General features: G+C 40.2%; 3 protein-coding genes and 1 non-coding gene across 4 annotated transcripts; 1 reads left to right on the top strand and 3 right to left on the bottom strand.

Moving 5' to 3' along the window:
- Positions 1-83,248: 83,248 nt before the first annotated feature.
- Positions 83,249-117,181, bottom strand: SUDS3 (SDS3 homolog, SIN3A corepressor complex component). Its single transcript, XM_069496842.1, has 12 exons — positions 116,858-117,181; positions 114,066-114,135; positions 110,703-110,758; positions 109,225-109,296; positions 106,444-106,463; positions 105,030-105,186; positions 96,446-96,541; positions 95,362-95,423; positions 95,182-95,203; positions 93,975-94,080; positions 87,974-88,058; positions 83,249-85,171 (listed from the first exon to the last, which is right to left on the bottom strand). The coding sequence occupies exons 1-12, from the start codon at positions 116,997-116,999 to the stop codon at positions 85,073-85,075; spliced, it is 987 nt and encodes a 328-aa protein (XP_069352943.1). The 5' UTR covers positions 117,000-117,181; the 3' UTR covers positions 83,249-85,072.
- Positions 117,182-120,964: 3,783 nt separating this feature from the next.
- On the top strand, positions 120,965-275,712 carry TAOK3 (TAO kinase 3). The gene is made up of 21 exons (XM_069497520.1): positions 120,965-121,212; positions 200,519-200,622; positions 203,795-204,003; positions 208,779-208,850; positions 209,630-209,731; positions 212,609-212,654; positions 213,564-213,660; positions 216,078-216,191; positions 218,109-218,200; positions 220,343-220,436; positions 221,485-221,566; positions 231,254-231,421; positions 233,940-234,146; positions 244,306-244,440; positions 252,856-253,092; positions 254,827-254,955; positions 258,488-258,691; positions 266,218-266,457; positions 267,871-268,083; positions 273,742-273,924; positions 274,969-275,712. Exons 3-21 carry the CDS (start codon positions 203,884-203,886, stop codon positions 275,128-275,130), a joined length of 2,697 nt encoding a protein of 898 aa, XP_069353621.1. The 5' UTR covers positions 120,965-121,212; positions 200,519-200,622; positions 203,795-203,883; the 3' UTR covers positions 275,131-275,712.
- LOC138401986 (U6 spliceosomal RNA) lies at positions 148,695-148,801 on the bottom strand. Its single transcript, XR_011236580.1, has one exon. It is a non-coding gene; the product is annotated as a U6 spliceosomal RNA (small nuclear RNA).
- Positions 275,713-280,755: 5,043 nt separating the features above from the next.
- PEBP1 (phosphatidylethanolamine binding protein 1) lies at positions 280,756-287,979 on the bottom strand. Its single transcript, XM_069496851.1, has 4 exons — positions 287,705-287,979; positions 286,470-286,579; positions 285,694-285,794; positions 280,756-281,754 (listed from the first exon to the last, which is right to left on the bottom strand). The coding sequence occupies exons 1-4, from the start codon at positions 287,837-287,839 to the stop codon at positions 281,537-281,539; spliced, it is 564 nt and encodes a 187-aa protein (XP_069352952.1). The 5' UTR covers positions 287,840-287,979; the 3' UTR covers positions 280,756-281,536.
- Between the last annotated feature and the right edge of the window lie 379 nt (positions 287,980-288,358).

Here is a 288,358-nt window from a genome sequence, read left to right as displayed (position 1 = left end):
CTATCACTGTCCTGGTATAACTATGCATGTTATTTATTTGCTTAGTTTATGTCTTCATGAGGGGAGGGATTTGTCCATTTTATTCACAGCAGTATTCTCCAGTGGCTAGACCTGCATCTGGCATAAGATAGACACTCAATATATATTGGTTGAGTGAATGTATGAATCACACTTTATGCAGATATTAAGTTCCAGCTGGAACTAGAACCTAAGCAAATTCATTGGCCATCCAAAGCCCGGGCGCTTAACCACTTGACCATATTGTCTCTTGGCTTAGCAGATCGACTACTAAAACTGGCATATTCATCTCAATCCGTGATTCTCAATTTGGGTGCAAGGGGTGTGAAGGAGCATCTGTATCAATAAACGGGACAAAAGTCCCCATCAATGACAGAAGCCCACATTCCTTATCATCAACGACAAGACCCTATGTGACTTGGGGCCAGGCAAGACCTCCTGCTTCATCTGTCACTGCTCTTTACCTGGGTCTCCTCCCTCTGCCTACAGCACTTTCCCCCCATCTTCACTGAAAGTGACAGAAAACCCAGCTCAAACGGACTTCCACAAGGAAGGCAATTTATTAGCTCACAGAACAGAAAACACCATCATAGAACTAGCTCCTGGTATGGTTGGATCTAGGAACTGAATTTATTTTATCAGGACTCTGTCCCTCTTCACATCTCAGGTCTATGATCCTTAGCATGGGGGTTGGGGGAGGCCTCCCTTCTTGGACAGGCTTTCTTGGTGTGGTGACAAGATGGCCCCAGTGACCCAGGGTTTACATTCTACCAGCTTAGATCCCTCCAGACCAAAAGGAGCTTCTCTTTCCCAATGGCTTCAGACAAGTTGACCTGGCTTGGATCACATGCTCACTTCTGGACCAATCACTGAGAGCCAGAGGGAGGGAGACATGCTCTGATTGGTCAGACCTGAGTCACGGTCCATCTGCTCTATGTGGTTGGGATGCGGAGGGAGGATCAGCCCATTCAGGATGCCAAGGACTGAGAATGGTGGGTGACAGGTGGTTCATCCAAAGAAAATAGAGGTTCTGCAACCAGAAAAAAAGGGGTATGGATGTTTGGCAGGAAAAGCATCAGATGTACTTTACATCTTGTATGACTTGTAATTTTTTTAAATATATACTAAAAAGAAGCACCCTGACATCAAAACCAAGTAAAATACAGTCAATCATAGAGCAAGCTCACTCCCTTTTCTGGGAGTGAGTGGAGGGGGTGGGTGCAGGGGGCTTAGAGCTCATTCATCCAAGTTCCCTCTGTTGTCTGGGTAGTATAGCTTAGTAATTAAGAGCTTAGAGATACAACTTTGGATGCTGATGTAACATTTGCTGAGCCTCAGTTGTATCATCTGTAGGATGAGGCTGATGGTTGTGCATAGTTCGTAGAGTTGACACAGGTAAAGAGCCTAGCACAGTGTCTCGCTCTAGTAAACACTCAATAAATGTTAGTCATGATAATGTTGTTTTTTGTTTTTGTTTTTGAGACGTGGTCTCACTCTGTTGCCCAGGCTACCGTGCAGTGGCATCATCATACCTCACTGCAACCTCCTGGGCTCAAGTGATCCTCCCAAGTAGCTGAGACTACAGGTATGCACCACCACACCTGGCTAATTTTTCTATTTTTAGTAAAGATGGAGTCTCGCTGTTGCTCAGGATGGTCTCAAACTCATAGCCTCAAGCGGTCCTCCAGCCTCAGCCTCCCAAAATGCTAGGATTACAGGCGTGAGCCACTGCACCCGGCCCACGTTGATTATTTCATAGATGCAGAACATCTGAAAATCAGATGCAGAGGACTGAGGCCCAGAGAGACGAAAACACTTGCCTGAGTTTACACACTGAGGAAGTGGCCGACTAGAACACGTGATCCCTGACTCCCAAATCAGTGTTTTTCCTGCGGTCCCCATACAGCCACGCTGGCACAGACAACACCAAGTCCTGGACCTGGGCTAGCCGGAATCAAGAAAGCACTGATGTGAGAACATGCAACTTTCCAGGACAACTTTGCAAAACAGCCCAGATCCTGAGTACGGGATGCGCCCAGCCAGAGACATTGGCCCCACAGGGGCTCCCAGCAACTCCATCCCCCAAAGCTGCCCAAGCCAGCAAGGTCCACTGGAAGCCCAGCAATGAGATCATCTTCCTGCCTAGTCTTTAACTGATGACTTTGATTCTCTCCTCTCTCATTCCTGATGTTTTTAGTATATTTTCCCAAAATACACATTGTGATTTTTGTCAGGTATACTGTGAAGGTTGGAACACACCCCTAGTGGCTTGGTTTTTAAAAAGTAGCAAGAAGCACTAAGCATGAGGTCATCGAGAGAATCACTCACCATTGAATTGGGAGGATGATAGGAAGATTCAGCTTAATGAAAATTTACCTGGTACTGACTATATCCAGGCATCAGATGAATCAACCAGGACCTAGCACAATGTCTAGCACACAGTAGGTAGCCAAAGTCTTTACTGAAATATGACTGAAGTCTGTCCATGCCCTCAAGAGAAAACAGACTCATAAATATATCATTGCAATAGCACAGAGGAAGGAGTCCCTAACTCAACCTGGAGGAAGGCCGGGCATGGTGGCTCACGCTTGTAATCCTAGCACTCTGGGAGGCCGAGGCAGGAGGATCGCTCGAGGTCAGGAGTTCAAGACCAGCCTGAGCAAGAGTGAAACCCCGTCTCTACTAAAAATAGAAAGAAATGATCTGGACAGCTAACAATACATAGAAAAAATTAGCCGGGCATGGTGGTGCATGCCTGTAGTCCCAGCTACTCGGGAGGCTGAGGCAGGAGGATCACTTGAGCCCAGGAGTTTGAGGTTGCTGTGAGCTAAGCTGACGCCACCACACTCTAGCCTGGGCAACAAAGCAAGATTCTGTCTCAAAAAAAAAAAAAAAAAAAAAAAAAACCTGGAGGAAAAGTCAGGCCAAACAAAAGCAACACGAGATGCAGAGGCATTCTCACATTCAGTGAGCTCCCCTGTGAGACAGACAGAAGGGATGCCACTCTGCCCTGTGCACAGATGAGGACACTGAGCTTCAGAGTTACGTTTCCAACCCGAGGTCATTTATCTAACAACTGGCAGCCTGGAAGTAGAACCCACGCCTCCAGCTCCTGATCGAAGGCCCATTTTCCATAAAGGATCACTCCTTATTGAAACAGGAAAGGCCACAGCACTCCAGAGACTCCACGTGGACCCACATTGTCTTTCTTCAAAGCGTCACCCCGGGGTGGTTGCCAAGTGCTCAGAGCCTGGAATTAGACTGAACTGGTTTCCCGTCACCACCCCATCACTTATTAGATGTGTGGTCTTGAGAAAATTATTTTATCTCTCTCAGCCCCTGTTTTTTTAACCTATATATGGAAAATAGTAACAACACAAACTCCTAGTGGAACTCTTATCTTTCATCCCTCCTTCCCAGGACTCAGTCGCCCTCTTCTGACAAGAATGTGTAGACTTCTTCCCCTTTAGGGACTCCCCCCACCCCCAACTCCTCCATTCTCAGTCCATGTGTCCCAGATGACACTAACTCCACTCACAGCTCCTCATGTGGGCACACAACTGAGGCTTGACCATCAGAGTGCTCCATGCCAGGCCACAGTTCAGAGATTAACAAGGATCCAAGTTGGAGACACAGTGATTGCATGGACCACTGGGAAAGAGAACTTTTCTTCCCAGTGGGTTTGCTGAGCTGGGCACTGGCACCCCTGTCACTGCTAGAGGCCAACTGGCCGTCGCCGAAGGAAGGGGACAGAGAAGCTGCTTGAGAATGAAGCCAAGACAGAAGAAAGCAGAACAGAAAGATGAAACAGATTGGTGATGTTATTTAAACTCCTGGATCCAGCTGTGCCTAGTTCCCCTGGACTGGCCATTTCGTGAGCCAAAAAGTTGAATTTTTTTTTTTTTTAAATTTTTTCCCCTGGAGCTATTTGGCTTGGGTTTCTGTTACTGTAACCGAAAGAGTTCTAGTGTGCCAGTTCCTGTGGCTGTTGGATGGGACGGCATGAGGTGATGCTTGCGGAGCACTTAGCACAGAGCAAGGGCTCAAAAAAGCGGCTCTTATTATTTTATCATCCCTCGCCTGAACCACCTCATTACCCTCCAAATGATTAGCAGAGCAAGCGGCCACAACGCCGAGGACAGAGCTGCTGACTTGGCCTGACGCAGTCGTTTGCTTCCCTCTCACTGCTTCTCAGCTCCCTCTGCAGAAAGCTCCAGTGCCAGATGGCTTGGGGAAGACGGGGACAGCTGCAAGCTGGTGCGGGAAGGTGGGAGCAGCTCCCGGTAGATGGAGAGGCAAGGGAGGGGCGAGAGGTGGGTAGGGAGCAGTAGAGGCTAAAGGCACCCAAGGGACTTACAAGCCTCCAGGCCTCCAGCTGCTGGAGGGTCAGCCTTGGCGTGGGCAGGTACCCGGGGCTCCCAGGGCCAGGCAACCTCATGCCAACCTCATCCACCTAGCGGGAGAGGCTGAACAGCACCTCTTTCTTCCCCATTGCCTGGGCCCTTTGCTGAATCACTGCCTTGCCTGTTTTCGCACAGTGAGGCCTCAGCACGTTGCCTCTCCTCACCACGGGACAGCGAGATGATGGGTGCTGTCCGTGGTGGTGTGGTGGGGGGACAGGGGAGGTAGGGGACTGTGCCATGCTTCTTGGTTTCTCCTCAATCTGATGGGAATGAGAGGCCCCATATCCTCACTGCTTCCTTCACTCCTCCTCCGTCTCCTCTGTTCTAGAGGCCTGTGATTTTGCCCCCTACAGGGGACAGTCCTAGTGCCCCATCATCCAGATCCCCTTGGATCCCTTTGTCCCCTTCCATGCACCTCCAAGCTTCTGTGTGCTTTGCTGCTAAAACTTGGCACCTGTGACCTACTTCAGAGCACTGTCCTTGAGCTACTGGGCTGCGTCCCCCAGTGGGACACCCAAAAGTCCCCGGGAATGTGTATACCCAGGGAAGACCATGGCCAATGACTAGTTCTCAGTACAAACACCAAGTTCCCTTGTCTGGAGGTGGGACACACTCTGAGGTGTGACTTATACTCCAGAGCGGGGCTGTTCATCCCGTTTGTGCCCACGCTACCCAGCACAGAAGAGGGAGCAGAAAATGCTTCCCAGATGAATAAATGAACGAATGACGGGGATAGAGGGAAAAGCTAATGAGTAGTTTTCTACTTTCAATATTTTGAAAGAGGGTAGAAGATGGTCATAACTGATGAGAAACAATCCTTCCAGTCTGTGATTTCCTTATATAAAGGTGTAAGGAAGGGAACAGGGCTGGCTTGGCTTGGGAGCCAAGAGAATGAAGATCTGACTGTGCCTCTATTTCTAGAACAGTCCATTTAAAGACACAATGGAAGAACCAAAGGACTCGGATGCAAACCCAGGGTCAAATCCACAGTCCATCTCTTAGGAGCTGTTGACCTTGAACAACTCAGTGACTCTGAGCCTTTTTTTCCTCATCCAGAAAAAAGGACAATTCACAGATGCATCTCCCAGGGTGGGTAGGGTAAGATGCGCATACTGGGTGTATTAAACACCGGCTCCCTTTAGCACTTTTCTCCACTCTCCCATGCCTCTGTTTTTCTCATATTTAAGGCAGAGGTGACTATAACCCTTTCTGCTGGAGGAGAACTGAATAGTTCCAGAAGCCCTTTCGCACAATAGCCACCAGCTGGCTCTCTGGGGAAGGGGAAGCTTAAATGGGACATTGCATAGGAAACGCTTTGAGGGCCTTGGAAGAAAAGAGACGAGAGGATCCGGAGGGTTATTATTAGACATGGAAACGAGAGAGCTTGAGCCCACACACGCCGCTCGTATAATCAAACTGACATGCAAGTTTACAGTGCATTGAACACTGCGTTCCAGTCCAGGGAGCTAAAAATGGAAACCTGTGAAAACAGCGGCTGGGTTAAATCAGGAGCAGGCCCGGCGTGTGCCGAGCGGGCTCCCGCAGGCTCCCGCACGCTCCCGCGGGCTCCCGCAGGACCGGAGAGCAGACAGGACGCCCGGCCCTCACCACCCAGGCCGAAGCAGCAGCGGGCTTTGGGCAGGCTGGGACGCGTGCTCCACCTGCCGCAGACCCCCACGTGGGCCTCGGACCCCGCGGCCTTGCAGGACTACGAGAAATACCCAAGTCAGGGCTCCAGCCTGTCCTTGGGCAAGTTACTTCACTGCTCTGGGCCTCAGTTTCCCCATCTGTAAAGGGGAGATATTACAAGCGTTGTTATGAGACTTTAATCAGTTGATACGTGAAAGTGCTTAGTGGCGCGCCTGGTAGTAGGTGCTATAGTGAGCTTGCCACAGACCTTAGCTTATATCGTGTGGGCCTTGTTTATCCTACGTCTTAGCCTTTGCTCAGCCTGTATTTCCCACCTGGATCAGCTCCCCGCCATACCCCCCTAATCTCACTTATTTTTTCCTAAATCCTATCCATCCTACAAACCTCAGTTCCAATTCCATTTCCTGGTAAAACCACACATGCGCTGGGAGATGCATTCATTTATCTATTGGGCACCTACTAGGTGCCAGGCGCTGTCCTAGGTGTGAGTGAACAGGATAGACAAAAGCCCCAGCCCTCCCAGAACTTCCGTTTTAGTGCATGGTTATAATGTCGTTTTTTTTCCCCCCTAATTATATTCATAAAACTACATAAGAATCAACAATTTTAAAGTATGTCCTTGTACATCCTAAAGTCAGCACACGTACAAAGGGAATGAAACTGGTGTTTCAAATATGCAAATCTGCCCACACTGAGCTGCTCCAGGGCAGGGAGGGCCCCTCCCCTCTCTTTGGAGCACCCAGCTGGTCACTTGTGCAGCTTAAAAAAAAAAAAAATCTGGCTGCCTTGAGTTGGGAAGCCAAGCTGCCTATATTTCACGTTTCTCTCCCCACACCTATCCCAAGAACACCGGATTATGCTAAAGAACTCTCTGTACAAGCCCGCCTACATGTCCCCATTACTCCACACCTGGGATGACATTTCCCCAGCCTGATCATCCCTGCCCAGATCTCTCCCCAGAGGGCAAGAGGCTGTCTTTGGAGTCTGGCAGTGCCTTGGTGCATGTCCTCGGATGGAGCTGGCCTTGGGGACCCGAGGGCAGATGTTCTGAATGGACAGCACCTGACTGCTGGTAATCACTGTGGCCTTTTCTAACACACAGCCCCCATGGCCCCGGGAGAAAAGGGTCACAGCAAGACTCTCAGCTCCCAAAGGAAGGAGGACGAGGGGCCCAAGTTCTGCTGACGGATGCAAAACATGTCAAAGCTGATGAACCTTAAGCCTGTGCACGGGGACGTTTTTTGTCCTCCCACACGGCCTAGCAGATGCCACGCAGTGAACTGGGAGTCAGAAGATCACATTTCCCATCTAGTGCAGTGGCCACTGACCGTGGGAAAGTCATTAACCTCCCTGAACCTCACTCTCCCTGTCTGTAAAAAGGGGGCCCCCCAAAAAATCCCCCCTAATCTTACAGATTGCCCTGATAGGAAACAAAATCACAGGTACAGAAGTACTTTGTAACTATTGTTTACTAACTGTGCGACCAATACTCTCTCTATGCCTCAGTTTAATTCATCTGCAACATGGGTTTAACAGTGTATCTTTCCTCAGAGATTTGTTTTGAAATAAGCAAATAAAGTCAATAAGAAACATAGGTTTCGGGAAGGATTCAACAGGGTGACTGACCATCCCATTTTGTTCTCATCTGACCTCAGGTCTTGGGGTGGAAAATCCCTAGCAAGCCAGGACGAGCTGATCGCTCCAGGACTCGATGAGTTAGTGCAAGGTCTAGCACCTAGTAATTAATTAGCTCAATGAATAAGGCTGATGCTCTCTAGGTCAAGGTTCTCCACCCTGCCTACAGCTTGGAATCACCCAGGGTGAATTCATTTATTGAGACAGGGTCTTGCTCTGTCACCAGGGCTAGAGTGCAGTGGCATCATCATAGCTCACTTGAAACCTCAAACGCCTGGGCTCAAGCGATGCTCCTGCCTCAGCCTCCCAAGTAGCTGGACCTACAGGTGCACACTACCACACCTGGCTAATTTTTCTAATGTTTTTGTCTTGCTCTTGCTCAGGCTGGTCTCGAACTCCTGGCCTCAAGCAATCCCCCCACCACCACCTTGGCTTCCCAAAGTGCTAGGATTACAGGTGTGAGCCACCATGTCCAGCCCCAGGGTGCTTTTAAAAACTCCCCCCACAGGGCCTCCACCCCGGAGTACTGGAATCAGAAACCGTGGTGTGGGAGCGGGCATTGCTGTTTTGAACAAATTCCCTGAATGAACCTAACATATAGACAAGGGTAAGGACCAGCTCCCTATCCTTGCATAGCTACTGAGTGGCTTTGGGGTCAGCGGGGACAGTCATTGAATCGGGGTTGTTGTAAGAATTAAAGAAGAGAAGCAGCACCAAATAGTTAATTGAGAAGCTGGATAAATGGTAGGCTTATTATGATTCACGTAATTAGCCTACAAGGTGGTTAAGACCTCAGACTCTGGAGCCCGCTTGGATCCCAATCCCAGCCCTACCACTTTCTGAGCATGTGGATCTGAGAAAGTGGCTCACCCCGCTGTGCCTCAGTGACCTCATCTGTAGAATGGGGCCATTATGAGGATGAAAGGAGAGAAGGTGTGGACCGCCAAATAAGAGCTGAATAATTTTGAGGCAGGGCATACTATTTCTCATCACTTCTTATTGAAGCCATTTTGCAGATGAGAAAATGAGGCTTAAACACTTGTCCAGGGTCACCCAGATACTAAGGGCAGGGGCCAGCAGGCGTCAAGTCAGAAATCACTTGTTTCTGTCACCCTCTGTCAGCATTCCACACCCTGGCTGCCCCCTCAGTCTGTTCCCATGTCTGTCCCCTGTGTTCTTCCCACCATTCTCACAATTTCAGTTTCTAGCCCTGCAGCCACAGACAGACACGCAACACTCATTATTGAAATGGGTTCTGAGTCTAAGACACGAACACACACAGGGTCTCTGCATCCAGGTGAGTTTTCCAGGTGAGAGTCTCAGAACCTGGCAATCTTCCCACCTTCCCCTTCTCGGAGGAGAATCCAGACCCCGTGGATAAGTGCTGGCTGATTTAATCCCCACAGCAACACCATGAGGTAGGTACTGTTATTATCCCCATTTCACAGATGAGGAAACTGAGGCTCAGAGAGGATTACCATATTTACTCAAGGAACCCAGGGTGTCTGGCTGCACAGCCATGCTCTTAACCATATCCTGCCTCCAAAGATCAGTTGGGGGGAGGGAGGCACATCAAAACAGACAAAGGGATGTCTGTTTGGATTTTTATTTTACTTTTTTTTGTTTGTTCACCTTATGTTTTTTGTTTTGTTTTTCACTAGCTCCATAAAGAAAGCCTGGAGCCAAGAGTAAAGGACAAGAAGCAGTTTCCAACACAACGAAAAGAAGAGCTTTCCAGCCATCAGAACTGCCTTTAAAAGGAAAGACCGCCTAAGCCATTAAAAAGCATGTTGGAATTATTAAGAGTGGTTAAGCCCCAGGGAGGTGGTGATGGAGGGGGATGGAATAGCCCCAAAGAGCTGGCTTAAAACCTCTAGATGCCTTGAACTTTGAAAAAATTATATAATTCAATTTTTTTAAAAAAAAATCAATCCAGAAAATAAGCATAAAGAATGCCAACAAACGCTTTCTTTGAAATATCAAATTCTTCCCCCAACAAGAAAAATGGGAGAGAGGAGAGAGAGGGAGGAGTTCCCTGCTTCTCCTTGTTTGACTTTTGTACAATGAACATATACTCCTTTTGTAGACGAAATTATTGTTAAAAATAAAAATTATTTTAGATGATTTTTGGAAGCGTATTTATGATGGGGGAATATTCATGATGTCATGTTCAGTGAAAAATGATATAAAAAAACAAGTCACGATGTAACTTCTTAATTTTTTACATTTATTTTTAAATACCAAAACATTAATAGTAGCTGGTAGGGGATGGTATTACTGGCAGTTTTTATGCTTTTCTATATTTAAAAAAATTTTTTTTTCTACAACTCACATGAATCAGCTGTGCAATAAGAAAAAATGAAGGTGTTCTTGAAAAGGAAAGGACCTTTGCCAAGGACTGAGCTTCATGGCTAGGAAGTTTTGAGCAGAGGCAGGGAGTGGGGCTGAGGAGTTTTCCAGCTTTGGGGAAGGGGTCAGAGATAGGAACTCGGAGAATCCTTGATGCTGGGATTCTGAGGTTTATAAAACCTGAATAGCCAAGCCAGTGAAGGGTGTGCTGAGCACAAACAGGAACAACTAAAAAGGAATCTGGAAAAATGAGAAAGATGGTGAGTTTGATATGATCTCAGACACATCCATACAAGAGAAGGTTGTACACCTGAGAACCCCGGCAAAGGGCAGAGTTGGAAAGTTAAATTTGGGGATTTCCTGCTTAAGAGTGATCAGTGAAGCTTGCCAGAGAGAGAAGATGTTCCGGGAGAAAATCTTGCCCAGTATTTCCCAACCCTGGCTGCACCTTAAAATCCACTGGAGAGCTTTCAAAAAACACTAATGCCCTGGTCCACTCTGGGTTGGCTAAATCAGAAAGTCTGGGCATAGGGTTTGGGCATTACCATTTTATAATTAATAGATTTTATTGGTGGTTTTTTTGTTAAGAGATGGGGTCTTGCTATGTTGCCCACACTGGTCACAAACTGTTGGTCTCAAGGGACCCTCCCACCTCAGCCTCCCGAGTAGCTAAGACTACAGGCACATGCCACAGCACCTGGCTCTTTAGACTTCATTTTTAAGAGCAGTTTTAGGTTCATAGCTAATTGGGCAGAAAGTACAAAGAGTTCCCATATATCCCCTGCCTCCCCAACACGCGGCCTCCCCGACCCGACCATCAACATCCCCCACCAGAGCGGTACCTTTGTTACAGCCGATGAACCAACATTGATTGACACATTATTACTCAAAGTTCACTCTTTGTGTTCTACATTCTGTGGTTTTCACAAATGTGTAATAACATGTATCTGCCATTATCGTGTCCTTACGAGCCGTCTCCCTGTCCTAAGAATCCTCTGTGAGCATGAGAATTTTTGAGTACCCCAGGTGATTCTAAGGTAGAGCCAGACTTGAGACCTACCACGCTACTCCGCAAGAAGAGAATTATAAGCAGTAAACCTTGCAGAGCACTTGCTCTTGGAAGAGAGACTGAGAAGTGAGTTTTGAAAGACAAAGAAAGTTCCGTGAGGGCTGTGTTGGACGCAGTGATACACCACCCAGGTCCTCCTTCAGGACTGAGCTGATTTTCCCACTGCTGGGCAGGCTGCCCTCGGCTCCATGTAAAGAGCTGTTTTGCCCAAGGTTACTTCCCAGGGCTAGCCACATCCAATGACCAGTTGGCACGATCCTCTCACACCCAACCTGGGACAGTCCTGAAGGATCACACGGTTTCAGAACTCCCCGGAGGGTTGGCTGAGGGCTCGATTTAGACTGCCTCACCGTTCAGTGTCCCCTTCTGCCCTGCTCACTTCAGTCCCTTCCATCCACAGGTGTTGATCCAAGAGCTCTACCTAATAAACCTGCTGCATGTTCGTCTCTGGCTCAGAGTCTGCTTCCCAGGGGAAGCAACATAGACCACTGCATTCTCAGTGCGGAGACAGTGTCTGGCTCATCAACATTCAATATATGCTTATTGAATTGATTGAGTGATTGATGGATGGATGGATTAAGGGGTGGGAGAGCTCTCTATGGAAACTCTACCAGTCTCATCTGTGATATCAAGCCCAGGGAAGTCCTGCTTCCATCCATGATCATCATCTCTCTGCTATTTTGAAGTCCAGGCACTTTGCTGATAAACAGGAGCTTCTAGTAGAACTGGGTATGGGTAAAGCATTTCACAGTTCACCTCTCCTGGGCTTTTCACCTTTCTCGCAGCCACAAAGCCAAGGCTACAAAAGCAAAAGCCAACCTAGTCCATGACCATCTCAAGCCAGGAGCAATCCAATGTGTTGCACTTGACCTCCTGCTCATGATTCAGATGGTGTTTAGAACAGAGTCCAGGTGTGAGGACAGAATATGAAAAGCAATTGCAAAAGGTACCTGGGGCTGAAAGAAGTAGTGAGCTGTAAATAAACCATTTTACCTGGACTTGGCTCTCTCTGTATATGATTAATTGTTCAAGGTTGGGAACTGACTGTGTTCTGGTTCCTGCCTACTGAGAAGGAATTGGCTCTGCCTGCCCCTCAGCCCAGCAGCAGGGACCTGGCAGGCTAATGATGGGATTCACCAGGCTGACCTTTGTAGCAACATCTGCTTGGGAGAAGGCCACAGCATGTCAGCGTGGTGGGAACGGCGGCCAATAGCTATGACCAAACCCTGAAGAAGTTTCTGGCTCTGGGCGATGAAGTCATGATGCGTAGTGTCTTCTTTTAGAAAGCATGCCTGTGGGCAAACATCAGACCTTCTAGATGGGCAGACCCTTTGACCAGCAATCCCTCTTCTAAGAACGTATCTCCATGATGAATTAGCTGCAAGGATGTTCATCAAAGCACTTTTTAAAATAATGGAAAAAGACTGGAAGCAACCTAAATGTCCACTTGAAGGGAATTCGTCACATAAATCTTGGTCTAATGTGCCAGGAAATCACAGTCATTAAAAATGATGAAATGATATACAAATTATATTTGTTGGAATACAATGGCATGCCCCTAATGTATTGCTAAATAAAAAAGGCACTGTGCACAATACGCTTCCATTGGAAGGAAGAAAGGGATGAGGAAGAGGAAGATAAGAAGGGGAGAGAGAAAGATGACAAGGAAAGAAGTGATGCAGTTCAGACCTAGAGTCTCAAATTGCCCTGATGGAAAACTCCTGGGGCCCCAGAAGGCAGCAGCTGATCTCAGGGTAATTTCTTCAAGGGCCCATTTTTTTTAAAGGCATCAAGAAGAGCAGCAGGAACAAAGGAAGAGAGAGTGATGTGGTAAATTAAGAGCCAGGGGCTCCTGTGTTCTACTCTGAGATCTGCCGCCAAACAGCTTCCAAACCTGGGCTTATTACCCCAACAGGGAAGGAGTTGGCCTGAGTGATTCCTAAGGTTCCTTCCAAGGCTGACAATCCCAACTGAAGAATGATGCTAAGACTCTCTCTGGTGGATCCTAGATTCCCACTATGCCTTGTGTCAGTCCTGCATTGCAGCTACTGGTGTTCCCTAACTACGCTTAACTCTCTCAATGGTAGGGAGTTGCAGACATGTTTTAGGTGTCCTCTCTTACCCCTCAAGCCCACATCCCTCATCTGAGAATGAATCACAATTTGTTAGGGCAGGGCTAGGCAGCCATATTTATTCAGGTGACCCAACCTTCCACAGTCACAGCTGATTGGACCAGAGCTGAACACATGACCCAAAGAAAGCCAATCCCTTTTTCTGATCAATGACTGGTTAGATTCTCACACATATTCTCTCTCTCTCTCTCTCTCTCTCTCACTTTCTCTCTCTCTCTGTCATTTGTCTGTGATGGACAATGGAGTAATTGGGTCATATAGAGCTGGGGCTGGCAGCCATGCTGAGTCATGGATAGACAGAGAAAGCCACTCAAGAAAAAGAGGATGTAGAAAAACAGACGGGGCGGCGCCATTCCCAGTGGTCTCCATGTTCCAGTTTTCATGAAGCCTGGCTATATTTTATTTCCTGAGTCCCTGAGATTCTGAAGTACACCCCTTTCCTGAGCTAGTCAGAGTAGTTTGTTTCTTACAATGCATGACTGCTAAGTAAAAAAGTCAAGGATTGTGTGTACATTACACTTCCTTCTATACCTCTTGTGCCTAGCTAAGGGTCTGGTATGTATTTTAAATACTGTCAATATATTAATAATCAATAACAATAGCTAACATTTACTGAGCTCTTAGTGTATGCCTAATACTCTGCCAAGTGCATTAAGGGGATTGTCGTTTAAGCCTCACACTAAACCTACGGTAGTTACAAGTTACCTCCACTTAACAAATGGGGAAACTGAAGCTCGGAGAAGTTAAGTCAGGGTTGGCTTCAGAGTTTTGACATTTGGGAGCAGATAATTCTTTGTTGTGGGGGTTGTAGGCTCCGACCTGTGCATTGCAGGATATTTGGCAGTATCTCTGGCCCCCACACACTAGATGCCAATAGCAGTCTCCCCCCACCCCACCCAGCTGTGACAACTCAAATTATCTTCACCTATTACCAAATGTTCCTGGGAGACAAACTTGTGGTGTGGAGTCGATTCTTGTCTCAGAGGCATGTGTGAATTGAGAACCACTGGGTTAGGGGATCACAGCTGGCAGGCAGGGCTGGGATTCCAACCCCATCTCCGTATGTTGGAGACAAAACTCTTTACCACTACACTGTCTGCCTCTGATTTTAAAAGATTTTTTAATGATATCGGGAAACATCCATGACATAACATTAAGCAAAAAAAATATAGACCCCAAATTGAATGATCTCATCAAGAGTCATAGGAAAAAGAAATACTCTAAAATTTGATCTGGTTGGTGGGATTGAAGGTAACTGTCCTTTTTGATCCTTTTCTGTATTTTCCAACATTTCTAAAATGAGCGTCTATGATTTTGCAATCAGAAACGATCAATAAATATTAAAAATTATGTTAAATCCCACTTACTAAAAGATATTAGCAAAGCACGTTTCAAAAGGGCACAGTGACTTTTGTTGTTAGTATGTTTTAATTATATCTGTTTGCTCATTCACTGATTTTCCCAACCCCATGAATATTCACGCAGCAGGACCCCACGCTCAGAAGAGCCACATCAGTTTGCTCCATTTCCTAATAAGCCTGGGTCTGTGCTCCAGCTAGGAGCAATCACTCTGACTCTCCCGGCCTCCTCCTTTCAGAGGGAGAATTCTGCACATTGAACAGTAATTGCCCCGAAAGAAATTTAAGGAGCAGTGGGGAGGTTTGTTCCTCTCCATTTTCAAGGGAAGAAAATTGAGCTTCCCAAGGAACAGGCTGCCCAGATGAAATTAAACACGGTGCAAAACCCCACTCTCCTTCCACACACAACAACATACCCGTAAAGGCGCTGATGTCCTACACCGGCGAGGGTAGGTTTGGAGTCTGACTTTGCAAGAGGTGCTGTTTGCAAGCTTGGAGTCTGGATGCCTTCCCAGCACCCTCTGGAAATAGTGTCTTCCAAAGGCAGAAGACAAAAGTGATGGTTGTAGAGCCACAGACACTTGGATTTGCTTCAAAGCCCTCCCCCTCACACACACTTGCTACCTGTGTGACCTTGAGCCTGTGATACAGCCTCTCAGAGTCCCAGTTCCCTCGTTTTTACTAAATGGACATGACAGTCTCTACTCACGGGGCTGTTTGGAGTGTCACATGAGATCAGAGAAATGACATGCCAGGCATAGTGGCTGACACACGGTGGCCCTTGGTGAGGGGAAGCCACAAGTGATGGTCTGACCATCAGTGGAGACACAAGCCACTTGTGGTATGGGGTAGATTCTTGTCTGGGGTGGGGGGGGGGGGGGGCGCGTAGGAGTTTCCCATTGCTGTTGTAACAAACTACCACAACTTGGTGGCTTTAAAAATCTCAAACTTATTATCTTACAGTTTCAAGAGATCAGACATTTAAAGTGTGTCTTACAGGGCAAAATCAAGATGTCAGAGCAGGACATTCCTTCTGGAGGTGCAATGGAAGAACCTGTTTTCTTGCCTTTTCCGGCTTCTGGAAGCTGCCCACATTCCTTGTCTGGGGGTTCCTTTCTCCACCTTCAAATCCAGCAGCGTAGCATCTTCCAATCTCTCTTTCTGACGTCTGCTTCCATCCTCACACCTCCTTCTCTGAGTCTCCTGTCCCTCTTCCAAGGGCCCCTGAGGTTACAGTGGGTCCACCCGGATAATCCGGTATAATCCTCGCATCTCAAGATCTCTAACTTTATCTCATCTGCAAAGGCCTTTTCGCCATGGAAAGCAACATATTCACAGGTCTCGGGGATTAAGATGTGGACATCTTTGGGGTGGGTGGGAAGGCGTTATTCTACCTACCACGAGGGGTAAGAAAGCAGTCCAACCTTATCATCAGATAGCTACAGCCAGTTGTGATACTGGCAACACTTGGCATCCTTGAGGGCTGGAAGTAACCTTAGTTGGTCCAGTAGTTTGCTAAGCATTTATCATATGCCAGGCTCCGCAAGGGCCCCGGGTACTGCTAAAGGGGATGGTGAGGTTTGGCGATCCTCCCCAGGCTACTAATAATCCTATCTGCTTTATATATTAGATCACATTTTTTAAAAAATATTCCACAATGCCTAAGGTGATGGATATCCCAATTACTCTGATTTGATTAATTCATTGTATGCCTGTATCAAAACATCACATGTACCCTATAAAGATACACAACTGTTATGTACCCATAATAATTAAAAATAAAACATATTTTTAAAAATATTCCTCTACATTAAAACATTTTTTAAAAGCTCTGATCGCCCAAATGCTCTCATTTTAACGACGAACTGAGGTCTAGAAAGATTCAGAGACTCACCAGCAAGGCAGAGGAAGATCAGCCTAAGAGTGAGTGATCGTTCTCTTATACCCTGGTGGTCACTGAGCCCGTGAGCTGAGCCGGTCAGTCACTGAGCAATCATTCCAGAGGGAGGAGCACAGAGCGGTAAAGAGCATGAACCTCAGGTGTGCACTCAAGTTCAAGTGCTGCCCAGACACTTGCTGGGCAGCGTGTTTCTAAACCTGTCGTGAGGTCAGATTGAAGGAGAAAATGCACAGAAAGCACTAGACCGCAGCACATGCTCAACTTTGTGGGCTGTCATTGTTGACTAACTGGTATTATTATTATTTCTACACATTTCTTGTCTCTCGAGATACAGCTGTAAGTTCTTTGAAAGTTGAACCTGATGTGATCCATCTTTGTGAGACAGCTGGGTGCCTCGTTCTCTCTCTTTACCTGACCAGTTCCTATGAATCCCCTCAGGTCTCTTCTGAAATAATCCTTCCCTAGGGAAGCCATCCCAGCCCACCTAGAAGGCATGGGTCTCCTGCTTTACACTCTCACAAGACCCTGAATTCTCTTCTGTGGCCTTCACCCTAGTTATTATTAAATAACTATTTATGCAATAATTTGTTTGATTCCTGTCTTCTACAAGGCAGGCTCTCCAAGAACAGCAGTTAATTGGGGCCATGTGACTGATTCTGGCTCATGAGCTGATACTCGTCACTTCGAGGCTGAAGCATAGAAAAGCTGACACAGTATCAATTATTAATTGCCCTATTGCAGCCACAGACAATGTTGCATCAGCCTGGAATCCTGAGTGACCATGTGGAAGAGCGCCCTCTGTTGGTCCACACTGGATGTTGTAGCACAAATGAGAAAAAGAGCAAAACAAAACAAAACAACTTTGCTGTGTTAAATGTCTGGGATTTTTAAAGTTAACCTGTTACTGTAGCACGATCCTAGCCTATCCTGACCGGTTCATCGCTATGTCCCAGTATCCAGCACAGGGCTGGGCATGCAGAAGGTGCTCCATAATTCCTCAAAGAAATAAATGTAGAAACATACCATTCCATCCAGCAATCCACTACTGAGTATCCACCCAAAGGAAAAGAAAGTCATTTCATCAAAAAGACACCTGCACTCTGATGTTTATTGCAGCACAATTCACAATTGCAAAGATGGGGCATCAACCTAAGTGCCTATCAATTCATGAGTGGATAAAGAAAATGTGATATATATATTTACCATGGGGTACTACTCAGCCATAAAAAGGAATGAAATAATGTCTTTTGCAGCAACTTGGACGGAACTGGTAACCATTATCCTAAGTGGAGTATCTCAGGAATGGAAAAACAAATACCACATGTTCTCAGTAATAAGTGCGAGCTAAATCATGGGCACACATGAGCACAAAGAGATGTAAAAGGACATTGGAAACCAAGAAGCAGGGAGGGGAGAGGGGTAAAAACTTACCTGTCAGGTACAATGAACACTATTCTGGTGACAGGCACACTCAAAGGCCTGCCTTAGGCATTATACAAGGTATACATGTAACAAAAACATTTGTACCCCCTTCATATTTTGAAATTTTTATAAAAAGCACTCCATAAATATTTGCTGAATGAATGAATGAATTGGCTTCTGAAACCACAGTCAGAATACATGCTATTTCCTAAATCAGTCAGTGATAGCCTTCCAAAAAAAAGACTTAGTTCCAAAAGTGAAATGCCAGGATCCCTGTCACCCACTAGACAAGCCAGAAATGCAGCCTCTTTGACCTTGAAGCTGCCGGGCTCTGAGTCACCATCATGTTGTTGGAGGTCACAGAAACACTCAGTGAGGCTGAGGACAATTAGGTACTCAACAAAGTGATAAAACCCACCACAACCAGAGCCATTAGTCACAGGGCATTATTTAGAAATTGTTGCAATTTATAATATTTATGAATCGATCTGTAGGAACCCATAAACATTGCTCATCAATATAACTAATTGGCTTTATGAGTTTGTTTAGTTGGCTAAAACATTCAGGCTGGTGTCATCATGGTCTTAAAGAAAAAAGGAACTCCAGCATGCTGGGGCCTTTGGCTGGGATGTTGGCATTCTGATAATTCCACTTCGTTGGACAAGGAATTGAGTGAAAATGGTTTACTTGAAAAGTGGAGGAAACAACAGTATATAAGTGGAGAAGACATAGCAAATAAAGGGTGTACTATTAAGTGAGCTACCATGGAGGGCAATAAGAGCTTAATCCCTTGAGGAAACCCTAGGGAAAAGTACAAGACACAACTTTTCCAGCCTACTGATCCTGCAGGTCTCAGCTGAAATAACCCACCCAAGGAGCAAAGGAGTGAGGGAGTGAGGGTATTGATACACCAGCTCCCAAGAGCCACTGGTCGAAGGCTGCTTCTGCAGTGAGGGGTGTTAATTCCTTGACACTCTGGCCTGCCACTCTGGAGCAGAGAGGATTTGCTAATGGGCCGGATGTGTGTTGTGAGTCGAGGAGAGAAGTCAAGAACAGGCATGGGCCATTGTGTGAGAAGTGGTACCATGCACTGAGATAAGGAACACTAGAGAAAGAGCAGGTATAGCATGGATTGAGAATTTGGTTTGCTAGCCAGGTGTGGTGGTACATGCCTGTAGTTGTAGCTACTCAGGAGGCTGAGGCAGGAGGATCACTGAGCCCAGGAGTTGGAGGCTGCAGTGAGCTATGATGATGCCACTGCACTCTAGCCTGGGCAACAGAGTGAGACCCTGTCTCCAAAAAAAATCACATGTACTCATAAATATATGCAGCTATTATGTATTTAAAAAATTTTAACAGAAAATAGCTAGACCTTAGGAACAATCAATGTCTTTCCTCCTCCTCCTCCTCCTCCTCCTCCTCCTCCTCCTCCTCCTCCTTCTCTTTTTCTCTCTGTCTCTGGCTCTCTCCCTCTCTCTTTCTCTCTCTTTCAAGACAAGTTTCTTTCCTTATTCTTCAACTGCCACCCACCATTTTCCATATGTTGCTATTTCAGGCTCTAGAAACTTCATAACTTTTCTTTCTCAGTTCTAAGTCCAGACTCCCAGGGAAGCATTCTAATTGGTCCTGCTTGGATCTGGAGTCTATTCTGGTCCAATCATCTAAGAGGTAACAACGGCTCTCTTGGTGTCCTTGTAATTAGAGTGCTAGATTGGGGTGGGGGTGGGCTTTACTCAGAAGAAAACAGGATTTTCCAGATAAACATATTTGTTGAATAATCTCTTCCAATTATGACAATCTTAAGATCTGAACTTCAGATAAAATGTTTATGGTTGAAAATGGCTAATTGCATGATTTTTTAGCAACAGTGATATGTTTAGCCAGGGTTAACACCATTCTTGAGATGCAAAGCCCAGCACGGCAGCATTCTGTGCCCAGCAGAGCTCAGCAAAGGAGCTGGATTTGGGGACAAAGTAGACCTCTACAGCCCTCACCACCAGCCCCTCATCTCCAGACTTGGCCTCCCAGCCCTAGAGTCAAAGTAGACAGTGACCCCATGGGACACACTGAGCCTGCAGGTGATGACCCAGTGCCAGCTCAGCTGAAATGCATTTCTCTGCTTCACACAGAGATGGTTCTGGCTCTCATCGGCACGGCTCTTGCTTGAGACACAGATGGCAAATGAAGCGTTCACACCCGCCCCTTGCTCCCTGGCCTGGCTGCTCCCACATTCCTTGACAATAATGCTGGTTCAGAAGCTGGCACTTGGAGCCAACCCTTGCTAGGCACAGCAGGGTGGGCAAGGCAGAAGGAAAGCTGGCAAGGAGGGAAGCAGGGGCTGTTTATTTTATGCTGGCCCCAGCAGCCTGGAAGGTACCACGAAGAGTGGGCAGAGAGACTGCAGCAGATGACAGAGCTTTATCAGGTAAGGGGTGGCCGTGGGAGGCATAGGAAAATGACAGCCCCGCTTGCCAAGTCTCAGGGACACCTGCGTCTAATTTAGCATAAGGAAGATATTATGGAAAAGGGCCGCCACCTTCCGCAGATGCAGACTCTGACTAAATCTAGTCTGCTCTGTCTCCTAAACCTCTCTCCAACTTACTTCCCTCCATCCCCACCCCACCTGCTCTGAGCCACCGTCATCGCTTGCCTAGAGAGCTGCAGTTGCCTCCCAGATGCTCTGTGTTCACTCAAACTAGCTCACTCTCCACCCAGTAGCCAGAGGAATCTCTCTAAGTTTCTAGGTGATTATGCCTCACTTCTGCTGTGGCTCCCCCAAGGACAGAGTTGAAAATCTTTCCCAACAGCTTGTACGCTGGGAATGCCCACCCCAACAGCTTCAAGCATCAGAGAGGGTTGGGCTGTGTAGCAGATGCGTTGGTGCCCGGCCCCATCCCCTGTCCTTTCCCACACTGGCCCAACCTCCAACAGTCAGCACCTGCTTTCGTTTGCCTGATGGCCTTCACTGGCAACTGGAGCCCACTCTGTTATGCCTAGCAGGATGGAAGTGCCAAGGAATGAATCCCCCCTGGGATGCCCCTAGGCCTCAAACAATGACTGATGGAGGGTGGAGTATAAACACCCCAGCTCCGTCCCCCTTTGGGTGGGACAACAGGTGGATGCTGACACTGGTCCCCAGGGGTTCCTCAGTTGCCCAGAGTGGTTCATAACTCACCCTTTCCTGGCCCCTTCTCTGCCCTGTCTCTCTCCCTCATTCCTCTACTGTTACTCAGAATGGCCTCTTAGATAAAACTCTTGCATTCAAATCCTTATCTCACGGTCTTCTTTGGGGAGATCCCTGAAAAACCAGTTACTTTCCAAAACTGGGTTTTCCAGCTGTGTACGTATTTGTACGTATTCGTTATAAATGTGCCGTGTTCTCTGCAGCCTCTGTTCCCTCTGCTTAGCTCACCTCCCACCTCCCACCGTCCCTTCCATCTCCTGGACGGATCTGACTCTACCTTTGGCTTCACCTGCAGCTTAGATCTGCATTCTTGGCTAGACCTTTTCTGAACTCACCCATGCCTCCCAGCCTCTCTCTCTCTCTCTCTCTCTCACACACACACACATATGCACACACGCGCATACACACACACACACACACACACACACACGTTTTATTTCTTTGGAAATTGCTTCCCTCACACTCTAGTTCTCTTTCATTGCACTTATCCCGCCTGTAATTATGTGTTTGGAGCCTGTATTCCTCACTGAAACGTAATCCACATGAGAACAGGGATTGTGTCTGTGGGTTCATTTCTGTATCCCCAGAGCGGAGCACAATATAGAGGCTCAACACAGAGTGGAAGAAATGGTGTTTTGACTTCAAAACAGTGGAGAAGGAGGTGTAAAATCACCCAGAAATGGAAATGTTCCACACATGCTAATTGGATAATCACAGCCACCGTCACTCAGCACCCCTGTGGGCCAGGCATCTGGTCAAGGGTTTCACAAACATCACCTCAATTAGCCCTCATAGGGTGACACCGATGCTATCCCTGTTAGACAAAGGAGGAAGCGGAATCAGAGAGGTTAAGTAACTTGCTAAAGAGCACACAGTAGCAAGGGCAGAGCTAGGATTTGAACCCAGAGAGCCTGGCATCAGAGTGCACGTATTTACCTGCAAAGCTCTCTGCCTCTTACCTTGCTGGAGTGCTGCTCGGTTGTAGAGTGCTTCCTGCACCTGTATACAGACCTCCTGCCCCCAGAAGGCATGACATGAAGAAAGCCTTGCAGAATCTCTGCAGAGTCAGCTGCCCTGATGGCATTCATTCATTCTTCTGCTTATTTATAAAGCACCTACTATGTGCCAGGCACAAGGATAGAGTGGTAAACAGACACCGTCCCTGCCCTTTCCAAGCTTTCACTCCAGCGAGAAAGACAGACGTTGAATAAATGAACACACAAATAGGTATACAATTACCAGCTGGTGTAAATACTATAAAGACAACAGGGCTGAGAGGCAACTCATTTAAGGAGATCAGAGACAGCATTTAAATGAGGACCTGAGAAATGAGAAGAATTCAGTCACCCTGGAGGGACTGAGGGAGAACATTTCCCACCAGATGGTCGGAAATGTTAGATGTTATTCTGGGTCCCGCGGGAAGCCACGGGGGGAGCGTTTAAGGAGCTGGAGAGGTGGTCTGATTTGCATTTTCAACCTGCGCTCCAGCAGTTACGAGGAGAGAGCATGGCAAGGAGACAGGAGTCCGAGCAGAGAGACCCCCTGGGAAGCTGCCACCAGGGTTTAGGTGAGAAACGGTGATGGCTCCAGCTAGGCTGGGGGCGGGAAGATGGAGGAACAGGCTCCATTCAGTATATATTTAGGGAGAAACACCAGCAGAATTTAGTAATGGGCTGAACGTAAAGATTGCAGGAGATGGAGGAATCCTAGCTGAGTGTGAGGAGTGGGTGACGGGATGTCCCTTATCTGGTCCAAGTGAACCAGCTTTCGCCAGGTTTTATCCAGGCAGTCAGACCGTCCTCAAGGCAATGCCTTTGCCAGGCCTTCCCTTCGCCATGATAACCACATTTCATAATAAACTGTTGAGGCATTTTCAGCAAAGATGGAAGGAGTCAGCCTCCAAAAATCAATGCTGGCACTGGCTGCATGTTCATTATGTGGTAGGCAAGTATCTGATGCAATTCTCTTAAATATCCTGAGCTATAAGACCTGCCATTAGCACCATTTTACCAGTAAAGCCTACAAAAGTTCACTAACTTGCCAAGGGTCACACAGCTAACAAATGGCACAGAGAGGTTCAAATTTGGGTCTTGCAGAATGTAAAGCCATATCCCACTACTTTGTCCCCACTTGGAGGAGTTTGTTCTCCAAGGACCAGCTGAGGACCTTTTCTTTTTCTTGTGGCCCCTTAGTATCCTGGGACTGCCAGCAGGTGCCCATGAGACTTGGGAAACTGCTGAGAGATGGCCCTGACCACCACCTGGCTCTGAGACCACAGCCTAGAGCCGTATGTCCTCACCAATATCCAGCAAACACCACAGTTCTATACATCCAGTTCATCTCAGCCCACAAGGAAACCCCAACCACAATCGAAAAACTTCAAGGGTATAAAAGGAATTAGGATGTCGCCAGGCACCACCAAAAGGGACAGGGAGAAGAATGCAGGCCTGAAAGATCCACTGATAACACCCTTGTTCTGTTCAAGCGGCTCTCCTCTGATCCTCTGCCTCATTGAACTCTTTCACATTCATTATCTCATTCGATCTTCACCTGCATGCAAGTGGGTGAATATTATTCTACCCATTCCCACAGGTGAGTAAACTGAGGCTTGGCCAAGTGAAGTGACCTGCAAGCTCAGAGCTAGGTTCTGAAGCCAAGGCGCTCTTAGCCCAAGTCCAACAGCACTTCCAACACTACTCAATGACTTGCTGTGAAAACCTTCTTAGAAGTTTGCTTTTTATTGATTTTGTTCCACGTGCTCTTGTATCATCTCAGTATCAGAAATCAAGGGAGAGGAAAGTGAAGGTGTTTAAGCAAAGAAGTTACCCAGCACAGAGAATCATGGGACAGATGAATAGAGGCACAGAAACACACATCTCCAGAGGGACAGAAATGTGGCCACTTGCAATGACGCAGTCCCACGATGCCCTGTGGTTCCGTAATGTCTGTTCAATATGTCCTCTCCCCTGAACGACTCCCGATGGGTTTCTGTTCCTTAGAACCGAGGGATTTTTTGCAGAACACAAGACCCACTGAGTCAGCGGACACACTCTCTCAGGGGCAGGGCAAATATTTGCCCAAGAGGCTGACCTGCTACCGTCCCTCTCCTTTGATCCTAGTCACCCAAGGATTTCCATCCCACCTGGCAGAAAGTTTCACAGATCCAAAGACCCGATGTAACATTTAAGATTTCAAAATGAAGAACCTTCAGCAGAAAAATGGTACCTGACTTTTTATAGTTATTTTAAAAGTTCCTTTTAAAAAGCAAATAGAAATGGTTACTAAACTTGTCAAACATAAGTCCATGTCAACTCTTAAAAATGAAAAAAAAATTTTAAGTGGAAAAAAATTTGTGGCCGTTTCTTTTCCACCTGTGATAATGTTACTTTGATCTTCCTGCTCACTCGGCCTGGTTTAAGTTATCAGAAGTCACCACGAAGTGCCCTGTTCCAATTACTGCCCTATTGGATATTGTCATTGAATGAGAACCAGCATATCCTGGCCAATACTCCCCATCTGCCGCTTCTCCTTTATTTATTTATTTTTTTTCTGGAGCACCTGGGGCCACATTCCTCCCTGGAACAAAATCTACTCTCCCTGACTTCCTCTGGAATAGATTCTCTTTTCTGAAGCCAGAACCATTCGCCTCCCAGAGGCAAATCTGTCCTGGAGGTGTCCCTCTGGAGGCCACCATCTGGGTTCCCAAGCTGCCCTTGCAGGATAGAGGACAGCAGTTCTGAGCTTCTGCCTCTGCTGTTTCCAACCCACCCTCCTCGTCCTGCTGTCTTTGGAAAAGGGGCCACCTCTATTGGAACCACAGCGAAGGCAGGATCGATCAAATGATGATTCTGAGCTAAACAAATTGCTTTCTCTCCAGACCTATTTTGCAAAGAGAAAGCTGCTAGAGAAGCAGGATCCCAGTGAAGCGGGAGCACTTCATACGACCATGCTCTGACTATGTGCTGAGGTCTACAGATAGACATGCGGAAGCTACAGTCCATACCCTTAGGGAAGCCACAGTCTTTTTTTTTTTTTTTTTTTTTGTAGAGTCTTGCCCTGTTGCCCGGGCTAGAGTGCCGTGGCATCAGCCTAGCTCACAGCAACCTCAAACTCCTGGGCTCCAGCAATCCTCCTGCCTCAGCCTCCTGAGTAGCTGGGACTACAGGCGCCCACCACCACGCCCACCTAACTTTTTCTATTTTCAGTTGCCTGGCTATTTTTTTTTTTTTCAATTTCTTAGTAGAGACAGGTCTCAAACTCCTGACCTCAAACAATCCTCTCACCGCGGCCTCCCAGAGTGCTAGGATTACAGGCTGTGAGCCACTGAGCCGGCCAAAGCCACAATCTCGAACAAGGCTGTCCAACAGACAAATAACACAAGCCACATTTGCAATTTGGAAGTTTCTAGGTGCCACATTAAAATATGTAAAAATACATAGGTCAAAATAATTTTAATAGTGTGTTATTTAACCCAAAATATCATCATTTCCACATGTAACCAATATCAGAAAAATTATTAATGGGGTATTTTACATTATTTTTCCTATTAAGCCTTTGAAATCCAGTGTGTACTTTCCACTTTACACTCCATTTAGACTGGTCACATTTTAAGTGCCAATGTCATGTGTGGCTAGTGGCTACTGTACAGGCAGCACTGCTTTACAGGTGGAGCAGACACACACCCCGACAATTACAAAACAACATGAAGCGGAAAGACAGCAATAAATGAAAAGACATCCCACATTCATGGATTGGAAGACTTAATATTGTTAAGAATAATAAAATGATCTATAGATTCAGTGCAATCCTTATCAAAATACCACGGGAATTTTTTGCAGAAATAGAAATAATCATCCTGAAAAATCATATGGCATTTGAAGAAACCCCAAATAGCTAAAACAATCTTGTAAAAGAACAAGGTTGGAGGTCTCACACTGCCTGATTTCAAAACTTACTACAAAGCTACAGTCATCAAGACAGCATGGTACTATCATAAAGAAAGACAATAAAATAGCAGGAAGAACTCATAAATAAACCCTTGTGTACACGGTCAAGTGCTTTTGATAAGGGTTCCATGACAATCTGATGGGAAAAAGACAGGCTGTACCCTTACTTTATATTGGACCCTTTCCTTATACCATTTATAAAAATTAACTCAAAGTGGATCAAAAACCTAAATGGAAGAGTTAAAGCTACAAGACTCTTAGAAGATAATAGGGGGAAGTTTCACGACATTGGGTTTGGCAGTGTTCTCTTGAATATGGCAACAAAAGAAAAATAGATAAATTTGACTATATCAAAATTTAAAACTGGGCATCAAAGGACACAACCAACAGGATGAAAAGGAAACCCACAGAAAGGTAGAAACTATTTGAAAATCATACAGCTGAGAAAGGGTTAATATCCAGACTATATAAAGAACTCCTACACCCCAACAATAACAAAACCAATTAAAAATAAGCAAAAGACTTGAATAGACATCTCTCCAAAGATGCTCAACATCACTAATTGTTACAGAAATGTAAATCAAAACCATAATGAGATATCACCTCATTACACAGTGAGATACCACAATATACACTCACACATACACATAATAACCATTATGGAAAAAAAAAAAAACACCCAAAACAGATAATAAGTGTTGGCAAGGATCTAGAGAAACTGGAACCCTCGTACACTGTTGATGGGAATGTAAAATCGTGCAGTAGATACTTTGGAAAACAATATGGCGGTTTCTCAAAAAATTAAAAATATAATTATTATATTATCCAGTGATTCCACTTTTCGGCATATATCTAAAAGAACTAAAAGCATGGACTCGAACAGATATTTGTACACCCTCATTCATAGCATTATGCACAACAGCTAAAAGGAGAAAGCAACTCAAGTATCTATCAACAGATGAATGGATAAACAAAATGTGATATATTCATACAGTGGAATATTATTATTCAGCCATAAAAAGGAAGAAAATTCTGACACATGCTACAATATGGATGAACCTTGGGGACATTAAGCTAAGTGAAATAAGCCAGTCACAAAAAGATAAATGCAGTGTGATGCCACGTGAGGTATCTAGAGCAGTACAAATCCAAGAGATACAATGGAGAATGGTGGTTGCCAGGGGCTGGAGCAGGGAAAGGAGAGTTAGGGTTTAATGGATACAGAGTTTCAGTTTTGCAAGATGAAGAGAGTTCTGGAGATGCACAGTGGTGATGCTTACACAACAATGTGAATGTACTTAATATCACTGACCTATGCACTTAAAATGGCAATATATGTATATATTACAATAAGAAAAATAATTATAAAGCAATTGAAAAAACAACAACACGACAGTGCTATAACCCAGAGAGAAAGAAGAATGGACACTGAGCTTCTGTGGGAGATTTAGTGTCATAACTAAATGTTTACGTTTCAGAGACAAAGAAGCTTCCATCCTATGTAGCCACTTGGACAAATTGTTTTCTCTCTCCAAGCTTTGGTTTCCTCATCTATAAAACACAAGTAATTAAAGGGCCACCCTCCTATATTCTTGGTAAAGAACAAGTGAGCTAAACTATGTGAGGACTCCAGAACTGTGTAAAAATAAACTTCTGCTGTTTAAGCTGCTCAGTCTGTGGTATTTTCTTACAGCAGCCCTACCTAATACAAGTACAAGCTGAAGCTCCAGCCCCCTGCCCACCCTCCTTCCTGCACGAGAGGACTTGCATTTGTGTATGGACCCCCAGCCCATACATCCAAGCTCTGCCCATACACTACAACAACCATTTCTCGGCCCCCAGAAGGCCTAAGGGGTACACACAAGTGGCGTCATTCACCCTTGGGAAGACAGGCCCAGGGAGGAGGTCTGGGCTGGCCTTGGAAATGGGCTCAGAGCTGTTTGAGCAAGGAATGTCGGGGGCCAGGTTACCTTCAGTGTGATCTAGAAGGGGAACACCTGTTCTAAGTGGGCAGCCCCATTGGACCCATGGATTCCTCACTCTGTGAAGAGGAGTAAGGCCAGAGGAGGCCAGGGTGGGACCATCTGAGGCTCAGGGCTCAAGCAGGGACCCTGGTTGTCTGGGTCAAGGGCATTTCTGGAGATAGAGCAGAGGGAGAGAAGGGTTGTTCCCAGCAGAAGGATCAGTGCATGCCAAGAGTAAAGGAAGGCGGCATGGGAAATGGTCACTCTGGCTGGGAGCTGAAGTGGGGAGAAGTAAGAGATGAGGTCAGGAAGTCAAGCAGAGGCTAGACCGGGCCGGGCTTGTATGTCTCACCAAGGGTGCACTTCCTCTTCTTCATGGGTGCAGTGGGAGCCACCTACTCCACTGCCTGCAGTTTGGGGAGAGGAGTTTGTCTACTAAGGTCTAAATTCATTTTAGACCTCTCCTAGGAGACCTGGCTGGGCTTAGAGACAGACACTCACTGACCAGAAGAATGAATCTCCTTTTGACCAGAAGTGCTCCCCAGGCAATTAGCTAATCACTTTTCACCAACCTTAAACTCCATAATAAACTTGTTTTTGGAAAGAGAGCAAGAGGACTCAGCTTGTCTTACTGCTCTACTCTTCTTGCCCTGTACTCCATATGAGCTAGCCAGAAATATGACTAAACATGTTTCCCTCTTCACCTGGGCCACCAGGATGCTCCCTCTTTATACAAATGAATATGGTCTTAAAAGGTGAATATAAAGCAAAACTTTCTGTAACAGCTAAAATCATTTTTCATGCATAAATAATATCTATGACTTGTTTGGTGTTTACTGTGTGCCAGAAACTGTCAGGCCCTTTGCATACACTATTTTCTAATTTAATCCTCACAATAAGCACATGAATCATGGTGGGTGAATGGATGGGTGGGTGGTCAGGGTCAGATAGATGGGTGGATGGTTGGATGGGTGGGTGGATAGGTATGTGTGTGGATGAATAGGTGAGCGGATGGGTAGATGAGCAGATATGTGGATGGATGGATGGGTAGATGGATACATGGATGGGTGGATTATGGATGGGTGGATGAATAGATTTTCTGAGGCACCTAGTGCCCTAGCATGCTGCATTTTATGCATAGAATAAAAATTTTTATTAACAGTAACCAGAATGGATATAAAAATATGGCCTGGGTGATAAGGACAGAGACTGTAACATCATGAGATTCAGGGAATATAACAATCCTCTCCAAGATGCCTTCATACCAATTTTTTCCAAGACCCATGTGCTTGATTATTCTTTCTTTGACTCCTTCAAGTCAAATAAAACATAAATCAGCCTTTAACCTGTCATTCCTTCAGCTGTTTTCCAAATCCAGACTGCTGAGGCTTTAAATTATTCTGTACCTAACTTGGTTAGGCAGTACCTGGGTCCGGCTAGGATGATCTTATTGTCAGGGAAACAGAGTTGGCCTGACCTGCAAAAGCTCCTACTGATGCTGTTGCTATTCTGGGGAGAGTGTTAAAGGCAACTCAGAACGGCTTTGAAAGATGATTCCTGCCCAGCAGAGTTCAAACAGACACCTAGTCATAAAAAATCCCTGTTGGGTTATTCATCCTTATTAAAGACGCCGCATAGACAGGTCTGATTTGTTCTTTCTTCTTCTTCGGCCTCTCCTCCCTACCTTTTCCCTGTGTCTTGAAAACATACATACATACGAACACTGCCATGTTCGGGACTAAAGTAGGTGAAATATATTAATATAATTTAAGGGAAAGTCTCACCCTAAAACAGTATCTTCCCAATCTTTCCTTAAAATCCTCCCATTTTCAATACATTCCTTTGTGTCAAGCATTGCCCTTTTGTAGTCTGATGAGCTCTTTTTAAATAATATTCAAGAAGTCCAGCGGGTGCAGTGGCTCATGCCTGTAATCCCACCACTTTGGGAGGCCAAGGCAGCAAGATCACGAGCCCAGGAGTTTAAGAGTAGCCTAGGCAACAAAGCGAGACCTCGTCTCTACAAAAAAAAATTAGCCAGATGTAGTGGCATATACCTGTAGTCCCAGCTATTTGGGAGGCTGAGGCAGGAGGATCTCTTGAGCCCAGGAGTTTGAGGTTGCAGTGAGCTATAATGACACACTGCACTCTAGCCTGGGTAACAGAGTAAGACCCCAACTCTTTAAAAAAGAAAAAAAAGAATTCCACTGGCTAGACTAGCAGGAGCCCATATGTCAACATGTATATGTCCCTATGGGAACTTCCACGAGCCTTTAAATTATTCAAATTACCCAGAGACATTAAGCAGCACAGGGAAGCACCTTATCCAACATCCACATTTCAATTGGGGGGGAGGGTATTGCTCAATGGGGTGGATGCAGTTGATTCTACTGCTCAGCATCCCAGAGAAAACAGAGTGTCACAGTGTGCCTGGCAATGCTGGGTCACTCTGCAATGGCCCCTTTTTGGGCCAGCCCCAGACTAGGCCAGTAACCGTCTTCTAAGAAAGATAGTATCTTTCCCACGTGCCAGTCTGGCGGAGTGTGCCACCTTTGGGCTCCCCCTTCAGTTACTCACCTAATCTCAGACCAGTGTTTCCTCTGTACCACTGGGGTTCGGCCAAGATCCCCACGAGTCCCTCCCACCAGGTCTAATGATGAATTTGGGAAATTAGAGGTTGGTGTCTTGATTCCTGCTCTCCAAAGAAGCTCCAGAAGCTTTATGGTAACTGATCCTTCTTTTCCCCTCTAGTGGGCTCTGCATGCCAAGAAACTGGCAAGGCCAACCTTGACGAGTCCTTATAATTTTCCTAACACGCTAATCCCACTCTACATTTGCCCAGCAAAGAAGATTAGCTTCTCTCGGTTAAAAACAAAACTATAATCCTGTACAAATTACTCACCAAACAAATATTTATTGAGTGGCTAAAGAACAGGACATTAAAATAATTTTCTTTCTTGAAGTTGGGCCAACACCCCACATCCTAAATTAAGGACACAGCACCTGAACAGGACGTGCCAAGGGAGGGTTAAACTGGATTGGCAGTTTAACTAATGCAAGTCAATGTCACATCTCTGGGCTACAAAAATGAGATTGGGTTTGTGGGGAGGGGGGCGGGGTGAGGATTTTGTGATGAGTATCGGTTGTGGGGCTGTACTTCCCTATACATCACCACTAGGGGAAGGGGAGTATGTCCCCTCACCTCCAGTCAAGCAGAGGAGGCCTCCGAGAACTTAATATGTGCCTCCTGGAGTCTGGTGAACTCAAGGTGGTGTTAGAAGCTCAACAGGAGAAGTTCCAAGAGGACAAGAGGCTGTGTGTACGTCTGGAGTTTTCCAAAGTGAAGAGAGGACATCTCTGGGAACAAGATGCCCCTCCAGTGATGGGGTATGGGGGCGTGGTCAAACGTTCCCACAGAAGGGAGCTGGCTGGCATCATCTTAAAAGGTATCTGGCCCAAGAGTGTCACCTGGAGATGTGAAGGGACCGAGGTGCAGCTAGCGGCTGGAATCAGAAAGAGCTCTGTGGTCAGAGACTCGAGTGGAGGCTCTCCTGGGAACCCACAAAAGTGCCCCGTGGTTGAGAGTCAGTTGTGACTTCTGCCCTGCCCAGAAGACAGCAATCTCAGACAGCAGCTGCACCTGCTGCATAACAGAAGGCAGTAGGTTGTGGAACTAGTGAAAAATCCACCCAGGCTCTCCCCTCCAGCCCTCCTCCTTCCAACGGAGGAAAAGATGACTTCAGTGAGATAACCTATCTGGCTTGGTGTTACTAAAAGGAGCCTCTCTTTGTAAATGAATGGTTCCCAAAAACTATGGAACCTGTCAGAGATGTCCTCCAAGAACAGGAGACAAAAAGTCCATAGACAGTAGACTTTTCTCTTCATTGTACCCCACCAAGAAAAGTCTACCTGATCAACTGGTTACAGCCACCATGTGAAGTTTACAAGTCACTGAGGACTCAAAACGAAAAAGACATAAATTCTTGCCTGAAGGACATCGTGATGTAATTCTTAATTTATTACAGTTTGTGGGTCCCTAATCTGAAAATCCAAAATCTGAAATGCTCCAATGAACAGTTCCCTTGAGTGTCATGTCAGCACTCAGAAAGTTTCAGATTTTAGAGCATTTTGGATTTGGGGTTTTCAGATTAGAGATGCTGAACTCATCAGTATAATGTAAATATTCCAAAATTTGAAAAAATCCAAAATCTGAATACTTATGGTCCTAAGCATTTTGAATAAGGGATATTCAACCTATATTGTAGGATTCTGTTTCTCTCAGACATAGACTCTGTGGAAAAGAAGAGATTGGGTACGTCAAGGAGGAAGAAAGCCCACCCATAAAGGATAGCTTAGATTCTGGAAAGGTGACGAAGGCAATGATGTGGTTCTAGAATTGCGCCAACGCTCCCCATGGAAACAGAGAGAATGACTAGGAGACCAGAGTGGATGGTATCAATGGGCTGATGCACCCATCTTCCACGCTCAGGGCTCACAGCTGCTCCGTCTCTGCAGAATCGCTCTCAGTTAAATGGGAGCCCCTTGTCCAGGACGGTACACCTCTCAGGGAGCAGCCCAGAGCCAGTGAGTGACAGGCATGGAGGAAAAAGGCCCCTCCTCTTCCCTAAGGTCTGCGGTGCAGCTCACACACCAAGGCTCTTCTCAGGCTCAAGCAGATGCTGTTTTCCAGCTGAGATCACATCTCTGCTTAGCTCCTTCCTCTGCTCTCTCTTGCTTCCCTCCCTCCTCTTCTTCTGAGAGCACCCCCACCCAGTTAATCCCGTGCACAAGAGTCCCCATCTCAGGCTCTGCTTCTAGGGAACCTGACCTAAAACAGAGAGCAAAGCCAGAATCTCACAGACACCATCTGCAGCAAAATACTGAGTGTGTGGGGAGGAATCATCTGCAGCTACAGGACCCGCGTGGTGCCTGCCTGCATCTTTGCAAGATGAAACAGAGAGAAGAAAAAGGGGTTTCCCTGACACCCCCAAACCACTAGTTGATGCTCACAGGCAACCAAGGCAGGTCAACCTGAGAGCAGTATCGGCTGAAACTTGGAGGGGGTCTGCAGACTGCAGCTCAAAGCGGAGTGCGAGGGGACCGCCATGACATTAGGTCTGAGCGCTGAAGAGGTCTCGGCCCCTTGATCCTCCACTCCAGCAAATCAAAGCTCTCTTCCAGGGCCAAGCCATGCACCGAGGAGAAATGGCTGAGGGTAGAATCCAAACAGGACAGGGACAACGGGGGCAGAGGAAAGAGAAGGTCTGGGTGCAAAGCAGAAGTCGGGGAGTAGAGAAAGGACACATCTGAAAGTATTAGTCTGTCTTTTTGATCACTTAGTGAAAACAACTGAAGATGGAGTTCTAGAGACAGAAAGCTTGAAAAGCTAGCCTAGTCTGATTTCTCCACGTAAAAGTATAGGAACATTCATTTCAAAACAAGTCGGAAAGCATCACTGTCAAATCCCCTTCAAAATCCTAAGAAAAAAGAGAATTTACAGACAAAGAAAGCACGCCAGAAATACCTGCCCATGAAAAAAGGAAGAAAAGAAAAAGACAGCTATAAGCTAACATTTCAACAGGCTAAAAGAAATTAAGAAAATGATAGCTCCAGAATATTTATAGGATACAAGTCCCTGAAGATGAAATCCAAACCAATGAAACAGAACAAACACTAAGGACTATAATTCAAGAAAATCAACCCACAATGGCTAACACTGAAACATATTCTTTAAAAAAACTATTGGATTTTAAATAATAACACTTTCAGCACCAGGCCAAAAAAAACCCCAAGTCACTTATAAGGTAAATAAAATCAGATTGTCGTTAGATTTTCTAACAGCAACACTTTATGCTAGAAGGCAATGAAGTATCATATTTAGGATTCTCAAAAAACACTATTTGGGCGATGGGCACACTGAAAGCCCTGCTTAAGCATTATAAAAGGTATCCATGTAACAAAAACATTGCAATTTAGCTGGGTGTGGTGGCTCACACCTATAGTCCCAGCACTTTGGTAGGCTGAGGCAGGAGAGTCACTTGAGCCCAAGAGTTCGAGGTTACAGTGAGCTATGATCATGCCACTGCACTCCAGTCTGGCTGAGAGAGTAAGACCTTGTCTCCAAAAAAACTTTTTTAAATAAAAAATTTAAAAAAACATTTTAAAATAAAAGCCCTCATGCAAATTGGCAATGTGTATTATAAACTTTAAATTATGCTTGAGACAAATGAATACAGTTTTGTTTGTGCATATGCATGTTTTATGGGAAATTTTCAAAATCCAATACATCTAATAGTAGTGTATTGGTTAAGTTAATTATGCTACATACATATATTGGAACACTATGAAGTCATTAAAACTCATATTTTCCCAAACTATTTGATGAATAGGAAAATAACTATGATACATTAAGTGGAAAAAAATAAAACAAATTTAAAGAGGACTGTTTATAAGATCCAAACTTTTGCTTTAAAAATGCATGTGTGGGCCGGGTGCAGTGGCTCACGCCTGTAATCCTAGCACTCTGAGAGGCTGAGGTGGGAGGATCGCTCGAGGTCAGGAGTTCGAGACCAGCCTGAGTAAGAGTGAGACCCCGTCTCTACTAAAAATAGAAAGAAATTAGCCAGACAACTAAAAATATATATAGAAAAAAGTAGCCAGGCATGGTGGTGCATGCCTGTAGTCCCAGCTACTCGGGAGGCTGAGGCAGATGGATTGCTTGAGTCCAGGAGTTTGAGGTTGCTGTGAACTAGGCTGACACCACGGCACTCTAGCCTGGGCAACAGAGTGAGACTCTGTCTCAAAAAAGAAAAAAAAAAAAAAGCATGTGTGCATGTGCATTATATATAATCAATATAGTCACATAAATAGAAGAAATCAGGATGGATATAAACCAAAATATTAAAGGTGTTACCTCTGAGTTATAAAGTTATGGGTAATTTTAGGTTCATTCCTCCAGTAACCACATAATCATTGTATACCTACTGAGTATTTTCTGTATTTCCCTTTTTATGAACATGTTTTATTCTTGTAATTAGAAAAGAGCAATAAAGGTTCATTTTAAAGGAATAAAAAAGGATCTCTGAGAATGAAACGGAGTACCAGCTTCCCTCCACTTCCCCTAAAATCTGAACTGTCGTTTGCACTTGACCCGAGGACATGGATATAAGATCTGACTACAACAGGAGGCTTAAATGAAACAAGAAGCAAGTGGGGAGCCAAGCACTGCTTCTGCCCAGGGCCAGAGCCACCAACACCCCATGTGGCCATCCTCTAACTATACAAAGCATACTCGCTTCCCTCCTCTCCTACCTAGTTCTCTTTCCTGCACAAGTCTAAATTTTCTACACTAATGATCAGGCTCATGTTCCCAGGTAGGAACAAAGTGCTGGACATCTGTAGTGTTTACCAACCTGCATCCATTCTCTCTTCTCTGGCAAAGTATGCTGAATTAGATGGTGTTCTGAGGAATACCATCCATCCACTCTCAGCCAATGTGCTATAGGTGGGGCTCCATCCCCAGCTCAGGATAAAAACCTGTGACCCAGGCTCAAGCCAATCAGCACATTCAATTCCTCTGGTCAAAACAATTGGTTCAGGAATAATCATGTGACCCAATCAGAGTCCATGAGGTGCAATGAGACTTTCACGGGGAATGCTACGGCAAAGACTGTCTGACTTTCCTGTTGGATGTAGACCTAAAAGGATGTATTCCTGGGAACTACTGGAATTCAATGTAAGACCATAAAGAGGAAACATGTCTCTGATTGGGGTCAAGTCAAAAAAGGCAGAAACAAGAGATGAAGATGAGGAAGGCAAGACAATGCATCTTGTCATTTAGGCCCCTGGATCCAGCCATGCCTGAAGCCTGTCATAATCCTGGACTTTTCAGTAACTGGAGCAAAAAAAAAAAAATCCCTTCCTTACTTAAGCCAGTTTGAGTTGTGTTTTTTCTGCTTCCAACCAAACACTACCAATTGACATTCCTGGTTTTTTCTGATTGTCTGAGAAAAGAACATCTTGTAGTCACATGCACTAGGGGATGGCTTTAGTAGATGGCTTAGGTACAATAAACAGAAACCTAGAATCAGAAAACCAGGTTTAAATTCTTTTTCTACTACTTATTTAGCTGTATGACCTTGAGTTTGTCACTTACTCTTTCTGAATTTCGATTTCATCTGTAAAATAAGGATATCAATACCTATCTCACAGCCTTGTTGTTAGAATCAAATGTCAAGAGTTTTGATTTTTATCTCAAGAAAAACAGGAAGCCCTTGACAGGCATGAATGAAGAGAGTTCTTCAATTTACGTTTTGGAAAAAAAATCACTTTGGCTGCTGCGTAGAGAATGGATTGGAGGAAGGTAAGAAGGAGAGCAGAGACACCTGGTAGGAGGCGGCTTTAGAAGTCCAGGCAGATGATGGTGGCCTGAACCACAACAATATCTACCCAATGTCAATTACCAAATGACAGTTGCAAAATGGCAATCATCAAACCAGATTTATCAAATGTCGAATTCGCATACCATCTCTGACTTTTTTGCCATGTTATTTGCACATAAATTAATTTTGTGCTTAAATAAATTCTACCTCACCCTAAGCAATAATATTCAAGTTTGATTTACATGATATATCAATATAGATATATATTTCTAACCCACATTAAAATAAGTACATAACTATTAATTTTTTAAATGTTTATGTACAAATCACTTAAACTCATCTCAAATATAACCAGTACGAGTCAATAAACCAGGACTGTGGGTGGCAGAGGGGACAGAAAGAAGTATTTCTTCTGGCCGGGCACGGTGGCTCACGCCTGTAATCCTAGCACTCTGGGAGGCCGAGGCGGGTGGATCGCTCAAGGTCAGGAGTTCGAGACCAGCCTGAGCGAGACCCCGTCTCTACTAAAAATAGAAAGACATTATATGGACAACTAAAAATCTATATAGAAAAAATTAGCCGGGCATGGTGGCGCATGCCTGTAGTCCCAGCTACTCGGGAGGCTGAGGCAGTAGGATCGCTTAAGCCGAGGAGTCTGAGGTTGCTGTGAGCTAAGCTGACGCCACGGCACTCACTCTAGCCTGGGCAACAAAGTGAGACTCTGTCTCAACAAAAAAAAAAAAAAAAAAGAAGTATTTCTTCTTACTATTCCGAGAAAAAGTGCTACTTGGCATCAAGTAAGGTGGTTTAAGAAGGCTAGTCGGGAATTTTTTAACCTGTAGATGGACTTGACTTTAAGAAAGAACTCCATTTAGGGGGGAGAGAAAAAAAACCCAACTCAGCCGAGCAGAGAAATTAGAGGGTGATTATTTGAATGACATTCTTCCGTTTTACAAAATGGCTCACCACGGAGACCCTTTACACTGAGAGCTCCCCTACTGTCTAAGTGCCTGGTACAATCATTAACTACTTGACAGAGAGCTTGGGGGCAGCTGTGGGAGGAAAGGGGAGGTGGAGAGGAATCTTAAAGCCAAGCCCTGGCCCATTTAAGACCAATTTGAAATGAAGATTTCAGAAAGTCTGAAAGTATAATTTAAGTGAATGGGCTAAGTAGGCTTCCACGAATAACTCTTCCACTTAGACAGTGTTCCTCAGGAACACCCTACTCTGCAGCCATTAAAAAGTGTGTGTTAGGAGAATATTTAATGACATTGGAAACATCTCAAAAGCAGGTGGCAAATCAGCATGTACAGTCTGATTCTAATTTCATATTTTAAAAAGAAATTCTATACATGGGTTTTTAAAAAAAACCACCAGGAGCCTACATAAAAATGTTAACAGTGGTTATATTTAGACAGTGGGATTAGACAGGTGATATTTATTTTCATCTTCGTTCTTGCCTGTATTTACCCAAATTTCTGATTATTTTTAAGTAGAAAAGGACAATTAAAGGGTGGTTTTTTTTTAAATAAGAATATATTGATGGTCTATTGTAAATTGTACCAATTATTTATTGACTAAAACTCATAACAGAGGAAATCTCTTACCAACCGGGTCAAATTTCTTATTTCAAATATGATGATATAATGATAGTTAACATTTTGTAACCACTTATTATGTGTCAGACACTGTCTTCAGCGCCATATATATAATCATGTCATTGACTCCTCACAACTGTCTATGAGATGCGTATTTTTATTACTCCCCCCGACAATTTTCCAAATGAAGAAATTGGGGCTCGGAGCAATGACGTAACCTGTTCAAGGTCACTAGCTGGCAGGCAGCAGAGAATCCAGGTCTCCTGGTTTCTAATTTGGGGCTCTTTCTCCTCCACAGCATTGGGTTTCTACAGATGCCCTAGTTTATGGGCTGAAAATATCCCATAATTACCCCATAAATAAGCCACTGAACTTATTTATTCCTTGCATTTAGCTTATCATTTAGCATTTAAAGGACACATTACATTGAGCAAGAACCATCAATCTTTCACAAAACGCTCCAGTTAATAACTTGGTAATTATAATCCACAGTCACAAAGCTGAACGCACTTGTCGTTTCCATGGTGCCGGATCCCCCTTTAAGGAAGAGAACTCATCAATTATCTCTAACCTGCCCACTCTGTGAATTTACACCCTCCCAAACCAACCAGCATTTACCCTGGTGGTCAGAGAGTTCAATAGTAATTGCAAAGCCCCTAAACCTAAGGATTTGAAAGATATGGATCCATAATCCCCTTTAACATGGTGTCAGAATATTGTTTAGCCATTCCACAATGCTAATCAAAGAATTCCTATTTATAAAGCATTCGCTCTGTGTATGCCAAGACTTAAGCTAATTGCTTTACTTACAGGAGGAATAGTAGAATGCTTATCAAGCCTATCAGGTCCAATATGCCTTTGCATCAGTCAGTTTCTGATGCGTAACAAACATCTCAAAAGCTCAATGACTTACCAGAATAAATATTTTTTTTACTCATGGGTCTGTGGATTGGCTATGCTTCTGCTGAGCTTATCTGGGATCCTATAAGTCTGACATCAGGGTTCGGGGGGGGTGGTGGTTCAGGTCTTTTCCAAGGGTCTTCCCATTCTCCTCAGACCAGCGGCCTCCTGAGCCATGTTTTTCTCATAGCAAATGGCAAGAACACAAGAGGACTAATGGAAATACATGACACCTCTTGAGGACCAGGCTCAGGACTGGTATATTTCCACTCAGTTCACATTCTATTGGCCAAAGTAAGTCTCATGGCCAAGACCAAAACCAATGAAGCAGGGAAATATTCTCCACCCACTCTAGTGGGAGATACTACAAAGTCACATGGCAAAAGGTGCTGATGTATAATTCCTTTGAGAGAGAACAGGCCAGGTGTGGCAGCTCATGCCTGTAATCCCAACACTTTGGGAGGCCGAGGCAGGAGGATCACTTGAGGCCAAGAGTTTGACACCAGCCTGGGCAACATAGCAAGACTCTGTCTCTACAAAATAATTTTAAAAATTAGCCTGGTGTGGTGGTGCATGCCTGTAGTCCCAGCTACTCAGGAGGCAGAGGTGGGAGAATCACTTGAGCCCAGGAGTTTGAAGTTACAGTGAGCTATGACTATGCCACTGCACTCCAGCCTGGCTGACAGAGGGAGACCCCATTGCTTAAAAAAAAAAAAGAAAGAAAGAAAAAAGAATAAAGAATTAGGAGCAATGATCCATTCTATTCACCTTTTTATAACAAATATATTATTATTTGCCTTTTAATATGATGAAATTCAGAGATAATATAACCTACATATACATGTAATTTTCAAAAATCAATTTCATATATAAATGCAAAAAGACAGAGTGACACAGTCTGATGTTGGCACCTAAACAAAAACCACTGTTTGCATAACAGCTACAAATGCAAACTGATTGAAGTGTGTGGTATTGGCCTCTCAACTAGCTTGAACAGCACTAACATTGAGAGTGTGATTTTTCCGAAATGGGGTATAACTCTGGATAAAATGCTTAGCAAAATAAACTACAATCATTTTTGATGTACACTGAATATTGCATTCCTAGAAAAAGCAGAGTATGCTAAAACCATACAGAATATACTCTATGTTTACATGTAAACTAGGCTCAGATGATTATAAACACATGTTTCACCTACATGAATGTCTGGCAGGACACTGGAATATCAAGCAGGACATAGGACAATTCTTCCCCACACATGGCTATATGTCCAGCTCACTTGGTCCCCTAAAGCAAATCATGCCGATATCGCTCCCTCCCCATCATTGTAACTACCAAAATCATCCCCACAAATTTCTGGAAGGAGTCCTAGGGAGCAGCATGGCTGCTGTGAGAACCGCAGTGTTGTATTAGAGTGAAGTCTTTGATGCTTTATATTCAGACTTTAAATCCAGGCCCTGCCCCGTACTTATTAGCTGTGTTACTTTGGGCAAGTTGCTGAACTGTTCTGAGCCTGCCTTATTCATAATATTGTCTTAAGAATTAAATGAGAGCATGTCAATGGCCAAGCATTTAGCACAGTGCTTGCACACACTAAGTGCTAAATAAAAGCCCCTAATGTTACACTATTCACTTAATTTGCTCCCATTTCACAGATGAGGAAACTGAGGCTTAAATGAAATGTCTTTCCTCCTCCTCTCCCTGTTGATCTTCTAGTCTGAAGATGGGCAATAACTGGCGTTCTGCTGAGGGTCAGCTTCAGAAGAAAGGTAAGACTAGAAAGGTTGTGGGATTGACAATCAAGTCCATGAGTGCAGGGGGTCTGTATTTAAATTCTAGGTTCGGAAACGGAGTGATTTTATTATGAAGAAAGCACCCTCTTTCACATCCCCACCAGTGTCACCACCTGGCACCCTCAAAAGTGGCAGTGCAGACTCACCCAGCAGTGGCCCAAAGAACGTGGCCTTCAATGGTGATGCCAGGAGAGGTCAACAACAAACTCTAGATCCAGGTGCCAGGATTCAAATCCCAGCTCTTTCACTTACCATTCATGCATCCATGTGACCTCCCTGTGCCTCAGTTTCCTCATCTGTAAAAGGGGGTAGTAATAGTACATACCTCCCAGGGTTGTGGTGAAGACTGAATGAGTTAATATAAGTCAATCATTCAGGATGGTGTTGGCAAATGATAAGTTCTACATAATCATGTGCTATTATTATTAATGAAACTGAATGATTATTAATCAGACAGAATGATTGTCCACCCCTAGGTTCAGTGTAGTCACACAGAGCTTGGCCCATAGGGGATGATAAAAAGTAACCAAAGGAATGGATGAATGAATAAACAATGGTTACAAATAACTGTGGATTTTGGAAATATGTAACATTTAGCTTCCAATTTTGGCATCTGGAAAATTGCAGTGGAGTATTTATGCTTATCAGCATGCTTTCAACCACTACACAACATGGTCTTTCAACAACACAAAACAAAACTGAAGTGTCAAGGTGTGCCCACAGCAGGTACCACTCTAAATAAACGAAACCCTCAGCACCAGCCTGGCACAGACTCACCCTGGCAAGCAAGCATTTCACACCCTCTTGTCAACATTTTAACAGAAGAATGAAAGAGGAAGTATTGATGAGAAAAAGAATGGGACAAGAAAAGCAGATAGAAGTGGAAACAGAAGAGTGCCTTGTATAGTGCCTGATGCGTAGTAGGTCTTCAGTCAGTATCTGTGGAATGAATGGATGGGTAGATGGATGGATGGATGCCCAATCTTCTATGCTGCCCCCATTTTAAACCTCAAGTCACGACAGAAGATTTCCAGAGATGAAGTAATCATCTCACTTCATTCATTTTTTAAAATCCAATACCTTCCTTAGGAGGAAATACGAAAATACCGCATGCAAGGGTTTGAGTTTGTCCTCCGAATTTCATGTGTTGGAAGCTTAATCCTTGAATTTATATGCTGATTGGAGATGAGGCCTTTTGGAGGTAATTAGGATTAGAGAAGGTAATCGGGATGGGCCCCCCATGATGGGACTAGTGGCTTTATAAAAGAGGAAGAGAGATTGTGTTCGCAGCCGACACTGCACTGCCTCTAGCTCGCCGAGCTCCAGCCAAGAAGGAGGGTAGGTAAGGAGGTCTTTATACCAGGCTCGTCTAGAGCAGACTGGCCACAACCCCACCATGGTACATCACCCAGGAAGCAACTGACTACAAAAGCCACTCGCAAGAGTGCGCCCTCTACTGGAAGGGTGAAGAACCCTCGTCGCTACAGGCCTGGTACCCTGGCACTCCGTGAAATCAGACATTATCAGAAATCCCCTGAACTTCGGATTCGCAAACTTCCTTTTCAGCGTCTGGTGCGAGAAATTGCTCAGGACTTCAAAACAGATCTGCACTTCAGAACGCAGCTATTGGTGCTTTGCAGGAGGCAAGTGGGGCCTATCTGATTGGCCCCTTTGAAGACACCAACCTGTGTGTTATCCACGCCAAACATGGAACAATTACACCAAAAGACACCCAGCTAGCATGCCGCATATGCTTAAGAATCCACTATGACGGGAAAACATTTCATTCTCAAAAACAAACAAAAACCCTCTTCTGCCTGTTACTGGCAGTTCTGAATGTTAGATATTTTTTCCCCCATGGAGTCAAAAGGTACCTAAGTATATGATTGCAAGTGGAAAAATAGGGGACAGGAATCAGATACTGGCCAGATGCTATGGCTCATGCCTATAATCCTAGCACTCTGGGAGGCCAAGGCAGGAGGATCACTTGAGGGCAGGAGTTGGAGACCAGCCTGAGCAAGAGTGAGAACCCATCTTTATATTAAAAAAAGAAAAAAGAAAAAAATCAGGTATTGGCAGTTTTTCCATTTTCATTTGTGTGTGAATTTTTAATATAAATGCAGGGATGTGAAGCATTAATGCAAGTCAAAATGTTTCGGTGAGTAAGTTTCAGAAGTTCAACTTCATAACAATTATAAATTAACCTGTTAAATGTTTCTGGACGATGCCAGCATTCAGATTTTTTAAAACAAGTAAATTTCTTATTGACAGCAACTAAACGGTGTTTTTAGCATTTTTATCGTACAGTAGATTTCATCCATTCATTATACTTTTCTAACTGAGTTGTCTGACATGCAAGTACATGTTTTTAATGTTGTCTGTCTTCTGTGCTGTTCCTGTTAGTTTGTTATTAAGATACATTAAACTATTTTTTAAAAAAATGAAAAGAAGAAGAAGAAGAGGAAGAGAGACCTGAGCTGACACACATGCTCTTGCCCTCTCGCCGTGTGACGCGCTCCGCCACTGTCTGACACAGCGGGAAGGCTCCCACCAGACGCAGTGCCTCGACTTTGGACTTCCCAGACTCCAGATGGTTAAGAAATAAATTTCTTTTCTCTCTAAATTACCCAGTCTGTGGTATTCTGTTATAGCAATGCAAAACAGACTACGACACCATGCTTCCCGTGTTAGACGAATTATAAATCTCTTACATTCTGATGAAGGCTCTACCACTTACCACCTAGGTGACCTGGAGTGAATCCCTTTGATTCTCGGAGCCTCGTTTTTCTCCTAAGTGGTCCCTAAGAATCTGCACAGAGCAAATATCGTATAATATGATGCATAGTTTATACACGTGAGTGTAAGCTCATACTTACACATTATAGCCAGTGCCCAATTTGTTAGTTTTGTTCATTCCAACCCTCTCATCATTATTATTACGTAGCACGTCATTGTGTATTGGTGACTCATTACTTCTATACAGTACTCAAGAGTTTGTGAAACACTGTAATACCAGGGCCACGATTCATTTTACACTTACTAAAAGTGCTGTGTACTTTGTCATAGGTCCTCACAACCCGGTAAGTATTATAGATCTCGTATCAGTCATATATTCCCCCCAATAACGCTGCATAATAAGCAACCACAAAAACCTCAGGGCACAGGGCAACGAACATTTCTGTGGGGTTCCGGCTGGTCTGGGCTGGGCTCATCTGATCTACCGCCTCGCTCACATGTCTGTGGCTAACTGCAGGTATCCAGGCCCCTCTGCTGATCTTGGTTGGACTCACCTGTCTGGGGGTTGGCTAGCTGTCGGCTGACGTGGGATGGCCTCGGCTGGGGTGACGGGGACAACTTGGCTCCACGACACAGGCCTTTCAACCTCCAGCAGGCTAGCCTGAGAATTTTCCCGCGGCAATTGCAGAGGAACTAGAGCAAAAGTGGGAATATATAAGCACTTGTTCAGGCTTCTGCTTGCATCGCCTCCGCCAGTAACCCATGGGCCAAAGCAAGTCACAAGGTCAACGCGAATTCAAAGCATGGGGAAACTGACTCCACCTCTTTTAGGAGAGGAGCTGCAAAGGCTGTAGAGACAGGAGAGGTGCTATGGCTTGAACTGTGTCCCTCCCAAAATTCATATATTGAAGTCGTAACTCCCAGAACCTCAGAATGTGAAATTATTGAGAGATTAGGTTTTTACAGAGGTAACCAAGTTATAATGAGGTCATTAGAGCAGGCCCCTAACCCAATGTGACTGGTGTCCTTATAAGAAAGGGAAATTTGGACGCAGACGCTCACAGAAGGAAGGTGAGATAAAAAAAAAAAGCAGGGAGAAGACTGCCATCTATAAGCCAAGGGGAGAGGCCTGGAACAGATCCTTCCCTCAGGGTCTGTGGAAGAAAGCCACCCTCCTGACATCTTGGTCTCAGACTCCTCGTCTCCATAACTGTGGGAAAATAAAGTTCTGGTTTTTTGGGGTTTTTTTTGTTTTTTTTTGAGACAGAGTCTCACTTTGTTGCCCAGGCTAGAGTGAGTGCCATGGCATCAGCCTAGCTCACAGCAACCTCAAACTCCTGAGCTCAAGGGATCCTCCTGCCTCAGCCTCCCGAGTAGTTGGGACTACAGGCATGCACCACCGTGCCCGGCTAATTTTTTCTATATATATTTTTAGCTGTCCATATAATTTCTTTCTATTTTTAGTAGAGATGGGGTCTCGCTCTTGCTCAGGCTGGTCTCGAACTCCTGAGCTCAAACGACCCGCCCACCTCGGCCTCCCAGAGTGCTAGGATTACAGGCGTGAGCCACCGCGCCCGGCCAAGTTCTGTTTTTTAAGCCACCCAGTCTGTCATACTTTGTCATGGTGGCCCTAACAAACTAATATAAGGGACAAAGAATTAAGGCATGAACGCGATCAGTCCTCAGCATTCTATTTTACAGATGAAGAAATTGAGGCTCAGGGGTCCAAGTGGATGTATTGCCCAAGGGGACAGGAGCTGAGGAGCATTAGAATTGTGAGTGGCACACCCAGGACTCCGTATCGGATTTCCTCGGAGCTGCCACTGAGCCATTTCAATCCACAGTCCTTTGTCTTTTCCTAGGTGGCTTCCAACAGGGAGGCACTGGCACGTGCAGGACACTGTTCATGCCTAACTAGGCAATTCTGCGCATGTGGCTTCAAAGCTTCTGTTTTACAGTCCTTAATGATCTAGTAATTGTGTTTATGGCTTTCCAATGAAGTGTGCAGGGCTCTGAGAGCTGTCACTGGTTCCTCGAGGGCCTTTATCCGATCTGAGACTGAGCGGAGCTTCTGATAAGATAAAAAGGTGTGTGAGGCAAAGAGGAGAAAATTCGGGTCAAACCTTACTTTTCAAACATAGTTTTTTCAGCTAACTGCTCTACACATCTAAACCTCTACCACCAACTACATTCGCACTGAACATACTCAATTATTTGGGATGACTCTGAAGCCACTGGAATGATTTCTTGGGCAGAATAAAATGAATGGAAGAGAATTAGGTCATCAGCCCATGTATTAGAGTTCTCCCGAGAAACAGAACGAGTAGAATATATATCTATATAGATACAGATATAGACATGGACACTGATGTAGACATAAAATATAAACATAGATTCATAGAAAGAGATTTATTATAAGGTACTGGCTCACACAATCCTGTAGGCTGAGAAGTCCCATTGCCTGCCATCTGCAAACTGGAGACCCCAGAAAGCTGGTGGTGTAGTTTGAAGGCCTGAGAGCTGGAGGACCGATGGTGGAGAGTCCAGTCTGGGTCTGAAGGCCTAAGAACCAGGAGCACCAAGGTTAGGAGAAGATCCATGTCCCAACTCAAGCCATAGGCAGAGCTCATTCAACCTTCCTCTGCCTTTTTGTTCTATTCAGGCCCTCATGGACTAGACGATGCCCATCCATTTGGGGAAGGTCATCTGCTTTACTAAGTCCACCAAATTCAAATGCTAATCTCTTCCGGAAGCACCCTCAACAGACACATCTAGCAATAATGTTTAACCAGCTCTATGGCATCTTGTGGTCAAGTCAACACCTAAAATTAACCATTATAACCCATTATGCAAATACTTATTGAGCACCTACTATGTGCCAAGCACTATTACAGGCCCTGGAATACAGACCTAAGTGAGGCATAGTAAGTGAACACAAGGAGCTCACTGTCTTGTTTTCATTCAACATTCCTTCATCAAATACTAATTTTGAGCATCTGCTGAGTGTTCATTGCTGTGCGAGTCACTGAGGATGCAGAGATGAAAAGATGCGGATGGCCCCTGCTCTCCTGGAGTTTACAAGTGGGCTGATGAGACAGGTGTTAGATAACTCATAGCACAACTAAGCAATGACAGTCATGGTGAATGCTACAAAAGAGAAGCAGAAGTTGTGGGGGACTGCATAACAGGAAGACCTGGCCGTTTATTTGGGGGAGGGGGGAGTGGATCAGGAAAGACCACCCTTAGGAAAGGAGGTCGAAGCTGAGATGGGAAGGATCAGTGGGGACTAGCCAGGCAAAGATAGTGGAACTGTCCTTGTGAGAAAGAAAAGCCACTGCCCTGACATCCAGGAGCTGGCCCGGGACTGTCAGCTTGGCCTTGGTTGCTATGAGCTGATCTGCTGGCACTCATGGCTAGGGCTTGGTGTCCTGTTGAACATAAACGATTTCCTAGAACATCAACAGAAGACAAGGCCACTCTGAGACCACAATGGAGCAAGACAAAAACAAGCATATCTGAAAACAGACAACACACGAACGCTGCCCAAACCACAAAAAGGACCCAATATCGCCTCTTCTGTCTCATATGTGTGGCTGCCGCTTCTTTGCCAATTACAGATTGAAGCTCGCTATAATCTTTTCTCTCTTTAGACAAAATTTATTAAGATGCCCAATCATAGAATGACGCCCACTTCCTGCCCGTACCCAATCCCAGCAAAGTCCCAGTTCCTCAAACCCTCCCCCAACCGGAGTCCAGATCCTATAATAAATCCTTCCTAACCCCCCTTACTAAGATGCCCAGCAGTCCCCATGGTGCCTGTTCTCCCCCACCGCATGAGTAATCACCTCAACTTGTTCAAAGGCCAGTGTGTTCCTGGTGGTCTTTAGCTGAAGGGCATTAACACTTGTAACTGCTTCTAAGACATGAGATCTAAGGAATCCAAACCATCCTCCAAAAGCACTTCCAAATTTAAAGAGGCAAGAAAGATTATTATTTGAATGTGTGATTAATATTTATCATAGCGAATGTATTAGTTTTATGGTAAATTTAAGATGGAATTGTGTTTTTATGTGCTGTGTATACACTTTCACAGTGCTCTGAGTACCTCCTATAATTAATGTGTCTTGTATATCTTTATTTATATTGGAAGCATAATTTATTATCTTAAGTTACCATGAGCCTTAGAGTTCTTACACCTCTGGTTTTTGGCATCTCTCCAGTTGTCACTCCTCCTCAGAGTCACAGCCTGTGCTACTAATTGATTTGGGGACATTCGCAGTGACCGTAGGCCTTTGGCATCTTGACCTTACTTGACCCAAACTGAACTCATTGCCCTACCCTAAAAATCTGGCCATCTGACAATTTAGAACAACTTATCAAAATTTTAAATGTGCTTAATCTTTGACCCAGCAATGCTACTCTAAAATTTTTATCCTCTACATTTCACTGTCACAAAAAGCCAAAGATATACAAAGTCACCCCTTGCTTTCTTGGTAATAACAGAAAGAAAAATTAATTGGAAACAACCCAAATTTCCATCAATACTCAGCTGGCTAAATGAATCTTAATACATCCACACAGTAGAATACTATACAGCCATTAATAATGATGATGTATTATGTGCACGTATGGAAGTAACACTCATCAGGTGTTGGGCAGGTGGGAGGGAGCAGGAGGGGGTGGGTATATTCTCAACTAATGGGTGTGATGCACGCTGTCTGGGGGATGGGCACATTTGTAGCTCTGACTCAGGCAGTGCAAAGGCAATATGTGTAACCTAAATGCTTGTACTTCTGTAATATTCTTAAATTAAATAAATAAAATAGTGATGTTTTAAATGTATATGAATTGGTTTGGAAAGATACATGCAATATATTGTGGAGCAAAAAGTGTACAACAATATGATCCAAGATTAATATACATACATGCACATATATTTTTACAAAAGCATATTTTTATGCTGTAGATAAAAGTAGGTTCCTTCTGGGGATCTTAATTTCCAGATTTGGAGAATAGAAGCTGAAAGCAATTAAGAAAGAAGCAGCAACCACCGAAAGAGCTCTTTGCTCTACCCCTATTGAAACCTGCCCTTTATAAAGCTAATAAACGGCCACAAGGTGGGAACTGTGGTAGGGACCTGAACTCTGCAAAGGCCTTGGCATAGTTAAAAAACATATATAACCAGCCATTGTCCCCTAGTTTGCTTTCCTATAATTGCTACTCAGGAGTCATACAGCTGATGGTCATAAAGATTCCTAACTTTCTTAATTACTCCCATAGATAACATCACCCTTGTGAAACCTAAGGCTAGTTTTTGAGCTATCTTCCAGGCCTGAGTTCCAGTGGATCAGCTGACCCAACCAGACCAGTGGCCCATACCAAGGAACTGACTCAACTGGCCTTGCAACCTCCACCCAGCAACTGACTCAGCATACGAAGGCAATTTCTACCCTCTATGGTTCTACCCTGAACCCAGCCAATCAGCAGACCCAACTGCCTGGCCCTTTGCCCACCAAACTATCTTTAAAAACCTTTTCTCCCAAATTCTTGGGGAGACGGATTTGAGAACTTCCTCCTGTCTCCTCGCATGGTGCCTGTGATATTAAACTCTTTCTCTACTGTAACCCCTCTGCTGTCTCAGTGTATTGGCTTCCTCTTGAGCTGCAGGCAATGAACCCGGTAAGGCTGTAACACTAACTGCCTAAAAGAAAGACATAAATTTCCCTTTGTGAAGATCTTCCTTCTCCCTTCTTCCATACTAGCAAGAGGAAAAACAGCCATTATCCCTGGAGACAGAAAGACGACACAGAGGTGAGTCTATACAAACAAACCTTACTAAAATCACACTTGTCTTCCATTAGATTCTCCCATTTATCTTCCCACAATTTACCACCCCTAGAAGCCCAAACTCCTTTGCCTTGTCACTGCTCCACAAACTTATCATCCATTGTTAAAATAGTATATAAGACCCCAGGTTTAACCCCCTCTTTGGATCTTCATTTCTTTGCAATAAAGGCCTCCGTGTGTGTAAAAATAAAATAAAATAAAATAAATAGAAATATTAACATCAAATAAAATTTGTATGCTTTTTCTCCTGTTGATTTTTTTGTCAATCTAATTCATGGGCTCCAGCTGCAGAATCTAAGACCGTGGAGGAAAAGCGTTTTTCCTCTCCTACAGTAATATAAGCACACTAGAACAATGTGTGTTCTTAGTTCAAGTTGGAACAAAGGCCTTTCAGAAGATAATAACAATATTTTTAAGTCGTATACAATTTTAGGACAGTTCATGGCCTTCATCCCAAAGCCATTTATTTCATGGATCCTGCAAGATTTTACACATGTATAGAAATATAATATATATAAGTCAATTAAACATACATTGTACCCAATGCGTTGGAAATACACACACACATTTACCTTATTTGAATGTAATTACGAAAAAGAGAAAAACTCATCCTGCATTTCTTGAAACCAATCATGTTAGAATTTGACCTCAATGCCTCAGGAAAAGGAAGGGCACAATCAAAACGCAAAAAGAAACAAAATAAGTTAATTCTTGCCTTTTGACCTTATAAAGGCCCAGGACAATTTAAGGTAATTCTGGCCACACAACATTGTTGCCTTAAGCACTAACATTAGAACCTATCCCTTTAACCTGCCATTCAAGATGGAACCCCACATACTTTCCATATCAATGGTTTTCAAACTGCAGGCCTCCACCCTGAGTAGTCATGAAATCAATTTAGTGGGTCATGACCGGCATTTAAAAAAAAAAAAAACAAAACAGAATAGAAAATACCAGAGTGCATGATTCATAGTATAATTTTTTTATGAAACTTTTGCTTCTTTATAACTGTGTATGTGTGTGTGTGTGTGTGTGTGTACTGAGTTGTGATTAAACCTATGGCCAAAAACGTTAGAAAGTCATTGCTCTTTCACATCGTTCTTTCACTGTATTGGACAGGCTCTGCCCTGTCCAATACAGTAGCCACTAGCTACATGTAGATATTGAGCATTTGAAATGTGATGGATCAGAATTGACGTGTGCTGTGTAGTACAAACTACACACTGGGTTTCAAAGACTAAATACAAAAAAAGAAAAAAGAATGTACACTATCTCATTGGTAACTTTTTATATTGAGTACATCTTGAAATGATAAAATTTCATTTTGGATATATTGAGTTAACGAAAATACTATTAAAATTAATTTCACATGCTTCTTTTTACTTTTCTATAATGTGGCTACTAGAAAATGTTAAATTCCATATGTGATTGTCATTACCTGTTTATTGGACAGTGGTGCTCTATATGTTTCAGCAAAGTGTTATATGAACATGCTTGTGTATATACATGATATATTTATAATCTGGTTTGTAATACATCATCTCTATATAGCATCTATCACCATATTCTTACCAAACATTTAGAATGATTTGTTCAATGTCAAAACGGCTACCCTTGACCATCTGAAGCCCCTACTTCCAATGCAGAGAGCACCTTTTGACTCAGCCTGGGTGTACCCATCTGCCTGACCAACTTAGTCTGATGTTGCAGGGCCTTGGCAGAGATGACAACCCCCTTGGAAGGTTCTTATATTTTCTCTTTACCTTATTAGATCAGAAAGGATTACAGCCATCCTGGTAATGGTTATGCACTACAAATGACAGGTAATGCTGAGTCGTGCAGGAAATGGCTACACGTTTACTTCCTGTGTTCCCTTTAAATCTCTCTGTGCATTTGGTTTACCATTCGACTTCCCTCCAACCCAAATATATATATATATTTCACAAAGAATCTGGATTTCTGGCTTCTCTTGGAAAAAAAATAATCCAACGATCTGGAAAGGCTGCCTATTATCAGTCAGGATAGGCGAACAATGCTGCAGTAGCAACCTCAAAGTCTCAGCTGGATTTCCCACTCACGCTACGTGTCCACCGTGGGCCGGCAGTGGTTCTGCTCCCATCCCCCTGAGTCCTATCTGAAACAGCCACGGTCCTTGTGGCCGAAGGGAAATGAGACCCAAGCAAACCATGCCCTGTCTCTTAAAGCTGTCACTCAGAAGTGACACACGCCTCGTCTACCCACATTTCATTGGCTCAACCAGTCAACAGGATGGGGGTATGTAATCCCCCTGCAGGAGGGGAACTGGCATATCTGGGAAGCAGTAATACCAGTCTGTCCCAGAGAAACAACTGCCTGCAGTTGAAAAGCAGCTGTTTCCTTTAGAGGGGACATTTTACTCTCTAGTTTGACACACATTTCTCTTCATTCATTACTCTTCGTATATGACACCAATTCCCTGCAGGAATTTAAGTTTATGACCCCTTTAGCAGAGGTTGTAGAAAGAATGAATATGTGGGTAAATGAACAAACTCTTCCATATATTACGGCACGAATGAAAACTAGCTCCTTGAAATGCATTTCCTCATGCCAAGCCCTGGCTTGTCACCTATTGCCTTTCTTGGGACACCCTTGCATAGAGTAGCCCCACCCCAAGGGACCACTCCAGGGGTGGACAACACCTCCACGCAGACTCCCCATGATTACAGCACAAATGGAACATCTGCCCCCAAGCAACTGAGCAGCCCTTAGTCACAGCGGGTTGATCAATATTTATGAAACATATGAGGCTTCTCAGAAGGAGGAACCAGCGTCCGTGGTAGGCAAGGGGGACTGGTAGGTGGGAAAATGTGTTGGGATATAGCCTCATTATTATGTGTTTAATGGTCTTGGGGTCAGGGATTGATCTCAAATGCCTTGTCTCCCATACTGACAAGAAAGAGGAGGCTCTTAGCTCTGTTGACGAACTCAGGGACAGGGAGGGTAGATTGTAAAGGTATAGCTATTTTCTAAACTTTTATCTCTAAGAGGCCTTAAGATGCTCCGATGGGACACCTAGGATGTGAATTATCTGTAAAATAATTCCCTGTCCCAATCAGCATTGGTTCTTCTAATTTCTACCAGGCTACTAGATTTTAAATTATCTCTTTTTTACACACAAACACTGGTGTTCCTATGTGGACTCTTGAAATGACAGCATTCCAATTTTAGCCGTGTTCTAAATCTTCCCCACGTTCTGATTCTCGTGTGTTCACTCTCTCATGTGCCTATATGAGTATGCATAGATACACATAAATGTATATAAACGTCATTATTTCTTCCAATGAACATTTAGTACGTTAGACACTTGGGGTCAAATGATAAGCAAGATAAGAATGGATGCTGGCTCTCTGGGGACTCAGAGTCCTGACAGGAAGATAGCAGCAATAATAAGAAACTGTTGTGATAAATTCTACAATAAGAGAGGTTCAGAGAGCTACAGGAAGCCTGAACCCAGACTCGGAAGGTTCAGGGACCACTTCCCAGAAGAAACGACATTTAACCTAAGAGCTAAAGATCAACAGTAATTAGTAAGGCAACTCCAGGCAGAAGGAACAACAGTGAGAAGACCCAGGATCCAAGAAGAGCATGAAATCTTTAAGGAGCAAGTGAGTCCAGCCCAGCCAGAACACAGGTAGAAGGGGAGCCAGGGAGTGAAGCAGGAGGGGAGGTAGTAAGAGAAGCAGCTAATGAGGAAGGCAGGGCCAGAACTTGTAAGGTTTTACGTGCTCTGTGAAGCAGCTGGAACTTAATTCTGAGCGAAGCAGGGAGCCAAAGAAGGGTTTTAGGCAGGAGGGTGACATGATCTGATTTGCATGTGTTCTGTGGGGATATTCAAAATACTTAGCAGCCTGGAAGTCTTGGCACTGACCCATCAGAATAGATGGAGGCAGAGTCTTGAAGGCACCTGTTGTTCTAGGGGTTTGTTCACAGGTTTCCGGAGGTCATAGGGGAGAGGTGGGGGTGCCTGGGAGCCAGGGGGGCCAGGACAGTTCACTGCATGGTAATAATTTACCAATGTGTTAATTATATCTAAAAATATACATACGAGAAAGATGAATAAACTCTAAACAAGCAAAAGTTGCCTTTTTGGATGATAGGATTAGTGCTCTAGTTCAGAAGTATTTTAATGTTTTAACAACCAGTAGGACCATCCTCATAACAGCTAAGCCTATGTCCTAATGTCTGCACAGAACAAATAAGCCAGAATAACATTTTAAAAGATGAACAGATGTTCTTTCCTCCCACCACCAGTATATCATGTCACCCCATGATCCTTCTCTATTTGAGTGGCCAGACCACAGGTAGCTGAAAGCAGAAGAAAGGCTTTTAAGTTTCAAAAGCCTGAACTGTAAAGGGACTTGGGCCAGAGGGAAATAAACACGAGTCAGATCAGGGTTTCTTGCTTTCAAGCTTAGATAAAAGAGGAAGGGAGGAGGGGAGAGCTTGGATGTTAGTGAGTATCTGTCCCTATCCCACTAAGGCCTCTATCAACAGAAACTGCAAAAGGAAATCTGAGAAGTGAGGGTCTGGGATCTGTTCTGAGTGGTTCAGCCAAAAAGCCAGCAAGAAACCAAGTGGGGAAATAGTTATGATCCAAGCATAGGAAACAGTCTCTCCCCTCAACTAATACTCTGGCATTATTAAGCCTCCTGAGGCCGGGCGCGGTGGCTCACGCCTGTAATCCTAGCACTCTGGGAGGCCGAGTTGGGAGGATCACTCGAGGTCAGGAGTTCGAGACCAGCCTGAGCAAGAGCGAGACCTCCGTCTCTACTAAAAATAGAAAGAAATTATATGGACAACTAAAAATATATATAGAAAAAATTAGCCGGGCATGGTGGCGTATGCCTGTAGTCCCAGCTACTCAGGAGGCTGAGGCAGGAGGATTGCTTGAGCCCAGGAGTTTGAGGTTGCTGTGAGCTAGGCTGACGCCATGGCACTCACTCTAGCCCGGGCAACAAAGTGAGACTCTGTCTCAAAAAAAAAAAAGAAAGAAAGAAAAGCCTGCTGAAACTTAAGAGTTGGGCTCTAAAAACCCAGTTATAAAAGGCATTCTTGGGACAATTGGAGAATTTTGAATATGGACTAGATTTTAGATGACAGTATGAAAATTATTGTTAATTTTCTTAGCCATGATAATGGTATTGCAATTATGTAGGAGAAAGTTCTTTTACTTAGGAAAACGGATGCTGAAGTATTAAGCGGCAAAGTGTCATAATTTCTACAAATTCTTTTCAGAGAGAAAGCGAATCCAGAAAAATGTTAACAATTTATCTAAGAGGGATTTGGGGATATTTATTGTACTATTTCTGTAACTTCTATGTATTTTAACTTTTAATAAATATATAAATTTTATAATAAAATTTTAATAAAATTCATAGTTATAATTATGAATGCCAGCAGTCACAAGTAAAAATGTTGATGCAATGATAAGTTAAAATGTTTTAAGGAGCATAAAAAATGTTTTGCATTGAGTATATACTTAAATTTGTAAAAACATACACATGAAAAGATGGAAATACAAGTAATAGTTGTTGAATTACAATGGTGGGGTTATCTGTGGCATTTTCCTCTATTTTTCATCTTTCTGTGCTTTACAATATTAAACATTACTTTTTAAAGTTATCTGTTAAAAAGATGGGTGGGGAGAAGAGATCCTGAATTGACTGAGATCGAGTATCTACCACCCAATATAATGAGCGCTCAGAATAAAAATTAAATTGAATTGTGGAAAAGTAAAAAAGTGACATTATTGTTATTTCTCAGCTAATGAACCAAGAGTTTGCATGAGTCGGACTTCCCGGTTGTAAGCAACAGAAACCAACTCTGGTTCCTTTAAGCATTCTGGGGATGGTGGGGAGCTCAGAGAATGACCAGGAAGGCCAGAGAGCCAGGCCTGCCAAGTGGGTAGGCAAAAAGCAAGGCTAGCCAGTAGCCAGGACGTCTGCCAACTTCGGGCAGCAAGAGTTCAGGGAGGACAGGACTGCAGCAACTACTGAACTGAGGGTGCTACAGCTCAGACCTTCGCCCCTGCTAGTCCTGGGCACTCAGTGCTGCCACTGGCACCATTACTGCCCTCCAGAAACCCATTGCTGCTCCTGCATCCTCCAGAATAAATCCTCCACTGCCCTTATTTCTGCATAACATGCTCTCATTTCTTCTTCTTCTTTTTTTTTTTTTTTTTTTCTGGTAGAGACGGTCTCACTGTGTTGCCCAGGCTGGTCTCGAACTCCTGGCCTTAAGCTTCCCAAAGCACTGAAATTATAGGTGCAAGCCACTGTGCCCAGCCAGATGCTCACATTTCAAAGTCTCACATGTGTACATCTGATTGGCCAAGTCTAGGTGGCATGCTTGCACCTGAGCTGCAAAGGACCCTGGGAAAAGCAATTACCTCATCTTTGAAGCTCCTCCTATGGGAAGAGGGTTTCACCTCCTCCTAAGACTCATATAATGGGAATTTTCCAAAGATAAGATAGAGGTTCTAACACTGGGCAGCCCCAAAAATGACAAATGTCACCACACAGTTGTTCTTGCAGTTGGGCCAGGCACTGTGGAAGAAAAAACAAGAAGGCCAAGATTTGGCCTCTGCCCTGAAGGAGCAATTTTGAGAGTGGAAATTTTATCTTATACTTCTTTGTTAACCCACAGTGCTTGGTGGAGAGTAAACTTCCAATAAATGTTTGCTAAATAAATAAAAATAAATGAACCACCTTCCTTAGACAAATCAAATGGCCCTTTTACAAGCAGGGGACTAAACAAAATGTTAATAACTCTCCAGGAACTTCTAGCAGGAGGATTCTTGGAATGTCTGATCTTGTCTGAGAATGACGAAGACTCACAGCGATCTTCCAGAAACTATCTATGAACCAGAAGGTAGAGTAAAACTGCTCTGATGTGCTAAAGCTTAACACAACCCAAATACTACATTTTGCAAATGGATTCACTTAGAAATCCAGTTCAAATCACGTCTAAATCCAAACATCTTCTAAAACAATTGAACAAGAATGAAATTTGTTCTGAGTTCCTGCTTAAGGTTGACTTTTCTTACCTTTTAAGCAAAAAGCCTGATGCCATTAGTTTTGGTCATATACTGGCCTGTGGAGCCATGCTGGGCTGTCATGTCTTGGCACACACCAGCGATAATTTTATAAATGTGTTCTTCCCAGGTGCCCACCTCTGAGCTTGAATCGATTTCTGGTCACAGTTTGCACATTTCACGCCAAAAGGCTACAGAGAAAATACTAAGGGTTGGTGTGAAATCCCTTATTCTGCATATTTTTAAACACAGGTAAGAATCACCCCTCCTTGCAACGGTTTTGGCCTGTTTAACTAGATGCAAAGTGGGTAGATTCTGCTCAGTCTCTGGACTTTTATTTTTTTTTTTTTTTTTTTTTTTTTTTTTTTTTTTTTTTTTTTTTGAGACAGAGTCTCACTCTGTTGCCCAGGCTAGAGTGAGTGCCGTGGCGTCAGCCTAGCTCACAGCAACCTCAAACTCCTGGGCTTAAGCGATCCTCCTGTCTCAGCCTCCCGAGTAGCTGGGACTACAGGCATGCGCCACTATGCCCGGCTAATTTTTTCTATATATATTTTTAGCTGTCCATATAATTTCTTTCTATTTTTAGTAGAGATGGGGTCTCGCTCTTGCTCAGGCTGGTCTCGAACTCCTGAGCTCAAACGATCCGCCCACCTCGGCCTCCCAGAGTGCTAGGATTACAGGCGTGAGCCACCGCGCCCGGCCTGGACTTTTCATTAATTCATTCACTCAGCTAATTTACATTGACTTCCCTACGATATATGGGTCAGGAACTGTGCTAATGCTGGAGATACAGCACCGATCAGAAAAAATATGGTCTTTGAATTCATGATACATTCTAGATGGAGACCTATAAATGAATGTGCAATTACAAAATCAGCCCTCTAGTGGCTAATTTGTATGGCTCAGCCCTCTTTGCCCAGCCTCTTGAAGGGAGGTGTCTGCCCTCCGTTTCCACATCCTCTTTCACCCCATGGCAGTCTGGCATTGCCTCCTGCACTCCACTAGAACTCATTTTCCCAAAGCACTAATTACATCCATGATATGCTCTCAGATAGCAGTATACTAAAATAGCTCCCTGTTCTTTTCTCCCAATCCCTATCCCAATTTGTAATTATTTATGCATTGATGGGTTTCCTTCTAGAATGTAAGTGCTGTGATTCCAAGGCCAAATCTATGTTGCTAAATCCAATGGATACTTTTGACCTCTGATTTTTCTCACCTCTCTACAGAATGTGACAGTGGGTATACCACTCCTTTTCTGGGGTCTTGTTCAACATTTTTCATTGGAATGTTTCAAGCCTATAGAAAAGCTGTAAGAATAGTTTGATAAATATCCATGTATCCATTTGATCTACCAATTAATATTTTGTCTCATTTGCCTTATATATCTATTTATCTTTCTTTTTTCCCTGAACCATGGAAGGTGCTTAATCTGTCTGGGCTGCTACAACACAATACCATCAACTGGAGGGCTTATAAATATAAGTATTTTTATCCCAGGTCTGGAAGCTGAGAAGTTCGAGATCAATGTGCCAGCAGATTCAGCATGTGTCCAATAAAAGCCCACTTCCTTGCTGAATTTTCTCCCTGTAAACTCCCACAGCAGAAGGGCTAGGGAGCTCCACGGGGTCTCTTATTGGGCACTAATCTATTATAATGGTTCTACCGTAATGAACCAATCACCTCTGAAGGTCCCACTTCCAAATACTTACGCACTGGGGATTAGGTTTCAACATATGAATTTTGTGGGGGTACAAACATTTAAACCATAGCAGAACAGTAAGCTGCAGACATCACAACCCTTCACCCCTAAATGCTTCAACACATATTTCCTAAGAACAAAGATATTGTATTACACGATCACAAAACAATTTTCAAATTTAGGAAAAATAACATTGATATGTATAACACGATTATCTAATAGGCAGCCCACTTTAAAATTTTCTCAATTATCCCTATGTCTTTTATTGCAATTTTATTTCTGAGCCAAGATCAAATCTAGAACCACATTTAGTTCTCATGGCTGTTTAGTCTCCTTTTATCTGGAATAATTCCTTGGTCTTTCTTGGTCTTTCAAGATGTAAATTTTTTAAAAAGTATGCTCCAGTTGTTTTAGACAATGTCCTTCCCTTTGGGTTTGTCTGATGTTTTCTCATGATTGGATTCTGGACATACATTTTTGGAAGGAATATCACAGAAGAGATGTTGTGTCCACCTCAGTGCATGGCATTAGGAGGCACGTGTGATATTGGCTTATCCCATCATCAGTGATGAACCACTCCTTCCCTGGAGTTCTCTCTTCCTACCTCCCTGGCGGATGTTTTTTAGTCTCTTTCATGGGCTCCTCCTCTTCCTCTGGCCAATCCATAATTGTTGGCCAGGTAGGTTCCTAATTCCATGGACCTATTCTAGGATCTTCATACTTCAAATTCTTCTAGGCAGTTTCATGCTGTTCTGTACCGTGAATCTAATCTTCTATAACTCCACTTCTATAACCTGTACACGCTCTCAAACTCTCCCCTCTCCTCACCCTGGATCTCTCTCCTAAACTCCAGACCCAGACCTGCCTACTAGACCCAGACCTAGCAACATCAGGATGTCACTACAATGTCCAAGACTAAATACATCATCTTCTCCTACCCCAAGCCTGTTTCTCTTCCTATGACAAATGGCAGTACTCAGAGCCCAAGCCATTCATCCATTTTACAAATATTCATTGAGCATTCAAAACTTTTCAGATGTAATTATTTAGAGCCTTCCTTCCTGGATTGTGAACTTCTTGAAATAAGAACCATGTCTCTCTTGTTAGCTATTATATCCTTAGAAATGCCTGACACTTGAACATGGTAGCTACTTTTAATCAAACTCTCAGTTTCCTCATCTATTAATATAAGGTAGAAATAAGAGTGGATACCTCACAGGGTTTAGGTGAGGATCAAATGATACATACAAGCAAGTGCTTTATAAACTTAACATCTCTTCTGATTCCTGGCTACCCGGAACATTCACAGCAGCAGCAGCAGCACTTGGGAGCTGGTTAGAAATGGGAATCTCAGGCTCCACCCAAATCTGCTGAATCAGAATCTGCACTTTAGTAAGATCACCACAGCAACGTTTGAAAAGGACTGCTCCATCCTAAGGCAATCACACTCAGATTATAATATCTCTTCCACCCACTGAACATATTACATCATTTTTCAACATTTAATTCATGGTCCTTCTCGCACAGGAAGTCTTCCCTACTCAAATCAGAAACTGCAAGATTCACATGGCATGGCATGGCCTCACGGACACAATGGTCTTTCAAGTCCTGACTCTTGATGCTCGCTGTCTATTTGACCTCAGGCAAACAGCTTCATCTCTGTAAACATCTTCTGTTTCCTCATCTGTAAAATGGGTTTGAGAGCACCAACCTCCCCAAGCCGCTGTGATCACTGGTGGAGATAACACACATAACGGATCACATACAGAACATGGCATGACATGAATACTCAGCAAATTGTACTTGCTTTTTTTTTGTAATAAAGAAAACTCACATTCAGATGGTTTCCCATTTGCTGTGAACGTGTAATCTCTGAGCTTGTCTATTTTTCCAAGCTAGGTTGTAAGAGAACAGGAATCTCTTTTTTTCTATGGCTGGAACAAATTGCTATTTCTCAGAGATCTGGATGGCTGAGCTACCATTTATTGAATTCCTACTATGTGCCAGACACAAGTCCAACGAAGTGGAGGTGTCTGGTCTTTACATTCCCCGTGTTGGTCGCAGGCCTGTAGGTGGCCAGGGCCTGGCACAGCAGAGCTTCTGTGCTCTGGACTGGAAGGGAGTGGAAGGAGAAGGAGCGAGTTGAAGGAGCAGCCTGGGATGATCAGGCTTGTTTTGCCAAAGTTCATTTCAATCTGCCTGGGGGTTTTCAAGCTTCAAACTTAAGCTCAAAATAACAACAATTCCCATGCTGCTCTCTGTCCCCAGCCCCTTACCAAATAAAGGAGTTCCTAGAATATCAAGGGTCTCTTATACCAAAGATGATTGTGGTTCTTCAAAGAGAAATATGTGCCAGGTAACAGGCAGCACAAAATTACAGACTGACATTCTCTAAAACCTCTTTGGGATTCTGATGAACACTACACCATGCACCCTCCAGGAAAATGATCATACTATAGACACTTTGCTATAGACATTTTGCATATAATTTGGGGCTAGGGAGAGAGACTGCATTTCCCTAAAGGAGACTCACAAACCTTCCACTGAAAATCTCTTGATTTTAGGCCTGTTTGCTTTACTTCACACAGACCCTTGTGTACCAGTACACATGGCGTGTACACACACACACACACACACACACACACGCATGCACACAGAGCATCTTCAATCACTTCATTTACCTCTCTAGCTCCAGAAGCAGAATAAATTAACATTTTCCTGGCAGCAAAGCGGAGACATGTTTTGTCTAGAGATTACACAGATTAAATCATCAAGTGTCATAATCCACCCCCCGATAAGGCAGAAAGATAGACAAGAAAATTCAGATACAGCCGTCTAAGCCTCAGCGGGGAGCTGTAAATTCACCTCTGAGGAGCCTCCTAGACCCCAGAAAAGCCCATGTGCTTCAGCCTCCCTCCTGGGAAAAGCACTCCTCTGATTTAACTGACATTGTTCAGAGAAAAACACATCTTCTGCGGAGTGTGATTTTTTTTTTTTTAAACTGTAGAGTCAGAAAGACCAGAGTTGCTTGGGAACCATTAACAACTTCATTTCTCCCTTATTGCTGTTTAACTAAGTAAATTCTCAGAATAGGTTTCTTAAATCCAAAGTTAAGCATTTTGGTTCCATCACTCAGCAACAACAGAATCCAATGGTTAAAGGCCCAGGCCCCAAATGGAATCAGAGTACCTGGGTTTCTTTGAATACTGACTCTGCTTTTCTGTGAGCCTACTTATCCACAGATATGGTGGGGTGATATGAGCACCTACTTTGTAGGGGGCTCTTATGAGAGTTAAATGAGGTGATTGTGTAAAGGCCTTAGCATAGTACCTGGTGCCTGGCAAGTACTCAATAGAACCATAACTTAATAGAAAGAAAACAAAGTGCCCAAATCCCACCTACTCCTTCCCCTCAAATGTTCTATCACATGCCATGGCATCTTAGCAGTGCATTCTGCCAAGCACTGCAGAACCTGGCAAAGTTCACAACTTTAACTTACTAGAGGTTTTTTAAATTGTGGTAAAATATATGCAACATGAAACTTGCTATTTGAATCATTTTTAAGTGTACAGTCAGGGCATTAAGTACATTCACAATTGGTGTAGCTACAACCATCACCACTATCTAGTTCCAAAATTTTTCATCACCCCAAACAGAAATTCTATACCCAAGAAGCAATAATTCCCCGTTCTCCAAGCCCCTGACAACCTCTACTTTGTCTCTATGAATTTGTCTAGTCTAGATATTTCACATGGAATCATACAATGTCTTTATGAATTTGTCTAGTCTAGATATTTCATATGGAATCATGTTTGCCCTTTTGTGAGTGATTAATTTCATTTAGCACATTTTCAAGATTCTACAGAGCAATGGGCTTGCTGAAAAAAATTTTAAAATTTAAAAAAAGATTCATCCACACTGTAGCATGTTTCAGAACTTCATTCCTTTTTAAGACTGAATAATATTCCATTGTGTGGACAGACCACATTTTGTTTCCTATTCGTCCACTGAAGGACACTCCACCTTTGGTTATTGTGAAGAGTGCTGCTTTGAACATTCGTGTATAAATATCTGTTTGAGTATCTGCTTTCAATTCTTTTGGGTATATACCTCAGAGTAAAATTGCTGAATCATATGATAATTCTGTATTTAACTTTTACTTTTTTAAATTTCAGCATATTAGGGGGTACAAATGTTTAGGTTACATATGTTGCCTTTGCCCCACCCGAGTCAGAGCTTCAAGCATGTCCATCCCCCAGATGGTGCACACCACACCATTAGGGTATATACACACATTAGGTGTGTATATACCCATCCCCTCCTCCCCCTTCTATCTGCCCGACACCCGATGAATGTTATTACTATATGTGCACTTAAGTGTTGATCAGTTAATACCAAGTTGATGGTGAGTACATGTGGTGCTTGTTTTTCCATTCTTGGGATACTTCACTTAGTAGAATGGGCTCCAGCTCTCTTCAGGATAATACAAGAGGTGCTAGATCACCATTGTTTTTTTGTGGCTGAGTAGAACTCCATGGTATACATATACCACATTGTATTAATCCACTCATGTATTGATGGGCACTTGGGTTGTTTCCACATCTTTGCAATTGTGAATTGTGCTGCTATAAACATTCAAGTGCAGATGTCTTTTTTATAGAATGTTTTTTGTTCTTTTGGGTAGATGCCCAGTAATGGGATTCCTGGATCAAATGGTAGTTCTACTTGTAGCTCTTTGAAGTGTCTCCATATTACTTTCCACAGAGGTTGCACTAGTTTGCAGTCCCACCAGCAGTGTATGAGTGTTCCTATCTCTCCACATCCATGCCAACATTTATTGTTTGGGGACTTTCTGATACAGGCCATTCTCACTGGAGACAAATGATATCTCATTGTGGTTTTGATTTGCATTTCCCTGATGATTAGCGACGTTGAGCATTTTTTCATATGTTTCTTGGCCATTAGTCTATCTTCTTGAAGAGCGATCAAACTGTTTTCCGCAAAAGCTACACCACTTTTATATTCCCACCAACAACGCAGGGTTCCAATGTCTTCACAGCCTCTCCAACCCTTGTCATTTTCCATAACTCATTTGCTTTTAATGATACCTCAAGACTGTCCCAACAATATATATTAGAGTTCTCCAGAGAAACAAAACCAATAGGATATATATATATTAATATCTGTATGTGTATCTGAAAATATCTATATAACATACATAGATAACATTAATGTTTATTATAGGAATTGATCATGTGACTATGCAGGCCAACAAGTGCCACACATCTGCAAGCTGGAAAACCAGGAAAGCTGGTGGTATAATTCAGTTTCAGTCTGAAGGCTTGAAAACCAGAAGTGCTGATATCCAAGAACAGGAGAAGATGATGTCCCAGATCAAACAGAGTGCAAATTCAATCTTCCTCAGCCTTTTGGTTCTATTTGAACCCGCAACAGATTGGATTATGTGCGCTCATACTGGGGAAGGCAATCTTCTTTACTCATTCTACTGACTCAAACGCTAATCTCCTCGAGAAGCAACCTCGCAGGCACAATCAGAAATAATGTTTCACCAGCTATCTGGGCATCCCTTAGCCCAGAAAAGTTAACACATAAACTTAACCATCACAACATAGTAACCTTATTTTTCTAAAATAGTTGGGAAGTAAGTAATTCTAGCTTAGTGGTTCATCAATTAGAGACAATTTTCCCCTCACCCCCTACTCCAAGGGACATTTACAATGTCTGGAGACATTTTTAGTTTTCACAACTGGGGGCAGGGTACTTACTACTGGCATCTAGTGAGTAGAGGCCAGGGATGCTGCTAAATTCTTACATGCACATGACAGCCTCCCACAACAAAGAATTATCACCCAAATTATCAATAGTTCCAAGGTTAAGAAAACTTTTTATAGTTAAAAAGTTAGCCTTTCAGCTAGTCTTCAAACTAGATTTTAGAGAGTCAAAGGATTCCAAAGGAAATCTGAAAGTAACAGAATCTTAAATTTAAAGTGGCTTAAGATATAATAGCATCTCAAAATTTTAAAAGCCCAGAAATAACGAGGTTTAGCAGTTCAGTGATGTCCTCAAGTACTCCAGTTTTTTGCCTTTCTGCTTTACCACCCTGGTATGCTGGCTTTTAGCTTCAGACTGGGCTTCATGGTCTCAAGCTGATTGCTGCAGATCCAGACATCACATCCTCACACAGCCATGTACAAAAGGCAGAAAAGGGCAGTTTTCCTCTTTGTACACAAGAAGAAAACCTATCCCAGAACCCACACAGCACATTCTATCTAGGTCTCATTCACAAGAGTTGTACCCCATGTTCATGCCTAAAGCAATCATTGGTAAAGAGAATAAAATCACTACATTAGGTTTAGGCTAATCAATGTTTACCCCCTCAGGCTAAAGAGGGAAAACCTTCCCTGAGCTCAACGGAGGGTACATCCAAACAGGAGATGTTGAAGGAACTAAACTAACCTGTATGCTGTTTCACTGGTGCTTCAAAGCTAGTTTACTATCATTTGGTTTCACATACAAATGATAAAAACCTGTTTTTTTTTTAAAAAAAAACAGGTGCTTTAGGCCGGGCACGGTGGCTCACGCCTGTAATCCTAGCACTCTGGGAGGCCGAGGCGGGAGGATCACTCGAGGTCAGGAGTTCAAGACCAACCTGAGCAAGAGCAAGACCCCGTCTCTACTAAAAATAGAAAGAAATTATCTGGCCAACTAAAATATATATATAGAAAAAATTAGCTGGGCATGGTGGCGCATGCCTGTAGTCCCAGCTACTTGGGAGGCTGAGGCAGTAGGATCGTTTAAGCCCAGGAGTTTGAGGTTGCTGTGAGCTAGGCTGATGCCACGGCACTCACTCTAGCCCGGGCAACAAAGCAAGACTCTGTCTCAAAAAAAAAAAAAAAAAAGAGGGGGTTATCAGATCAAGTAACTAAACAGGGATAGACACTGGCTTCAGAAACGCCAGTGTCTGACCACCTGAATATTGGTGGTCAAATGTCATCACCAAACCTTGACCTTGCCCTCTCCAGCTCTCAGCTCTGCTTTGTTCTATACAGGCTGCATTCTCAGGCTGGCTCTCCCCTGTTGGTGACAACATGACCAAAACAAAGTCCTAGAGCTGAGTCTCATTGGCTTTGATTGGTCTCACTTGAATCACATGTCAATCGTGACATGTGACTACTCAATCACTATGACTAGGGGAATGGAATGCTCTGATTGGCTGTAATTGGTTCACATGCATCCACCCTGGCTTGGGGAAGGGGTAGACTATAAGCAGGAAGGGTAATGGATGCTGGATTTGCAAAAAGCATGCAAAGGTATGCTATATGATACATGAAAAAATTATATATATTTTTGGCCTCTAGGTAACCTTAGATATTATAAAAATGCATCAATTCATTCCACTAACATTTGTTGCCCGCTAACCATGTGCCAGACACAACGTATTACTGGAGAGATAAATAAAACATAGTCTCTTACATAAAAGATACTAGTCCTCTGCCACTAACCCACTGAACAAACTCCTTGATCTCTCAGATTCTCCCACTTATCATCCAGAACAGGAAATGGTTGGAATAATTTCTGAGTTGCTTTCCAATTCTGTATTCAATTAATCCTATGACTTCCTTAATGCAAACTGCTTTGAATATTTTTTTCCAGATGCTATCAATCACATCAATTTAATTTTACTTGCATGTCTTGTCACGTACCACAGAGGAACAAATGAAACAGGAATGAAGTCAACTCAGAGCCCCTATATGACTGCACGACTAAACTTAGGCTTTTATTGACTCTCACAGCCCAAACACCATATGGGTGACCGTGGTAAGGAAGCCCAGTGGAGATAGAAGGTCTTAATTCTACTACTGGGGAGGAAACTCTGGACCACAGACGTTGCTTTTACCCAGCTCCCAGCTCCAGCCTAGGAGAGACACCGCCAAGCCATGTCTGCAAGGGTGCTTGGCAAAAAGACTCACTGATACCCTTTGCAGACTGCGAGCTAAAATTAGCAGCGGGCGTGAAGCTGACTCCTTCAGAATGATTGCAGAGCCCTGGAGGTGCTGGCTTCTGCTGATTGCTCATGATGCTGGCTTGCAAGGAAATGGTGTCAGGTGCTTAAAATGTTTAGTGACCCTTAAAAGACAGAATATTGTAGCTAAGCCCAGGTGAATATGTCTGTTCTAACAATCCTTTGCTTTTTCCCCAAAGTGATGAGCAGAGTAATAGTCAAAAGGTAAGAGGGTGACCACCCTCAGGGGAGGAGTAGTACAGGCTGGACACTGCATAACTTTAGGGATGCCATGCATACTGCAGTCTAGGACTCCCACGTGAGCAGTGCTGCCTAGAGTTACATAGTGCTTAACCTGCACAATCACAGTATGGCAGTCCTTAATGTTACACAGTGATTAACCTGCACAATCATGTATGGAAGTCCTTAATGCTGAGACCAAAACTAAGGTGAAATGCTGCCATGGCAGAAATCTGATTTTTCAGTCAACTAACATATAATTATTTAAGGTTATAGCAGAAACTGTGGGTGCCCTGCCCGTATCCCAGAAGGTCACCAGTAGACATTTCCACTACATGGTTACAGGTTCCTGTGTCTCTCTACCTGGGGATGTTCTCTGGCCACAGGGTGGGCTAGAATTACCCAGGAGATAATGTTCCCAAGAGTGACACTCAACCAATTATAAACAGGAATTGGTCAATACAGTTGTCACCAACCACATGGGGCTATTGAACACTTGAAATGTGGCTACTCCAAATTGACAAATGTAAAATAAAGTCTCAGATCTCAGAGACTTGGTATGGAAAAAAATAATGTAAAATATCTCAAATAATGTTCACATTGATTACACACCGAAGTGATAATATTTTGCATATACTCGGCTAAATAAATCATTAAAATTAATTTCATCTCTTTCTTTTTACTTTTTTAAAGTGGCTACTAGCAAATTTAGAATTACACACATGGCTTGCGTTATGTCATTTGCTGCATAACAACATTTCGGTCACTGATGGACTACATACGCAACAATGATCCCGTAAGATTATAATGCCATGTTTTTACTGTACCTTTTCTGTATCTAGATATGTTTGATACACAAATACTGACCATTGTGTTACAGCTGCCTACAGTGATGCTGTACAGGTTTGTAGCCTAGGAGCAGTGGGCTATTTCATATAGCCTAGGTGTGTAGTGGACTATACTATCTAGGTTGGTGTGAGTACACTGGATGATGTTCACACAACAAAATCGTCTAACGGCGCACTTCTCATAATGTGTCCCCATCGTTAAGCAATGCATGACTGTGTGTCTACCGGACAGGGCTGTCTTAAAAGGTCCCCAGCAGGACTGTGTCCAATTGCCCATAGGGGACACTCACTCTCTATCATCACATCTCGTTCTGTCCTTCTTTTGCCTGTCTCACTTTCCTACTCCCTCACCGAGTTACGTGGGATCACCCACCAAATCAATTCACTGGACCCAGACTGTGTCCATGTTTTTGGGGTAACCCAATCTAAGAAACAGACTTACTAAGTACGGAAACCGTGCTAATATCTACCTTTCCTACACTCAATTTGCATATGATCCAGTAGGGAGATAAAGATACCAACAAAGGAAAGGTTAAATACCAGATTTAAATAACAAAACAAGAGATGTGCACCATTACCTGCCAAGTGAGTAGTACAGAGAGCAAGTGCTAAGAGCTCAAAGGAGAAATGATATTAATATGGGATGGTGTGCTTGGGGAAGATTTCTGCTCCGGCCCCACAAGATCTAACTGCTGTTTGCTTTGCTGCCAAAGAATGGTTGTAAAACGTGAAGCTTGGTCAAGGTCCTAGACTCAAGGAATGACTTTGGTGCATGACATGAGCCAAGCATTTTGGGGGAAGTCCACTTTGAATTGCAGTGTGTGTGTGCTGAGAGTTGGGGAGGACGCTAGACCTGAATCTCTTGTTTTACTCATTCCCCTTGTGAACCAAGCTGGCAGTGGGAAGTAGACACAGCCTATTTCAGAGAACCCAAACAAAAAAAACATTTTCCGAAAAGGGATTAAATGCTCTACTCCTTTCCCATTAGCACTATGCTTTTTGTGACTGAGATGAACAATTGTAAATATCACCCTAGGAGAGCGAGCAAGCATTCTATGAGCATTATTGACCACTCACGAGGTACCAGGCACTGTTAATACAGCAGCGCAGAAAGCAAAGAGCAAACGCCTTGTAGCTTTCAGGAAGAAGAAATAAACCTCTGCCACCATTCAGTCCTTGAAAATAGAGAGTAAACAGAGCAAAAAAGGACATAAAGGAAATAATTAAAATGTCCTGAAGAACTGACGTTTCAACAGAATTACCCATTCTTTCGTTTTCTAGTCCCCTTTAGAGGAGCGATAACCATTTTAAAAATAAGAATCCAGAGTAAGTTGGACTTTAAGGGAGTAAGCCAATGAAGTATTTCCCTTGCAGAAGACCAAACTCAGGCAAAAGAATCGGTGAGGGCAGGGACACCGTCCAAGGTACTCCTGGACTTCTCAGTGGGCACAGCTGGGATTTGTATCATACAAGACTCCTCCATAACCTTACAGAGGTAACACTTTGCCCTTAATAAGCAGGATGGCACCACAGTATACTGCTATATATGCATGTTTTAAAAAAAAAGATTTTCTTTCATTTATTCTTACTTTAAATGTCCTGTTCTGATTTAAAGATAAGTTCCTTTAAAATACAGAATCAGGGAGGTGAGGTTTTTCAATCAATTCAGTTCAAAAGGCTGCAAAGCACCTTTCGTCTTGTTGATAATGTTCTTTCTTATGCCCAGCTGAAATCTCTCCTGATTGAATGTGGAAGTTCAAATTCAAATGTCTACAAAGACCAGAGGGTAAAGTAAATGACTGAAATAGGACATTTTAAATAGCAGCTGACACAGCTTCAGTGTGGGAGAGACAATAAGCATGATGAAGACAAGTTAGCAGGAGAGTGTGCCCAAAGGAAGAAGCTTCCTCTTAGCACCAGTCCATTGTGTCCACGTAAGATGTCAAGCCCAGTCTCGCAAGGTTATCTAATTGCTCAAGAACAAGCTCCAAAATCTCTCAATTCTAACCTTTTAAAATTAATTCAATTTCTTAAAATAGTCATGGTGGAAGGCAAAAAATAAAAAAATCTCTGGGTTGGATCTTACCCACAGATTGCCACTTTGCAACCTCTGTTTTAATACAAAACCTCTTGTTTCTCTTAGAGAATTAGAAGATGTAAGAACAGGTATTCTATTTCCCACTTCCCAGATAGGAAAACTGAGATACAAAACATCTACGATTTCAAATTCATTGGGAGAGCTGAGAATGCAGCCTCAAACACGTTACCAGCTACACTGAATGAAAAAACAAACATTAGACAATTACTTTGTGAGCACTCTGAAAAGAAATTCACTATACAATAGGCCCCCTTATCCGAGGAGGAATACGTCCCAAGACCCCCCAATGTATGCTTGAAACCTTGCATCGTACTAAACCCTGTATGTATTATACTATGTTTTTCCCTATACACACACACACACACACACACACACACGCCCTATGATAAAGTTTAATTTACAAACTAAGCACAGCAAGAGGTTAACAACAATAACTAATAATAAGACAATTATAGCAACATGCCAACTACTCTAGCTACTTTGGGGGCCGTTATTAAATAAAATAAGGGTTACTTGAACACAAGCACTGCGATACCTTGACAGTCCATTTGATAACTGAGATGGCTACCAAGTGACTAATGGGTGGGTAATGTCTACAACGTGGATACACAGGACAAAGAGATGATTCACTTCCCGAGCTGGAAGGAGGAGGATGGCCTGAGATTTCATCATGCTACTCATCATGCTATTTCATCAGAATAGTGCACAATTTAAAACTTATGGTTTATTTCTGGAATTTTCCATTTAATATTTTAAGACTACGGTTGACTATGGGAAACCATGGAAAGCAAAACCAAGGAAAAGGGGGGACTACAGTAGGAAAAAAATATAGCGTGGATTGAGCACAGTACCTGGCCTAGGGTGAGCGCTCTACAAATGTATATTGTAGAAACTGTTGAATCCATGTCAGCTCAGTCACAGAACAGGGCTGTTTACCATAGCAGTGTGGTATAAAATATTTTGCATTATACCAACAGCTTACTAGTTGTATGACATTCTCTCAGCCTCAGGAACAGTATCTACAGAAGGATCTGAGATAATACACTACACCACACACATACACACCAAAGATAGATATAGATATGTATATATATTTATATCATGTTCATTATTATTTGACAGATTACTAGACTGGTAAAGTCAGGAAAATATAGTAGAAAAAGACAACAAGTTTTCATGGAAAGATCGCAAGTTTTAATCAGTCCAAATTGAGTTGGAATCCAGTTCTGCCATTTACCAGCTCAGCTTCCCTGGGTACATTACTTAAACTCTTTGTTTAATAATACCTATCTCTTCATGGAGCTTTTGTAAAAATTAAAAATAATAAGTGGGTACTTACCCTATGCCAGGCACTATGTCAAGCAATTCACTTACTTTTGTTCACTTAATTTACGCAGGGCCCTTGGCACGGCCTGGACTGTAACGAGTGTTCAACAAATAATCAGGAGTGTTATTATCAGCGTATCTGAATGGCAACAAGGCACTTAACATTGCTCAGGAGAACGTTGTGAGTATAATGGAGAAAAGTAGGCTGGAAGGAAGTATAATTAAGTGGGTTAGTAAAAGAGGTGAATGTATAATACCTGGAGAAAATACTGGATAAAGCTGAGAGCCGAAAGAGGCTTGAGTGATTATTTAGAACCACATCAGGACAATTTTTCTGGAAACGGCCAGAGAGCAAATACTTTCAGCTTTGTGGGCCAGTCTCTGTTACCACTACTCAACTCTGCCCTGGTAGTGCAAAAGCAGTCACAGACAATGTATAAATTCAGAGGTGTGGCTGTGTTCCAATAAAACTTTATTTACAGAAAGAGGTGGTGGGCCGAATTTGGCCTGTGGGCTATGATTTGCTGACCATTGGTTTGGAATAAAAAGATCATGACATGCATTAGGATAAATGTAAAGCGTGTTATTCAGTTCAAAAAACAAACTGTACAAGTACTCAAACTTTTGAAATTTAAATCAAAACTCAGAACGATGGGATGTTGGTTACCAAAACAAAAACACAGTTACTAAGGCAATTGTAAGCACAATACCCAAAATTCTACCCAAGGACCATAAATGCCTAGGTCTGGGTAAAGCAATATGAATTGGAGCATGTTCGACTGAAGGTGATGATAAAAGACCCAACTAGAAATGGCTTCTGTGTTTCATCTGCTGTGCCCCCCACTTTCCAGACAATTACCCAGTGGCTGCCAGGAACACCGTATGAAAAAGGATTCTGAGATTTCACATCTGGGCCTACCAAGAATGAGAGCCATAATTAATTAGTAATGTCGGCCATGAGTACAAAGGGAGAGAGTAGTGATGAGTGTGCCACATAATTGCCATCCCTAAAACTGTATCACATGAGGAAGGATAAATAGCCAACAAATGGAACTTGTAACCCCAAATAAGTCATATAACCCAAAACACACTTATCTTGAAGCTGGCAAGATATTTTCTAAATATTAATCTAATCGTACTAATAACAGACATGACAAATCCAAAACAGTTTTTATTACACTGGCAGCAGGGGGCTGGACTCAGTCACCTCTGAATATTCTTCCCGGTCCTACATGAGAGTGTGATTTTTTAAGATGCTTCATTGTACTGTCACAGCTGTGTTCCAGGTGGCTTAGTCTTCCCAACAGCTTTGCTTTGAAGATGTCATGAATATTTAAATATACTTTAGGCTACACATTTTTCATGCTTCTCAATTCACCCACAGTCCAAAGGTGGGTTTTGTTTGATAAGAGGCTCATTTTTGAGACGTATGTATTGTACATATGTGCATATAAATCCACAGGCATTGTGTTACATACATACATCTGGACCGTCAACGTGTGTGTATGTAAATTCCTTCTCTTACATCTTGACCACTCAGCTCTGAAGTCAAAGTCTGCAGTTAATGGCCATTGACATAACTTCAGGCACAAATCAGAAGCTTTGCAATAGGTAAGGATGTACTGATTATTTGGAAATGACCTACTAATGTTCCCACTACAGTTACTCATAGACCATGACCTCAGAACCATAGTGACTGCGAGATAGCCAATGTCCCCTCCATTGTCTTGATGTGCGAGAGGATGAATGAGTCACAGAAGGTCGCAAAGAGAGGTCGGGGAAGGTGAGGCAACCAACAGTTAAAGAGTGTTGGTTAAATACATTTAACTGTTTTCCTTTTTTCCATAATCCTACTGCAACGAACATTAAAAAAAATTTTTTTTATTAACAGTCAAAGCCATCAGAATGGAAAGATCTGGCGAGGAAAAAAACTGTAGAAGTTGAATGTAAATTTCAAAAACGCAACTGAATCCTAAGCTGACAGTGGAGAAAACAGAATCATAAATTAGCAGCACCAGGTATCGCTAGAAATGGAGGTGACGGCAGCGGGGCTTGCTGAAGCTCACATCCCTTCCTCCCTACTTCATGCAGCGAAATTGCCCAGATCCTAACCTGGCAAAATACTGGAGGTTTCTTCTTTAGAGAAGATAAAATAAAGAATCTTTGGATTTAAAACCTCCAGTACAGGACACTACTTTTTAAAAAGAAGAGAGGATAAAAATCAAATGACAAAATTAGCTCTTAAAAAAAATTTTTTTAATGCGAGAGCAAAAGTAAAATTCAGCAGAAGGGTGAGAAAATCAAGCTTAGGAAATCTTCCAGAACATAGAGAAAAAGACAAAGAAACAGAAAACAGGAGACACAAGAAAATGTGAAGACTTTTACAGGAACTCTACAATCCAAAGTAACAGAAATTCTTGAACACAAGAACAGAGAAAACATAATCATCCATTACATTAGCTGTCTATTGCTGCATAAAAAATTTGCCCAATTACTCAGCAGCTTATAACAACAAACATTTATTATCTTACACATTTTCTGAGGGTCAGGAATCTGGGAGCAGCTTAGTTGGTTAGTTCTCGCCCAGGGTCTCCTGTGAGGGTGCAGTCAAGCTGTTGGCAGTGGTTGTAGTCTCCTCCAAAGGTTCGACTAGGGCTAAAGGATCGGCTTCCAAAGTGACTCATTCATATATGGCTATTGACAAGATACCTCAAGTTACTAGCTAGATACTGGCAGGAGGCCTCAGTTCCTTGTCATGTGAGCCTCCCGTGGGCTGCTTGACACAGTAGTCAGCATCTCCCAAACCAAGTGATTCAAGAAAGAAGCTTTTATGCCTCAATCTCAGAAAGGACACACTATCACTATCACTTTTGCTATAGGCTATTGGTCACAAAGATCAACCTTGGTCTAACATGAGAGCAGACTAGATGTGACCACCAGGAGGCAAGGATCACTGGGGGCCACCTTGGAGGCTGCCTACCACATCCACGAAATATACATGCATTTGTTGTTCCCAGAATACAAAGGCATAAGCTTCCAGAATTGAAAAACCCCCTAACTGCTTAGCCACTCAATGGGCCCACATCAAGGCACATCATGATATTTCAAGACACTGAGAATCCTGCAAGCTTCCAGAGATGTTAAAAAGTCAGATCCAAGAATCAATAATCAGAATGGCTTCAGCCTTCTCAAGGGCAACACTGGAAGCTAGAAAGCAATAAACAATGCCTTCCAAATCTTGAAGGAAAATGATTTTCAAGGTAGAGTTAAACCCACCAGAATGGAGAGCACTGGAGAGAGGAAACAACCAAATTTTAGTAGCTCGAAAGCAGATTAAACACACACACACACCCAGCCTTGAATCTTAAGACTGACAGTGGAGAAAGCTGAGAATAATGAAGTAGCAGCACGAGAAACTTCTTTAAGTGGAGGTGAAGGAAGCGGTGGTGAGTGCTGGCTGAAATATAGTTTACGTGCTAAGCAATTTAGCATCTTTTTAATTCTGGATTATATGTACAGGCCTAAATTTTGGGAATTAAAAAAGGTAGTTATACCAGCCAAACTATCAATGAAGTAAAAGAACAGAACGGAGGTCTTTTTCAATATCGCTTGGGAAGTCACTAGAAGGTGGGCTTTACCAAAATGGGAGAGTAAAGCAGAGAAACAAGGACACAATCCAAATCCAAAGGATTAGGGGAGCTCCAGCATGGTGGTGAAGGGGGACCCCAGAGTGACAGCTGTGCTAGGCCAGGGGGACAAGCAGTCCAGCATAGAGGCCAGGGTCCCCAGGGAGTTTTCGGGGTGACAAATTTGATAGAATACCCAGTGCATCAGAACGAGGGGGAATTTGGACACGTGGTGAAGGACTTCAAGCTGAATTAGTAATAAGAACACAGAAAACTAAGCAAACAACAAAAAGAAAGGAGAAGACAAGACAATTATTAACTCCTGGCAGGGAGAGGAACTGACAAGGAAAGATAAAGCAATCGTAGTTCACAACGTGGCTCAGCTGCGACTAGCGTTTATATAGTCATAACAACATAAACACTGAATACCAACCTAATCAAAATTATGAAATAGCTGCATTGGGAGAGTGAGGGATGACTTCCACAGTGAGAATTTAACAGATAATGCCTGTGACTAAAACATCTAGCTATAGACTATTTAGAGATAGATGTTAAATACCAAAATAATCAGCCAAAAGAGGTAAAATGATCTCTGGGAGGGAGCGATGAAAGGGAGAGCAGGGGACGACTGTATTTTCTTGGACAGCTTTGCAGAACCCTTTGACTTTCTGGACTCCACACATATTACTTTGATTTTAGAAAGAGATTAATATGCTGCAATGAGAGAGGATGAAGCAGTAGCAACCATTCATTTATCCAGCAAGCATTTAATGGATACCTACAGTGTACTAGTCTCTAGGAGGAAGGAAAAAAAAAAAAAAAGACCTAGCCCCTGTCCTCCGGGCTCACATTCCAGTGGGTTTTGTAACACACCCAGGTGGCAGGGGGCAGCAAATTCAAATTCTTCTCTAGTGAGAAGGTTAATGAGATGTATAACAGATGCCTGGATGTCTGCTTGTCTTGAATTTGTCAAGGTTTGCGACTAGTGGCTTCTGTTGGCTTTCCCCAGGTGGGGCACCCTTGGAAGGTTGCTCTGGGCTTAGCCTCAAGGCATGATGGCACCTGAGCAGATGGGGCAAGAGTTGGGGTAGGTGACCCCTGAGATAACAACGACCACTGGGCATAGGCAGCTGGCAGTGTGGGTTACATTTTGTAAAGCACTCAAGTGACCTAACAGCTTGTTTGAAGCATGATAGTTAAAATGCTGTTTTGGTTACATGGCCTAAATGACAATAAACCTCACTATTATTATTCCCACTTTCTAGATGAGGAGACTGGAGTCCACAGAGGTTATGGGCTTTGCCTAAGGTCACACAGCTTATAAGCTGCAGAGGTTACAAACCCAAATTCAAACCCAACTCTCAAGCCTCTGCCATTGGGTCTCACAACTGGAATTTTTCTCCATTTAGATTATTGCATTGAGAGTTGCAAGACATGAGTTCTAGCTCCTGCTCTACCCTTAGTCAGTTGATGCCTTCTTGGTATCAGTTTCCAGATGTGAAAAACAGAGGGGGTTGACTCAGATGACAACTGCAGGTCCCTTATGCTTTGGCAGTCTGTATCAGGATGGGGAAGCCAATGGGAACAGATGAACGAATGTGGTGCAGCGGTGAACAGTCCTTTCCCTCCTCTGAGCCTCAACTTCATCATCTGTAAAATGGGAGTCGTTAAGACACACGTCACATGGGTGAGTTCAATAAGATAATGTATGGAAACTACTTAGCCCTCACCTGGGCACACAGTAAGAGCTTAATAAGTGCGAGCCCTTGTTCATTCCTAATATGCTTACAGAGCCCCCCTCCCCATGCTTGGATTCCTGTAAGCTTTCCCTCTGGTAAGGTCAAAGCACCATGTTTGAGAGGACAGAAGTAATCAAAGTAGAAGAAAGGGAGTCAAACAAAACTGCTGTCTAACAGGAATGTGTGCTGTTGCCCTTTATTGGTTTTACATACGAGTTAGTTTACGGATACTTTCAGGAGCATGTAAGTGTGAAATTGGAAAGCGTCACTGCAGGATGGCCACGAGCCACCGCACCGGCGCACTGGCGATAGAAAGGGAAGCAGGAGAGAGCGGAGTGGGCCAGGGAAAGGGAGAAGAAGGGAGGCGCAGAAAGGAAAAGGAAGGTGAGTCCAAGATGTGAAAGGACAAAAAGATCCTAGCTGGGATGCAAACTCATTTTAGAGTTCAAAGCTTGTGCTATATTGCTGAACACACATTTGTATTTGACTTTTTAAACATGTCCCCAAAGCTGGGCACCATGGCTTACACCTGTAATTCCAGCGCTTTGGGATGATGGTGTGGGAGGATCGATTGAGCCCAGGAGTTTGAGGCTGCAGAGAGCTACGATCGCACCACTGCCCTCCAGCCTGGGCAACAGAGTGAGACGCTGTCTCAAAATATAAAATAAAATAAAAAATAAACATGCCCCATACTTGCCCACCTTTGTCTTTTTGCTCAAACCATATCCTCTGTATGGAATTCCCATCCCTGGCTACGGACACTGCTCAAGGCCTGCCTAGATTTCTCCGAGTCCCCTAAAAGAGCCCAGAACACTACCTAACATGCAATCAAATTCAGTGTTATTTGAATCGAATGCAATGATTAATGCACTCCCCAAACTCACGATTATTTACTATTTCAAGTAGAAGAAAAAACATCCCAAATAACTGGCTGCTTTCTCTGTCTTGTTTGGGATGAGAGTGAATTTCTTGAGGGACTCATTCTGTGGTGGGGACACTTCACTCCAATTAATAATGAAAACAAGAACAAGAAACAACAAATACATATTGCCTGTAGTCCCAGCTACTCAGGAAGCTGAGGCAAGAGGATAGCTTGAGGCGAGTAGTTCAAGGCTGTGATCGTGCCTGTGACTAACCACCGCATTCCAACATGGACAACACAGCATGACTTTGTCTCAAAAAAACAAACAAACAAACTATGCATTGAGCACTTACTATGGCCCAAACACAGAGCACTTTATCCATAATAAATCATTTAATCCTTAAGTCAAGTCTATGAAATAGGGGCAATTCTCTTCCCTATCCTACAGAGCAGGAAACTGAGTAAGGTGACCAACCATCCCAATTTGCCTGGGTCTAAGTTTCCTGGAATGCAAGACTTTCAGTGCTAAAACTGGAAAACTCTGGGCACACTGGGATGACTGTACCCTCACACTGAGGCACACAGAGATTAAGCAACTGTCCCAAGGTTAATGAGTGGCCAGGCCAGGATTACGAAGTCAGGACCTCCATCGCCTCCACTGCAGGCACGAGGCCAAGATGAACCCATTAAGGCAGCGAATGCACCAGGTCATACAGTCGGGTGTTCACTGTGCTTTCCAGCAAACAGCCTGGTGCATGCAGGTCCTCAAATGATTGTCCCAACCATGTTCTAGCTACAGTACTGCCTGTAACTAGCCACATGACTTGGGCAGGTCATTTAACATCTCTGGGCCTCAGCTGATTTCATCTCCAGATGAAGGGGTCAAACCAAATCAAAAATAGCACATAAACGTGCTCCTTTGCCTATGGCAGACAAAAGTAACTGATTAGGCCCCTCTTTCCTGCTCTACCTGAACTTGGGCCCCAGAATCCTTCTCCCCTTTGCACATTGGACAATCACAACCCACTTGCGGGAGTCAATGCTTAATATGATCTCTAAAACCAGCAGCTTGACCTTCCTAGTCTGTGAAGGCTAAACTAGCTTCCTGAAATCATTCCTATCTCTTAGGATCCGGCACTCACACTAACGTCCAAAGACAGGAGTAGACAAATGGCAGCAGCAACTGCAACGGCAGACAGTCTCCAAGACTGGGCAGTAACTTGTGCCCAACCTTGTGCTGTGTACACCTCACGGCACAGCACAGTGCATAAGAGCAGGGGCTCTGGAGAGACCCCCTGGGCTCAGAATCTTCACTTGCCATTCACTAGAGGTATAACCTTGGGCAAGTAACTTAACCATTCTTTCTCAATTTCCTCAAGTATAAAATGAGGATTATAACAGTACCTACCTCAAAGGGGTGTTATGAGGATCCAATGAGTTAACGTGTAGAATACTTCGTACATAGTCAGTGCTGTATGTGTTGGTATCGTTACAAACACCTCTTAAGTAGATATTTAACAGATGAGGGCCGGGCGCGGTGGCTCACGCCTGTAATCCTAGCACTCTGGGAGGCCGAGGCGGGTGGATCGCTCAAGGTCAGGAGTTCGAGACCAGCCTGAGTGAGACCCCGTCTCTACTAAAAATAGAAAGACATTATATGGACAACTAAAAATCTATATAGAAAAAATTAGCCGGGCATGGTGGCGCATGCCTGTAGTCCCAGCTACTCGGGAGGCTGAGGCAGTAGGATCGCTTAAGCAGAGGAGTCTGAGGTTGCTGTGAGCTAAGCTGACGCCACGGCACTCACTCTAGCCTGGGCAACAAAGTGAGACTCTGTCTCAACAAAAAAAAAAAAAAAAAAAAACAGATGAGGAAGCTGAGATTCAGCAAAATGAAGTTGTCCAAGTTCACACCACACTAGTCAGGCCGCAAAGCCAGATTCAAATCCTGATTGCAAAGCATTTGTTCTAAGCCACAATGCCACACTGCGTCTCATTAAGCACTCAAATATTTATTAAAACAATCAGTGGTGAGATAAAGGTGATTCTTGATTACTTGGCAGGGGGCTTGCTAACCTGTACTGTCCTTCTGCCTTCAGTGTCTGCTTGCTCCCTACAGGCACTGATCTGTAACATCAGCACACAGAGAGGCGATACCCACAGATTCGAGCATCCAGCCTACAGTAAAACTGAACACGCTGAGTCTCCAACTTCTGCAAAACAGGAGAGAAATCTTTAAGATTCTGGTTATTGGTCTTCCCGTATCAGTGAAGTAAATGTTATTTTATAGATCTGTATCTTTCAGGGAATCGAGCAAACGCAGATTAGAGAAAATGAGTTAAGGGATTAAGCATCTAGGTATCTTATATCTATCTTTCTTCCCTAGGGATCCTTCTAAATATATCTTTTTGTCTTAATAATCGGTAAACACCAAGTTCCTAAAGCTAATGTGTTCCTCATCATAATAATATGTCCAGAGAGTGAAACGGTGTATGTTTCTAGTTCATTCCATCTGGTGCCTTCTTTTTAAAGGCAGGAGAGGTGCTTGGCCTTACCAAGCATGGGGCTTGGAGTGCCTCTAAGGAGAGTGAAAGAGACCAGAAATTGGTTTCATTCCGGCCTCCACTCAAAGACTGCAAACCCCAGGTTTGGTTGTTAAGCAGGTCACTGATTGGAACTGAGCAGACGGTTCGAAGCAGGTGACGTGGAACTGGGGTATTCTTCCGTGACAGTGCCTCCACAGGAGGACGTGACATGAAAAGGCCACTGACATCAAAGAGCACCAAGATGCAGAATGTCCAGCTCCCTATCTACATTTTTAGAAACCAGTTCAATGGCTCCTATTCCACAGATGACAAAGGCAGGGAGGACGAAAATGATCTGAAAAAATACAGACACCTGTTTTCCTCCAAAGGCCCTCAGGCTGCTTATCGGATAGTTTCCAACAAGACCAATTAACCCTCTCCTTTCTAAGTGGTCCCTCCCTTTTCAGGAGGGTTATACTCATGTAGTGTCAACAGAAAGCAACCTCGAGGCTGGTTACTGCAACTCAGCTGTATTGCCAAGGGAGAAATCCACAGTTATCCACAGGGAAAGGATCCTAGAAAATAATAGTGCTTTTACTTCTAGCATTTACTCCAGGAGTACGTGCATGCAAGACGTGAAAGGAAGTAGACGACGAGAAAAAAAGAAACCTCCCAGGGAAGCACTGAAGAAGAAAGGTGGAAATGGTGGGTGTAATTTTAACCAAGCGGGGAGGGAAGGCACTGCACAGGGTAGCGGTTATGGGACACTTGGCTTGGAATCCGAAAGATCCAGACTCCGTCACTTACTGTGACCTTGGAAAGATTACAGAAACACCTCCTGTAAGTCCAAGAGTCTGTTTCCTTCTTTAAAAACTGGTGAGAGCAACAGTGTACTCTCCTTAGAGGTATTATGAGGCTTAAAGGAGAACCCAAGTGAAGGGCACAGCGCCTGGAACATGAGCTCATACTACTAACCAGTTTGCCTTTCTCTGCACGTCATCTTACACTCTCATCATTTGCCAACTAACACTTACAGACTATTTATTATATACTAGGCCAAGTGCTAAGCTCTGGGTTTCAAAGAATTAAGTCAAGGCTTGGATTAATTATATTAATACACCAACCTTAAATTTGGGAGTATTTGCACTCTTTCCCAGATTATTGCCAGGACTAAATGAGAAGATCCCTCCCGTGCAGGGCTTAGTGCAGTGCCTGGCATACACGAAGTACTCAAGAAAAGGTGGATTCCATTACATCCAGGGCAAGTCCCATTTGTGTTGGTAACAAACGGGAGGGTGAGAGGGTTGACCTGAACCTGTTTTTCCTGCCCCCATCATCTACCCACATCCTTTGCTGCCAGCCCTTCCTGGTCAGTCCCTAGCCTATGCCAGGTACCTGGCTCTTCTAGAACAACTATGGAAGGACCCAGCAGCTCAAGAGCTTGAAGGTTAAGGTTAAAATAGAGAAAATTAGTCAGGAGTAGTAGCTGGAAGGAAACCTAAGGGGATTGTGGCCTCTAGTAATGTTATTTCTCAGTCTGGATGCTAGTTACACGGATGTGTTCACTTTGAGAAACTTTGACAATTAAAATGTGTGCTCTTTTCTTTATGAGTGTCATGTTACAATAAAACATCTTTTAGAAATAGAAACCCTCTCCCCCCATTATCTAAAGCATAAAGCAGTCCTTCCCAATGGTATATGCCACAAATGGGTCACAGGCATGTCAGGACAGCTACCTGCGGCAGCAAGCAGCCTTGTCAGCTGACCCCAGGGAACAGTACAAGTACCATCGTTTTTTGATTAAGAATGCACTGATCTCAAGCACCAAGAACAATATCCTCCTTAATCTGTACCAAATGAACAACAGCCTCAATCACGAGTTTACTTCTAGGTTTTTTCCATCTAAAATCAATTTTATTTACTCAATTTTTAAATTACTTTTATCATCTCCAACAAGAAGAGAGTGTACAACATTTAAGGGTCAACAGCCCTAGACTGGGCCAGATGGGGTGGCTCGCACCTGTAATACCAGCATTTTGGGAGGCCGTCACTTGAACCCAGGAGTTCAAGACCAGCCTGGGCAACACGGCGAGACTCCACCTCTACAAAAAATAATTAGGTGGTGTAGTGATGCACATCATACCCAGGAAGCTGAGGCTGCAGTGAGCTATGATGACGCCACTATACTCCAACCTAGGTGACAGAGCGAGACCTTGCCCCTAAAAGAAAAAAATGACAAAAAAAAAAAAAACTTCCTCTAGTCCCTGACTGATCTTTACAAAATTGTTAGCCTTTCTGACATCATTCTATATCTTATTCTCCACTGATAACAGGCACATGTCTAGAACATCCGTTTTTCTCTAACATCCTTTCCCCAAATTAATGGATTGAAACCTAAAAAAAAATTTCAATCATTTATCAAATCAATGGATACGATACAGACTACATGCTGGTTTTCTCTTTGAAAGTTTATTGTTGTTAAAAAAAAAAACCTATACTTTTTACATTTTACATTCACCTCTCAGAACATTTAATGGTACCAGTTAATTATATATAAAAAGCCCACCAGCTGTTTGAAATGGCTGCAAATTTACCACGTTCTGATATTAAAGGGGTTTGAACTCTTTGGAAAAACTGGTGTAACATTTAAGTACCAAGATTTCAAATTCCCAGATGAGAAAGAATTTTTGAATCTGGAGGAAATTATTTAGTAAAAATTCAAGGCTAAAAGGAAATGTTAAAACAAAATGAAAAATACCATAAAAAATAGGATACCCTACCCTCAAGAATTAGATAAAAAATGCAATCAACCCTGACCCACCCATCATATTTCTCTTAGAAAAGCCACTAAGCCCTGAACACAGGGTCTCGTACACAAATACATGTAGCCTGATTTGCAGATCAGCCTCTGGGATCTTACACTGGCCCCAGTTAGACGTTTAAAAAGAAAAATTAAGTTAGGTAGTCAGATATCCATAAATACTGGTATTCAAATGAGAACATCTTGGCTTTGGTATGGCTACAGAAATCCATGTGGAAATTGTTGAAGAGGGCACTGGCTTGGAGAGAAGGGGTGGGGAAGGGGGCACAAAAAAACCCCCAGAGGTAAAATAAATAGTGGGACACAACCACAGAAAATATGTTACATAATGCCTGAGGCACAAAACACACGTACAGCTTGATTTGTAGATCAGCCCCTGGAATCTGGACCAAACCTTTCTCAAAGTATCACTTTCAGGAAATAGTTTGAACTGGGAAATTCATCGGGTGCCCTGGGGTCTAGTGAGAGACAAAGACCTTTGGGAATAAGAATGGCCAGCCAGGCTAAAGGCAGCCCCCTCTGACTCTGGGAACCTCCAAGTCTGTCTTCCCCCTTTAGTTAGGCTCCTGTCCATCACAGACGAGAGGGCTCCTTCTGCCCCTGGTCACCGCAAAGACCTGTCAGAAGGGTTCAACTGCTAATTTTCCACTTCTGGAGCGACTAAATCAGTTAATTCTTCTGGGAACAGGAATGTAATTTATTACGCTGTGTCTCGAGTCTACTTCACATTTTCCCCGATTTCCACTAGGCCATGATTAAGGGTTGTGAGGACACTGAGCAGAAGGCAGTGGTGGGGTGGGGGTCAAGACCATGGCTAGGTATGGCCTTGAATACCTCAAAAGTCACAGAGAAAGCCAAAGTGTCCATACCCTGGTCTTCAAATGAATAGTTACTTCACAAAAACACAAAGGTGCCACCAGACAACGCAGTGGGGAGCGGGGTGGGGGTGGGGGGCGCAACTGGTTGCCACTTCAATGCAGAACCCCCAGCAGTTATCGATACAATCCTTTACAACAAGAACAAACTTTGGTATACTGTTAGGACGACAGAGATGATCACTTAAAAAAAAAAAAAAAGCCCACCTTTCCATAGTGAAACATACTAAATGTATGTAAATTAATTCCCATCCCAGGGCACTAGATGACAACTGACCACTCGTATACGATGTTACAGACACCACAGTGACGATTCCAGCTACAGAAGTCCTCCCTCACTGCAAAGGCCGTCAGGGACAAATAAAAGGTGAAGTCTGTTTACTGTGGGCTTGGTTCAATGCAGTAAACATTGCAATACTGGGGGATCTGAGGGCAGAAAAGAAATACAGAATGCCCAGGCAACTTTTGATAACAGCATCATTTATCCTGTTTTCTAAATAAGACTTCAACACCAGAAAAAAAAAAAAAAGAGAGAGAGAGGAAAAAAGGGATTATAAGTTAAAACAAAAATCTATCTGTAAAGTCTTTACTCTGAGTCAGTAAGGTTTGGTCTCTGTGGAGGCCAGAAATTAGGAGGTGATTTGTCATTGCAGCACCCCACCTTGCTTTGGGGTATATATGTCGAGAGACAACAGAAAGAGAATCAGTTGAGATCAAGGGAATTACTTACAGACATTCCCTAGAACGTGTAAGGTCTACTAGTTGCCCATAGAGACGCCAACAGTTGCTCTAACCGCAATTTCTTTAAGCATCTCAAAATGGCCACTGGAGTACAGAAACCCTGTCACCTATCACCCAATCACTTCTCCACAAACGGGAATGAGGGGAGGGAACAGGGAACGTAAGGAAGGCTGCTTCATCAGGGCCCATTAGGGACAGTGCAGGTTCAGTGCCAGCTACAACAGAGCTTTCCTTATCTTCCCCCTGGGCCAGATCTCCTGGGAGGCTGTGGGTGCCCGCCACCTGACAATGAGGTTCCACAGGTTTGGAAGGGCCAATGTGTGATAATGGCATCAGCAATGAGAGTGAAACCTGAATTATGCATGAGAGTCTACAGATCACTGATTATTGCACTATCAATCTCACCTCCCTACCTACAAGCGATTACCCAGATCATCAGCCTGTGGCCCACACCACTTCCATTTACTTGGGAACAGGGGAAAGAAAGCAATTACAAATGAAAACTTCTGAAATGACCACTTCCTGTTCCAGTCCGAGCTAGGACAGATGTGTTTGAATAAATCACTTGCATTAAATAACATTTAAAATATGCTAACTTTAACACATTATGAACATGAAAGGTCCCTCCCACCCATTTACTTCAGTGCACACAGTCTCCCAGGCCAATGTTTCCATCATTCAGCCAGTGGAATGGACGGCATGTGCCAGATGTTACACAAGGCATTTACTTCTCCGAGAAGGCTGAGAGCCAGGAGAATTAATCTCCTTCTGCTAGGACCTCTGCCCCAAGCTTCTGGGGAAACAGCGAATCGGGCTCGACAAGGGAAGTAGCTACATGATCCACTAATCAGATTCAAATCATGAAAATGCCCTGCAGAGTGCATCCCTTCCTGTTCTTCTCCATGGCAGAAAGACCGAAAGATAATTAACAAAAAGAGCTGCCCCTTCAAACTCAAAGCAGTCTTAAAAAAAAAAAAAAAAAGAGAGAGAGACAAAGTATAAGCAAAAAATAAAGAAATAAAAGGAAAGTAAATCAAACTCCCAATACTCCTGAAAGTAAAACAGTCCTGTGGTCACTGATGTCTGGAAGAAGTCAAGGCACAAAAGACTGACACAAAGATGAAAGTGGCCGGCCACAAAAGTGCCTTGAGAAATCCAGGACAGTGTTCTCCATTTCCAAGGCCACGTAGCCATTCCCAGTAAGTTAAAAAGTTTCTATTAAAAAGAAAACAAAACAAAACAAAAATAAAAACCACTCCAGGAAAAGGGTCATGAGAAGAACACTGTAGGAAGTCAAGCTGCTGACCGCCGGCGGATCACAAAGAGCCCACGCTGAAGCTGGCCCAAGTAGATCCTCATCTTGGTGCTGTCACTTGTCTTCCTCACCCAGATCTGCAGGGAATAAGAAAGGGAACAAGATATGAGAGGCGGAGAAATACTGAAGAGCAAATCTCCCAGAACATCAAAACATTTTCATAAGTTAGATGTGGACAGAAAACTGGCAACCTCTTGCTTAAATCAACTACCTCAACCTCCAGAGACGTCACAAAAATCTCCTTGACCTTGGCCATCCTAAAGGCATGCCATTGTGTAGGAAACAGGCATCAGCCTTGAACTCATTTCTCCTGGCCACCTTTCTCACACCTCTGATAACAAAATGCAAAGCACAGTGATCTGGGGTTCCATTTTTGCCTTGATCTTCGAGACTCTCAAATTTGGTTTGATTACAGCATTATCAACACTCAAGAGACATGTATTCATGAACATAAACTTTCAATCAAATTTGGAAATATTTTCCTTTCCCCAAGGGACTCCCATATTATGTAACCTTTCAATACTCTGATTTCCTGGCAACAAAGGGTAGTGGTGGTTGTAACAGAAAAAGAAGGAAAAAAATACCAACAAGAAAAAAGATGCCCATGAGTGAGCTAGGGACAAATTACAATCATAAGAAGGCTGAAGAGCTCACAACAGTCCTTCCCTCCCTGTATCCCTCTTCCACAGATGGGATCTGATTTCTCACATTTGGACTGCCAGGCTGACAAGTACACTAAGTGGCATCCTGCAGCTGGAGACAGGAAGGAGAGCTGCCGCCAGTCGCCTGACACCCTGAGCCAGGGTTCCTGAGCTCTTACTGTGCGCCAGACATTGTGCTCATCAGACTGAGTCTTTTCACCCTCAGAACAGCCCTATGAAGTGAGTACTGCCACTGGCCCCATTCTATAGAAGAGAAAACCAAAGCTCAGCAAGGCTGAATCACTCGTCCCGAAGTCAATTCTGGCGCCTGACATCAAAGCCTCTCGCTCTTCTCTATTTAACCAGCCTCTGACTCTTCTCTTTCTGTAACATGCAATTAAATGAAGCCAAAAGCATGGCTTTTTTTTGAAAGTCCTGCATCTCACCCTATATACAAGTTTACAGACATATATCTCCTCCTTCCCCAACTCCATTTTCAGGTTTTAAAAAGGCTTATGCTCAGTTTCATCTCAATTTCTTTCATGTGAGAGACTTTAAAGTCAAATACACTGGTTTAAAAATAAAATAAAGATCTCACATAAAGCTAAGCCTCTAAAGGACCTTGCAGAACCATTTTGAACTGAAAACTAACCCCAAGGAGAGCTAAATCGGGGAGTCACCAACATGCTCAGACCCACCTACCAAACTTTCTCAGAGCAGAGTTACGCTAAAGCCAAGGAGCTCCAGTGCCACTTAGAATTTGATTTGAAAAACGAGCAGAACACTTCCAAGAAATGAGAAGTGTTTCCTCATTACCAAACTTGCATGCCTCCAACCCACTGAAGCTTCTCTTCTCCAGGAGACATGCCTCAATGTCACCGTTTCCTTGTCAGATCTCACCGACACTCTATATTATGTCAAACAGTGATAATATTCAACAGAGAGAGAGGGAAAAAAATGTAACTTGCATTTCTATTTTTCTGAAAAATCTTGAGGTGTCACAGAAGAAAGTAACACACTGGTTCTGAAGTTAGGTTTAGGTACTAGAAGGCCACACGTGCTTTGTGCAGCAATCCACACAGCCAGATAGACACGCTCTACCATGAAGTCACAACACCTCTTGGCTGAGGAACAGTAGGTCTCTCTAATAGATCCCCTGTTCTGGTTTTGACTTGGTTTGAGGTGACTCACAGAACCTAAGCCCAGAGAACAATGACATGCATTTACCCGGAAGGCTCTCCCTAACTCCTAAGTAAACAATCATTTTGCAAACTAGTCACATATCATGGCATTTTCAATTCAGGAAGCTGGGAGAATAGAAGAGGCTTAAGTTATTTCATAACCCAGTTTCATTAGATTTACTGTGCATTGGCACAAATAAGTTACAGAGGGTAGACACGTAAAAATCAATTTTGTTGCAGACATTTGTGGACTGATAAAAGATCAAGTCAATCCAGCTATTAAAGTTTTAAACTTTATCTACTAACAAAACAGAGTTACACATTATGGACATGCTCCTAATGAAGGGCCACTAGGAGAACTCACAAGGCAGTCACATCATCCTCAGGCGTAACCCTCGGAGCTGACCCCATCCTGCAGGAGTGACTCAAGGAGACCAACACCTAAGGGCATGAGCTTAGCAGCGCTGTTCAGAGGCACAATGGGACACATCCGACAGGGAAGACAGCAGGCTAGGAGTGGCACGTGGGTCGGATCAGGCCAGCACCCATGGAGTGAGCACTGTCTGAGTGCTAGGTCCTATCCAGGTGCCTCATTAAATCCTTGCAGCAAGAAACAAATCTACTGCTATGTATGAAAGTTCTAGAAAAATAACAAAGACAGAATATGCTCCACAGGCAAGCTCCATGCTCAGAAGACAGTTACCTTAAAAAGAAGCAGGATTTGAATGTACAGACATCACACAGACTTGCCGTTTGTTCTTTCCTGTAGTGTAGTTCAGTGGTTCCCTGTTCATTTACAGTATGGGGAGTTCACAAAGACCACCAGGAATATACAAATCTGCACATATTACAGTCAAGCAAACGTAAGGGATTTTCAAGGGTCATTTTGACTACGTGCAATTTCTCCCTGAAAATGCTGACTTTAGACTCTAACCCATATGTAAGACATGATTCCACTGTACTTTCTTTGTGGCACTTTCATTTCAGGTTTGTCATATTTTCAACACTTCAAAGAACACATTTTGCTTTCCTAAGGGTGAGGGAGTACAGTTCCTACCTCATTGGCTCCGACAGAGCTAATCACACAGCTCAGTTTCTGGTTGTCCTTTGACTCCAGATAGATGGCTTGGCTCTTGTGGTACCTGCCAGAAACAAGGCATAAATTAAAAAAAAAAGACAGGCAGGAAGGAAGTAAAAAGGAAAACAAACAAACAAACAAACAAAAAACACCACCACAACAGAAACTATAATTAAAGATATAATTAATACTTTATTTTGAGGAAGAGCCTGGATTTCAGAGGGTTTAACTTAAAGGCTTCCATCCCTGGATTGGATGAGATGACCTAATCTTCCTCTAGATCTAAGCTTATATTCCTTGGTCCCTCTGCAGAGGAGAAAGGGGAGGGGGGCTGAGGGAAGGCTTGGAAAACCAAATGTTTTTCCTATTTATTTGGACTACATGACGCAGTCCAAAAAGTAAATTAAAACTTCTAAAGTAAAACTTCTGTTCCCACTTTCTGGCCCCACCCCAAAACATCAAAGGTTGGATGGACAAAACCGATAGGCTTGAATAACTGTTATTGTTCATTTTCTGTTTGTTCAAATACGTCACCAACAAGAAGGCAGGCTGAATTCAGCCCTGACCTCAGTCAATCATTAAAAAATACTCATCAAGCACTTACTGTGTACCACTGGTTATGCTGGAGGTTGAAGACAGACAGTGAACAAGGCCACAAGGTCCCTGCTATCACAGAACTTCAAATACAGTGGGGACAAAGAACATTAAATAATCACACCTGGTATGTGCTAACCAGAAGTTCCAAGTGTCAAGATGTACACCAAAGGGTATCTAATTTGGCCTGGACAGGGGGAAAGCTCCTGTGATTGGAGGAGATAAGACAGACACTCCCTTTTCAACTCCTGCATCTACTCTCTTGGCTTGTAGCACATGGCCACTGCTAACTTCCAGAGGTACAGGGACAAGGCTAAGGACCAAAGTGAGCATGCCAGGGCCAAAGCCCAAATGGGACAAGAGCAGCTGCCACAGGATGAAGCAGCAGCTGCTGGATTACAAGAGTTGGAAACACCAGCTGAGCTGCTGCCTGCAGCCCCAGCCTGGGCCAGCCCCAGCTCAGTCAAGAACATAACCTTTGGTCCATTTTGGCTGCAGAGATCTGCCTAACTGGACTCAGCTAAACAGACTCATAAACTCATGTAAATTCCACCAAAACACATCTCTCAGCAAAGCACTGTATCTTATTACTGTTATTTCTCTAGGGAAAGATGACTCTGTTTTGTTGGTATAATGAAATAACCTACTGCCAAGATATCATAGTAAAGGATATACTTCAATTCCACAATGAGCTTTTTCCAATCTAGGTTCTAAGTGCTCTTTAACCTTGCTACTTAGGGAGCTGAAAACTCAGGTTTCCAAGTCAATTTACTTCCTGAAAATACTGGTAAAAGAAATTGAATTTTAAATGCAATTAGAACAGTGAGATTAGTTTAGGCCCAAGTTTTGAGGTTACTTTTGGCCATGCGTTAGTTGGTAAAATGGGTCAGAGACCTTCATTATGCTAAACATGTAATATTACAAGGTCCAAATTATCCAATGCATGAGGAGGCTAAATTAGTTCACGGCAACACTCTAACACTTCCCTTGGTCTCTCTCCTGCATCTAAGCCAACCATTCCTATGTAAACAGTAAAGTCTTGAGTAATGGTTAAAATAAAAATACAGAGGCAGAAGAACACTCACATTTATTCTATAGGGACTGCGAGTTATTAAAGAGATAAAAACACTAAACAAAATACAACTAGCCTCAAGTCATTCTAAACACTTTAATAAAGTAAGGTCATGGGTGGGGTGCAGAAGTTTATTACTAGTGTAGAAACATGCTCAATATACTGTTAACTGGGGGGGAAAATACTATGTCCACAATGTTCCTGTGTTTGTATTAAAAAAAAAAAAAATGTTTCCTGTGTATCACATACACACATGCAAAAAACATCGGTAAATATGTATTAAAATTTTATAAAAATATAAATTAAAAATAGTATTTCTTTTATTGTATAGCTTCCTTTTTTAAGAATAAATAGGTATTGGCCAGGCGCAGTGGCTCACGCCTGTAATCCTAGCACTCTGGGAGGCCAAGGCCGTGGATCGCTCGAGGTCAGGAGTTCGAGACCAGCCTGAGCAAGAGTGAGACCCCATCTCTACTAAAAATAGAAAGAAATTATCTGGCCAACTAAAAATATATATAGAAAAAAAGTAGCCAGGCATGGTGGCGCATGCCTGTAGTCCCACCCAGCTACTTGGGAGGCTGAGGTAGGAGGAACGCTTGAGCCCAGGAGTTTGAGGTTGCTGTGAGCTAGGCTGACGCCACGGCACTCACTCTAGCCCAGGCAACACAGGGAGACTCTATCTCAAAAAAAAAAAAAAAAAAAAGAAAAAAAAGAATAAATAGGTATTCATAAAAAAGTAAATAGTATTTTCATAAATCATGGATTAGAAAATACCTAAATGGTAAACATGAGGTAAAAAGAAAACTTAATGTCACAAAGGTCTGTAAAGAAAACCACTGATCCTGAAAGACTATCCAAACAATTCTCATGAGATGCATGTACTTTCCTTTAGTTGTACTTAGAAAACCAAACCCAACACATCTGACTGGCTTAAAAGCAAACACCAGGAATAAACAACGTAATCTGGTCTATTGCCTCTGAGAAGTGGTCTGGGACTTGGGCAACTGACGACATCCCAGATCTCCCTCCTCTGGGGTCAACAAACGGTAGTGGCATGAATGTCCACCATTGGCCCCCACTTGTTCCACTGAAGAGCTGGCCACGGTGCTTCCCAAAGCAGCCAACTTTCAAACCAACTGGTCCCCAGGTCCCTCCCAAACCACAGTCTCTGGGACCTTCAGGGGATTCTCACATACCACACAATGGTCTTGGGGAACCATTATCCTTGGATATCAAATCTATTAAATTATTTGAATTCTCTGAAAAGCCCTCAGAAATTAAAGTGTTCACATGGGGAGTTTTTAAGATGAAACCAAAAAGTATATGGCAATCTTAAAAATTTACTTTTTAATTTCTAAAGAATAATAAAAAGGGAGAAAAGAATTAAAAATATATTTAGATATAAAATGTGTTAGGAAGCAACATCAATAGAGGCAAATTAGTAAAAATGTCCATTATCTTTTTTTCCCCCCCAATCAACCCATTTTACAAGCTGCAACTCAGCTGCTGAAAAAACCACTTTAAACAGCCCCAAATATCAAATTGACTTTATTACTAATGGAAGTTCTGACCTGGGAATCTCTATAGTTAAGCTCTTAAAGCTTTGCACTTCTACTATTAAATCCAACAAACTAGAATTATTACCACTGCTGTACTATTTTGGAAGAAAGCAATTTCTTTAGAAGGTGGGCCCAAAAGTAGGGCAAGGAGGGAGGAGAATTAATTTTGTATCCTATGGAGAATCCTGATATTAATGCTTCATTTTTCAAAAAACAAAGCAATGTTACAGCTACAGAACCTCAAGGAGTCCCAATTCTAGTTGTAAATATTCACTGTTTTGAGTTAATAGTCTTTTGTGTCAACCGTAGGGTTAAATCTACTTGAGCAAGCCAGTGACTTCATTTCTGATTCACATTAGCAGGTCCACATTTCAAGTGAGGAGAGAAAACACAGTCCACCAGCATCATCAGCTAGTTAATTATTCTAAAATATCAGCTACTTTCACAGTATTTTTTGAGAGGGGTCATTAGTCCAAATCAAAATGTGAAGCAAACTTATAGTATGACATAAAATGCCTTAACATAAGACCAAGGCAAAGGGAAGATGTTTATCTTTCAAAATGAAAGGTAGCTTGATAAGTGTTCACACCAGGATGGGAAGCCTGAAGTCATTTAAAAAATCAGCAAAACGTGTTTTGCCAAAAATACTGCTGCACCAAAATACTGGAAAGAGCACAAAACGACTTAGGTGACCTCTCAGCCACAGGCCATGTCTGCTGCAGAAGAAAGAAAAATGAAGCCTCGGGACTGACAAGGATACAAAAACCAAACATCAAGAACCTCACGAGACGGGAGAGGTTGGCTCTGCACCAGTGAAAGCCTCGGCCGGGACTCCTGGAAACACCTTTCATTTATCATCTGGGAAGGGAGGGACTCACCTTTCAACGATTGCATTATGAACTCTGGCTGCCAAGGCCAAAAAAGAAAAACATACAGAATACAGAAGAAAGCAGCATTCTCAAGGTATATTTAGCAACAGACTAAGCAACTTTAAATTCACTAAAAAGTAAAGTGCTTCCAGAGACATTATTTTTTAAATTTCTGCTGAACTGTGAGAAAGATGGTGAAAGAAAATTCCTTCAAAAGGCTTAGGAGTTGTAAAACATCAAACCTGACCCCTCTGTTTACATTATGAAACACCAGGCACTATGGACCCCTTCTTTAAAAAAAAAAAACCACGAATTTTATTTTAATACATTTTCACCCTCAGGACACATCTCATAAACTCTGAGGAGTAAGCCTAAAAAGAGAAAGATCCAAAGCAACACAATTACAAAACCAACATCATTTGAAATATCACATGACTTTAAGACTCATAGATCTGTAAAAATGTTTGAGATAAATCTCATCATTTTCAAAGATGGTTCTTACGTGTGGGCCTGATCTTTAAAGGTTGTTTGGTTTTCATTATTAGAAACATTTTTCATCGTATTTTGCCCTTCTCAGTGTGTTGAGCTGTTAGGGCCTGCCACCTAGTGGTGGTATCTTCTGATAAGCAACGTTAAGATACAGTAACTAACCAACCTTTTGAAGAATGCCCAGGAATAGTAATATCAAAGAGGCAGAAGTCACTAACATCAGGATTATAGATAAAGCAAGCCTCTAGCATTCACTGAGTAATTAACTCAATGTAACTTAATAGGTGGAAATGATTCATTTCAGGCTTGACTAAATGTCTAACCGTTTTTGACGAGTATAATATTATAAGGTAACCAATCAACACAATGCTGGGTTTTTTCTTTAAGAAAGCTCAAAAAAAAAAAAAAAGCCAAAATAACCATTACCTTAATTTTGGAACTTTTGGCTAAAGATATTGAAACTCAAAGGGTCATTCCACTATAAATGATCATTACAAAGAGGATAAAGTAACCTAGAAAACCTTCTCAATTTAACCAAGTGGAAAGGCAGAACAAGCCATGTGTCCACTATGACCTAAAATGAGTGGAGTATGCCTGCACATGGACAAAGAATAGAAAGAAATATATCAGAATTAAAAGATCTGTGAAAAGATGGCAGAATCCAGGGTGACTTAATACCTAGTAGAATGCCTAACACAAAGCAGACAATAAATGCTTGTTGAAACAATGAACTGTATGAGCTTTTAAGGCTCTTTCATATTGTTTTGCCATTTGCTTTCAATAAAAATCACTGGTGGTCTGAAGGTTTCAGACTTCAATCTAAACTAGGAATGCTTTAATATACAATTGCCCCAGGTAAGTTTCCTGGAACACATCTGCAGCAGGATGATGCATGAGAAAAGGGTGTGGTACCAAAGAAAAAACACCCAATAACATCTTAGAAATTCACAGTGCATATTAGCATATCATGGGACCCTGAGAGTACAAGAAGGAAACCCATTTATTATTAAATGGGCCCTAAACCCATTTAATTAACATGATCATCCATCAGACTGATTTGACCACAAAATCCTTTTATCAAAGAACACATATTAACTTTAACACACAGGGAGGCAGGGGGGACATACACCTCGTTGGCAGGGGCACCACAGAAGATACTAGCCTGCAAATTCTAGTATAGTGGCAGTGGCAAGGAGAGGGAAGGGGACCACGATCTTAACACGTTTCTGGGAAACACAGCTTTCAGAGCTCTCTCGGAACCGTCAACCGAACGGCTGCTTAGACATTTTTAAATAGGATTCCACTTTCAGTAGTATGCAAGTTAAGCAGCAGCCATGCTCTGAAATAACACCTATAGATAGCCCCAGGCCTCTTTCCAAGTTTTTCCCAAAACATACCATCTTTTATCATAGTACAGTTTGCCATCTTCTATCCGAGCTTCGAACCTCTGGGCTGGAGACTCTGCAGGTGTGGCAGGCAAGTGTTCAGGAGAGGACGGGGACGCTAGAGAAACCAGAGACACTTCAATGACTAAGCATGTGTGATTCCACCAGTTAACACGCTTTAATTCAAACACTACCAGAAGGTGGTAATAAGCATGCCCAAGCCCTTACAGTGGGAATTCAACAAAATCCTTGTACGTTATATCTAAACTGACCTCAATGCAACCTTGTGAGGTCGGCAAGGCACAAACTAACCTCACTGAATAGAGGAGACATCTTGAGGCTCAGGAAGGTGAAGGTCAAATGTACAAATGCACAGGTCACTTAACGGAGGACTAAGACCCTGGTAATCTTCGGAAGCCCAAAAGGGCAAGCATTATATAAATCTCTTTTAGAAATGAAATCATTTCTAGAATTCCGGTGGTTTCAAATGATCTAAATTCAGGCACTTACTCACATAACCCCCTCCCCATCATGCCTCAGAAGTTCAGGATGTCACTGTGGACCACAGTGGCCCCCAGGGAAGATATTATCTAGAGAAAGAAGAATCTTGTTTTTTTTCCACAAGACTCAGCGAGTAGAGGGATGTGTGAGTAATCACAGTGCTTACAACAAACAAACAAAAAAAAAAGACGTTACCAGTTTACAATTCTAGTTTGCAGCCTAGCCATTGACTCTCAAGTGCTGTCTGGAAGAAGAATGTGAACACGGAGCCAGCCTCTTCTAAAAACCATGACTCAGAGCAGCCGGCAAATGCCTCACCAGAGCTGGGCCATGAAAAGCTACTGGAACAGTACCTGCCCCTAGGACTTAACTCCAAAAATCAAGTAATACTGAAAAATCTTTCTGGTTTCATTTTCAAAAACAGATGTGTGCTTAAACCTTATGCCTGATGCCTACACAGAAGGAAACCTTTACCAGCGAATCAAATGTCTCATTCACAATCAATCCTAAGAAAAGCACAAAAATGACATAGCAGGGTTTCAAAAAAAAAAAATCAGGGCTGGATGCAATTAAGGTCCTCTTCAGTTTTCATGACTACTACTCTTAGGTAAATGATGAACATTTTTGAAAACTGCAACAATTCCTTAACAGCTATTTGCATGCTTTTCCAACAACATGATGAAAGAACTGCACAAATGCCAATACATCATGCACTTACCTGGTCTCTTGGGTGACTTAAGCTGTAGGAGGAAAAACAAAAAAAATCTTAGAGAAAATCATTTCAGATGCAACTTCAGGTGTCAAGAGTATCATCATTTAACAAGTAACATGAACAAAGTGAATCAGAAAACCATGTCAAGCCTGAGCTTTCAAATTAAAAAAAAAAATCAAACCATACCTTATTTAATGTTCTCAGATCCTCCATGATCTGTTCATCTGTTAACAAATAGTTTAGCTGGGGTGTTAAGAGTTAAAGGAATGTGTCTGAAAAGTATGGTTTCTAAGCAAAGAGTAATCAACGACATGGTACCAGTATTTTAGAATTTACTAAGTGTGACTATGTTAAATGATGTTTTTACAATAATAGTTCGCTTCTCAGCAATTTCTTACTCTCCTACCAAATGTCATCATGTTTAAGTTAGGTATATGAAAGAATTCACATCACCTTACAAATTGCTATGATGAGAAGGTGGAATGAGATTCGTTAGGTACATAGGACAACAGCGAGAGCCCAGGAAACAGTGAAATAAGAATTTCATCATTTTATGAATTTATAAGTGCTTTTATTCCAAAAATCTAAAGACTTACACACACACACACAGAGCAAGCTTAATCTTCCCCTGTAACTTAAATCCTCAGTTGTGAAGGTGAAAGGACCTCAAGTTATACCCTTTCCTGGTGGCAGACAAATGACAACCATTCTGGGCAAACAGCTACTTATGATCTCCTCGAGAGGAACAGAAACAACACTTCTCCATGTATTCGGTCCCATTAACGTTTTTATGATTAAAGGGCTTCTTTATGTCTGACTGAAATCTCATTTGCTTTAATTTAAAAACAGTTTGCAATCTACTATTTTAGGAACATAGATAACTGAGGCACATAAAATCAGATATTACTGTCCTTGTTTTACAGTTGGAAGGTGGAAAATTATAGGTGGAAAAATTAAGGCACATCAAGTTTTCAGATGCCCCCGAATCTTGAAGTTAGTCTTAAAACCAGGTTGAACTTCTAACACAAAGTACCCTTCCAGGCTATTCTCTATTAATCTCTCCCACTAAAAGCAGGAGCAACCGAGGACAGATTCCAGTAATAACATGGCCATGGCCAACCACCATCCCGTGAATACTCTACATATGTTTTCCAATCAATTATTACTATTTTCTGTAGGACAATGGCCATGTACACTCTATCAAATGGATAAGCAAAGGATTCAACAGTCTTAAGAAAAGAAGTGATTAAAGCTTGATGCGAATGGATATCAGGAGCAGGTTTCCTCCTCTTGTCTGGGATGGGGACAGGATCGTTTGGCCGCCTCCGCAACTTTCTAGTCATGATAGGCTTCACTTCCATAGAATCTGTGGCAGGAATGAAATGGGTAAATCCATGCAACTTCCCTTTAAAGTCAGTTGGTAAGAATTTCTATAGTGTATGAATATCTGCCCCATAGATACCCAATCAGAACTGTCTTATTGTGGATGTTTGGTCTACACAAGGCCTAAGCCATATGCCTCTATTACACTTTAGAAAGCACCCATGCTGACAAGATTCAGACCGGCTGCCCCAGGTACACCCTCCCCCCGCCTCAGAAATGCAGCCCTACAACGTACCGTGATAACCACGGTAGGCATCTCTCCAGCACTCCCAAAAACTACTGATATTCTTCCTCTCCTTCAGATTAAGAAGCTCCAGAGTTGTAGGCTCTTGGGATTGTAAGGAACCTTGGGGTCAGCTCAGTCAACTAATTTCTGCTGTTCCCACAGAGAGAGTGTGTTCTGAAGCCCACTGGTATAAAAGGCTCTCTTAGAGACCACTGCCCTCAGTGCCGACATTTTTATAGTAAGTCTTCATTCACAGACTCAGACCCTTTTTTCCTTTTGTAACCTTTTGTAGCTACTTATCAAAATGATACAATGAAGGCTCATAACAAAAGCCTTTTTCCTTCTTTTCACTCTTCTCCGTAGTCTGACACTGCTGTGGACTCCCCGTGCCTCAAAACCGCTCCTCCCCCAGCCGCGGTGCTCAAGGAGGCTGACTTGTCTCCTCCGGATCCTTTTTTGCTTACCTGCTCCCTGGATCCTGGTGATCTCTGGGGACCTGTCACTCCTCAGGCTATACCCCAAGCAATTTCCAGTCACCCCCTGAATGGCACTTGGTACCCAATACCACACACTCTTCATCCTCTAAGCGAACTCTTATCTTCTCCTTGTTTCTCCTCCCAAGGCTGCCTCTTCCCCTCTGCATCTCAGGGGCATCAAATCTATTATTCATCCTTCCATGCTAGAAAAGTACCTGTCATCTGTGACCTGTCTTCCTTCACCCAGGCATCGAGTTTACCAGAAACATCGGTTCTGCCTCAAGGCCACCCTTTCTCTTTTCACTGAGCTACCTCCATGACCATCAGTCTCTCCCATATCTCATCCATCCTCCCCTCTGAGTGACATTCCTAAGACACAAATCAGATTCTTTTGCACATCACTCTTCTTACTAAATATGTCAATGGCTTGCCACTCTCTACAGAATAAACGACAAGCCTCACTTCTGGTCTTCCTCCCTTCTTCATTCACACTGACTCAGTGTGCAAGCTTTTAGCTATTCTGTTACCCAGAAATAAAGGCACTAGACTTTATGCCTTTCAGACTTTGCACAGCCTGTCCTCTGTCTGGCTTTCTCTTTTCTGCCTGGCAAACTTCTACACGACACCCTTTGAGATGTGGTTCAATACTCCCCCTTCTGTGACAGCCTCCAAAGGCAGAGACTCCTTCCATTTTCCAAGTAACCAGAGCATCAGTACAAATGTCTACCATACCAAGTGCCACTGTTTATTATTATCCCATTCGAATTCCACTCACAGTAGGGGGTTCACAAAGTTTTCTGCAGAACTAGATGGGGTCAAGCCTGGCCATGAGATAAAGTCAGTTTGAGATTACGTACACCATCAGCAGAGCAGGCGGGGGCAGCGTTACGGAATTCTACCACAGCAGGGTGTAGGATCTTAGAGTATGTAATAAACCTGCTGTAAAAAGTCAAAAAATGTTTCTGCGCGCTGTTCTTAATAAGAGAAATGGGTAATACTGAAAATTTTTTTCCCTATGAATGGAAAGGAGGTAAAGCAAAAAACAGATGTACAGAATATTCATAAAGGTGTACTTGGAAGTGAAAAAAGAAAAGAGGACACACACACCCCCTCCCTGGGAAAAGGGAGAAGCCTTCTAAAAGAAATCTCTTACCCTATGTGAGGTGTTACCTTTCTCCAGTTATGTACTGGCCAATAGCGCAGCACCGTGGTGTCACACAAACGTGGCCCTGAATCCCTGTGGCAGCTGTGTGACCAAAGGCCACATAAGAGCTCTATGTCTTAAGTTCCCTCATCTAGAGAATAGAAATATCAGTAACACCTCCCTCACACTGTGTTGTGTTACATGAGATGATACATGTGAAGCTTACTTTAGCACAGTGCCTGGCATAACAAGAGTTCAATCACTGCAAGTTTTTATTATTATATTTGCAGGCAGGAAAAAACTATACAAAGATCTTTTTTCTTTTTTTTCAAACAGAGTCTCACTCTGTTGCCCAGGCTACAGTGCCGTGGCGTTAGCCTAGCTCACAGCAACCTCAAACTCCTGGGCTCAAGCAATCCTCTTGCCTCAGCCTCCCGAGTAGCTGGGACTACACGCATGCGCCACCATGCCTGGCTAATTTTTTCTATATATATTTTTAGTTGTCCATATAATTTCTTTCTATTTTTAGTAGAGACGGGGTCTCGCTCTTGCTCAGGCTGGTCTCAAACTCCTGAGCTCATACGATCCATCCACCTTGGCCTCCCACAGAGTGCTAGGATTACAGGCGTGAGCCACAGCACCCGGCCTACAGAGATCTTTTTTAAAAGTCAAGCCACAAACAGCTGAAAAGTTACAGACTTGAAGGCAACTGATGTCAACTTGTGAGACTTTGCAATATTCAGATCCAATTTGGAAAACAAAGTGTAAAGGGAGCTCACCCCATCCAAGAGAACAGCAAAGAAAAAGCATACAGCTCATGAACACATTTTGGAATGTTCTGTCCACCAAAGAGAACGGCTAAGGGCACCCTGCTCTGCGGGCCGCCAAGGTTGAGGAGTGGGGAGTGTGGGCAATGCATGAGGGAATTAAGCCAAGTACAGGCATAGCTCAGAGGATCTGGAAATATCAAGCCTGATCGAAGCCATTAAACTCAGAAAATCAGAACTGCATCACTTAAAAATCAGGAAATATAATCAATTCTTCTTAAGAAATGGTGAAAAACAATCCATTTTATTAGCCTGGTCATGGCAATAACCTGATGAATTTTATCCAAAGACTACTTCTGCAGAAAGAAGGTCCTCTGGAGAAGACCAGTATGTCTCCAACCCCATCTAGGGGAGAGGAGACAGCAGGGACAGTCCTGGCCAGTGGCCCAGGTGGAAGATGTGATTTGAGGAGGAGATCAATGTGTTAAGTACCACAACCCCATAGACATAATAAGAATGTCCACTAAGTCACCTTGGTCCAATGCCAGGATTGCCTTGTTGGCCTCTAGGGTGGATTTTTCACAGGATGGGATAGCCTGACCATCTGGGTCTGAGTCTGGAAAGTTCTATCTCCCACTGTAAGCAATAAGTTGGCTTTCTGAATTTATAACATCAGTCCCCTGTGAGTTTGGCCAGTAATTGTCCCAACCAGCTCAATCTGGGTACAGTGACACGCACTGCACCGCAGCCTCCCCGCCCCAAAAAATAAAATCAAACTTCCAGAACCGAAGCTCAGACCTGAGTACAGAGTGTGACAACCGTGGAGAAGACACTGGAGCAGGAATTCAGTCAGTCTTTTTCTCAGACATCGTGCACCAACCACAGAACACTTCTAAGTGACTCGTATTAGAAAGCCTCTCTGATCCAGAGCACTCTCCATAGGTCTGCTTCAGTGGGGATACTACTTGTGGAATCTCATCAAATATCAAACAATTAAACCAGATTTGGGAGCATATATATGAGAGAAAACACTGAACAAGCAATGGGACCACGTAAACAACTCCTCTCCAAACCACCTCGTAGTATGACCTTTAATAGTATAAATCCTATTGCTCTACTCACCAGAAAACCTCATAGATAAAGGCACCCCCATCCACAGGTAGCACTGGGTCTGCCATCTAAGAAATGGGAGCACAGGCTGAATCAGTGCTAGGTAGAGGCATTATAGCACAGTCCCTATAGAGAGATATTCCTGATAAATTAATTAATTACTGCAATTAAGTACAACTACCAGTTTACTGGCTGGCCTTTTCTTCTGTACTTCCCTGGGCTTATTCATTCACCTCCAAAGCTCACCTGGCCTACAGTGTACAAGTGTAGTAAAAGCTTCATTTTAACATACTTTAACCATTAAAACAAGCTCATGCTTGTTTAGCTATTGGAAAAAAAATTAAATGCAATGATTCAAAGGAGCATCCTTAAGAAACAGGATATAAGTGGCAGAAAGAAAAGCCACTGCAGAGAAGGCACCATAGCAGACTGGCAGTGACCTCCAAACCAGGGGCAGGGCAACACAGGGCCAGACTAGAGGCCCAGAGCAATCCCCAGGACACCCCACATCCCTCTCTAGTGGGATGGCAGGTGCATCAGTGTTGTCACAGATCAATGCTGCAGTGGCAACCATAAATGAATGCCTAGGGGTAGGGGGGCTGAGATAAAAATCAAGGTCAGTTCTTTGGAGGCCAAATCGGGATAGGAATAAAGTTGCTCAAAATGAAGAGATGGCATGTAAACAATAAGTCAATCTAGCCTTCCTCTCCACACCCTCAACCATGTTAAATGGCCTGGATTCCACTGTGTTAGCATCAGAAAGAACATCTTTTTTTTTTTTTTTTTTGAGACAGAGTGTCGCTTTGTTGCCCAGGCTAGAGTGAGTGCCGTGGCGTCAGCCTAGCTCACAGCAACCTCAAACGCCTGGGCTTAAGCAATCCTACTGCCTCAGCCTCCCGAGTAGCTGGGACTACAGGCATGCGCCACCATGCCCGGCTATTTTTTTTTTTTCTATATATATTTTAGTTGGCCAGATAATTTCTTTCTATTTTTAGTAGAGACGAGGTCTCGCTCATTGCTCAGGCTGGTCTCGAACTCCTGACCTTGAGCGATCCACCCGCCTCGGCCTCCCAGAGTGCTAGGATTACAGGCGTGAGCCACCGCGCCCGGCCAAGAACATCTTGAAGACAAGCTCACTCTACCCAAAAATCCAGGTCCAGCTCTTCCATTCCCCCCTCTTCCCCACATATTTATGTGGGACCCCCTTCTCCTTGCCTTGACTTCCAGCCTCCTCTACTCATTAACATCTGTTAAGTACTATGTGACACTCACTGCTCCTACAGTAGTACAACGACATACACCTTGATGTTTAAAAAAAAACCGAAATCAGTAAAAACAAGACTGTCAAATCTTTACCTTCATTTAGGGCCCTCTTTCTCAATACTGCATTATGTTGGGGAAGACAGGGAAGCTGTGTCTGCTTTGCAATTGTCAGAGCACAGTCTCCTTGGGGACACAAAACTTACCCATTAGCCTAATTTCGTGAGTCACTTAGTACCACATGTATCCATGGTATCCACAGAGAATCAGTATACTGTGGTGCTTAAGAGAACATACTGGAGTCAGACAAATTCTGGCTTAACCACTATGTATCTCTTTGGGGGACTTTGAGCAAATGGTTCCATTTCTCTGAGCCTGCAGACAGTATCCCCACGGAAGCAAACCTATGAAGAGTCCTGTGAAATCAGAGTGACATCCCAGTCAAACGGAGATGAGCAACTGAACGAGGCTACAACTTCCCAACCCCTGAGTGCTTCCTCCATGCACCAGCCACTTTTTGAAACACCTTATGGGCATCAGCTCTTCTCACTTCCACACCAACCCCTCCCCGCTCCCCCAGTAGGTTCTATCACCTCCTTGCCAAATGAGAAAATCCTACCTCAGAACTAAGTCCACGACAGAGCCAGGATTCACCCCAGGTCTGTCACAGCCTACAGAGGTAGCTCTGATGTTTTTATGCAATGCCTGGCTCAACGCAAGTGCTCAGGAAACAGACTTCTAGCTTGACATTGTAATGACTCATGGTACCAGCTAGGAATCCAGTATCTTCTAAAGGAAACTCACAGGCTTTCCTGAGTCATGAGCAGCTTCCACCGGGGCCTGAGGGCTAGAAGATGCCCCTGGTGAGCAAGAACTAATGGAAAAAAAAAAAAAAAAACGAAGTGGCACTTAGTGGGCTGTTGGAAGAAAGGAGAAAAGGTGGCTGCTCTAAAGACAACAGGAAAAACACATTAAAAACGGCAAAGCTCCCCAAATTTTAAAGCTCATTAAGTTCTCAATGATTATTTGGGTTACTTACAATCTTGGCCTCAACTCAGAGAAAACTCGCACTCAGGTATTCTCTCTATAACTTCACTACTCGAAGTGTGGTCCTACCAGCAGCCCTGGGAGGTGGTTAAAATGCAGGGTCTCGGCCTCCACCCCAAACCCCTGAAATGCAGAGTCTGCATTGTATCAAGACCCCCAGGTGAACCATATACACACAACAGTTGGAGAAGCACCGACCTATAACTCATTCTGGCTCCTTTATCTATAGTACACCCTTCCACCTGGACAGCCCAGTTTTCGTAAGTTCTCTACAAGAAGTCTGGATGGTGAGGAGTACGTCCTGCCAGTTCCCATGGAGGTTTGTGAATGCTTTAAGCCATGGTTGGACAAGCAGGTTGCCAAATACACCTGTTTCCAATGGGTTATCTGGGCTATGCTTCTCATCAGCCTCTTGTTCTACTTTGTTTTTGCAGGTATCTTCATGTTGAACCAGAAAAGGAGATTTTAAAAAATATCTTTCTGGGGCAGAGCTGGGCGACATTAATACTGGGCATCAATTCACAAAGGTGAAATAAGTCACTCAATTAGAGGAATGAAATCAGGCCTTTAATCCAACACCATGGCAGCACCATCTGTGGGAAGGCTAATTACCCTTCTAGCTCCACTGCCTTTTCTTCCAACACTCTATCATTACCTTGGCAGTGCTTTCCATACCAAGGGTACCAAATGGCTTGAGGAAGGACATCGGTACCTTTAATGCCCATGGCTAGCTTTAAGTGCTTCTATAATCTATTTCTACTGTGTTACAAATGACTTCTCTGCATTTATTTGTCTTTTCTACCCTGGCAGGCTCAGCCTCAAGTCACTGAGGATGCCTCCTGTCCCCGTTAAGATTCTGGCTGTAAAACTGCCTGGCCAAACAATGTCTATCGCTTGTTAATAATTAGGATGCCAAATCGCAAGTAAGGTGATGATACCCTTCCCTGCAGAGGGAAAGGGAGCAGCTACAAACTGACAATATTTCCCGCTAGCCTAATGAAGGCTCCCAAACATCTGGTGGCTCTAGCAGAGAGCAATGAGGCATCAATGCCTGTCTCCACCATCATCAGAGAAAACGGTGTGCAGGTCAAAAAGCAGGCGGGCAGGCAGGCACCAGACAGGGCCCCACAGTGCTACCTGTCTCAAAGCACTGCAACAAGAACAAGACGGTGCCGTCTGAAACTCCTGTTTTAGCATCCAATCTCACAAAAAAACATTACTGAGCCTCTGTCAGAGGCCTTCAAGGAACTCACTCCTTTTGCCAAGTCTCTCAGTAAGGAAGCCATCAGAGGAGAGTTTTCAAGAGTCAGATTCCACCTCAGGCACAACCACGTTCTCTTCAGTGTACCATGGGGACTGGAGCCCGAGTCTGCATCAAACAGAGGGCCAGGGTGGTTCACATATAGGGGGAAACACAGACCTTAACCAGACAAGTTTAATTTCAAAGTCAGCCCCAAGAACCTCCATAAAAATGCTGCACTTCCTATGAAACCCAGCTAAAATGAGACATGCCAGAGCCCCAGTACCTTTTGAACGTAATTATGAGTTAAATTTGGGGGTGTACAGAGAGGCAGGCCACCTCCATATTCGAGTGACAAACTCACCACTGACTTGCCCTGCAGTATTTGCCAAGTTCCAGAATAGCGAGTTCAAGCCGGTTCCCTGTATCCTCCTAGGATCCATCAGTCTGCATACGGCAACACAGGAGTCGGCCCATATTGCTTCTCCTTTCAACTTGCCTGCAACCTGCTGAGTTTCCATATGTGGATTTACTAACCCCTAGAAGGCTAGGAAGGGATTGGCTCTGAGTCTTATGCAACTTTACTACCTTTATAGGAAAACAGTTAAGTTTAGCTACACTGTTGGAATCGTATCAAGTCTTTCTGAAATGTTCACAGTAACACCTGGCAGTAGAGATCTAGTAACACAGATGACATAGCCAAAAGCCTTTGTTCTCACATCTAGGTCAAAGGAAGACAATACCTTTTCTGTAATTAAGGCAGACTAGAAAAGCAGCAAATTCCCATCACCAGAGATGGAGCTGGGTAAATAATCCAGGAACACTACAAAGATGCAAACAGCAAATGACCCAAGAATTAAATAGAGCATGAGCCAGAGCTTGCAATTACTATTAAAGATCTACCATTTATTGAACACACCCGTTACATACAGGACACTGTACTAGGCACTCATGTCTAACCACAATCCTGTGAGACAGGGTATGATCAGCCCCATTTTAAAGTAAAGGAAATAGACTCAGAGAAGTTAAGCAGCTTGACTAAGGTCCCACAGCCAATACAAGGTGCAGCTCTACCTCTAATCTGTGAGTTCAAAGCCCACTTTCCTTCACCTTGCTCTGCTCTTGAGATGTAAGACAGAAGCAGTAAGTAACTGTAGCCCCCTCAGGGCTCCCAGGACCCCACCCCACGGGGCTTCCATACCTCCCGTCAGTTCCATTGTTAGCTTTTCATTTTCAATCATCTTCTTCTTTTCTTCCAGCTCAGCAATCAGGTTCTCTTTCAGCTCAACTTTCTTGTCTTCAAATTCTTTCACTGCCGCTTTCTTTTCTTTGATGTAATTTCTTTCCACTTGTTCCGTCTGAGCAAAAGAGAAACACAGGCTAGGAGTACATGGGCTGGGAGCCGGGGCTCCCACCGGAAAGAAGCCTGACTCTGTCCTCAACAGCAAAGAAAATACCTTTATTGTAAACATGAGAGATACAGGTTCACTCACATACACATCTGTAGTAACGGGGTGTCTGGGAGCAAGTTTTCCAATGAAAACCACAAACATTGAACCACATGCCGTTTGCTTGTTTTTCGAGTATACCTCACTTGCTATTCAGGTATTTTCTCTTTTCCACGTCTTATATTTTACAGCTTTGATATTAAACAAAAATACATTTCTCAGAGATAACAATTCCTTTTAAAGATACAACTTCAAAGGAGAACAGATTCCAGATGAAATATCTATATTCAAAATTACAAGATATTGAGGCTAGATAGCATGAGTTACTATTATTTTTTGATACTTACAGCAAGAAAAAATAACTACTGTAGTAGATCGTTTATTAAATGCCTGAACCCTAAAGTACTCAAACATCAATAGCATACTAAATAAAAATAGCACATGCACCCACGTTTAAAATCTCACCATTGTAGTAAGTGACAAACAAGTGGGACTATGGAGGGCTGTGGGAGTGGACTGTGTGACACTTGGCTACGACTGACGATTTGCACTGAACTGAACTAAAAAATGGGTTCCAGCAACGTGGCTCTGAAAAACCATGACCTTCGCAAAATGCATCTCCCCACCAAACACACACACACACACACACACACACACACACACACACACGCGCTAGCCACCCTGGGAGCAATACTTCATTCAAGACTCAGGCCCTCATCTCTACACTATGGCACCGATCCTGACACAGAAGCAGCACAAGGGTGTCCACGGGATGAAAGGAAAAATTTAAAAATCTTTCTTACTGGCCCAGAGAATTTCAGCTGTAAACAGAATTCAGAGATCAGGCTGCTTCAAGGACCAATATCAAATTATTAGGCCATTAAAATTCAGACATATTTCTGAACAGCTTTAATGTGAAATAAAAGTCAACAAGAAAGCAGTGAGGGGTGAGTATTCCTCAATCCTCAGTGATAAGCAAAGCCTGCCCAATCAGAAAAGGAATAGACGGAATGTCTGAATTGAGATAAATGTCCTTTAGTCTAACAGAACAGTGATGAAGGCTTCCAAACTATCTATTTGGTGACAGATGGAAAGGTCACCAGATTGGGAGAGCAAGATTCCAGTCTCAGAAAGAGCCTACAAACCCCAAAGATCCGTGGTACTTACTTCCAGCTGGAGGAAGAGTTCTGAAAGAGATAAAAAGTGCAATTAGATTCGCTAGGCTGTGTCACCTTTCTAGACAGTGATGCTACCATTCATTAAGAAGCAGTAATTGCTTTCTGAAAGCACAATACACAAAGCAAATGTTTTTATCAGTAAAATGTTGATATACATGAAAGGAAAGGATGCAAGAAGTTACCTGTCTAGTTAAAACTTGACCCTGAACAGATCCGCTCTGGCAGTTCTGCCTGAGGGCAAAACATGAGCAGCAGGAACCAAATTACCCTGGCAAAATAAAAGTTATCCTTTCTTTCACTCAGTCCACACCCTCCAACAGTCCTGAAAACAGCAGGGTGGGTCAGGAAGACACTGCAATCCCTCCAAAAGCAGAGTTGGTGTTGGTGTTCTTAGGGCTCTGGGCAGTAAGGTTGCTCCCAGAGAATCCAGATGACAGAAGTTCTGAGTCCTCCTGGGACTTCACTATCAGGCCACCAAGCTCTGCTCACAGCGGTGCCCTCTGGTCTCTCTGGTCACATTCCCGAGTTTCTGATCAAATGTAGCCCCTTCCCTGACGCCTTTCCTGACAACTGCTCACTCGTAAAGCTCTTCTCAGACACCTTAAAGTATCCACCCAACAGTATTCGACAGCTTATTCAGTACTACTGTGTTCCAGGTGATCAGTAACTGTTTACCCAGCAGCTCCCCCTACCACTAGATTGGTACTAGATTACAATCCCCTCTGCAAACTCTGCACTTCGAACAAAATAGGTTTGTGGCTTCCGATCTTTTCTGGGTGACAGTGGGTCTGTTACATATGGTCCACAAAGATTGTTGGTAGTCCAGTAACTCCAGGGGGTGCTACTCACCATCTATTATACCAGGGGCCCCTTTGCAAACCTGGTTAATTCTATGAACCCCAGAAAAAAAGCACATATGCACATTCATGCATACTCCATGGAGTTTTGACAGTTCCAGGAACCCCAGATTAAGAGCCCAGATGCCAATTAACAGTTGTTGGGTGGGAAAATTAATTGAGGAAAAAGACAGCACACTCCTTTTCTAATCCCCAGAAGCCCTACCCACTTCAACACGAGGATTCACTGGGCACAGGAGCCCAGGCACACTGAGCCCAACATGCCTCACTCTTGGGACTGCTATCAGACGTATATCACGCATGAACAGACCAGAGAGCTGAAGTCCTGTGCCATTCTGAGAAATCACACACTGTACCAGCAACTCAAAATGACAATTAGCACCTTAGAGGTGGTGCTTGTTATTTTAGTTAAAGCAGCCAGACACCAGACCCTACCAAAGCAGGTGGATTATCTCTGCACAGAATGTGCTTTGTAAAGCTGAAGTAGTGACTGATTTAGGAGCTCTTCTGCATTTTTACCTGGAGGAAAGAAATGTTTACGAAAGAACACAAGAAGACAGGACTGAGAGTCTGCAAGCAGAACGAAAACAACTCAATACTCACCCTGCTGTTCTAGCTTAAGAAAAATGGCTCAGATCAGTTTTTTTCCTTATTTACATCTTATACTGAGTCCATGAGGTATTAGTATTCCCTTTTACAGGCGGGGAAACTGAGGCTTCAGGAGCAAATACCCAGCTTAAAGGCACAGATGTAAAATAATGGACAGGGATCTGAACCTAAGACCCTCTCCTTCCACAATGCCACCTCCTTTACCTGCTAAGGGGGAAGTCTAGGAAGAGGGCTGAGGATTTTAAAGATGTCCCCAGCAGGTGCTACGGGAACTCAGAGTAGAATGGGGTAACAGGAGGGGCCGGCAGGAGGTGGATGGGCAGAGGGTTAATGGCTGTGTCTCCATTTTCCCAGTGTCCCCTCACCCTTCAGATCCTTTTCTATCTGTTAGTGTGCACTGGACATCTTCTCACTGGGGGGAGAGAGTGAAGGGTTCCAGGATTCCATCAATACAAGGTTGGAAAGTTGCTGAATCAGAACGCAAGAGGATGGCAGCGTGAGTAGAGGCACCCAGCCACCATTTTAAAACCCAACATCCACCATCGCAGGAGCAAGCACCCTGCTGGCACCAGGATGCCGGCGAGCTTTAAAATTCAACACACACCAAAAATTTCCCGAAAGCTCAGGAATCCACGTTTATGCACTCTAAACCGGTGTCACGTCTCACTTTCTCCAAGATTCTTTATTTAACTCATATTGTTCCTTAACTTGACACATGTGGATCTCTTGTCAATACAACAGTGAGTTTCCTCAAGTCAAAGACAATGTATTATACAACTTTATATCGCTCAGTGCTCAGATACAGCAGAGGCACATAAATTTTTCTTGAATGAATACATTTAGTGTATACAGCAGATGAGAAGCATGCTTTTTCTCTAAATGCTTATGATATAGTACTTTGGGGAAATAACAACAGGACGCCCCTGCCCCAGCACAGAATACTGAAATGAACTTGAAACAGGACTAACACAACCTACACTCCTTTTTCCGCATCAGCGCTTCTGATTGCCCATCAGGCCAGTCATGATGGCATGAGCAGGAAGGCGCAAGACCACCCCTGGGGTACCAGGGAGAACAACCTAACCACAAGGAATCACCACTGACACCCCTGAGGACTGGGCCATTCTCTGGAAACTGGAACAAAAGATGAAATAATTTTACATAACTGCAGCTTTGGAGTCTCTCTTCCCCTAACCTCTCTATCCCCAGTGGAATATCTGAGATACATTCTGGAGAACAGCTCCTCAATGATCAGCAAATGGTGGAAAGTTTGAAAATGACTCATTTGCATTTAAGAGACTTACCTGCATTTCGTATCCTCTCTTTGTACTGCTGATCTAATTTTTTCATCCTCTTCTGATATTCCTGTAATGTGCCTGATTTTGAGCATTTAAAAAATAAAGTTATTATTTTGTTTTCTAAAATTATTCTCTAGCACCAACAGTGACTGCTTTAGTAACACCAAAGTAAAACACAAACCAAGGAAAGCGACCCCTCAGCAGTTAACTGGACTCTGGTCCTCAACCAAGGCACACAGCAGAAACCACCTGGGGACTGTTCTGAGTCCACCTCAGCCCAGTACATCAAGACTCTCTGGGGACTAAGGGGGCGTGGAAAGGTACTGACACCAGCTGACTCTGATCACTTGTTGCAACAGTCTGAGTCACGGGCCTCCCTTTCCTGGAAAGGGTTCGTTCTCCTTCAGTAAGGTCTAGGTCAAGACTGTCCAGCAAAACTTTCTGCAACGGTGGAAATGTACTACATTTGCACTGTCCAGTATGGTAGCCACTGGCCACATGTGGCTGTTTTAGCACTTGAAATTGCTAGTGCCATTGAGGAACTGAATTACTAATTTTATTTAATTAAGTTTAAACAGCCACAAGTAGCTGGTGATAATACTAGTCAGCTTAAGTACAGATTCTAACCAAATCTCTACCAATTTCATTGCTCTTCCCCCAGAGGAGCTAATTATTAGGGGGCCAATTTGTAGGGGGAAGTATTTCCCGATCATAATGCTTGTTCATGGGCTGGTGCAACGGAGTGGTTCACCCCCAAGCAATAAAAGAACCTAGTAGGAAAGCAATTTCACTGATGAGGGAACTCCACAATATGAAGCCAAAGAGCTAATGGCAGCAGCTAATTGTCCCCAAGTTCTCATGGTGTGCCCAACACTATGCTAGGCACTCCTCATGCATAATCTCATCTACTATTATTTTCTTCATTTCACAGATCATAAAATAGATTAAGCGAGAAAAAAAGTGGCTGGCCCAAGGTCACACTATTAGAATGTAGTGAAACAAGGACTCAAACCCCTCCTAGAACTTGAGAGCCTGCGCTCTTACCCCCATGCCACGCTGCCTTTAGCAGCCAGCAGCACTCGATGAGATAAACCTGCTTTTAATTTACCAAGCAAAAAAAGAGAAAATACAGTGTCGATAATCCACAGCTCATTAACTCTTGGTTTAAAAAGGATAGTAAAACTTTATTTTTTGGTGACAATGTCCCTCCTAAAAATATCTAGCTTTAGGCACGGTGATTTTCAATTCATGCTCCACAGAAAGCCTCAAATGAGATTTCATTTGAAGAAAGCATTTGATACATATTGGAAATAAATTAATTAAAAATAAAGGTTTGAAAACCACCACTTACTCTGCTGATAGCAAAAGATAGTAAAATGTGTACTGGGTCACTAAAATCGGACAGATCAAATTTTAAATCACTCCCACAAAGAAGTGAAAAACAGATTTATCTTTACAAATGAAAGATTCAACCACACACCAACCTTCCTGTAGTTGTTGTAACTGCCTCTTGAGAGAAGCCAGTTTGTCCTGATACATCCTATAAAAAAAAAAAAGCCACATTGAAAGATAAAAATATTCAATACTCAATTCCAAAACTATCTACCCACTGGAACTATTGGGAATGTCGTTAACATCTTTCAGGGAAGAGGGGAAACTAAAGTCAGCGAGTTGGTTGAAAATATACCAGTAACTACAGGGAACAGAAAGGGACAAGAACCCTGAATCATATTCTAATTTTGTAGATTCTCCTGGGTTATCCCACCTTTCAAGAATCAGTCTAACTCTGCAACTATGAAGACAGATTTTAATAAATGACACTGATGAACAGGTAAGAACATACAAAAAAACCCCTGAAATTATGAGGTTACTGTCCTCTGGATTTTGAAGCATAAGTAACGCATACACACACAAAAATGGAGAAATGGCGCTAAACACAACTCTTATATCAACTCTACAATTAGATTATAAAATTCCAAAGGAGTAGGATTATGCCCTCAGCATGTTTTTCTATACAGACAGCTTAGCTGTGTAAGCACTAAGGCAATAAACCTTCATGTCATTTTTTAAAGCACTACTCTTTTAGGATCAGAGAAATAATAGTAATTCAGAAACAAAAGTTAAAATGCAGCACTTATTTGCAATCCCAGCTGGATGAGAACACACAGCACACACAAAGCAAAAGAACTTGGCATGTTATTTTTTTTTTCTCACATCGAATGGATTATAGGCAATTATACACTCCAGCACGTCTGTTTGATGGTAGATTCCACATGTAAATCCCATTTCGGCAATATTTTTGCTCCTACCCGAAAAACACCTCCGATTTCACAGTGACAAAAACAGGATTCTCAACCTGAAAGAACTCTGTCACACACACAACAGGCAGAAGAACCTTCTGGTATATGTGTTGCAAAGCGAGCACATAGGCACGGTAACATTTTGATTGCTCAAATAAGGGCTGTAAATACAATCTAACTCTCTACAGGTGGAGCAAAGAGGAGGCAGAACCTGAGAATCACGCAGGCCTGATGCTTTTAGGGCAGATTCTGAGGTACTCTCCATGCCCTCCTTGAATCACACAACGCCTTCACTTGTAATCAAAATTATTTTCTATATCATCAAATACTAAGAGGGAACAACCAATTAAAAACTCATCTCAAAATGCTTAAACATATTTACAGGAGACGGAATGGATGAGAAAACCATGCCGAGAAGTATCTGGAACCCAGGGCATTACAGTTTTCACCACATTGAGGGTGCCAGCCAATACCTTTGAAGTCTGAGTCTGTCTTTGAAAGGCAATACTGACAGACTGAAGACGTAAACAGAAAAAAAAATCAGACTGATGAAAACCATGTATGAGAAAAAGAACAGGTAAGTGAAAATACATCTCAAATGGGTCAAGGTGAATCAATTCAAGCTTTTTGCTTGAAAGAGAAGAAAAAGCAGAGTTCCAGGAACGAAACTGGTAGAGCCTATGAATTATTAAAGACATCCTTCTTTATTCAGCACTGTTCAGACTTAGCTGAATTACCCCTTTGGGTTCCAAGGCATGAAAAGGATGACAGAATCCAGAAGATGGCCATAAAAAATTTACAAATAGGACCTAAAAGGAAAGGAATGTAGATTATTTAATTTAAAGGCAAGGAATTATAAAAGGCTAATCAAGATCCTCAAAATACGTTTAACAAATACATACTGAATGTATCTTGTACTGTCTTCCATCTGCACATATGCTAAAAGTGAGCGGGGTTTCCGTTTCTCTAGACATGTTTGGCTGTGGCTGTCTGCAGACAATGAGAAAAGTATGAGGACAAATGCGAATGTGGACAGAGCAGGGGACCAAGAGCCAGCAGCCCTGCTTCCCAGTCCTGGTTTCCCTAAGCTGCCCAAGCCCCCGGCACGCTGGGCAGCACGTTGGGCAGCAGGCAGCTGATGCACAGTGAGCTCACGCCCAGCTGAGAACCCGACTGCTTCCAGACATCATTTACCCTCCCTGTGCACTGGTTTTCATGTCTTAAAAAAATGAAGTAGTAAAAGGTTCTCTCCTGTTATATGTCCTTATTTCCTCTCCTGGGATCATTTCCCTCAAAGTCGTTTCTGGCCCACCAACACGAAAGTCTTATTTAGCCGGGCATGGTGGCACATGCCTATAGTCCCAGCTACTCAAGAGGCTGAGGCGGGAGGATCACTTGAGCCCAGGAGGTCAAGGCTGCATTCCAGACTGGGTGGCAGAGTGAGACCTCATCTCTAAGAAAAATAAAATAAAAATAAAAAGTAGCCCGGAGCAGTGGCTCATGCCTGTAATCAATCCCAGCACTCTGGGAATCTGAGGTGGGAGGAGTGCTTGAGGTCAGGAGTTTGGGACCAGCCTGAACAAGAGCAAGACCCTGTCTCTACCAAAAATAGAAAAAATTAGCTGTGTGTGGTGGCGCACTCCTGCACACCCAGCTACTCAGGCGGCTGAGGCAGGAGGATCGCTTGCGCCCAAGAGTTTAAGGCTGCAGCAAGCTATGATCACACCATTGTACTCTACCCAGAACGACAGACCAAGACTCTGTCTCAAGAAAAGTTTTTTTAACTAAAAAATTAAAAATTAAGAGTTTTATAACAGAAAGACCATTAAATGAGACAAACCTAAAGTGGGAAAATTGTACACATCTATGTGGTCTTTGGAAGCACTATGGTCAAAAACATACACAGAAGGTCAACGCAGGTTGAGTAGCCCGTGTCTGAAATGCTTGGGACTGGAAGTGTTTCAGATTTTTTTGGGTTTTAGAATATTTGCATTATACTTACCAGCGAGCATCTCAAATCTAGAAATCTGAAATGCTTCAATGAGCATTTCCTTTGAACGTCACGCTGGTACTCAAAAAGTTTTGGAATTTGGGCCGGGCGCCGTGGCTCACGCCTGTAATCCTAGCACTCTGGGAGGCCGAGGTGGGCGGATCGTTTGAGCTCAGGAGTTCGAGATCAGCCTGAGCAAGAGCGAGACCCCATCTCTACTAAAAATAGAAAGAAATTATATGGACAGCTAAAAATATATATAGAAAAAATTAGCCGGGCATGGTGGTGCATGCCTGTAGTCCCAGCTACTCGGGAGGCTGAGACAGGAGGATCGCTTAAGCCCAGGAGTTTGAGGTTGCTGTGAGCTAGGCTGACGCCACGGCACTCACTCTAGCCTGGGCAACAGAGTGAGACTCTGTCTCAAAAAAAAAAATAAAAAAAAAAAGTTTTGGAATTTGGAGCATTTCAGGTTTCAGATTTTTGGATTTCGGATGTTCACCCTGTTTAAAGATTTTGTTGTCGATTCTGTATTCAAGAAATACAAAAATCATACTCACTGTTCCTTCATTTCTACATAGTCTTCTTCATCATGCTTTGCCAGGTCAGTTTCACTAGCATCCTCAGTATCTGAGTAAAAGTGGGCAGAAGGGCCAGTGAAAATTATAACTCACAAAGTTGGTGTCACTTGACACAGCTTAGGCACTTAATGAACTCCTATAAAATCAATTTCGGTGCAGGCCTGCATGAAGTTATTGGTAAAAATGTATTAAATACAGTCAGCCCCTGTTATCTGAGGACACAAAATCTGCCAATAGTGCCAACTGTAAAGGACTTGAGCAATCTCAGGTTTTTGTATCCATACGGGTCCTGGAACCAATCCCCCATAGATACCAAGGGACAACTGTACTTCTGAAAAGAAAATCCCATTTCCAACTTATACACAGATTAATGCAAAGAGCTTCCTTTTATCTAAAGTGCAGCCACAGAATAGGGTGAATCAGATGTGGGTAGTCATGGTCAAGGCTGTTACTTCTGCAGAAGCAATAAGAATGGCAGTTTAGGAAAGGAAATGTGGGCATGAGACTGGATACTACAGGCAGTCAAGCCCTAATGCTCCAAAAAAAACCCACAAAAAAACCCTAGTATGTACATTCTCTCCTAGTACATGCCCAGTTTGAACCGTTCACACATTTTCACATCAGATACACAGTCGTTCTCAGTATCCACTGGGGGACTGATTCCAGGACTTCCCTCAGATACCAAAATCCTGGGATGCTCAAAGTCCCTGATATAAAACAGGTATCTGCAAATAGCCTACATTCTCCCATACACTTTAAACCATCCCTAGGTTACTTATAATACCCAATACAAAGTATATACTATGTAAGTAGTTGTTACACTGTATGGTCTAGAAAATCACGACAAAAAAAGAAGTCTGTACAGATTCAGTAAAGATGCAATTTTTCCCCCCTGAATATTTTCAATCTGGCCAGGCGCGGTGGCTCACACCTGTAATCCTAGCACTCTGGGAGGTCAAGGCAGGCGGATCATTTGAGCTCAGGAGTTCATGACCAGCCTGAGCAATGAGCAAGACCCCGTCTCTACTAAATAAATAGAAAGAAATTAGCTGGACAACTAAAAATACATATAAAAAAAATTAGCCGGGCATGGTGGCACATGCCTATAGTCCCAGCTACTTGGGAGGCTGAGGCAGTAGGATCGCTTAAGCCCAGGAGCTTGAGATTGCTGTGAGCTAGGCTGACGCCATGGCACTCTAGCCCAGGCAACAGAGCAAGACTCTGTCTCAAAAAAAATATTTTCAATCTGTGGTTGGTTGAAAACACAAATGTAGAACCCACAGACATGGAGATCCAACTGTATACAGCAACAAAAAAGAATCCAACACAAATAACTGAAGTATTTTCAAAGTTACAACTAAAGGGAACAAGAAGGTGGCAAGATGATCAAACAAAAAGTGTTTGAAAAACATTTTAAACATTGTTCTTAGAACAAGCAAATGGCTCGAGTATCTACATAATTTCAACAGCTCCTATATTTGAAGGAGGAAAAAAAAATCAATTTTGGTTTCAGTGCTCCCCCTCGTGGGCATTAAAAGCAGTGCAAGTGATTCACATTCAAAATCTCTAGTTAAACCAGGTCTTCAAATGTAGTTAAACCAAATGTAATTAGTTCCTTCAACTTTATGTCCTGCATCTGCAGCTGCCTTTTGAAATATCTGTTCTCCACAAACCATTTTCCCTTTGAGTCTAGAGGCCTTCACTGAGTTCCTATCATGTGCCAGCCAGCCACATTACTTGGCACTTGGGAGACCGAGATGAATAAAATGCGCTCTTCATTCCAAACAGCTGGTGTAGCTTTTGCTCCACAGCCCTATTTCGTGCCCGAATACTTTACCCAGATATCGGTCTCTTCTTATCTCCTCTTTCTTCTCCCTGACCTTTCTTATCTCTTCACCTTTCTCCTCCTTCAGCCAGCTCCTTCCTCAATCCCTCCAAAACAGGACTCTACACTTGCCAAACTGTAAAGCCCAGTTTGAAAAGCAAGGTTCTAAGAGGCAGTAATGATAATATAAAGGGCACGGAACTGAAAACACACACCTGGGCACCGTTAACCAAATCCCTACCTCCCCCAGTGCCTGTTTCCCCAGTGGTGAAAACATTTACTGTTTACTGAGTACCAGGCCAAGTACTTTACATACACATATGTTATTTAATCCTCACACCTACCCTAGGAAGTAGGCGCTACTAACAGTCCCATTACAGTTGGGTAAACCGAGGCTGATAAAGCTCAAGTTGCCTAAGGTTACAAAGCTGGGTTAAGTGACAGAACCAAATTTAAACCTACATCTGGCTGACTCCAGGTCCTGTCCTTTTAACCAACCTGCCATTCTCAATTCTGTACTACACCACCCCAAAGTAGAGCTGACTTATACACTAGGGGAGAGCGACTTGGGAACAAGAAGCAAACTGGGCTTTACTCTGATCCTCTGGGGAACAAAAAAGGAGTACTACGCTTGGTGAAGTCAAATGGATGACTTTTCCATTCCAAACAGACAGCTAGGGGCAAGGGTAGAGTCTTAAAGGGACCTCCAGCTCTGACAGCATCTAAGTCCTTTCTTCCCATAACGGTTGGGCGCAAAGTACCCAAGACTTACCCCCTTCCCCAGCGCAGGTGGAGGTAACTTCCCAGAGCCCCGGTCCTCCCAGCTGCCCCCTTCCAGCCGGCCCCGAGCCCCGGGGGCCGCCCTGCCCCTCTCCCGTGCAGCCCCACCCCCTCCCCCAGCGGTCCCACCCTTGCCCGGGGCTGCCCAGCGCGCTGGTGGACTCACCTTCGTCCGACTCTCGGCCCCGACAGCTGCGCTCATCGTCCTCGGCGCTCTCCAACTCTTCGTCCTCCTCGGGGTAATACTCCGGGGCCGGCGGCGCTCCAGCCGGGGCCGGAGCCGGAGCCAACAGCCCCGCCGCACTCATGTCGTCTCTGGCCGCAGCTGAGCGTGTCTCCAGGAAACCGCGGCCACGCGCTCTGGAGACACCACGTCCCCGTAGCAGCGTCCGAGAGGACCCCCAACTCGAGGAGCGGGAACCGCGGCTGCGACCCCTTCCCCGGCTGCGACCCCGTCCCCGTCTCCGACCCCTTCCTCGTCTCCGCTGAGCTCCGCCCCCCGCGCCCGCGCTCGGCGACCGGGGCCTCGCGCCGAGGGCGACTTCCGGGTCGCGAGCTGCCCAACGACCGCCTGACTCCGCCATCCTTGCGAGAGTGGGGAAGCCGCCGTACGCCCCCTTCGCCGCAACCTCAGCCCTGTCATCGCCGTCTTAAAATCCTCACCTGTAGTAGGGAAGGGGATGGAGGCAGGTTCTCTTGAGTTAGGCAAATCCATGGGCAGGCCTGGCTGCGGTCAGGACCCCGCGGCTCAGAGGGATTTCCGGAAGCGGCCGCCAGGCGGCGCCTGGAGACAAAACTAATGCTAGGATCGTTAGCGACCTGAGGGGCGGGGGGCTTGTAGGGCCCAAGACAGGTGAAGGTGATCTCTAATTTAAGCAGGTGAACCACATAAACTGTCCCCTTAATAAGTAAGGAAGGCTAGACGTTCAGAGTGTGCGCGATCATGGAGAAAAAAGGGAGCCTGGCTCCTCCCCCGACTACTTGAAGCTTTAAGAACTAAAATCCAAAGATGCTGATATTCCATCCTGGGGTCAGCGAAACAGTATTTTCCTAGTCCTTAGGAATTTTTTTTGTTTGGATACGTTTATTTGGTAAGATGTCCTCCCGATTTTACAAATGAGAAGATGTCATTTGCCTTAAAAAAATAGCGTTCTAGTCTAGACTCTGAGACCCGGGCCCTCCACAGCCCAGCTGCCTCATATTTCCTTGAATATTAATTTTTTAAAAGATATTCTTGCCTAATCCAATAGCTTGCTAACCAACTCTCAATTGAGCAAGTGGAGCATTTGCCTACAGGAAGTAATTTGGCTACAGTAAGGAAGGCCCAGGTGGAAACTCACAAAACAAGAGAGCTGAGTATCTGCATGAATTAATTTGTGTGAATCCCTCTGAGTAGAAGAGGGACACGTGTTATAAGTTTTGCTGAACGAACAAATTTAGCATGTCCTTTTTGCTGAAAGCAGTGTGGTCTCATTGCATGTAGGAAGAAAAAGGATAAGGAAAAGGGACTAGAGGTGGTTAATGGTTTGTCCAAAGTAACCCCCTCTTTATCTTGTACCCACATCTCCATAGAAAAAGTAACCAGTAATAAAGCTGAACACAGATGTGAAAGCCAGGGGGTATTCTAATCTAATTCTCAGATCTTTTGTAATCAAATTTATCTCTTAATTGGACCCCACGGAGTCTCCTAAAAATGAAAAAGTTTATTCCCATCCCATTTATTTTGACATTTCTTACTATTTTGTTTTAATTAAAGTCGTGGCTCTATTTGTAAGGGATTTTTCTTCCCAACAAAACTCAAGAATTTCCAGAATGGAATGCTGCAATGTCTTTCCAGGAGCTCAGAGATCTTCCAAAGCTCCTTTTAAATAATAGTCATTCTCAGAGCTTACTGTAGGTCGGCCATCTATATTTAAACTAGGATTTCAGAACTGTCTCTTGTCCAAAGGATGAAGTCATTTTCTTTTTTTGTACTGTTAGATCACATCTAAATTATTTGTAATCAACTATATTGAGTAACTTGAGTTCCTATCAGCAGCAATAATCACAGAGCAAAAAAGCATCAACATTTTAGAAATCAGAGTTCATTGATATAATGAATCCCCCAAAAAATGTTGATTTTGTTGCTAAATGGTTTCCTTTCAAGATGCTGGGGTTTTATCATACTTATGTTTTATTTTTATTTCTATCTTTTTGATTGCAAACAGCATCTGTTAATGGTCACGCATTTCTTTTTTATATGTAATGAACAGACACAACTGAAGGCTTGGGTGGTGAAAATTTACCACATCTTTTTCTATCCCAACTGCCAACTGCAGAAATGGTAGGATGAGCTCTTTGAAAAATGCTCTTTAGTGAAAGGGAACCTACTCAAAAAAAATTCTCTCATGGCTTCAGTCTTATCCAAGCTTTATAGTTGTTTAACATGATGATTTGGGACAGTCTCTATTGGCCTGTAAAAATCAAGTTCCCTGAAAAGCAAGTTTTACCATCTTGAAATCTTTCTCTGCATCCCTTCCCAAAATGGCACTTAGCCACACTGTTCAGGAGACACCTGCTTCACAAATCGACTTAAAATGAAGTCCTGCCAGGTGCACTTACACAACTTCTTGTGCCTCCAGGCCCTCTCTGCATACCCTAACACCCAAACTTGAACTTTAAAGGAGAGCATTGAAATTGGAATGGCGTATGACTTTTTAAACACTAGAGAAGACATGTATACTGTTTTAGAACACAAATGTTGTCAGTGGGAATTTAAAAAGAATTAACAATGGAGGTTTTTCTGAGAACTAAGGCCTGTATACAGGTGACAAGGCTTAGGATCAAAATGTGTACCTGAAATGAAACAGTTTCTTCAAAAAATGCTAAATTGTCAAAGTCCATAAGCTTACTTGGGGTTTATGGGTGAGGAAGGCAGTTTTTAGTTCCTGGTGCTGATTTAATCAGCATAACCAGTTTCACAAAAATACAACAAATGGGTCTAAGTAACATGATGCACTTTCACCCCTGGCAGGCATTATCTTTCAGCTTGGGTCAAGATGGGTCTCTGGTTATCACAGGGTACACATGGGTCAAAGCTCTTTATCCTTTGGCCATTAGTTCACATAGAATCATTAAAACCTGTGGCCCTTAACAATGTTACGTTGAATAGGCTTGCTGAAACCTTGCTAAAGCTGCCAGGGTTTCCCTACCACAGTTCCTGTTCCTACTGTCAACAAAACCCACAAAGTAAGTATTTCCAAAGCTTTGTGCTTGTACCCATCAAAATGTGACCCATCTAGAACGCTTACTTGTGCCCAATATGCATCAGAGTATTACAAAAATAGATTTTTCCCCAACAGCATTAAATTGACGTCTGCTGAACGCAATGCAAGTAAAGGTATGAGATGGTTTAAATCCAGGAAATAGTTAGAAATCCTACGCAAATAAATGCTACGTTAATGTATGGCGGAGTTACTAAGGAAGCTATGCAAGGTTTAGTGAGAGAATGGGGTCTTCCCAAGACTCTTTTTTTTTTTTTTTTTTTTGTTGAGACAGAGTCTCACTTTGTTGCCCAGGCTAGAGTGAGTGCCGTGGCGTCAGCTTAGCTCACAGCAACCTCAAACTCCTGGGCTTAAGCGATCCTACTGCCTCAGCCTCCCGAGTAGCTGGGACTACAGGCATGCGCCACTATGCCCGGCTAATTTTTTCTATATAGATTTTTAGGTGTCCATATAATGTCTTTCTATTTTTAGTAGAGACGGGGTCTCGCTCAGGCTGGTCTCGAACTCCTGACCTTGAGCAATCCACCCGCCTCGGCCTCCCAGAGTGCTAGGATTACAGGCGTGAGCCACCGCGCCCGGCCTTCCCAAGACTCTTTAACACGGTGGCCTCTGGGAGACTCCCAAGAAAAGTAAAGGCGTGGGGAGGAGTGCCATGAACTTTGACCCCAAGGCAGCACAAACAAGACCGACCGCACCCCAAGCGGGCCCGTGGGTAACTAAATTGGCGAAGTCTTCCGTGTCCGAGGAACTCCGTCCCACCCTATCCCGCCCTCCGTCAACTCCGCCAATCCTCGGGCTCCATCGACCACTCGGCTTCCCAGGTGCTTCCAATCAAATACCTATATCCGGCCCCGGCCCTGTGCCCCACGATCAGGGAAGGTCAGTCGAGAACCTATCTGAGCCACGCTGGGGGCGTGGTCGGGGGCAGGGGGCGGGCGTACTGAGACGGTGGGGCGGAGCGCGCTCGGCGCAGTCGGGTGCGATTGGCCACCCCTGGCAGGAGACGCACCTCGGACAGCAGCAGCGGCGGCCGCGGGAGGGTCGGTGTGGCGCGGGGCGGCGGGGTCCTGCGTGCAGAGTGGGACGCGACGCGAAGACCGCGGGCGGAGGCTCCGCGCAGCCGTATCCGGCACTCAGCAAGCCGACCCGGGGATCCGCCGGCGGACAAGCCGCAGGAGACCGACTCGGGAACAAGTGTGGGAGAGGAAGCGGCGGCGGCGGCGACGCCGGGCCCGGGAGTGGTGACAGCAGGTCTGAGGTGAGTGCTTCGGGGCGCGGGGCGGTGACAGCGTGAGCCGAGATGAGCGGACCCTACGCGGAGTGAAGTCAGGGAGGACTCAGGTGAGGGGAGTTCCGGGAGCGAGCTTGACAGTGCGGACTGTGGAGGGGAGACCCCAAGAGGGACCCGGACAGAGGGCTGAGGGGAAGGGACCCCAGGAGGAGCCGAGACAGTGGGTCTGAGTAGAGAGGACCCCGAGAGTAGCCGAGACTGAGAGTCCGAGGGGAGGGGTCCCCAAGAGGGGCCGGGACAATGGATGTGAGGATAGGGGACCCCGAGAGGGACTGGGACAGCAGGGTGAGGGGTGGGCACCCTAAGAGGGACCATAGTAGGGAGGTGTGGGGAGGGGTCCCTGAGAGGGGCCCAGGACAGCGAGGTGAGGGGAGAGGTCGTCCAGAGGGGTCGGGACAGCAGGTGACTGGAAGCAAGAGGGGCCGGCACTGAGAGTCTGAGGGATGGGGACCCCCAGAGAGGCCGGGACAGCAAACTGGGTAGAGGAGACCTCAAGAGAGACTGGGACAGCAGAGTGAGGGGAGGGGACCCCGAGAGGGGCCGGGAAAGTGGACCTGAAGAGACGGGACCCCTGAGAGGGGACGGGACAGTGAAGAGAGGGGATCCCAAGAGGATTTAGAATAGCAGATGTGAGGGGAGGGGGCCCCAAGAAGGGCCAGGACAGCAGGATGAGAGGAGGGGACCCCCAGAGGGCTGGGGACAGCGGGGTGAGAGGAGACCCCCAGATGGCTGAGGACAGCGGGGAGAGAGGAGGGACCCCCAGAAGGCTCAGGACACAGGGAGAGAGGAGGGGACCCGCAGAGGGCTCAGGACAGCGGGGAGAGAGGAAGGACCCCCAGAAGGCTCAGGACACAGGGAGAGAGGAGGGGACCCGCAGAGGGCTCAGGACAGCGCGCAGAGAGAAGGGGAACCCCAGAGGGCTCAGGACAGCGCGCAGAGAGGGGACCCCCAGAAAGCTCAGGACACAGGGAGAGAGGAGGGACCCCCAGAAGGCTCAGGACACAGGGAGACAGGAGGGGACCCCCAGAGGGCTCAGGACAGCGCGCAGAGAGAAGGGGACCCCCAGAGGGCTCAGGACAGCAGGCATGAGCGTGGGGACCCGGAGAAGGGCTTCGAGCGTCCGGCGGAGGCTCGGACCCGGCGGGAGGCGGCGGCGCGCCCAGGGTGCGGGTCGGGCCCCTGCCCGCGCAGGCTGGGCTGCTCCGGAAAGGCGAGGGAGTCGGCGAGGGGTCGCGCCCTCCGAGTTGTGGAGACCTCCCAGGACGGCAGCGGCGGGGAGCCTGGGTCGGGGTGGGGACGGGCGGTAGCGTAGGCAAGTGTAGACCGAGGGTCTGCAAGCCCCGATCTCCCTGAGGATGGTGTGTGAGCCCGGGACCAGGGGTGGACGGTGGAGCCGGATTATATAATGAAACACCTCCGAATTGCAACGCACGGGCTGGCAGCGGGACCGAGATCTTGGAGGGATCAAGAGTTGTGGTGCTCGCTGACCCGCTGGCTTCCGATTCGTTCCTTAGAGTTTGATGTGGATGCCTCGAAAGTGAGGGGCTTCGGGACCTTAAAGGGAAGGTCAGGTGAGAAGTTGGAGGGGGCTTCTTCAACCCGCCGCAGAAAGTTGAAAGGAACAGGGATCCTTTTGGAGACTCACGTTTTGGATTCCTTAGGATGTTTCTTTTGATGGACCCTTGTATTTTCCTGGACTACTGATTCTTCATTTTAGCTCAGCAAGGAGCTAAGAAACTTTTTCAGATTTGGCAACATATCGGTATCAATGTTTACAAGGCAGATTAAAAGGGGACTATACTAGGCTTGCAATCTGGACTGTTTAACTTTGATGCGTTGGAGATAGTTGGAAGGTCAAACTGAATTTTAAAAAGATGTATTGGAGTTGCTAAACTAATAGCTAAATTAAACGAATATCTTTCCAATTAGAGTTCTGATTTCTCATCCTGAAAGCTACCAGGACTGAGCTTTAGGCGTAACTCCAGGACTAGGTAAGGAGAGAGATAAACCTATTTAAACCGGACACTGTATGTCCTGGTGGGAGGTATTCATCCCCTAAAATGCCGAACCAAGTAGTGGGAAGCAATAGAGGGTGGGAATTAGGGGGGCAGCCTCCTACTTTGAAGGGTGTGAAAATTAAATTAATGACTGGCTAGTTATTCATAGCACTAGGAATATGCTAATACTCCCCTAACTACCTTTCAAACTCAAATGCACATGCTTTGTTATGGTTGTTCCTAGTAGTTTTGTATTTGAATTTTTTAGCTCTCCTTTTCTCTGGTATTGCTTCTCCACACTTCTCTTTTTCACTGGTTTCTTTTTTATAGAAACAGACTTAGAAAATGATGGTTTTAGGAAAATAATGGGGAATGTAATTACTGTATCATTTCACAGTTATTTAGATACCTCCTTTGTTTCGGGTTTAAAATGTGTCTTATTAGAAGTCTTTTGCCCATGTTTAGTATGGACAGCTTTAAGGAAGAGGAAGAAAAGAATGCTGTATTAGTTCCCAAAACCATAATGTAGAAGATTTACAGGGAACGGCTATTTAAATCCAAGACAAAAATTACTGAAGTCATTTTCTTCCGGGTGATAATAAGTAGAGGACATGCACTGCTTGGGGATTTTATTTGACATTAACTGATACAGAGCAGATCTTATATGGCTTCAGAGAGCATGGAGCTTGATGTGGTTATGAAAATTCCAGTAACTAGAAGTCCTCTCCTGAGAAATAGAAGTTACACAGATGAGAGGAACAACAACAGCAAATACAAATTTAAAATATGAGACACTATAATTTATTTAAGATGTATTGAGTGTAATTTTTTTTTTTTTACAGTAAATTTATTTTTCTAGAACGCTAGGTAGAATTTGAGTAGAAATAAGGTCAGTTAACTCACAAGGTTATTTAGAAGGGGCATATAGTCATTAGGTAGTGCGTATTAAGTATGAAATGGTCTGTGGAAGGATTGAGAATCTCAGTACCAATATTTCTACAAAGTAATAGAAATGTTTAACAGAGAAGCTTTCTCCATACTTCTTAGCTCATTTCTGACTGGTACAAATGGTTGTTTCTTAAGACAAAACATTAAATTTATTTCCTTGTAAGAAAAGAAAGTGCTCTGGTACTCCCCTGAGTGATTACTGAAACAATCATTTCAACCACATTACATTATGGTATTGATCCAGAGATGATAAAGAGAGATTCATTGTAATAGAATTTTGAGTAATAGGAAAAGCCTATAATAACTTTATTCCCTGGGGAGTTAGGAGAATGAGGGTTCTAGGTGATTTTTTTTTCATTTGTTTCCAAAAATAAAACTATACTAGGAGAAACTATAAATATGTCTGAAACCATTATACCTTTGCTCATTTAAACTGTTTCTTTTCTGTTACAAAATACAATCAAAAGAAGAGATTAAGATGGAGCCTTACACTTCCATATGAATGGTCACCACAACCACAGAATGCAAATTCTTTTTGGTTCTTAAACTGTTGTCAGTCTTAGTTTAACATGATGCAAATTCTTGCAAATACTGCCCAGTAAATACAATAACCCATTTTACATTTTCTATACCACTTGAGTCATAAACAGTCAAACCATTGTAATCTTGGAGACTACGTTGATATCCAATTTGGCTTAATGTTTAAGCCAACCTGAATAAACATTCTCATTGCTTGCCAGCATTCATATTCATTGGTTTCAGTAGTATAGAAGAATGAATGAAAACTATTGGTACTTTCTTTTAATAGTCTTAGTTAAAAGCCTCTCTCCTTAATAATCCTCCTCCAGTCTTTGTTTCTTCCCTCCCCCCAGAAAAGAAGACAGAAGAAAGGAAGGAAGGGAGATTGTGTCTAAAAGTATTTTGTGACTTTCCTAAGACTTCTTTTCAGTTTGTCTTCAATGAGAGATTCCTGTCAATCAGAGTGGACAGTTTTTCAATTAGTATTTTTGAGTTGTGGGATATTATACAATTGCATTTCAGCATAGGGAGTTTAATTTGTGATTGTTTAGCTTTTTCACCCATTTAATTGGTTGCTTTATTATTTGCCAGGATATAGTAAAAGTTTTTTATTGTTTCTTAGACTCAGTAAAATAAAAGTGATATTCATCTTTCCATCTATAATTATAGATTATATTGAATTTATGAGCCAAAATGTGATCTAACTCCTTTCTAAGATGTAGGTACCAAATTAAAAAATATTGTATGATAACCAGTAGGAATTAAATTGATAAATTTTATTTTTCTAGCCATATGTTGTTAAAGTTACCTACTTTATAAGTCAACCTAGTGTATTTTTTTTTTTGGTCTGACTTGAGATTTGTTAGAGATACTGAAATATATTTAAAATCTTTCTAAATTATTTTTATTTTATAAGTTAAAGGGCTAACTCTTTGGCAACAGAATGATTTAGGGGCCAATTTATTGATTTGTTGCCACAGATCCATCTCCTAACCATTTGTCAGCTATCTTACAGATACACATCTTTCATCCCTAGAGTGAGTGAGAAGAGGAAGATGGTTTGGAACACGTTTTACACCTAGCAAAACCTACTCCCATGAAACAAACAGGAGTGACCCATGCAGCTTTTGGTCTTCTTCGCAGTGTGAATTTACATGCTGGAGTCTAGTGTTTTGGGCCCTTTCACTCTGGCCTCAGTGAAATCATAGGTAGCAAAATCAGCCCCACGTTATATGTTTTATGTTGATATTGTAGTCAATTATCAAAGTACTTATTGAGTTCAATTTTACTTTTTTCTACTAGTTTTGAGGAACAATGAGAACCTTTTATTTCCAGATCAAATGAGGACATTATGCAGTATAATTTATTTTTATGTTTCACTTTCTGTCTAATGACGCTGGCTTATGTCCATAGCAATGAAGGCTTATGACAGTTCAAATACATTTTATTTACCCATCACAATAGATGGCACTAATCAAGACAGAATGCTTTCTTAAATAAACTAATAACCTAATTAGTCTTGGCACTAGAGGCATTACACAGAATCATAGTTCATGGCCAATTTTCCATTCTGTTCTGAACATTAGCCTTTACTTTCTGAAGGGTGTATGTGTAAATACACAAATATTTTCAAAAACCACATAAACATAGTTTTAAAATGACCTAGGTCAGCTGGGTGTGGTGGCTCATGCCTGTAATCCCAGCTACTTGGGAGGCTGAGGCGGGAAGATCACTGGAGCCCAGGAGTTAGAGGCCACAGTCAGCTATGATCTCGCCACTGCACTCCAGCCTGGGCAACAGGGCAAGACCCTGTCTGTAAAAATAAAACAAAATACAATGACCTAGGTCAAGATTTAATAGCAGAAATTCAAACTTACAGTAATATGCCTACATTATCTCTTATGCAAAATTCTCTTCTGTCACTGTATACCAGTTCCCTGTTTGCCTGTGTTATTTACTAGCTTGTCAGTGGGTTGAGGACAGAGATGAGTCTTATTCGTCTTTGGGTCCCCCATAACTAGTACCAGGCAAAGTATGAAGGATGCTCAATAAATGGGAATTGATTGAGTGAATGACTTAATGATTACCAAATTAGTAGACTATATTTTTGTCCACACTTTGTTCCTTATCCTCACTGAGGGCTTTTAGTACATCAAAAGGGTGATAAAGAGGCAGTGATTCCTTTGGAACACAAGGAAAAATGTTAGCGTTGTTCATCTACTACGTAAAAAACAGCATGATACAGTGGAAGGAGAGAGGGCCTTAGACTCAGAGTGACCTAGGCACCTATTTTGGTTCTGTTACTGTGCCAGCTGCCTGAACCTGGGCAAGTTACTTAAGTCTTAATTAAAGCTTTCAATTCTCTCAACTGTAAAATAAGAATACATACCTCTTGGGATTCATGGAAGGAACAAATGAAGTGATTTATGCAAAGTGCCCAGCACAGTGACAGACACATAGGAAGTGCTTAATACATGGTAGCTGCTTATTATTTTAATCACTTGAAACCATTTCTTATTGCTGTTTTTGCTCTACTCCCAGTATCTAATCATTTGCAGAGTCCCATGGATCCTGACTCCAAAAAAGAATAGTTAATAGATTTGTGAATGGGGAAATTGAGATTCAGGATAAATGACTGCCCAAGGTCACCTAGACAATGGCAAACCAGATCACTATGACCTAGATCTAGTTTTTCAACTCAGTACACCTGCTTTATACCTCTCCATGGTCCAAAGATCTAATGAGGGCCCTTAATAAGGTGCAAGGGAAAGACTGCTGTGACAATTTTTCAGGCTCCTGTTCTGTTTCCTTCTTCCTATATACATTGTTACTCTCTTATTCTCCCTAAAGTACAGCTCTGATTTTGTCACTCACATGTTCGAAACCTTTAATATGAATAATTCCCCATTGCTTACTGAATTCAGTACAGATATATCAACCTGTTTTTAGCTTCTTATCACCCCATTTTGTATATATACTTACACACCCACCGTGCCCCAACCACACTGGCCTGCTTACTGGCCAAGCGCTTACTGATTTGGCACCTTCAGGTCTCTGTTCCTGCTGTATGTTTTGCCTAGAATGCCCTCTGTTCCTCGTTTTCCAGAACTGCTTCTACTGCCATCTTTCATGAGGCCTTCTCTGATCATTCTCCTTGCCACTTTCTCAGTACTTGATTTGTTGTTTTTCTTATTACATGATACTCTCCAAGAGTACTTTTTATAGGGTTTGTACTTATCTCTCCTAGGTGCCCATCTTCCAGAGTTTAAAAGGACAGTGTTTTAAATGTCTAACCAAGTGTCCTTCAACTAGTGTCTTAATTATTGAATTGTATTAAATTTAAATGCTTATTTTAGGTTCAAAATAGTATTTAAATATAATTATGTATATAATTATAAAATATAATTATTGCCACCACTAAAGATAATGGGGATTTCTAAGGGAAAAATTCACTTCTGACCCTAACAGTTGGGAAATTTGATGCCAACGGTAGCAAGTATATGGAAACCTGTATGTTCATTTTTAACATCAATAATATTCCCTGAAATGGCCTTTGACTCTGAATGTTTGGGATTTGTTATTTTATTTCCTTAGATGATGCTTTTATCAGATGGGTTCTAACTTCGGGTCTTTCGAAGTTTGTTTTCCTTTCTGTAGATATTAACAACAAATGAAATAAGATTCTCTGTCATTTGCAACAGAAAGTGGTTGTTCACTTGAGTCAGAGGTAGAGTCTGGGAGAGCTTAATACTCTGGTCTTCAAAGCAAATTTTCTTTGAGATATAAGCAATTTGTAACTATGAACAAATAAACTTATTTTCCCATCTTTCATATTGTATTCTTCTCCATAGCACTTACCACCTTCTGACATACCTAATATTTTCTTTCTTTGTCTGTTTGTCATATATTCCTACACTAGAATTTAGGGTCTGTGAAGGCAGGGGTTTTGTTTTATGCATTGCTGAACCCCCAACTCATAGTACAGTGCCTAGCATGTAGTAATTGCTCAATAAATGTTAGTTGAATGACTAAATAGAAAAATTTGGCTTTGGGAATTCCTCCAAGTTGTTGATTAAAAGGTTTTGCTATTTTAAACATAAGGAAATAAAACACTAAGGAAGTAAAAGTATAGCTCACAAGAGAAGAGTTTATCTGTACATTTTGCTTTCTGGGTTTTATATTTTTCTTTGAGCAGTCTTGAATTTACTATATTTTTGTTTTATTGAATGCAAATAAAAGCCATGCCTACCTCCACACCATATATCCAAGATGATCGTGTCTCAGTCTGGCTAAAACCTAAGAAAACTCTGTTCATTGTCACGAAGTCTAATGGAAGTTTGCTGATATGGCTGTGAGCCGTTAAAGTCTAACAAGACCAAAATAATAATAAAATTCAGTACAGGGGCATTATTCCTTTGAAAATATTTCACTTGTTTTTCTTAGATGCTGATATTGACCCTGAAAATTGGTCAAATCAAGCTTCTGATGTTAATTGGGGGTTGTTATCAGTTTTCTGCATGTACAAGTAATTGGGTTTGAAATGTGTTTTAAGCCTGAATTAAAAGAACTTAGTCACTGGTGACTCATGGTGAGAAGTTTTTCCTTTTCCCTGCTGAAACATATGCCACTGCCTCCAACATGGCCTTTTTGCAACATAAAGAACTCTACTTTTGTGTAGCAGGTTCAGGAAAAGTTCTTTTAGGTTTATAGCAGTGACCTTAATTACAGTGCTTTTTAGTAGTGAGCACTAACTACAATTGAGTTTCCATATTTCTTTAGTTTCTGCCTGTATGGAAATTCTCTCATTATATGTGAAATCCTCAAAAATCCACTAGATAGTATGTGAATGACCACAGTGACTTTGTTTTGTTCATTATTGTATCCCTAGTGCCTAGAACAGTGCTCTGACAGAGCAGGCAATTAGTATTTGTTTAGTGAAGTCACATACATTCTTAATAATAGTGCCATCTTAGAAAATAGGGAAAGTCTGTTGAAATAAATTATCTTCAACCCTTTTGAATTAGGTAATCATCAATTCACAATCAGCCTAGGAGGCTCTCAGTATTAACCCAAGGTGGTTCTGTCCTCACAGTTCCTAGCATTGATTGTGCCAACCTTCAGTCTCCTTTAGGGGATCACTTACAAAAGGAAGGGTAAATCGGCACCACCCATAGACACTTGCACCTGTGGGAACCAATGGGCGTTGGAACAGGAAGTAGTTCAGCTTGCAATGCTGATAGTAATGTGCGGCACCCGGTCACGCTGTTTTTATCTGTAGTTCCTTATTAGGATTGTACAAGGTTTCTTGAAGACTTTTTTATATGTAAGCTTAAGAGAATTAACTTTAGATTTGAACATTAAAATGTGAATGGTTATTTGCCTTTTCTTCATTATCAAGTAAATGGGTAAGTGGTCCTTCTTTAAGTTCGTTCTTTCCCTTCCAACGTTGTGTCCAGTGAAACCTTACTCTAGCATGCAGAGTGGGAGAATGGAGGATGCTTAAATGTAAAATAATTAAAATGTAAGCTGATATAATTCTCAGTAATAACCAGTTTCGTTATTTACTTGATGCTGTAATGATAAGCATTGATAGAATTTCGTAAATTTTTACATAAGCTTTGTTTAGCTTGAGCAAGTTTTCCTCTTTTGTAGGGATTGGGGGACAAAATTCTGGAAAAATTTGTAGAAGGTTCTTTCTAAAATGTCGATATGTAAAGCTGTATAAAATGCTGTTGACGCTAACTGTCTGACCAGGAAGTACTCTCTTTAAGCCTCACTCATAAAACTAAGTGTCTATAATAACTTCCTTTCTCGGGATGAAGGTGCTGATAGCCTGGTGGGGTTATGATAACTTGAGTTCAGTTTTATCTTTCCTGTAAGAGGCAACTTTTTAAATAAAGCTATCTTTGGAGCAATCTTATTGATTGCTGTAGCTAAATAAAGAATTTTTAAAGTCTTTAGTATGTTGGATTGGGAATATAGGACATGCATTTGAGATCTATGAGTAAGCTTAATTGGTACTTAATCTTACATTTAAGATTATAAATATGGTTCGTGTCTAAATTTTGTTAATAAACAGGTATAAGTTAAACTCTTTTTAATTTCTTGTGAATACTGATGGCCTTAGCTCAACGCCCAGCTGAGAGTAACCAACCTCAAAAGTCATTGGATTCATATGCTCTATTTAGTTTAATTTGTAGTTTGATATGCTACAAATAAATGTTAGTGGCAATTTTTCAAATTTAAAAAATTTTTCCTATCTGTTAGATAAATAAGGTAAATACTAAGTTTCAAATAAAATATCAAAAAACTTGAAGAGTCTTTTAAACAAAAATTTATAAAATACTAAAAGTCATATTTATGAAATGGATGCAGTTTATGCTAATGGTGGTATTATTACTTTAAAACAATATTTCAAAATTAAGCTACTCAAAATGGCACACTTTTCATCCTGGAGATCTTTAAAAATAACAAGCCTGCTCCCTATTTTTCTTCTCTCACAGAAAGGGAAAATAGGATAGAAAGCAGAGCTATTTCTTGAATGTAATACCAAAGTTAGGGACAGAAAGATCAGAGGGTTTGGTCATGTTTTGTAATTTTTTAAATCATTTTGATACATAAGGTTACTTAGTAAAGTATGAAAATAAAATATCTTAGCCATGAGGTAATAATTTATGGAACTACTTTAGTGCATAAAATGAAATTAGATAAAGTAGGAAAGTAGATATAATTTTTTGTTTGACATTTCATAGTTTGTAGGTTAAAAAGTTAACGGAAAATATTTTATAAACCAGGAAAGCTACCTTAATAGTTTCTTTACCAACTACACTAAGCTCTTGGAATAAGGTTTAAATGAAAGGTTTGGGCAGACATATGACTCTCAAGTTCAAACTCATAATATTTTGCATGTTAGATGTGTAAATTAAGTCTTATACATAGGATGCATTTTCATTCAAGAAGCATTCAGTGGATATTACTGATGGGGGGGTCTATTCTTTCTAATGTATAAAAAAATTAAAAATTTTTCAAATAGTCTTTAAAATGTGATGCCACCTAGCATGTGCATTTTTCCCTTAATATTTATGAATGCTAAACACTTAAAAATGCAAATTATGTAAATTTAAGCTTTCATAGAGAGACCTTTATGATTGATTGTTATATTAGCAGTCCAGGAATATCCCATGATAGGCTGGATGGGTGTGAGGCAGAGGAAGTGGGTGGTGCTTCCATAGTGACAGATTATTGCAGATTATGTGGCTGCCTGCCAAAAGGACACTCGTTAAAGGGAAAAGTGGAAGTCACTAACTGCATCCTATTAATTTGCACATTTGTTTAACCAGTTATAACTGTTTGCTAGCTTTATACACACATGACAAGTTTTAAACTCCTGAATTACTTGACATGTGCTTAATCTTGAGTTCTCTAGTTTATTGTGGTCATATCCCTTATCTCTGGTCTGCAAAGATCACACTGACCCTTTTGTGGCCAGCCACATGTTCGCAAGGAAAAAAAAAAAAAAAGAGGGGGGAGGGGAGACAGAACTTAAAACTACAACTGCTTTATTGTCTAGTTAAAAGTATTTCGGAGTTAAAAATGTAAGGACATCCTATCACATTTAGACAATTTATATAGAATGCTAATAAAAATAATGATCTCTTGTGAAAAAGTTTGCAGTTCTAGATTGTTCTGGTTCAGCTTGAAATTGAGATTCTTACTGTTGCAACACAAAAGGAAGCTTTGTGGAGGAAATACAACATCTCTGCCCAGATGCATAAGGAGGGAATTACAGTGGAGAGTTATTTTTAGAAGTATCTTATGAATATATTTTATGTACTGAGAAGCATTTTTAAAAGTTAGTTTCACTGATAGAAGTTATGTCACTGGATATTCTACTAAGAAAATACTTTTTAAAACTTTTTGATATCACCCACCAGCCTAGTTAGTCCTAAACTGACTGATCTAAGTAGTAGCATTTTTTTAAATGTGACCAAATTAAGAAGATACTGAGATCCTGTCAATACTGTCAAATAGTCATGTAAGTTGTTCTAGTAAATATGGAAACAGTTAAATTCCCAATTCATAGCCGTGTCCCAGTCACCTTTAGTAAAGGAGTGCAGTGTTTTCAGTTCAAGGTTAGAAGTGAGTCAAGGAGTCTATCGTTTCTATCTGACACAGTTCTTAGAATTGATGCCCCTCCTTCTTTTACACAGTGAGCAGCATGTCCAGCTTCCTTGTATTTCTTACTTTTGGTTTCGGTCACATATGTTTGGGCTTGGCAGTATAATCTAATGGCTAATAAGAGCATGGTGGATGAACATGTCTGCCACTTACTAGCTTTGGGACCTTGCCCAAATCCCTTCAATCTCCCTGAAATCTTAGTTTCTTCAACTGTAATATGGGCATAATCATACTACCTACCCCAAGGGATTGTCGTGAAATAATGACTGTATGAAATAATGTATGAAAAGCACAAGTTTGGCCATAAAGGAAGAGCTAGGTGAGTGATAAGTTATGTTTGCTTTTGCTATTTCTGGATATTTCAATTCTCATTCACAAGGTCTCCAGAAAATGATCATGGGAAGAGATAGAAGAACATATGAAAATTATGTATGGGTAGTAGAATCGGTGTTATAATAATAGAAGCATTTAGAAAGTATCCTGGGAGCACATGAGTGAAATCCATTGATCTTATTGATGCCATCCCTCTTACTTACCACATTATGTAGTACCCATGTTAAGCAGATGGGAAGTGGGGGGGGGGGCATTGACTGTAGATTTAATAATTATTAATCAAAATGAGTATATAATCTGAAAAATTTAGTTTTAGTAACATGTGTTTCCATTTCAATTCCAAGACTTTCCTCCCGTTTGATAGAACAATTCAGGAAAGCAACATGGCACAGTGTTTTTTAAATTTTTTCTCAGTAGAGTGTGTTTGTTTTTTTCGAAGTGCACCATTGTCAGATAAAGTTGGGACTGTGTTTTAAGATTTTAGATCAGACAAAAAAAAAATTTTGCTTTTTTGTTTTGGTGGAACTGGACAGCAGCAAATATAGGTATCAGTACAGTAGTCCCCTCTTATCTATGGTTTTGCTTTCCATGGTTTCAATTACCTGTGGTTAACCAAGGTTTGAAAATGTTAAATAGAAAATTCCAGAAATCAACAATCCGTAAGTTTTAAATTGTGTGCCATTCTGAGTAATGTGATGATATCTCAAGCTATCCTGCTCTGTCCCACCCAGGACGTGAATCATCCGTTTGGCCAGCATGTCCTTTTGTCCATGCTATATACACCACCCACCCGTTAATGACGTAGTAGCTGTCTCAGGGCTCAGATCAGCTGTCTCGGGGCTCGAGTTCAAGTCAACCTTCTTTTACTTAATGATGGCACCAAAGCACAAGAGTAGTAATGCTGGCATATTGTTATAATTGGTCTATTTTATTGTTAATCTCTTACTGTGCCTAATTTATAAATTAAACTTTTATCATGGGAATGTATGTGTAGGAAAAAACATGGTATATATAGGGTTTGGTACTATCCACTGGTTCAGGCATCCACTGAGGGTCTTGGAACATGTCCCCCGCAGATAAGGGGTGACTACTGTATAAAGAAGAATGTTTTTCTATTCTCATTGAGTCTATAGGGGTTCGTATCCTGTAACGGGTCATTTAATTTTGTTCACGTATTGAAATATTAAAACTAACTCTTACATAAGCAGATTTTCATGAGGATGTGTTAGCAAAGCAGATGTGAAATTTGGGGGCACCTGTAGTAAATTCTCTAAACCAAACAGTGAAATTGCTTACACTTGAAAAATAGACTTTGTGGATGTATTTCTAGTGTTTGAAATTTCTAGGTCTTAGTCTGCAGTATAACCCCTTTGCCTAGTAGACAGCTCCTGGCTTAGTCTGTGTTCTTTCTTGTTCCTGAGACCCCTAACTTTACAGTCTCAAGGCCAGGCCCATTCACATTGCCACTAAAATACACTGTATCTCTGTAAACCTATCCTATTCAGACCCTTAGTGCCTCATTCCTGGATTAGACACTTGCCTCCTTCATTTCCGCCTCTTTTCTCCAACTTATTCCGATTAATTTTTAAATGCTACTTTTCAGCATGTCACTCCTCTTTTCAGGGGGCTTCGTTAGTTTATTGTTTTCCACTACATTAAATTTAACCTCTTCTTCTACCTGACTTTCAACATCGTTTCTAATGTGCCTCTACGTTATTTTCCAGCTTCATTTCCTATGCTCTTGGGCCCATCCTTTCTGTTCTGCTGAAGTCAGTCAGTCTCTCAGACATACCAAACTCATTCAAGTCTGCGCCTTGGGTACTATTATTTACTTCACCCAAAAAGCCCTCCTCCGGAGCTGCTCTCTGCCTACTCAGATTTTACCTTTCCTTCAAGACCCTGTGTAAAGTTTACTTCCTGTTTGAAGTTTTTCCTGACTCTTGCATCTCCTACTGTTTTGCTGCAAATTCCCAGGTGATTTTTAATTCAGCAAACCAATGAACAAAAATGTGTGCGCTGTCTTAAACCATTCACCAGTATATCTTTACTAATGTAAACATTTTAAATACAAGGATCATATCTTATAGTTAAATCTTCCACTGTTCCTAACATAAAGCTGAGGTACCTGACTTGGATTTGAAGGGAAAGAAAAAAAAGTAAATCTATTTCATTATGCTTGTCTAAAATCAAGTCAATAAGTCTAGTAATATGGAAGGGACCTGAATGTTGTTCTGATTTGGGTTAAGCCTATCACCTCATCTACAGAAAAATGTGAGACAAATGAAGACAATTTTGCAATTGGTTATAGATTGATAGGTTTGCTTTTCTTTATGAGAAATTATGTATATGTGTATCTATACAGAGAAATACACATATATTGATATATATAATTTCCTTTCTTAAGTCATATAGCTAGCTGCCATTGGAGAGGTATAGTTTTGATATTAACACCTTTCCATCCTATCACTGTAGATTAAATATAATTATTAAATTTATATAACCAAGAAGTATTTTTACCCAATTGTTTTAAGTAACCTGAGTATAATTAAGTGCTTCCTGTGTGTAAGGTTAGGCTCTGTGCCATATGACCCGTGCCCTGAAAAAACTTTCAGGGAACTTTATTAGAGAAGACAGAATATATACTTAGATACTTAAACACAGGAATACTTGTTACATCAGTTGGGTGTTTATTGCTTCAGTTCTCAATTAGTCTTCTATCTTTTTAAATAATATATGCCTTCATTTGTATTGATGCCAAGGAGCATATGGGACACCCAAATGAAACTTTTAAAATGCAAAATGTTTTATGTATGTAAGAGTATGGATATTTGAAAATGTCAAGTTAATGTTTTGAGTTTGTATTGGTGCTTAGTTATAGATGCAGCCAGTAACACCATATCCTTAGTTCATTTATGCTATAAATATTTACTGAGCATTTACTTGTGTCAGGCCTTGTGCTAGTGCTAAAAGCACTATGTCTATTCCTTATCTGTTATCCCCGACCCCTGGGCCTCCCAGTCCACAGCCTGTTAGGGACTGGGCCACAGAGCTCCTCTCTACCTCCCCCCAGTCCGTGGAAAAACTGTCTTTCATGAAACATAGCGGGGGTGGGGGGGGTGGCGGTCACAGCAGGAGGTGAGCAGCTAGTGAAGCTTCCTCTGTATTTACAGATGCTCTCATCACTGCCTGAGCTCCTAAGCTCCAGAGTTCCACAGCTCCCACCCACCACCCCGGTACCTGTCTGTGGAAAAATTGTCTTCCATGAAACCGATCCCTGGTGCCAAAAAGGTTGAGGACCACTGCTGAGAACCTCAAGCTATTTGGCTAAAGCAATGCTGTAGAGACCTGTATGATGGTAGAAAAACACATAGGAATGGTACTGAATCATCCCCTGTTCTCGTGACCTAAAACCAGTCATTTGAATTTGTTACTCCACAGGATGGACAGTAATAATTGCTGATTAGTGCTTGCTACGTATGGCAGTGTGTTTTATATTTCAGTGAACCTTGCTCCTATTACCTGTAGATACACACACATACACACACATTCTCTTTATGGGTGTGTGCAGTGTTGTTCCGAGAAATTAGGTGTTTGTCCAAGGTCAGTAGCAGAACCTGGACTTAAACTCAGTTCTATGCGTTTGTTTATAAGATTAGAATTAAATGAGTATTGTTCTATTAGTGCCTACAGGTTAAGTGCTACGTAGGTCTGAGATGTCATTCATATATGACAACAAAAGCTGGCTAGATAACATGCCAATGGTAGAAAGTTATGGACTATTCAATGAAATTATGAACTGTTCAATACAGTTTAGGATCTTAAAAAAATTATTTTAAGTATACAAAATAACATAGGTTTTTTTCATTTGAAATAATAATTTCATGTTGTTTCATGAATCTCACAGTGACTTTGTGAGGTGTTATTCTTCTTACTTTATATTAATAGATGAAGTTATCAGAGCTTATAGAAATCTAGCAATGTCCTAAAGATCCGACAACTTGTACAGAAGTGGCAGAATTGACTTAAACCTAGATGTGCTGATTCAAAGGTCAGAGCTCTTTTCCATTATACCACAAATCCAAATTGTTATTCCAGGAACCAAATTCATAACTGTTTTTTCTTTTTTTTTTTTTCAATTGAGATAAAATCCATGTAACATAAAACTCACCATTTTGAAGTATTAATGTATAATTCAGGTTTGTAGTATATTCACAATGTTGCAAACATCACCACTGTCTAATTCTAGAACATTTCCATTACCCCATAAAGAAACCCTATACCTGTTTGCTGGTACACCCAATGACCCCCAGCCCCTGGCAACTACTAATTTACTTTCTCTGTGAATTTGCCTACTCTGGACATTTCATATAAATGGAATAAGACAATATGTGGCTTTTTGTGTCTGACTTCTCTACTTAACACAATGTCTTCAAGATTCATCCACATTGTAGCATGTATCAATACTTAATTCCTTTTTATGGCTAAATAACATTCCATCGTATGTATATACCACATTCTATTAATAAGTTGGTGTACATTTGAGTTGTTTATACTTTTTGGCTATCATAAATACTTCTGTGAACATAAACATACAAGTTTTTGTATGAATATATGTTTTCAGGTCTCTTGGGCATATACCTAAGAGTGGAATTGCTCATAATTATGTAATATAATAATCTTTGTAAAATAATTCAGATGAAAATGCTTTGAAATGATTTCTTTTGAGTCATTTATTCAGCACCCCTCCCCACACACACACATACACACAATATTGTATCTTTAGCTAATTTGTTTCCCAGACCTTTCTTTAGAAATAAGGCAGAGGCAAACTTTAGCTCAGATCCTGGACAAATAGTGTTTAATATCAGACAAATAATCTGAGTTTAACACTGTCTACCACACTGAAGGCACTCTGGTGAATATACAATTAAGATTCCTACCGCTAGTCATATTCAATTAATGGAACTAAGAAATGTCTATGTCCTTTCAAAGCAAGGCAGAATGACATCAGTGTCATCAAGAAGTTTTCAAGTATTCTCTATACGTGAAGAAGGAAGAGATTAAAACTTATGAACTAGGAAGATGGGGTGATTTGGAGATGAAATTTGAACTGGGTCGTGAATGCTTTTCAGCAGGTGTGGTGAGACATAATGTATTTTTTAGCCTAGTTCAGACTTTATGAACAAAGTATAGGATACTTAGGGATAGTGGCAAATCAAAAGGCTGAATCTCATACCAAGAGGTTTGAACTTTGAACAAGTAGACGGCAGGGAGCCATTTAAGGTATTTGAATAAAAGAGACTGATGCAATCAGCGCCTTTGAAAGAGTACTTCATCAATAGTTTGTAGAATGACTTGAAAGAAGCAGGAGATTGGGAATGAGAACTTGGACTGGTAGTGAGGTTCTGGAACTAGGACAGCCTTAATGGAAAAGGAGAAAAGCAGCTTGTGAGAGATTGAGGGCATTAACAGCTTGGGGGAGAGAGCTAAAAGGATAGGAGTGAATCAGATAAACTAGACAAAGTGTGGAGAGAAGAGAAGAGGCCCAGCACAGAAGCTTGTGTTAAGGGGTGAGTGGAGGAGGACAAACCAACAGAGGTGGGTTGGGAAGGAATTCATAGAGGACAGTACTGCACAAACCAAGAAAAAGAACCTTGTAAGGAGATGCTGCAATAGAGGTTATGGAAGGATATGACCTGAGAGGAATTCTATTTGAATTTGGAGATGAGGAGGTTGGAGCTAGTGAGCTTGTTAGTCCCAGTGCATCTTCCTGTCAGGGAAAGTTCTTCCTCCTTCCCTCTACAAGTGATACCTTGACCCTACTGTAAGCCAAAAGGAGGAGTCGGTAGAGAGAGATTAACTGAAGATTTAAGAATAGTGGGAGAAGTGAATTAATGAAATGAGAAGGTAGTAGGATGAAGACTTGAGGCCAGTTGTTGATGTTGGGGAGAAGTGGTTAACCTGAAAAAGGAAGACTGAAGGATGAAGGCAATTTAGTATACAGAGAAATTTTAAGGTGGAATGGAGAAAAATTGAGGAAGCTTACATTGAATGGCTTCAATGTAGAATTTATAGTATTATTGCTTATATACTATAGATAGACTATTTAGAATTTAGAATTAGAAAATACCTTGAGTTATCTCAGCCACATGTAGAAAGATTAAACACTGTCTTTCTGTCCTATATAAATGTTTCATTCTTTTAGCTGTGTATTGAACCTGTCTTTCTTTACCTATGCTTTTAAATGCATTTACCTCCCCAAAGCACAGCTACATGATGTAATTACATAGACTACCAGTTAGGCCTGTTAAGTCCACATTTCTGCTAATTATTCCAGCTGTGTATTTTGAGTGCTAATAATAATGGGGCCTCAAGTCTAGTATTTTGTTTAAAAATTACTTCATAATCCTCAGCTTGAAATTTTTATGTAAATGTTTTATTATTTCTAAGAGATGCTTAAAAATAATATTTTGTATTTTCTATAGAATAGAAATCTATTAGTAATCTGTTCTATAGTGTGGCAGGCATTGCAGGGACATTTTAATTTGTACAATTATTCACTTAGTTAAAAGTAATAGTGAATATATGTCACTTTGAAATAATAAATTCCCTGTTTTAAGATGTTACAAAATCAGTTCCTTATAAGTTCTAGTGTTGGGAGTTCCCAACAAGAAGACTTGTTGGTAAGTAAGGTAAGACCTCATTCATTCCCCCTAACTGTTTCTCCTCTTCCCAACCAAATGGTGGGAAGTCCCTGACCCAAAATAGCTCTTCTCATATACTTTTTAACAGCTATACAACTTACATATGCTTTTTGCTTTAATAAATAGAAAATACATATGAGTAAATAAAAGAAAATAAAAACTATATTCTATACCCAGATAGATTTTGATACAAAGCCTTCCAGACTTTTGTTTAGATAAAATAGTTTTTGAAATAGTAATTAGGATAGTTATATTGCATATATTGTTTAATATGCTGCTTTTCTTTTACTTGAGCAGTATATCATTATCATATCAACTAATATTTGTCTTTCTGTCTCTAAATATACTTCCACCTCATTTTCAAGCCTGCATTGTTATATGGATATGTAAGGTGGATTTTTTTTCCTAGTTTTTATTATTACGAGGCATTCTAAATTGCTCCTTAGTCAATCCATCTCCAGTACAACTCTAGGTTTCTTTCCAGTCACATGTGAGATTTTACAGCAGAGAGACTGTAAGAACTTGATTTCCAGGAACATGTTTTAATTTTTTTTTTTTCAAGTTGGGTGGGTGAACAGCATTATTATGGAATATGTCCTGAAAAGGGCACTCATTGCTTGATAATATGGCCCCTTTTTTTCTCTACCCACCAGAAACATAAGCCAGTTTCTGACAAGTCTGTTGAGCAACAAGGACTTGGAAGGATGCATACTTATCTCGCTAAACACATGGCTCTTTCCTTGGCCTTCATCTGCTCCAGAGGAGCTCCCACTACGCTTCTTCTCTTAGGCTATTATCAGCCTTCCTTCCTCTTCTATTCCTGCCTATTCAGGATTTTTTTTGTTGTTGTCGTTCAAGTTTTGCATTCATACCTCCTGGTTATGAACCCTTTTAAGATCATCCTTAAGAAAGGAGAAACGTTGGGTTTGTCCAAAGTAACCAATTACTACAGTCACTTAATTAATGAATATTTCTTGTCCATTATTCTATGGGCTGTATTTCAGCCTCCCTTAATTTAATCTATGCTATTTTGTACTATCTTTTAAGTTTCTGTCCTGATCTGACCTTAAAAAAATAGATATTTTCTTTCTCATCTTACTAGAAGTCTTATTTCAAATTTATATCACTACAGTAAATACAACTTTAGTAGAAGTTGCTAGAAGTGGATATGGTTCAGTAAAGTTGGGTTTTTTTTAAACATTTTACTTAATAAGTAGATGATTGAGTAGATTAAGCTTATTTCATTTGCTAGTGATCCTTAACTGGCTAACACCTTGGAAAAACAGATTAAAGTTCTAATTATCATTGACAAGGTGGAGGGGTGCATGGATATTAACAAGAGGAAGTTGATCAAAGTACAAAATAGTAAAGTACTATTATTTTCAAAGCCATAATACCATTAACAGTAATTATAATTGCTCTTGGTTTATTTTGCAGTTAAGAGAAAGTCTTTTTTTTTTAATTTTTGCAAAATTCTTTCCATGATTTTCAAATATGAATTGAGAAAGAGAGGAGAGAGAGGAAAGTACAAGTGATAAAACACAGGACTGTGAGATCAAAAGTTCTGATAGCCCAGTGTCTTTCATATTATTGAACATATTGCAAAGTGCTAGTGCCAGTACCACATTTCTTAGGTGGGATTTCCATCATTGTCAAAATATGAATAGGTATAGTTGATGCGAACACTGCTTCTCCCTCGTGAGGCAGGTAAGATGGATAGGTGTTTTATAATGTGGTATTCTGTCTGTTCTGTATATTAACAGAGATTTACACCTGCACTTTTATATAATAACTGAACAAATCAACGCTGTAATTGCCTTACCTGAATCTAGTGGATTATATTTACTATGACACCTGCTTTTTGCCTTGCTTTAAATGAATCAAGAGCCTGAATCTTGGCCGGGCACGGTGGCTCACGCCTGTAATCCTAGCACTCTGGGAGGCCGAGGCGGGAGGACCATTTGAGCTCAGGAGTTCAAGACCAGCCTGAGCAAGAGTGAGACCCCGTCTCTACTAAAAATAGAAAGAAATTAGCTGGACAACTAAAAATATATAGAAAAAATTAGCCGGGCATGGTGACACATGCCTGTAGTCCCAGCTACTCGGGAGGCTGAGGCAAGAGGATTGCTTGAGCCCAGGAGTTTGAGGTTGCTGTGAGCTAGGCTGATGCCAAGGCACTCTAACCCTGGGGAAACAGTGAGACTCTGTCTAAAAAAAAAAAAAAAAAAGAGCCTGAATCTTTGTATTTTGGTAAATCAGGGAAAAAATTCAGTACACAGGATAAAGGGCAATTAGTATGTTAGGGACTCTGGGAGAAAAATGAATAAAGTCAATCTAAACAATAAAAATAAACAGTATTGAAGTCAGACCATTGTCAATGTTCTAAATTTATGAAGTTCTCACAGTGTTGTCGGGGTTTTTTTGTTTTGTTGTCTTGTAGAGCTTGGAGCAAATAAATTCTAGGGAATTTTTATATGACTCTAAGGGTTTACAAAAAACATAACTCTGAAAAATTCCCATCTCTAAATTACTGTCTTTAAGTATTTACTTCCTTTAAACTAACTGTATTAATGGTTTAATTTGATATCATTCTAACACTTTATTCTACAGTTTGCAAATGCACCCAATACAGTTACCTGCACATATCAAACCCCAATAAGTATTTTTAACGGTTTTCCTGGGTATTTTAATTCCTAGATTTAAAGTGTTACATGCATGGAGTGCCTGAGACTCCTGAATTTCCACAAATTTTGCTTTAGATTAATAAATTTACTCCACAGTGAAGTACTATCCAGAGTTTACCAATAGATGCAGAAGGAACCACTACATAATTTTTTTAAAAACTTAAATACTATTTGAACTTGATATGCAAAATGTAGACGACTTATTAATTTCTAACGGGGGTTTAGAATGTCTCACAACAGAGTACCATCAGATATTGTATATTGCATGCTTTATTTATTGGTAGTCCACAAGTTCATATTAATAACTCCTTGGTATGGTATTATTTAGTAGTACTACTGTAAAGAGTCTGGCATTTACTATGTTGATTTCTGTAAGCTTCTGTAGATAATAGGTTTCTAACTTTTATTGTTTTAAATCTTGTACTAACTGTACTACTTTAATACTTGTGTAACAAGATCTTTCCAACATGTTAGAGGAAATATACTAACTTTACCAACCTTTATAAAAGGATCAAATTCAAAGTTATTTCATGTTTTGCTAATAAAACTTTTACTGATGACACTTACATAGTGGTATCTGTTAAGAAATTAGAACATAGTCTTTAGCTGTCATCAGATTGCTTCCTCATTGTAGCTTTGTCACTGGAAACACCAATATAATAATATCAAAGCTGCCTGCTCTGAGATGAGGAAGCCACATGATTCCTTCCAACTTTGAAATCCTATGACGTCAAGCTAATTTCAAATGGAGGAGGAAGTATTTGGCCAAGGTAAAAATAGTCAAAATGTTAAAGCAAGCAAATGAGAGATCACAAGAGGGTTTTCTTAGCATGGATTAGTGTACTTCCTCGATAAAAATCATATTAAAACGTGTGAATGAAGAAGGAAATGTTTTGAAAAAGCAAAAACTGAAGTCAGCCCTTCTCCCTTTTTTCCTGAGTTTGCTTAGTTTGACCATGTGTCCATACATTTTTAGCACACATAATCAACATTGCCCTGCCAGGGTGACTTAATATGATTATTTGTAAATTAGATTTAATTATTTAAATTCATTAAAACTTCTAAGTTTAACATTTTTAATGTATTCAATTATTGCCATTAAAATAAAATTTGGACAGATCAGCTAATCACAATATATGGACCTAATTTGGACTCATGTAGAATAAAAAAAATTATGAGGCAATCTGGGAAATTTGAATATTTGACCTTATATTTGATGATGTTAAAGAATTGTTAAATTTTCAGGAGGTATAGTTATTATGTTTTTTAAATAGTTCTTTTAGGCATATGTTCTGAATATTTATGGATAGAATGATTTATTTGGGATTTGTTTCAAAATAACAGAGTATCATGGGAAGTAGGCGGGCCTTGAATTGATCATTGTTAAAGTTGGGCATGAGGCAGTTCATTATACTCTTCTGTTACTTTTCTTTATGTTTAACATTTTCCATAATTTAAAAAATCCAAAAAATAACACTATTCATCTATGAGGTTTATAAAAACTATTTAGATGTCTTTGTTCCTTGTAAAATGACACAAAAGCATTACCTACAATAAATTTCACACCATTTTCTTTTCATAATCATTTTCTTTTCATAGTCCATATTCTTGATTGTCTCCTGTTAGAAAAAAGCTATTAAAATTGTTACATCGTATAAAAGGACAGCAAGGGAGAGAATGAGTCACTTTATTGTTCCCAAAATGAATTATATTTAACTTCTTTGCTCTTCTTCCCTCTCCAACCTAATGGAGAGGATTTTTTGGTTTGGGGAGGTATGATGGGGTGGGCACTGCCAAGTTATCATATGTTACAGAGTTACCATTCAACTGTATCCACATTTTTATCACAAATACATGTATATGTACACATAAATATATGGAAAGTACTTATATTCTTCACATTTCATGCCTGTAATTTATTCTCTCCAGAGATCAATATTTTAGTTACTGAAGCTCTAGCTAACTTGTTGCTAAAATAGTCATTTTGTGTTTTAAGAGAAATAAGTGCAGTTCCTCAATAGCATGAATAGTATGTGATAAATAGTATATGGAAGTGATCATTTTTGATGGTCAAAATATTAATATAATAAATTGACCAGCAATGTGGAAGATTTTGTGAAGTATGAACAGTAGTTTATTATTTCAAAATTTTAAAAATTAGAGGATTTTCAAATTTAAAACTATAAAAGAGCATGCTCTTCAAAAAAAATGCAGAAAAGAGCAACGAACATGCTTAATAAATGTCTCTATTTCACAGCCCTGTAATATGATTCATTATACAAATTTAAAGATAACAATGTTATAAACCATTCAGGCCAGTAGTTATTTGGGAATAGGCCAGTGCATTTGGGAATAGGGTTTTCCGGTCAATTGAATGTTAGAAAGAACTGGGCATTCACTTCAAGCCCTTATGTTAGTTTCTCGGCTTCTCTGTCTCTTACCTGCCGTACATCTTATAACTAGCTGCCTTCAGTGTGTAACTTCCTAAAAGACAAATCTGATTATCATTCACTGGCTTCAAAAACTCCAGTGTCACCATGTTGTGCATGTGAAAGTCCAAACTACCTTCGTGTAGCATCCACAGTCAGACTTCTAGCTTCATCCTTTGCCTCTCCCAGTAAAGAACTATAAGCTCAAGCACACCAGACTCTTTGCTGGTCCCATGGAATGCTATTCTTTCCTCATGATATTGTGCTTTTGACTGCCCCATTCTGTCTGCTTGGAGTGGGTTTTCTCTTCTTCCCCATCTGATATTGTAAGACCCAGCTGAAAGATCTCATCTTTGAAGCCTCCCCAGATCCCCAAGACAAGTCTAATTATTCCTTTCTCTGTTTTCATAAACACTTTTAATCATGTCACTACTTTTTGTAATATATTCTTATTTTTATTTTTTAGAGACAGAGTCTCACTCTGTTACCCAGGCTGGAGTGCAGTGGTGTGATCCTAGACCACTGTAACCTTGAACTTCTGGACTCAAACGATCTCCTACTTCAGTCTCCTGAGTACGCTCAGGGGAACACCACCATGCCTGGCTAATTTTTTTCATATTTTTAGAGATGGGGTCTCACTATGTTGCCCAGGCTTGTCTCAAACTGCTGGCCTCAAGCAATCCTCCCACCTCAGTCTCCTGAGTCTTTGGGATTACAGGCATGAGCCACCAGCTTGTACTGTATTCTAACCATTTGGTAGTGTTTATCACCCCTTCTATTGATTGATTCAATCATTCATTCATTTATAAGGTATTAATTGAAAAGTTATTATGTTCCAGACACTGTGTTTGGTACTGGAGATAGTTATTAAACAGTTACTATCTTTGTTAGTGGAGGACCTGTGTTAAAGAATTACCAAAATATCTGTAATTTCAATTGTGACATCTGCAAAGGTGGGTTCTTTATTCAGTTCTCCTTTGTATATTGCCCACCCCCATCCCATTTGCACATAAGCTAATCATGCCTGGCACAGAGGAGCAACTCAATAAATGCTTTAAGAAGTGAATGATGAATATATAATCGTACGTAAACTACATGGATTTTTTAAATTAAACTTTTTATTTTGAAATAATTATGGATTTCACACACACTTATAAGAAATAATGGAGATCCTATGTACCCTTTACTTAATTTCCCCAACAATTTCATAAAAAATTAAAATACAATATCACAACTAGGATATTGATATTGATGCAATTCTCCATTCTTGTTCAGATTTCTTCTGTTTTCTACGCATGCACGTGTGTGTGTGTGTGTGTGTGTGTGTGCATTTAGGTCTACGCAGTTTTCACATCTAGGTTTGTATATCTACCACCACAGTCAAGACTAAAAAACAGTTCGGTCACAAGGCTACATTCCACACCTACTTCCCTCCCATCCCTCGTCCTCCATCCCCATCCATAACCCTTGGCAACCACTAATCTGTTCTCCATGTCTATAATTTTATCATTTCAAGAATGTTATTCAAATGAAATCATTCAGTATATAACTTTCAGGGACTGTTTTTTTTTCCACTCAGTATAATTCTCTGTAGATTCATCCAAACTGTTGTGTGTATCAATAGTTACACCTTTTTATTGCTGAGTAGTATTCCATGGTATGAATGTACTACAGCTTGATTAATCTTTTTTCCAATGAAGAACATCTATGTTGTTTCCAACTTTTGGCTATTACAAATAAAGCTGCTATGAACATTCATGTACAGGTTTTTATGTGAACATAACTTTTCATTTCTCTGGGATAAATGCCCAGGAATGCAACTGCTGGGTCATATGGTAATTGTATGTTTGGTTTTATAAGAAACTGCCACATTGTTTTCCAGAGTGGCTGTACCATTTTACATGTAAGAGAGCAGCTGGACACTGGAAAGATTCAGTTTCTTCATACCCTCACCAGCATTTGGTGTTGTCACTATTTTTTATTTTAGCTACCCTGAGAGGTGTGTAGTAATATCTCATTGTGGTTTTGATTTACATTTCCTTAATGGCCAATGAAGTTGAATGTCTTTTCATGTGCTTATTTGCCATGTGTGTATCCTCTTAAGTGAAAATTTCTCTATATGTCTTTTGTCCATTTTCTAATTGGATTTTTTTGCTTTTATTTCCTGCTAAATTTTGAGAATTCCTGATATATTTTACATACGGTCCTTTGATATGTGGTTTGCAAATATTTTCTTTCACTCTGTAACTTGTCTTTTCATCCTTTTAGTGGGTCTTTTGCAGAGCAAAGGTTTTAATATTTTGATTAGGTACAATTTATCGATCTTTCCTTTTATGAGTCATGCTTTTGGTGTCAAGTCTAAGAACTTTTTGTCTGTCACTAGAGCCCAAGGATTTTCTCCTACGCTTTTTTCCTAAACATTTTATATAGTTTTATGTTTACATTTAAATCTGTAATCCCTTTTGAGTGAATTTTGTATAAGGTACAAGGTTTAGGTCGAAATTTATTTTTTTGCCTGTGTATGTCCAATTGCTCCAGCACCATTTATTGAAAACGAAGTCTTCCTCCATTGAATTGCTTTTGTACATTTGTGGAAAAAAAAAATTTGGTTACTTAAATATTTGGTAAAAATTCCAAGGAAGCCAACTGGGACTGTGGATTTCTTATTCAGGAGGATTTTCATTACAATCTCAATTTCTTTCATGATTAAAGGACTACTCAAGTTATCTATTTAATGTAGCTGGATTTTTGATAGTTTGTGTTTTGGGAGAAATTGATTCATTTCTTCTAAGTTGTCAAATTTGTGAGCATAAAGTTCATAGTAGTCCTTTATTATCCTTTTAATAACTATAAGATCTGTAATATCATCTGTCTCACTTCTGCTGTTAGTGATTTATCTCATCTATTTTATTGTGGTAAGAACACTTAACATGAGATCTACCCTCTAAACACGTTTTTAAGTGTACAATACCATATTGTTATCTATAGGTACAGTATGGTGCAGCAAATCTCTAGAACTTACTCATCTCACCTAATTTTTATACCAGTTGATTAGCAACTCCCTATTTCCTTCTCTTCTTTGCCCTGCCCCGGCAGACTTTGCTTCTGAGTTTGACTACTTTATTGCATTTATGAATTTGATCATTTTAGATAAGTGGAATCATAATATTTGTCCTTCTATAACTGGCCAATGTCACATAGTATAATGTTCTCAAAGTTCAATTATAATTTCACATATTGCCGGATTTCCTTTTTTAAAGTTAGATAATATCCCATTGTATGCTCTCTCTCTCTCTCTCTATATATGTATACCGCTTTTTTTATTCATTCATCTGTTGGTAGACATTTAGGTTGTTTTCACATCTCAGCTATTGTGAATAGTGCAGCAGTGATCATGAGAGTGCTAATATCTCTTTGAGGTCCTGATTTCAATTCTTATGGGTAAATATGCAGAAGTAGATTGCTGAATCATACAGTAGTTATATTTTTAATTTTTCGAGGAAAAAAATTAGTCTTTATTTTTGTCAATCTTATTGGAGATTTATCAATTTAACTGATATTTTTTTTTTCCTAAAGAACTGGTTATTAGTTTCCTTAATTTTTATTTTATTTTATTTATTTATTTTTTCTATTTTTTTTTATTTCATCTTATTGTTAAAAAATATGGAACGCTTCACGAATTTGCGTGTCATCCTTGCACAGGGGCCATGCTAATCTTCTCTGTATCGTTCCAATTTTAGTATATGTGCTGCCGAAGCGAGCACAGTTTCCTTAATTTTTATAATTTTTTCCATTTTCAATTTCACAGATTTCTGCTCTTATGTTACTGTTTCCTTCTTTCTGCTTACTTTGAGTTATTTTGCTATTCTTGTTCTAGATTCTTAAGCTAGAAATTTAGATTATTAATGTAAGCATTTAGTACTATACATTATTCCCCTCTTGGTGTTGCTTTAGTTGCATCCCACAATTTTTTTTTTTTTTTTGAGACAGAGTCTCATTCTGTTGCCTGGGCTAGAGTGCTGTGGCGTCAGCCTAACTCATAGCAATCTCAAACTCCTAGGCTCAAGCACTCCTCATGCCTCAGCCTCCCGAGTAGCTGGGACTACACTCATGCACCACCATGCCCGGCTAATTTTTTTATATATATATTTTCAGTTGTCCAGCTAATTTCTTTCTATTTTTTAGTAGAGACGGGGTCTTGCTTTTGCTCAGGCTGGTCTCGAACTCCTGAGCTCAAACAATCCACCCACCTCAGTCTCCCAGAGAGCTAGGATTACAGGTGTGAGCCACTACGCCCGGCCCATCCCACGAATTTTAATATGCTGTATTTTCATTTTCATTCAGGTCTATGTATCTTTTAAAATTTCCTTTGAGACTTCCTTTTTAACCCATGCATTGTTTAGAAATGTTTAATTTCCAAATGTTTGAAGATTTCCCTGGTGTCTTTCTATTATTGATTTCTGGTTTGATTTCATTATGATCAGAAAACATATCCTGTATGGTTTTTAGTTGTTTTAGATTTGTTGAAGTTTGTTTTCCGTCCCAGGATATGGTTTACCATAGTGAATAGTACTTGAGAAGAATGTGTATTCTGCAGTTGGGAGGAATGTTCTGTAAATGTCAATTAGATCTTGTTAGTTGATAGTGGTGTTCAATTCTTTTTTCTTTGTTAATTTTTTGTCTAGTAATTCTACCAGTTGCTGACAGTGGGGTGGTAAAGCCCCCAAGTATAACTGTAGATTTGTCTATTTTTCGTTTTAGCTTTATCAGTTTTTGTGTGTGTATTTTGAAGCTGTTGTTTGGTGCATGGACATTTAGGATTACTACGTCGTCTTGGTGAATTGATCCATTTATTACTATGTAATGTCCGTCTGTGTCCCTAGTAATTTTCTTTTCTCTGAAGTCTCTACTTTATCTGATACTAATATGGCTACTCACACTTTTTTAAATTCAAATTTGCACAATGTTTTTCCCTGCCTTTACTTTCATCCTACTTACGATGTTATATGTGAATTGAATCTCTCATAGTCAGCATATTGTTGTGTCATGTATTTTTATCCACCCTGCTAATCTCTTTTGTGATAGCTGCTTTGAAATCTTTGTCAGATAGTTCTAATATCTAATTCATCTTGGTATTGGCCATTGATGCCATTTAAATCTTACTCTTGGCCTGGCATGGTGGCTCACGCCTGTAATACTAGCACCCTGGGAGGCCGAGGCGAGAGGATCGCTCGAGGTCAGAAGTTCAAAACCAGCCTGAGCAAGAGCAAAACCCCACCTCTACTAAAAATAGAAAGAAATTAGCTGGACAACTAAAAATATATAGAAAAAATTAGCCAGCCATGGTGGCACATGCTTGTAGTCCCAGCTACTCGGGCAGCTGAAGCAAAAGGATTGCTTGAGCTCAGGAGTTTGAGGTTGCTGTGAGCTAGGCTGACGCCATAGCACTCTAGCCAGGGCAACAGAGTGAGACTCTGTCTCCAAAATAGAAAAAAAAAATTTAGAAAAAAAATTAAAATTAAATCTTACTCTTTATCAGCCAGTTGCCCTGTTTAGGTTTAGTGGATGGGTTTTGTCTTAATTTTGTGGGTGGTAGATTCAATGACAATTTAGTTTTTGAATCTTCTTTTCAGTGCTATTTTGGTCTGCTTCATCTTCTGGCTTTGCTTGAGCTCCTCACCGGATCCCTGCCGGTGCCACCAATGGAGATGGATGGCACTTCCCTGGTATTCCATGGGCTTCCGGTGATCATTAGATAGGGGATGTGAGGTGCTAGTTCCTAGGATGGAGAGCATCTCTCCTAACATTTCCACTCTATCTCTGATGGTGCTGCTGGGAGAGGGAAGCACCTACCTGGGCCACCTTTTGCTGCTGGTGGAGGACCAGGAGCCACAGGGTCTGGGCGGCTCTCTGCTACTGGGTAGAGGGCTGGAGACCCTCGGCCTGGTTCACCCTCTGCTGTTAGGCGAAGGGTGGGAGATGCCTGGCCTGAATTGCCTTTTGCCACTGAGTAGTAGTAGGAATCACCAGTTTGAGGTGGTTCTCTGCCTCTGGGGAGAAGGCTGGCAGACATCAGGCCTCCTGGCTTAACTAGAGTAGATAGAGGAGCATGTCTGCTGCCACCTGATGTGGGGCAAGAATGGGTTGGGCTGCCCAGGTTCTGCTGTTGCCACGTCTGTGGCAGATTGGTCCTGCCACTGCTACTGGAATATGGGTCTCCCTGCTAAGTCCTGCTATGATTCTCTCTCCCAATCCTGGGACTGAAGAGAATAGGCTTTTTTTTTTTTTTTCCTCTCTGTTTTCATTTGCCTCTTGGTGGTTCAGGGATGCAGAGCTTTCCTGTACCCCACCTGGGATATAAGGAAAATAAAACAAAACCCCAAGGAACCCATCAAGATGTCATCCTCAAGTTCTAAGGTCCCTAGCCAGTCTGCCTTTTACTTTCTACCTTTCAGAGTCCTTTTATGATTGTCTGTTCAGGTATTTCCAGGTTATCTAGTTATAGTTAGAGAGGAGGAACAGAGAGAATTAAGTCATCTTGTCCTGGGACCAGAAACCTACATGGATTTTCGAAGAACAGAAATACTGCACAATTAACACTAAAGCCATAGTGAACATACCTGAATTTCTGACGGTATGTTTGTTACTTCAGGATTTTGTGGGATTCTGGAATGTCTTTTAACCAAAAGAACTTTATTAAAATAAACATATACAAAGGAAAATTTAAAGTATAGAGTTCTTGTTTTTTTTACAAGCAGCATAGAAAATGGTGAGTTTACCAAACATAATTTCCCCTGTTTTTATTATAACACACCTGAGGTTCTAGAGGCCTTGCAACTGTTATTTCTCTTCAAGCTGGGCTGAAGCAGGCCAGCCAGGGATTGCAGGTCTCATGAAGTCTGAGGTGCTCCTGGGTCCTTCCTGGCATAAACTCCCTGAATATTATTTTTCGTACGTGGTACAGAGTAGGAACTTTGGTTGAATTTGCGATAATTAAGTGGCATAATCTGTAAGTCTCTAATACCAGTTCATTTGGTATTTGTCTCAGTTTTATAAAAGTAGAGTTCAATTTTTAAACATCTTGTTTTAGGTTTTCTGTTTATATGGATTAGGACAAATAAAAATGTACTGTACTTGTGCATGATTTCAAATGGTTAATTTAAATAAAGGAACTGTTTTAAGTTGACGACATGATCTAATTCTACCACCTACCCACACCATTGTGTAAGAGACGATGTGTTCCATTCTGTTTATGGAAAATTGTATCATCCAGCAGTCAGGAATGGCTAATTGACTTAATGGTAGGACAGCAGCACAGCTTCTTGCTGTGTATCCTAAGGAAGGAATGTAGAAAAAAAAAAAAAAAAAGATTGTTTAAACTTCATTTATTTATTCTGATCTAACTATAGCCTCATACTAAAAAGGAAATACAAGCTATGTAGGTGCTACTGAGATGTCATTTGGCCTGCAAATAGAAGAAAAGGGGTTTCTGTAGTGGTACTTTTAAAAAATGTCTCATTCTTTTTTTAAAAAAGTGAGAAAAGAGAATTCTACAGGACAGGTTTATTACTGAAAAACAAAAGTGGAACAAGGGAAGAGTATCTGAGAAAAGATGGCTGTATACTGAAGTATGAGAAAATAAAGTCGCATAATGGAAACTGCAGGCTAGGTAGTGGGTGGGGGTGGGAGTGATAAGAAGAAAATTCATAAAGAAAGATTATCTGTAGTTCTTAAGAAATAAACAATTAGTACAAACACTAGACATTCTTCCTAATTTTCTACCCTATTCATTGGTATTGTAGGTGCTAAAAATATATTCATTTATTTGTAATATACTCTTACTTTTCCTTCATAGGTTACAAAATGTTTTTATTTACTACCAAAACATTATATTTATAGTAGTATATAAAGCACCTTTACATGCATTTTTTAATTTGATCCTCAAGATTGTATTATCCTCATTTTAGAGTGATGGGCCCACAGTCAAGGGCTAGCAAATGGTGCAGCCAGTGGCAAAATCTAGCTCTTTGCTGCTGCTGCTGCTGCTTCTTTTTTTTTGAGACAGAGTCTCGTTCTGTTGCTGGGGCTAGAGTACAGTGGTGTCATCATAGCTTACTGCAACCTCAAACTCCTGCGCTGAAGTTATCCTCCTGCCTCAGCTTCCCTAGCGGCTGGGACTACACGTGTGAGCCACTACAACCAGCTAATTTTTCTGTTTTTAGTAGAAACAGGAGTCTGACTCTTGCTCAGGCTTGTCTCGAACTTCTGAGCTCAAGCCATCCTCCCGCCTTGGCCTCCCAGAGTGCTAGAATTACAGGTGTGAGCCATGGCGCCCAGCCAGCTTTTTGCTCCTTAATTTGGCATATCATTATAACATTTTCTGGAATTCCATGCTATCTACTGCTTACATTTATTACCTCTCTACATCAATTCAGTAATCAAAGGTTAAACATTATAAACTTTGTTCTAAAGGAAATGGAACTGAATTCCAAGTGAAATTTATGTTCTCTAATAATTAGTCACTCTTAAAAAATGCTAATCATATGTCGTATATATTATTCAAGAAATTCCCCCTCTCATATAAAATGAGGCTACAGACCTGTGTGTACCATGTCTAGAGTTTTGTATTACTTGTTTTTCTTTTGATTGTTTTTGGTAGGTGGTGGTTAGGCATAGATGAAATAAATTCCATATTCTTGTTCTTCATACCACAGGAAACATATGTCTCACGTTTTCACAAGGTTTATGGCTATTTCAGACTTAAGAACCTCATAAAGATAAATGGGTACTGTCAAACCAAAGGATCTTTGTTCACTGATATTACCTTCTGCATCATTCTACCCCTTTCTAGCTCTTTCTTCCTTCCTTTTTAATTTTCGTCTTTCTTCTTCCTACTTTCTTTCTTTCTCTCTTTTTTTTTTTTTTTTTTTCATTTTCCTTTTCCTCTATACCTCTTTTTCTTTTTGGACTCTTTTTTTCCCCTTGATTTCTTTTCTTTTCTTTCTTATCAATCAAAGCATTTAAAGTTTAATTAGTACTGTCTTTTGTAATCCAAAGGAGCTGTCAGGCAATATACTTCCTCTTTATGATAGTTCCTCTTTACCCAAGTATCAACTGCACCCAGATATACACATACACTTATTCCATATCTGTACCATCTGGAGAGTGCCTGGGGCCTGAGTTATGATAATGTAGTCTGGGGTCAAGAATCTGAACACTGTCTAAAAATACACAAAGCTGCTTTGGCATATTTTAAAACTCATTTAGAAATGGGTTTTTCTTCTTCCACCAATACATATATTTATGTTGGCACATATAAAAATATGTATAGCTATTCTTTGCAGACAAAAAAGGTAGATAAAAACTTATCAGACCTCACTATTTTAATATAACTTAAGTAAACCACTTTGAAACAATTTTATTTATGGACTTGAATATAATCTTTACATTTATTTTCTCATCTGTCATTTGACTTTTTATAGTGAGGGGTTTGTTTTATTTCTTATTCTGACATCTCTAGATATAAATAATTTGTGAAAAAAGACAGGAAATGAGAGTTCAGATTTTATTTTAGGACTTTTGTCATTATTTTCTAGAAAGCACGTGCCATTGAACCCCCAATGTCTTTTTCTTCCAAAATGTTGGAGATATCCAAATATTTTTGTGTTGTTGAGAGAGTTCTGACTTAATGGCAAAGATGGATACCATATTGTCATTCTCCTGTCATTATTTATGACAATTAAAAGGCAAATGAGCTATTGTTCTGACTTATGTTTCTGGTCATACCAGAGTTCCATTTTTAAGTCATTGCAGAAGTGGCTATATGCAAATATTTATGCAAATCCTGATTAAGTTTTTACCAGTATCATATCAGAGAAGTTGCCGTGGATCCATATATAAAATATGGAAATTAAGGGAATATTGTGTTCCCATGTCCCTTGTTTTTGTTTTGTTTTGATAGCTGTCTTCTGTAGGCCACAATCACGTCCCTTGGTTTTTATTTAGCTTTTTAATAGTTAATTGAGTGCTACTTCTCATTTTTTAAAAAAAGGGCAGAGACAGTTTTACCACTGTTACTCAACATAGTACTAGAAGTTCTAGCTAGAGCAATTAGATAAGAGAAAGAAATAAAGGGCATTCAAATTGGAAAGGAAGAAGTCAAATTATCCTTGTTTGCAAATGATATATCTAGAGAAACCTAAAGACTCCACAAAAAAACTATTAGAACTGATAAACAAATTCAGTAAAGTGGCAGGATGCAAAATCAATATATAAAAACTAATAGCATTTCTATATGCCAGCAGTAAACCATCTGGAAAAAAACAAAACAAAACACAGCATCCAAGCTCATAGCAGTCCTGGAAGTAGCTGTATGACCCTTCAGAGCTACCTAACACTTGCATGCAGCACATTCCCCCCTCTGAGATCTTTCTTTTAGTGCTAGATGCTTAATAACTATTATTATGAACAACAACAACAAAAGAAACCAGGAAAGTAATCTCATTTACAATAGCTACAAATAAAATACCTAGGAATAAACTTAACCAAAGAAGTAGAAGATGTCTCTAATGAAAGCTACAATGAGGTATCATCTCACCCCAGTTAAAATGGCTTTTATCAAAAAGGTAATAATGAATACTGGCAAGGATGTGGAGAAAGGGGAACCCTCATTACACTGTTGGGGGGAATGGAAATTAGTGCAACCACTATGGAAAACAGTATGGGGGTTCCTCAAAAAACCTAAAATAGAACTACCATACAACTCAGCAATCCCATTGCCGGGTATATTTCCAAGAGGGGAAATCAGTACATTGAAAAGATATCCACACTCCCATGTTTATTGCAGCACTATTCACAATAGCCAAGATTTGGAATCAACCTAAGTGTCTGTCAACAGATGAAAGCATAAAGAAATGGTGGTACATATACACAATGGAATATTACACAGCCACAAAAAAGAATGAAATCCTGCCATTTGCAGCAACATGGATGGAACGGGAGAAGATTATGTTTAGTGAAGTTAGCCAAGCATAGAAAGACAAATCTCACATGTTCTCACTCATTTGTCGGACCTAAATATTCTAAACAGTTGATCTCATGGAGAAAGAGTAGAATAGTGGTTACCAAAGATTTGGAAGGATAGCAGGGAGTGAGGGATAAAGTGATGGCAAATGGGTACAAAAATATAGTTAGATAGAATGAATGATATTTGATAGCACAAGGTGACTATAATCAACAATAAATTAGGATATACTTTAAAATAACTAAAAAAGTAGAATTGGAATGTTCCTAATACAAAGCAAGGATAAATGTCTGAGGTGATGGAAATCCCAGTTACCCTGATTTGATTAATTCACATTGTTGGCCTATATCAAAACATCACATGTACCCTGTAAAGATATACAAGATATACAGGAAATAATTAACATAACATTGTTACCAATTAATGTGAATTTCTGAAATAGCTGGGGTGGTTGTTTTTTTTAATAGTAAGATACAGAGTTTGCTATACTCTATTTTTAGAGCTTGAGTGGGAAGTAAGGTTGTGGTCTCCATTCCCCTGTAAGTGAGGGTAGAAGATTAAATTAATTAAATGTACATTTCTTCTTTAGACTGCAAACTCCCTGAAAGTAGGATTTGTGTGTATCATACTTCTGTTTGCCAACTAGCACAAACTCTGGTCATTTTAGGAACTCAATTAGTGTTTGTTGAATAAATTCATGAAAGAGGAAACATTACAGTGGAGATCTTAGTTCTGCATGTGAACTCTATTTGGTAGAATGCATATATGACCAATTTAATAAGTGGAAGTTACTATCTAAACATAATATGCTTTCTGAAAATAAGCAAAAAGGTCCTAGTGGGATTAGGAAAATTACAACTTTGGGGTCAGTTTTCTGTAACAGTTTCATTCTTTCAATCAAAGTAGGTCTAAAATTAATCCATACAGAGCAAATGGACCTTTCAAATTTTATCTAGCAATAGAAATTGAGAAGGATAGTGTTTGTGGTCTTTAAGTAGATCTTTACTCAGGAAGACATAAAATGGAAACTCTAAATGTCAATAATCCTGAGGCTTATTTGTGAACATTATATTTTAGGATTTTTATGAAGTTGTTCTTCTGCCAGAAAGGAAACTTGAGTTTGAGAACCAGTCTCCAAGGACTTGATACTGAATGCACTTAAACTCTAACATGGATTGATTTCAGTATTTTTGGCAAAAGATCAAAATAGCTTACACAGAGCATTTATATGAATGTTTGAATGTTTTCCTTTACTATTATTATTTCTCAATATATTTGTTTTTCTTTCAAAGTGATATACAGTTACATTGCATAGTGGTTCAAATTTCTTTGGACTTTAGCTTTCATGCTATGATTAGAAAGTTAAGAAATTGAACTTTCACTACTTCTGGTTCTTAATCTTTCCAAAACCTCAGCTGCTTCATCTGTAAAATTAGGGGAACAGGGCCTACCTCTTAGGATTCTTGTGGGAATTAATTGATATAATAGACATAAAACCTCTAGCACAAAGTAAGCATGTTACAGATGATAGTGATAGGGTGGAGTGAGTAGTGGCTTTTATTATTAAAACCAGATGTAGGGATTGAGTTAGTTATTTTGCTTCTTGCTTGTTTTTGATCCCTGCGATCCCAAATTAGCCTAAATGTGTCTTTTAAATAAGAAATAACATTTAAAAATATTTTGCAGTAATCACATAGTAATCTATTTAGACTGATTTGTGCAGATACAGATCAGCAAGTTATAGATTGGTATTAAAGTGTGACTCGATTTGTGTAATAAAAAGGATGTGATCATTATATATATTTATAGAAAAATTTCTTTTTTTTTTATTTTTTTGAGACAGAGTCTCGCTTTGTTGCCCGGGCTAGAGTGAGTGCCATGGCGTCAGCCTAGCTCACAGCAACCTCAAACTCCTGGGCATAAGCGATTCTACTGCCTCAGCCTCCTGAGTAGCTGGGATGACAGGCATGTGCCACCATGCCCGGCTAATTTTTTTCCTATATATATTTTAGTTGGCCAGATAATTTCTTTCTATTTTTTTTAGTAGAGACGGGGTCTCGCTCTTGCTCAGGCTGGTCTCGAACTCCTGACCTCGAGCAATCCACCCGCCTGGGCCTCCCAGAGTGCTAGGATTACAGGCGTGAGCCGCCGTGCCCGTCCCTATATTTATAGAAAAATTTCTGAAGAATACACGATAGTTTCTTAGGAATAATTGCCTTGGAAGAGTGGTAGTAGTAAGGCTAAGTGGCGAGGGAAGCTTTTTATCTATAACTCTTTGTACTGCTGGAATGTTGTTGAACATGTATTATTTTTTATAATAAACAAAAAGACCATTGACTGTTTTAGCAGAATTTGGCATCGTGAAGATTGTAAGTAGAACTAATAAACTCCCTAATGTGCTGGTGAAATCCAAGAATACGTTATTTTTATCATTATAAATAAGTAAAATTATATCCATGATTATAAAAATGAAGTAATATAGAGAAGTTGCTATTAAAATTATAATTAATCCAAACTACATGACAACAGTGCTGGATACTTTAAAAATATAACTTTGATAGTTTTTAAGTGAGAGTAATTTCTATAAAAAATGCAAACAACAAAGAAAAGTTGAAAGTGAAATTCCCCTATAGTTATACCACCACTGTAGTTTATTTATTGCTGGTGATTTGGTGAATATTTTTCTGGAACTTTTCCTGTGGGACTACATAAACCTATGTGCAATGATATGCATTTTCATTTCTTAAATAAATATGAGATTATATGCACTGTTCTGTAACATGCTTTTTTCACTTAATATATTTATATAAAATCAGTGCATATATACTTATTCTTTTTGATCACTAAACTGTTGTACCATAATTTATCTAACCATGTTATTGATAAGAGTTAAAATTGTTTGCTTTACCTTGCTATATTGAACATTCCTATACGCATATCTTTCTCCACTTGTGTGTTTCAACAGAACAAATGACTAGAAGTAAGAATTGCTAGTTGAAAAGGTATCTTCATTAAAAAATTTGATAGACAGTGCCAGATTGCCCACCCGTGAAGTTCTATTGTTATATTGACTTGCACACCCTCCCACAGGGCTTGGTAGTACCTATCTTCCCATACCTGCTCTAACACTTTGCTGCTCTGATATGAAAATATTAATATTGTTTATTTATTACTATGGTTGAAAATCTTCACATGTTCATTAGCCATTTATAGTTCTTTTTATTTTATTTTTTCCTACAGAGTAGGCCTAGGCCTGTCACCTAGGCTGGAGTACAGTGGAATGATCATAGCTTACTACAACCTTGAACTCCTGGGCTCAAGCAATCCACCTGCCTCAGCCTCCCAAGTAGCTGGGACTACAGGCACACACCATCACACCCAGCTATTATTTTTATTTTTATTTTTATTTTTGTAGAGATGGGGGCCTCACTGTGTTGACCAGGGTGATCTCGAACTCCTGGCCTCAAGTGATCCTCTTGCCTCAGCCTCCCAAAGTGCTGGGATTATAGGTGTGAGCCATTGCATGTGGCCGCCATTTATAGTTCTATAAATTGAGTATTCACCTCTTTTTGCCCATTTTGTACCTTTTTTACTTTTTATTTTTGATTCATAGATACTCTTTATGTATTTTGAATGGTGATTATCTTTGTAGTACATAAGGCAAATATTTCCCCATTTATGTTTTTTAATAGTGTTTTAGCCAAAGAAACATTAATTTTTGTGTAATTTTTTATCAAAATTATACATTTCTATAGTTTAAAAAGTCAAAATTTTCTTCAAGGCTTATAATGAAAACCAGCTGTCTCCTGCCTCATATCTATACTCCCACTCCCAATTCCTGCTTCCCACAGGCAACCACTTTAAAGTTTTATAGATGTTTTTCTCTGATTTTTTTCTTCCATATTTCTAAACAGCATGCTATCTGAATATTTCAGTTTTAGGTGATAGATGAGAATGTAGCTTTCTTACAGACACACACATTTTCTCCCTATCTTCCAGATATAGTTATATCATAATTTTTGGTTGTCTCAACAGACAGTGCTTACTTTATTATGACTATGTATATTATTCACAGCTATGATTTTTAGTGGACTTTGATTGAATTTACTTTCTCTGCATAACATTTTATTTTCCCTAGAGTAAATAATTGCTTCATTTCTTTTATTAATATATATTAATTTATTCCCATATTCTATTCTAGAATTAGAAATATCCTCTTAATATGTTCAGATATATCAGATAATCTGTCAATTTCATCTTTTTCTTGAAGACCTCTCTATTGGAGCCCTATGCTCTCCTGTTCCCCAACCACAATGAAATACCACTTCACATACGTAAAGCCACATGCAATTATATATATATATCATTCCTTAAATAAAAATTGGATTTGATTATGTGTACTATTTTGCAACATGCTTTTTCCACCTAATAATGTATTTATATATACGATCAGATTGGTACTTATATAATTATCTTATTCTTTTTGATCACTGAACTGTTATTCTCTGGGCGTCTTCTGCCCAGTCGTCATCCTGATTATTCCCTTTCAGCATCATCTTGGAGATTTGCATTTTTGCGTAGCAAAATTTTTTTTTTTTTTTGATAGAGGGTCTCCCTTCTGTTGCCTGGGATAGAGTGTGGTGGCATTATCACAGCTCACTGCAACCTCAAACTCCTGGGCTCAAGGGATCCTCCTGCCTCAGCCTCCCAAGTAGCTGGGACTATAGGCACGCATACTACTGTGCTCAGCTAGTTTTTCTGTTTTTTGTAGATACGAGGTCTTGTTCTTGCTCAGGCTGGGCTTGAACTCCTGGCTCCAAGCAATCCTCCTGCCTTGGCCTCCCAAAGTGCCAGGATTATAAGCATGAGCCACCACGCCCAGCCTGTGTAGCAAAATTTAAAAATATTTCTTTGAGTTTCTGCATTTTGTATCATACTTAAAATCTGAGATTATAAAAATACTCACCCATATATCTAGTGGCTTCATAGTTTTATTTTTTTCTATGTGGAAATATAAATTATTTTGGTGTAGAGAATGATAGAGATTTCCATTTTTTTTTTTTTTACTTTGAATGACAAGTTACCTGTCCGTATGTCATTTTATTGAATAAGTAGTTTATCTTTTTATACTGATGTGTGATGCAACCTATCTCATATATTAAATATCTTAATATATTTGGTTCTGTTTTTGAAACCCCTCCCCATTCTGTTTCATTGATCTGTCTATTCCAGTGCCAGGTCTCAATACTTGATTTGTGATAGCTTTACAGTTTCATACCTGATAGGACAAGTCCTCCTTCATGACTCTTTATTTTTTCCCCCTCTGAATTTCCCTAGCTATTTCTTGGATGTTTATTCTTCTAGATCAGGAGTTGGCAAACTATAATCTGCAGACCAAATCTGTCCTGCTGCTTGTTTTTGTGTAATCTAGAAGCTAAAAATGGTTTTTAAATTTTTTCAGTGTTTGGCGGAAAAATAGTTATGGACATGGGAAAATGATATGAAATTCAAATTTCAGCATTCAGAAGTAACGTTTTATTGGAACGCATGCTCATTCATTATGTATTACCTATGGCTGCTTTCATGCTGCAACACAGAGTTGAGGAGTTACATCAGAGACCATGTGGCCCACAAAGCCTAAAATACTGCAGAAACTTTATGGAAAAAAATTGCTGACCTCTGTTCTAGATCAAATTTGAAACAATTTAAAAGGAAATCTATTGGAATTTCATATAATGTATAGATTAATCTAAGGAAAAATAATATTTTCAATATTGAATCATCAAAGAATAAAATATATCTTTCATTTATTCAAATTTTCTGTTATATCTTTTGTGGCATTTTAAAATTTTCTTCCATCTAGTTCTTATACATTACTTTTATTATTGATAAATTTATTCCTGAATTTTTTGGGTTGGTTGTTAATAAAATTGTTAAACGGATATTTTCTCCCACCCTATATATTTTTTTCTTTTTAAAAAATTATAAAAATAAAATATACTAATTACAAAAATAGTGAGGACATAAGGTCCTTCTGTAGCAGCATTGCCATCTCAATCAGATAACTGAAACAAAGTAAAGGAAATTATTTACTTAGCAAAAATATAGTTGATGGTAGAAAAATTATTTTCTTGGAATTTTAGATTATCTCTTCTTTTTTAAAATGTCTTAGAATCTAATTTGATTGCTATAGCAAATGTTTTAATTATGGGTCAAAGGCAAAATGACTAATTTTCCCATTTAAACTTTTTTATTAAAAATATGCTTGCATATAAAAATTTTAAACAATACACAATATAGAAAGTAGATGTCCCCAATCAAATAAAAATGTTACCAACATACCAACCTTTCCCCCAGTATATAGCCACTGTAAACAGTTTGAGCATATTCTTCTTGACTTTTTTTCTTTATCTTTTCTAACATTCATATTACTAATGTTATTTTAAAATGTAATCACAGCTGAGGATGGGGAGATTCCATAAAATTTTTTTAAAAAGTAATCACATGCATATAACATATGCATATTACATATTAACAATACTTTAGTAGGTCTCCCTTCCGCTAGGTCTGCTTCTGGTTGTATCAGCTACACAGTAGTCAAATGTGTAATTGTACCAATTCCTTTCTGATGGACATTTGGGTTGTTTCCAAATGTTTGCTATTACAAGCCATGCTGTAATTATCTTTATAAATAGCAGTGTGATTCATTTTCAATTTATCTACTCTAACTCGAAAATATTCCAGCTTAGGGACCCTCTTTTTTCACAAACTCCTAGCAGTGTAAAATCTCCTTTGGTTTAAACAACATTATTTAAGTTCTTATGTATTAATATAAAGCAGTATGCTTGCTGACTAGTAGTCTTTTTTGTTTTTCATTCCTGTAATAATAAAATAGCCTCACTTTAGCCCTGGCAACAGAGTGAGATCCTGTCTCAAAATATAATAATAATAATAGCCTTTGTCTAAATGAGCTTACTAGTATAGTGTGGCTGGCCAGTGTGTACCCAGTCACTTGTAACTATTACATTACTAATTATTTTGTTTGAAAAATGTTAGTTGTGACTATAAACTAATAAATTTATTTGCTTTGGTCTTCCAACAGATTATAGGGAAATGGGTTGATGATCAACTATGAGAAACAAAGTATATATGAAATAGTAGCAAAATGCTGTTTATTGGTGGGCTTGTGGCAAAACAGATCCCTTATTAGCTATGCAAAAATACATATTTTAACAACGCAACAGACAGAGGATTTACTATCTTATTGGGTATCCTGGAATTCCCAATGTGCTATCTTATTTTATTATTCATGAGCTAGCAGCATCAGCTTCAGGAAGTGATGGTAACATAAAGTTATTTTTTTTTTTTTTTTTTTTTTTTTTTTTTTTTTTTTTGAGACAGAGTCTCACTCTGTTGCCCGGGCTAGAGTGCCGTGGCATCAGCCTAGCTCACAGCAACCTCAAACTCCTGGGCTCAAGTGATCCTACTGCCTCAGCCTCCCAAGTAGCTGGGACTACAGGCATGCGCCACCATGCCCGGCTAATTTTTTCTATATATATTTTTAGCTGTCCATATAATTTCTTTCTATTTTTAGTAGAGATGGGGTCTCGCTCTTGCTCAGGCTGGTCTCGAACTCCTGAGCTCAAACGATCCGCCCACCTCGGCCTCCCAGAGTGCTAGGATTACAGGCGTGAGCCACCGCGCCCGGCCCATAAAGTTATTTTTAAAAACATAAATAAGTCATAAACTTTTATAAAATCACTATTTCACTAAACTTGTGATCCTAAATTTTATGAGACATAATTAAGAGTTACAAAGAGTTAATCATTAAGTGGAAAAATGTTAAGCTTTATTAATAATGTAAAAATGTAGATTAGAGTACTGTTCAGTATCTTAATTATTATATACCTTTTGGTACATCAATTCCACTTGCAGAAATTTATCATAAGGAAATAATTATGAGTACATCACCACTATGTATTTCCAGAACTTTTTCATCAACCCAACCAAAAACTCTATACCTATCAAGCACTAATTCTCCATTCCCTCTTCTCTGCCTAGCCTGTCGTAACCTCTCATCTACTTTTTGTCTCTGTGAATCTGCCTATTCTAAATATTTCATACAAGTAGAATCACATAATATTTTTCCTTTTGTGTCTGGCTTTTTTTACTTAGCACAATGTTTTCAAGGTACATCCATGTTGCAACATCTATCAGAACTTCATTCCTTTTTATGGCTGAATAATATTCTGTCATATGCATATACCACATTTTATTCATCCATGTGTCTGTCTGTTAATGGGCACTTAGGTTGTTTCCACCTTTTGGCTATTGTGAATAATACTGGTGTGAGCGTTGGTATACAAATATCTGCTTGAGTCCCTGTTTTCTTTTGGGTATACAATTAGGAATAGAGGCCGGGTGCGGTGGCTCACGCCTGTAATCCTAGCACTCTGGGAGGCCGAGGCGGGTGGATCGCTCAAGGTCAGGAGTTCGAGACCAGCCTGAGCAAGAGCGAGACCCCGTCTCTACTAAAAAAAATAGAAAGAAATTATCTGGCCAACTAAAATATATATAGAAAAAATTAGCTGGACATGGTGGCGCATGCCTGTAGTCCCAGCTACCCGGGAGGCTGAGGCAGTAGGATCGCTTAAGCCCAGGAGTTTGAGGTTGCTGTGAGCTAGGTTGACGCCACGGCACTCACTCTAGCCGGGGCAACAAAGCGAGACTCTGTCTCAAAAAAAAAAAAAAAAAAAAAAGAAATAGAGTTGAGAGTCGTATGGTAATTCTGTGTCCAACTTTTTTTTTTTTTCCTTTACTGACGGGTTTTGCTCTGTCACCTAGGCTGGAAGGCAGTGGTGTGACCATAGCTCATTGCAATCTTGAATGCCTGGGCACAAATGATCCTTCTGTCTCAGCCTTGCACATAACTGCGACTAAGGTGTGCACCACCATACCTGGCTAATTTTTTTTTTTTTTTAATTAGACACATTGTCTTGCTTTGTTGCCCAGGCTGGTCTTGAACTCCTGGCCTCAAGCAATCCTCCTGCCTTGGCCTCCCAAAGTGCTGGTATTACAGGCATGAGCCACTGTACCCAGCCTGTTTAACTTTTTGTTTGTCTTTTTGTTATTGGGTTGTAGGAGTTCATTATATATTCTAGATATTAAACTCTTATCAGATATATTATTTGCAAATATTTTCTCTTTTGATAGTGTCCTTTGATATACATAAGTTTTTAATTTCAGTAAAGTCCAGTTTATCTACTTTTTCTTTTGTTGCTTATGTTCTTAGTGTCATTGGGATTTTGGTTTTTTTAATTTATTTGGTTTTTCTTGGTAATTGACCAATGAAAAATTATATATATTTATGACATACAATTTGTGATGTTTTGATACATGTATACATTGTAGAATGATTAACTCAAGCTAATTAACATATCCATCACCTGATTTCAGCTGAAATTTTGTATCTTTTAACCAAGATTTCTCTAACCCCTTACGTCCCCAACCCTTGGTAACCACCATTCTACTCTCTGCTTCTGTGAGCTCAAAATTTTTAAATTCTACATATAAGTGAGATTATACAGTTTTTGTCTTTCTGTGCCTGCCGTATTTCACTTAGCATAATATCCTCTATGTCCATTCATGTTGTTGCAAATAACAGGATTTCCTTCTTTTGTTTTTTAAAAGTTGGGGTCTTGCTCTGTCACCCAGGCTGGAATGCAGTGGCACAGTCATAGCTCACTGTAGCCTCAAATTCCTAGGCTCAAGTGATCCTCCTGTCTCAGCCTCGTGAGTAGCTGTAACCACAGGTGTGTGCCACCACACCTGGCTAATTTTTCTTTTATTTTATTAGAGATGAGGGTCTCACTATGTTGCCCAGGCTGGCCTTGAACTCCTGCCTCAAGTAGTCCTCCTGCCTCAGCCTCCTGAGTAGCTGGGATTATAGGCACAAACCACCACACCTGGCTGCAGAATTTTCTTCTTTTTTTAAGGCTGAATAGTTATTCAATTGTGTACGTATGCCGCATTTTCTTTATCCATTCATCCATTGATGGACACTTAGATTGATTCCACATTTTAGCTATTGTCAATAATGCTGCAATGAACATGGAAATGCACATATCTCTTTCACATACTGATTTCATTTCCTTAGGATATATACCCAGAAGTGGAATTGCTAGATCATATGCTAGTTCTAATTTTAATTTTTTAAGGAACCTCCATACTGTTTGCCATAATGGCTGTCCTAGTTTGTATTCCTGTATAACCCCAGTACAACAGTGTACAGGGGTTCCCTTTTCACCACATCTTCACCAGCACTTGTTATCTTTTGTGTTTTTGATAAAAGCCTTTCTTACAGGTGTGAAGTGGTATCTCAGTATGGTTTTAATTTGCATTCCCCTGATGATTTTGGTGTCTTATTTAAGAAACCATTGCCAAATCCAAGGTCATGCACATTTGACCCTATGTATATTTTTAATAGTTTTATGGTTTTAGCTCTTATGTAAGTCCGTGATCTATTTTGAGTTAATTTTTTTAACATATATGTGTAAAGTAAGGGCCCAACTGCAGTCTTTTTCCTGTGGATACCCATTTGTGCCAGTACCATTTGTTGAAAATACTGTCCTTTTCCTGTTGAATATTGTCTTTTTCCTTGTTGAAAATCACTTGGCTATAGATACAAGAGTTTAGTTCTGGGCTGTCAGTGCTATTCCATTGGTCTATAGTATGTCTGTCCTTAAGCCAGTACCACGCTGTTTTGATTGCTGTAGCTTCATAGTAAGCTACAGGAAATGTGATGCCTCCAACTTTATTCTTCTTTTTCAAGATTATTTTGGCTACTCTAGGTCCTTTGAAATTCCATATGAATTTTAGGCTGAGTTTTTCCATTTCTGCACAAAACACCATTGGAATTTTGATAGGAATTGTATTGAATCTGTATATTGTTTTGGATAGTATTGTCACGTTGACAATATTAAGTCTTTTAGTCCTTGAACACAGGATGTCTTTCTGTTTATTTAGATCTTCTTAAAATTTCTTTCAGCGATGTTTTGTGGTTTCATTGTATAAGTCTTTATGCCACCTTGGTTCAACTTATTCTTTTTTTTTTTTTTTTTTTTTTGTTGAGACAGAGTCTCACTTTGTTGCCCAGGCTAGAGTGAGTGCCGTGGCGTCAGCTTAGCTCACAGCAACCTCAAACTCCTGGGCTTAAGCGATCCTACTGCCTCAGCCTCCCGAGTAGCTGGGACTACAGGCATGCGCCACTATGCCCGGCTAATTTTTTCTATATAGAGTTTTAGGTGTCCATATAATGTCTTTCTATTTTTAGTAGAGACGGGGTCTCGCTCAGGCTGGTCTCGAACTCCTGACCTTGAGCAATCCACCCGCCTCGGCCTCCCAGAGTGCTAGGATTACAGGCGTGAGCCACCGCGCCCGGCCTCAACTTATTCTTAAGTGTTGTATTTTTTATGGTATTATAAATGGATTATTTTCTTCCTTTTCAGATTGTTCATTGCTAGTATATAGAAATACAACTGATTTTTGTTGTATCTTGCACCCTGCAACTTCGCTAAATTTATTAGCTGTAACAGTTTTGTGTGTGTGTAAATGGATTTGTTAGGGTTTTCTAGATATGAGATCATGTCATTGAGGCAGAATATTTTTTTTACCATAATATCTTTTCTGAATAAGACCAAAGAAAATAATTTATGCCAAATGAGTAGGAACTCTTCCAGTTTTGTGTTTGGTTTCTTTTTTCTTTTGTTTTGGATGAGGAACCATTTTTTTTCTATTTCTGAAAAAGGAACACTGGTAATAAACACAGTAAAATTTCTAAAGGATGATAGATAAACTAGTACATTTCACCTCTTATGAGTAGCAGGTATGCTGTAGTTAAAGGGAAGTTAAAAGATGAGATTTATGTGACAAATTCATGATCAATAAGTCTTATTTTATTAATAGATTCCTTTAATTGATCATTTTAAAACTGAACACTGCATAAAAATATATTTAAGAAGGCAGCGTCACCCATTATTGTTGGGAATAAATTGAGGGGAGATCTGAGAAGTCAGATAATTGGAGACACATATACGTGATGTGGCGTCACATTCCCCTGGTGATCTTTGTCACCATGCTTGTTGGCATCAGTACCTCATAATAACTCCTCTCCTCCTCTTCCCATTGTAAAAATATCCCAACAGCAACCAAACTGTCTTGGGTCCATACCACTACCTCATGGTGAGCTTGGAGAACTATCCAATCCAAAGTTCACAGTCTCCTTTATTGATTATTTCTGCCTCAATTTTCCTGTGTCATTTACATGTAAAATTTAGTCAAGATTACCCCCACCAAAGTTTTTCTCTCATGTGCATTCTCTCTTTCCCAGGATTCTCATAATTACCTCAAATAATTTTACAATCTGGTCTTTTCCATTTTTTGGATTTTCCTCTTTTATTAGGAGGAAGATTATTTTCGTGTTAAAAATATTTACAAAACGTTTTAAACATGCAAAATATAATCAATTTCATGATCCTATCGCTCCAAATTAATTTTTTAAAGAAATAAAACATTATTTTTGTATCCCTTCATAGTCCCATTTCTTCCCATCCACCCCAAATCCATTTAGTCTCCTAAAGTTGGTATATATCCTTCCCTTTACCATTTGTACTCTGATTTATGTGTGCTTCTACAAACAGTACATTTTTGTACATTAAAATTTGCATAAATTTCAATATATCCTACATATAATTGTTCAAGTTGGTTTTTCCTTTACTGTGTTTTTGAGATTTATCTGTATTGATAAATGTAGATCAAGTTCATTGATTTAAACTATTATATACACTATAATACAATGTGTTACATCATTATGATTATACTACAATTATCCTTTCCCCTATTGATGGATGTTTAAGGTGTTTCTTATTTTTTACCATTACAAAAAACTCTTTCACGTGCCCATGAAGGAGTCATGCTATACGCACATCCTCAACTTCATTCGATATTGCTAAGTTATGTTGATAAAATGATTATAGAAATGTTTTCTTTTTCCTTTATTTCTGAGCAAAAGTATGGTCTTGATAATGACTGGCAATCACTGTTACAATAGAAAAGACACCAGATGAAAATTAGAATGGGATTGAGCTCCAGAACTGACTGAGTAATCTGTGTCAGGTTATTTCAACTATCTGAGTCTCAGTTTTTCCATCACCAAATTAAAGTCAGATTGTATATGATCTCTGAAGTCTTTCCCACCTTGATGTTCTGTCGTTTTAGTGCTAATGATATATTGGATGTTGAGAGAAACAGAAATCGTATGTTTTAAATGAAATTAAATCTAATGAAAAATGAATGTCACTAGTCCCTAAAATCCCTAAGTAACTCCAAAGTCCAGTTCAGAATATCCTCGTGGCCATTTACCACGTTATTTGTGTGCACTCTATCTTAATTCAAGTTATAGTTTTTAAATTATCACTCAAATGTTTTCTGATTTGCTTAATTAGTTGTATTTCAATAATACTTTTTAAAAGATATTTTAAAATGCAAAATAAGGTATTGAATTTGCATTAGGGTTAATAAACCCTTTGTGGACTAACCTAAAAACCTAAATTCCATATGAAACATTGGTTTAATAAAAACATATTTTGATTTATAGATACCTGACTTAGAAATGAACATTTGGAACCTAACTCTTTTGCAACTTGGAGGCTTCCTGTAACGTTAATTTCAGGAACTCCTAGGCAAATATGCAGTATATGGGTGGTGTGTACTGTCGTGGAAATTAAAACGTCATTGCTAAAAGATTTGCATTTTGTGGGCTTGGAAGGGTCTAGAACTTCCTTCTTAGGCTTTGTTTTCTCCACTAACAGACTCATTCATTTTACTACTCCTAGAGAAAGGCAGGCAGCATTAGAGGCATGGCAAGGAGAAAGTTTTAAGAAATACTGTATTTTGCAAAAGGGCAAAGATAACTTCAAGGGCAGTGATGGTAACTAACTTTGTTGGCCTAGTCACCAAATAAGATATAGCCATAATTACTTTTTACAGTTTGATTTCTTCATAAGAAGTCATTCTAGTTATCCTTTAATATAAAAGCTTTGGTTTTCATTTCCCTAAATTTTGGCCTTAGATTACTGGACAGTTTAGTCATTTCTGTTATATAAAAATTTACTGTTGAAGTATCTGATACAACCTTATAATGGGGTTGTCAAAAAACCATTTAAATATTAGAGGGTCCCAATCTTAGGTGAAGTTATAAGAAACAGCCTTTTTCTTTCTTTGTAATAGAGCTGAAAATACCTTTTTCAGCTTTTTCTGTTACACCTTGCCTGACCTTCCTACTAGGATCCACCATGAGCCCTAGTTGGTTGGCTATTTAGGTATGAATTTTAAACTCTCATTTTTTAAAGATTTCTTTTTGCTTGCGTTTAACTCTTTAAATGGCTATTTAGCCTCTATTTTGCATTTGTCCCTCTTTAAAGGTAGAGATTTTTTGTCAGTTTTATTTTCACTCTAGATTTTAATACAAGACTCAGCAAATACGCATTTTTTGATTGATGAAATTCGCATCTGTTGTGTTTCCCCGAATGTATTTTTTCCTCCATAGTCTTTCAACACTCATTATGGTTTTGTTGTGTTAGATCATGATACTACGGGCCTTTGATTAAAGATCAGTGTTACTCAGTAGCCAAAAATAATGTAACACTGCAAGGTTGTGACAAAAGCTGTTAGAGACACACAAAAAATTCATGCTAGAAGTGATACTCTCCTTTTTCTGTTGATTCAATATGCAGCTGTGGACAGTTAATTTTCTTTAGCTTTGCTTTCATTTCTTCATTTGTAAAATCAGGCTAACATGAACCAAAATCTTGTGGATTTTGTGAATAATTCAATTATAAAACATTTGTAGGTTGTGACAGTTATTAGTACTAAACCCTTAATAAATAATTTTAAGAAACTATTCCTTCATTATCCACCTCCCTACCCCAAGAAAAATCTTACTTTATTGTAATTGCCCAAGGTATGGTTAGTTGTAGATTATATTATGGAAACATTATGAGTAAATATTATAATCCAAAATTTTGACATTGTTTTTCAAAATCACAGCTGATTATATTAGGTCATTAAATATGAAATATCCGACTTCAAATCAAAAGTTTAGTTTATTATATCTCAAAGAAGAAGCAGTACAGTTAATCAGAGTGTACGCCTAAACAATCGACACAGTTTTGCCATCTTCACGGTAGCTTGTTTATGCCAGCAGCAAAGAAGCCTGGAGAGTGAGTGGCCATGAAATCGACAAAGACGTTTTCCACAGCTTGTTGAGAATTGAGTATTTTTCCTTGCAGGAAGTGTTTCAAAACCTGAAAGAAGTGGTAGTCAGTTAGTGCAAGGTCTGGTGAATACGGTAGATGACAGAGTTTCCAAGTCCAGCTTCTGTAGTTTGAGCAGCGTTGTTTGTGTGACGTGTGGTTAAGCATTGTCTTGCAAGAGGATTGGCCTGTCTCTGTTGACCAATGTTGGCAACTTCATCACAAGCATCCTCATCTTTTCATCCAATTGGTTGCAGTAGACATCTGTAATCAGTTGACCAGGTTTCATGAAGCTATAGTGAATAATGCCAGCGCTGGACCACCAAACAGACACCATTAGCTTTTTTTGATGACTGTTCAGTTTGGACTGTGTTTTGGCACTTCATCTTTATCCAACCATTGTGCTGAATGCTTGTCATTGTGAAAAATAATCCATTTTTCATCACACGTCACAGTATGGTATAGAGATGGTTCACCTTTATGTGGTGAGAGCAAAGAAAGGTAAGCTTCAAGGCAATTTCTCTTCTGATGCTCATTTAATTCATGCAGTACCCATCCATCCAGCTTCTTTACCTTGCCGATTTGTTTCAAATGGTCCAGTGTTATTGGAATAGGAACATCAGACCTTGCTGCTGCTTCACGCGTAGGTTGAGATGGATTCACTTCCACTACAGCTTTCAGCTCATCATTATCCACCTGGGTCTCAGGTCACCCACGTGGCTCCTTTTTAAGATTAAAATCACTAGAACAGAACTTCTTAAACGTTTCATCCATGTACTGTGCATTCATTAGCCACATGCTTCCCAAACACTTTGTTGATATTACAAGCTGCCTATGCTGCATTGGTTCCACAATGGAACTCGCATTTGAAAATAACATGAATTTTTGACTTATCCATGGTTTCACAAAAATTGCTCTAAAAAACTTTGAAAGATAATCACAAGCCAAACCGTGCGTTTGAAAGAATAAGGATGTACCTTCACAATAAAAATAAAACAAGTGTCAAAGTGAAATGTCAGAGATATCAACTGTCAAACTTAGTACTTAAGGAAACTGGACATTTCATACTTATTAATAATAACCTAATATTAATATAATTTAACCATATTTCTTCTGTAGACTTTTAAACAGTCTTGATAAATGTTTAATTATAGGTTAAGGTTCTAGATTTTGTTTTAATGCTAAATCTTTGAAATTCAGAAACTTAATTAGGATATGTCTCAGTGTTTAATTCATTTTCCCTGGTATACTATGTGCCTTTTCAATATGTAGCTTCAAGTTTTTTCTTATTTCTAGAAATTTTTAAAAAATTATATATTTTTTGTTTCCATTGTCTTCAAGGATACTGATTACCAGTATGTTCATCTTTCCTATCTATAATTTTCTCTAATTTTTTTAACTTTGTTCAGGGTCTTCTTGTTTTGTTATTTTTTTAAATCTATACCCGGTGTCCCTCACCATGTCTTCTTCAACATTACTGGTTCTTTGCACCGCTTCCAGTCCAAACTCCGTATTAGTAGTGGTTTTTCTACCCACATCTCTCTTGACTTCTGTTAAGTCATGTTTTAGTCCTTGCTTTGGTTCATGATATCTTCCATTAACTCTTATATCCCTGCTATGAGCTCCTGTTTTGTATAACAATTACTTTATTGAGTTCTTTATTATTATTTTTTAAATTCACTGGCAATGTGTCCTGGCACAACTTCCATCCGCTGTACGACAACTTTTTATTTTCTGAAAAGAGTACTTCACCTGTCATTTATTTTTCCTATTTCTTATGTTTTATTTATTTTTTAATACTATTTGTACATAGAACTGATGCTGGGTTGTTTTTTTTTAAATAATTGTTCAACTCTAAATGAGATTAATGCTCCTTTTGTCCTTTGGGATTGTTGTGAGGAAGGGCCTAAGACCATGTTTCAGGCTAGTGTTTTCCCCACTTCATGGTGAAGATCCTTACAACAAACTTATTTGTGAGTTCTTTTTGCCTTTATTTTTACTAAGACATTTTTGTAGTTTTATTGCATTAATTTTGAAGTCAAGGCCAATACAAACCTTTTCTGGACACAATTCATTAGTTGTATTTTAAAAGTACTGCATGAATATCCATGAAACACTTGTAAGAAAAAGTAGAGCTCTTGAGAATCTGTGGGTGTCTACATAAACCTTGTAGATATAGCCAGTAGCTATTACTTATGGATGGACTGGGGAAATAACGTAGTTGTAAAATGTCTTATGAATGTAATTAGTTTTCCCACTGACTTAAAACTCTAAATCCAGAATATATTAAGGTTATCTTCTCTATATGATTTACACATTCTTAACTTCTTTCTGTCCTATACTTCAAGTCCTTCTTCCATACTCTCCCCTGTAATAGGAGAAGAAAATGATCAACATCAGCTAGCAGATGTGGTAAACCTATTTATATGACTAGTAACAATATAAAGGTGATTATAAACATTTAATAGGTTATAACAAATAGATATTATATATTACATGGGCAGATGATAGAAATCTATCCAAGCAAAACTGTGGATATTTTTTATATAGTCTTTTTTTGTTTCCTGTGAACTCCATGAAAAATAAGATACCAATCTGGAACAGATTTAATATTGCTGTTTCAACAATTTCAGGATGCTATCCAAATTCAGTAATTTTTCTAAGATACAGTTTTAAATAGAACCCTTTGTGAAGCTTCATAGCATGTGAAGAACTTACCTTATTTATATGTTTGGAGATGCACACATTTCACATTTCAGAAGCATCTATACGTAGCTCACCAAATGTCAAAACCAACGAAAACTACATTGTTAGTAAACAGAAAGCTGTTAAGCTAGGTGTAGGGGAGTTGCCTATGAGAGGAAAGAATAAGTGTAAAAGAAGAGGAGCAAGAAAATCACAAGTTTTAAGCTACAACAATAAATGTGGATAATTTCCTGTTGCACACACAGCCAGGAGGAAGAAAAAGAAAAACATCATTTGAGTTAGGGAGAATGAGTGGAAGCGGGGGTGGGGGAGTTATTTCAAGAAATGAAAGTAAAGACTTGACAACTTATAACTTGTTTATATATCTGAGAACTTTAGGGCGTCCCTATTTGCTCTTACAAAATCCATGTTGTTGGCATTTTAAAACAATGTAATTCAAAGAGGAGAAAGAAAAAGTTTCAGGAACTAAATCTGAGAGCTCAGTTAATTAAGACCATCCAAATATCATTAGGTATTGGAATATAGACTTTCTGCAGTGTCCACTTTTTCCCAGAGCCATTTTTGGGTGGCACCCTTGCCATGTAGAAGTATTGATGTACTGGGTAATACACTAAACTGGGAATCAGATGCCATTCATAAAAAAACTGAAATTATGATAACTTCCTATCTTACTAGGATATTAAAATAATTGTGATTAAGTATGTGAAAGCACTTTATAAAAATATAAGCTTTTAATGTTGTTATTTTTTAAATGTAAAAAAAAAAGGCCAAACTTGATCTCAGCATCTTTTAAGCAGCTGTTGGGAACAAGTACCAACAGCTATCTTGTAGTGCCAAACCCTTTTTTACTAAGGCCAGTACAGATGGTAACAAGCCTTAAAACTACTCATTGGAGCAGTATGCAGCTTAACATTTTTAGCATTTGAGTAATAAGATACCATTTCCTTGGGTAGAAAGTTCAGCATTTAGAACTCTTTTTTAAAGAAAAGAACTCCCTGAACTGTATTAACAGTTCATGGAGGAAACCGTGGTCTCTAGCTAGTGGTGGACCTCTACTATCAAGTGTTTGGAAACTTGTCTAACAGCAGGAGGAAAGAAGGGGTAGCTACAGCTGTGCTCTCAAACCCTGTGAAAACACACACACACATACATACACACTCTCATCCTTCCCATTGCTACATGATAACTGAATGCAACAGTTTCTGTTTACAATTGCGGTTCTCTTTCATTTCTGTTTAAAACAAAGACAGCAGGTCAAGGAACTAAACTAAATGTGACTGGTCAGAGGAGATGTGAGAGTGTTGGTGAAGGAGAGAAGCCAGGTGGGGAGAGAGAAAGAGAAGAGAGAGTGTACAAGTGTATAGATGGCAATTCCTCAGAGGTTAGGCCAAGAAAAACAATTGCATTCCCACGGGAGCCTAAGGTCAAAGTTAGACCACTGGTTAGATTTGAGATCTTTGCTTTTTGTTCTATAGGTGATTTCAGAGAGAGAATATGAGGATGCCAGTGACGGAAGGGGTGGGGGAGGCGGGAAGGTTGATTCATAAAGTGGTAAAAACAGCGCTGAAAACCTCAATACTTATTGCACAATTAGTCAAGAGATGTGTCAGCAATTCCTGAGGCAATGATACAACCTATATAGTTTAGTTATGACAATCATTATTCAATTTCAACATAATTACCAATGTTTTTTGAAATATCTACAACTGTGTTATCTACCATGATAACTGCCAGTCATGTAGGTATTTAAATTAAAATTAACTAAAATTAAAATTGTTTTCCTTTGTTGCACTAGCCACATTTCAAGTGCTTAATAGCCACATGTTGTTAATGGCTACCATTATTGGACAGTCCAAATGATGCACTATTTGCATCAACATGGAATATTCTAGTTGAACGCACTGATCTAGAACAAACTCTGAAAAGCAAAGTTTAATGTTAAGTATACCTTATCTACTTGACAACTGAATGATTAACTTAAGCCCAAAGTTCAATATGTGAAATACTTACCTTTTGATGATGGAACCTACCATTGTGGCTTGGTTACCCAAGGCATAAATATTAATAATAATATTTTTTAAATGAACATTAGGATCCACTAAATAAACGTAAGAACAGATTCATGTTAATTTTAGACTCAAGAACTTGAGGGAAACACATATGGATAAAAAAAAAATCATGAAAAGTTTCACATCCATTCACAGTCCTTAAAGATATATGTCAAGATGAAAAATTTAGAAAAAACATTGATATAATTAAAGTTATTGGTAAACAAATGATAGAATAAGAAAAATCCAAATCAGATAATGACACAGGATCCTTTCTACATTCTTTATTATTTTATGAAAACATGATATCCTCTTATAAATATCTGAAAAGTGATTCCTATAGCAAAATTTGAGCATCAGTGAAGGAAGAAAACTAACCTAATTTTTAGCTCTAATAAAGTAATGAGTGCTACTATATTAGAAATTACTATTTCCAAAGCAGTGGGGGAGAAAATCAAATGACAGTTGAGCCAACTTTTTGATATATATATAAAAAATATTTTTAAAAATTAACAGTTAAATAATTCATAATTTATATTTATGCTCTATATAGGCCAACCTATTTAATTATTTCATTTATAGGTAGTAATGGATGGAGTTTATTGAATGCTTATTCTGTGCAAGCCACCTTAGCACTTTACATATGCTATCTTATTAAATCCTCACAATAAACAGTCCTATGAGTTAAATACATTTATTATGTCCATTTTACAGATGAGGAAACTAAACTTGGAGAGATCTGAAACTTTCCCATGGTCATGTGGCTAGTTAGGGATAGACCTGGGATTTGATCCCAGTTCAGCTTTAATCAAAATCTATGCTCTTACCCATGACTGCCCTTCCAAGTAGCGTACAGAAGACCATGCTATTAAGCAGAGTAGGATTTAAGTCCCTGCCTTTCTAACTCCAGGTGATGCATTCTTTCTAGTTTGCCATATGCCTTTCACATCAACTGAAAATGAGGAGGGAATGGCCATAGTTTTATCATATCTAATGGAATTCTTGAAGTCTTTGTAAGCATGGTCAATTTTCCTAAGTTTATTAGACATCAAGGTTTGAGGACACTGAACAAATTGCTAAAAACACCACAACTTAAACTAAAATACAAGTTGTGCATGTGTGACATTCAAAAATCAAGGAAACCAGACTGTGGAATAGGAGCATCTAGACAATGTATATAGTATAGTAAAAGATCAAGGATTTTCTAGCATTCCTTATATTTACAGGTTTGTAGCACTTTAGAGCTCATAGGGATCCTGCAAATAAATCTTCTAAATCCAAAATTGTTCATTTACCAGATAAGGAAATTGTGACCTGGCAAAAGTAGGTGATTTGTCCAGTTAGTGACAGATCAGAACTATACACCAGGTCTTTGGGCTGTCCAGTTAAACACTCTCACATTTTCTCTCCAGTGTCAAGACTCTGATATCCAAAGTAGAATCAGCAGTATAATATAATAGAACTTACCTTCAGCATGAATCTTCATTGTTTATAACATTAGCCACTTTAACCTTCTGATATAAAGTAAGTTTTACTTTCTGATTCAAGATCTCTCCACTTTTATATGGTTTCTCTGCAGTGATCTGTATTATCTGATGCGTGGTATATTGTACTTCAACTAAAAGATTCCCACAATTATTACATTTATTAGGTTTCTATGTTACATGACTTATCTGTTTATTACTGAAAGTTAATCACGTGGTTTCCTTGGATGTGTTGAGTCAAAATTCTCTACCAATTCCTATTACCCTTCCACGTCCACCCCTCCCCCTACGTTGTTATTTTCTCCACTGAAACATAGGCTGGTTTCTGCAAGGTGATAGAATAATTTTACAGATCTTAATAGTATATTGTTTTGAGTTCTCAATTAATAGTCATTAAGTTAAACTATTGTTAAACAAGCTGATTATTTAGAAAACAATATAACTTAAATGTAGTCTTTAAGTACATAGGAATCAAATAAATACATATCTTTATGTCAAAAAAAATCAAAAGCCTTGAAGCAGCAGAGATGATATTTATCAGTGGCTTATTTTAACACTGTCTTCATTTCAGATCACATTCTTGTTTAGAGAACATTGTAACCATGCAGACTTGTTAAGTATTTAGGGAGTTCCTTATGGTAAACATAGATTGTGATCATTTTTCTAAACTGAGAGATGAAGAAATAATCCCATGTCATACCAAGAAGTCTAGGAAGAGGCAATTCACAATTCAATACCAAGTGGCAAAGGCCTCTTTATGGTTAATATATTTCATAGTCAGCCTAGTTCAAACAGGTTGTGTGTCTTCCCTGAGACCTTTGAGGGCTCTAGTGCTCAGTATGAGAAATATCACCAAATGTGACATTTCTGGAGAGCAAAAATTAAAGGGAAGTACCTTCTCTTTAGTTTTCTTTAGTGGAATTTCCCTCTAAGTGAATGAAATATAATTCAGCTGGTTGAATCACTGAACTATTTTATTGCATTGGAACTCATAAAAGAATTTCTTCTGAAAAACACGGCTTGCCATTTCAACAACTTAAAACCGTAGCCTATTAAATCACTTCATAACAAAGTGGTATAGATAGTGACTTCATTGAAACAGTGCCAAGCTCTGTTCTACAAAGTGGTTTTGGCATGAGAACACAAAAGGGAAGGGCAGGACCAGGAGCATAAAGAAAGTGTATCATAATGCTCGACACGATAAAATATTCAACAAATGTTGGTTGAATCTGAACTGAATGTGATGTTATCTTGGTTCTAGCAATAAACATAGAAAATAGGAAACACAATTTGTTTTTATTGTTAGTAATAGCTAAAATAATTATTGTGTGATTTGACATGACAGCCTTCTACTTGAAATATCTCATATAATCCTTATAATAATGTACAAGTTATGGGTATTTTGATTATCCCTGTTTTACTCATGTTAAAATTGAGACTTGGAGAGGTTTAAGTTACTTGACCAATACCGTAAGTTAGAGGCAGAAGCACAGTTCAAACACAGGTAATGTTGCATCTGATTAACGTTCTTAACTAGCACGACAGACTCTGTCAGTAGTTGGCAGCAGAGATGAGACTGTGCCAAAACCTTCCAGGCTACACTATCGTTCATTCTGAGACCTGGGGCTCTTGACCTAATTTTCCCTCTTGCCAACATTTTGCTCTGCCTCCTGTCACCTTCAACGGTGTGGGTGTGGTCAGTAAGGTGAGGATAGTACAGGTCACCCTGATTTCCTTGCCTGATCTGGGCACAAAGTCAAGCTTTGTTTTATTTTCCCCAACTAGAGATGAGTGAACAAGAAGAGAGGCTGACAAACACCTACCAGAAAAATGTCTGAAAGCATACAAATATTGGAATGCATCTTGAATTTAATTTTAAATTTTATTTATAAGTAATATAATTCTGTGAAAGTTAAAGGGGAATAGTCTGAGAAGAAAAAAATTATGATCACAATATGATCATCTCCAGCTTTTCTTTTGATGCATTGATCCTTGTCCTGCTTTGAACTTTGAATATTCTAACCACTACTTCAGGCTTTTATAAACTGCAATTTTAAATGAAGAAGAAAATATCTTTGCTGAATCCCCTTTCATGACTTCTTGTAGCTTTGGAGAGGAGTATACCTACAAAGTACAGGATTACATGTAGTGAGAAAGGTCCTTAAAATTTCAACAAACACTTAGGCAGACTTTTGTTATCAGCTTCCCTCTGTACCAGGCATTCTGCTAAATACTAGCATTTTTTTTGGTTTTGTTTTTAGCTTTCATTAACTATTTTCCTTGATGTTTCCACCTCTTTGCAGCTTTAATGGAGCCTTCCTTGATGGTGACATTTGCAGCTGCTTGTGGCATTATACTATCTAACATTTATCAAGCACTAAGGGAAGCTCAGGCAGGTGGATGTGGAGAGGGGGAAAAAAATGTAGAGCTAAAATATTTGCATTTGAAAGAAAACTAGATTTGGTCATTTCTGGCTGTATGGGGGGCAGTTAGAGACAGAGGGAGAAAGGGAAGGTCCTAAGAAAAAGAGATGAGCATAGAACAAGGAAGTAATTAGGCCACAGACGTATAGAATGGTTTAGAAATGGAAAGAACAATAGAATTCAGTAGGAAAAGAGCACTTGGAAAAATATCCATCAGTATACTAAAGATTTTCTGTGTTTGCATGCACGTGTGTGCACATGCTATAGTGAGATTATTTAGAAAACTTGCTCTGAGTTCACTTTTACTTAGAGTCGGTTTTAGGTTAGTGAGCTTTCTTCGCTATACTAATCCTTGCCTCTTTGGTACTCAACTCCCAACCCTCCCACACAAACACAGCATCTCAGAATTATCTCTTTTGTCACTTGATATTCAGCTCACATTTACTTTCTGAGACTTTTGGAAGTCGCCACTCAGACAGATGCAAATTCAGTGCTTACGCCTGCCAAAGTGCTGAGCAGAAAAGAGACTTTCTTTTACACCTTCCATCTTTTGAGCTTTTGGTCCTGCTCTTTCAATTTTTGCTAGAGAGTAAATGGGGGAGATTGTTGTTGTTCAGATGAGCACGAGTACATTTGCATTACTGTGCTTGCTGTTTCTAGCTCCAAAGAGATTCTTCACAATTTCCTTATCAGCAAAGGAATCGCCTTGATTTCCTTTGATGATGTTTCCCAGCTGATATCCTAGACTTAGCACAGAAGCAATTCATACCCTCCTGAAATGGCTCTTGCCCAGTAATTCTGCTTTATTTGTACACATTCAGCTTTAATTACAGGTTAAGGGGATGGATGAAGAAGAAAACCCAAAATACCCACTGTCCCCAAGTTGAGCTCTATCAAAGAAGCTTGACTTTCTCAACAGAGGCTTGCCGGAATACAATTATATCATAACTGTTTTTTTTTCCTAGTTGTCAGCCACCAAGATAAACACTCAAAGTTGTTGTTTTTTTTTTTAATAACCTTTAGTAATTTAAACTGAACACAAATAGAACATCTAATAAGTCACAAAATTGTGAGAAACCTTAAGTACCTTGGACATATAAAAAGCATCTCAAAACACATTTTGTACCTCTTTTGATTTGCCATCATGGGCTATATAATTTATTGTTTTTTTTTTTTTTTTTTTTTTTAATGGGCACTACTGTATTTGACCTCAAGATAGCTGTAAGAGTAAAAAAGTTGCAGGAGTCTCTGTTGAATGTTTTGTACTAAATTGAGAGAAGTTTATGTAGTTTATTTTGATTGATGTGGCCAGAATAGAATTTAAAAGTATTATGAAGTACTTTGTCAAGTAAGGTATTATTGTGTTTTCTTCTGTGCTGTAAAGTGTATGTTCTTTGCCCATCACTCCAAGCCTTTTTTTTTTCTTTTTTTTAACTTCAAGGTTTGTGTCTTTGTTCTTTATGTCCATCTGGGATAGGTGGGCTGTTACTTTTTAATAAAATTATTTCTAGATCTCTGTAGAAGTTAGCTTCCAAGAATAGTACATTGTACTTGCAATGACAAAACTTACTCTTTTTGAATAATTTGGCTCAACAGATTTTCTTTTCTGGGCCTTATTCAAGTAATAATCATGTATAATCATAATCACTGTGTGGTATCATGCAGGTACAAGGGAACACATGGGCCATGGAAGAAACCTACTGGCTTGGACAACAAGAGAAATATGAAATGCAAATGGCTTTCTTTTTAACAAATATAAACGTTAGGAGAGCAGTACCTTTTGGATGTAGATTATGGGCTAGGGCATAGGACTGGGTAAGAACAACATAGCATATGCCCGAATATAAGGTGATCACAAATACAAGGTTAACATCCACTTTTCATAATCAGATTGTTTCTTAAAGTTTACTAGCCACCTTAAATATGTAAACTTGTAGAAATGTAAAGAAAAAGTCCGGCCGGGCGCGGTGGCTCACGCCTGTAATCCTAGCACTCTGGGAGGCCGAGGCGGGTGGATCGCTCAAGGTCAGGAGTTCGAGACCAGCCTGAGCAAGAGCGAGACCCCGTCTCTACTAAAAAAATAGAAAGACATTATATGGACAACTAAAAATCTATATAGAAAAAATTAGCCGGGCATAGTGGCGCATGTCTGTAGTCCCAGCTACTCGGGAGGCTGAGGCAGTAGGATCGCTTAAGCCGAGGAGTCTGAGGTTGCTGTGAGCTAAGCTGACGCCACGGCACTCACTCTAGCCTGGGCAACAGAGTGAGACTCTGTCTCAACAAAAAAAAAAAAAAAAAAAAAAGAAAAAGAAAAAGTCCAATATCTATGTAAAATATTTACTGTGTTGATTTATATACAAGTTTATAGTAACATTAATTTTAAAACACTGTGTTTTTCATTCTCATTTTATTTTCTTCATCTGTATCTTCAACATTGGTATCTTTGTCATCATTATTATTACTTTTTTTCCCCCCCAGAGCATATCATCTTCACTTCTGTCTAGCTGTTTTTGAACCTGTATATGATGCTGTCACTGGAATTTTTATTCCAAAACTCGAGAATCCATTCCCATAACATTAGAACAGGTGTGGGTATTTATTTTATTTTTTTTTTTCTGTATATGAGTGTATATTTGTGATCTTGACAATGTAACACTGTTTTGCTCTTGGTGATTTTTTTTTTTTCAGTGTGCCAACAAGGAACATCAGAAATTTATTAAATGTACTACATTCAAACACACTTGTAAATGATGATGTGATGAATTAAGAGATGAGGCTGCGATATGATTTTCCGTGTGTGTCACTATGCCACAGGGGCTAACCAGATGGTAGTGTTGTTACATCAAGTAGGGGGGAAAGGGCACACCTCAAATCATGGTTTGGATGTGGCATAGTTATAACATGTAACCAAAATGTTTGTACCCCCATAATATTCTGAAATTTAAAAATAAGTAAATAAAAATAAAATGCAAATTAGAGAGAAAAAAAAAGAATGATGGTTTTCTTAGATTCTTATACTAGTGATTTTTTAAAGCTTGTTTACAACTTCATCTTGTGTCTTCCAATTCAGTGTAGTCTGTGGACCAGCAACAGTGGCATTACCTGGGTGCTTGCTAAAAATGCAGGCTCTCCGGCCCTATACCTACTGAGAATCTTTACATTTTAACAAGATACCCAGGTGATGGATGTGCATGAAAGTTTGAGAACTACTAACCTAGTATTTACAATTTGGAGGTGATACCCTCAAGAATAATTATTAAATCTCCCTTTTGTTTTTAGTGACCTGAATAAGTATACAAAGGTAGAATTAATTGGGTTGTTTCAAACTGATGTCTTCCACAATTAGTAGTTTATTGTTGCAAAGAAATTGTGAGAGATCCTTGGAATTTGAGAGACTTTATAAGGGCTAAAATATGGAATGACTGACTCTCTGTTTTCTGAGAAATAGTTTGGGTTATAATAAAAAGCACCTAACTAGAGTTAATATATTGTATATTTGAAAATTGCTAAGAAAATAGATTTTAAGTGTTCTCACCACAAGAAAAGATAAGTATGTCAGATAATGTGTATGTTAAATAGCTTTATTTAGCCATTCTACAATGTATACACATATATGGAAACATATCGTACACTGTAAATATATATAATTTTTACTTGTCAATTAAAACACACACCAAAAAAGTAAAAAGCAACTTATATTTGGACATGTAATGACATTACCAATTGTGTGTCCACATTCCTACAAATTATTATATATTTCTTATTTCTACTTTTATTTCTCTGAACAGACACTAGTTCTTTTGGTTTCTTAGTAGGATTTTGCAGATCACTTTTGACCATGCGATTGTTTCTAATACAAGCATATAATTCAGGCATCTCTTTTTATTCTTCTAACAAATATTTGCAAGTGCCTATTATGCACACAGGAAAATAGCAATGAATAGAACAGGCAGGAGAGAAACAAAAATATAAGCAAACATACAAATAAAATAATTTCTGATAAATTCAAGTGGTGCTATTATGAAAAGAGAGTGACGACAGTCACTAAGAAGGAGAAAAGACACTTTAGATCAGGGTAGTCCGGGAAGGCCTCTCTGAGGTGGTGACTTTTGAGCTGAGATCTGAAAGTCAAAAAGGAGCCAGCCCTGTGAAGCTCTGAGGAATGAAAAGAAAGTCAATGTGGCTGAAGTGTGGCAAAAAGGAGCAGAGAGTGACATAGAAAGCAATCAGGAAATTAAGGAAGGGCCAGATTACATAAAGTTTAACGTTATGACATTTGATTCATAGTTATCTTAGTATATGACATCTCCTCTGTGTTTGGCTAGTGACTGGTGTCTAGGGTTTCAGAACCTCTTTCTTTAAGCCCTTCATCTTCCATTCTAGTTCTCATGTCAACTTTTTACCTTGATCTCTGCTGATATGACTGAAGCCAATATCAATCCTTTCAAAAATTCTTATTAATCATGAGAAAGAAGAAATCTTTTCAGGGGTAGCAAACTCAGGACCAGAGAGATATGGTAAAGGTATAAAGCTTCAGGATATGAGACCATACAAGAGGTAAAATTGCAGCAAAGGAAAGAAGAGTGCATGTCCTGCCTAAACACAGTCAAATCTGGTAGTTGTTTGTCTGTTTTCTAAAACACTAAACTAGCCAGTGGCTCTGTTTGTTGGTCAGTTTGCTTCTTACATTAAAGTTGTTTAAAATCCATATTCCTGGCCGGGCGCGGTGGCTCACGCCTGTAATCCTAGCACTCTGGGAGGCCGAGGCGGGTGGATCGCTCAAGGTCAGGAGTTCGAGACCAGCCTGAGCAAAAGTGAGACCCCGTCTCTACTAAAAATAGAAAGACATTATATGGACAACTAAAAATCTATATAGAAAAAATTAGCCGGGCATAGTGGCGCATGCCTGTAGTCCCAGCTACTCGGGAGGCTGAGGCAGTAGGATCGCTTGAGCCCAGGAGTTTGAGGTTGCTGTGAGCTAAGCTGACGCCACGGCACTCACTCTAGCCTGGGCAACAAAGTGAGACTCTGTCTCAACAACAACAAAAAAAAAATCCATATTCCTATATAATGAACCAATTCTGCTTATCTATATTAAGTTTATTAGTTTATTAAACTAAAGAAATGAAAATAATATTGCAGGTTAAGTAAAAGACACAAGCAGAGGCCAGAGACTGTGAAAGTATCCTGCACATTCAAGGAAAGGAATATCTAGGAAGCTGTTAAGTTTGCACTGAAACCATATATTAGCAGCCTTGAATACCTTGCTGTGGAGTTTTGATGGCTCCATCAAAGTTTTGTTTTTGTGTTTGTTTTTTTTTTTTAAAAGGGTCTCACTCTGTTACCTGGGCTGGAGTCCAGTAGCATCATTAGCCTCAAATGCCTGGCTCAAATGATCTTCCTGCCTCACCTTCCCAAGTAGCTGGGACTATAGGCATGTACCACCATGCCCAGCTAATTTTTTTTTTTTTTTTTTTTTTTTTTTTTAGAGACAGGGTCTTGCTATGTTGCCCAGGCTGGTCTCAAACTCCTGAGCTGGAAAATTACTAGGATTACTAGGCTAGGTGCATGAGCCACTGCACTTGGCCTCCATCAAAGATTTTTATTTTTTTATTTTATTTTTTCCAAGACACAGTCTTGCTCTGTCGCCCCAGGTAGAGTGCCATGGCATCAGCCTAGCTCACAGCAACCTCAAACTCCGGGGCTCAAGGGATCCTCCTGCCTCAGCCTCCTGAGTAGCTGGGACTACAGATGTGTGTGCCACCATGCCCGGCTCATTTTTTCTATTTTTAGAAGAGACAGGGTCTCGCTCTTGCTCAGGCTGGTCTCGAACTCCTGTACTCAAACGATCCTCCCCCCTCAGCCTTCCAGAATGCTAGGATTACTCCATCAAAGATTTTTAAATAGCAAACTGATACCGTTAGAGCTCTCTGTGTTAGGAAAATGACATTTTGGGCCATATATGGGAGAGGTTGGAAGCGAAAAGATTTAGTAAGTGATTGAATTTACTGTAGATATCATTATTTGTTTATGTGGCTCATCTCTCTTTCTACTTTAAAAACACCTTAAGGGTAAAACTTTACTATATAGTGTATATAGTGCTAACATTCTTCTGGATGTTAATTAAGCTCAGTTCCTTTTATATTTTCTCTAACCCCTCAAAGTTAATTTGAAAACTTGGAACATCCCAAGTCAGTTGTTATAGTGCTGTTTGCTTTTTAAAAGCAATTTAAGGCAGGGTGCGGTGGCTCACAACTGTAATCCTAGCACTCTGGGAGGCCGAGGCAGGAGAATAGTTTGAGCTCAGGAGTTTGAGACCAGCCTGAGCAAGAGCGAGACCCTGTCTCTACTAAAAAGAGAAAAGTTAGCCAGGTGTTGGGGCATGTGCCTGAAATCCCAGCTACAAGAGAGGCTGAGGTAAGAGGATCACTTGAGCCAAGGAATTTGAGGTTGCAGTGAGCTATGATGATGCCATTGCACTCCACCTGGGGTGACAGAGCAAGACTCTGTCTCAAAAAAATAAAATAAGATGAAAGCAATTTAATATTGATTTTCTGTGTTGACTTGTGTAATAGTTAGAGTAGATATGGTCTCATATGCTTTTGAAAAAGGCAGTTCCTCCAGTTGCTATGAGAATTGCTGAAGCAGGGTAAGGCAACTTTGAACAGCAGTAAACTGTTCTAACATGTATTGTGTCAGCATATGTGGATGCTTGCCATATCTGCCAGTGGCAAAGCAAAATTAAAGGTGACTAAGAATGCTGAATTGTCCTTTCAACGTTAGAAATTAGGCAAGAGCTTCAAGGTTTAAATGCTAAATTTCTAGGGTACGAGGGCATCTCCAAAAGTCCTTAGTGCAGGATTATCTCAGAAGACTTTAGAATACTTAGGTTTCCCTTGTCTTGAATTTGCACACCACTCTGAATAGAAATTGCCGATGATAACATGGCCTTCTTTTAAAGCACAAAATGAAAAGGAAGTATTAGATGGAGAGGCTTAGTATTGAGCAGTCTTATAGGCTAGATGGACTCCTTTATAATTTATCAAGTTATTAATTTCTGAAATTTTGCATATAGTGATTTAACTGAAAACTATACCACAGTGGTAAAACACTAGGCTTGAGGTTAGAGAGCCCAGATTTGAATCCTGTTTCTACCATATATCAGCTCTGTGAGGTTGGGCCTCAGATTTTTATCTGTAAAATGAGATCAATAATAGTAACTCTTTCATAATGTTGCGTTAAGAATTAAGTGAGGTAATGCACATTACCTGGCACAGCGTGAGCATTCAGTAAATGTTAGTGTGGTGATGATGCTGCTGATCACGTGAAACGAGGCCCAACTGAGGAAAGTAACTTCTCTCTGTCTTCAGTGCCTGTAATAGTTTAAGATAAATGCTTGTGGATTTTCTCTTTTCTACTATATTTGTTCCAAGATTAGTTCACTTACCAAAGACAACAATGAGTGGATGTTCAAAAAAGAAATCCTAATAAAAGACTGAATGAAGCTCTATAAATCAATATAAGTGATATTTTTGGACTTGAAGGCAGGCCCACATAATAGATTCTAAACTACTTAATGCAAAGATGACATGTATTATGACCATCCATGTGGAAAAAATATTGCATAGCAGGATTAAATTTTTGTTTAATATGTATCGCACATTTAATTTCACTTGTTAAAAATGAATACATCTTTGTAGACTCTGTAGATGTTTACATGGGATGATCTCAAATGCTAGTTCTTTAAGACATCGATTAAAATAGGTTCTTGAACAAGAAAGTTGGGAGTGCTAATCCTTCTGAAATTATTGACACTTGGGTACCACATAGTTCAATAAAATTGTAAATTTCCAAAATAAAGATCAAGTTCATTTTAAGTAAAGCAATCTGTGGAAATAGTAAAATTTAAAAAAGCACATGAAGTAGTGATGGTTACTTACTTTACAAAAATACTTACCCTGATTCCTTAAAATGGTAAACACCCTAATATTTAATACACTGGATGTATGACTTAGTATATAGTTCAACAGCATATTTTGGCCACATGCAGTGTATCAGCCAGTATGTTACACAGTAGTGATATAAATATGATTCCTACCCTCTGGTAGCTTCTGGCCCTAATGGGGATATATTTTCCTAAAACAGCCTAAATTTTGTATAATAAGGTGCTGTGTATAAGAAAAAATTTTTACAGTACCCTTTTGCAGGGACATAAAGGAAAAAACCTACCCTACCTTAGAGGACAGTCAGGGAAGTTTCCCTGAAGGGGTACTGTCTAAGCAGACTCTTGAAAACAGATTCAGCTAAGGAGAACTTTTCTTCCTTTCTTGCCAACAGGTACTTCTTGATATCACAGGGAAGTAGTTTCAGATAGCTGGAGCACCCAGTCTGAGGCCATAGAGTTACTAAGGACAAGATTCAAGGGTAGACAAGGAGCAGATCCCAGAGGATTTCATATGCCATCAACAAGGAGCTTAGATTTTATATCCTGTATATCATGGAGATTAAAGGGTTTTAAGCTGTAGAGTGGCACGGTCAGATTTTTACTTTCTAGTTGGTAATGTTGGTAGTAGTATAGAGGATGGATTCCATTAACAGCTTTAAAGAGTATTTATTATATTATAAAATCAGATGATATATAGAGGACTGATAGGTTTTATAATGCTCGTAAATTTCAAGTAAATCACTGAAGGGTAAAGACACTTAAATACCTGAGCAGTAATCACTTATGTTTTGTGGAACTTACATATTTTGGGTTCATTCAGAGACTGTGTTGTTGAAAGGTCAAATAAGTTTAAGAGTCTTTAAAGAGTCTTTGGAAACAGATTTTAGGTCAAGATTTTACTCTTAATCAAGTATGTGTGCTCTGATTACCTTTTGTGAGTGGTTTAAGTTTTTGGGTGGAGACTAATGTAATTAAAGATTTTTCCCGGCCGGGCGTGGTGGCTCATGCCTGTAATCCTAGCACTCTGGGAGGCCGAGGCGGGTGGATCGCTCGAGGTCAGGAGTTCGAGACCAGCCTGAGCAAGAGTGAGACCCCGTCTCTACTAAAAATAGAAAGAAATTATATGGACAACTAAAATATATATATACAAAAAATTAGCCGGGCATGGTGGTGCATGCCTGTAGTCCCAGCTACTCGGGAGGCTGAGGCAGTAGGATCGCTTAAGCCCAGGAGTTCGAGGTTGCTGTGAGCTAGGCTGACGCCACGGCACTCACTCTAGCCCGGGCAACAGAGTGAGACTCTGTCTCAAAAAAAAAAAAAAAAAAAATGATAAAAGATTTTTCCCTCTGTTTCAAAGACTAACTTTTATCTAATTCTTTGAATTATAAAGATATATTTTTGAAAGGAAAAGCATTATCAAAAGATGAATTTTTCTAACTACATGAAGAAGAATACATTTTGACTACTCAATTAGTAACCACTTGAAAATTGTCCAAATAGTTCTCAAGCACTCTGCCTTCATCTGCTTGGGCTAATATAACAAAATACCACAGACTGGATGGTTTACCATAGAGATTTATTTTCTCACAGTTCTGGAGCCTGGGACTTCCAAGATCAAGGTGCTGGCCAATTCAGTTTCTGGTGAATCCTTCCTGACTTGCAAACAGCTACCTTCTTGCTACATGCCCACATGGCCTTTCCTTATTGCCTCTCTCTATTCGTCCTCTTAAAAGGCTACCAATCCTACCAGATTAGGGTCCCACCCTTATGACCTCATTTAACCTTAATTACCCCCTAAAGGCCCTATCTCCAAAGACGGTCATGTTGAGGGTTAAAGTTTTAACATATGAACTGGGAGGTGGGGGGAAGGAATTCAGTCCTTAGGAAAGGCCAAGTAGACCTTTTTCCAAAGAAGTAAATATAAATTTAAGTATACACAATTTTGAAGTTTTTGAGTCTGTAAATCTGATTATGCTTAAGGAAAACTTTTCAGGACAACAAAGTAGAAACAGGAGAGAAACAGTTCCAAACTAAAAAAAAAAAAAGGAACTTGCTAATAGCTGTGACATTTTAGAAAAATTGCATGCTAGATAATCCTTCATTAGCTGTAAAAAGGTTTATTTGCAAAGCTTTTATTTTTGTATTTTCTATTATCTTCAGTGCCTGGCATTGTAATCCTGTAGCCGGGAGTCAAAAGTAACAAATACAGAGCTCTCACAGTGCCTTCATGTATGTGGTGATCAGAGCCAGGTACAATTTGCAGAGGCTAAAGGTGTTTATGTATTGAATTTTTCTTTTATTTGGCTTTGGAACAATTAAAGTGAAGATTGCTGGGAATTTTAGTTATAAATTGAACACAGTATTTTTGTGTGTGTGAATTTGAATAAAAGATTTTTAAACTGAGTTATATGCCAAAATCACAGACTTTAAGAGTTGAAGTGTAGGCCGGGCTCGGTGGCTCACGCCTGTGATCCTAGCACTCTGGGAGGCCGAGGTGGGCGGATCGTTTGAGCTCAGGAGTTCGAGACCAGCCTGAGCAGGAGCGAGACCCCGTCTCTACTAAAAATAGAAAGAAATTATATGGAAAACTAAAAATATATATAGAAAAAATTAGCCGGGCATGGTGGCGCATGCCTGTAGTCCCAGCTACTCGGGAGGCTGAGGCAGTAGGATCGCTTAAGCCCAGGAGTTTGAGGTTGCTGTGAGCTAGGCTGACGCCACGGCACTCACTCTAGCCTGGGCAACAGAGTGAGACTCTGTCTCAAAAAAAAAAAAGAATAAATTTAAAAAAAATAAATTAAAAAAAAAAAAAAAAAGAGTTGAAGTGGAACTTAGAAACTGTCTTGACCAGCCCCAAGACCAGGAAACCGAGACTTAGACAAATTAAGTTACTTGATCAGTACCACAGAGCCATTGGGGGCCATTGTAGGACTAGGATCTAAGACTTGTGTCTTCAGTTCAGACTTCTTTCCAGTTCAGACTTCTTTCCATTATACCATGATGCTACCCAGTTGGCAGGTGTTTTTTGATCAAGAATTCATTGTTTTTTGATCAATAATGGAACAAGTACCACATCATTACTATTAAACTTCTTAGAAGCAACTTCACTTCCTCGAGTCCCTCTTAGATCCATTCAAAAATTCTAATTCTAAAGAGAATATTAAAAAAGTATAAAATGTATAGGTATAGATTACTTTTAGCAAGTAAAAGTTCAGTTCATTTTATTACTGTACTGCATAGATTTTTCTTAAATGTATTTCCAAAGACGGAAAGACAAGGAATTTTTTTTTTTTTTTTTACAATGCCATGAAGCCAAAAACAAAGCTATCTTTAAAAAACATAATAATCTAAATTTTACTTCTGGTAGTATTGGTTTGACTACTCATCTCAATTTGTTGGACTTAGGGACGTCATTTTAACCTTTTGATTATATGTTAAATGAGTAAATGCCTAATGATAAAAATATGATACTGTACTTGGTATTTACCTAGCATTCACTAAGAATTCAACTTTGACATATTCCCCCAAGGTTTTGTTCCTAGCCTTTCCTTCTCTCTGCAGTCTGTGCGTGAGTTAACACATCTCCTTCTTGAGCTTCTTGTCTACCTTATACAAACAATTCCCAGATCTGGTCTTGTTCCAGCATTTCTCCTGAACTCCAACCTCCATTTCTTTCTACCTGCTGTATATCTCTATCTGGATATCGGTCTAGCTTTTTAGAGTGAGGCTAGAAAACACTCATTATCTTTCTCCCATTAAACTTATTTCTTCTACTGAATTCTCTTATTTTTATTCATAGAACAAACGTCTTCCCTGCCCTTGTTCTTAGAGCCTCAGAGCTAGCTTTGATGCCCATGTCTTTTCTGGGCTCCACAGACAATCAGCTGCTGATTCTTCACTGTTCCTGCCATGTTTTTCTTGCATCTACATTGATGGAACCACAGTGTGGTATCTGCCTTCTGCTTTCAATTTTATTGCCAACATTCTAGAATATGACTATCATTCTTTCTCGTTTGGCAGCCTAACCTGACCTCCCTACTCTAGTCTCCTTCTATTCCAGTCAATCTTTAAAAAATATTTTTAATTTACTTTTTTCATTACAAAAGTAACATATATTCAATGAAGAAAATATAGAAAATAAAGATTAAAAATAAAACAATACCTATATTTCTGATACCCAAACATAATCACTATTAATATTTTGGTCTATATTCTTCCAATTCTTTTTCTATGATGTGTGTGTAATGTTTTTAAACAAAATGTTTCCAATCCAGCCTGTATATTACTCCATACAACTAGAGTATTGTTCTTGAAGCCTGATTCTAATTTAAAATATTTTCGTTATCAGTAGGAAAAAAGCTTGAAATCATTTGCATGGTATTCAAGCTCCTTGACAATCTGGACCCAGTAGACTATTCCAGCTTTGTTGCCAAAGAATCCCTCCCAAATCTATAGAACAACCATTTAAGTAATGTGCCATTTCCTAATATGCTCAACCTCCAGTTTTACGCACACATCATTTCCTATAAATATTTTACCTGTTCTTTGCAGAGCAATCCAAGTGCCATCTCTTCTACGAAGCCACCAATCACCTACCCACCCCCGACTCCTTAGAGAGTGAGACGTTCTCTCTCCCTGTTTGGAACTTCCACAGTACTTGCAACACTCCCTGGTTCTGGGAAGAGTTTCTGGTGAACACATATTATTCTGTATTCTTCGACACCCAACACACTATCATAAGCACAGCAGGTATCCAGTAAATGTTGAATAAAAGAATGAAACAATAGTTTAGCATTGATTCAGGAACTATTGCTTTTATTAAACTCATGAGAAGGGTAATAGTTTGTCAATACAGAAGAAGCTTAAACAGATAAAACTTACTCAGGTTAGAGGGAATTAAGGAGACAGTATTAGAAACTGGAACATTCTAAATCCAAGTTTATCACTTGTCCTCTGAGCTGTGCTGTTGCTCTTGATCATTAAGAGTAGATATTTATAGTGTGCTTACCGGTCGCTTGAGCACTGTCCTCTTGTGGGTAGGTGGGAGGCAGTGTTCTTCCTTCTGCTATGGGTACAAAAGAAGTACAGGTAGATATTTCTCCAGTTGCCCAGCAGCTGGCATGTGGACATGTGACTTTGGATGCTCCCACCCAGGACTTTGAATCTTGAGGGCTCAGGGCACGGCAGAGACAATTTGTGGTCGTTGTGAAGATAAGATAATTCTCTTGCCTAAGCCTCCCAAGTAGCTGGGATTACAGGCATGAGCCACCATGGCCAGCTCCTAAGTGGTTAATTTTTAAAATTTAAAACATTATTCTGGTGAAGTCCATAGGCTTCACCAGACTGCCAAAAAGTTCAATGTCATAAGAAAGGTTAAGAATCTCTTTTATAGATAGAGTTTTCTCTTTTTTCCTTCTAACTTAGTGGTTCCCGAACTTGATTGTGCGTGAGCGTTACTTTAAAGAATTTTATAAACAAAACCACATATACTGGGATTTTCAAGCATAATTTGAATGTATGCCTTTTTGGCCTTAAGTGTCGATCTTTGTACTCAACCACTTTCGGTAAGACTCTATTTTCTAGTGTTTTCAATTAGACCAATGGACCCCTGGGAATTTGAAGGCATGAAAATATAAAAAAGTTTTCTGTGAGATTTTTAAAGTGTTGTGATTTTTCTTTTAAAAATGATTTTCTTTTGAAAAATAATACATAGTGAATCCCTTGGGTGACCACTTTATTACCAAAGAGTTCCATGGTTTGCTTTGATTTCTGGGCCTGTGTTTGTGCTTACCATAGTTCCAAGTGGTACCACTCGAATTGTGTTAGACAAATGAGAAAAGAATAGAAATGGAAGTTGAATTAATGCATAACTGTTTAACTCTCACCTTGTAAAGGGCAGAGGATATTAAATCAGGTTATACAAATGAAGTGTTCTTAGAGTATAGGTAGAGAAAAGTGGTGGAAGAATGAAGCCATCACATGGCGAGTACGCTTGCCATGCTAAACAACAGGACACGTGGTAGATGGGGCCATACTTGTTTTGGAAGTTCTTGTATCAACAAAATAATAACATCTGTCACATTGAAACTGTGTTGTTAACCTTGATTTGGAGAGAGGCTGTGAATTTATTTTATATAAGTTCTCTAACAGCTCTAAGAGGTTTATTACAGTTTTATAAATGGACAATTTCATCTTTTAGTAGCTCAGGTCCTAAGGTTCGGAGTCATCTCTGACTCCTCTATTTCTTTCATGTTCCAATCAAAACAGCAAAGCCCATAGGCTATTCCTTCTCAATTATTCCAGAATTCAACCACTTCTCACTACCTCTGCCACTACCACCACGTTGGTACTGGCTGCCGTCATTTCTTGTCTGGACTTTTAAATCGCTGTGTTTTAGGTATCTCTGTTTTTAGCCTTGCTCTCATACAGTGTTTTCCACAGAATAGTCAGGGTGATCCTTTTAAATACATCGGTCACTTCTCTCCCAAAATGTGGCAGTGGCTTCCCATCTCACTTATAATAAAATCCAAAGTCTTCACCATGTAACAAAAGGTCCTTCCCCCTCTCCTGCCTTGTCCCCATTGCTCATTCTGTTCTACCCATGTTGGCCTTCTGGCTTTTCCTGGAGTATATCAAACAATCTCGCTGTTACCTCTGCCTGGACTGCTCTTCCTTATCAGGTATCTTTAGGGCTTACTCCTTCACTTCCTCAGCTTTCGGGTGTCTGCTCAACTGTTACCATGTCAGAAACATCTATCCTGCACACTGACCCCATTCATTTAAATGTTTTTCTTAATGTTTATCAGTACCTGACATAACAATATTTATGTCTCTCTCCACTAGAATATAAGCTCTATGAGAGTGGGGAAGAACCTTAGAGCCTTGTTAGTGCTGGACACATATTAGGTACTTAATAAATATTTGCTGAGTGAATGAATACATTAATAAATTAGAAATGTGAGTGACTAAAAGTAATTTAAGAAAATGGGGATCTGTGAGAATTTTTGAAATAAAGGAAATGAATATTAGTCAAGTTTGAGAAACCGTGTCGGAGAACAAATTATCATTGTGCATTACAGTTAAAGTTTTCATATCATGTATTCAATGCATATGATTAAGTTACAGTATAAATGAAGATGTCAAAACCCTGGTCTAATCTTTTAGAAAAATTTGGAATTTATGTAGACACATCAGCACCCTTTTTGTACTGGTTTTAATTTTAAGACCCATAACTTAATTTTAAGTACCATTTTTTCTGAAATGGATGCATAATAGATTTCAGATAGCTGGCCTCATATCAGAGTATCAGAACAAAAATAGTGTTAAATTTAAGAGATCCAAGGAGCCTCTCCTTCCCCATCTGTCTCTTTAATCTAAACATCTTTTTTTTAAAGGAGGAAGAAAATAATATTCTGTAAGAAACCAAAATAATTGATATTTTTGCTGTTTAGCATACATAGATAAAGTCTTAAAGAGTGACTAGAAGAATCTTCCTCACATCATTTAATGTCATTTGACCCAGGGGTAGTCTAAAGGTTATCATTATTATGATAATCAAAAACCCAGCCACTTCTGCAGTATTTGCTAGGTAGAAATTAGATGATCATTAAGGTCCCTTTTCAGCTCTTAAATGCTAGGATATATGATCACAATGGGCTATATGATCATAGTGGCATAAAAAGCAACTATCGTCTAGTTTCATTTTCAAAGTGAAAGTACCATAAAAGCAGTTTTCTTACCTCAGAATAACAGTTAAATATTGGTGGCAGACAGTAGCAACCAAAAATTTTTCTGTTTCTTTCTTTAAAGACAATTCTCTTCAAGTTCATATGGAAGTTTCTGTGCTAGGAAGAGGAGGGAAAAACCAACACTGGATTAGTCCTGACTGTATGACTGTGAAAAAGTCATATTGCTTATTTATACTTCATTTTTTTACTGCTGTAAAATGAAGATTTTGCCTGCCTCCGTCTACCCTCTGGGAGCAAAATAATGAAATAATAGGAATTTACAGAGGCATAAATTTACTGTGAAGCATAAGTTTCAGGGCCCTTTCTTTGGACCAGCCCCTTCTAAGGCCTTCTACCTGTTTTGTGTGAGAATTTTATATTTTTACAGAGGCCTCCAAATTTGTTTACTCTTCAGTCCTCACAAGAACTGAACCCAGCATTACATATTTAAGTATTATGAGATCCTTGGGAGAAATAATGACACTGAAGTCCAATCTTACTTTTTAAGTTAAATCTAGATTATTAGATTTAAGTCTAATCTAATTTATTAAAGTAAAATTTTCTTAACTGTCGTCTAACCTGTAACAATTAGGAAAACATTTTGATCTTTTGAAGTATGACTTAGGAGCGCAATTCAGGAGAAAGCTTTTTGAAGTGGGAAATCTGAAGTCCTGGATTTTAATCTGGGGTGACGCTGCTACACTGGTGTGATATAATACTTTTCTAAGATTCAGTGTAAAAAAAAAAAAAAATAGGGAATTGAAATGGTTGATCTTTAAAATTCTTTCCAGTATGAAATATTCTGATTCTTACTCCTTTTCTTAATGCTGCAATATTGTGGAGTTTTCAAGTTAGTTGGCTCTTGGTTTACTGTTGAAGAAGTGTCATTAAAACATTGGGAAGCAACTAAGATCTTCCATGAATCATCTTTTTTGAAGTTTCTGGGAAATGGGAAATTATTTAAAATATTTATATTACTTCTATCAAGTGATTTTTCTTATATTTAGAATGTGAGAAATAATTTACTTGATTACCATTGTTGGAAGTTCTCCATTTCTTAGAATAAAGAGTGAGGAAAATGATTTCAGTTGCACATCTCTGATGAAATCTTCTACTCTAAGTTAGGTGGATTGTTTATTTGGCCCAAGGGCCCAAGACCTGAAATACTACATTCTTGGCACAGTTCTAAGTTCTCACTATGAATGTAATACCTGAGGTTGTAGGAGGTCAAGAAAAAGGAAAAAAAATATATATGCGTATCATTTCATCTTCAGCTAATTCTTAAAATGCTATCCTTTTGGAAGAAAAAACATCCTTGCTCATGTTTTAGGGGAAGGATAAGTTTGAATAATCATCTTTAGTTCTAATATTGAACTAAGTGGAAAAATAGCAAAGGGAAGGAGATTGCAAAAGATTTTTATGGAGTATCTGCTATACTCCACAGCATTTCCACTCATAGATAAATACTCAAGAGAATTAAGTGCATGTCCACACAAAGACTTGTACATGAATGATTGCAGTGACACTATTTATAATAGCCAGAAGGTGAAAACAGCCCAAATGTCCATCACCGGATATATGGATAAACAAAATGTGTTGTTTCCATACAATGGAATAATTATTTGGCAATGAAAAGAACTGCAATACTGATTCATGCTACACATTGGATAAACCTTGAAAACATTATGCTAAGTAAAAGAAGCCAGTCACATAAGACCACATGTTATATTATTCCATTCATGTGAAATATCCAGAACAAGGACATCTATAGAGACAGAAAGTAGATTAGTGGTTGCTTAGGAAGGAAGGGAAAGGGAAGTGAGAGCTAAAGGGTATGAGGGGTTTTGTGTGTGTAGTGATGAAAATGTTCTAAAAATAGCTAGTGATGATTGTACACATTGGTGCATATACTAAAAACATTGAATTGTACATTTTAAATGGGTGGATTGTGTGATATGTGAATTATATCTCAAAGCTGTTTTTTAAAGAAAATATTATGTGGATACAATGATTAATCAAAACGTGGACTTAGATGTGTATCCTACTCTGAAGAAGCACTTATCTGGTTAGAGTACACTAATATGTGTATTTAAAACTGAATCAAAGAGAGAAAATGGTAAATTTTATAGAAGTGACATTTAGCTGGACTATGAGAATAGTTGGGATTTGGACGTTGTAAGCAGAGGAAATAACATAAGCAAAGGCAAAGTATAAAATGAAATACAATGTCTGTATGAAAATGTAAGTGAATATAATTCATTTTTTTCCTTATTATAGAGTTGAAGAATTTAGGTGAGAGTAGTAGTTTGAAGCCAGCTTTGAATGTTAGTTAGGTAAAGTTATTCTTAATCCTGTGGGAAGTAGGGATACTGACAGATTTTGAGTAGAGGAGTGATATCTGAACTATGCTTCAGAAAGATGATTATGGAAAGAACAGAAGCAGAGGAGAGACAGAATGAATCCCATAGACATGGAAAGTGAAAAACAGATAAAAAGAAATATTTGAAGCAGAATTAGAGATTAATTGAATCTAATGAACAGAGAAGAGTCAAAGTTAATGTGAAGTATATGTGAGCCATCTAAGGGATAAGCCAAATAGATACATGAAAATATAAGACTGGGGTTAAACTAGAGGTCAGGACTGTCTAGTGACATAGTGTCCTTTAAAACCATTAAGTGAACAGAAATTAAGATAGCAGCTTGCAGTCACAGAGAGGACATGGCAATCCCTTGGAGGAACACATTCATTTAGGGATCAGAGAGAAGAACTATGACCAGAATAATTTGGAAAAACAGAAGACAGTTTCATGGTATCCAAGAGACATATAGGTTTAATGGATTAACTTCAGAAATACTGTCTTCGGCCTCAATAGCAATACAGTATTCCAGCAGGAAAAAGAAACAAACAACAACAACAAAAAAAGATAAAACTGAGGTTTAATTCCTAGAAGTCTTAGAGAGTTTATTTTAGAACATTTTTTATAGAGCTATGCAACCAAAGATGGAGAGAGTATGCATTTTAAGAAAATTATGTAAAAGCGAATAAGTATTTAGAGAAAAAAAAATACAAAGCATGCATGTCCCTAGCATGAGAAAACTATTTTCTAGGAGTGAATGTCTCGTACATTTGAAATTAGGTCATGAGGACGTTAATAAATACTTTATTTAAAACTACTTTCTTAGAAATTTAGCAACTAGGGCTCATATAATATCATAAGGAATACTTTAGTTCACTGACGCTGTAGTCAGACTAAATTAGCAGGGTAGAGGCTGGGTACAGTGGCTCATGCCTATAATCCCAGCACTATGTATGGAAGGCTGAGGCAGGAGGATCACTTAAGGCCAGGAGTTCAAGACCAGCAAAGGCAATACAGCAAGAATGTGTCGCTACCAAAAAAAAAAAAAAAAAAGTTAAAAAATTATCCAAGCATGTGATGTGCACCTGTATAGTCCCAGCTGCTTGGGAAGCTATGGCAGGAGAATAGCTTGAGCCCGGGAGTTCAAGGCTACAGTGAGCTATGACCGTACCAACTGCCCTTAAGCCTGGGTGACAAAACAAGACCTTGTCTCTAAAAAGAATAGAATAAAATAAAGTAAAACAAATTAGCAGGGTAGATATGCAGACATTTCAGCTACTGATTGGTTGGTGGATAGGTAAAATGTGGTGCTAAATTCCGGCAATTTTTTAGCTACCAATTAATCTAAAGCATTCCACAGACAGAATCAGAGGGAATGACAAAAAATAATGAAAAAGTTCAGTTCATAAATATGGACATGCAAGAAGATTAGGATATGCTCAACAAAAAAAATGTGAAAATGAAAGTCGATACCTTTTTTCTAGTTAAGTATCTAAAAATTATTCCAATATATATGTTTTAAAGTATTATTTTCTTTGACCCAATGATTACACTTCTAGAAATCTATCCCCAAAAGAGCCCCTAAAACCTAGATAAGTAATATACACAAAGATCTTCAAAACTCAATTTTTGATGATAATATTTCAACAAAGGGTTGAATACAGCCTTGGTTTCCAATTGTGGAGAAATGATTGTGAATGAGTTGTGGTTCTTCTGTAAGACAGACATTGAGATGCATTGTGAACAGTGACTGGTGACATGGCAAAATCCTTACAATATAGTTAGATAAAGAAGGTGGACTATGGAATTATATATATTAATATAATACGATCTTAGCTGCATAACAAAAGAAATATGGTCATGAAGAAATAAATAAATGCATGGATGGAGAAAAGTATAACAAATTGTTAATGGAGTTTTGCCCCGGTAGGATTATGGATTTTTTTCATAATAGTATATATTTTCCCAATTTTCTATATTGGGCATGTACTTCTTTAATAGATAATTTAAAAATAATCATTACTCCAAGAATGTGAGAGATTGGTTATAGGAGAGCTTGGGAAAGGGAAGGTAGGTGAATCAATGTAAATCATCATGCCTATTGGAAAAGCAATTCAAAATATAAGCCTTACTGACAGAGAATCAGTAGCATTATTACGTACTGTCAGAGTAGTCCTATCTACTGGTAGCCTCTATTGAGTTACCCTGGCCACAAACCAGTGGAAGCCTCAACATAGATTCTGAAATCTAATGACATATTTGTTTCCTGCTTGTGAAAGAGTAGCTTGTGTCTTTGTTGTGAAGATCTTACCTTTTAAATTTGTCATCCACAAACAGATAAAGATTAAATTTTAACTTTCTAATATTACATTTATAAAAATTTAAAACTACTGTATTAGCAATTATTTCTTTAATTTTGATCCTATAATTATATATTTTGCTCTTCTTTTTCCATAGGTGCACCATAAATTTAAAAGTCTGAAGTTATGAAAGAGAAAAAAAAAGACTGCTGCTAAAATGAATCTGAGCAATACAGTGTATTTTGTGCCACACACAAAAAGGTATTGTCCATAGATTTATGACTTAGCTTTTTCCTAAAAAAAAAAAAAAAAAAAAAAATGAGCATGAATTGTATTTTCTGGTTTTTCTATGATGTATTGTTATTTTTGTAAGAAAAATAAAAGGGAAAGTAAAAATATGAATTAATAAAATTGGGACAAAATATTCTCTTATAACAATTTTTGAGTTTCAAATTATTTCCTTATAGATTTTCATTATTCTCAGTTATCGCTTACAATTTTGAGAATTATTTGGTTAAAAGAAATGAGCTTAAAGTTTCTTGATTCCTTTTATCTATTTTCTGGAAAAATATATATATTAACATTTTTTTGTTACAGTACTTTCTAATTAGATTTTGAAATTACATAAAAGGTTTTAAATCACTTTTCCTCTAAATACAGAAGTAACAGGCTTTGCAAAAAATTTTAGAAAATACAGATAAGTAAAAAGAAAGAAATAAAAAATTATCTGAAATCCAACACCTGCTTCAGAGGTTTCCCATCTTCACTGTCATGTTCCTTCTGTGCACTATGTACTTATGCCTAACCTCTTTCGCTAAAACAAAACAAACAAACAAGAAACTCCCTTGTATGAATGTATGAATTCCCAGAAGGGTATTACTGGGTCAAAGAGCATACCCATTCTATTCTTCCAGTAATGTACGAAAATGACTATTTCTTTAAGTCCTTGCTCCCCCAAAATGTATCTTCTTTCTATTATTTTGCGTATTTGGTGGGTGAAATGAGGTGTGTGCTATTATTTTTTACTTTTTGATCACTAGTGAATTTACATATGTTTCGTATCCAATGGCCGCTGCTATTTCGCTTTTGAATTTCCCATTTATCTCTTTTGAGTTTGTGTGTGGGTTTATGTGTGTATGTGTTCACTTCTCTGATATTAAGAATGGCTTTTAACTGGCACATATTTTGCAAGAATTTTCCCTACTCTATTTGTCTTTCAATTTTGTACATTGTATCTTTCTAAAACTACCTTATTGATATATAATTCATATACAAATCTGAACATATTTAAAGAGTGTAATATGTTTTAACCAGCATATTTATCTGTGAAACCATCATCATGGTGGAGGTAATAAACATGTCCATCACTCCCAAAAGCTTTCTTGTGTCCCTTTTTAATTCCTCCCACTCACCCCTTTTTACCCCTACTCTGTCCCCAGGTTGCCACTGACATGCTTTCTGTCACTTTGGATTAGTTTGCGTTTTCCAGAATTTTATATAAATGAAATCATAAAGTATATACTCCTTTTTGTCTGACTTCTTTCACTCAGCATAATTATTTTGAGATTCATCCATGTTGTAGCATGTGTCAGTAGTTCATTTTATTGGTGAGTTACATTCCTTTGTCTGCATGTACCACAGATTGTTTGTCTATTCTTTTGTTGATGGACACTTGGGTTGTTTCCAGTCTGGGCTATTAAAAATAAAGCTGCTATGAACATTTTTGTACAGGGCTTTGTATTGACACACGCTTTCATTTTTCTTGGGTAAATACGTGGGAGTGGAATGACTACATCATATGGTAGGTGTATGTTTAACTTTTGAAGACACTGCCAAACTTTTTCCCATGTGCTTGTACCATTTTACATTCCCACCAACAGTGTGTGAAAGATCCAGTCACTCATCTCCTTGCCAACACCTGGTATGGTCAGTCTTTTTAGTGTTAGCCATTCTAATAGGTACGTAGTAGTATCTCATTGTGGTTTTAATTTGCATCTCCCTAAGGAGTAGTGATAGTATACATCTTTCTTTTGTCATTCATATGTCCTTTCATTAATAGAAAGTTTGAATTCAGAGAGTTTTGTATAGCAGCAGAATAACTTGCCTCTTTAACCACTTAACATAGTGGTTTAACACTTTAACATTTATTATAGCCTCCAAATTATAGCAGTTTCTTCTGGTGGTTAATAAAAAATTGCTTAATTACCTGTGCTACTACATAAATATATCATATGTCTATCAAGAGCATGGGCTTTGCAGTTAGATTTGGATTTAAATCATAGTTCTGACAAATAACTGCCTTCCTGGCCATGGGGAAGTAGTTTGCCTCTCAAAGTCTTAGTTTGTTCTATAAAAATAAGATAACAAAGTCATTAAATTATGAAGCTGTCATGGAGATTAAAGGAGATAATCCATGTAAGGTTTTTAGTGTTGCCTTGGCACATAGTAGTGCTTAATAAATATGAACTGTTATTATTTCAGTATTAATTATACCAAAATGAATTTTTGTAACATCTTTAAGACATAATTTACATATTATACAGTTCACTCATTTAAAGTGTACAATTGAATGGTTTTTAGAATAATCACAGAGTTATGCAATCATCACCACAAACAATTTCGGGACATTTTCATCACCCTGAAAGTAAGTCTGTACCTTTTACCCCTTACTCACCAAAACCCCCAGCCCTGGGTGACCAATAATCTGCTTTCTGTCCCCATAGATTTGCCTATTCTGGAAATTTTATATAAATGGAATCATAAAATATGTAGTCTTTTCTGACTGGCTTCTTTCATTTCTCGTAATGTCTACAAGGTTCATTCATATTGCAGTATGTATTGGTACTTCATTCCTTTTTATGGCTGAATAATATTCCATTCTATGGATATACCACATTTTGTTTGTTCATTCACCCATTAATGGACGTCCTACCTGCTGACTATTATGAATAATGCTGCTGTAAACACTTGTGTGCAAGTTTTTGTGTGGACATATGTTTTTATTTCTCTTGGGTGTGTATATATAAAACTAGGAGTGGAATTTCTGGGTCAGATGGTAACTTGATATTTAAGTTTTTGATGAACTGCTAGGCTGTTTTCCAAAATTGCTCTGCCATTTTACATTCCTACCAGCAGTGGTAGAGGGTTCTGATTTCTCCACATCCTCACCAACATTTATCTGACCTTTTGTGGCTTTAATTTTCATTTCTCTAATAACTAATGATGAGGTTCTTTTCATGTGTCAGTGCCCATTTGTGTATCTTTTTCAGAGAAATGTCTATTCAGATCCTTTGCCCATTTTTTATTTGGGTTATTTGTCTTTTCATTATTAAGTTGTGAGGATAAGATGCTTTTAAATATTAATTTATACTTGTATTGCCACCAGACAAAATGTGTTACAAATAATTTAATGACAAACCTTATTTTTGGACAGGTGCTGAAGGTTTGTTAAAAAAAAATTGTCAATGAGAAATAAAGCTGACTGGGATATCAAAAAGCAAAGTGTTTGCAATACTGGTCATCATGCCTAAAGGGGTACCAAAGGACCCAGAGATTGCTGATCTGTTCTACAAAGATGATCCGGAAGAACTTTTTATTGGTTTGCATGAAATTGGACATGGAAGTTTTGGAGCAGTTTATTTTGTAAGTAATTAAAAGGAGTTGTTTGGATAGATCAAAATAGAAAGTTTGAAATCTGCACGTTCTCTACACATAGCTGTTACTCATAAAATATGCTTGGTTTTAGTGTTTATTGTGCAAATTCGATGATAGAGGGCAGTAGTCATTGCAAAGAAGCCAGTTCCAGAATTATAGGCTTTATTCAATTCGGTGGTATCTGTATCAATTGACCCTGCTATCAAGGCAGTATAAAAGTTATAAGCGTGAAGTTGAGCCTTGTCTATTTCCACTGCATGCTAAGTTCTTTCCTGCCTCGGGGCCTTTATATATACTATTCACCTGGAAAATTCTGCCCGTTGTGTCCCTATCCCTATCTAACTCTCGTTCATCCTACAAGTTTCCACTTCAGTGTTCCTTCTACAGGAAACCCTTTACTGTTTAACCCTCCACCACTAAATCAGGACTCTCCTTTATGATCTCATGACACCTTATGCTTGTACTTTGTTGTGTTTATTGCAGTTGTAATTAAGCAATGATGCATAAGAGTTTTTGCTTCATATGTGTCCCTTCCCCTAAATAATAAGCATCACGGGAACAGGAATTATGTCTGTCTTGTTCATTGTTATATCCCCAGGAACTAGTATAATATCTGACAATAGTAGGAATTTGATAAATGTTGACCTCTTTTTTAAAAAGCATCTTTGCTATAAATATGTCATATATAAAGAAGTATGCACAATATACACATATATGTATTTAATATATAACTTAATAATTAAAAGGTAAATCCTTGTGTTTATAAGGGATTTACCCAGGTCAAGAAATAGAACTAGGTCAAGAAATAGAATACTGCCAGCACCCAAGAAGGCCCTCTGTGTCTTCCTCAGCAGCAACCCTCTCCCTCCCCTTTAGAGTATCCACTACCCTGATTTTTATGGTTTAAATATAAATAAAATTTATTATTTTGTTGCTTTTCTTTATATTTAACCCACTTACTCTGCACTTATTAACAATGTCATTTGGTTTTGCCTAGTTTTGAACCTTTAAAGATGGAAACATTCTGTATATATTCATTTGTGACCTGTTTGTTTTTCTCAGAAATATATTCTACAGTCATCTTTTCCGACTTTCTTTTTATTGCATTATATCTAACGCATCCTCTCGGAATCTCTCTTGGCCAGAGTCAGAGGGTGGTTCCAATCTCTATTTGACTCTTGTATTTCAAAAAGCTGCCAGAGCTTTCTCAAAGTTCTAATGTTTCGAATGAATATAGTAAGCCAAGCATGCTTTGAAGCTTCCTAGCAAGCCATTTGTAATAAGGGCAAAATGAGACCTACCTTGTAGTAGGCTACAGAAGACCTAGTGATTTATTTGCTTTTTGGGGCTAAATCCTTTCTGTTTAACTAGAGTGTATGCCTTTTGAAGATGAGGACTATTTCTAATATTTCTTTACAACTCTAAAGACTGGCACAATCCCCTGTTTACAGTAGGTACTAAATATATGTTATTTGTTGCTAACGATAGACTAGAGAAATGCTAAATGTACTGAGTGGCATTGATACTGAAATGTAATCATTAACTCTATGTTGCCTGTATACAAAAGTGAATAGTACGGGCCCATATATAGCCATGAGGCACCAACCTTTTATCTATAGTGATGAAATAGGTAATACCCTAAAAATGGATTTTCCCACTGGCCACAGTAATCTTTATATGTGTTACTCCTTAGTCACTGTAATAGATTCTTCCTCTTGTTGCTCGTACCATTATAACCAAGAAAACTCTATTGACTCTTATTTGGACAACTGCGATAGCCCACTCTAGTCTCTCTCCAGTCTGTTGTGCATACTTCAATGAGCTAGAAAAAAATGTAAATAGGATCACACCCACCTTTTGCTATAAAGCCTTGAAGGGCTTTCCCCATTCTTAGGCAAAGATCAAAATCCTTACTGTAGCCAGCCTACAAGGTCTTTGGTGATGTGGCCCTTATCTATACCTGAACTGTGTTCCCTCTCTTGCTCGTTGCTGTAGCTTTAATTGCCTTCTTTTGATCATCCTTCGTAGGATCTTGCATAAACTGTTTTCTCTGGAATATTTTTCCCTTCCATCTTCACCCTCTTAACTCCTGTTCATTTTTTAGCTTTCAACTTAAACCTCATTTCTTCAGAGAAGGCTTTCCTGATGTCCCTAAGTCACATTCCCCATTTTTGGTTCTCATAGTAACACATACCCTTCTTTAAAGCACATGTCACAGTTGCAATTTTACATTTGTTTATGATTTTGTTTTTGTTATTGTCCGTCTGTCCTACTAGAGGAGTGATAGGTATGAGGTATATTTACTCACGATTCTATCCTTTGCACTTAGCCCTAAACCTGACAAATTGTAAACAACTAATAAGCATTTGTTGAATGAATGAATGAATTGTGAAGAACTCAGAGAACTAGGTACCACTAATTAGTACTTTTCGTAAGTCATGGTTGTGCTAGCAAACCATAAAGACCGCAGTCTAGTAACCGATGTTTTCATACCTAAACACTATAATTCCGTTAGACTCTTAGTAGGTTACAGCGTTTACACAGAATGATGCCAAGGAATAAGCTTAACGTGAATTGTAAGCTGGCACAACTCTTGTAGAATCAATGAGCTGAAAGTATATGTTACATTCAGAGAAAATAGAAGTTATTAACTTGATGAAATATCTCCGTGTGTTTGTATTTACATAAGTAATTCTGAAATTAGCATCAATAAACGAGATATTAGGAAACTGTATTAAAGGAAGACAAAAAAGGGCTGAGCATGTTCATTTTTGTATTCGCTTAAACACCTCTCCACAGTAGGTAGGTTTCTAGGGCTGCCTTGTTGAATGCAGCATATCATCCATAATCCACCTAAAGCAAATAATTTAGTTTTGTTTTTCTGGATATAATTGTCCTTTAGTTTTAGTTGAGGCTCAATAGAAAGGGCAAAAAGAAAAGTTTGTGTTTAATTTTTTATGTTTCTCTATAAAGTAGCAAAAAGTATAGCTGGAGAATGTTTAAGAAAATATCCTAAACACATTGTAAGTTCTCAATAAATATTTTTTTAATCAATGGTCTTTGGAATCAATGAGTTAACAGTTCCTGAGACCACTGAGACTATTGGAAGCATTAAACATGAATGTAAGTTTCAAGAATAAAACTTGAAATGATAGAGGCCATAACCATTCATAACACAGTACAGAGCACTGAGAGCTGACACCCATTGATAGCTTCCATCTCTATACTAAAACATAGATGTGGTTTTTTGTTTGTTTTTTAGTTTCAGTGTAACATGTTCTGACTTTTAACCAGTATAAAGTTGTGTTAAAAAGTTCATATGTTGGCCAGGCACAGTGGCTAACACCTGTAATTCTAGCACTCCGGGAGGCCGAGGCAGGAGGATGGCTTGAGCCTCAGCTCAGGCTCTTGCTCAGGTTTGAGACCAGCCTGAGCAAGAGTGAGACCCTGTCTCTATATATAATACAAAAATTAGCCAGGCATGGTGGTACGTGCATGTAATCCCACTACTTAGGAGGCTGAGGCAGGAGGATCACTTGAACCCAGCAGTTTGACGTTTAAGTTAATGAAAATTAAATAAAATTTAAAATCTATTTCCTCAGTCATGCTAACCACATTTCAATACTATATTGGACTGTGTAAGTATAGAATATTTCTATCGTCACAGAAAGTTCTATTGGATAGCACTGCTTCAAGGACTATCATTACTATATGTTCTGTTATAAATTATTTTATAATTTTTTTCTACACATATACTTACATTATTACTACTTTACAAAAATAACAGTGTACTTTTTACAGCTTGTTTTTGTTTTGACAAAAAACATTTTTGACATCTTTCCATATTATTATATTACATATAGATTACCTCATTGTTTTAATGGTTATCTAATTATATATGACCTTATCATATTTATTTAACTGGTTCTTCATTGATGGACGGTCTACAAGGTGAAGCCAGTATGGCTATACATTTTTTTTTTTTTTTTTTTGGAGACAGAGTCTTGCTCTGTCACCTGGGCTAGAGTGCCTTGGCATCGTCACAGCTCATAGCAACCTCTAAATCCTGGCCTCAAGTGATCCTCCTGCCTCAGCCTCCTGAGTAGTTGGGACTACAGGAAGGTGCCACCACGCCCGACTAATTTTTTCTATTTTTAGTAGAGATGGGGTCTTGCTCTTGCTCAGGCTGGTTTCAAACCCCTGACCTCGAGCTGTCCACCCACCTCAGCCTCCCAGAGTGCTAGGATTATAGGCATGAGCCACCGCGCCCAGCCAAGACGTAGGGATGGAAATGTCTATCTAGCCTATCAAAAGTTGAAGCATCTTTAAATTGTGATACTGACGTGTGACAATATTGTTTTAAAAGTCTCTAGTCAGGCTGGGCACAGTGATTCATGCCTATAAACTCAGCACTTTGGGAGGCCAAGACAGGAGGATTGTTTGACTTCAGAAGTTCAAGACCAGCCTGAGCAACATAGCAAGACTCTGTCTCTACAAAAAATAAGAAAAAAATTAGCCAGGCATGGTGGTTATATACCTGTAGTCCCAGCCACTCAGGAGGCTGAAACAGGAGGATGGCTTGAGCCCAGGAGTTTGAGGTTGCAGTGAGCTATGATGACACCACTGCACCCTAACTCAGTGACCGACTGAGATGCTGTCTTAAAAATAAATATCATTAATTAATCAATTAATGTCTCCAGTCAAATATTTAAGTTAAACTGGCTGAAAAATTAAGTTTTTTTCCTTCTATCCTCTTAATACAGGCTACGAATGCTCGCACCAATGAGGTGGTGGCAATTAAGAAAATGTCCTATAGTGGGAAGCAGACACATGAGGTAAGATATAATTGTATACCTAAATTAATATAAGCAAGTTAATATGAATCTTTAAACATTTTTTATCACAATTCTTTTTCCCACCCTTGTAGAGCTTATAATAAAAGTTTCTGGAGTATTTTATATTTTGTGGGACTTTTGTGCACACATGTGGACATTAATAATTTTTTTAAGTTCCTAATATTCTAGCTCAATTAACTATGTTGCAGAATAAAACATGGATGCATGTAATTAATTTTTAATGATTTATTTGGTGATAGATTTGCATTTATATGTACTCAAACTAAAGAACACAAGTTTTAATAGCTTCTTCATTTATTAGACATTTACTTTGTTTACTTAAAATAATAAAAAGAGGCCGGGTGCGGTGGCTCACGCCTGTAATCCTAGCACTCTGGAAGGCTGAGGCGGGTGAATAGCTCGAGGTCAGGAGTTCGAGACCAGCCTGAGCAAGAGCGAGATCCCGTCTCTACTAAAAATAGAAAGAAATTATCTGGCCAACTAAAATATATATAGGAAAAATTAGCCAGGTATGGTGGCACGTGCCTGTAGTCCCAGCTACTCAGGAGGCTGAGGCAGTAGGATCGCTTAAGCCCAGGAGTTTGAGGTTGCTGTGAGCGAGGCTGATGCCACTGCACTCACTCTAGCCCGGGCAACAAAGCGAGACTCTGTCTCAAAAAAAAATAATAATAACAATAAAAAGAATATTATATATGTATACTTGATAATATATCATTTTCGGTTTAAAAATTAAAACATTTCCTTTCTGACTTCAATAGAAATGGCAAGATATTCTTAAGGAAGTTAAATTTTTACGACAATTGAAGCATCCTAATACCATTGAGTACAAAGGTTGTTACTTGAAAGAGCACACTGCATGGGTAAGTCTAAGGACCTCTGTTATCTTTTTTTTTCCTATTAATTTTTTTCTTTTTCTATATTATCTATTTGATCTGTAAAATTATCAGTGCCATTTCTGTTCATTGACTTTTGTTATCAATATTTAATATTTGTTAACACCTCGGTGTGTCAGATGGTGTACATTCCATGAGATTAAATATGATATCTAGCTTGTTGGAAATTCCATTTGATAAACACTCAACAAAGAGACGGTGAAAAGCTAACATAATTTTATAATGACTTATTTGTAAAAGTAAAATGTATAGTCTTTTATTCTCATCCTAGAATTTTTATCTTCATTATTTTTCATCCACCACTGTAGTTCTCCAAAAACTTTGAATTGTGCTTGGTATTTTTCATCACTGTGTAATTTTTACCAAACAGGGCCTACCATGTGATTAAAATAAAAGACTTTTGTCCCATTTTATCTTCTTAGTATATTTTTACATGATTGTGTTTCTGTTTTTATGTTGGCACATTAAGCACCAATTAAAACTTGGAAATGTTATACTTTGTACTTTATCAAATTGCACATTTCAACTTACAGTCCAGTTTAACCAACATTTATTGAGTGCTCACCATGTACTAAGTCCTTTTATATATGGGATCTCTAATTGAGGAATGGAATTTTTGTTCCCAAACAGACTATCAAACCTATCAAACAGTATACTTAAACATTTCTGTCCAAGCGACTCTTAAGATATCTATTAATAGAGCTATCGTTTCCATTCTGAAAAGAAGAAATTAAGCAAAGGGGTATCTCATTATCTATAGATCAGTTCTCTGGCAATCTCAGCTGTCTTGAAAGAGTCAAGAAAGGGATTTCAAGCAGGCAGAATAAACGTTACAAAATCCAAGTGGTACATCTCATGTGTTTCAAGTCTGGAGAAAATCCTCAAAGTTCTTATTTGAAGCCCATTTACTCTTAGATTACATAGAGTGCTAATAAGCTGGTTTCTGTCTGCAGCTGGTCTGATAGACTACTTAGAAGGAGCTCTAAGGAATTGAGTCATTAAAGACATGCATACAGACACAAGAATAATTTGACCATAAGGAAGACATCAAGGAAGCCAAAAGGCAGACCTAATAATTTAAAGGCAGGGTAGCTAGAGTTGTTTAGTGTCAGGTGCAAACTGCCAGCTCAGGTACCCTTGTGTGCTAGAATAACAGGGAAAAAAATATTTGTGACAAAAATGCTGAGTTTTTTAACATATAATTTTAAAAATAAACTCAACCGTGAACATATTCATCTCATTCAGTTTTAAGGTTCTAAAGTTCTATGTTCATATTCCATATACTCGGCTTAAGGAAGTCATATATGCATATTCAATTGCTCAATTTAAAAAATTAGAAAATTATGTGATAAAATTTAGAAATATTTCCATCAAAACTGATTAAAGAAAAAAGGCCACATAAAAGGATGATGTTCATTGTAATATTTACTTACGTGGAATCATTCATTTCACAATAAGAAATAAGATTATTGTTTCTGAATCTGTTTTTAATGTCAAGCAGAAAACTATAATAAAGTTTCTAAACTTTAAACTTCTAGTCCTCTCATATTCTAAAGTATTCCAGCAATGCAAGGCACCTAATATATAAATATGTTTTCATATTAATTTTTAAAAATGAATCAATATGTTGATATGGGTTATGTCTAGTTGATTATAGGAAATTTATATTTCATAATGAGCATGTGCTATATTTTAGGGTAACAAAATAATTTGTAGGAGTATGGGTGCTTGCATGTGTATATGTGGATATTGGTCACTGAGCACTAATAATTTTGACCTTGGCTACAAATCAATAGTCTTAGACACCTAAAAAATATAGGATGAGAGTACAGTTTTCACATTTTTGCTTTTAAAAATCTCCCGTAATTGCAAATCCAATAAATATCAATACTATTTTATAATCTAAAAAGTATTTTAAGATATAAATTTATTTTTTTCATTATTATTATTATTGTTTTAGAGACAGAGTCTCACTCTGTTGCCCAGGCTGGAATGCAGTGGCCTGATCATAGTTCACTGTAGCCTCGAACTCCTGGGCTCAAGCCATACTCCTGCTTCAGCCTCCCAAGTAGCTAGGACTATAGGCACACGCCACCATGCCTGGCTAATATTTTATTTTTATTTTCTTAGATTCAGGAGTCTCGCTATGTTGCCCAGGCTGGTCTCTAACTCCTGGCCCCAGGCAGTTCTCTTGCCTTGGCCTCCCAAAGTGCTGGTATTACAGGCGTGAGCCACCGTGCCTGGCCTTAAGATATAAATTTAAATATTTCATATATCTCAGGGATTCAAACTAATGTAATGATACATAGCAGGCTATATCTTTAGATTCAGTTCAAAATGACATCTGTTTCTTGTTTATAACTTTTTAAAATGTGAAAATAAGGAATTTACTACTTACTGGTTTATTTAACAAGTACTTTCTATTATTTAACTAGTATTTCCCAGTATAGATTTTACTGGCTGATGTATTTGTTTGCCACTTTCTAAATTACAAAGTTTAATTTTTTAGTACAACCTAGCCATCCTAAATCCTTTTTGAAACAAGGAGGTGTGGAAGTTAGTAAAGAAATCGGCAACCTTAGCTTGACCATTTACAGTAAATATTTCTATTTCTAGTCCCCTTATAATCTTTAGGCTAATTCCAAGTACGAAATAACAAAACCTGAAACGATGAGAATTTTTAAAAATCAATTAGTGCCAGATGACCAAAATTCAGTCTAAGTTCAGGTTGGTCAAAATATTTACTCTCTTAGTGTTCTTAGTTCCTTGGTTGGGTGGCTGTTTGGTTGGTTTCAGCAGTTTCTTATTAACCTTCCTTGTTCTGATTATTTTAATCTGTTACAGTTGGTCATGGAATATTGCTTAGGCTCAGCCTCTGATTTGTTAGAAGGTAAGAATGAAAGTATTATATCCTCCCTTCTGTTTTACTTTAATCAGAATGTTATCTGTTGCTATATTAAAGTGTGGTTTAGACAACCTAAGTGGATGATGGCTTGGACTTATGGGTTGTGTGGACAAACTATGCGAACTTCATCTCTGCAGTGTCACTGAAAGTGTCTGAGTGATGTTAGCAGCCTTCCCACTGTTTTAGTTCATGGCCAATCCACAGCAGGTACTGCTAAAATGTTTGGCTAATGTGGTGTGGTATGTGTGGCCGAAAACATCAAATTCATGTGTATGTATGAAAGAGAGGCAGATAGTATCAAATCATATTGAAACTTAACCCTTTCAAATTTCTTGACTGACCCACTTCTCTGCAAATGCTGTTATAACCAGAGGCTGTGTTAAAAATTTACGTTAAAAAATACCTTACGTCATCCTTTATCTCTGAATAGAAATTGCTCATTAGCTGCTTTCACAAATAATGAAAACGTGTAGTTAGAAAGGGTAATTAAAGATGGCTTTGTGGCAGAGAAGAATGTAAACTAGAACACTCCAGGCATTTAAAATGTTAGAAGGGACTGGTAAATTTGGGTGGGCCTGGTCAATTCGAATTCATGGGCTTTGACTTGCAACTGATAAGCAAATTAACGATGCATCATTAAATGAATATCAGTCTTTCTTTGTCTTATTTTCTTTTGAAGGGTCATTTTGTTTATTTTTATCCATTTGGGTTTCCTGTTGCCCCATCATTTATTGCTATTCTATAGAAAATATATATCCTGTGTATTTAGGTGAATGTGTTCCCAAATTGTCATTTGAGAAGGTATATAATTCACTCTGGTATAGCTGTATAAAATAATAAAGAGTAATGAAACTGATCATCTGCTCCTGGCTTTTTTTTTTTTTCCTTCCTCAGTTCATAAGAAACCACTTCAGGAAGTAGAGATTGCTGCCATTACTCACGGTGCCTTGCATGGGCTAGCCTACCTACATTCTCATGCATTGATTCATAGGTAAGATTAGAGACCAGTTACGTTTTCATTTCAGTTACAGGCCTATCTATTTCAGGAACCTTGAAAATTAGTGCACGCTCCAATTTTTAGGGTGCCTAAGGATTTCTGGGAAGCAAACAGATTCCTGCTGCTTCTTGATGTAAGGAGTAAAGTTGCCAGAATTTAGCTTCTATCTTTCAGTCTCTCCCATATATCCACAAAGATGTACATTGTCTCTGTTCGTTAGGCAACTATTTTCCAGGCTGAGTGTTGCAGGAAAATTTGAAAAAGGCTCCAGCAATCTTTTGATACTGTGTCATGAAGAAAAGAAAATTAACCTTCCTTGCATGTATCTATTTCTTAGCCGAGTTCTTCCTTTCCTATTGCAAATGACAAGTTAGTTATATATAAACATATGCTATTTATCACTTAAAATGTTTTGCATTTCTGTAGTCCATAGAGATACTTAGGAAGGTACTATCTTTACTATATTTTGGCAGATGAAGAGGCTGGGGCTTAGAAAGATTTAAATAAGTTACCCGTCGTTTCATAGCATTTGAGTAATAGAGTAAGGATTGAAACTCAAGTTTCCTGACTCTCAATCCAGAGCGTTCTTCTCCCACACCACCACTCTCCTCCCTGCCACCTATCTCCCTCCACAAACTTCTCCTAAAGAAATGCTGTTATTACCAATCTTTGCTTTTCTCAGTAAAGAAATTTTAGTACAGTTACTTTAATGAATGGTGGGAGGAATAATGGAATATTAGGTGGATATGAAGAATCTGAGATGGCTCACAAACAAAAGAAAACACTTGTCATTTCCTAGGAAGAAGTGAAACTCTTAGGTCACAGGTTCCCTTTTTGCTTCTGTTTTAATCATCCCAGAGTGGCCGTCACCAGTTACTGGTACTTTAAAAGCAGAACTTCCTCAAGATATGCAGACCAAAATCCTGCCAGGAATTTGGCTTATTTATAAGGATGCAGAATGACCCTATTCATATCTAATAAATACTGACAAAATTTGCCATAACATCTATAGATTTGACAACTTTTTTTAAACATATCCCTTTGGTACCAAGATGTTATTACTGAATGCCAACTTGCTTATGATGATGTTGCCTGCTCTTATTTAAAGCCCCACAGTTCAGTTTTTTTTTTTTTTTGCTTTGATTACCTTAACCTGCACGTTAATGTTTTAGTCTGTATTATGCTTTAGTGCGTAAAAGAAGTTGAAAAGACCAAAAAAAAAAAAAAAAAAAACTTTTAAAGAATGTTCTCAAAATTTAAAAATAAATACCATGTCTCAGATTTTTATTATTTTGATTTAAAAGACAGTTCAGTCTTCTAACTGAAGATAATAGAGAAAATATATTTTTCTGTTTTAAAGAGAAATAAATAATGCTTTTTTTTCTTTAATTCTCTCTGCCAATGCCTAATATCATCATGAGGAAGGAAACTGAATTTTCAAGGGAAGTGTTTATAAAAGTTGTTTTGGGAGCATTGAACCTTATCATTTTCAGCTTGACATAAGTTTCCCTCATCCTCTACTTTATCTTCTCACTACTCATCAACTTCCAACTCTTGGTTTCTAGTACTCATTACACCTCATGTCTTTTTTTTTTTAAAGAATAAGGAGTACATCCACATCTTCTCATTCTAAATTATCATTCTGAAGAATGAATTTTTTCAATCATATTTTTAAAACTTTTTGCTGCATAAAACATCCAATAGCTTTAGTAGTAACCACTTGAGATTCTTTGTAGTAATAACAATAGAAATGCAATTTCCTAACCCCTAATCCTTGTTTGTTTTGATCTTTCAGGGTCTTCTTTTTACTGTACAGTGTTATTTTTAAAATAACACCTTCTATATAACATGTACCCTCAAATGCCTTAGAGTTGCAGTTACAATTAAAGGCAGAGAGAAAGGGTCACAGGCAAGAAAGAAAAGGTATGTGCGTAGTTGAGGTTTATTGGTAGGTAGTCAATACAGAGTCATTACAGGTTTGTTTAGGCTCCAAAAATGTCACATAATTTTGGGGTGGGGGGAAGGCAGTTACAAACGGCTCCAGTTTTTCCAGCACAAGGAATACTTGTTGATGACTGGATTTAGCATTTAGAAATATGCTTTTGTAAGTATAGCAGCTGAATACGTTTCCTTGTCTGCAATGTCTGCCTTTTTTTCTCACTGTATTCCCTCCCTCTGAAGAAAGCTCTACCTTTGAGTAATTACTATGACCTACCTGTAAGTACACCCAGGAATCTGGGCCCCCTTACAACATACAGTAATTACTAAATCCCCTTCTGGCTATCTGAGCAAGGTTTTTTTTTTTTTTTTTTTTTTTAATAAACTTTTTTGTTTTATTAATTGCATGCTCTGACCTATTCCATAATCAAAATTGAAAAGTCATTTTCTAACCCTCTTATTTTTTCCTATAGGGATATTAAAGCAGGAAATATTCTTCTAACAGAGCCAGGTCAGGTGAAACTAGCTGATTTTGGATCTGCCTCAATGGTTTCACCTGCCAACTCCTTTGTGGGCACACCTTACTGGTATGTAGAATTAGACAACATGACATAGTTTTAAAATATTTGTACACAAAGAAGATGGACCCATGGCGTTGGTTATGTTTTGTTGTTTTACAGCATCTTGCCAATGTGCCTCAAAATGAGATTTCATTTGAGAAGGATAGAAAACTCACTAGCATAAAAAAGAAATACTCTTATAAAATTTATAATGACTTTTAATTGTTCAAATGGGGCTGGTGTCACTGTGTGTAAACTGAGCAGGATTATCAACTCACTGACCAACCTCAGGTTTTAGATTTCATTTGTGGTTTCTTTTGAACTTTTCTCTTGGGGCAGAGTGTCCAGGTAAGGACAAGGCAGCTTTTTGAGCCTTCTCTGATGAGCCAACAAACATAAATCTTACCTTTTAGTGAAAGAAATCTGAGTTCTTGTCTGTGTTGAGTTCTCTGATACATCACCTAACTTGTCATTCTGACTTAGAGTTTTTTTTACCCTATTCTGTTCCAGATTCCTTTCCTTCCTTTCATGGGTACATTGGAATTTCATTATACCTTAGAGAGTGACTTATGTCCCTGGAAAATTACTTGCCTACTAAAAAAATTAGCTGCTATTTGAATTTTTCCCATTATCATCACATAGCTTTTACTAAGCAACTGCTTACACACAGTGACAGAGCGCAGTTCTGTTCAAAGCATATTAAACTGATACGGCCCCTGCCCTCCTAATGCAAATGCATCACAGACAGACAAGTAAAGTAACATCCATTACCATAATCTGTTTTTTGTTTTCCTAAGTTTTACTATCTTTGGAACACTGATTACATTGCTTTATGTCATCCCATAAAGTATTTTTTATGGATAGGGTGCAGTGGCTCATGCCGGTAATCCTATTACTCTGGGAGGCCAATGCAGGAGGATTGCTTGAGCTCAGGAGTTCAAGGCTAGCCTGACCAAGAGTGAGACCCCGTCTCTACCAAAAGAAAGGGGGGAAAAAAATGCACACCTGTAGTCCCAGCTACTTGGGAGGCTGAGGCAGAAGGATCACTTTGACCCCAAGAGTTGGAGGTTGCAGTGAGCTACAGTGATGCCACTGTACTCTACCCAGGGTGACAGAGGGAGACTCTGTCTCAACAAAAACAAACAAGGCAACTGAACACCCCTCCTCACAAGCCCCAACTCCTTCATATAAAAAAGCAAATTAAAAAATTATTTTTAAAAAATGTTTTTTATGTTTAATTTATTTAGTATTTCATGTATAGTAATCCTTTACAAATCTCTATGATGTAGCTATTAGAATTCTCTCAGTTTTACTGATGAAGAAACTGATAAACAGATAGGTTAAGTAACTTACGCAAGACCAACCTGATAATAAAGGGTGGAGCCAGGATTTATTGAAAATAATGTATTGTTTTATATAAATCACCACATATATTTATATTTTGAATAGTATTTTTCAAAATGATTTTTTTTTTTTTTTTTTTTTGAGACAGAGTCTCACTCTGTTGCCCAGGCTAGAGTGAGTGCCGTGGCATCAGCCTAGCTCACAGCAACCTCAAACTCCTGAGCTCAAGCGATCCTCCTGTCTCAGCCTCCCGAGTAGCTGGGACTACAGGCATGCGCCACCATGCCCGGCTAATTTTTTCTATATATATTTTTAGCTGTCCATATAATTTCTTTCTATTTTTAGTAGAGATGGGGTCTCGCTCTTGCTCAGGCTGGTCTCGAACTCCTGAGCTCAAACGATCCACCCACCTCGGCCTCCCAGAGTGCTAGGATTACAGGCGTGAGCCACCGCGCCCGGCCTCAAAATGATTTATGTAAGGAAATAATATCAGATAAAAATTTTGGAGTACTCTTAAGAATAGCTATTTCATTGAATCACTTTATTAGAGGAATTTTGTTTTTAATTTACAACTTAAGTTTTGTACCTTATGTTTGATAGGATGGCTCCAGAGGTGATCTTAGCTATGGATGAAGGACAGTATGATGGGAAAGTTGATATTTGGTCACTTGGGATCACCTGTATTGAAATGGGTGAGTAAAGAGTTATTTGCTTTCATTGTATTTTTAAGAATCACTCCTGGTTACAATTGTCAATTAACTCATCCAGCTGTTATTTAATGAATTACTACTTTTTGTGTGCCAAGTAATGTGAATTTATTATATTTTTCTATACTCTTATATAACAGAAGATTGCTTTTTCTCTGCTACGTTTTCATGTTATTAATTTAATTAAAGGAGTTTAAGCATATATGGCAGTTAGCAAACCTGGAAATACAAGACAGTAAATTTGCTGTGTGGACAAATGGATTTATATGTGTTTCAAATGCAGAAGACAAAAAAAATCTAGTATGGATTACAGATTTCCACTTGTTAACAGTTCATGTCCCTATAATATCAGTATCTGTTTGGTGAGTGTAAAGTGTCTTATTGAGGGGTCAATGAAAAATATTTGTAGAATTGTGAACTATCACATTCCAGAGGTACAGATATCATTTAGTCAAGAAGTTCCTCCAAAGTAGCACAGGTGAGTAAGTATAGCTGTCTTCTGTGTAAGTGCTACAAATGACTTAAAGTTCACTGCTTTTCAGCATTTCCTCGTTTTTTGTTTCTCTTTTGTTTTTTAACCACTCTGGCTTCTCTCAGATTTTTCCTCCTATGAGTGAACACATCTTTCCTATAACTTCTACCCTTAGTTCTTATTCTGTGTCTTAGAACTGCATAGGAAAAGCCCAATTTGTCATTTTAGAAGTGCTTAATGGAAGAACCTTTACTTAAAAACTAAGATGCTCTGGTGAAACTAGAGATCAGATTATGAATTAGAAAGTGGGGCTCGGTAAAAAATCCATTAGGGTAAGCATGGCAGAATGAGATGGTGATTCATCTTCTTTGCCATAATAACTAATAAATAGCATAAAATTAACTGCACTCAGATCTAGGGCCTCGTTTCTTTCCTTTGATCCACAAATGGAGTACCTAATATGTGAATAGTATTTTATTACAAATTCTGTGGGAATAAAGAAAAGAGTAAGAGTATTAAGTTTATAAGATCTTGCTCTCTTGCAGCTTATGATTTCTTTTGAGAGAAAAGATTTATATGTTTATGTAAATATAATAGATGAGCACTTGCCCGATGAGCAAGGTACTAAGGGAGAGCTCGAGGAGTTCCAATAAAGAGATCATGGTTGGCTGGGGCGGAGTAAATCCTCGATTAAGCCACACCTGACTCACTGAGTTTCTCTTTATAATGGGATTGACCAGACCTTCTTTATTATTTATCCTCCTCTTCCTACCTCCCATTTCCCTCTCTGCTCCCACCCCCTAGAAGTTCTTTGGCCTGGATGAGGCATCCAACAGTGTTTACTGAGTAGAATTAGCTTATCTTCCTTACTATGTTAGTGATGTTTAAGATGTTCCATTTCATAGAAATCTTTTTTTTCTTTATTCTACTTTTCTTTGCTTTCTGAAATTTTAAAATGAATATGTATTTTTTAATTAAAATACACATGCAAAGACATTCATACCTATCAGGGGAAAATGGACAAAAGCCAATTTTTTGAACATATGGAAAAAAAATAAGAAATTTTTTTTTTCCCCACTCTTTTTTTTTTTTTTTTTGTTGAGACAGAGTCTCACTTTGTTGCCCAGGCTAGAGTGAGTGCCGTGGCGTCAGCTTAGCTCACAGCAACCTCAAACTCCTGAGCTCAAGCGATCCTACTGCCTCAGCCTCCCGAGTAGCTGGGACTACAGGCATGCGCCACTATGCCCGGCTAATTTTTTCTATATAGATTTTTAGGTGTCCATATAATGTCTTTCTATTTTTAGTAGAGACGGGGTCTCGCTCAGGCTGGTCTCGAACTCCTGACCTTGAGCAATCCACCCGCCTCGGCCTCCCAGAGTGCTAGGATTACAGGCGTGAGCCACCGCGCCCGGCCTTTCCCCACTCTTTTGAAATGGGTTCTGTTAGGAGCTTTGCCAATGTACATTAAATGACCGGCAGCTCCTTCTGAATAGCTATCCTGGGCCAACCTTAGAGATTAAAATAAGTGGATTATGTGGCATGATGACAGTAATGAGCTATTGATTTAGCGGCAAAGCTTTGCTTATAGTTTCTTATTTCTCTATCTGCCTGATTTCCTTCAAGAACTGCTTTATCGTGTTTCTTTCCTCTTCCAGCGGAACGGAAGCCCCCCCTTTTCAACATGAATGCAATGAGTGCCTTATATCACATTGCCCAGAATGATTCCCCAACGCTACAGTCTAATGAATGGTAAGACTCTGCTATCATTTTAAATCTCCAAGAAAATCAACCTATGTATTTGGTACTTTTATTAAATTACATTTTAAATATCTGACCTAGAAAGCATTTCATTCCTTCATTGTATATTATAATAAGTGACACTCATGCCTCACAAGCATCAACTGTCTATATGCGTGTACACACACACACACACACACACACACACAGGTTTATTTATGTCCTAACCATGGCTTGCACTGTGTTCTTACTGTGCGTAGTAACTGAAAATCCTACAGGGAACATGACCTGCTGCCTCCCTAACGAGTCTAGTCTCTCAAGTCACGATGATCTTGTGCTGATCATCTCAACTCTAATCACTTCTCAGCAGAAATAAAAGGCCCTCTCTGATGTCATTATTTTTCCAGTTGTCATTTTTTAACTATATGTATATTCAAATGTGTTGAGACAGAACGTATACTATCTATTCAGATGTATTGTTCCTTGCTGAAAATTAGGACATTTTTATAACTATTTGGGCCACAAAGAGTTATAAAGGGGGGGTGGGGACAGTTTTAAAGAAGAGTGAACAAAATGGAATTTTCAGGATAGGAAGTATTTTTATTCCAGAAGCCTGTTGCTAAGTTCTCTATCCCTTATGCTTCAAATTTTACTACCTTGTTGTAGGTTGTGGATGGTAGAGGAGTTAACAACTGGTAATGAAGAATACAGACTTGAGACTATGAGACTTGTTATCTTTGGAGAGAAAAATGTATATAAAATTGTTTTGTACAAATATAGTATCTGTGTTTTCTGATATATATTATGATTTGACCTCACTTTCTTATATATTAAGATATATGTGTATGTTGGCTAACTTAAAACTGTATCCTCACTCATTATCTAAAAGAATTAATTTTAGATACTATAACTAGAAAATGGTTCAGTTTTCCTGATATTCCAAAATGTTTTATTTGAAAACTGTCCTCAAGTACAAAGTTTTCCCTTTAATGAGAATTAAGTAATCAGTGTGTTCTAAAGACCCTGATTTTATTTTCTTTTGGTGTATTCACACACACAGGACAGACTCCTTTAGGAGATTTGTTGATTACTGCTTGCAGAAAATACCTCAGGAAAGGCCAACATCAGCGGAATTATTACGGGTAATTTTTCAGATTTATATTTGAGGAGGGGGATTTAAAGTCATGTTGTAGTGGGATATAGTAAATCATCCCTGTGGCAGCTCGTCATGACAAACTGGTCTAGAACATGCTGCCTTGTCATTTATCCAGAGACAGTAGCGAGGCATAGAAATAGCGAGATTATTGCAATGTATGTGCTATATATTCCCTGTGGATAGTTTTTTTCCCTATTTTTCCTCTTTCTTCCACCTCCCACCTCCTTTTTTGCCTTATAACAAAGAATATTTCTCCTTCCTCTGGTGATCATTGTGATGTTCCTGGGCCTAACAACTGCATGAACATTAATAACGGTGCTCTCAGGACAAAGTCTGCCAATGGTTCAAATGCCAACTCTGGGATTTTTCAGTTAGATTGTTGCCAGATCTTCAGGCAATGAAGATATGTAACTATATAAAGCACACATTTACATAACATTATATCGTACATGTTAGTGACAAGAGTGTCATGTAAACTGCATTTATTTGATTTACACGTCACATTTCTGAGCATTTCTTTTCACATAATACTTTACTATAGACTTCATACATAGGCAGCGTGTGGCATTGACATCAGTGTAATATGTGGGGATCTATTACAATATGGATCTCTATTTGGCACAGAATAATCCAGATTTCTTTAACCTTTTTTGTATGTATGTTTCCCAACCGTTTTTTGTTTGTGTCATCTCTAGAATGGCTGGATTTTATGATAGAACAGTTGTTTTTCTTTTTTATTTTTAAGAAAAACTCAGAAGGGTTTTATTGCCTAAATTTATAAAGCCTAAAAATGTCAGCTGCCTTTATAATTGAAAAGCACCTTGGCTAGGTCATAAATTCTTGGTTTGTGTTTTCTTTTCTTTAGAACTCTGTAAACATTGTTCTATTATTTTCTGGCTTTCAGTATTCCTGAAGAGGTTGGTCTGAGGCCGACTAGTTTTTCCACTTGAAAGTAAGTTTTTTCTTCTTGTGAGTAGCAGGCCACAGAAACATGGTAACGGCAGCAGCAGGGCAGAGGACTTGACCTTGTTCTCCGTTGTCGCTGAGCCATCACACATTCTAGACATGAACTACTTTGTATACCTCGGCAACAGCTCCACATTTCTTTAGGGGAAAATAGCACCCAGAACAAAGGACCAGAAACACAAGATAATGTCTTTATTACTTTGAAGTAGGCAGAGATTTTAAAAACAAACAACAAACAGGATGTAAAAAGCATTACCATAAAGGGGGGAAAAATGAATAAATTTGGACTGTATTAAAATTAAGGGGGGAAAAAAGATACCACGAGGATTCAAAAATAAAATTGTAAGGCTACAGACAATAAAAGGATATAGAAAGCAAGTGGCCTGAGGTAAAGAAAGAAATGGAAGAGAATAAAACATAAGAGGTTAAACATAAAAGGTTAAAAATCGTACTCCTAAATCTGTAAAAATAAAAAGCAATCATATTATAAGCAACAAATCAATATAGTAAACCAACACATTTAGGGTATTTCTAATGGTGAATAGGCTTAAGGAAATAAAACAAAATTAAATACAAAAAATAAAAGTTCCAAAGATGAGTATAGAGAAAATCATACATGTGGAGGACAAAGGAGATCCAGTATACATCAACCTTTTACTCCTAAAAGAGAAAACAAAATACATGGAGCAGTAGTTATTCGAAGATATACCTAAAGAAAACTTTTCTGGAAATATTTAGATCTTTCTTTGATTTCATTTCATTTGATGGGTCAAATCAAACAGGCCCACTATTTATTCATCAAGTATTTACTGATTGCTGTTTATCAAGCACTATTCTAAGCACTAAGAATACAGTAGTACACAAACAAAAGACAGTCCCTTCCCTTGTGGAACTTATAATGAGAGAGTAGGAAAATAAACAAATACATGATACCAGGTGGTGGTAAATTCTTTGCAGAAAAATAAATTGGGGGCAAGAATGAAGAGTGACAGGAGCTGTGGTTTTAGATAAGGAGTTGAAGAAGGCCTTTCTAAGGAGGTGACATCGAAGCAGAGCCCTGAAGAGAGGGGACCATGAAACTGTTCTTAAGTGATCAATAAATCATATCCTGGTGAAGCTCCTGAACTCTAAGGATAAAGAAAGATTCATACAAGCAGCCTGAAAAAAGTTTCTTTTGGGGTGGAAAAACCAGTTGGCTTCAAACCGACCTCTTCAGGAACACTCAAAGCTGGAAAACAATAGAACAATGTTTACAGAATTCTAAGGTAAAGAAAATATATACCAAGAATTTGTGACCCAGCCAAGGTGCTTTTCAATTATAAAGGCAGCTGACATTTTTTCAGGTCTCACAAATTTAGGCAATGCAACCCTTCTGAGCTTTTTTTCTGTTTTTTTTTTTTAATTGCTCAAAACCAAAATCTGGCCAATGCAGAGATGAAGCAAAAAGAAATAAGTAGAGAGAAAGAGGGAGAAGAGGTAGGAAGAAGGGAAGGCAGGCAGGAAAGAAGCATGAATTAGGGACTGCAGATACTGGTAAATATTGAATTTAAAGTGGTTCCTCCAAAATTTGTTTATTTTGCCAGCTAAAGAGACTGTACATTCTTCATTTTGAGTAGATAATACAAATTTCAAAAGGCAAAAGTATAGTAAAAGGTAGAACATGGAAAGTAAATCTCCTTCCCATTCCAGGTCTCTCTCTAGTGTTAGCAAACACTGCACCTATTTTGTGCTTGTCCTTCCAGAGAAATTTTATGCATATGAAAGTAAATATTCTTTTTATTTTTGCACAAATAGTAGCAAACCATTAAAACTCTCCTACCTTTTTTTTTTTTTAACTTTACAGTGTGTTTAGGATAGTTTTGTATTACTCCATGCAGAGCTACCTCATTCTTTTTAATGACTCCATAATATTCTCAGATGGACCATAATTTGTTTAAGCAACCCATTTAGGATATTTCCAATCTTTTGCTATTACAAACTGTGCTGCAGTGAATATCCTTGTTCATATGTCATCTCGCACCTGTATAAGGATATCTAAAGAATAAATTCCTAGAAGTGGAATTGCTCATCAAGGTGGATTTTATTTTTTTTAATGTTTCATTTTAAATTATTATGGGCACATAATAGTTATGTATCTTTATAGAGTACATGTGATGTTTTGATACAGGCATACAATGTGAATTAATCAAATCAGAGTAATTGGGTATCCATCACCACAGGCATTTATCATTTCTTTGTGTCAGGAACATTCCAATTCCATTCTTTTAATTATTTTAAAGTATACCCTAACTTTTTATTGATTATAGTCACTTTGTTGTGCTATCAAATACTGTTCATTCTCTCTAACTGTATTTTTGTACCCATTAACCATCTCCACTCTTTCCGCGCCCCGCCCCGCCCCGCCCCACCCTTCCAAGCCTCTGATAACCAACATTCTATTCTGTCTTCATGAGATCAATTTTTTTTAATATTTAGCTCTCACATATAAGTGAGAACATGCAAGATTTGTCTTTCTGCACTTGGCTTATTTCACTTAACATAATGTTCTCCAGTTCTATCCATGTTGTTTCAAATGGCAGGATTTCATTCTTTTTTGTGGCTATATAATATTCCATTGTGTGTATGCACCACAATTTCTTTATCCGTTCATTCATTGATAGACACTTAGGTTGATTCCATATCTTGACTATTGTGAATAGTGCTGCAATAAACATGTGAGTGCAGATATCTTATCAATATACTGAATTCCCCTCTCTTGGATATATACCCAGCAGTGGGATTGCAGGTCATATGGTAGTTCTGTTTTTAGTTTTTTGAGGAACCTCCATACTGTTCTCCATAATAAGTTGCACTAATTTACATTTCTATCAACGTGGATTTTAAATTTAAATAGATATTGCTGATTGTCCTCCAAAGAAGTTGCACCAATTTATAGTACCACTAACAAAGTATGAGTACTGAAACTTTCTCAACTTTGCTAGTCAGATCAGTGAAAAACTTTTCTCATTGTATTTTTAATTTATATTTCTCATTATGAGGTATGGTAAGCACGTTTTATATGTTGAAAAGCCATTTCTATTTCCTTTGCTGTGAACTCTCTGTGATCTTTGCCCATCTGTCTATTAGGCTGGGTTTTTTTTCTTTATTAATTTATAGTAGATATTGGAAATTTTTTTTCCTGTTTCTATTCTGACATTCTTTTTTTTTTTTTTTTTTGAGATAGCGTCTCACTCTGTTGCCCGAGCTAGAGTGCTGTGGCGTCAGCCTCGCTCACAGCAACCTCAGACTCCTGGGCTCAAGCGATCCTCCTGCCTCAGCCTCCCGAGTAGCTGGGATTACAGGCATGTGCCACCATGCCCGGCTAATTTTTTCTATATATATTTTTAGCTGTCCAGATCATTTCTTTCTATTTTTAGTAGAGACGGGGTCTCGCCCTTGCTCAGGTTGGTCTCGAACTCCTGAGCTCAAACCATCCGCCCGCCTCAGCCTCCCAGAGTGCTAGGATTACAGGCGTGAGCCACCGCGCCCGGCCCTATTCTGACATTCTTTATGCTGGGATTTTGAGGGAAGAAGGCGAAGAGGGTCATGCAGAAATTTGTTATAAAGAATGAGGTTGGAATCTAACCTTTCTTTTCCAGTTGGCTATCTAGATATTACCAAATATGTTTCAATCATCCATCTTTTTCACACATTTTCTTCCTGACATTAAAATGTCACTTTCACATTTAATCCATTTAAATATAGAACTAAGGTAAAAATCATTGAAATGGTTAAAGAATAGATGTAAATGTTATAAACATCGGCAATGTAAAAATAATAATGTAACTAGAAAAATCTAGGGGTAGGAAAAACCTATATGTACTTCTTTTCCTGTCTTTCAGAGTAGATGGTCAGTAATATTTCTCAAACTGAAATGCACTTTTGTTTAAAAAAACAAAAGGAACTCCAGTCTCTTAAAGCTTTTCATTATCTTTTTTTTTCCTTAACTATAGATAATCTTTGAGAATCAGATATCTCTTTTGGTGAAGAAATTTTTACTGAGGTTAAGCGATTATTTAATTCAGTCTCTTCTAATTCTATTAAATTCAGGTGTACCTTAATTTAATAGATTATACTTAAACTTAGCCTGTGTAGTAAGATTCCCATGTAAAATTATTTCTAGATTATCCATTGCTCTGAGAGAGAGAGAGAGACGATGTCTAAAATGACATTCCATAATTTAACAATATTTATTTCTGGATGGTGGAATTTTGGGTGATTTTCTTTTGCTTTCTTTAATGCGTTTTTCTGTATTTGAATACTTAAAGTACACTTCGGAGAACAATAAATTGTTCTTTTAAAAAGGTCTGAGAACCTTTTAATTGTAGAGGTTTAGAGAACAGTAGGCTTTGGAAAACAGTGAGGAGATGGGTGCAGGCAGAGAGAACATGAGCAAGTATTAATACATAGGGATGTGAAATGCATGCGTAGAGAATTATTGAGAATGTACTATGCATAGGACAGAGGAATAGAAATGACTAGATTTGAACCTAGAAATACAAACAAGAACCTGGCTGTAAAAGGCAAGACTCTATCCAAGAGGCAGTGAGATAGTTTCAAGATGTCGAGTGTATCAGTTTTTAAAAGGCTTAAACAGGTAAGAGTCTAATTATCTCATGTCATAGGAAATCCAGGACATTGGAAAAGGACATAGTGTAAACAGTCCAGACCTCTAAGCAGCTCAACGTTGACTCAAGTTCCTTCTATCTTTCTACTTGACCATCCTTAGCATGTGGCTTTTATCTTCTTTCTAGCAAAATGACTGCTACATCGCCAGGACTCAGGTCTTTATTCCAGGCAGGAAGAAGAGGAGAGAGCAAAGGGTAAAACGCCTTCTCCTCATGTGCCTTGCCTTTTTATCTAGGAAATAAAGCTTTTCCCAGGGACTTCTGTCTATCTCTCATTGGCCAGAAGTTGGTCACTTTGTTATCTGTAACTACAAAGAAGACTTGAGTTCAGTTCCTTTACTTTCATTCTAGGGCTTAAAGTAAAGAACAGCAAGGAAAAGAGGTTGGAATGGGGAATAAGTGGCACACATTATCTGTCACAAGGAATGACATGATCAAATCTATCTTTTAGAAAGATAATTATGGTAGTAGAACACCAGAAAACACACCCAAAAATAAAAAACCCTGAGTTTCAGCCCCAGCTCTTCCACTAATTAGCTGTGGAAATCACTTAAATTCTCAGGGCCTAGGGCCAGGCGCGGTGGCTCACGCCTGTAATCCTAGCACTCTGGGAGGCCGAGGCGGGTGGATCGCTCGAGGTCAGGAGTTCGAGACCAGCCTGAGCAAGAGTGAGACCCCGTCTCTACTAAAAATAGAAAGAAATTATATGGACAACTAAAATATATATATACAAAAAATTAGCCGGGCATGGTGGCGCATGTCTGTAGTCCCAGCTACTCGGGAGGCTGAGGCAGTAGGATCGCTTAAGCCCAGGAGTTTGAGGTTGCTGTGAGCTAGGCTGACGCCACGGCACTCACTCTAGCCCGGGCAACAGAGTGAGACTCTGTCTCAAAAAAAAAAAAAAAATTCTCAGGGCCTAAATTTCCTTACCTTGAAAAAGAAAATTTTCTAAGAGCCATTCCCGCTCTAAAATTCTGTAATCCTAAGTCATAGCTTGAAGTTTACTAAAAACTGATTTGCTCTTATATAATTGCAAGCACTGGAGTAGCAAAATGATTTACTTTCTCCCTTTCTTTCCCATACTTGAAATGTGCAGGCTACACTTGCTTCTGGGAATGGTGTTTCGTTTTCAGAAAGGACTCTTTGCAGAGGAAAGAGTTTGTTTATAGAGTTGTTTTATAAAAAAGAGTAAAAGAGTTGTTTTATAAAAACAAGAGCAGAAGCCACAATTCCTCTGACAGCAAAGTCAGAGTGAAGAACGACAAGACATGTAGATTGTTTTCTCACGAGAGTCCTGCTCCTTTTTTATATCTGTTTAAATTACAAAGAAATTAAATTCATTCCATCATCTAAGGCCCACTACATTACCTCTCATTTCCCCAATATCCTCCAATTATAATTTTACATAAGTGAAATTTTCATATTACTGAACTTTTTCCTTTTAAAAGACAAAACTTGCTCCTTTCACTTTTGACCATTTTCTGATCTTGCTGAAATATACGATGCATTTCTCTGTCCTCTTAAAGAGAGCATAATGAACATAATTTCACTTCTTGATGGCTCAGAGACAGTGTGTTTCATAAACTTGGGGGCATAAACAGGGCTTTATAAGGAGCATGTGTTCTTTTGCAAAATAGCCTACAAATTCTTTTCATTTTTATTTGTTGGTTTGGCTGGTAGGAGTATTAGTCATGAAATTTCTCTTCCTCTGCTGTCAGACTGTCACAGAACTTACAAAGGACACCACTTCTTTTTACAGCAGGTAACTCTACCTCTAACAGTTCTCAATCCTTTATTCCCTGACTCTTATTCCCTCTTTCTAACCTGCTATGGGCTGAGAACCCAGGAAACCAGAGTATGTGTTAACAATCATTAATAATATTGAAAGTGAGGGGTGGGCCAGGCGTGGTGGCTCATGCCTGTTGTCTTTGCACTCTGGGAGGCCAACTTGGGAGGAACACTTGAGGTCAGGAGTTCAAGACCAGTCTGTGCAAGAGTGAGACCCCATCTCTACAGAAAGTAGAAAAATTAGTGGAGCATGGTGGCACACACCAATAGTCCCAGCTACTGGGGGGGCTGAAGCAGGGAGGATTGCTTAAGACCAGGAGTTTGAGGTTGCTGTGAGCTATGATGATGCCACTGGACTCTAGCCTGGGTGACAGAGCGAGACCCTGTCTCAAAAAAAAAAAAAAAAAGTGGGAGATGTTTGTACCAAGAACAGTTTATGGACTTTGGGGCAGTCGTTTTCACTCCTCAGAGATGCTTTTCCTTGGTTTCTGGTTATACAGCTCTTTAAAGTAGAAATGAATTTGCCAGAATTTTGATCTTCAGAGAAATTGAACAGCTGACATATTTTCAAGTATGTACTATTGACCATAGAAATAGAGAACAAAACATACAAAACTCTTGTTTTTCAAAGGGCAGTGTGGGGGGGGGGGTAGAATTGAGGTTATAACAAAAATACACTATACTCTGCATTGCCTTTTTTTTTTTTCTTTTTGAGACAGGGTCTTGCTCTGTCACCCCAGGTAAAGTGCAGTGGCATCATCACAGCTCACTGTGACCTCAGATTCCTGGACTCAAGCAATCCTCCTGCCTTAGCCTCCCGAGTATCTGGGACTACAGGCGCGTGCCACCACGCTTGGCTAATTTTAGTATTTTTTGTAAAGATGGGGTCTCACTCTTGCTGAGGCTGGTCTCGAACTCCTGAGCGCACATGATCCTCCCACCTCAGCCTCCCAGAGTGTTAGGATCATGATTACAGGCATGAGCCACTGCACCCAGCCTTCTGCATTGCTTTTGTTTATCATATAGTTCAGGTTTGAAAGGTACAAGCCTGTCTGCTACTATTTAAAGTTATGGTGATTTTTATTACTTATATGATAAAGTAAGCCTCAACAATTGTCATATGAAAAGATGCTCAACATCACTAATCATCAGAGAAATGCAAATCAAAACCACAATGAAATATCACCTCACACCTATTCTAGTGGTTGTTATCAAAAAGATAAGAGATAACAAGTGTTGGTAAGGGTGTAGAGAAAAGGGACTCCTTGTACGCTGTTGCTAGGAATGCAGATTGGTGCAACCATTGTCGACAACAGTATAGAGGTTCCTCAAATAATTAAAAATAGAACTATCGTAAGATCTAGCAGTCCCACTACTGGATATATACCTGAAGGAAATGAAGTCAGCACCTCGTAAAAATACCTGTGCCCTTATATTCATTGCAGCATTATCCATAATAGCCAAGATAAAGAAACAATGTAAGTGTCCATCAATGGATGAAAGGATAAAGAAATTGTGATATATATGTAAAATGAAATATTATTAAACCTTAAAAAATAAAGAAATCCTGCCATTTGCAACAACATAGATGCACCCAGAAGACATTATGCTAAGTGAAATAAGCCAGACACAGAAAGAAAAATACTGCGTGGTCTCACTTATATGTGAAATCTAAGAAAAAAGAAAACGACTCAAATACATAAAAACAGAGTGGAAAGGTAGTTGTAAGGGATTGGGAATGGAGAGATGGAGGTCAAAGGGTACAGAGTTTCAGTTATGAGGGATAAATAAGTATAGAGATCTAATGTCCAGCATGGGGACTATAGTTGACAATATTGTATCGTATCCAGGAAATTTACTAAGACAGAAGATTTTAGGTACTTTTGCCACCAAAATGTAACTATGTGAACTGATGGATATGTTAATTTGCTTGACTGTAGAAATCATTTCACCATGTATATGTATATCAGAACATCACGTTATATACCTTAAATATACACAATTTTAAAAAAGAAATCTCATGTAAACTCAAGGACAACATCCACAAAATGGGGCTTGAAGACGAAAAAAAGCATAGTTATCTTGTATGAAATTTATATAATATGGAAAGATACATGACATGAACGTTCAGTTCTCTTATTTCTGCAAAGCTCATAGAACTGTTTTATGCTTCTTTATTTACTTTCATATCTATATCTTGCACCTAAACATATGATTCTTCATTATCAGTTTTTTTTTCCTCCCTCTATCAGCATGACTTTGTTCGCCGAGAACGGCCACTACGTGTCCTCATTGACCTCATACAGAGGACAAAAGATGCTGTCCGTGAGCTGGATAACCTACAGTACCGAAAAATGAAAAAAATCCTTTTCCAAGAGACACGAAATGGACCCTTGAATGAATCACAGGAGGATGAGGAAGTAGGTTCAATTTATTTTAGTAGGTATTTATAGAGTGCCTACTATGTCCAAAAGTTCTAGACTGGGCACCATGAAAAACTTTTGAGGATAAAATATAATTGATGCTCTCTGCCTAAAGAGACATAAAGGGTCACAGAATAGACATGCATGAAATAACTCTCATATAAAGCAAAATATGAAAAGTGCTGTAGAGGTATATCACCACTGCAAGGGTACTTTGTGGGAAGAAAATAAGTCCTGGTAGGGATTAGTGAAGGGTCCATGGAGGACTCATGTGTGTGGTTTTTCACAAACAAACATAGAACACTTTAGACTCAGAAGAGTCCTGTACTTTAGGAATATTATCCTGGCAACAGTATAAGATGGATTTGAATGGGTAACATCCTGGATAATAGTCCATGCAAGAGGCAATAAGGGCAGTGCCAGTGGGAATGGAGACGAGGGGGACACTTTTGAGAAACATTATAGAGGTAGATTTGAAAATACTTGTCTTCTCATTGAAAGTGACAGTGATGGAGTAGGAGGAGTTTACGGTGACTCTGAGCATTTGAGCCTGGGTGACTAGGAGTATGTCAATATCAAGAACAGAGAGAAAAAACCAGGGAGAAAGGGTAGGTTTAGGATGATTTCAGTTTGGTGCCTATTGAGCTTAAGGTCCTGGCACCATATACTATTGGCACAGTATACAGTTAGAAGGTCTAAAGGAGAGATGACTTCCTGGTTCCTCATTCAAATCACTTAAAAAAAAAAATTTGTTGAAAGCAAAGGTGATGGTGGTTGGGACACCGGAATGGCAATGTGCATTGGTTCGTTGGGATACATAAATCCAGAACCCAGGAAAGAGGTCTGGGCCAAAGGGATAGCTGGTTGTCGGTCAAGAGCATTAAAATGATAATGAATCAGGGGATTGATCGGTGAATCCCCCTTGGAGAAAGAGAGGAGGGCCCATGTCATATAAGAAAAGGGAGACCCAGGAGATAAAGGCATCACAGACGTTAGGAGAGTACACACCTACAAGGAAGGAGCCACAACATTGTCAGATGCCAGAGAGATCAAGGACAAAAGAAAAAGTTGACTGGGTTTTACAGTGAGTGCATCCTTGATGATCTTGGTAAAAGCAATTTTACAGGACTAGGTAGGATGAATAGTAGATTACTGTATATTGTGGTATAAATGGGGAATGAGAAAGTGGAGACAGCAAAAGTTAATTATTTTGAGATTCAGAAATTTGGTTAAGATGGAAAGGTGGGAAGGGCAGCATGTGGAGAGGCCCTAAATATGAGGCCAGGCTGCTTCATGTTCATCTGCAGAGGAGGTGGAGCCAGGACAGAGGCAGAGGCACTGAAGACAGAGGCGAGAGAGGTGGTTAGAAAAGTAGGATTTCAGAAAATGAGTCGAATAGGAACAAGAGTATTAGTGTAGGAATTAGCCTTGAACAAGAGAAAGGACTCCTCTTCTTTTAAAGCAAATCAAAAGGAAGAAAGGAATGAAGAATAAATGTATTTTAGTTTTTTTGATAGAAAGGAAAATAAAACAAAATTATTTTATCAATAGTTCTAAAAAGGAAGCTCAGAAAACGGACTTGAACTATAAAATCTCTTGATTGCATATATAGAAATGATCCCTTTTAATTGGGAAAATAAATCTATTAAAAATATATTATCTACTATTTTATGTGACCCAGTGATTCCTTATATTTCCATGGCTAAGTAGCAATTTATTAAAGTTATGTGTGTACAGTGTGGTTCTTTGAAAACAGGGTTTATTTGTAGCCAAGTTGATTTAATTGTATTATTTAATCTTATATCAAAAGATATCCCACTGTGATGGATAAATTATATGTTCTGATTATTTTACCACTTTTCAAATAGTCGTCTTTGGACCAGTAGTGATGAATACCAGTATTATTTAACAGATATATTTAATAAGATTACAGAGATAAGCATGATAGAATTGCTTGAGGGAGGCAGAATTTAATTACCTGTCCAGGACAGTAGAATTAATATCCCTGCTTAGATATGACTCAGTAATGACTTGCAGAGGAACATATTGCTTGTCAAATCTCTGAAAACTCTTTCCACTCTACTTTAGTGTCAAGTGACCACTGCTGTATTTGCAGATGTCCTGGAGGTCCACCACCTGTTCAGTGGCCAGCAGTCTTTCTCAGTAGCACCTTGATGTTCTCAAAGGTCCCTTACAAACCTGGCCTGATTCTGCTTACTGAACAGCAATACAGTAATATGATGGTTGTGTCTGACAGGGGAAGGCCCTGCAGTAGCAGCATTTTGAGCCTTATGACCCATGCCCAGAATGGCCCCCTGGGGAAGGCATAGAAGTGAATTTGAGATGTCTGAAAATGGTGGGGAAGTAGTGGAGCCGCTACATTAAAAGCTCACCTTTGCAGGTTGGCAGAAAGGCAACTTGGCACGGCAGAATTGAGTGTGCTTAGTAGCTCAGTCAATGGATTGGTGCTTTATTTCCAGTCATTTTTTTCAACTCCAGTGCCTCATTTTTGTAGGACAGTGAACATGGAACCAGCCTGATCAGGGAAATGGACAGCCTGGGCAGCAACCACTCCATTCCAAGTGTGTCGGTGAGCACAGGCAGCCAGAGCAGCAGTGTGAACAGCATGCAGGAGGTCATGGACGAGAGCAGCCCTGAACTTGTCATGATGCACGATGATGAAAGCACGATAAATTCCAGCTCCTCTGTCATGCACAGGAAGGTAGGTTTCATGGTACCATTCACCGTGCTAGGCTTCGCCAGTCATAGTGAAGCCAGTTCAGGTCACTTAGCTTCCAGACATTTTACCTTTTTGCACCTGAAATGTGCCCTTGACAGTTTTCTTACAGTAAAAAGACCATGAAGGACTATCCAGGCTGCATCTGAGCCTATTCCTTCATCTTCCTTTCTCATGACTCTGATATCCGCCATCATCAATAAATAAAAATAAATAAGGCAAAGAATCCAGCAAGTCCTTCTCTAAACCAGCAACCTTAATATCATAAATCTTCAAAGGTTCCTGAATGTGACCTGTTGGTTGTGTCCTTTTAGAAGTATGTTTCTTAGTCTATATTCCCAACATACTATTTGTTTTAGAAACAGTTTCTACTCTTTTCTGCTATTTCTTTGATTGTTGATAATTCTTCTAAGGCTAGCACTCCACCGGTTTAAATATTCTGACTTTTGAGTGAATGATCCTGTGTTTTTTATTTTTGTGTTCTTTTCCAGTTAAAGATCCTCATTTTATATAAGCCTATGCTGGATGATTCATAAGTTGAAATACTTAATGAAAAATAAGAAAAAAATTTTAAAGCTTCTTTTAAAGTAATTTCCATGAGTATTTCACAGAATTATCAATAATTCTTCGTAGGAATTCTCCAAAAGTGTTTTAAGAGTCCTTAAATAAACAGCCCATGGTATGGAATTACAGAAATGGACACTATAATTTTTGGCTTATCAAGTATGTGTGAGGGATATATGTATTTTAATGAATGGCAGTGATCACATTTTAATTCCATTGAGAAAGTATGTTTAAGAAATTTTTTTCACTTAGATTCTATTGGTTGTGCTTTTTTCTTAGGAGAAATAGGAAATTGAACGGGAAAAGAGGAAGGGCAGGAGAAAATATATTGGTGCCAGTCATGAATAGTGGATGGCTCTACGTTTACTTTCTGGAATTGATGAACTTATTTATTCAGCAGATATTGGTGTAGACCCCTACTATGTGCTAGGGACTTTATAAGACCCTGCAGATATAGAAGGAATAAAACAGACACAGTGCCTTCACGGAGCTTATTATCTGTGGGAGAGATTAAGCCAATAATGACACAAATAACTACATACAATAATGTAATTATGGCTTGTGACCAGCCTGGGCAACACAGTGAGACCTCATCTCTACAGGAAAAAAAGAAAAATTAGCTGGGCTTGGTGATGCACACTTGTAGTCCCAGCTACTTGAGAGGCTGAGGCGGGAGGATGGCTTGAGCCCGGGAGTTCAAGGCTGTGGTGAGCTGTGATCATACCACTGTACTCTAGCCTGGGCAACACAGCAAGACCCTGTCTCCCCCGCCCCCCGCACAAAAAGTAATTATGAAACTTACTCTGAGTAAAAGGAGGACTTAATCTAGCAGGGAGTAATGGAAACCTACCTGAAGAGGTGATATTTAAGCTAAAACCTCAAAGACAAGTAAAAGCTAGCTAGCTTGGGGCAAGAGATGGGGTGAGTCAGAAAGCGACAAGTACAAAGGCCCTGAGTGGGACAAAAAGAACTTTGTATGTTTGAGGAAGAGGAGAAGGCTGGAAAGGTGAGAGCTCGGTGAGCTTTGTGGACGGTGACTTGGGACCAGAGACTCAGATTATTAGGAAGCCATGGAAACGGTTTGAGGAAAGGAGTGTTATCAGACAGAGGCAGAAATCTACTGAGCACAGCATGGCCAGCTGGCCTGTTGTGAACGCGGGCAAGTGGTTGTGTATGAAGAGAAGAAAAAGTTTTGCTGGACTGTCTGTTTGTAAGGAGCTATCATAGGTGCTGACAGGACTGGTTCTTTCCTTTCTGTTACCTCTGGGGCTGCACGGGTATAGGAAACAGAAGACAAATTCAGTTGGATCTTTTTACTCCAGAACTACTCAGATGGGCACCCAGAATTAGAAGAAAGATACTACGAGTATAATCAACAAGAAAGAAGACCCTGGTCTAGGACTCATAGGGGGTTTTAATTTTAATTTTGGCACGCTGTTGTACAGCTACCTTGTGGCAATACAGGTCTTTCAACTCCTTTTTTGTCCCTGATGTAATCACTTAAGAAGAATAGATATAATTTATATTCTGAAATAGAAGGTAGTTATATTTATGATCCACAACAAATATATATCAGGAAGAATTTGTTATATGATGTATTTCTTATTTTTTATGAAATTTGTAGAGGAAATATGGAAGGAAATCAAGACACATTTGCAAATAAAACTTTGAGGTAATTTTATAAGTAGGGTAGAAAAATAAAATATATTAATATATGAAAACTTATTGTTAAAAATGGTATCTCTTCCTGAAATCCATTTAGTTCTTGTACCTGAGCTTAAAAATACGTTATCTTTAAAAAGAGTAGAAGTAAAAAATTCTTCATAAAGTTTATATTGATTGGTTTACTCAAATTCCTAAAACTTTTTCATTTGAGGACATAAATGAAATAAGATCTTAAACACTCAGTAGAAAATTTTGTATGTTGAACTTGGAAATGAGGAAGCTTAATTTGTAGTTCTGTCTGCCACTGTTAGTTTTATTTTACTTGAGACTAGTCACAAACCTCTCTGGGCCTCAGTCTCTCCATCTGTAAAATTAAGATTTGTCCTGTATGATTTTAAAGTTCCCTTCCAGGTTTAAAATCCTGTGCTTTTATTCCTGTAATCTTTAAAGAGGCAATTCTCACCCACACCTCATCAAGGACAAAGTCTGTTCTTACCTCTTATGTTTGGATTATTTGGATTATATTATATATTATATTATATTATATTATATTTGGATTCCACTTAAGATTTCCCTTGAAAAGGGTTTTTTTGGGGTTTTTTGTTTTTTTTTCCCCTAAAAGCCACGGCCCCAGCCAGTCCCTTCTTCTCCATGTAGATGGGATGGTGGCTACCCTCCCATATTATACATGGGTACAGATAACATGTGCATCACAGGTTGGATTCTGTAGGAAGCAGAGCTGAGATAGTTTAGCCCTGCAGATTTTTTTTTTTTTTTTTTTTAATTAGGAAGTTCCCTTGGGATCAACACCTGTTGGAGGGAGGAGAGGGCAAAGTTGAACTGATGTGCAGGCCTGATGACAGCCTCAACGAGCCCCATATGGAGCCCTGGAGCTAAAAGGGACTTTCAGAGTTGTCCAAGCTGGGCAGAAAGAGCTGGTCATTCATTGAATATGGGCAACCCAGGAAGGGTGTGAACTTGTGCGAGGCTGCTCTGTGCAGCCGACACGATCCCTAACGGAGCTGACAGCCGTACAGTTGCCAACAGCACTCTCAGGCAGTTGGGGCAGCGAGTCTTTCCTTACAGGAGTATCTGGATACATTTCTGAATCTATCATAATTTTCATAAATTATGACCACAAAGATAATTTTAGAAAGAAAGGAAGCAATACTGTTTTACAAAACATCTACCAGTTTTGCCTAGGTTCATGTCCAAAACCTTAGAAAAGCCTCTATATCATTAAATTACCATAAGATAAGCAAAGTTTTAACCATTGTCTCATTATCCTATTTTATTTTCTTTAATATTTGTCACTATATAAAATTATGTATTGATTTTTTTTTATTTCGTGACTAGAATGTAAATTCTGTTAGGGCAAGGACTGTGCCCGCCTTGTTCAGCACTGTCTCCCCAGTACCCAGAACAGTGCCTGGCTCAGCAGACACACTCAGTAAGTGACAGTAGAATGAATGAATGAATAGACCAACCAACAACAACAAAAAAAGAGGATAAGTGAATTATTAAATATTAAGCATCATGATATTCTGGTTCATCGAAAATAATGGATTAAAAAGAGTTCATCTTAAATATCTTTATGGTTTGAAAGAGTTAAAGGAATAGAGTTTCTCCAATGATAATACCTAAGACAATAAGAACATGCTTAATAAATACCAAAATACGAGAATAAGGGTGAGGAATTTTTTTGTCCCCCTTGATTGTTATAATCAAGCAGACATATCTTAAATGAGTCAAATCATAGATCTGAAACAGACTACCATTTTATATAGGAAGTAAATTCACTTTTAAAGGCCATGTGTAACTAGTGAGAACGTGACTTGAAATTAACTGCTCTGCATCCGGAATGAGGATGCCCTGATTTTAGCAAGACAGCTCTGCTATCACAGAACAAGCCCCCAAAATGTAAAGTGGGACACTGAAAATTTTCCTTTCACATCAGAATTTCCGTTACTTGTCTCTCTCCAGTCCTTGCCTCTACTCTTAAGTCTTTCCCAGGCCCTGATGGGATCCTAATCTAATCTTTTTTGAGCAAGAATGATTTGATAAGTCTAAAAGCACATTCTGACAAAATAAACTTTAAGTGCTTATTTTTTCCCCCCCTGGCTAGCGTTGCCACACGACTTTTCCCAATAATGAGAGTGTCGCTGTATCTCTAAACTGGTAGTTCCTCAGGAACGTCTCTTTCCACCTACCACCTAGCGTGGTGTCTGTTGCATAGTATTCACTCAGAAAATGTTCTGTGAACTAAGTTGAAGTGGACTTTTATAGAACACAACTCTACACCTCAATTCCTAGTAAATTCTCAAAGGACTCTGGGGCAAACTTTTAATCCAGATTAGCTTCTTTGTTGTGATATTGCCTGCTTCTGAGCCTCCACCCTACTCTTTAAAATCATTGCGTATACACCAGTAACAAACAGATTTTAACATTGTCCTAAGCAACAAATTCTATTTTTTTTAATTTGTCACTTAAAAGGTATACTTATTTTGCTAAAGTCTAAAATCAATTACCTTTGCCTGCTACTGCCTTCTATTAATATAGATCATAAGACTTTAATATATTAAAAGCATTATTCTTGAATCAATGTTGTTTTAGGTATACCTTATGAACTCCAGTCATAATGGCCCCTTTTTAGGGATTATTTAGAGAAAATAATTTCTTTTTCTTTTTCTTGTTTTTCCTCTTTTTTGGTGGAGACAAGGTCTTGCCCTGTTGCCTAGGATAGAGTTCAGTGGTGTAATCATAGCTCACTGCAACGTCAAACTTCTGGGCTCCAGCGATCCTTCTACCTCAGCCTCCCGAGTAGCTGGGACTACAGGTGTGCACCACCACACCTGGCTAATTTTTCTGGTTTTTGTGGACCTGGGGTCTTGCTCTTGCTCAGACTGGTCTTGAATTCCTGACCTCAAGTGATCCTCATGCCTTGGCCTCCCAGAGTGCTGGGATCACAGGCGTGAGCCACCACACCAGGCCGGAGAAAATAATTTTTAAAAAATCATTCTACCCTAACTCCTAAAGCTTTACTTGGCCCTTCCTATTAGTCAATGTTAGTTCCTTTTTTCCCCTCCTTTTAAAAAAAGAAAATCTTTCACTCTTTTCATGGGAGAAAAAAAGAAACGTCCTTGAGGGGATAGGATGTTCTAGTTTAATTTTCACTTGCATCAGTGGCCTTTCCTATTATTTTTGCTGAACAGAGGGGCGAGTTCTTTGACCCTTCAATTCACATTTGCCAAAGTAAAAGTAAATTAACATATGAAGGTAATGTTTCTTAAACAGCAGTCATATGACACCTCTCTGTAGTAACATCTTTCTCCTTAGGCTTCTGCTAGTCATCTTTCCTCCCTAACTATCCTTCCAGGTTAAAATACCCTTTTTCATTTTCTCCTCCCCTTCCTCTAGCCCCGGCTTTTGATAGCTACACCTGCTTCGACAATAATTCAATAATTTTGAAATGAACCAAACAAAAGAGAGGTGGTGGGTTTGCTGATCCCTTCTCCACAGCATGAAAAGTGTGGGAGTCTATAAAAAGGCTTCTTGTCACCAGATAAAAGCCATTTTTAGATACACCCCCCCCACACTGTGTAAAGGTGTGCTTGTGTGTGTGTCACTATTTTACAACTTTCTTAGAGTACAGAGTGGCAGGTTTTTATGAAATACAAATTTGAATTCTGTTAAAGAATCCAAGAGAAAACGTCATTTTCTCAAAATCTCCTCAGACCTATATTCTTGGGTTTGTTTATTCAGCAAACATTTGCTGAATGCCTACTAAGTATCAAGCACTATGCCAGGTGCTGGAGAGACAGATTTTTGAAACCACATTTACTCTGCTTTCAAAAAACCCCACAGTCTCATGCAGAGACAGACAAGTAAGTATGATGAGTACACGACAAAGGTAAACCCAAAATCTATCTGAGTCCAGAGGAGTGGCTTCTATGGTTAAATGCAAGTTAATTTAGAAACTCTAGGCAAGTGACCAGACTAAGAATCTTCATTTCAGAAGTATAATAGACCCTTCTATTTAGAAGGGAAAAACTGCTAAATAAAAGTAAAAACCCTCATGCAGGGTGCAGTAGTAACATTCGTGCCTAATACTTCCCCGTATTGCACTATCGTGTATAAAAGTTCAATCCTTTTTACAGAAGATTTCGAGCAAACATTATGACAGCTTTTTGAATCTGAAGGTTATTTTTTATGATGAAAGAATGTAAGTTTACCATGTTAACATGGGTTTCCTTAAAACTGGTCTCCAATCACATTGGTATTGCAAAGAGCTATTTCATTTGTTCCTGGATGATAATGTTCTAAAGATAAATTATAACCAAGCCATATAATTTGTCTTGGTAAAATAGAGCATGTTTGTTCTTAATCTTCTAAAATAATTCTTCAAAGATTTGGCCCTCTTATCATTATTTGTAAATAATCTGCATACAGTGACTTACTGCATAAAATAGCGAACTACCCTTTCTATTATTTATCTTAAGATATGCACAGTTCAGACACTCTGGGAACAGATAGAGTGGTCATTTTCAAAAGGACTGCTACTTGAAAGGGGACTATAACCCACAGATAATGTACTCCGTAAAGTTAACTCTTTAATTTGTCTGGACTCACTTCTCAAGTCACAGTTCCCTCTTTTTTTTTTTTTTTTTTTTTTTGAGACAAGATCTCACTCTGTCTTCTGGACTAGCTCTCTGCTACCCAAACTCCTGGGCTCAAGTGATTCACCCACTTCAGCCTCCCAAGTAGCTGGGACTATAGGTGCAGGCCACCATGCCCAGCTAAGTTTTTATTTTTTGTAGAGACAGAGTCTCGCTGTTGGTCAGGCTAGTCTTGAACTCCTGGCCTCAAGCAAACCTCCCACCTTAGCCTCCCAAAGTGCTAGGATTACAGGTGTGAGCCACTGTGCCCAGCCTCTCCTCATTTTTTTTTAATTTCAAAATATTAAGAGTACAAATGTTTTTGTTACATGGATAGCTTTTATAATGCTTAAGTCAGGGCTATTAGTGTGCCCATCATCCAAATAGTGTTCATTTTTGCTTCATTAAGTTGTCTTTGGAGTTTTGAACCTGTTCTGTGTGATGGAATGAAATATTTAAAAATTCGTTTCTTAATGCACTTGAAATGGATATCCACTCTTAGACTAAAATTTTTTTCCCATTCTGTGGTCTCTTACACAATATTTGAAGATTTTTTAGTGATGATTTCTGTTATGAAACTGTTCTGGAAAACTAAGAATTCTTTTATAAAAGGAAAAAAATGTTAAGGGGAAGCAAAGAGTTATACTGTTAGCATTATTACATTTACACTGGATTAAAATTTTGGACCAATTCTCCGGACCACCTTCTCAACTAGCATTATTTTAAAAATATATTTTAGTGGCTTATTTAATTATCTATGTGTCAACTAAAATCAATGTCATTTCAAGTTTTAACTATTCCAGTGTATTATATTTTAGTGGCTTATTTAATTATCTATGTGTCAACCAAAATCAATGTCATTTCAGGTTTTAACTATTCCAGTGTATTTCAACTTCCCTAAGTTTATTAAACATAGAAAATATAGTGTGGCTTTTAATTGGATAAGCAAGGTCCTAAACCCAAAGTGCTTTTTTTTTTTTTTTTTACCAGAGATAGAACAAACTAATAAAATTATACATATTTGTGCATGAGTAAGTTTTGATCTGTTATGTAGACAATGTGGAGTCTGATGTCACTGGTTATCTTTGTAAATCAAGTTATTACAATTTGAAACTGAGATGCTGCCCATATTTCAAGTCTCCTTCTCAGTCCGTGTGCTTAATAAGTTAGCCAACGGATACTCACCAAAACTGTGACTTGTCAAGGCCTCCTGTAAAACCACAGACCTCTACCTAGTGTATCTCTTCTGATCGCTGGTATTTAAAAGCTTCTTGCTTTTCTGGGACTGTAATATTAAGTCCAATTTTGGACATAAATGTAATTTATTAATAAACATACAGTAATATAAATGTAGTGGGTCTCAGTGCCTTCCTCTTTAGAACCTCAGACCTAGTGCATGAATCCCAATCACACATTATGTTATGAAATAAGAGTTCAGATTTCCTGAGAAATAATATAGAATAATTTTAATCAACCCTTCAAGCATTTTCTTATAAGTTCTTTAAAAATGGGTCAAGAGATGCAGTTTTTAACATAAAGCATGGTCTAATGGAACTTTCTGCCATGATGGAAATGGTCTATATCTACGCTATCCAATATGGTACCACTAGCTATAGCTACTGAGTACTTAAAACATAGCTGGTGTGACTTAGAAACTGAATTTTACATTTTATTTCCTTTCAATTAATTTTTAATTAATTAATTTTAATTTTTAATTAAAGTAGCCACATGTGGCTAGTGGTTATCTTATTGGATAGCACAGCTGTAGAACACCCCTTGAATTTGATACATATGCCCTCACTTGCAAGTTCATTGAAGACCCCTTTGTTATGTGAACTACAATATATAAATTAAAAAAATTTTTCTAAACATATAATAGATGTAATGGTACACACCTTACCAACACATTGAAACATTTTAAATTTATAAGGAAAAAGAAAGTAAGTCTGATGATAAATTTAATGTTGGATGTTGGCTTTTACATAAAAATCTGGATGTAAAATTTAATTCCCTTCAAGGAATATATGTGTTTTTTTGACTTTTAAAAATTTCAGGCTATAATAAAATTTTGTATTTTATGAATCTCTTTAATTTTTGTTTTCTGATGAAGGAAAGAGCAATTAAAAAAATTTCAAGTAGTCGTGGACAAAATGCAAAATTGACTTCTCACAAATGGTTTCTCCTACAACCCCAGGGAAATAAGGAATTAATTTCTCCTTCCACAGCCTGAACATGTACTATTTAAAAATCCCCCACGGTTGTACATGTTTTTGAGCTACAAATTACAATCGTATCTTTTTTTGTGAAGGGTTAGAGCTACTTAATGACTGACCACTTCATCTTTTATGGAGAGGAGCATTGTCCTTTGAAAGCATTTTCCCCTTTAAAAGTCATTTCAGTTGCATTTAAGAACATCCATTATTATCCTTCCAGGGAATGCTATTTTTCACTGGGCATTAGAAAAAGATTAATCATCTTTGCCTATCAAAAAACATAGGCTTTATTAAATCAGTCAAAGACATTAAATTCCAGCTTTACTCACTCTAGTGACCATACCGATGCTGAGTTGAGGAAGAATTTGTGAAAGTAGCATTTGGTTAAAATTGTACGCCTGTCTCTTTAAATCTAAAAAAAAATCCTTTCAGAAGCTGTAGAGAGAAGGTGCTAGAACTGTGTACGATCATGACTGGAAAGCAGGATCCCTCAGTGACTGCCGAATCTTCCCAGCACAAGATAGAGAGGCAGTTCAGCACAAGCCTACACTGGTTCTAGGCAGAACGATGATCCTACCGAACAGATCTCAAATAAAATTAAATTGAGAAAGCAGATCTTTCAAGGGAATGAGGCGGAGGCTCGCTTTTATGTTAAAAGCCACCAGCATCCTCCTTGCTAGACATGGACATGACATTTTTGAAGGAATTATTTGGTTACAGCGTTTTAAGCAAACTGTTCTAAGGAGTCTGTACATTGCATTGTTTTTTCTATTCTTTTTTTCTTTTGCATATATGTAATTCTGGAGGTAAAGAAAAAGCCTGCCAGGGATTCAGAAGGCATCCCACTAGCGATCAGCTGACATTCCTAACTGAAGGCTGCAATGTGTTGCTTATTCATTTTGTACCGTGGGAGCTGCGGGGACTAGCAGAGAGCTAAACTATGCATTTCAAACAGCAGTGCTTGTGCAGAAAGAGGGGTGAGAGAGAGGCAGCCGGCGAGGAAAGAGCACAGCTGGACTTTCTCCTTGTTTTTATCCATTTCTGCAGGATCATGTATTCATAAGGGATGAGGCGGGCCACGGCGATCCCAGGCCTGAGCCGCGGCCTACCCAGTCAGTTCAGAGCCAGGCCCTCCACTACCGGAACAGAGAGCGCTTTGCCACGATCAAATCAGCATCTTTGGTAAGCAAACACCCCTCTACCCACCTTCCCTTCCTTCCCCTCCTCCCCATCTGGCAGCCTCTCGCCCTCCCTGAGCCTCTCTCGGCTTCATGGACGGGAGGAAAGGAGTCAAGAATGTTTTCTCCCTCCTAATAATTTTATTCAGTTTAGAAAAAATCTGTTGGCATAGCAACCTGATCTCAGATATTTTAGCATTGTCTATGGCATGGAAAAAAAAAAAAAACCTTTGTGTGTGTATGTGTGTGTATTTGTATATGCTGTATGTGCAAAATGTAAGGCCTTTGAGATGAAGTTGCTAGCCTATCTAATTTTTTAAAGGCTATTTGTCTTTTCATTGAAATGCATAATGCTAAAAAAATTTTTTTAGGGTATTGATGTATGTGTATGCATGGTACTATTCTTTTTCTATAGATGCATATGTGTCTATAATGTATATACACACATCAAAAGATAAAACACAATTTTTTGTAAATATATGGTTGCTAGCTGATGTATATAATTGTAGAAAATAAGATACTTGCTTCCCAGGGATGGATTGCTGGTTCGTTCTGGTTCATTCATTTATTTATTGCAACAATGGTAGTGGCTGCACTTCCCCATTTAACCCCTGAAGAATTTCCTGGCACCAATAAAGCAAGGAGGGCTTTGTAGGAGAGGATAGGGATGATTGTGGAAGAAAAGAGACTGTAGGATTCTTCAGCATTTTTACTATTGCAAATGTGATTGCTGGATGCCCTTGTAGTAGCAAAAGGGGTGTGTGCTGGAAGAGTTAGTTTTCATGCCTCCTCCCCTTGGCCCCCCACGCGTGCGCGTGCGCTCTCTCACACACACACACACACACACACACACACTCACATCGTTTCATCCTTGGCACTCTAAACTCTCTTTCATCTTTTGCTTCTGAATCTCACTTCTCAGCCATAAAATTATTGAAATATTAGTTGTTTTGCCCAAATTGATGTTAGAGGTCACATGGGCAGGAAGAGTTAGTGTACACTGCTTGGCTGTTACATTTAGAACCTATGATGACATCATCCGAGGCCGACCCAGAAATGATCATTTTTCTTGTCCTATTTTTTAAACCTGATTTCTACTTTAATTTCTCAAGTCTTTTAAAGGCTTCGATTATCTTTGAAATTTATAATGCATTATAATCTTTGAAAGCCCAAATACAAGGAAAATGGAAGTTAAAGCTCCTACATATTGCTATGCCTGCTGCTGTCTAAAAGCAAGCAATTTAACTTAGACTGCTTATAAATAAGCCCACTTTTAAGATCCTTTATGCAGAAGTTTCTTGTAATGTCTTTGATGGGCAATTTTTCATTTTAAAGGAACGCTGTGCTGTGCAATGGAGGTCTTAAAATGTCCCCTATGTGTTTGCTAATGATAAGCACCTAAAAATATGCTTTTGATTCTAAATAAAGCATCATGAGATTATTAAATAATAATTATCTTCATGCCGTGATAGCATACAAAAGAATAAATGTGGTATTTTAGAGAACTGTTACTACTTACTACACACTCTTGTGAGACTTGTACCTTTAACCAGACCTGTTCATGTTGAGATGAGGAGGAGAAATAGCAGCCATGGAGCATCAGAGCACCATCAGCAGGTTTTACATGTGGTGCAGACATTATACCAAGTGGCTTCCCCCCTCTGGGACAGGTTCTCTTCTTTTCTCACTTGCCACACCCTCATTCCCACATCATATATTCATGACCTCTTCTGCCTCCCAGCAAGATATTACTACGGCCATGCCAGCATAATCTCGTGCTCGCATCTGTGAACTCACCCAGGGCTACTCTGTGTGTGTATCAGCCATCACAGTCTTCCTCCCTGTGGATGATAAAAGCTGGCTCCCTACTAGGCCACCGCAGGGCTATGGGCAAAGTCCTCAGGAACCCCTTGAATCCTACAGGCTTCAGAATGCCCATCCAGAGAGCAGCTGGGATCAGTCTCACTGATGGAGTTTTGATTTGCTAAAAGGCCCCTGCCCCGATGTTAAGTGAAAACCAGAATAGCGGATAGGGTGTTACCTTAACCACAAAATTAGTTGCTTCTGTGGAGCACCCTCTCCAAATGTAGTGCGTTGGGAGTCATGGATGGGATTGATGGAAGTTTATCAGAGTTCAGTGGTATTTGTATCTAGTGATTTTTAAGGAGAAAAAAATATGAATGGAAGGGGGAAATGGTATGGTGGTTATACAGTTCCATGTCCCATTTTGGGCAATCTAACTATTGGTATGGACCTTTTAATGTCTGTTAGCAAGTACTACAATTCTGCTACCTATTATATTATTTCAAAGGCTAGTTCCAACAGGAGTATATAAATCAGGAACGCTAGACTGTCATAAAGTATTTAATTTTTTAAAAATGTATCATGAATCCTATTGTTTTTCATGGATCAAATGAAAAGGACTGAAATGACATAAACAACATAAAAGTAAGAGCAGGATCATGGGAAAGTGAAAGTCTAGTGTAATCAATAATCAAGTCATTGCTGGAATCTTGCCTCATTTCTCATAGTTGGTAGCATGATTTATTGATTTATTTATTTTGGTTTTACTCTTTCTTTATAATCTTCTAGGAGAGATGCTAACAAGTCACAAAGAGGCCTAAAAGTGAATAGTAAAAAGGGGAGAAATTTAGAAAATAGTTTTGCAATTACTAGATAAGTAAATGATGACTGTATATTTTAAATCAACTTGCAAACTGACCAGAAAATATTTCTGTTCCTAAGATTTGTTTTATGAGCCTACCTATTCAACACAAACCTAACAGAGGCCTAGCTTTGTGCTTTTTCCCCTTAGTATCACTTTCCACATTGTGCTTTTGAATGAGATTATTGACAAGTAGTGTATGAAGCCCATGGGCTGAGGGCTTGGACTGCTAGATGTTTTTATTAGTTTGGCACCTTAGTCCTGAGATTTTTGTGTTATTATGCACTTCTGCACAGTTGCATTTGTAACAAAGGAAAAGAAGGACTATAAACCTTGATACTGGAGGAAACCTCAAGGAAAGTTTAGAATTCCAATTTTTTATTATAATTTCCTAAGGGCAGAGATTATTGACCTTATTTTGAAGAATTAGGAAAAGGAAGGGAAATTTCGTGGCATCTTTTTTATTTTATCCTTTCTTTTTCTTCTTCTGTAAGGAAGTGCATATTGGGCTGATTTGTTATCTGGGAAAAGGAATTGCTTATATAGTTCTTCAGAGTTATTAATCTGACTTCTTGGGCCTTTGAGATGTGCCTTCCTTGAGTTTTTATGGAGAGCCTAATATTTTAATTAGATTAGTGAGTCATGAGGGTGTTTTCAGCTGTTGCTACGTCTGATGTCATTTCTTCTGAAAACTTTATGATGCGCTGGGTCCCTGGCAGTTTCCATAGTAGATGTTAGTATAAAGAGCACTAAGGCCATATCCATCAGACAATTCAGCTTTTGGCCTTCTGAAGGAATTCTTGCTGGAATGCAGTGGTCTTATTGCACAGGTGAATTTATGTGAGAACACATGTTAGGGAGATGGGCACAAGAGAGAAACTGTTAGTGTGGAATCCCCAGGAAAGCATGTAGGAGAAAATGGTTATTGTTCTATCCTTGCAAATATAGATTTGTTTACTTGGCTTTACCAGATTCAGTAGAAAAACTCATAAAAAGGGAGTCTTCATTTGTATTTTTAAAAATGCAACCTAATTATTTAGCTAATTCTGAAATTAGATATCTGAATGAGTTTGATACATAAGAATAAAAATATTAGAGCCTCAGCAGTAAATGCTACTGTTTCACCTCTCAGGAGCCCAGTTGTTCTGTTTCTAAATGCTTGAAAATGTGTTCTCTTCCTGGATTGTATACCAGAGAATGCTTATCAAAATATTGCATATCTCTTTCCATATTCTTGGCTTCTTAACTCACTAAGATCATTACCGATACCATTTTTCACTTTTGTTGTCCAATCTGCATGCCCAACTCACATAGCCAAAGTCTCTCAATAAACGTGTGTTGAATGAATGAATGAGTTGCTTCTAGTCCTGCTGATCACATGAGAATTTGGATTTATAAGTGTGCATTTCAGAGTTCTCCATGTAACATTTTCTGCTATAAGGCAAAATTGCCTGTTAGCAGTTACTACTTCCAATAAGAACTTAAAACATTTTTTCCTTAGGTGTTCTAAAGAGTGGAATGGTAAATTTCTAATGCCAAAATGTGAATCATTGTATTCTTTTTAAGAACTTGCTATAAATTTCATTTGTTTGAAGTGCTGAAGGTGGCCACTTTTATCATATGCATTATTTTGATTCCTATAAATTATTAATCTTATAAATTGGCTTTGATCTCTTAAGAGGGTAACATTATGAGCCACCATGCTCCTGTTATGTTCAGTAAGTTGTTTATTAGTCTTCTAGTGCAGTGTTGTATACATGGTAGAGACACGCTACACTTTGGATGAAATGGTTTGTTCTAGGGCCAATTTTTGCTGGAATTAAGTAGGGTAGCATTGAACAGCTGTAGAAACTTCCTGTAAAAAGTTTCAGTCCACCTGTTCATGGTTATTTATTTATTTATCATTTATATATTCCAGACATATGAAATGAGTAATAATTCAAGTTCAGAAATTTTGTGTATTTACTCTTATAATCCACAACCCGGATATAGGCATAGTTTTATTATTAAATGCCCTTTCTCTGGGATCCGCTTATTCTGATCTATGCCTTCCTCACAAGAAACACTAAGCAGAGGGAAAAGAGACATGTTCCTCTGAGCCTGGCCTGAGAAGGAAGGAAACCAACATATGTTGAACATTTCCCATGTGTCAGACACCTTACTAGGCAAGTTCACATGTGTTATCTTATTCCGTTGTGGGACCCTGAGGAAGATAGTAATGGTTCCTCTTTATGTATGAAGAAACTGAGAGACTTCAAGAGGTTAAGCAATTCGCCCAAGGTCTGTTATATAGTAAAGGACTGAATGAGGGTCTTCTCCATGCAGCCTACTAGCTATGACAAGATGGCACTGCCCACTCTTAGTTGATCACGTTTTTGAGACTACCATTGTAAAAACTATAGTAACTACATCTCTAAAACTTTCTCCCATTTTCATACTTACTCAGTTTGTAATCTAGACTTACCACTCTCTCCAGCTTTGACTTTTCTGGGTGTTAATTCCCTCCATTATTTTAAAAGAGAAAGTAATCACTCTTTTTCTGCCTTGGTGAATTTCCCTAAGCAATTTAAGAACCATCTGAATCCAAGGCCTTACAAAAATTAAAGAAGTAAACTATATGTGAAAGCACTTTGTAAACCATAAGCATGATAAAATTATGGGCTACTTTTTTAATTCTATTGACCAAATAGTGTATTCTGAAGACACAACATAAACAATAAACACATAGATATACATAACTGTAAATAACATTTTTTATATATTCATGTTAGACTTGACAACTAAAACATCTGGTTATACTTTCATTTAAATTCATTTATCTAGCTTGAGCATAGAATTATAAAACTTAGTATCTCTATATGTACCCAAAAAGATGATTTGAAACTTAGAAAGTTTGGTTGTGACAAATGAAAGGCGATGTTAGGGGTTTAAGACAATAATTATCCAAATTATGGGAAGGATTCAAAAGCACAGTGTCTCTCCTGTAACTCAGTGATGTACAGTGATGCCGGCTGAGCTTTGTAATTTGTCTCTGCCACGTCCTTGTACCAGGTGATCTGGTAGGTAGTAGGACTACTCTCTTTACAGGGACCTACCCACCAATTCAGATAGAAAATGTTCTCAACGCAACTCGTTTCTACTTTATCTTTAGGCCTCCTGGTTTAGCGAAATGGCCATCCTGAGAATATTTTGTTGGCTATAAGCCAATGGGTATGACAAGTTTTAAATGTGTCATGATATCTTTAGAGAGTGTGCCATGTCTCAGCTTTGGGAATCTGATTAAAGAAGGAATACTAAAATAAGAAAAAAAGAAATATCTGGATAAAACATATCTCAAACTCATTACCCTAGAACAGACATTTTATTGCCGTATTTGTCTGGAAAACAGATAAATTCAGAAAGGACTAAATGGTATCCTTTCCGTTGATTGGAATTGTTTTTTACCCTACAATTGTACTTTAGAAAAGCATAAGCATGAGAAAGTGAAATTTATACGTATATTTCAAACTATTTTTTTCTTTTATCAAGAAATATGTCCATTTTTTTAAAAAAACACATTATTGTGATAACGAAATAGATCATTTCTTTGGAGTGTTAGGTACCTTTTTGGTGATGCTATCTTTTTTTTGGTCTTGATATCTTCTGCTCTTATTCCTCACACTTTAAAGAGGATTGTCCTTCAGAAAAGAGAAATGAATATGAAACCTAGTGTTGGTTTCAGCTGGAAAGGTTTCAAAGTTCGGCTAATGTTTAATGGTCTACTTTGATAATACTATCCAGTTACAGAACAGCACTCTCTTGATAGGAAGGACTCGGTCTAGTATGCAGGGCCACCTTGTAAAAAGATCAGAGAAACAAACTCTTCTTTGTATAAAATGCACTTTGACCCATAAACTGAAAATAGTACAGAAAATTAATAGCAGTATGAAATTTCCCAGTAAAACTTGTTTGGGTGTAAAGTTGGGGAGCAATGCCTTACAGCAGATAGGAGTGACTCAATCACTTAGTGAAGAACAAAACCAAAATTATAGTCCTGTAATTAAGATTTTTTCCTAAAATAGATAGGAAAAAGGAGAAGGAAGTGATCAGAGAATCTAATGGGAAAATACAGAGGGATGATAAATCAAAGGAAGGACTGGAAAAATCACAGAAGTCTTGTTCCTTTACACGAGGTACCAGAATACATGTTTGCACTCTATGATTTGTTGAATATATACTTGAGAATGAGTTAAGGAAAAGTTACTAAGAAAAGTCACCATCAGAAAATCATAGAAATGCTTTCTTCTCTTAAGGACAGCAAATGAGTGTATTATAATTTGTTAACATTTCTTTTATGAGGAAGGAGGGAGAGACATGATTTAAAAAAAGAGATCTCTCTCTTTCTCCCTCTCACACTCCCCCTCTCCTCCCCCATGTTAAGAATAGGAGATAAATCACGTTCAGATTATTTTAAAAGGGTATTCAGGGTTCCTGTGACTGTAGAGACATGATCCTTAAAAAACAACAACAAAAAAAATGATTCTCGTGGCTCACGCCTGTAATCCTAGCACTCTGGGAGGCCGAGGTGGGCGGATCGTTTGAGCTCAGGAGTTTGAGACCAGCCTGAGCAAGAGCGAGACCCCATCTCTACTAAAAATAGAAAGAAATTATATAGACAGCTAAATATATATATAGAAAAAATTAGCCGGGCATGGTGGCACATGCCTGTAGTCCCAGCTACTCGGGAGGCTGAGACAGGAGGATTGCTTGAGCCCAGGAGTTTGAGGTTGCTGTGAGCTAGGCTGACGCCACGGCACTCACTCTAGCCTGGGCAACAGAGTGAGACTCTGTCTCAAAAAAAAAAAAAAATGATTCTCAAGTAGAGAACAAAGGGACGTTTGGCAATCTCTAGAGGCACTTTTGGTTGTCGTGACTTGAACGGTGCTGCTAGCTTCTAGTGGGTAGACACAAGGGATGCTGCAAAACATCCTACAATGCACAGGACGGCCCCCATCACAAAACATTAGCTGACCCATTGTCAGCAGTGTCAAGGTTGAGAAATCTTGGTACAGTGGAAATAGCATGGGTCTGGACTCAGCTGGAAATAGGCCTAATTCCCAGCTCCACTCCTTATTAGCTATGTGACCTTGAGCATATATATGATAGTATATCGCAAATATGTAAATGTATTTTGACTGAACGAATAAATTATTTCTTTCAAGTCTCAGTTTTTTCATCTATATTATGGGGGTGGTAACTCCTACTTCATGAATGAATGAAACGAATGAGTGAATAAGATGGTTTTGAGAATTAGAGATGAAGTACATAAAGAGAACTTAGCACATCCTAGCACTTTGAGAGGCCGAGGCAGAAGAATTACTTGAGGCCAAGAGTTCGAGACCTGCCTGAGGAAAAGCAAGACCCCATCTCTACAAAAAATAGAAAAATTAGCCGGGCGTGGTGGCATGCACCTGTAGTCCTGGCTACTTGGGAGGCTGAGACAGGAGGATCCCTTGTGCCCAGGAGACTGAGGTTGCAGTGAGCTATGATGACACCACTGCACTTTGCACTCTAGCCCAGGCAACAGAGTGAGACCCTGTCTTGGGGAGGGCGGGGGGCACCCAGCACAGTGACCCCTCCAGGTGAGCATTCAGTAAACAGTAGGTAAATTGATGGTGACATTGATAAATTATGCGTGGGGGCCCTTCTACTTTGCCTGAAAGTTGGTCTCCCATGAACATGGTTACCTGAGTTCTGTTCCCCACCCCAATTCAGGTTACACGGCAGATCCATGAGCATGAGCAGGAGAACGAGTTGCGGGAACAGATGTCAGGTTATAAGCGGATGCGGCGCCAGCACCAGAAGCAGCTGATCGCCCTGGAGAACAAGCTGAAGGCTGAGATGGACGAGCACCGCCTCAAGCTACAGAAGGAGGTGGAGACGCATGCCAACAACTCGTCCATCGAGCTGGAGAAGCTGGCCAAGAAGCAAGTGGCTATCATAGAAAAGGAGGTCAGTATGTGCGCACAGGCCTTCGTGCCTCAACCTCGCCTGGCCTGTTGTAGTCAGTGGCAGAATGGCAGGAGGCAGGAGCAGTGTGCCTGTGGGTGATGGGGAAACATTGTTGGGGGGCTGGGGCCAGAGTGGTTTCCAGGCTTCACGGGGCTATTTAAAATTGTCATTCAAAGCTAAGATAGCAACTGAAGATATATATTACATTCTTGCCAATTAACATATATTCTGAGCATTGGCCCGTTGATGGTGGTCTGGGTACAAGTCAAGGGAAACAAGATGCTGCTATCTTCTGAGAATTTGCACAGCACAGGTCTGTTACTGTGCCTGCCACGCCCACAGTCCTCTTCAGAAGACAACTGCTGGACAAATAGTCCCCTTTAGTGGTGATAGTCCCTGCCTACACCTGATTAGACTAGGGATGAGCACCTGACCAAAGGGAACAAGGAATTAATCCCACCATTGTTTGGGTTTTTTAGAAAACATCTCTCTTCCCCATCCAGGTTTTAAAGTCATTTTAAAAACAGATGAAAGAGTAAGGCAGATGGTCAAAATATCACCCTTATTACTGATAAATGTTAGATATGAGAAGTGGTTTATGTCTGCAGGAAAATGGGCCCAGAAATACTGAACAAAACTAAACAAACTTGCCTGCCCAGGCACAGGAAGTGCTAAAACTAAGTCACTTTCCCTGCACCCCCATAAGACTTCCATATTGTGGAAAAGCAGGGGTGGACACGTGTTCCCTGGGGATGGAGGGACAGGGGTCATGGTGCCAGAGGTGTCTGAGCAATTAAGCTCTTTTTCCCACATGGAAGGAAACATCAGATTGTAGAAGCATTTCCCTAACAGCCATCAATCTATGAGGCAGTCAGGCATGAAAACCTCTGCCCAGACAGGGGTGATGTTGATTAAATAAACCAGTCAGATTCTTTCTCGGGATTTGACCTGGTAAACATGGGGAGAGAATTGTTATAATGGAAGAATTGTTGATAATGGAAGTCACAGGTGAAAACATACATAAAAAGAACCAGGAAGCATAAATTCCCAATCTCTCTCTCTCCCCTAAGTCCCTCATCTTAGAAATGTGCTTCATCTGATGGTTACCAGAAACTTAGATTTGGTCCCTTTCAGAAGCCAGTATTTATTGGGTTACCTTTTATTTGATCTGTGTGTTTTATCTATTTAGGACCCCCCAAAATATCATGATATCTGACTATAGCGGATTGTAGCAAATGCCTAAGAAAACAAAATGTCATTAACTTTCCTATTGAGAGGATCCCACTAGGGAATCTGATAGTTGGGAAAATTAATCAGTTAGAGGTTGATTCTTGTACTAAAACTGGCCAGTGATGATTATTTATCCATTTTTATAATTTAGCCTTTGGGCTACCAATAATGTGATTTTAAAAGCCTTTATTATAATGCTTAGTTTTCCTTTTATCCCATGAATTTTTTTTGTGTTCAATGCAACATGTTTATGGTTCACCTTCTTTTTTTCCCCGTAAAAAAATGTATGGGGATATATTTTTCAATGGTAGAAATTTCTTTCTTTTTGTAAGATATAAGAGAATCAGAAAAAATATTTCTTTGTTTTTTTATTACTTATTTGTTCAGAAAATATCACATTATTCAGCACTTATGGACTGTCTTAATGCATTGGAGAATATAGACAGCGGAATTCTGCATGTGAAGAACAGATTCATCCTAGGTTGTTACTTGGTTTTTTTTCAGGCAAAGGTAGCTGCAGCAGATGAGAAGAAGTTCCAGCAACAAATCTTGGCCCAGCAGAAGAAAGATTTGACAACTTTCTTAGAAAGTCAGAAGAAGCAGTATAAGATTTGCAAGGAAAAAATAAAAGAGGTAAGGGCACCAACATTTGTAGTCCCCAAGTTGCCATTAGAATGGTTAGAATTTGAAATGGAATCATCTTACATTGTGATCAATATCCAATCCCACAGGTCTCAAACTTTACATTAGAATCACCTAAAATGCTATCAAGACAGATTGCTAAACCCACCCTAGGTTTTCTGATTCAAAAAATCTATTCCTGTCTACCCCCAGATTTTCTGGGGTAGAGTTTAAAAATGTGCATTACTAACAAGTTCCCAGCTGATGCTGCTGCTGCTAGTTCAGGGACCACATTTCAAGAACCGTTGCTGTAACTCCACACCATTCTTACCTACTTCTAATTTATTTTCCACATCTCAGCCGGAGTGATCTTTTCAAACCTTAAATCTGGTCATACCACCTCATGGTATTAAGATCTGCTGGCTTCCCATTGCTCTTAGGACAGGTCAAAATCCTCGAAGTCCCAACATGGTCTGCTCCCAGCCTGCCCTTCCACTGTCATCTCACACCAGTGCTTCTCCCACCCCACCCCACTCTTTGCTGCTCCAGATGTCTACTGGTCATCTTTCAGTTCCTCAAATGTATCATGTCAAGCTCCACCCTTCCCCAAGTTCTTTGCACATACTGCTTCTTCCTCCAGGATGCTCTCCCTAACCCCAAGCCCTCCCTGACCACAATTCTGCTCAGTTAATTCCTACTTCTCCTCCTTGTAAGATGTGGGATTGGTTATTAGGACCTTAACTCAAATAGCACTTCCCCAGGGAAGCCTTTTCTGCCTGCCTCTACCAAAACAGATATCTCTGGTTTCATAACACTAGAGCTTTTAACTATACATGTATTTAATGACTATTTGAGTTACTTACCCTACTAGCTGGTAAGCACCATAAGATTAGAGGCCATGTCTTTGTCCATGACTATATCCATGTGTCCAGTACATGTGAATATTTTGTAAATGAATGATTGATTCTGGAATGTTTGGTTGAAGACCACTAGTGGACTTAGAGGGTCCTCCTGAGGAACTGCAATTTGATCTGAAAGCTCAAATTTCTTCATTTCTCCTTTTACCAGTTCTTACAGGTGAATTGTCTGCGGTTCCATAGACTTTTCTTCTCATAAGACTTAGGATTTCTTATTTGTAGACTTACTAAGTATATTAAGGTTTAATAAAATTCAATATGAGGCATTATTTTAGTACATATGAAATCATATGTTTGAGCTCATATTCTGATTTGTAGGTTAGCAATACAGGACTTAGCAAGGTTCCTCTCCAATTGTTTTTCAGTTAGGAAGTGAAAGCAAGTGGGTTGGGGTGGGTCTCAGGATCTTTTGCCCTGCCCAGGTAAACCCCTCGTAATTGTTGGGCCTGACAGGAAATTGTATTTTATCCTCTCTGGCGGAAGGGGGACTCACTCTCACACCATAAGGACTAGAAAACCAGGGTGTAGAAAGAAATAGCCCAACTAAGAAGGTTCCCATGCTCTCCATTTTCTCTTAATTACTGGCTTGAGCCTAATTATTATATCATTCTAGAGGGAGGTTGCCAGATCACAGATCACCTTAATTTCTCAGTAAGAAATTTTGCAATTTTTTCAGCTCTAAATACCCTCCTTATTTCGAACTCCATGAGTCCACTCATGCCCTGGAGGCCATACTTTACTATGGCCACCATTCTGAAACGCTTTTGAAACACTGAGATGTTTGGAGATTTCGTGAATTCTACCTTTAGAAGATTCTCCCACACAACAGCATTCAAGAGTTCCCACTCAGTCCTCAGCCACAAGGCTGTTTTGGGTTCACCATATTCAAATTTATGAGCACAGAAGACCATGGGCCTGAACTTCTAAGTCTCTCAACGTGCTCATGAAGAAAATCAAGCATAAAGCCAATTTGAGATAGCCTCGCTCAGCCTTTCTGTGCAAAGCTAATATTACTTCTTATGAATTAAAGCTTATTCAGACTATTTAAGGTGGCGTGCATATTTAGATATTGATCTACTTAAAGGTATTGTTTGAGAATGACAGAACAATCTTCATTATCCCCACTGTTGATAGATAACAGGGGTATGGCTAATGCAGAATGATAGATGGTCCAGAAATAATTTATTCTTGATTTTGGAGTGAACTTTTATGATCCTATTTGAATTTGGGTGTGTAGTCTAGTGGTTAATGCCAAACCTAGTAGTGAAGTCACAGCACGAAGAGATGAGTCACCCAGCCTTCCTGTTGTGATCCCAGCCTACTTCACGCTGAAAACAGCACTTTCTCTTGTTGATTCGAAGATTTCACTTATGACTTCACTGGAACAAGATAGTTGAAAGTTGATTTACAAAGTCTTCTTGGCTAAGAGAGAAAATAAGTAGTGTATGATGTCTGCATCACAAAACATTAAGTAAAATAGGTGTTAGCAATACCAAATATTACAGATCAAGCTTGTCAGTACAAAGAAGAGTACACTGTACCTTCTCTAGAAGTAGTATTGTTATTATTGCCATAGATTAACATTTTTGCTGTTCTGATTCACTGCTCTCTCCCCTTTGCCCAGATATTATGGGAAAATTATGAATTTTGTTCCTTTGAAAATATAGGTGGTTTATTTACCCTCTAATCCTAAACAAAGAATGCTTTTTCCTGAAATTCAAGCTAGTGACATTTGCATCGTCACCTCTTGTCTTTGGAATCTGTCTATTTCTCTCAGTCTTTTCACCACCTCCTTTGTCCAAGCAACTATCATCTCTTCCCCTGGACCTTTGCAGTAGCCTCCCAGCTGTCTCCACAGACATGCTCTTCCCTCCAATCTGTTCTCTACCTGGCAGCCAGTAATCTTTTTAAAATACATCTCATTACGAGACTCCCACATATATAAAATCCATTTCTCCTGTGCTAAAGGTCACTGTCCCTAACTTGGCCTATAAGACCTCAGTGGTTCTGCCTGTCTGGCCAGCCTCATCTCCTGTCACACTACACCAGCCACCCTGACCTTCTTTCAGTTCTGGATCACACCATGTTTTTTTCTTCCCCACCCTAAGGGTTTTGCACATGCTGTTTTCTCTGCCCACAGTATTCTTCCTTCTCCTTTTCTACCAGTACACTCCAGTCAATTTTTAAATTTCAGCTTAATCGTTCACAAGGTCAAATATTTTTTATTAAACATTTTTACAGGACCAAGTACTTTCTCTTCACAGCAGTTATCACAGTAATTTTTAGTTCATGTCTGTGGTTCTTTGATTAATTTTTGATTCTATACTGTAAAGCTCTGTGGTTTCAGATATCATGTTCTGCTCACCATTGTATCCTGTGCCTTCCACAGTGCCTGTCACATGATAGGAGCTTAGCCAAGTGTGTGTTGATTGAGTGGATAATTTCTGAGAGTGAGAAGCCAGAGATATGGAAACTCACAAGTGTCCCCCTCAATTAGTGGGGGGAAAAAAGTTGAGGGAGGGATGTGTAACACCAAGCCTTGCTGCATTAAATTTTCATTTGCTTTCCAAATAATATAATCTGCAGTTGCAATAAACATCCGGCTTGTTTTTATTTTTCTTTTCAAGGAAATGAATGAGGATCATAGCACACCCAAGAAAGAAAAGCAAGAGCGGATATCCAAGCATAAAGAGAACTTGCAGCACACACAGGCTGAAGAGGAAGCCCACCTTCTCACTCAACAGAGACTGTACTACGACAAAAACTGTCGTTTCTTCAAGCGGAAAATAATGATCAAGCGGCATGAGGTGGAGCAGCAGAACATTCGGGAGGTATTTATTAAGCTCATAACTGTTGTCATTGACTCATGAGACAGTAAGCTCTGTGAGGGTCATGACCACACCTATTCTCATCCATTCCTGTATCCTTAGCCTTTGTAGCCTTTAGCACAGTGACTGACACAGAGTAGGTACACAAAAGTCAGGGAATGAGTTTACCATCAATAACAGAAAGCCCATTTGCAGAACAAGGAATCCACTTTTTCTAAATAAATGTTATAGAATTTTATTGAACACCTATTATAAGCCATATCATGCAACAAAGAATCAAAAGAAGTTGCATAGAGAATTTTTGCTTTCAGCCTACTCGTCAAGAGCTTGTGTTTTGTGACTCCACGTGGAACATTTAAATAACAATGTGATGCTCTAAAATGAAGTTCATTCAATTGTCCAGCACTCAGAGTGCCTCCTTTGTGCCAGGGCCACTGAGCATCTGTACTCCCTGCCTTCACATGGGCCTAAGTCTAAGAGGAGAAACAGACACATAACAGACTAATTTCAATATAATATGTTAGGTACAATAATAGACCTAGAAATAAAGTATCGTGGGCCTACAGTCGTGAAAGGGCTTGGAGGATTCAGTGATTGGTGAGACGTTGAGCGTGACCAGAGTTCTGAGCATGTGGAGTGGAGTGCAGAACAAGAGTGGTTGGAAGAAGAATGGGAAGGGCCTTGTTTCCGGCCAGGCATGTCCATTTTAGCCTGAAGGCAGTGCATGGCCATCGGAGGTTTTTAAGCAGGGAAGTGACTTGATGAGACATTTCGTTATTTGGAAGAATTAGTGCTTTGGTGTGAGAGATGGGCTGGAGTGGTGAGAAGCAAAGTACAGTGACGTCAGCCGAGGCGCTCTTTCTCTGGTTCTAGCCTGGAAGACGTTACTTGGATAGAGAGAGGAGATTAGCTCTCAGTGATATTTCTGAAGCAGAGCTGACAGTAATTATGACCAAATGGATGTGGGAATTTCAGAAGAGGAAGTCAAAAATGACTTCCAAGTTTCTAATTTGGGAGGTCGGATGGATATGACGGCATTCACTGAGATGAGGAATACGGAATGGGAATCAGTTGCAGATAATAAGTTCAACAGGAAGTCATGGCAACCTGGCATAATCAAAGGAAACCTCATAAAAGACCTAGCACATTGGTAAAAGTAGCAAAGTTTGATTAGAAAAAATTGTTAGCCTGCATAAGGGAAACAAGCACTTCAAGCAGAGTTAATGGAACAGTGAATTGGTATAAGCTTTTTGGAGAGCCATATTCAAATAGGAAGAAGAGAGTGAAGCAAACTAAACTTTATTGAACACCTACAATTATAGGCCAGACTCAAGCTCTTTATACGGGTTATCTTATTAGAAGAGGGAGAAACTGCTGAATTGTTTTTGACTAGCTCAGTGATACAGGTAAAACTGTCCTTTAGAGAAATTAGCCCAGTTTGGCAGTGATGCACAGATTGATTAGAACGTGCATTCTCAGTGGGGACAATAATGGGTTCTAGTCAGGGGCAGGTGTCTTAGATATCCAGACAGCTTGTGGCCGTCTACGGGGCCACCCAGTTCATAGACAGATACATGGTCTATTTGTGGTATTAACATTTCAGCGGTGGGAATGATTAAAGGGGAAAAAGTCTAAAAAGGCTCCTTATCGGGGTGATAGTGGAAAAAAAAAGGCGTGAGAAACACTGGATTAGAAGGAAGAGACTTAGAGGCAAAGATCAGGTGGTGGAAAATAGGGTATGGATAGGCTGGTGGTAGTAACCGTCAAAAGAGAGATGGATTTGAACTCAGTTTGAAATATATAATCAATACGACTTGGCATACAATAGGATATGAGAGAAAAGATGAGGATAGAATCAAAATCATTTCTAGGGTTTAAGACTTGGGGAAATGTAGATTTGGGTAGAAATAGAGAAGCTTCGAGAGAGGTTAAGAGCCTGACTTCGCTACTGGACATGTTGAGTTTGGCAGAAGTAAAAATTCAAAATGAAAAAGCCTAGTAGCCAGTTTGAAATAAGGTATTTGGGATTCTTTTCATGTGGTAATTAATTATTGTTATTCTAATAACATATATTTGGAGGAATTCTAAGGCTAAGGGGACAATTAGTATTAATAAAAGCTACAGAACATAATTACTCCCCAAAATGGATAAAAACTGTATTTGTTGACTTCATTAGTATTAGGTTCTAACCAATTGAGCCAAGAATAATTCTGCAATGGTATTTTTCTTAAGAGTCCAAATTTTCCTTTGTTTAGTCTTATTTCAGAGCCACCTTCATGAAAATGTCCAAAGCTTTTCTTTCTGTTTACAAAAGTAGTAAAAGAACATTGAAGGGTGCGGTAGCACATGCCTATAATCCCAACTACTCAGGAGGCTGAGGCAGGAGGATGGCTTTGAGCCCAGGAACTCAAGTCCAGCCTGGGTAACAGAGCAAGACCTCATCTTTTTTTTTTTTTTTATGGAAAAAAGACATACAGAAGAACATAAAGCTAAGTAGTGAAAGTTCTTTTGAACAGCTTTATTGAGATACCATTGACATATAAAAATTGTACATATTTAAGGTATACAACTTGATGTTTTGATGTATGTATACATTGTGAAGTGATCGACGTATTCAAGCTAATTGACATATCCATCACCTCCACATGGTTACCATAGTTACCATTTGTGTGCATGTGTGCATGGTAAGGAGGAGGCATAGGAAGATTTAAGATATGTCCTCATAGCAAATTGCAAGTATGCAATACAGTATTGTTAACTGTTGTCACTGTAGTACATTCGATCTCCAGAAATTATTCATCTTGTATAACTGGAACTTTTTATCATTTGACCAACGTCACCTCATTTTCCCCTTTTTGATAATACCATTCCACCCAGTCTCTACCTTGAGACAGTCACTGTTAATTTGGCACATACATTCCCACATATTTTTCTCGTATGTATTAAATACATACACGTAGCTTATATATTATGTACAACTTTAATCTTACAAAAATGAGATGACTTTTGTATCAGTAGGGTTATTTGACTTCCAAGAAATAGAAACAAACTCTGGCTGACTTGAGCATGAAAAGGAATTTATTGGAAGGATATGGGGTAGGTGACAAAGCTGAAGAACCAAGGTGGATAAGACGAAGAGCCACGCTGGAAAAGCCACTCCATGACACAGAGAGCAAGAGCTAATGGACACTTCTCAAGGCACTGCCATTTGGATGTGTCTCCTCCAACTGCTTTTAATCTTTGTATCATTTCTGTTGAAGATTCAAATTCCTAGGAGAGATAGAACTTGATCGGGTAATGTGTCTCACCCTTACTCAACGCTCTCTCTGATTCCTGATAGAGTGGAGTCAGTAGTTTCTCAAAGCAAAAAAGGGGTCTGTACACAGAAGCAGGGAAAATGAATGCTGAGCCTGCAAAAAGTAACATATGTCCACTCTATTGTTTTATAGCTTTTTCCCCCCATTTACTATCTGGCACATATAGCTCTGCCTCATTCTTTTTAACCTAATAGTATTTTGTTGTATGGCTATAAAATCATTTATTTAATGAAGCACTTCTCAGTGGACATTTTGTTGAAGTTTTGCAGTATTACTAACCATACAACAGAGAACATGTTTGTACGTAGATATTTTTACATGTAAACAAGTATTTTTGTAGGGTATATTCTCAGAAGTGGAATTTCTGAGTCAAAGAATATATACATCTAAATTTTTACATAGATACTGCCAAATTGCCCACTCGAGGGGTTTATACTCCCACCAAAAAAGCATAAGAGTGCCTGTTTTCCTGTATCTTTGCCTAAACTATTAGCAGTCCTTTTAATTAATGAAAACATTTAAGAGGATCACCGTAAACTGGGTTGAGCCTCTTCCTCTATCACCACCACACACAGATGCTATCTTCTGACCAGTGTTGAAACCAAGAACTGAAACTAAGAAAGCATTAAATGTCATAGGCTGACAATATCTCCATTTAAAAGTTTGAATTCTAGTTTTTACTCAGCTTTAGTGGGTATGAGGATAAAAATTTGGTGTGAGTGAGATTAGCTGCTTAGAACAAAGTTAGGGGAAGGGGATGTTAGGGGATGCACCTGGACTCCATCTGATACAGCAGGTAGATTCAGAGTGTGGTAATATGTTAGGTGTGTGAAAAGTATGTGTGTTTCAACACTGAGCTCACGCCCAGCTTGGCAAGATGCTCACAGTGTATGATGTGGGTGAGGGCAAGGAAACTGTATGTCTCTCACCTCACACTCCCTCCAGGACATGTGTAATATTATCTTTGTTCAGCTCATTGTGTTGAATTTGTCTAAGCTAAAGGTGCACATGATGTGGCTCTAGGGCATTATATATTGATTGCATCATTTGTAAAGCAACCATTGCACCATGTCTACAGCAGAAGGATTCTTTGGAGTATTATATCACAGACTGAAAAAGTATAAAACGAAAATATAAGTAATTTATTGGGACATCTTTTAATGGAAAATGTTGAAAAGCTAAAAACCTGAGTTTAGACTCAGTTCTACTTTATAGACATCGTCTGACCTTATGTTAGTCCCTCGATTCCCAAATGCCTATCACATATAAAAGGGGCAAATCCTTGCAATCTTACCACTTCATAGGGTTGCAACTAGGATTGAATGAGATGTATGAAATAACTTTTAAAAATTGAAAGCACGTTACACATTATCATGTAGGCACAGCACTTGGCTCATAGCAAGCTGAAAAATATTTTCCCCATGATTTAAGTTATTATAGACAGCTTACTATCTTGCACTTCAACAACTCAGATGTACGAATTAAAGGGAACAACTTGCAATGGTAACAGAAAAGCCATTTCAGTACCATGTTTCTCTCACTCTTATAATGGTTTATAAAAACTAGATTTAAGATATTATATGCCAGATATTCACTTCTGAATACAGAAAAATAATGACATATTTATGTATTCTGAAACATTTTCTTATGGTCTTTTATTTCATCCTCACAAGCATGGTAGCTGGCATGGAGGGTGCTGGTATCCTCACTTTACACCTGAAGCTACTAAAATGTAGATTAAGAGACTTGCCCAAAACCATGCATAATGAATTCATGGAGGAGCTGAAACTGACTCACACCCTAAGCATCTCTCCATTGATTCACAAACTTTGGTATAAGTCAGATTAGCTGGGCACCTTGTTCAAAGACCAATCACTTGTAACCCAGATAATTCTGGCGTAGGTGTTCTGTGGACATTATCCTGAAGCATCCCGTGACACACGAGGAGAAGCACTGGATCTCTTTTCGAAGTGTTCATTTGCTTTGTGTCTTTTACTCCCCACCTCCACCCCTGTGAGTTTCAAGGCTGTGGGCAGCTTAGACTCAGTTTGGACTTCTCAATTTAGGAACGTGTGGAATGTTTAAATGCCCAATGTTGGGATTCCTGCCATGCAAAGGTCAAAAATGATATAGTGACCTAGGAACAGAACCTTTGTTCATTTAAAGAGCTTTCCTTCGCTTTCTCTTGGTCATTGGTCAGGGATAGCTTTAGTCTGTGGGAAGGGCTCACTGTCCTTTGGTGCCATCTAGGGGCCAGTTACCGGTTTTTAAAAGAAATTTGATGGTTCCAGGTAAAGAGGACATTATCTTTTATTCCTGAAAACAAATTTAAATTGCACTGATACTCTGGATATTTCCACACTAGAAACTAAGGTCCATGAGGGGATGGACTTGCTCACTGTTCTATCGCTAGTGCCTGCAACAGTGCCTAACACATAGTAAGTGCTCAACAACTATTTGTCGAATAAATAAATGAACAATTAGTGACCCTGCCCTGGTACTAGGTGCTGTGCTATTTAAAGGATTTCACTTCAAATGGATAGGGGGCCCAAGTATGCAAGATATTCTCGGCCACACCAATATACAAGTGTTATTGATATTTCTATGATAATATAAATGACTTGCATTTTCTCCCGTGGTAGATGCCATCAGAGAAGAGTGTTCTAATTTAAAGTCCAGCTCAAAAGCTCTCTCCTTTCCTTGACCTTTTAACTAATAGCATTACCACCCTTTTTCGGAAATATTGTAGCATAAAATCTTAACCTCATTTATAATACGTATCACTTCCAACCTTGCTTTCTCTTTTTTTTAATTCGCACATTTCCCTGTATTAATTAAAGTTCTTTTGTTTGCATGTTCACTGAAATTTATTTGAACTAGCTTGAGCCAAAACCAGGGAATTTGCTATAAAACTATAGGAATGTCTATAAAACCCAACAGCAGTAATACAGATGGACTCACAGGAGGGCTTAGGAACCAGTCAGGAACTTAAGCATCAGTATATTCCCTGCACTTCTGTCTTCTTTTCTCATTCTTCTTGCTCTGAAGCCCAACTTTCTCTAATCCTCAGCCCTCATAGCAGCAAATGACTACCACATATGTAGTTTGTATATGTCCTTCAATTTAAGCCACACATAGAGATCAACTGGTTCTGAATGCCAAGTCCAAATTCCTGCTAGAGAAAACAGGCCCAGGTTGGGCCACCATCTACCTCTGACTCAAGTCAGCTTTGAGCTGAGCATATACTTCAATAAAAGTCTATTAAACTTGCCTATACAAGTGTTAGCAAGTTGAGGACAGAAGTCATGGCTTAATAAACATTTTTATGTCCCCAGAGCGTGTGGTTCAATCTATATATATAATGCCATTTAGGAAATATTCTTGAAATGGTAAATGAAAAATTTTTACCCAACTTCCCCTTTTTTTCTAGTTTGCTTTCCTTTCCCCTTTCAACAACAACAAAAAGACAGACAGACATGAATAGAACTGAAAAAGCAGAGTGGTTAGGTCTAGAAATGATCGAACAGACTAATGGGAAAGATGAAAGGGGAGAGATCTCATGGGTTTTTTTCCCAGCATGCCCTGAACTCTGAGTTTTAAAAAATAGATAATTGGCCTACTTCTGATAGGAGCAAAAACAGGGTATTTCCCAGAAAGCTAAGGGCATTGTAGATGTTACCAGTTTAATTCAGTTTAAGTCTCAACCCTGATTGCATGTTAGAATCACCTAGAAAACTCTTAAAAATGTTGACATCAGGATCGTACCCCAGACAGTTAAGAGAATTTCAGGTTGTGAAATTTAAGGATCTTATGTTTGAAAAGCTTCCTCACATGATTTGAATGGGCAATCGGGGGGAGAACCTCTGGCTTAGCTGAAGAAACATTAATTTAGACCTATGCATAGCACATCACCTAACTAAGGTTCATAGCAGCTCTGTGGGTAAGAGGGGATCAAAATTAATCCCATTTTACAGATAGTGCAGTTGTGATTGCTATGAAGATGCCCATCTTGTCAGTGGTGGACCCAGGAACAGAACCTAAACCTCCAGGGATTGTTCATCTAATCTCATTAGGTCCTGCTGCCACGCACTAATGGGTTTAATTAAGAGATGGTTAGCAGCGCCATCCCTTGCCATCCCTCACTTAGTTGTACATTCCTTCCAATTCATCTCCATTCATCTCTCTCCATTTATCTTTTGTTCCTGCATGCAGGAACTAAATAAAAAGAGGACGCAGAAGGAGATGGAGCACGCCATGCTAATCCGGCACGACGAGTCCACCCGAGAGCTAGAATACAGGCAGCTGCACACGTTACAGAAGCTACGCATGGATCTGATCCGTTTACAGCACCAGACTGAACTGGAAAACCAGCTGGAGTACAATAAGAGGCGAGAAAGGGAACTGCACAGAAAGCATGTCATGGAACTTCGGCAACAGCCAAAAAACTTAAAGGTAAGAAGAGATAGAAGTCTTTTCCTTCTTTGTGCTTCTGGACGTAGTTGGACTGGAGCAGTGGTTTCCATACCTGGATGATTATCAGCGTCACTGGGGCAACTCTTCACAATCCCAGATTTCTGGGCCCCACACCTACTGTTACCTCCAGATGTAAAGCGCAGAGTCTGTATTTAACAAGCTTCTGCAGAGGAGATGCCAAAGCTGGTTTGGAAACCATTATACTACATGATCTCTCAGTTTGTCTTGGTATCCAATTTCTGTGAGCGCTTCATGACCTGCCCTCTTCAAAATTGAACTAATAGCGGTTCATGGATCTGATCCCAGGAAATGAGAAAGTTAAATTGGTATTAGCTACTTTGAATACTGTTGCCTTGAAAAGGACCCTAAAGCCACATCCGAGCTCAGTAGGAAAGAGTGTGATTTATTAGTGATGTCTGTCATGGTGATGGGAGTCAGGAATGAATCTACACGTGCCAGGCATTTGCTACGCCTGCACTAGTGATGTGCTGGAGGGACTCCTTTGGCCTTCCCTGCCTCCAGCTAATTTTAGCTGACCACTAGGTAACAAGCTGTATGTACTAAGCCATTGCTATATGTCAGGGAGGACGTTGTCAGTGTTGGCACAGATATGAGGCCAACCTCAATCACACTGGCCGTGCATCTCTTCCAGCCAAACCCTAAGCTAACTAGTCACATAAGTCCTCAGAGTATTCGTGAAAGGCACATGTGACCATGGGGCAACCTGATGGAATGCCTTCTGGGCTTAAAGTAATACACCTTCTCCTTGCCAAAATGCATATTTGATATTGCTATATGCAAGCACAACCTCTTAGTGGAGGAAAAAAAAATCTAAAATCACTTTCCTCTTTCAGTTTATGCTAAAATCCAGTGGAAATGGGTTAGGATATGAATGCTATCCAGATATTCTCCTTTATTGCGTTGATAAGAAAATGCTATAAGCCAGAGCAGTGAGAGCTGGCTTATCTCATACCATCCCCTTTCTCGCTTGAAAACAGGGAGAAATGGCAAAAAATAAAAAATAAAAGGGAAAAAGCAACAAATAATAGAAGACATTGAAGACTCCAACTAGGAAACCATGAAAATTATTGCCAACCCTTTACCAAGCTAAGCTTCGTAATATTCCACAATCTGCTTAAGGCTGTCACCCCTGTAACAGTCCATGTTCTTCCTTGAAGCCATTTGTAAATTCAAAATCACTTCATTCAGTGTAAAACCAAAAGTATTGGTAGTGTTAACTCTTGTCTGTGTTGTATTTTCATTTTTATTGATGAGCAATATGGGTCCCTGCACCAAAAACAAGATGGTCCCAGCACTTGTGTCATCATAGTGAGAGGCTTTCTGTATTTACTGATGTGTCTTTATGTTTCCTTTGTCACTTTTTCTACACAGGCCATGGAAATGCAAATTAAAAAACAGTTTCAGGACACTTGCAAAGTACAGACCAAACAGTATAAAGCACTCAAGAATCACCAGTTGGAAGTTACTCCAAAGAATGAGCACAAAACAATCTTAAAGACACTGAAAGATGAGCAGACAAGAAAACTTGCCATTTTGGCAGAGCAGTATGAACAGAGTATAAATGAAATGATGGCCTCTCAAGCGGTAAGTGGTTAGGTTTGGTGCCACGGCTTCGAGAGCTTTGGGAATCAAGCATCCAAGATCCAGCCTTTTGTTCCCAAGATGATTCTTGCACACATTTAGGATATCGGTGTTTTTCTGCCCGAGGAACTGAGGAAATGACGACGCCGAATAAAGCCACGCCGATGCGGATACTTGCTGGAGTGTGTCTTATGAGATGGAACTCAAGGAATGTCATGCTAAATCAGGGACCTGGAGGGCAAGATGTGATAGATACCGCATGTGATATCATGTGTTCACTCATCAAAGATTTACTGACCACCCTCCCCCCCAACTAATGTCGGGCACAAATGAATACAACACAGTCCTTGTCCTTAAGGAGCTCACAGTCCAGTGAGGAAGGCAGATACACAGACACATTCATTCAATAAACTCTTCCGAGCATCTGTGTTCAGCATTCTGCTGGGCCCAGAGAGGATGAGCTAGAGAGACAATTGGTCTCTGTCCTCACACTTTGGTCAGTCAAGGCAGGAAGTAAGATAATTAAGCAATAATAACAAAGCATAGTCAGTGATTTGAGGGGGGAGGTGCCGGGGGCTATGAGAGGACGAGTAGGAACAGCTAATCAGGTCTAGGGAAAGCTCCCCAGAGGGAGCCAAGAGGCTTAAAGGAATCCATTGATGTCAATAGGTTCCTTGAAAGTGGGACCTACGTGGGCAAAGGTCCAAATGATGGCAAACATGCATACGGGGACTGAAAGAACTTGGTGTGAGCCCAAAGTTCAAGGAGGACGATTGTGAGACTCCAAAATGGAGAGGTCATAGAAGTCTTGGTAAGCTCAGGACGGGAGCTTGCCTGGTAATTCAGAGAGGATTTCACAAGGAGAGGAGTCCTAGAGAGTAATAGTTGACCAAACAGGCAAAAGAGAAAAGGTTATTCCTGGCGGAGGATACAGTATATGCAAAGACTCAAAGGCCTGAAAGAGGGTGGCCCATTTGAGCAGCAGCGAGTAACTGCTGTGGCAGGAGCATGAATGCAAGGTTAGGGAGGGCAGGCGGATAGTCGGGGGTCAGAGCCTCAGAAGCCAGGAGTTTGGACAATATTCTATAAGCAATGGGGAACTATTAAAGCCCATTTTAAGAAGGAAGGTAGCAGAATCAGATCTGTGTTGTACAAAGATCTTGGCAGTACAGGTAAAGAGACCTGTTAGGAAGCCATTGTAATAGTCTAAGGGAAAAATGATGGTGAAGAGGGTAAGGATTTGAGAAATATTTAAGAGATAGAGTAGAAAGAACTCAGTGACTAGTTTGAGAGGTAGGTTTGACAAGAGAGTGGAGTAGGTCATCATTTTACCAAGACAGAAAAATAAAAGGAGGAATGAGTTTGGACATCTGGGAAGGTGATTGACTAAGTTGTAGACAAGGTGTCTGAGCTGCGTGGGTATCCAGGTAGAGAGGTCCGGATATGAAAATCCGTAGCTCAGGAGGGATGTTGGGATTAAAGACCAAGAATTAAACTTCAGTGTTACATGGGGCCACGGTGGCTGTTAGGAATAGGTGAGATCTGCAAGGGACGGGAGATAGAATCAGAGAGGAGGGGGACTGAGGTCAGGGTCTGGTGGACACCAACATTTGAGAGCTGAATAGAAGGAGACCAGAGATGACCGATCAGAGACACAGGAGGGGACCAGAAGAGATGGCACAGAAGCCAGAGCAAAAGTTTCTAACTGATGACTCCAAATGTTGCAGAGACCAATCAGTAATAAACTTTGAGGTGTTCATTGGATCTAGCAGTGGATTTGTCCACTGCTTGTCGCATACGATCGGTAGAGTAGTAGGAATGGGAGACATTACAGTGCATGGAGAGTGGTTATAGGGTGAGATAGAAACAGTGAGACTGCCTTTCCCAGCTCTTCCTCAGTGAGGGAGAACAGAACGAAAGCTGTAGCAAGGGGAGACAGTTAAAGGAAGATTTCTATTAGTTGGGAGAGGCTTAAACATGTTCTTAGACTGAGGACGAGAGCTGGTGCATTTGCCCGTCCATCTGTCCATCCAGCGAGTATTTACTGAGTACTGCACAGTGCACAGGCATCCGGGGATACTGTGGTGAATAAGACAATCGTGGGTCATGTCTTCATGGAATTTGCAGAAGAGTGGAGGAAACAAACATTGAGAGAGTCTATTCCACATGATGGCAGAGCAAGTGCAAAGTGCCAACAGAGAGTAAAACAGAACTCGCCTGGTCTGGAGAGTCAGGAAAGCCTCTCTGACACAGCAATGTAGGCTGAGGAACCATGTGTGTAGAGACGAGGAAGACAGTGGCCCTTCTGAAGAAGTCCCAGAAACCTATCACGTGTGGAATATAGAGGACTGCGGGGGTGACTAATGGAATAAGACAAGGGTAGATAGGCTAGATCACACAGGGACCTGCAGGCTCCGTTAAGAACTCTTGTCTGTGTCCTAAAAACAATGGGAAGCCATTGGAAAGTGTTAAAGCAGCAGTGTGACATTGGGTTTTGTATTTTTGAACGATCACTGTGATCAAGTGGGGAGGATGGCCTGAGAGATGGGAAGAGCGGATGGGAGGAGATGATGCATGAAGTTGCTTTTACCTAGGCACGAGGGAGCAGTGGCCAGACCAGAGAGAGCGCAGTCGGGATGAAGAGGGAAGTAACTAAGTTTGGCAGGAGGTAGAATTAAGAGCACTTAGTGACAGATGGAGCATGGAGAACCAGATATTCAGGAGGACTCCCAGTCTCTGCTTTGAGTAAAATGGTAGATGGTGTCACTTACCCATGTGGTAAAAAAGGAAGTGGAGCAGGTTGGGGAGCAGGAAAGGAAAGGTGACGGGTTAATATTAGTCATGTTGAGCGTGAGGGCCTGGGAAACACCCAGGTGAAGATGTCACTAGTAGACTGGATAAGAAGGGAGGTCTGAAGGAGAGGTATAGAAGTGGGAGTCACTTACATATATGTAGGTGGTAACTGAGGCTTTTGGAATAGATGAGCTACCTTAGGAAGAGAGGTGAAAGGAAGAAGAGGACCCAGGACAAAGCCCTGAGGGACACCCGTGTTTAAGGCCCAAGTAGATAGGGACTAGCTGGAAAAGGAATAGCCAGAGGGGAAGGAAAAAAACCAAGAGGTTGTGGTATCTCAGAATACAAGAGAAAGAGTTCAAGGAGGAAGGGGCCATCAGCAGTATCACATACTGCTGGGAGGTCAGGTAACAGGGACCAGTTCAGGGTGGTCATCGGTGACCTTGCTGTGAGCGACAGAAGTAGCTGGGTGGGATCAGAATGCGCGAAGGGGAGTACAGAGAGGCTAAAGGTAAGAAGAGAGAGTTGATAGGGGCAGAGCGGCTGATAGGGCTTTTGTCTTGTGGATATTTGTGTTCTCAGCATCTGCAGCCGTGCCTGGCACACAGCGATGAATGCTTGTTCTATAAGATAGTGGCAAACAAGGTCAGGAATATAGGTTAATGACTGCCCTTAAATAAAAGGAGAAGAATGCCCTTTCTTCTGAGACAGGGAGAAGATAAAAGTATCTATGATCATTTATGAACTGCTTACCATGTGCCAGGTACAGTTTTAAGTATTTTATAGGCGTTATCTCATTTCGGTTTTGTAAAACCCCTTTGAAGTTACTGTTTCAACTGTAATTTATCTATGAGGAAATTGAGGTTTAATGTAGTAAAGCCACTTGCTTAGGGCAGGAGTTGGCACACTTTTTCAGTAAAGATAGTAATTAGGCTTTGTGGACCACAGGCGCTGAGTCACAACTACTCAGCTTTGGTATTATAGTACAAAAGCAGCTGTAGGTAATACGTAGATGAATGAGTATATCTTTGTCCAATAAAACTTTATTTATAAAAACAGGTAGCAGGCCACATTTGGCCCCTGGGCTGTAGTGTGCCAACCCCTGGCTTGGGGGTAGGGAGTGGGTCACGTAACCAATTAGTGGTGGAACTAGGATTTGAGCCCATTTTGGAGGAAGCCTGTAAGCCTATATGCTTGGCCACTACTACATTATACTGCCTCTGTTAGATCTTTTTCTTCAGTTAAGCCACTTTTAGAAAACAGGCATGATATTTACCTATACTCTTATAAAACTTTTTAATGGGTTTGGTATGTGTGACGTTGGGTGATGAATACCAAATACTGGAATAGCCTCTGATTTCTAGAACTGGGCCTTTAGAGTCATCGCTTGGTACAGAACGACAGAGTTACAGACAATATAATAGAATGCCAGAAATAAAATGGAAATTTTCCAATAGTCTAAACTGACCATAGGATGAACCTCTCACCCACTTGGCCAGGGCTTATAGCAACTAATGCAGACAAGTAGAAAAGAACAGTGCTTTCATTTCCTTTATTGGTAAGGAACCTCCCGTGTCTAGAGGGAATCAATAACAGTCCTACTGGGAGCCAGGAAATCCTTTGGCATTTACCTGTGAGGCTGTTCCCGCTGCAGATCCACTGTTTACTGTGTCTAGAACTTCTTCTCCCTTCATTTCTCATTGGGAAAATGAGATGAGAACTATCTATCCTCTTTAGTGGGTTTTAACAAAAGCTGGTTTGGATTAATTATTAGAAGATGCCTTGGAAATATGATTACATAATTTATTTTATGTTCCTTTAATCTCTTTGTTTCTCTAGAAGTACTAAAGAAGAGACTATGCAAATAACTTTCTAAAACTACTTAAATAACATCTCAAAAAGTCATTTCTCAATCAAGATATCGAGATATATTAATTGTCACAAATTGTACATAAGGTGGAGAGTAAGTTTTCCGGCAAAGTGGTCTATATGGAAACATGCAGATAAACTCCGGGTAGACAGAACTGTCTGATTCAAGGGTTCTAATCTCATAGGTCTTAGTCAAACTGAGGGCCTGCTAAATCTGGGCAAAACCAAGCCTGGGACAAGGGGGTCATCTTCCCTAAACATAGTACTGCTAATGGCCCCAAACCTTCACCTCTGCCAGTTGAAAGGCTGGCATTTCTGCTGGTTGGCTTGGTCCACTCCCCACACAGGATCTGGGTATCTTGGTGTATAAGACAAAGGTCAGCTACCTACCCTCGATGGTGAAGAGACTTTGAACCACTGGAGTTTTGGATTGGCTTGCTAACAGGATAACCTGTATAGCCAACAATAGGGGCCAACATTACCGCTAAAAGCATGATAGTACCTAGGTATATTCCTCAAGTTTTATGGATATTGGATTCCTTTTTTTAGAGCTAAGCATATCTAAATGGTTTTAGGGCTATAGATGTCTAAATAAGGAAATGGTCTAGTCAAAACCAAAATTATGATAACAGCTACCGTTTATTGGACACTTAGTATGCATTGAGAACTATACCAAGGATTTTATAGGAATTCTTTCATTTAATCCTTCCAACAGTCTCAGGAGTCTACCTCCAAAGCCCATGGGCTTAATCCCTGGTGTGTGTAGCCTTCCTGACACCTGCTGCCGTGCTTTCAGACCATACTGAAAATAATGTGTTTTTAGTACTTTGTAGCCCATTGGACATACTTTACTGTTTCTGAATCCTAATTGTGAATGTACCCAGGCCATCTGCTTTCTTGAGGGGACCCATTTCAATCCAAAGAAGGAAGCCTCTTCCAGTGGTCACCAGGGGCTGTAAGTGAGGGGTACATTACAGTGTGTGTCTTCTGTGCCCACAGTTACGGCTAGATGAGGCTCAAGAAGCAGAATGCCAGGCTTTGAGGCTACAGCTCCAGCAGGAAATGGAGCTTCTCAATGCCTACCAGAGCAAAATCAAGATGCAAACAGAGGCACAACATGAACGTGAGCTCCAGAAGCTAGAGCAGAGGGTGTCTCTGCGCAGAGCACATCTTGAGCAGAAGGTACGAGAGCGTTACTGGGGATCCCGTTCAGCTGGGGCGGGGGATGCAGCCAAGGGGACTGCCATTTATGGACCCTTCTGTAATTAGAGGGGGATTAAACTAGGCACTTACTTACCTTTGACTTACTACCTGCTTTATGCTCCTGATACCCCTGAGAGGTAGGCATAGTGTCCCCGTTCACTGAGGCTCCAAACGGTTAAGTTACTTGCACAATTCTGACCCTACATCCTAAGCCTTTCTGCTGCTCTGCTAGGAAACCCTCAACCTTCACAGCCAGAGGAATGGCATGGGTTGCCGGGGGGTGATACGGCCTGTGAAAGGCACAGTGAGCTGATAGCGCAGCTGCCACACGGCACGAGGAAGCCAAATGCAGATTTGGCTTTTTGGCTATTTTTAAACCAAGAGAAATCACCCCGAGGGCACCTTTTAAAAAATTAAAATGAAGATAGGTGGATATTGCCATGCATGATAAATATGCCAATTAAAATATTCATTGCTTTGGATATTCTGAGGAATATGAAGTATGAAAGTTTTCATAAAGCATCTCAAAGCTGTTCAGCATTTATTTGCTTAACCAGTTATTTGTACTTTCTCCTAGTAGTTCCCTGACACCAATGTAACAGACTATTTTCCCAGCTCCTGTTCCAGAACTAAATTACTTATGACCCAGGAGGCATTTGGCTCTCTATGGGAAAGCAGCACAATCTAATTGTGCTTGAGTGTCTTCTAGCTTCTCCTGAGCCGTCTCCTGCTAAGACAGGACACTGACCTAGATCAGCCCAGCTGCTTGGCTTGCTAGAATGGCTTTGCTGGCCCCAGGTGGGCCCCAGACATTTTTATTCTTGTGAGCAAGTTTTAAATGTGATGGATTAGATACGTTTATCACAGGACTCGCCTGGCCTTCCTCAGTCTAGGTCACACTTAGTTCCTGCGTGTGTGCACGCGTGTGTGGGCGTGTGTGTGTGTGTGTGTGAGATGTGTGTGCACGCGGGGGCCTGTTGGGAGACGCCCTCCATTAAGAACCTCTCATTGTGCTTCTTGCAGATTGAAGAGGAGCTGGCTGCCCTTCAGAAGGAACGCAGCGAGAGAATAAAGTACCTACTGGAAAGGCAAGAGCGAGAGATCGAAACTTTTGACATGGAGAGCCTCAGAATGGGATTTGGGAATTTGGTTACATTAGATTTTCCTAAGGAGGACTATAGATGAGATTAAATTTTTTGCCATTTACAAAAAAAAAAAAAAAAAGAAAACAGAAAAAAATTCAGACCCTGCAAAACCACATTCCCCATTTTAACGGGCGTTGCTCTCACTCTCTCTCTCTCTTACTCTTACTGACATCGTGTCGGACTAGTGCCTGTTTATTCTTACTCCATCAGGGGCCCCTTTCCTCCCCCCGTGTCAACTTTCAGTGCTGGCCGCAACCTGGCCATCTCTTCTATTCATAGTACACGTCACAGTATTGATGTGATTCAAAATGTTTCAGTGAAAACCTTGGAGACAGTTTTAACAAAACCAATAAACCAACAACGACAACAACAAAAAAAAGTGGATGTATATCGCTTTAAGCAATCGCTCATTACCACCAATCTGTGAAAGTAAAGCAAAAAAAAAATAATAATAATAATAAATGCCAAGGGGGAGAGAGACACAATATCCGCAGCCTTACACCTTAACTAGCTGCTGCATTATTTTATTTTATTTTATTTTTTTGGTATTTATTCATCAGGAATAAAAAAAAAACAAAGTTTTATTAAAGATTGAAAATTTGATACATTTTACAGAAACTAATTGTGATGTACATATCAGTGGTGACATATTATTACTTTTTTGGGGCTGGGTGGGGTGGGTGGGGTGAAGAGATCTTGTGATTTTTAAGAACCTGCTGGCAAGAGTTTAACTTGTCTTCAGCATATTCTGATTGTATCATAATCATTTTCTGCTGTTGCAGAGGATGTGAATACACTTAAGGAGCTCACAGAATCCCAGTAGCACAAATTGGGCTTTGGCAAATCGTGTATTTTGTGTATAGAAGGAATTTAAGGAGAGGTATTACTTATTTTCATATTGTATTTTAACTGTTTCTCTGATCAAATTTTTTTACTTCCTCCTCCTGTTCCTCCCCACCTTCCTCCTTTTCCAATTCAGTATTTGGAGTTCAACACTGTCTCTCAATCAGATCATCTTGATCTTTTTCTTTATTTCCCTCTTCCCTTTCCTAAGTCCCATCTCTTGGTCATAAATATTGCATTATTCACACTTTCAAACTGTGTATTTTCTTACAATAAAAAATGATGAAAAAAAAAAGGCTTTACTTCTTTTGCATGCACTTTAAAAACAAAACATTTTTCAGGTTCCGAGGAAGAGCATGATAACTGTCAGAGCTTTTAATTATATTTGTAAATAAAAGTGTTCATCACATCGCCTTGCTGTGTTATTGTAGCAGGAGGTTTTCTTTCTAGGTTCACCAGTTACTAACTCCGAGGGAGAGCCGCCCTCCTGAGATTCTTCTCCACGGCCTCAGTGGCTCTAAGAAGAGCCATTCAGCATTTTCAGGTAAAGTTGTGTCTTCCAAGTTCTTCTACAGGGCTGAAGTTGTTGCACTGTTTCAAGCGGGCAAGCGGTCTATCGACTGTACCTTTTTTCCCTTAAGAATAGAAAAAGGAACAGGTGCATGCGCACACACCCTGCCCCCAGGTGCCAGTCGTCCGTAGGAGCAGGTGTTGCAGAGACGTTGTGCACCCTTAAGGAAAGCAGGCTATGGAGAAGGTGTCATAACCAAACATTTGAAATAATCCTAGTGTCATAATAGATCCCCCTCCCCCTCATATTCTGCTTTTATTAGAGTAATTTTATAAGTATAACACAGATCTAAAAGTATAAAAAATATAACTTCTGGGCTATGATTTGGAGTCAGGACAATAAGATCTCATATTCTTAGGGCCGAAGTCCTGGACATTGAAAATTGCTCTTGGGAATAACAACCCGAAGATCATTCTTATATGCTACAGGACGTTCAGTTATCACAGACAGATGTGCCCAGTCATGTTCACTATGATGGACAAAAACAGTTATCAACATGGGTTAACCCCAACCCTAAAACCTTTTATAGTTATCAGTTTACTGAAGTTTCTATATTAGGTACATCTAAAAATAATATTGGAAAGGGCTAGAAAGATACATAATTAAGAAAAATAGATAACATGCTTTGCATGCTTATGCTTACCATGTGGTGGGACACTACATTAGCATTTTACCGATGAAGACATGAGCTCAGTCCAGGGAGAGTGGCAGGGTGAGTCTGAATCGAGACCTGTCTGACTTCAGAACCCACACCCAAAAGGACATCCAGTCATCAGAAAGGCAGAAAAACTTCCTGTAGTCTGTTTCATCCATTTCTCTGTACGGTGAAAAATGTCTAGCTAGCTTGTGAAAAGGCCCTACATCTGTGAGATGCTAGGTGCTACCTTTATTAAAAGTTCCCTGTCCACAAATTTGTCAGTGGTGTGTCCTAGGGCACAGTTGCCAGAAAGGAGGAATGTGGGTCCCTGCTTCCAACACCTGGTGAGTCTTGCAACTCCCAGTTCCTGCCTCAGGAGGCTGGGAGGAAAACAGGTAGGAAAGAGGTGCTGGGACAGAGGTGACATCCAGTGTCCTGGATTCTGCCAGCATGTGCTAAACGTCCCTGAGTTAAAAGAATTATTACAGGTTTGTTGTGCATATTAGTAAGGAAGGGCTGTTTACCTTTGATTTCCAATTGTTCATTCAATGAATATTGACTAAGTACCATAAATGTTGCACTGTGCTAGCTTGTCTCGCCATTGATGCTTGACATGCCATTGTATCCCAAACAGGTGAAGATCCTTACCCTAATGGCACTTACATTAGGGTGGAAGGAAACATAACAGGCAATAATTATGATAAATAAATGATCTGGGCCTGGCGTGGTAGCTCACATCTGTAATTCAAGCACTTAGGGAGGCTGAAGCGGGAAGATAGCTTGAGTCCAGGAGTTCAAGAGCAGCCTGGGCAACATAGCAAGACCCTGTCTCTACAAAAATAAAAAAGTGAGCCAGGCGTGGTGGTGGTGCACACCTGCAGTCCCAGCTGCTCGGGAGTCTAAGGCAGGAGGATCGTTTGAGCCCAAGAGTTGAGGCTGCAGTGAGCTATGATGGCACCACTGTACTCCAGCCTGGGCTACAGAGTGAGACCCTGTCTCTAAAAATAAATATTAACAATAAAAATAAATACATGGTGATTAAGTGCTATCAGTAAAGGAAAAAGTAGGGAAGGGTAAAGGAAATCTGAAGTGCCAGGATCAGCATACATTTAGTCATTCTGTCAAGAAATATTTATTGAGCATCTACTGCGTGCCTGGAGGTATAACAGTAAATGAGATGGATGAGGTTGGCACGGTGCTGGAGGCTCATGGTTAAACCTCCAGTGAGACAGAAGTAAATGAGGAATGGACTAGATTAATCAACAGTGACTAAGAAGGGCCATAACAATGCAAGTGTTGGGTGCTACCAGGAGTTAAAAATAACTCCAATAACTGCAGTCATAGGGGGCGTCAGAGAGTGCTTATCAGTGATGTCTAATTAACTAGGTAAAAGAATGTACTTCTTGAAGTTACCACCATCTATAATTATTTGCTTATGTATCTATTGGAAAAGTATTCCTGGGCAACTGGAAACATGCTCATATAATATTGCTACTATATTTAATGTAATAGTATATTCTGCCATAGACGTGGTCAAATACAAAAAATACATTTTGATTGTTCTAGTTTGGCATAGCAATTTGAGTCTCCCCCGGCTGATGTCAGCTAAAAACTAGACAAAATGCAAAAACAACTCCATGAGGACACTCAGAAATAAAAGCAGAAGCAATATGGAGAGGCAACCTAGGCAGGAATGAAAGTGAAATAAAACCATTCTCAGATGAAGAAAAATTAAGAGAATTTATTCCCAACAGATTTGATCTCCAAGAAATGCTAAAGGAAGTTCTTCATACTGAAGGGAAATGATACCAGAAGGAAACTTGGATCTTTGGGAATGAAGGAAGAGCAACAGAAATGGTAAATATCTGCATAAATATAAAGGACTATTTTTTCTTCTTGTCTTTAAAATATATACAGCTATTGAAAACAAAAATCGTAACAGTGAGGGTTTTAATGTATGTTAATATAGTATCTCTGACAACTGTAACATAAACGTTGGGGGTTAAAGGATCTATATGGTTGCAAGACTTCTACATTTTACCTGCACTACAATCTTTATTCTGAGAAGACTAAAAAATTAGTTTTATTTTAATCCCTAGAGAACCTACCAAAAAGAAAACCCAAAGAGTAATAGCCAAAAATCCAAAAGATAAAATATTCTAATAATCCAAAAGAAAGCAAGAAAGGGAGGACAGAAAAGCTTTTTTTTTTTTTTTTTTGGTCATTACAGAGGTAATCAAGTTAAAAGGCTAATTTTTTAAAAGGATAAACAGAAAACATATAATAGTAGACCTAAAGCCCACCATATCAATAATTACATTAAATGTTAATGTTCTCTAAGGCCAGGCATGGTGGTTCATGCCTGGAATCCTAGTACTTTGGGAGGCTGAGGCTGGAGGACTGCTTGAGGCCAGCAGTTCAAGATCAGCCTGAGCAACACATGGAGACCCTGGCTCTACTAAAAATAGAAAACATAGCCAGGCATGGTGGTGCATAACTGTAGTCCCAGCTACTCGGGAGGCTGAGGCAGGAGGATCGCTTTAGCCCAGGAGTTTGAGGTTGCTGTGAGCTATGATGGATGATGCCACTGCACTCTAGCTCAGGCAACAAGATGGAGACTCTGTCTCAAAAAAAACAAAGAAAAATGTTGGTATGTGCCAATATGTATATATTTATATTTTCTTTTGGAAGAAAACACAAGAAACCAGTAACTGCCATTGAGGAGAGACTACATGGATGGTAAAAGGCATTTTCTTCCCATACTGTCCTGTTTTGTCTAACCATGTGCATGTATTACTTTTTTTTTTTTTTTGCTCCTCAGAACAGAATTAACTTTTCACATTTATTTTTAAGGTTGACAGGATAGTTAACTTTTTAAAAAAATATTATTATTTAAAAAATTAATTTTAAAACCCTAAAGTTAAAAAAAGCTTCTACCTACCTCACCTGCCCCCCGAGATTACATGAGGCAGCGTTTCCAACACTGTGTTAAGAGGAGAAAGTACTGCACTGAAAGGTGGGGGAAGGCCCAGCCCTGTTACACCTGTCAGGCCTGATTCAGCATCCCCTTCTCCATCAGAGAGCAACTCGCAGCGACGCGCACCTTCAAACACCTCCTTCCCTTTCTTTTGGTACATCAGATGGCATCAAAAGGTGACCTTCCCGCCCTCCTCCCCTGCACACCTCTTTGGTGCCGATTCTCTGTGGATGACACATCAGAACAATAAGAGCTGCGGGCTCTCGTAGGCATTGTTACGGGGTCTGCACACGACTACACCAAGAGGGAAGGTTTTCAACCAGCTCCTTTAAAATATCAGTCTCAGGTTGAAAGAACCACTTGCAAGAAACACACGGGCTTTTGGAGTAAGATGACTTGGCCTAAAGTTTTATGATCTTTTAAAAACCTCAAGTCTGAATGATTGATTGCTTCTGCTGTGGTTTCGTGGCACATGTACGTAGAGGCATGGACCCTCCCTATGGTCCCTGGAACGAGCCCCAGTTGTAAGTGCTGGTCAGGGAAAGGGCCTACTCACCTTGAAGAGATCGTCTCTTCAATTCCCATATTTATGAAACCCATACCCAACAGGACAAAATATCTGGAGGCCTGGTTCATTCATTCAAGGTTTTTATTCTTATTCAACTATAAGCAAACAGCAGAATTAACACAACATTCAGCAACTCCAAACCAGCTTTTCTTACCCAATGAAGATTGATCAATTTAACAGACACAAATTTAGGGCCTGCTGGTAACCAGTCAGCTGGCACTGCTGCCTGCCTGGATGGCCACACCTCACAGCAGCACGGCCACTCTCCCTACAGCTTCTTCCAGGACTGCTCTTTAGGGGGCCAGAGCAGGACACTGACACCTGTTAAACCCTCTGAGATGTGCTGTGTTGACGATTAGCCTCCATGTCAGCCTCCGGTGGTCTTGGTGAGAGACAGCACTGTGACAAAACGTCTCAGAAAATGTTGCCACATATAATTGTGGACTTAGGATCACAAAGGCAGAAGCAACCGATCCCCCTTTGTTTTTGTTTTTTTTTTAAGCTTCCCTTAAAGATTCTTTGATGTTTTACTCTATTACTGTAGACCTGGTCTTTTTACTTAGATTTTTTTCTTCTTTAAATCTGGGTTGCTGTTCTTTTATTAATTTGATGACCCCATCACGGTACCAAAATATCTCCCTAAATGAAATTCAAATTTGATCAAAACACAAACCAGGGTGTGCAACTATCTAGAATTACAAAGGACAGGCAACAGGAAAAGTCACCCTGAACCACTACCTGACTGCTCAGTTCTCACCTGTGCGAAGGGGAGCGGGAAAGAGGAGAAATCTGCATGCAACACTGAACTGGAGAACACTGCTTGGGGCAGTTTACGTCTCCAAGCTTCCCCCTACTTCCCAGACAGCTGCTCGTACAGTTTGGGCACATAGTCGTCCCACTCAGCCTGGTAGCACGTGCCGGCCACTGGGGCCCCCAGCTCGTACTTTTTACGGAAAGACGCCACCTTGAATTTGCCACGGTGGTCTCCGGATCGGTTGCTGAGAACGGGCTCGTCACACTTCAGCGGCCTGTCCTGCTCATAAACCAGCCAGACGTAGCGGTGGAGGCCTGGAGGGAGAGGCAGAAAGGAAGGTGTACACACAGCTGGCCATCTGAGATGGAAACATCACCCGTTTTCATCAAATGTTTCAACACAGAGGGATCCAGACCACCCCATTTACAAGGACACTGAGGGCCCAGAGGGGTAGAAAGAGCCAGGTCACTCGCCCGCTGAAAATCACCCAACGGCTCCCTGCTGCAACCAGTGTTGAGTACAAACCCTTCGTTCTAACCTCTAACAACCTGCAGGATCTGGCCTCTGCCCACCCCTCAATCCAAGAAGTCTCCTTTGGCTCCTCCTTCATCCCACTCCAGACTCCCAGCCTAGTTCAAATCATCCCCTATCGGCCCCACCAGAATGCCCAATTTGCTCCTGTCTGCTGTGAGAAACAGATGAAGGACACAGCAGACCAGTGACCCAGTGCCCATCATACCACAGGCAAGCCTACACAGGCTAAAGAAGAACATTCTCTTTCTACCCCCAAAATTTACTTCCTTAGAAGACTGGATCCCTGTGGGGAGTTAGCTACGCTCCCAGCAAAAGTTCGGGTCCCTCAGACAGGGGTCGTTGCAAAGGAGGGAAAAATAGTCGGAAACAGAAATAAAAATAATACACAGAGCCAAAGATATAGTTTATAAAGTAAAGATTTATGAAGATAGGCAAAGGAGAGTACTCGGAGGGTTACATGCCCACCCACCACACAGGCAACCAAGACTCAAGTACTACACAGATATCTATAGTGTAGGTACAGTTTTTCGGTTGCCAGGGGTAACAGGATTTACATATTAACAGGTAGTTTGGTTTAGGGTCAAAGTCTTCCAAAAGGCTTCTACAGATCCTTTAACTAACTCTATCTAGGTGAACAAAGGGTTATAAAAATCTTCTTAGGGCAAACTTCTAAGTTTTATGATAAGGCTATTACTTCAGCAAAAACAGACATATTGGCTCTGGTTATTGTGTGACAGAGATTTCAGAAGTCAAGCATGAGCTGTCCCTTATGCTATTTACTTTAACCGCATGGTTCCCTCTCAAGCAGCATATCTTATTGATCAGCTCTCATCTCCGGAGGCCCGTCTTAGTTGATCAGTTCCCCTTCTAGTGGCTCTAGGCAAGACCTGCTTTGTCTTTCAAAGCAGGTGACAGCCACAGGCTTGGACTACAGCGGTCACCTTGGAATGCAGCTGCTACTGACCATTGAGTCGCCCTCAGAGGGGAGGCAGCTTTTGATATGCGAACTAACACGTTTACATTTTCCTTTAGGGCAAGATTCCTGAAATCATTTCTGTCTCTGAAAATATAGGGGGCATTTCTATAAATCACTATTTCTTAGGCTCAACAGACCCCTGCTTTGAAGTGACCCAAACTCACTTTAACCAACTAAGTGGCAAAAAAGGTTTTAAAATCAGCCGGCAAGCACCCTATCAACTATGCGTTTTCTACAAGCTTCAATTAAGTACTGGATACAAATAGGTACTATGAGGTTTTATTTCGGAAAAAAAGTTATTTTTTATTTATTTTATTTTTTAGAGACAAAGTCTCACTCTGTAGCTGAGGCTGAGGTGCTGTAGTGTGATCATAGCTCACTGCAGCCTTGAACTCATGGGCTCAAGCAATCCTCCTGCCTCAGCCTCCCAACTAGGTAGGACTACAGGTGCATGCCACCACACCCAACTATTTTTTTCCCCACTTTTTTTTAGAGACAGGACCTTGCTATGTTGCCCAGGCCAGTCTCGAACTCCTGTCCTTAAGCAGTCCTCCCAAAACGCTGAGATTACAGGCATGAGCTACTGCATCCAGCCAAAAAAGTTATTTTTTTAGAAGTTAAGTATCTGTACACCCATGTTCAATGCACTACTCTTCACAGTAGCCAAGAGGTGGAAGCAACTCAAATGTCTACTGATGACGAATGGATAAACCAAATGTGGTTTGTACATACAATGGAATATTATTCAGCCTTAAAAAGAAAGGAAATTCCGACATGTGCTACAACAGGGATGATCCCTGGGGACGTTATGCTAAGTGAAAAAGAAGTCAGAAAAAGATAAATACTGTACAATTCCAAGAGGTATCTAAAGTCGTCAAACATGATGAAACCGAAAGCAGAAATGGTGGTTGCCAGGGGCTGGGGAGGGGGAATGGGGAGCTGTTATTCAATGGCAGAGTTTGTTTTGGGAAGATGAACAAGTTCTAGAGATCTATTTCACAACAGTGTGAATGTAGTTAACACTACTATTCTGTACACTTAAAAATGGTTAAGATGGTAAATTGTATGTTACATGTTTTTACCAGTTATTTAAAAAAGCAAGTTACAAAAGATACAGGAATGGTCAAAAAGAACATAAGAGGCCCAAAATCATTAGTCACCAGGGTGATGGACAATAAAACCACAACATGGTACCATTTTACACATGCTGGAATGTCTAAAATCGTAAGACTGACATCATCAAATACTGGAAACAACCCAAATGCCCCTCAGTGGGCTAAAAAAAACTGTGGCATACTCATACAAGGAAGCACTACTCCACAAGAAAAGGGAACAACGACTGATACAATCTGTGGATGAATCTCACAGATATTATCTTGAATAAAAGAGACCAGTCACCAAAAAAAAAAAAAAAATGCACACTACAGGATACCACTTATGAATACAAGAATAGCAGAAGTAATCTATGGAGACAGGAGTCAGAAAATGGTCAGCTCTGGGGGAATTTAAGTAAAAAGGTCACACAAGAACTTTGTGGGGTGATCTTTTTTCTTTCTAATGGTTGGTGCTCACATGAGTAAATGCATTAATCAAATTCATTGACTGAAACTTCATGATCTGTGCATTTTATTATATGTAAGTTGTACCTTAGTAAAAGAATATGGAAAAAGCAAAAAAAAAAAAAAAAATTACTAGGGCTTTTCTTTAAATGAGAACAAAGCTCCTACTTGAGAGAATAGGTTTATTCTCATGTGTACACTTCCCATAATTAAACTGCCTAATTTTACAACTGCCCTAGAGAACTTAATAGATCCCTGAGAAACCTGTCCCTTTACCTTCCTGTTATAAATGCATGAGAGGGCTTGAAGCCACGTGAAGCTTCTGAATCTACCAATAAAACATGAGCCCATGACCAACCGTCCTTGTCGGGCCCTTCTTGTACCTCTTTGTACCAAATCATGGCTGGACAGTGTGTACAAAAGCTAGTATTCTGCCAGGCTCCACCTGCTGCTACTGCCTCCTTGTTCCAGCAAATGGAAACACCCTGTAATGCACATAGGCAATAATAATCATCGCCCACTGCCAGCTTAGGCAGCAGTTATCCAACTTGGAGAGTTTCAATACAGTAGTCTCTGTCTTTATGTATCTTTTATACATCTACATACATTTTACATATATCATACATAACAGGATACAATACAGTGTATCTTCAATATAGTTCTGCCAAAACCTTCCAAATCTTTTCAAGATACCAAAGTAGATTTTTTGAGAAAGAGGGAGCTATAAAGAGAAATGCGAGGCTATTTTTTTTATAATTAATTTGGAAACTATGATCATTTCTGACACTTCTTACAGGAATTAGAAACGCAAAGATTATACAGGGCAAAGGTAGGAATATAGACCTGATGTGGCTTAACTGTGTTCAACCCATGTGCAGCCCTCCAGAAAGCCATTCTCAGCATTCTGCAACATCGCTTCCTCCTCACCGACTTCCCTCCTTGCCTGGGGGCTGAGAGGCAATTCTATCCAGAGGGTCCGTCTGTCCAGAACCCAAGTTCTGGCCACCTGACGCTCCTGCAGGTCTGCATGTGCTCTGGAAGGCAACTGCCCTGGAGGTGAGCTGAGCTGCTTTCTATCTCCAGTAAGGTAAGGACCCTCACAAATAAGAGAAAAAAGCTTTGGGCCAATCCTGCTGTGCACCGGAGCACCCACCTGCCCCCCACCAAATGCAGCCTTTACTGACCTGTGCCCTTGGGAGGCCCCGAGCCCACGTAATCAGAGAGGACTGTGCCGCTGCTGATGTTGTTGCCCTTCATGTTGACCACCAGAAAATGGTGCCATTCCCTGCGTGGAAGGACACAGGGCTGTCAGCACCACAGGAGATTAGAGTGCATTCACTGCATGGCCAGCGAATGCGCATCGAGCACACACTCAGTGCCAAAATACAGCAATGAACCAGACAGACGGGCCCTGCTTTCTTGGCCAGAGCAAACCTCGTCTGTCTGTAGAAGAGAGAACCCAGCCCCACCCTCCCACTGACATTTTCTAGGGCAGGAGTCAGCAAACTTTCTGCAAAAGGCCAGAGAGTGAATGTTTTAGGCTTTATGGGCCCATACTGTCTCTGTTGCGTGAAAGCAGCCACAGGGGAGACATAAGTCACCATGGCTGTGTTCCAATATAACTTTATTTATAGACACTGGAATATTAAATTTCATATAATTTTCCCGAGTCACAAAGTATACTTCTTATTTCCATTTTTTCCCAATCATTTAAAAATGTAAAAACCATTCTTAGCTCATGGGGCTGTATAAAAACAGGCCACAGGTGGACCTGGCTCTCGGGTATAGTTTATAGACTCCTGCTCTAGGGGGAAAAAAGGCAGGAAAATAAATGCACATTCTAGCTGAAGTATGGGCGTGGACATCCCAAACCAGGTCCCCTTCTCCACGTCCAGCAAGGGACTTAACCAGGTAAGTTATGCTTGCACTATGTGCTCTTCTCCACCTTTCCCTAACTCACCTGTACTTGGGATCCTTCCTGCTGGGAGCGTCCGGATCAGTCAGGACCAAGGTGTAGAGTTTTCCTGGATCAAGACCATCCCACGTAATGCTGGTGGGTCTGTTCTGAACCTGAAGAAAGGAACCAGTTTGGAACTGAAAAGTCAGAAATGCTGAAGAAACCAACACTCTTTCAGTGACCAGTCTCCTCCAAGGTAAGACAGAACAGATTATTGCCCAGAAAAGTTACCCTGTATAGAAGCTACGAGAATCAGGAGCAGAAGTTTCATATATGTTACTTATTTTAGTTCCAACAATGTATGGGGCCAGTATCGCAGAATGTCATTAACAGAAAGAGGTGGGGCCAAGATTGCAACCTCTCATTGTCTGGAACTGGCAGGGTTTCTGGATTTGGTGACCAGGGGGTTACCTGGGGCCTACTAAGTGAAAATCTGCATTAACTAGACATTTAAAAATGCACAGAAAATGAGAAAGCCAAGGTGCTGAGGGGTTGGCAGGGAGTTTGGGAAACGGGAGACTGTGTCAGCCTCCAAGACGGGCACTTCATATTTAAACATCGCAAACGCCAAATGGTCAGGGAAGTTTATTCACACCGTTGCCTGGAGCTTCCTAACCAACAAGCAGTAGTGGTGTCTGGAAATCTACTTTCTCCACTTTCAGTGGCCACAGGCGTGGGCGTCAGAAGCCAAACGGCAGAACAGAGCCGTTGCCCGCAGGCCTTCCAGCTGCAGAACGCACTGGCCCTCGGGTGGCTGCTCGCTCTTGACCGCTGAACAAAGGCGAAATCGCCGGGCGATGCCAGTTACATAATGCGTCATGGGCTCTCGGGTGGGGCTTTTGGTCTCCAAAATGAGGCCTAAAATGCTGAGACCCCAGGGGAGGTTCTAAGGGCGTCCGAGCGACCACAGCCTACTCCGACCCGGGCACAGCCCCCTCCCCAGCCCTGTCCCTGGGGTCCGGGCTGTTTCCCGGCCTAGGCCCCTCCCTGGGTCTTCAAGCCCCGCGAAAGTGGGTCGATTTCTCCTGCAAGCCGAGCCAGGCCCGCCACGCCCCACGCCGGGTTCCAGGTGCTCGAGGAGGCCCCCAGGCCTGCGACGTGGACACCGCGGCCCCTGCCCTGGGGGCTGCTGGAACATCCCCCATCACCCGCCCGGTCTCCGCCGGGGCCCACCGAGGCGGCCCGCACAGGCCTCCCTCCCAGCCTCGGGCCGCTGCACGGCCGCCGCCCGGAGGTACCTGGGTGGGTGTCAGCACTTTGCCCAGCTCGTCCACCGTGGCCCCGGAGTAGGTGACCTGCAGCGGGTGCTGCGGGCGCTCGTCCACTTCTTGCAGGCTCAGGGGCCCGGACCACTTGCTGAGGTCCACTGGCATGGCGAGGCCGAGCGGGGAGTGCAGCCGGGAGTGCAGCGAAAGGCCAGGCGCTGGGGGTGGCTGCAGCTGCAGCAGGAGCAGCAGCAGCGGGGTCCCAAAGCGATCAGCAAACTGACCGGAGGCGGCTCAGGCCCAGGGACCACGCGGACGCTTGCGCATGCGCATGAGCCGCCGCCCGCCCGCTCATCTCCCGGCGCCCTTTGATTGGTCGAGCCGGGCAGCGCGGGGCGCCACGCGCTCCCGGGTCAATGCAACCTGCTGCGAGCCGCAGCCAACCTCTACGGCAACCGTGGCTAGGTCTGCAGACCGTGTTTCAAGAGGTGCAATTGCGCTCTCCTTGATTGCTTTTTGGGTTCCTTTCCTTTTTGCATGATTCTTTGCTCCACTTTCTCAATTCAGAAACCGCAAGGCCTTGCTTTTCTCTTGCAATTCTTAACACGAGGCCCATGCCCCTGGCTTCACTGTATGTTTGCGCGTGCTCACGTGTTGTTTTGCCAATCGCCTGGTGAGAGCGCCTGT

The sequence above is a fragment of the Eulemur rufifrons genome, chromosome 21 (genome assembly GCF_041146395.1).
Source record: "Eulemur rufifrons isolate Redbay chromosome 21, OSU_ERuf_1, whole genome shotgun sequence".
Lineage (NCBI taxonomy): Eukaryota > Metazoa > Chordata > Mammalia > Primates > Lemuridae > Eulemur > Eulemur rufifrons.
This window is presented reverse-complemented; position numbering and strand designations above follow the sequence as displayed.

Excerpts from the sequence above, each read along its gene's own strand:
- SUDS3 (XM_069496842.1), bottom strand. The coding sequence starts at position 116,999 with ATGAGTGCGGCGGGGCTGTTGGCTCCGGCTCCGGCCCCGGCTGGAGCG. Across the intron at positions 106,464-109,224 it reads AGAGAGGATACGAAATGCAG|AACTCTTCCTCCAGCTGGAA; the intron begins GTAAGTCTCTTA and ends TATCTCTTTCAG. Across the intron at positions 95,424-96,445 it reads GAGGAGGAAACCTGCTCCTG|CCCAGCTAAACTATTTGTTA; the intron begins ATATCCATTCGC and ends AACTCTTAACAC.
- TAOK3 (XM_069497520.1), top strand. The coding sequence starts at position 203,884 with ATGCCTAAAGGGGTACCAAAGGACCCAGAGATTGCTGATCTGTTCTAC. Across the intron at positions 212,655-213,563 it reads AGCCTCTGATTTGTTAGAAG|TTCATAAGAAACCACTTCAG; the intron begins GTAAGAATGAAA and ends TTCCTTCCTCAG. Across the intron at positions 231,422-233,939 it reads AATCACAGGAGGATGAGGAA|GACAGTGAACATGGAACCAG; the intron begins GTAGGTTCAATT and ends TCATTTTTGTAG.
- PEBP1 (XM_069496851.1), bottom strand. The coding sequence starts at position 287,839 with ATGCCAGTGGACCTCAGCAAGTGGTCCGGGCCCCTGAGCCTGCAAGAA. Across the intron at positions 286,580-287,704 it reads AAGTGCTGACACCCACCCAG|GTTCAGAACAGACCCACCAG; the intron begins GTACCTCCGGGC and ends TCCTTTCTTCAG. Across the intron at positions 281,755-285,693 it reads GGGGCCTCCCAAGGGCACAG|GCCTCCACCGCTACGTCTGG; the intron begins GTCAGTAAAGGC and ends CTCTCCCTCCAG.